Source organism: Ranitomeya variabilis, chromosome 7, assembly GCF_051348905.1.
Source record: "Ranitomeya variabilis isolate aRanVar5 chromosome 7, aRanVar5.hap1, whole genome shotgun sequence".
Classification (NCBI taxonomy): Eukaryota; Metazoa; Chordata; class Amphibia; order Anura; family Dendrobatidae; genus Ranitomeya; species Ranitomeya variabilis.
The window spans coordinates 51,600,506-51,867,152 of record NC_135238.1 but is presented as its reverse complement, the minus strand read 5'-3'; the positions used below and the strand labels follow the sequence as shown (position 1 = coordinate 51,867,152).

The 266,647-nt window shown below is 42.1% G+C and overlaps 4 protein-coding genes and 1 long non-coding RNA gene across 5 annotated transcripts; all 5 read left to right on the top strand.

Annotated features, from left to right (window-relative positions):
- Positions 1 to 23,781: 23,781 nt before the first annotated feature.
- LOC143785929 (uromodulin-like) lies at positions 23,782 to 91,805 on the top strand. The gene is made up of 16 exons (XM_077275073.1): positions 23,782 to 23,826; positions 30,037 to 30,192; positions 32,668 to 32,906; positions 38,800 to 38,922; positions 39,467 to 39,644; positions 44,410 to 44,547; positions 46,931 to 46,945; positions 47,912 to 48,712; positions 56,389 to 56,493; positions 62,001 to 62,209; positions 65,698 to 65,855; positions 69,072 to 69,317; positions 86,766 to 86,928; positions 87,032 to 87,110; positions 89,339 to 89,374; positions 90,284 to 91,805. The coding sequence occupies exons 2-16, from the start codon at positions 30,078 to 30,080 to the stop codon at positions 90,349 to 90,351; spliced, it is 2,673 nt and encodes an 890-aa protein (XP_077131188.1). The 5' UTR covers positions 23,782 to 23,826; positions 30,037 to 30,077; the 3' UTR covers positions 90,352 to 91,805.
- Positions 91,806 to 103,566: 11,761 nt separating this feature from the next.
- On the top strand, positions 103,567 to 125,460 carry LOC143786237 (uromodulin-like). The gene is made up of 14 exons (XM_077275513.1): positions 103,567 to 103,717; positions 105,473 to 105,711; positions 111,514 to 111,636; positions 112,330 to 112,507; positions 113,091 to 113,228; positions 113,318 to 113,332; positions 114,525 to 115,317; positions 115,361 to 115,443; positions 116,826 to 116,930; positions 117,566 to 117,768; positions 119,140 to 119,291; positions 121,131 to 121,376; positions 124,336 to 124,498; positions 125,419 to 125,460. Exons 1-14 carry the CDS (start codon positions 103,603 to 103,605, stop codon positions 125,458 to 125,460), a joined length of 2,595 nt encoding a protein of 864 aa, XP_077131628.1. The 5' UTR covers positions 103,567 to 103,602.
- Positions 125,461 to 125,555: 95 nt separating this feature from the next.
- Positions 125,556 to 127,069, top strand: LOC143785934 (uncharacterized). The gene is made up of 3 exons (XR_013218161.1): positions 125,556 to 125,636; positions 126,353 to 126,379; positions 126,513 to 127,069. It is a non-coding gene; the product is annotated as an uncharacterized LOC143785934 (long non-coding RNA).
- A 6,757-nt stretch (positions 127,070 to 133,826) lies between these two features.
- LOC143785932 (uromodulin-like) lies at positions 133,827 to 149,089 on the top strand. The gene is made up of 5 exons (XM_077275076.1): positions 133,827 to 134,137; positions 134,458 to 134,543; positions 137,051 to 137,101; positions 138,728 to 138,921; positions 148,819 to 149,089. Exons 1-5 carry the CDS (start codon positions 134,112 to 134,114, stop codon positions 148,957 to 148,959), a joined length of 498 nt encoding a protein of 165 aa, XP_077131191.1. The 5' UTR covers positions 133,827 to 134,111; the 3' UTR covers positions 148,960 to 149,089.
- Positions 149,090 to 176,560: 27,471 nt separating this feature from the next.
- Positions 176,561 to 219,965, top strand: LOC143785931 (uncharacterized). Its single transcript, XM_077275075.1, has 18 exons — positions 176,561 to 176,628; positions 176,719 to 176,828; positions 178,212 to 178,429; positions 180,322 to 180,476; positions 187,470 to 187,712; positions 188,338 to 188,497; positions 201,689 to 201,767; positions 203,313 to 203,515; positions 206,327 to 206,481; positions 206,998 to 207,243; positions 208,448 to 208,604; positions 208,849 to 208,921; positions 209,873 to 209,896; positions 211,589 to 211,633; positions 213,203 to 213,247; positions 215,038 to 215,082; positions 217,578 to 217,625; positions 219,463 to 219,965. The coding sequence occupies exons 2-18, from the start codon at positions 176,723 to 176,725 to the stop codon at positions 219,525 to 219,527; spliced, it is 2,067 nt and encodes a 688-aa protein (XP_077131190.1). The 5' UTR covers positions 176,561 to 176,628; positions 176,719 to 176,722; the 3' UTR covers positions 219,528 to 219,965.
- Positions 219,966 to 266,647: the final 46,682 nt, after the last annotated feature.

Here is a 266,647-nt window from a genome sequence, read left to right as displayed (position 1 = left end):
TGTGCTTACGGAAAGTCCCTACAACTGTTGTGTCTGTTTCTTAAGTTCCCTCACAACTCGATTAGATGATCTACTAATCTCCGTCCCTCCCTGATGTTGCGGTCAGGACGGCACCCGTTTGACGGGTAGGCTCGGAGCTCTTCCGGGACCCTAGAGTCGCCCCTCTCCACAAGTTGCCCCCCAAGACTACATAGGTGATTAAGGTGAGACAGCCCGCCTGAGACTGACTGTCCTGCCGTAGGTTCGAAGTATTGCCTGAAGCTGTCTGTAGAAATACTTCCTTCGGCGTTCCGGCCACCGGTTGTTGCGCCTCAGTAGGATGTTGCCTCGGTCTTACAGCACGACCCCTACTGGTATTCTCCTTCTTGCTTTGATCTCGTTTCTCACTCAGCACAATCTATCTCGCTTCCAATCCCTTCTTGGGCACCGCCGCTATACTGTGCAGGCACGGTCCCGTTACGTTCGCTCAAGTTGCCAAGCCCCTGTCAGGATCCCACCCCTGACAGGGACCCTACTGAATCTTCTCCCGCAACACCCTCTGCCACAAGGTGTTGCCTGGTTCCCATCCAGTCAGCTTCTGTCTAACTTCCTGCCTGACCCCCAGTTTTACCAGTGTGTGGAGAGTGGCCTAGTAAATAGAACCCTTAGCTCCCCCTGGAGGCCCGGCGGTGAAATGTATTGGTGTCTGTGATACCTGATCAGATGAACTCCTTCAGTGCCATCAGACGTACCATAGCTCCCCTTAGTGGCGGAGCCACAGTACTGCAACGACCAGGACTCTGGGGCGCTGCATATTAAAAAATTTTTTTTTTTAATTTTCATGGACTTGTATGATTCCAAAAAATGGCGGCCAGTGGATGACATTTTGCTAAATCTACGAGGAAGCAAATCACAGAACAAAAATCAGCATTTTTGGAGAATGCAGATTTTTGGAAAATTGGTGTAGAAATCAATTTCACTCAAATTTATTACCCCATATCTTCATGAAAGTATAATCTTATTAGGAAATCCACACAATAAATAACACAGTAGTAAATAAAAACATATATTTTTTAAATTTTATACAGATAATGTAACAACACAGACTTTCAAAGGGTGCACCCACATTGCTTAAAGCACGACCCCTCCATATTTGTTTTATTGCAGCTCTGGAGCGGTACTTATAATATAATGTCCCTGCACTTAGTCTCATACTTAGCAGCTGCAGTCCTCATCTGTTATCAATTCTACTCTAGTTGGTTATTTGCTGGAGCGAGCTAGAGGTCACTTCTCAATGTAAGTCTATGAAATCCAGAAAGAGACTCTCATAGACCCTTTGACTTTTGGTAAATTAGAAGTTGCAGTAACAAGATGTGACCGGAGTGGCATCGGGAAGAGCTGAAAGACAGCAGCCGATGAGTATAATACTATGGTCAGGGACCTTACGTTAATAGCACCAATCCAGAGCTGCAATAAAAAAAACACTAGCGTGATGCTTTAAAATGTCAAGACTGTTTTTTTATCAGAATTCAATTAAAATGTGTAAAAATCACCATGACAAGACAGAAGATTGACACTTCTAAATTATTTGAAGAAATCAAGTCTGGAAAACACATTGAAATGTACAGTGCTGAGCATAACTGAGTATACACCTTTGAAAAGTAAGATTTTAGTCAATAGCTCACTCAACACAAGAACATTTTCCAAAATTTTGACAAGTCTAAGTTTCATAGAACATTTAGTCCATAACATGAAAATAAAGTTAATAATATAACTTTCATAACATAATCTTCAGTTTTACTTAAAATGTCAAAAACGACTACAGTATTTTGTATGACCTCCATGATTTTTAAGGACACCAAATCTTCTAGACATGAAATGACTAAGTTGGCGACATACGGCAGCATCTTTTTTCATTTTTCAAGAATGACCTCTTTTAGATCCTGGATATCGGATGGAAATTTATGCTCAGCTTGTCTTTTCAGAATTCCCAATAGGTGTTCAGTCGGGTTCAGATCAGGAGAAAACCTTGCCCACTGAATCACTTTCACCCTGTTCTTCTTTAGCAAGTGCACATCTACCAAGGGCAAGGAGTGATGGCAGCAAGTTCTCATTCAATACAGAACACTACATCTGTGAATTGTTGGTACATCAATGAAACGTAGCTATCCAACACTAGCAGCACTCATGCAGCCCCACATAAGGACACTGCCACCACCATGTGTCACTGTAGGCACCATGCATTTTTCTTTGTACTCCTTACCTTTGGAATGTCATTCAGTTTTGAATCCATCACTTCCAAAAACATTTCATTTAGTCTCATCACCCCAGAGCATATGGTTCCCGTAGTCTTCAAATTTTTCAGCATAGACCCTGGCAAATCGTAGGCTTTTTTGTCCACAAGCTTTAGGAGAGGCTTGCTTCAGACATGCATGTCATTTTTATGCAGTCTATACTGGATTGTGACATGGGAAACACTAACCCCTTTTTATGTTTATATTTATTTAGCTAACTGAAGTGAACTTGGCAATTTTCTTCAACCATTCTCATCAGTAGATGCTCCTGTTTAGGTGTTACCTTCTGCTGTTGACCTGGACGCAGGGGCACACTGATCATGGGGCAATTTGAGTTGGTTGCCTCAGGTCGCGCCACCTGTTGATAAAACTGGCGGTATCTGTGGGGGGCCGTTCTTTCACATGCCGGCTTGTGCCAGCATTTGGCCGCTCTTCTATCCCTGACATCCTGTTATCTCCTGCTGTGCCGCTGCCCGATTCATACTTTGGGAATATGCACTTTGATTATTGGTGTGCATTGGCTTTTACCCTCCGGGTTCAGCAACTCAGAGAGGGGAGGTGTCTTGCAGGAGAACAACACTGGCCAATGAATGCTCTCACATCACTGACAGAAAAGCTGATTGGTCAGTGTTCCTGTCCTCCTGCATGGCGTGTCTTAGAAAGGAAGAAGTGAGAGCCAGGAAATAAGATCAGAGGAGCCACCTGTGCTGGAAGATACTGAGGAGATTCAACTCCAATCCACAATGTGACAGATATCCTGCTGGGCAATCCCAGCAGAGAGAGTGGGTGTGAGGCTCAGCTGCTGTGAGCAAAGGAAGCTGCACATGTACACCAGCCCCCACCCATATAGCACATAGGAGTGTGTCTCTCCACGTGTCTATGTGTGTTGTGTGTGTGGGGGGTTGTGTCTGTGTGTGTGTGGGTTGTGTCACTGTGTGGGTTGTGCCTGTATGTTGGTTGTGTCTCTCTGTCTTTGTGTGTGGGTTGTGTCTGTGTGTGTCTTCCTGTCTATGTGTGTCTGCTTGTGTGGGGGTTGTGTTTCCTTGTGTCAGTTGTGTGTCTGTGTGTGTTGCTTGTCTGTGTGTGGGGGTTGTGTCTGTGTGTGGGGGTTGTGTCTGTGTGGGTTGTGTGTCTCTGTGTGGGTTGTGTGTCTTTGTGTGGGTTGTGTCTGTGTTGACTGTGTGTCGGTTGTGTCTCTGTCTTTGTGTGTACATTGTGTATTTCTGTGTGTTGTTTTGCGTGGTGTGTGTTTATGGTTGCGTCTGTGTGTGGGTTGTGTCTGTGTGTGGGTTGTCTGTATGTCTATGGTTGTGTCTGTGTGTGGGTTGTATCTTTCTTTGTGTGTAGGTTGTGTCTGTGTGTGGGGGTTGTGTCTTCATGCATCTATGTGTGATTGCGTGGGTTGTGTCTGTGTGGTCTGTCTGTGTGTGGGTTGTGTCTGTGTGGGATATGTGTGTGGGTTGTGTGTCTGGGTGTGGGTTGTGTGTCTGAGTGTGGGTCTGCGTGTGTGTAGTTTGTGTCTCTCTGTGTGGTGTGTGGATTGTGTCTCTCTGTGGTGTATGGATTGTCTCTCTGTGTGGTGTGTGGGTTGTATCTGTGTGGGGGCTGTGTCTGTGTGTGTATATACACTTGTCCTGCATGTCTGTTCTGTGTATATGATGTGTACCTGCTGTGCATCTGTTATATAGCATGTGTGCACTAAGGACATGTATGATGGGTATGTCTGTGTGACTGTATGATGTGTATGTAATGAGCATGTGTTGTCCAGTATGTGTGCTGTATATAATGTAATTTAACCCATTCACCACCTTTGACGTTCATATACGTCAAAGGTTGTATCCTTGCCTTTGATACAATCTCGCATGCTGGCAATTTACTATATGGAGGACTATGGGGGTACATTATACTATATGGAGGAATATGAGGGTGCATTATAATATATGGAGGACTATGGGGGGTGCATTATAATATATGGAGGACTATGGGGGGTGCATTATAATATATGGAGGACTATGGGGGGTGCATTATAATATATGGAGGACTATAGGGGGTGCATTATACTATATGGAGAACTGTGGGGGGTGTACACAAACACTCCTCTTTGGTGGAACCGGAAATCTAGTGGCTATTAGCAGCCCTGAATACATACATACAAACTCCTCACCGGAGGTGCCGGTATTCTAGGGGTTTATTTCAGCCAAACCTTATCCACATACAGGCGTGACCACAAACAGCAGGCTCATAACATGAAGTGATAATAGTGCATGGCCATGCGGCCATGCAAACCTTTAATAGCTGCAGCAGCTTCTGGACCTTCCTAGAGGACCAATGGAAGCTGCTACAATACCAGAGCAACTTCAGGACCTTCCTAGAGGACCAATGGAAGCTGCAGCAGTACCTGAGCATGCGACCCCTGACCTCCAATGAGAGGTCTTACCTTGCGCATGCTCAGAAGGTAAAAAGCAGGACTTAGTCCCAGAGATGTCTGCTCGCTGCTGACCAGTACTGGCTACAATGGCTGAGCCTGGGAAAGCAGCAGAAACCATCCGCACAGTATTAGGCCGAGCCATATGCTGGGCAGACGTCTCCACTGGGCAGGCTCCACCGCGGCTGGAGAAGAATGGGAGACTGCAGTGGAGGTGATTCGAGATTCCCCCTGTGCAGAGGTGGGGACTCGACCCCTAACTCAAGAATTCTTGAAACGGAATGAACGTGACTTCATGGTGTGACCAAAATCATGACTTTAGATCAGTATAAAAACTGCAAAGTCTAATTACATATTTATTGGAATGTGAATGTATTATACTGTCTTTTCACATGTCATAAAAGTAAAACAGTAAAGTGATGATGAGCTTGCCAAAGGTGCAACTATGACATTTTCCTTTCCTCGTTGTGTTTTTTTTTTTTAGTTAGCCCTTTTAAATCTCTTCACTGTCCACCACTGCGTTTAGGTCTCTAATTCTCAAAATAGGAACATATATCCGTATAAGTATTAATAATAGCATTTGTATTAGATTTGACTCAAATAATACAGAATAGGGATATCTCAACAGAATTTCCTTCTTTTGTACACACTGTGACTAGTGTTGAGCATTCCGATACCGCAAGTATCGGGTATCGGCCGATACTTGCTGGTATCGGAATTCCGATACCGAGATCCGATACTTTTGTGGTATCAGGAATCGAAATCGGAAGTTTTTAGTGTATGGTTCCCAGGGTCTGAAGGAGAGGAAACTCTCCTTCAGGCCCTGGGATCCATATAAATGTGTAAAATAAAGAATTAAAATAAAAAATAGGGATATACTCACCTGTCCGGAGGCCCCTGGACTTTACCGCCGTAACCGGGAGCCTTCTTTGCTTAAAATGCGCGCGTTTAATGGTTTCCTGTTGTGAATTTGGTTTTTGGGCTCCCCCGGTGGTCACTGGTGGTACTGGACTTGTGTGCTTTTCTTTCTCTGTTCACCTGTTTCCATCTGGATATGGGTGTATCCTATTTAGCCTTGCTGCTCAGTCATTCTGGCGCCGGCCATCAATGTAACCAGAGCCTTTCTGTTGCATGTACCTGCTACAGTCTTCTGATCAGCTAAGTTGGACTATTTAGTCCTTGGTCTATTTTTGTATGTTTTCTCCAGCATGCAGTTATGTGACTCTCTGCAGCTGGAAGCTCTTGTGGACTGAAATTACCACTCCGGTGTCATGAGTTGACACATGAGTTTAAGGTAATTTCAGGATGGTATTTTCTAGGGTTTTGTAGCTGACCGTGAAGTCCCCTTTTGTATTTTTCTGCTATCTAGTTAAGTGGGCCTCGCTGTGCTAAATCTGCTTTCATACTACGTGTGTCTTTTCATCTGATTTCACCGCCATTATATGTGGGGGGCTGCTATCAACTTTTGGGGTATTCTCTGGAGGCAAGCCAGGTCTGTGTTTCTTCTTCCAGGGGTAGTTAGATCTCCGGCTGGCGCGAGGCGTCTAGAGAAAACGCAGGCACGCTCCCCGGCTACTTTTAGTTGCGTGAATAGGTTTAGTATCGCGGTCAGCTCCAGTTTCCATCACCCGAGAGCTTGTCCGTTTTTCTTATGCTCCTAACGTTCCCCTGCCATTGGGAACCATGACAGTATGGCAGGACAAGGGTTAAAACTGTTGGCAGAAGAAAGGAGAGGAAAAGAAGTCTGCAGATTTTTTTTTTTTTCCTCCACCTCTGAGCTTGCTCTATAGTTGACTCAGTTGCATTTCTGCTCTAATTTGCAGCCTTTGTCTCTCTCTCTCTCCTTCTAATCCTTGAATGGCTCTGATCGCACCTGATTAAAATGGATTCTCAGAGTTTGACTGCAGGTTTGAATAATCTTGCTACTAAGGTTCAGAATTTACAGGATTTTGTTGTTCATGCTCCTATGTCTGAACCTAGAATTCCTATACCAGAGTTTTTCTCCGGGGATAGATCTCGTTTTCTGAATTTCAAATATAATTGTAAATTGTTTCTTTCTCTGAGATCTCGCTCCGCTGGAGATCCCGCACAACAGGTTAGGATTGTGATTTCCTTACTGCGGGGTGACCCTCAAGATTGGGCATTTGCATTGGCACCAGGGGATCTGTCATGGTTCTCAATGGCAAGAGACCGTAGTAAAGCATACAAAAGGACTAGCTCTTGGAAGATGGGAACTCGAGCTGACTGTGAGCTAAACCTACCGCACAACTAACAGTGGCCGGGTAGCGTGCCTACGTTTTATCCCTAGACGCCCAGCGCCAGCCGGAGAACTGACTGACCCTAGCAGAGGAAAATACAGACCTGGCTTACCTCTAGAGAAATTTTCCCCAAAAGGCAGACAGTAGCCCCCACATATAATGTCGGTGATTTTAGAGGAAATTGACATACGAAGTATGAAGATAGGTTTAGCAAATTGAGGTCCGCTTACTAGATAGTAGGAAGACAGAAAAGGGAACTACACAGTCAGCTGAAAACCCTTTCAAAACACCATCCTGAAATTACTTTAAGACTCTAATATCAACTCATGACACCAGAGTGGCAATTTCAGCTCACAAGAGCTTCCAGCCTCAGAAATATTCAAACACAGAGAACTGGAACAAAAATGCAAAACAAACTTAGGACTACAAGTCCAACTTAGCTGATAGTAGTCTAGGAGCAGGAACATGCAACAGAAAGGCTTCTGGTAACATTGTTGGCCGGCATAGAAATGACTGAGGAGCAAGGCTAAATAGACAACTCCCACATCCTGATGGAAACAGGTGAACAGAGGCGATGAAGCACACAAGTTCAGTACCACAAGTGACCACCGGGGGAGCCCAGAAACCAAATTCACAACAGTACCCCCCCCTCAAGGAGGGGGCACCGAACCCTCACCAGAACCACCAGGGCGATCAGGATGAGCCCTATGAAAGGCACGGACCATATCGGAGGCATGAACATCAGAGGCTGTCACCCAAGAATTATCCTCCTGACCGTAGCCCTTCCACTTGACCAGATACTGAAGTCTCCATCTGGAAACACGGGAGTCCAAGATCTTCTCGACAACGTACTCCAACTCACCCTCAACCAACACCGGAGCAGGAGGCTCAACGGAAGGCACAACCGGTACCTCATACCTGCGCAATAATGACCGATGGAAGACATTATGAATACAAAAAGAGGCAGGGAGGTCCAAACGAAAGGACACAGGGTTAAGAATCTCCAATATCTTGTACGGGCCGATGAACCGAGGCTTAAACTTAGGAGAAGAAACCTTCATAGGGACAAAACGAGAAGACAACCACACCAAGTCCCCAACACAAAGACGAGGACCAACACGACGACGGCGGTTGGCAAAATGCTGAGTCTTCTCCTGGGACAACTTCAAATTGTCCACCACATGCCCCCAAATCTGATGCAACCTCTCCACCACAGCATCCACTCCAGGACAATCCGAAGACTCCACCTGACCGGAAGAGAAACGAGGATGAAACCCCGAATTACAGAAGAAAGGAGAAACCAAGGTGGCAGAACTAGCCCGATTATTGAGGGCAAACTCCGCCAAGGGCAAAAAGGCAACCCAATCATCCTGATCCGCAGACACAAAACACCTCAAATAAGTCTCCAAGGTCTGATTAGTTCGCTCGGTCTGGCCATTAGTCTGAGGATGGAAAGCAGACGAAAAAGACAAATCAATGCCCATCCTAGCACAGAACGCTCGCCAAAATCTAGACACGAATTGGGTTCCCCTGTCAGACACGATATTCTCCGGAATACCATGCAAGCGAACCACATTTTGAAAAAACAGAGGAACCAGCTCGGATGAGGAAGGCAATTTAGGCAAGGGGACCAAATGGACCATCTTAGAGAAATGGTCACACACCACCCAGATGACAGACATCTTCTGAGAAACAGGGAGATCAGAAATAAAATCCATGGAGATGTGAGTCCAAGGCCTCTTCGGAATAGGCAAAGATAACAACAATCCACTAGCCCGAGAACAACAAGGCTTGGCCCGAGCACAAACATCACAAGACTGCACAAAACCTCGCACATCTCGCGACAGGGAAGGCCACCAGAAGGACCTAGCCACCAAATCCCTGGTACCAAAGATTCCAGGATGACCAGCTAACGCAGAAGAATGGACCTCCGAGATGACTCTACTGGTCCAATCATCAGGAACAAACATTCTACCAGGCGGGCAACGATCAGATCTATCCGCCTGAAACTCCTGCAAGACCCGTCGCAAGTCTGGGGAAACAGCAGATAATATCACTCCATCCTTAAGGATACCTGTAGGTTCAGAATTACCAGGGGAATCAGGCTCAAAACTCCTAGAAAGGGCATCCGCCTTCACATTTTTAGAACCCGGTAGGTAAGAAACCACAAAATTAAACCGAGAGAAAAATAACGACCAGCGCGCCTGTCTAGGATTCAGGCGCCTGGCAGACTCAAGATAAATCAAATTCTTGTGGTCGGTCAATACCACCACCTGATGTCTAGCCCCCTCAAGCCAATGACGCCACTCCTCAAAAGCCCACTTCATAGCCAAGAGCTCCCGATTACCAATATCATAATTTCGCTCAGCGGGCGAAAATTTACGAGAAAAGAACGCGCAAGGTCTCATCACGGAGCAGTCGGAACTTTTCTGCGACAAAACCGCCCCAGCTCCGATTTCTGAAGCGTCGACCTCAACCTGAAAAGGAAGAGTAACATCAGGCTGACGCAATACAGGGGCGGAAGAAAAGCGGCGCTTAAGCTCCCGAAAGGCCTCCACAGCAGCAGGGGACCAATCAGCAACATCAGCACCCTTCTTAGTCAAATCAGTCAACGGTTTAGCAACATCAGAAAAACCAGTTATAAATCGACGATAAAAATTAGCAAAGCCCAAAAACTTCTGAAGGCTCTTAAGAGAAGAGGGTTGCGTCCAATCACAAATAGCCTGAACCTTGACAGGGTCCATCTCAATGGAAGAGGGGGAAAAAATGTACCCCAAAAACGAAATCTTTTGAACCCCAAAAACGCACTTAGAACCCTTTACACACAAGGAATTAGAGCGCAAAACCTGAAAAACCCTCCTGACCTGTTGGACATGAGAGTCCTAGTCGTCCGAAAAAATCAAAATATCATCCAGATACACAATCATAAATTTATCCAAATATTCACGCAAAATGTCATGCATAAAAGACTGAAAGACTGAAGGGGCATTTGAAAGACCAAAAGGCATTACTAAATACTCAAAATGGCCCTCAGGCGTATTAAATGCGGTTTTCCACTCATCCCCCTGCTTAATTCGCACTAAATTATACGCCCCACGAAGATCAATCTTAGAGAACCACTTGGCCCCCTTTATTCGAGCAAACAAATCAGTAAGCAGTGGCAAAGGATACTGATATTTAACCGTGATTTTATTCAAAAGCCGATAATCAATACACGGCCTCAAAGAGCCATCTTTTTTAGATACAAAGAAAAAACCGGCTCCTAAGGGAGATGACGAAGGACGAATATGTCCCTTTTCCAAGGACTCCTTAATATATTCCCGCATAGCAGCATGTTCAGGCACAGATAGATTAAATAAACGACCCTTTGGAAACTTAATGCCCGGAATCAGATCTATTGTACAATCGCAATCTCTGTGCGGAGGTAGTGAACCAAGTTTAGGCTCCTCAAAAACGTCACGATAATCAGATAAAAATTCCGGAATCTCAGAGGGAATAGATGACGAAATGGAAACCAAAGGTACGTCCCCATGAGTCCCCTGACATCCCCAGCTTAACACAGACATTGCTTTCCAGTCGAGGACTGGGTTATGAGATTGCAGCCATGGCAATCCAAGCACCAACACATCATGTAGATTATACAACACAAGGAAGCAAATAATCTCCTGGTGATCCAGATTAATACGCATAGTTACTTGTGTCCAGTATTGTGGTTTATTACTAGCCAATGGCGTGGAGTCAATACCCTTCAGAGGTATAGGAACTTCCAGAGGCTCTAAATTAAACCCACAGCGTTTAGCAAAGGACCAATCCATAAGACTCAAAGCGGCGCCAGAGTCGACATAGGCGTCCGCGGTAATAGACGATAAAGAGCAAATCAGGGTCACAGATAGAATAAACTTGGACTGTAAAGTACCAATTGAAACAGACTTATCAACCTTCTTAGTACGTTTAGAGCATGCTGATATAACATGAGTTGAATCGCCACAATAGAAGCATAACCCATTTTTTCGCCTAAAATTCTGTCGTTCGCTTCTGGACAGAATTCTATCACATTGCATAATCTCTGGCGCCTTCTCAGTAGACACCGCCAAATGGTGCACAGGTTTGCGCTCCCGCAAACGCCGATCAATCTGAATAGCCATTGTCATGGACTCATTCAGACCTGCAGGCACAGGGAACCCCACCATAACATCTTTAATGGCATCAGAGACACCCTCTCTGAAATTCGCCGCCAGGGCACACTCATTCCACTGAGTAAGCACAGACCACTTACGAAATTTTTGGCAGTATATTTCAGCCTCATCTTGCCCTTGAGACAGGGCCATCAAGGCTTTTTCAGCCTGAATCTCTAAATGAGGTTCCTCATAAAGCAACCCCAAAGCCAGGAAAAACGCATCCACATTGAGCAACGCAGAATCCCCTGGTGCCAAAGCAAATGCCCAATCCTGAGGGTCGCCCCGGAGCAAGGAAATTACAATCCTGACCTGCTGTGCAGGATCTCCAGCGGAGCGAGATCTCAGAGACAAAAATAATTTACAATTATGTTTGAAATTCTGGAAGCGAGATCTATCCCCGGAGAAAAATTCAGGCAAAGGTACTCTAGGTTCAGATATAGGAGCATGAATTACAAAATCCTGTAAACTTTGAACCTTCATAGTGAGATTATTCAAACCTGTAGCTAAACTCTGAGGATCCATTTTCATCAGGTGAAATCAGAACCATTCAAGGATTAGAAGGAGAGAGAGACGAAGGCTGCAGTAAGCAGAGATGCTAGTGAATCAACTAATGAGCAAACTCAGGAAAAAAAAAAAAAAATTCTCTGCAGACTTCTTTTCTCTCCTTTCTTCTGCCAATTATTTTAACCCTTGGCCGGCCAAACTGTCATGGTTCTCAATGGCAAGAGACCGTAGTAAAGCATACAAAAGGACTAGCTCTTGGAAGATGGGAACTCGAGCTGACTGTGAGCTAATCCTACCGCACAACTAACAGTGGCCGGGTAGCGTGCCTACGTTTTATCCCTAGACGCCCAGCGCCAGCCGGAGAACTGACTGACCCTAGCAGAGGAAAATACAGACCTGGCTTACCTCTAGAGAAATTTTCCCCAAAAGGCAGACAGTAGCCCCCACATATAATGTCGGTGATTTTAGAGGAAATTGACATACGAAGTATGAAGATAGGTTTAGCAAATTGAGGTCCGCTTACTAGATAGTAGGAAGACAGAAAAGGGAACTACACAGTCAGCTGAAAACCCTTTCAAAACACCATCCTGAAATTACTTTAAGACTCTAATATCAACTCATGACACCAGAGTGGCAATTTCAGCTCACAAGAGCTTCCAGCCTCAGAAATATTCAAACACAGAGAACTGGAACAAAAATGCAAAACAAACTTAGGACTACAAGTCCAACTTAGCTGATAGTAGTCTAGGAGCAGGAACATGCAACAGAAAGGCTTCTGGTAACATTGTTGGCCGGCATAGAAATGACTGAGGAGCAAGGCTAAATAGACAACTCCCACATCCTGATGGAAACAGGTGAACAGAGGCGATGAAGCACACAAGTTCAGTACCACAAGTGACCACCGGGGGAGCCCAGAAACCAAATTCACAACAGGGATCCTGCGTTGCTCAATGTGGATGCGTTTTTTCTGGCTTTGGGGTTGCTTTATGAGGAACCTAATTTAGAGATTCAGGCTGAAAAAGCCTTGATGGCCCTATCTCAAGGGCAAGATGAAGCTGAAATATACTGCCAAAAATTTCGTAAGTGGTCTGTGCTTACTCAGTGGAATGAGTGCGCCCTGGCGGCGAATTTCAGAGAGGGTCTCTCTGATGCCATTAAAGATGTTATGGTGGGGTTTCCTCCGCCTACAGGTCTGAATGAGTCCATGACAATGGCTATTCAGATTGATCGGCGTTTGCGAGAGCGCAAACCTGTGCACCATTTGGCAGTACCTTCTGAGAAGGCGCCAGAGAATATGCAATGTGATAGAATTCTGTCCAGAAGTGAACGGCAGAATTTTAGGCGAAGAAATGGGTTGTGCTTCTATTGTGGTGATTCAACTCATGTTATATCAGCATGCTCTAAACGTACAAAAAAGGTTGATAAATCTATTTCAATTTGCACTTTACAGTCTAAGTTTATTCTGTCTGTGACCTTGATTTGTTCATTATCGTCAATTACCGCGGACGCCTACGTCGACTCTGGCGCCGCTTTGAGTCTTATGGATTGGTCCTTTGCCAGGCGCTGTGGGTTTAATCTAGAGCCGCTGGAAGTTCCTATACCTCTGAAGGGTATTGACTCTACGCCATTGGCTAGTAATAAACCACAATACTGGACACAAGTGACTATGCGTATGAATCCAGACCATCAGGAGACGATTCGCTTCCTTGTATTGTACAATTTACATGATGTTTTGGTGCTCGGATTGCCTTGGTTACAATCTCATAACCCAGTCCTTGACTGGAAAGCAATGTCTGTGTTAAGCTGGGGATGTCAGGGGGCTCATGGGGACGTACCTTTGGTTTCCATTTCGTCATCTATTCCCTCTGAGATTACGGAATTTTTATCTGATTATCGTGATGTTTTTGAGGAGCCTAAGCTTGGTTCACTACCTCCTCACAGAGATTGCGATTGTACCATAGATCTGATTCCGGGCAGTAAATTTCCAAAGGGTCGTTTGTTTAATCTATCTGTACCTGAACATGCTGCTATGCGAGAATATATTAAGGAGTCCCTGGAAAAGGGACATATTCGTCCTTCTTCATCTCCCTTAGGAGCCGGTTTTTTCTTTGTATCTAAAAAAGATGGCTCTTTGAGGCCGTGTATCGATTATCGACTCTTGAATAAAATTACAGTCAAATATCAGTATCCTCTGCCACTGCTGACTGATTTGTTTGCTCGAATAAAGGGGGCTAAGTTGTTCTCTAAGATTGATCTCCGTGGGGCGTATAATTTGGTGCGAATTAAGCAGGGGGATGAGTGGAAAACCGCATTTAATACGCCCGAGGGCCATTTTGAGTATTTGGTGATGCCTTTTGGTCTTTCAAATGCCCCTTCAGTCTTTCAGTCCTTTATGCATAACATTTTCCGTGAATATTTGGATAAATTTATGATTGTGTATCTGGATGATATTTTGATTTTTTCGGATGACTGGGACTCTCATGTCCAACAGGTCAGGAGGGTTTTTCAGGTTTTTTCGGGCTAATTCCTTGTGTGTGAAGGGTTCTAAGTGTATTTTTGGGGTTCAAAAGATTTCTTTTTTGGGGTACATTTTTTCCCCCTCTTCCATCGAGATGGATCCTGTCAAGGTTCGGGCTATTTGTGATTGGACGCAACCTTCTTCCCTTAAGAGCCTTCAGAGATTTTTGGGCTTTGCTAATTTTTATCGTCGATTTATATCTGGTTTTTCTGATATTGCTAAACCTTTGACTGATTTGACTAAAAAGGGTGCTGATGTTGCTGATTGGTCCCCTGCTGCTGTGGAGGCCTTTCGGGAGCTTAAGCGCCGCTTTTCCTCTGCCCCTGTGTTGCGTCAGCCTGATGTTGCTCTTCCTTTTCAGGTTGAGGTCGACGCTTCCGAGATCGGAGCTGGGGCGGTTTTGTCGCAGAAAAGTTCCGACTGCTCCGTGATGAGACCTTGTGCGTTCTTTTTTCGAAAATTTTCGCCCGCCGAGCGAAATTATGATATTGGTAATCGGGAGCTTTTGGCTATGAAGTGGGCTTTTGAGGAGTGGCGTCATTTGCTTGAGGGGGCCAGACATCAGGTGGTGGTATTGACCGATCACAAGAATTTGATTTATCTTGAGTCTGCCAGGCGCCTGAATCCTAGACAGGCGCGCTGGTCGTTGTTTTTCTCTCGGTTTAATTTTGTGGTCTCATATCTACCAGGTTCTAAAAATGTGAAGGCAGATGCCCTTTCTAGGAGTTTTGAGCCTGATTCCCCTGGTGATTCTGAACCTACAGGTATCCTTAAGGATGGGGTGATATTGTCTGCTGTTTCCCCAGACCTGCGACGGGCTTTGCAGGAGTTTCAGGCGGATAGACCTGATCGTTGCCCGCCTGGTAGACTGTTTGTTCCTGATGATTGGACCAGTAGAGTCATCTCGGAGGTTCATTCTTCTGCGTTGGCAGGTCATCCTGGAATCTTTGGTACCAGGGATTTAGTGGCTAGGTCCTTCTGGTGGCCTTCCCTGTCTCGAGATGTACGAGTTTTTGTGCAGTCTTGTGATGTTTGTGCTCGGGCCAAGCCTTGTTGTTCTCGGGCTAGTGGATTGTTGTTATCCTTGCCTATTCCGAAGAGGCCTTGGACTCACATCTCTATGGATTTTATTTCTGATCTTCCTGTTTCTCAGAAAATGTCTGTCATCTGGGTGGTGTGTGACCGGTTTTCAAAGATGGTTCATTTGGTACCCTTGCCTAAGTTGCCTTCCTCATCCGAATTGGTTCCTCTGTTTTTTCAAAATGTGGTTCGCTTGCATGGTATTCCTGAGAATATCGTTTCTGATAGGGGGACCCAGTTCGTGTCTAGATTTTGGCGAGCGTTCTGTGCTAGGATGGGCATTGATTTGTCTTTTTCGTCTGCGTTCCATCCTCAGACTAATGGCCAGACTGAATATAGATACCACTGATACATATCAGGTGCAATATATCATAGGGAAACACCCTTAAATTGGACATAGATCATAGGGTACAACTCCACCACTAATATATATCCTACAGAGAAACTGGAGTAGATATTAACCCAACAGCATATTGAGCTAAAAAATGGTAATTTTATTATAAATATGAAATACACAAATACATCAACATAAAAAGACAAGGTGCGCATAAAGTTCACATACATAGGACATAACCCACTGCAAGTAACACCATGGGATTAATAACAGACCGAAAAGATCCCTATCAGTGTAGGTCTCAGTAAGCTACAGATGACTATATCTAAGGGTGTAGTCGCATTAAGTATAACCCCTTTAAAGTCTGAGTAAATCAGGGAAAGAAGCGAATACATCAAGGTCTGTCTTACCCATATTGTCTTAGTGCCAGTGTCTGTCCAAACTGCCCCGACGCGCGTTTCGCGTTGGGCTTCTTCGGGGGGCGCCCCCCGAAGAAGCCCAACGCGAAACGCGCGTCGGGGCAGTTTGGACAGACACTGGCACTAAGACAATATGGGTAAGACAGACCTTGATGTATTCGCTTTTTTCCCTGATTTACTCAGACTTTAAAGGGGTTATACTTAATGCGACTACACCCTTAGATATAGTCATCTGTAGCTTACTGAGACCTACACTGATAGGGATCTTTTCGGTCTGTTATTAATCCCATGGTGTTACTTGCAGTGGGTTATGTCCTATGTATGTGAACTTTATGCGCACCTTGTCTTTTTATGTTGATGTATTTGTGTATTTCATATTTATAATAAAATTACCATTTTTTAGCTCAATATGCTGTTGGGTTAATATCTACTCCAGTTTCTCTGTAGGATATATATTAATGGCCAGACTGAGCGAACTAATCAGACCTTGGAGACTTATTTGAGGTGTTTTGTGTCTGCGGATCAGGATGACTGGGTTGCCTTTTTGCCGTTGGCGGAGTTTGCCCTCAATAATCGGGCTAGTTCTGCCACTTTGGTTTCTCCTTTCTTTTGCAATTCGGGGTTTCATCCTCGTTTTTCTTCTGGTCAGGTGGAGTCTTCGGATTGTCCTGGAGTGGATACTGTGGTGGATAGGTTGCATCAGATTTGGGGACAGGTGGTGGACAATTTGGAGTTGTCCCAGGAGAAGACTCAGCGTTTTGCTAACCGCCGTCGTCGCGTTGGTCCTCGTCTTCGTGTTGGGGACTTGGTGTGGTTGTCTTCTCGTTTTGTCCCTATGAGGGTTTCTTCTCCTAAGTTTAAGCCTCGGTTCATCGGCCAGTATAAGATTTTGGAGATTCTTAACCCTGTGTCCTTTCGTTTGGACCTCCCAGCATCTTTTTCTATCCATAATGTCTTCCATCGGTCATTATTGCGCAGGTATGAGGTACCGGTTGTGCCTTCCGTTGAGCCTCCTGCTCCGGTGTTGGTTGAGGGTGAATTGGAGTACGTTGTGGAGAAGATCTTGGACTCCCGTGTTTCCAGACGGAAACTTCAGTATCTGGTCAAGTGGAAGGGCTACGGTCAGGAGGATAACTCTTGGGTGACAGCCTCTGATGTTCATGCCTCTGATTTGGTCCGTGCCTTTCATAGGGCTCATCCTGATCGCCCTGGTGGTTCTTGTGAGGGTTCGGTGCCCCCTCCTTGAGGGGGGGGTACTGTTGTGAATTTGGTTTTTGGGCTCCCCCGGTGGTCACTGGTGGTACTGGACTTGTGTGCTTTTCTTTCTCTGTTCACCTGTTTCCATCTGGATATGGGTGTATCCTATTTAGCCTTGCTGCTCAGTCATTCTGGCGCCGGCCATCAATGTAACCAGAGCCTTTCTATTGCATGTACCTGCTACAGTCTTCTGATCAGCTAAGTTGGACTATTTAGTCCTTGGTCTATTTTTGTATGTTTTGTCCAGCGTGCAGTTATGTGACTCTCTGCAGCTGGAAGCTCTTGTGGACTGAAATTACCACTCCGGTGTCATGAGTTGACACATGAGTTTAAGGTAATTTCAGGATGGTATTTTCTAGGGTTTTGTAGCTGACCGTGAAGTCCCCTTTTGTATTTTTCTGCTATCTAGTTAAGTGGGCCTCGCTGTGCTAAATCTGCTTTCATACTACGTGTGTCTTTTCATCTGATTTCAACGTCATTATATGTGGGGGGCTGCTATCAACTTTTGGGGTATTCTCTGGAGGCAAGCTAGGTCTGTGTTTCTTCTTCCAGGGGTAGTTAGATCTCCGGCTGGCGCGAGGCGTCTAGAGAAAACGCAGGCACGCTCCCCGGCTACTTTTAGTTGCGTGAATAGGTTTAGTATCGCGGTCAGCTCCAGTTTCCATCACCCGAGAGCTTGTCCGTTTTTCTTATGCTCCTAACGTTCCCCTGCCATTGGGAACCATGACAGTTTCCGTGACGTCACGGCTTCTGATTGGTCGCGTGCCGCCCATGTGACCGCGACGTGACCAATCACAACAAGCCGTGACGTAATTTTCAGGTCCTGATGCCTAATTCTAGGCATTCAGGATTTGAAAATTACGTCACGGCTTGTGATTGGTCGCGTCGCGGTCACATGGGCGGCACGCGACCAATCAGAAGCCGTGACGTAATTTTAAAATGCGCGTGTTTACTGCCTCCCGTGACGTCACGGCTTGTGATTGGTCGCGTTGCCCATGTGACCGCGACGCGACCAATCACAAGCCGTGACGTAATTTTCAAATCCTGAATGCCTAGAATTAGGCATCAGGACCTGAAAATTACGTCACGGCTTGTTGTGATTGGTCGTGTCGCGGTCACATGGGCGGCACGCGACCAATCAGAAGCCGTGACGTCACGGAAACCATTAAACGCGCGCATTTGAAGCAAAGAAGGCTCCCGGTTACGGCGGTAAAGTCCAGGGCACGTCAGAGGGTGAGTATATCCCTATTTTTTTATTTTAATTCTTTATTTTACACATTTATATGGATCCCAGGGCCTGAAGGAGAGTTTCCTCTCCTTCAGACCCTGGGAACCATCAGGGATACCGTCCGATACTTGAGTCCCATTGACTTGTATTGGTATCGGGTATCGGTATCGGATTAGATCCGATACTTTGCCGGTATCGGCCGATACTTTCCGATACCGATACTTTCAAGTATTGGACGGTATCGCTCAACACTAACTGTGACAGTAGACTGAGTCCACACTCTTTAAAAATGGTTTTATAACCTTTTCTAACCTATTTAACATCAACACCTTTTTCTAAAGCCCACAGAAAACACGTGTTTGGTGCATGATAAACTTCCACATACTTGTTATGATAATCACACTTTGATCGATACCTGTGCTTAACTCCTTTACCCCCAAGGGTGGTTTACACGTTAATGACCTTGCCAATTTTTACAATTCTGACCACTGTCCCTTTATGAGGTTATAACTCTGGAACGCTTCAATGGATCCTGGTGATTCTGACACTGTTTTCTCGTGACATATTGTGCTTCATGATAGTGGTAAAATTTCCTTAATATTACCTGCGTTTATTTGTGAAAAAACTGAAATTTGGCAAAAATTTTGAAAATTTGGCAATTTTCCAAATTTGAATTTTTATGCAATTAAATCACAGAGTCATACAAAATACTTAATAAGTAACATTTACCACATGTATACTTTACATCAGCACAATTTTGGAACCAAATTTTTTTTGTTAGGGAGGTATAAGGGTTAAAAGCTGACCAGGGATTTCTCATTTTTATAACACCATTTTTTTTAGGGATCACATCTCATTTGAAGTCATTTTGAGGGGTCTATATGATAGAAAATAACCAAGTGTGACACCATTCTAAAAACTGCACCCCTCAAGGTGCTCAAAACCACATTCAAGAAGTTTATTAACCCTTCAGGTGTTTCACAGGAATTTTTGGAATGTTTAAATTAAAATGAACATTTAACTTTTTTTCACCAAAAAATTATTTCAGCTCCAATTTGTTTTATTTTACCAAGGGTAACAGGAAAAAATGGACCACAAAAGTTTATGTACAATTGTCCTGAGTATGCCTATACCCCATATGTGTGAGTAAACTACTGTTTGGGCGCATGGCAGAGCTTGGAAGCGAAGGAGCGCCATCTGACTTTTCAATGCAAAATTGACAGGAATTGAGATGGGACGCCATGTTGCATTTGGAGAGCCACTGATGTGCCTAAACATTGAAACCTCCCACATGTGACAACATTTTGGGAAAGTAGACCCCCTAAGGAACTTATCTAGATGTGTGGTGAGCACTTTGACCCACCAAGTGCTTCACAGAAGTTTATAATGCAGAGCCGTAAAAATAAAAAAACAAATTTTTTCACAAAAATGATCTTTTCGCCCCCAATTTTTCATTTTCCCAAGGGTAACAGAAAAAATTGCACACCAAACGTCGTTGTACAATTTGTCCTGAGTACGCTGATACCCTGTATGTGGGGGTAAACCACTGTTTGGGGGCATGGCAGAGCTCGGAAGGGAAGGAGCGCCATTTGACTTTTCAACGCAAAATTGACTGGAATTGAGATGGGACGCCATGTTGCGTTTGGAGAGCCACTGATGTGCCAAAACATTGAAACCCCCCACAAGTGACACCATTTTGGAAACTAGACCCCCTAAGGAACTCATCTAGATGTGTTGTGAGAGCCTTGAACCCCCAAGTGTTTCACTACAGTTTATAATGCAGAGCTGTGAAAATAAAAATTCTTTTTTTTCCCACAAAAATTATTTTTTAGCCCCCAGTTTTTTATTTTCCCAAGGGTAAAAGGAGAAATTGGACCCAAAAGTTGTAGTCCAATTTGTCATGAGTATGCTGATACCCCATATGTGGGGGTAACCACCGTTTGGGCGCATGGGAAAGCTTGGAAGGGAAGGAGTGCCATTTGGAATGCAGACTTAGATGGAATGGTCTGCAGGCGTCACATTGCATTTGCAGAGCCCCTAATGTACCGAAACAGTAGAAACCCCCCACAAGTGACCCCATATTGGAAACTAGACCCCCTAAGGAACTTATCTAGATGTGTTGTGAGAACTTTGAACCCCCAAGTGTTTCACTGCAGTTTATAACGCAGAGCCGTGAAAATAAAAAATCTTTTTTTCCCCAAAAATTATTGTTTAGACCCCAGTTTTGTATTTTTCCAAGGGTAACAGTTGAAATTGGACCCCAAAGTTGTTGTCCAATGTGTCCTGAGTACGCTGATACCCCATATGTTGGGGTACACCCCTGTTTGGGCGCATAGGAGAGCTTGGAAGGGAAGGAGCACTGTTTTACTTTTTCAACGCAGAATTGGCTGGAATTGAGATCGGATGCGATGTCACGTTTGGAGAGCCCCTGATGTGCCTAAACAGTGGAAGCCCCCAATTATAACAGAAACCCTAATCCAAACACGCCCCTAAGCCTAATCCCAATGGTAACCCTAACCACACCCCTAACCCTGACACACCCCTAACCATAATCCCAACCCTATTCCCAACCATAAATGTAATTCAAACCCTAACCCTAACTTTAGCCCCAACCCTAACCCTACCTTTAGCCCCAACCCTAACTGTAGCCTTAACCCTATCCCCAACCCTAACCATAGCCCTAACCCTAGCCCTAACCCTAGCCCTAACCCTAGCCCTAACCCAACCCTAACCTTAGCCCTAACCCTAACCTTAACCCTAGCCCTAACCCTAATGGGAAAATGGAAATAAATACATTTTTTAAATTTTTTAATTTTTCCCTAACTAAGGGGGTGATAAAGGCGGTTTGATTTAGTATTTACAGCGGGTTTTCTAGTGGATTTTTATAATTGGCAGCCGTCACACACTAAAAGATGCTTTTTATTGCAAAAAATATTTTTTGCGTTACCACATTTTGAGAACTATAATTTTTCCATATTTTGGTCCACAGAGTCACGTGAGGTCTTGTTTTTTTGTGGGACGAGTTGATATTTTTATTGGTAACATTTTCGGGCATGTGACATTTTTTGATCGCTTTTTATTCCGATTCTTGTGAGGCAGAATGACCAAAAACCAGCTATTCATGAATTTCTTTTGGAGGGGCCTTTATACCGTTCCACACTTGGTAAAATGGATAAAGCAGTTTTATTCTTTGGGTCAGTACGATTACAGCAATACCTCATTTATATCATTTTTTTATGTTTTGGCGCTTTTACATGATAAAAACTATTTTATAGAAAAAATAATTATTTTTGCATCGTTTTATTCTGAGGACTATAACTTTTTTATTTTTTCTCTGATGATGCTGTATGGCAGCTCGTTTTTTGTGGGACAAAATGATGTTTTCAGCGGTACCATGGTTATTTATATCCGTCTTTTTGATCGCGTGTTATTCCACTTTTTGTTCAGCCTTATGATAATAAAGCATTGGTTTTTGCCTTTTTTTATGGTGTTTACTGTAGGGGTTAACTAGTGGGACAGTTTTATAGGTCGGGTCGTTACAGACGCGGCGATACTAAATATGTGTACTTTTATTGTTTTTTATTTAGATAAAGAAATGTATTTATGGGAACAATATATGTATATTTTTTTTTAGGAATTTTTTTTACATTTCTTTGCACATCTAAATTTTTTTTACACTATAACATTGCTCCAGGGGGGGGCATCATGTTATAGTGTAAGATCGCTATATCTGACACTTTGCTGTGCACTGTGTCAGATCAGCGATCTGACGTGCACTCCTGGAGGCTTCCCGGCACCTGCTCTGAGCAGGCGCTGGTAAGCCTCCTCCCTGCAGGTCCCGGATGTAGCCCCATGGCCATTTTGGATCCGAGGCCTGCAGGGAGAAGAAGGTAGGAGACCCTCGGAGCAACGCGATCACATCGCGTTGCTCTGGGGGTCTCAGGGAAGCCTGCAGGGAGCCCCCTCCCTGCACGATGCTTCCTATACCGCTGGAACACTGCAAGCATGTTTGCAGTGTACACTGACAAAAACACAGTAAAAACGTGATAAAACCTAAGCAAACTTGCTATTTTTCTCCAGCTTCTTTACTGCCAAGAAAGCAGAAAAAAAGTATCAAAACCGCAATGTGTGAACATAGCGTAAGTCTGCAACTGGTGCTATCTCTCAGAAAAATTACTGGTTAAAATAACACCACTAATTTTTCTTAACATTTGACTGAAGAAATATGAAAGATGGAATAGTGTAGAAATGCACTTCCACGGAATTGTGCCATAGCCCACTTTTTTCTCATTTTATTGATGCATATATAGCTTCAATAAAATGAATCACTAAGATTCATATCCTGGAATGTGTCTTCTTATTGTGAGTAAATGTCGTGCCTCTTTACTAGATTATTTTTTAACACCATGCAAGAGTCAGACATCGTGCATTTTTTATGATCAGGACAACAGAATTTATTTTTTGATGATCACAAAAGGGATGTTCGTCATTGAGGTTTCTGCCAATTTTGATATATAACTTTGATTTATAACAAGGTAATAAAGAACCACTACTATATATTGAAATTATTACCACACACTTAGCCATACCTCGATTTTACAGCCACCTTGAATGATTGAGCCCTCGTAAGACCTACTGTAAGTGTAATTATATTTTTTTTGTTACTAATGCAAAACTTCAGTGCTGGTGTGTACAAAAAACTTTCTAACTTATGGATCACTCTATTTGTTTCACACAAAAATGCTTTAATGTTTTATTTTTTGTGTAGATCAAAAAATGGAAATGCAAATTTGTCTGCGAGTTACATTGTTACTATTCTGTGTATTCCATTTGGGCCATGCTTTACGTTCAAGTAAGTAAAATATGATTTTTTTTTAAATATATATTATGTAAAGTTTTTGTTACATTATGCAAAAGTTATCTGATTTAAAACATTTAAACTAACAGAAAAGTATACTTTTATAATTGAAATCCGGCACTTTAGCATTATATTTTATAGTAACATTTCTATAGTTTTATTTTTTATTATTCTAAAGGAAAAATTATTTTATTTTGCATTTTTCACTTTATGTCAAAAAAGTAAATACAAATGCCTAAATACCAAGAAATTTCATTAAAAAATCGAGACAATAATTTATGTGGTTTTTTTTAATCGCTAAGAAAAATGTAGTAATTTTACCTTCATGGATAGAACCATAGATGACTGAGAAATATATATGTCCCTAATACATTTCTTAAGAAACTTTTTTTTGTAACTTTGTGGCATTCGCCATTTTATTAACCGTCATTGTTGTTATATAGATACTACAGATAAAGTCACTACTGATGTTAAAAGTTGTGCCACGCAAACAGGTAAGACAAAGTCACCTGTTACTGTAATTTTTGGCTAATTTACAAAATCTGAGCCAAAGTAATGTATATAGAGATGTACCATGTGTTTTAACAATTGATATCCCTAAAGAACATAAACAGAAGGTGGAAGATTTTTTGCTGACATAAAAGCAGATCCCTTTCATTTTAGATGCATGATGATAACATGCTGTTGGGACCTCCATCTTTGACCAGTTATGATCAACGGAGAAACCTGACAGCAAATGTTCAATTTTCCTGCAGTGTCCGAAAGAATGATACAGCTCTGGCAAAAATTAAGAGACCACTGCAAAATGATCAGTTTGTCTGATTTTTCTCTTTATAGGTATATTTTTGAGTAAAATGTAAATTGTTCTTTTATTCTATAAACTTCTGACGACATGTCTCCGAATATCCAAGCAATACATTTTGTATTTATTTTCTGAAAATGAGAAATGATCAAAATAACAAAAAAAAAATGCATTGCTTGGAAGACCTCAAATAATGCAAAGAAAACAAGTTCATAATCATTTAGAAACAACAATACTAATGTTTTAACTCAGGAAGAGTTCAGAAATCAATATTTTGTGGAATAACCATGATTTTTAATCACAGCTTTCAGGCGTCTTGGCATGCTTTCCACCAGTCTTTCACACTGTTTCTGGTGCAAAAATGTAAGCAGTTCTTCTTTGTTTGATGGCTTGTGACTATCCATCATCCTCTTGATTACATTCCAGAGGTTTTCAATGGGGTTCAGGTCTGGAGATTGGGCTTCCCGTGACAGGGTTTTGATGTGGTGGCCTCTTAATTTTTGCCAGAGCTGTATGTGACACTTCAGTTCAGTAGACTGTCTATGTAATGGATATCAGTGTATGTAAAAATGATGCTTGTAATGGCACTGTCACCAGGGTTGCTAACTTGATTTATTTTTTTCTGGACTGCTTATGATGAGAAAATTGACAGCCAACGTTTTTTATGGACATATTAGAAAATCATAATACATTATTAGCTTTTTGTGGCTGGTTGACAACTATGACTGTCACTTATTCAATGAATCCTTCTAATTACACCCAATCTACTATTTCAAATATTAGGTCGGGTAACGGTATCATCACAGGCATCATTTTTTTTTGTTCACTGACCTTTTCAATTAGTAAACAAGGACTAACAATTTTCTGGAGATGGAATGTACTTTTAAGACACTGAGCAAGAAGACACCACCCTTAGAGGGAACTGGTCACCAGTTTTATACCCTACTAGCTGTACTACCCGGCTTCGCCCGGGGTAATAACTGCTGTTAGCAAAATAGAATGTGTTAACAAAAATTTATTCTGCACAAAAAACCACAAAAAAATAGATAGAAATGTAATTATTAAAAGGCAAAAACTAAGCTAATAGAAGCATTTTACAACATATATTTCAACACCAGAGATATTCCACACAGATTTAACTAAATTGGCCAAGTAATGTGAAGTAATCTTCTACTACTTATTCGAGAGCCTTTTGATAAACGACATTCTTAGTTTTTCCTTCAGGTGCAAAGACAAACAGATTTTTGGCTGTTCCAACTCTTGAACAGGCCACATAAAGTTGACCATGAGAAAAGCATGGAGATTGTAAATCTAAGCTAGCTGAAGAGCCCGGCGTTGCCTGGGCATAGTAAATATCTGTGGTTAGTTATAGCACCTCACTTCTCTTATTTTCCCATCACGTCTCTCATTTTCCCCATCACATCTTTCATTTTCCCCCTCACATCTCTCATTTTCTCCCTCACACCTCTCATTTTCCCCCTCACTCCTCTTATTTTCCCCCTCACTCCTCTCATTCCCCCCTAACACTTGTCATTTCGACCTCACATCTGTAATTTTCCGATCACTCCACTATTTTCCCTCACTCCTCTCATTTTGCACTCACACCTTTTCATTTTCACCTCACACCTCTCATTTTCACCTCAGTATATACATGTTTGTCATCTCCATTATATATAGTATACACCTGTGTGTCATCTCCTGTATATAGTATATACCTGTATGTCATCTACCCTGTATATAGTATATACCTGCTGTGTGTCATCTCCTCTGTATATAGTATATACCTGTATGTCATCTCCTCCTATATATAGTATATACCTGTATGTAATCTCCTCCTGTATATAGTATATATCTGTGTGTCATCTCCTCCTGTATATAGTATATACCTGTATGTCATCTCCTCCTATACATAGCATATACCTGTATGTCATCTCCTCCTGTATATACTATATACCTGTAGGTAATCTGCTCCTGTATATAGTATATACCTGTGTGTCATCTCCTTCTGTATATAGTATATACCTGTATGTCATCTCCTGCTGTATGTAGTATGTACCTGTATGTCATCTCCTCCTCTATATAGTATATACCTGTGTGTCATCTCTCCTGTATATAGTATATATCTGTGTGTCATCTCCTCCTGTATATAGTATATACCTGTGTGTCATCTCCCCTGTAAATAGTATATACCTGTGTGTCATCTCCTCCTGTATATAGTATATATCTGTATGTCATCTCCTCCTGTATTAGACCTCGTTCACACGTTATTTGGTCAGTATTTTTACCTCAGTATTTGTAAGCTAAATTGGCAGCCTGATAAATCTCCAGCCAACAGTAAGCCCACCCCCTGGCAGTATATATTAGCTCACACATACACATAATAGACTGGTCATGTGACTGACAGCTGCCGGATTCCTATATGGTACATTTGTTGCTCTTGTAGTTTGTCTGCTTATTAATCAGATTTTTATTTTTGAAGGATAATACCAGACTTGTGTGTGTTTTAGGGCAAGTTTCGTGTGTCAAGTTGTGTGTGTTGAGTTGCTTGTGGCGACATGCATGTAGCGACTTTTGTGAGATGAGTTTTGTGTGGCAACATGCGTGTAGCAACTTTTTGTGTGTTGAGTTGCATGTGACAGGTTAGTGTAGCAAGTTGTGTGCAGCAAGTTTTGCGCATGGCGAGTTTTGCGCGTGGCGAGTTTTATGTGTGGTACATTTTGAATATGTGCAAGTTTTGTGTGAGGCAACTTTTGCATGTGTTGCAACTTTTGTGCATGTGGCAATTTTTCCGCGTGTGCAAGTTTTGCGTGTGGTGAGTTTTCCATGAGGTGAGTTTTGCACGTGTGGCGAGTTTTGCATGTGGAGAGTTTTGCGTGTGGCGAGTTTTGAGCTGCGACTTTTGTGTTTCAACTTTTATGTGGCGAGGTTGGTGTATGTGTGGTGATTAGTGTTGAGCATTCCGATACCGCAAGTATCGGGTATCGGCCGATACTTGCGGTATCGGAATTCCGATACCGAGATCCGATACTTTTGTGGTATCGGGTATCAGTATCGAAACAACATTAATGTAAAAATGTGTAAAAGAGAGAATTAAAATAAAAAATATTGCTATACTCACCTCTCCGACGCAGCCTGCACCTTACCGAGGGAAGCGGCAGCGTTTTTTGTTTAAAATTCGTGCTTTTCTTTCCTTACGTGAAGTCCCGGCTTGTGATTGGTCGCGTGCCGCCCATGTGGCGGCGACGCAACCAATCACAGCAAGCCGTGACGTAATTTCAGGTCATTCAGTATTTTAAAATTACGCTCCGGCTTTGTGATTGGTTGCGTCGCAGTCACATGGGCGACGCAACCAATCACAGCAAGCCGTGACGTAATTTCAGGTCCTTAAGGATTTTAAAATTACGTCCCGGCTTTGTGATTGGTTGCGTCGCAGTCTCATGGGCGACGCAACCAATCACAGGCCGTGACGTCACGGGAGGCTGGACACGCGCGCATTTTAAAATGCGCGCGTGTCCAGCCTCCCGTGACGTCCCGGCTTGTGATTGGTTGCGTCGCGGTCAACCAATCACAAGCCGGGAGGCTGGACACGCGCGCATTTTAAAATGCGCGCGTGTCCAGCCTCCCGTGACGTCACGGCTTGTGATTGGTTGCGTCGCCCATGTGACTGCGACGCAACCAATCACAAAGCCGGGACGTAATTTTAAAATCCTTAAGGACCTGAAATTACATCACGGCTTGCTGTGATTGGTTGCGTCGCCCATGTGACTGCGACGCAACCAATCACAAAGCCGGAGCGTAATTTTAAAATACTGAATGACCTGAAATTACGTCACGGCTTGCTGTGATTGGTTGCGTCGCCGCCACATGGGCGGCACGCGACCAATCACAAGCCGGGACTTCACGTAAGGAAAGAAAAGCGCGAATTTTAAGCAAACAACGCTGCCGGTTCCCTCGCTGAGGTTCAGGCTGCGTCGGAGAGGTGAGTATAGCAATATTTTTTATTTTAATTCTTTCTTTTACACATTAATATGGATCCCAGGGCCTGAAGGAGAGTTTCCTCTCCTTCAGACCCTGAGAACCATCAGGAATACCGTCCGATACTTGAGTCCCATTGACTTGTATTGGTATCGGGTATCGGTATCGGATTGGATCCGATACTTTGCCGGTATCGGCCGATACTTTCTGATACCGATACTTTCAAGTATCGGACGGTATCGCTCAACACTAGTGGTGATATGTGCGCTGAGGGTGGTATATGTGTTTGAGCACGTGGTAGTGTGTGTGGCGCATTTTGTGTGTGTGTTCATATCCCCGTGGTGGTGTGGTGATTATCCCATGTCGGGGCCCCACCTTAGCAACTGTACAGTATATACTCTTTGGCGCCATCGCTCTCATTCTTTAAGTCCCCCTTGTTCACATCTGGCAGCTGTTAATTTGCCTCCCAACACTTTTCCTTTCATTTTTTCCCCATTATGTAGATAGGGGCAAAATTGTTTGGTGAATTGGAAAGCGTGGGGTTAAAATTTCACCTCACAACATAGCTTTGACGCTCTCGGGATCCAGACGTGTGACTGTGCAAATTTTTGTGCCTGTAGCTGCGACGCCTCCAACACTTTTCCTTTCACTTTTTCCCCATTATGTAGATAGGGGCAAAATTGTTTGGTGAATTGGAAAGCACGGGGTTAAAATTTCACCTCACAACATAGCCTATGACGCTCTCGGGGTCCAGACGTGTGACTGTGCAACATTTTGTGCCTGTAGCTGCGACGGTTCAGATGCCAATCCCGGACATACATACACACATACATACATACATACACACATTCAGCTTTATATATTAGATAAACCATGTCCATCACCTTTAAAAGCATGTAAATGGTGTTCCTATATCCCCTTTTACCATCATAGGTGCCCCAGTCCTTCATGAATGGATGAAGTCTCTTTGTTATCCACACAGTGCACGGAATAACACGCCGGTGTAAAATCAGAGATCAGTCATGTAATGTCCTGGTGCAGACTTCACTTCGACGTCACCAGGTCCTTTGCTATTCAATAGGGTAGAGTGGGGAGCGCCTGCGCAGGTCTCTGCTACCGCTGTTTAGGCACGGGACTTCGAGCACTGTGAGGAAGAAGGAGGAGACATCATCCACTTCCATCAATATAGAAGAGGCAGTATTTGAAAGGACCGGGGTGCTGCTGAGCATGATGTGGATGGATCGGATGACACATGCAAAGTGGAACATGAATTAAACAATTTTTCAGGGGTATGCAGGAGCACATATGAGGGCATAAAAGGGTTGTAGGAAACCTATTTGCCTGCTTTTAAAGGTGATGGCCATGGCTTGTAAGGGTGGTGTCAAGTTCCCTTTAAATAGGGTCACAAGTTCTTTGACACATATATAAGGATGAGCATCTGCATGATTGCCTATTTTACTTGTTTTTCTCTATTTGCCAAATATGAAAGTATTATAAAGCCTTCAATTTCCCTGAAACGATGTGTGTGACACTCTGTGCTCTCCTAGCACTTTACTTAACACTTTTCAAACTCTTTAACTACTTTGGGAATTGATGATTTTTCATTTCGGTGGTTTTGTTTTCCCTTGCCTTTTTCAATGAGCTATCATAACCTTTTTTTTATTTTTCCATCAATATTGCTGTTTGATGGTTTGTTTTGACGAGTTGCAGTTTTGACACAATTAGTTTGGAGGCAGCGGGCACCACCAAAATAGTAGAGCTGCAGTTTTGAATTATATCATTGATAAGTTCCTTGCACATTGCAGATGCTGCAGTCACTTTATATAATACCACAACAGCTGCAGCTCTCGAATATATTCTAAGGGGTGATCAAGAAATCTAGATGACATTATGCATTCTGAATTTAACATTCTGTTGTTGTCTCCAGAATCATCATCCCTGACTTACCTGGTGGACACCACAGGGTCGATGTATGATGATTTCATAGAGCTGAAGGCTGTAAATAGTTGGCTCCTGGACCGCGTGACTGCTAAATTTCCTTGTGGTGTTCGTCAATATACCATGGTGGAGTTCAATGATCCAAGTATGTTACCATGACTTTCATTGGGTTCACAATGTACTGCTGGATTTAGATTTATGTTTTAGATCAAATGTTTTCTGTTATGGTCAGCAATGAAACATATAGGGCATACTTGAAAATATCACAATCAAAACAAGAGACGATGATCCAACAATGGTTCAAAATACCAATGTTCCTTTATAAATTAAATGTAAAATTTAATCAAATAGAATTTTCTAAAGGAAATTTAAAAGGAAATATAAGACAGAAAATTAAAACCATAAACAAAGGAACAAGGAGGAGAAAAAGGTCAAAACAAGAAAGGAAAACGTAAAGGGAAAATAAAAAAAGTGGGAGAAACAGCATAGGTCCTTTCATTTGGTGCATTTTTTTTATGGTTTTTTTTGTACCAAGGGTTTTCTGGGGTCATATCTTTAGGCTGAATTTCAAAATTACCTGGTGAGGCATGACTCCATAGTAAGGACAACAAAATATTTGTAGTACATATAAAGGCCCACATTTTAGGAAACATATGGCAGATTTGTAAAACATAAATATTAATAATGGGGGTAGCAGCAGAAGTAAAATAAAAGTAGCAACTTGTCACTTTTGATGGGTCCTGTTTAAGGAAGCACATTTATGATCTGAACGGCTGCCATGGGTATTTGGCTCAGCTTAATCATATATCAATCCTCAATGTTCATGTTTTTTTTATACAAAGAGAATCCTCTTTGGGGCATCTCTTTGCTTGTATTGTACTGCACTTGTCTACTTTTTCATATATGTGCGATAACATGGTGGTGCTGTGTGTTTCTTGTAACTCGTGGTGTCATCCCGGTAGTTTAGTGGTTACTTATATCAATGGTTTGTGTTTGCTTCTTGCTGTTTAACCCTCAGCCAAGCGTCTGCTATTTAATTTGCTGGATCCCTGTTCCAAACTGTTGGTTATTAAGTACAACTTGACCAGGTCATATCTAGAGATGAGCGAATTTGTTCATTTCCCTGCTTATTTGGCAAGCTATAGTGCTTACCGAATAAGCTGCAGAGGGAACCCAGATACATTGAGCGCTCTGGCTGATCGGCTGTTCGGCTCCGCAGCTGCATGTGTCGCGGCTGTGTCACAGTCACAACACATGCATGGAGAGCCCAACACACACAGGCTTTCCATGTATATGTTGGGACTGTCACACAGCCGCGAGACATGCAGCTGCGGAGCCGAACAGCCGATCAGCCGGAGCGCTCAATGTATCCATGTATCTCCTACTAAGGTGTAAGAAGGAGAAATTCAGGAAATCGTTTGTACCTACTGCTATGGGGATGTATAATAATTTCTTAAGGGTGGTAGACAACAATGACTGATTGCAGGTGTACTAATGTCAATTAAGTGACATATATACCTGCACTACCCACATTTATTTGTTATGTTATGTTGGTATACTTGTGCAAGATGTGTGTCCTAATATTTTATGTACTGCTGTTTGTATTGCTGCTGTAATACCGTAATGTCCCCCGGGATCAATAAAGTGTATCGTATCGTATTGTATCAAATCGTATGTATCCGGGTTCCCTCTGCAGCTTATTCGGTAAGCACTATAGCTTGCCGAATAAGCAGGGAACTGAACAAATTAGCTCATCTCTAGTCATATCCCCGTTGTTTGCTCCTATGGTGCTATTTTGATTATTGTGTTTTGTGACATTGGCTTCTATATTGATCACCCACTTATTTTCGAATTCTGTCATCGATTAGACCTGTTAGTATATATACCATGTGATTCCCCTCTATTGCCACCAACTGGCTCCACCGGCCAGCAGTCTACTCCATAGTCCCAACCCAGGGGCCCCTTGTATAAGTCTGAATTACTCTACAGAAGTTAAAAGGATGAAAGCCAGGGCAACCTGACATATGGAGTGGCTATTGCTAAGCCTTTTCATGGAAACCCTATCAAGACCTGTCAGGATACCACCAACAGTACCCTTGTCATATATCAATAGTTCATACTGGTGCCTAGATTGATATGGTTTTATTGGTTTGCTTTTACCAACCAAAACATTGCTGTCAACAATGTGATCACAGTGGTGTTATGCGTGACTTGGAAGTTTCTCCTATCAACCACCAGATACTTACACATTAAGTATAGCAGGCCATATCATTTATTTGGACTTGTGCTTATTTAGGTCCTGTTCTTAAATATATGGAAATTGTAAGAAGCACCAATATATAGTCAAGGAGGAAATCTAAAGGGTTAAACTGTGGCAATAACCAAAGCAAAAGGGTAAAATCATGGCAAACCCGCTACAAACGCCATCTCTAATAACATATTGAAAAGTAATGCATGATAGCCAGTTTTGAGGAAATGTAAAACTGAAATTATAACTATTTTAGAACAATACGTTTTTACATGACAAGCCACTTTCAGATGAGTCAGATATGATTTTTGAAAGGTCAGGAAGGATTAATGCTCTTAATGATATTATGTTTTAATCTTATTGATTTCACAGCTGTTGGGCCGTTTAGGAAAACCAACTCGAAGAATGAATTTGGTTATTTCTTCAACAGTCTGGAGGCAACAGGAGGTGGTGACTGTCCAGAGCTGGCAATGCAGGGACTTAAACTGGCATTGGAAAACTCCCCACCCAATTCTTTTATCCTGGTACTAACAGATGCATCTGCTGTAGATTACTGGGATATGATCCTAATAAACCAGATCTACTCACTAATAGCATCCTCAAGATCTCAGGTACAATAATAATATTGTATTTAATTGTGGATATTATTAGATTTGTCCTATCTGTATAGATTGCATTTCCTCCCTACATATGTAGAAATGTATTAGATGCAGTAAATTTAAAGAAGCCCTTCTCCCTCTCATCAAATTTTTTATCTTCTTAATACATTGCAATCATCACATGATATAGCACTGTGTACGTACAATTGCTTATTGCTCAAAGGAGGTGATTTGATTTTTTGTATTTTTTTACATTGATACATAGGTTGAAAAAATAGCTAGGTCCATCAAGTTCAACCTTTCTCCACCAATTGAACATTTTGTCACTAATTTGACCATAACTCGCAGTGTTCTGTGTTTTGTGGAAATCATCCGGTCCTTTTTTAAAAGCTGTCATAGCCCGGTAGGGCATTCCACAGTTTGACTGCTCTAACTGTAAAGAACCCTTTTCTACTTACCTGCCAGAATTGCCTTTCTTTCACCCTTAATGTGTGCCCCGTGGTCTTTAGCATGGTCTTTGGAAGGAATAAGTCATGTGCAAGTCCTCTGTACTGGCTACACATATATTTATACATGCAAATGAGATCTCCTCTGAGGTGTCTTTTTTCTAAGCTAAACAAGCTCAATTTTTCCAACCTCTCCTCATATGTGAGGCCTCCATCCCTTGTAATAATCTGGCTGCCTGCCTTTGAACTGATTCTAACTTCTCAATATCCTTTTTAAAATGTGGATCCCAGAACTGCAATATTGTAATGTCAAGGTCAGATTTCAATATCCTACATAGTTTGGTGTCATCAGCAACGACTGACACTTTACTCTCAATCCCATCCACAAGGTCATTAATAAAGAGGTTAAAAATAATCGGTTCTAGCACAGATTCCTCTGGTACCCCCTGCTGACCATATCCCATTTAGTGAGCGTACCATTTATGATGACTCTTTGTTTCCTGTCATTTAGCCAATTCCTTACCCATCTGCATATAGTTTCCCCAGTCCTTCTTTCTTTAGCCTTAGTATAAGGCTGTTATTTGGTACAGTATCAAATGCCTTTACAAATTATAGTATTCTCTGTGCTATATCTCTGCAGGTCATCTCTTACAATGTCCTCAAGAATTTTGCACACTACTAATGTCAAACTTACTGGATGATAGTTGAGTCGACTGGATCCACCTTCTTACTTTTCATAAATATCAGTACCACACCGTCCTTCAATCCTGTTGCACCACCTCTGTTACAAGAGAGTATTAGAATATGACTACATGTGTTACCCAGTCATGGCTTTAATCTAGCCAGGTTTTGGAAATGCCCACCACATCGTATTCTGGGACCGATATAAGAGTCTCCAGTTCATTCATTTTGTTTGCGAGACTTCTTGCATTTGCCAGCAGATATTTAATACTATTAGTACATTTGTTACTCCTACTCAGCTCCATACTTTTCCTTGCTTATTCCAGCCAACCTAAATCTTCATTGCCCCCCACTGTCTCATTCCCTTTGTTTACTCTATCTATTTCTTTATTAGCACAACAACCCTCCCCTAGACCCTAGTTTAAAAGCTCATCTGCAGCGCCCCAGAGTCCTGGTCGTTGCAGTACTGATGCCCCGCCACTAAGGGGGGCTATGGTACGTCTGATGGCACTGAAGGAGTTCACCTGACCAGGTATCACAGACACCAATACACTTCACAGTCTGGCCTCCAGGGGGAGCTAAGGGTGCTATGTATTAGGCTACTCCTCACAATCTGGTAAAACTGGGGGTTAGATAGGAAGTTAGAGAGAAGCTGACTGGGTTGGAACCAGGCAACATCCTGTGGCAGAGGGTGTTGCAGGGGAAGATTCAGGGGGGTCCCTGTCAGGGGTGGGATCCTGACAGAGACCTAGCAAACAGAAAGAACGTTACGGGACCGCGCCTGCACTTCATTGCGGCGGTACCCCAAGAAAGGACAAGAAGCGAGGTTTATTGTGCTGAGTGAGAAACGAGATCAACGCAACAAGGAGAAACACCAGTAGGAGTCGTGCTGTAAGACGAGGCAACATCCTACTGAGGCGCGTAGCCGGTGGCTGGAAACGCCGAGGAAGTATAGAGCTCCAGGCCATACTTCGAACCTACGGCAGGACAGTCAGTTATAGGCGGGCTGTCTCACTCAAATCACCTAAGCAGACATAGGGGGCAACAGTTGGAGAGGGGCGACTCTAGGGTCCCGGAAGACCTCCAGGCCTACCCATCATACGGGTGCATCCTAGCCATATCATCTGGGGGGACGAAGAAGAACATCAGAATCGAGTTGTGAGGGAACTTCAGAAACAGACACAACAATTGTGAGGACTATCCCGCAAGCTCAGCAGGGAAGGACTACAACACACAAGCGCTAGAAGGTAGGCACAGATTTCCACCTGCAAAGGGAACTCTGGAGGTGCCATCGGACCGGCCGGACTTGCGCAGTCTGGTTAACCGTATTCCGGACTGAGGATCCTGAAGCCTTCAGTAAAGAGGTAAAGAGACTGCAACCTGGTGTCCTCGTTATTCACCGCGACCTGCACCACGCCACAACATCATCAGTCTCAACTTTCATTGGACGCCCCTCAGCAGGGTCACGGACCGGGTCTAGCCACCGTGACAACCCCAGAACCGAGACAGACAGGCCCGGTACCGGGTACCCCTCGGCCCTGCGGCAGTGGGGGCGCTCCACATCCATCTGACCATTTTTTCCCAAAGAACAGCTGCATCCCCCACATTGAGGTGCAGACCATCCCTACTGTAGAGCCTGTAGCCGACAGAGAAGTCGACCCAGTTCTCCATGAACCCAAACCCTTCCTTCATGTGCCAATTTCTAAGTTACTTATTTATCTCCTTAAAGGGAACCTATCACCCCGTTTTTTTCGGTATGAGATAAAAATACTGTTAAATAGGGTCTGAGCTGTGCATTACAATAGTGTAGTTTGTGGACCCCGATTCCCCACCTATGCTGCCGAAATACGTTACCAAAGTAGTCATTTTCGCCTGTCAATCAGGCTGGTCAGGTCGGATGGGCGTGGCTTCTTCCCCCAGATATTGCGTAGTTTTCCGTTGGTGGCGTAGTGGTGTGCGCATGTCCAAGGTCCCCAATCCTGCACGGGGGGGTGAAAATAGCAGCGATGTCCGTTATTCCATTGGTGGTCGGTGGGCGCGGCCATCTTCCTTTGGCCGCGCGTGCGCAGAAGCGGCGCTCTGCTGGCCGCGGCTTCAGGAAAATGGCCGCGGGATGCCGCGCGTGCGCAGATGGAGATCGCGGCGGCCATTTTCCTGAAGCCGCGGCCAGCAGAGCGCCGCTTCTGCGCACGCGCGGCCAAAGGAAGATGGCCGCGCCCACCGACCACCAATGGAATAACGGACATCGCTGCTATTTTCACCCCCCCGTGCAGGATTGGGGACGTTGGACATGCGCACACCACTACGCCACCAACGGAAAACTACGCAATATCTGGGGGAAGAAGCCACGCCCATCCGACCTGACCAGCCTGATTGACAGGCGAAAATGACTACTTTGGTAACGTATTTCGGCAGCATAGGTGGGGAATCGGGGTCCACAAACTACACTATTGTAATGCACAGCTCAGGCCATATTTAACAGTATTTTTATCTCATACCGAAAAAAACGGGGTGATAGGTTCCCTTTAAGCCTCCGCTGTCTTTCTAGTAAAGCTCAGGGTACTGGCAGCATTTCTGAAAACACCGCTTTGGTTATCCTGACCTTCAGCTTCTTTCCTAGTTCTCTGTACTAATTTTTAAGGACCTTCTTCCTCCCTCTAACTTTTTCTTTGGTACTGATGTGTACCATGACAGCTGGGCTTTTCCCAGCACCTCCCAGCAGTCTATCTATCCAATCCACAATATGTCAAACCTGAGCACCAGGCAGACAACACACTGTTAGGCATTCACGGTCTTGGTGGCAGATGACCCTGTCTGTCCACCTAATTATAGAGTCCCCTACCACCAACATCTGTCTGGTCTTTGCTGCTCTCCTATTTCAATCCTTCCTATAGCGGTTGTTTTCCTGGTTATTAGCAGCAATATCCTGCTGTAGTGATCCTAGTCCTGGACTTGCATTCCTAATATCAGCCAACCAAGCATATTTAGTCGGTTGTGTCAGATCAGGGATGAGCTCCCTGGCACTTTTCCCCTTACCCCTTCTTGTAACTGTCACCCAGCTACGTACTTATTATTCTTGTGAAAAAACGTACTGTAGCAATTAAAATTATAAGTACAAAAAAAAAAATGTGGCTGGTGAGGAATGGGGCAAATTGGCCTGGTCCTGAACTGGCAACACTGCTGAGGTAAAATGAAAGCTGAAAGCTGACTGGCTGTTATGGGCAACAAAAACAAGGGCCTGATTTTTGTTGCACATTCTGTAGTTTTGTAAAATTGAAGTAGCACTAAAATGTGGGCAATCCATCAGGCTACTGCAAATAAACTTGTCATGGGGTATATGTTTCTTTGCAATGAATCCTTGTGGTGGATGGATGGCTAGTCCTCCATCGTACCTATGGGCACTATTAGGACATGTTCACACATTGAGTATTTGGTCAGTATTTTACCTCAGTATTTGTAAGCTTAAACCAGGAGAGGAACAATCAGAGCAATTGTATAATAGAAACACGTCACCACTTCTGTATTTATCACCCACTCCTGGTTTTGGCTTACACATACTGATGTAAATACTGACCAAATACTGCACGTGTGAATATGGCCTAACTCTTGGGTATTAAGTCAGGGCACCACTATTAAAATAGACCCGGGGTGCTGCAATATGTAAATACAAACCATTTAAAATACAAAAAAAACAATTTCACATACAAAGATATGGTCAAAAATACTGTATGTCATATATTTATTTGATCACAAAATACAAACTAGGACACAAAGATTAGAAACTCTTAAACACAAATACCCCCCCCCCCCCTCATATGTTTAACGGAGGTAACCCTTGTACTCTACCAGTAAAATATGGGATGAGACTATAACACCCCAAAAGCTAAGTTGATAAAGGTACAAACTAGCACAATAGTAAAGCAGGAATAAAAAGTCTAAGTATATACCGTACAGTAAATATTAAATGCAGAAGGATAGAGTTCAAGATCTAACTATGCTTGTATCTAAATATCCTAGAAAAAATGGCTACAAATATGGCACTTCCACAACTTAAAAAACACCTACAAAATACGGAAGCCAATGCCAAATATCCAAATACAATTTAACAAAATATCTTTATTAAATACATTTTAAAATTTATACAAAACCTGGAGACACATGCAAAAAACATAGCCCTGCCATATACAGGGTATCAAAACATATTTACAAAAAATTCCCACATATTTAATAGTTAATTTAGTTGGGTAGCATATCAAATAGACATTGAAGTCTGGGAAAAGACGCAAGGAATCACAATTCCAAACCTTATAACCACAGTAAAAAGGCTTTTTACATAAATATCCAGGGTACGTTAGCAAAAAGTGCAGTGCTTATATAGGGGTAATACAAAAAGTGCTTAGTGCGATATCAATGATTGCCATAGTGCAGATATATTTATATACCCCAGGCTAAAGATAGTACCATTACTGCCATAGCCATACTGATCTAAGGATTATCACACGGTAAAGTGCAAATGCTACATGAATATGTGCCTAAGTATCAAACTATAGTAGAAAGGAGTACATAACCTGTATATGCGGTGCCTTCCCCGACGCGCGTTTCGTGTTTAGCTTCTTCTCGGGGGTCTGTTAGATTTTTTTTTATAATGAAATTATAAAGATCCACGACAACACTACAATCCTAAGGTTATGCCATCAATATAAAAAACATGAAGCTTCTATGATTTAATCTCTTATAGATAAATAGCTCTTAACATATTATTTGTATTTCCTTCTCAGGTTTTCTTCCTGATAACCGGCCTTTGCGGGACCATAAATGATGCAGACTTCCTTATCTACAGAGATATTGCTGCTGCCAGCTTTGGACATGTCTTTCAGGTTTCTCTGTCTGACCTGAATAAAGTAATTCATCAGCTTATAAATTATATTCTATAAGTGTGATTTATTCTTAAATATGTTATGGAACCCTCGGATCAAAATCAGACATGTCTACGAGACTTTCCACAGAGTGAGAGGTCCACAAAAAATCACAGTCATGTGAATAGCCTTATAGAGTATCACAGGTACGAGCTCTATCCGTGAAAACCACAGATAGCACTCGTATGGGAAAATAGGATGTCTGAATGAGTCCTGAGGGTGAGGTGGATGAGTTATTTCAATGATGTACGAGATTTGAATAGACTGTCTATGTGTTGTGTACTGATTTAATTAATTATCAAAACTCATCAACACTTGTTTTGTCACTTCCCCTCTCAGAAGCATCTTCTACTAGAGCAGAGGTATAAATTAGGTAGTTCTAGAAATGTTCCAAAGTTTTTCCAAAGTTTTCGCATTTTGGGATTAAGTTCTCCTTACACAATTTCCTAATGACCTGGAGACCAACTTGGTATGGCCAAGCTTCCTATTATATGAACTTGATGCCCCCTTTAATGTGCTTCATTTTCAGGTCTTTCAGTACTTGGACCTCACCCTTTCAAGACCATTAAACAGCTCGGTGCGACTCTTCTCTGGGGAGTATACTGAAGGATATAATAACAGAAGCTTTGCTGTAAAAGACAATTTTACGGCACTATTAATAACTACAGATGGTGTGATCTATTCCATACGAGTATTGGGGCCTGACTGTAAGTACCCAAATTATGGACAAGTATGGCGTGTAAGCATTCTTCTCTTCCCCGTACAGGCGATCTGCCATGTTTAAGAAATGACTGTTCTTTCTGTGTTCTCGTTTAATTGCTATGGGTTTCTACCTGTACGTCATGGTATGGGGCATGCAGCTCAGGATTTAAAGGGAACCTGTCACCATTTAAATGCCATCTAATCTGCAGGCACCATGTTACAGAGCAGGGGAGCTCAGGAGATTGATATATAGTTTTGAGAGAAAAGAATCAGTATAACCTGCATTTTCTTATTTGAAACCTTGGTTCTTTCTCTGACTTTTGGTCCAGTGGGTGGTTCTTTCAGTGATTGAAAGGTACAGTATCTCTGTATACACTCTTATACATAAAAAGCTGTCAGTCACTGATAGGACCGCCCACTGGACTGAAAATCCCAAAAAGAGATGCGGATTAAATGAATAAAACTCATTCTGCTCAGCTCACGCTGCTCTATAATATCCTGCCTGCAGATTGGACAGCATTTTCATGGTGACGGGTTCCCTTTAATTTTGTCAGTGATGTAAAAGTTCTTTAAGTCTCTTTAAAGCAAATAGTCACAAAAGTTTTTTTTAACAACTTCGTAATTGAAAATTACCACTATTAAGCGCTGCACCGCTTTGTGGGCAGATATGTACCGTACCAGAGGATGATAAAGGATATGATGGTTAGGTGGTCCCACTGTTTGGTTTTGAATCCCCCTGAAGAGTCTTGACCAGACGAAATGTGTTGGGAGTAGTATACCCATGAACTGTGTCTATCATCACTTGAATTGACAGTTCCTTTCCTTGGCTTGGTGAGGCTGTTCCTATTTATTAAAATATGAGTAATGATTGCACATGATACTTACCCATTGAAAAGCTCTGGGTGTTGCAGAAATGAAATAATGATGTACATGGTCCAAAATATATTTTTATCTACCCATTGAAAAATCTATGGGGATGAGATTGGTATTTTTTAATTGATTATTGTCAAGACCTTTATGGTTCTATGTGTTTGTTCAGTGTGTGTTATATGTTTTTTCTAGGTGTGACGCTGCACTCTTTTGCACACTTTATATATATCTGATTTGGATAATTTTAGATTTAATTTGATTAAAAATTAAGTTTTATGACCACTGTCTGCTACGGATTTTATGGAATAGAGCGGTATTTATACCCATAGCTAAGTTACTGCTTGGAATTTTGGGCCACAATATGCTGCTGTGCCATCATGTCCTATCATGGAAGTTAAACTTAATACCGTAATTGGTCTGCACTCAAAATAAAATGGAGGTGCTGGAGGAGTGGGTTGTAGTCCCGGTATATAGAAAGAAATATCCGCCACATTCGCAATCAATATTTTCAAGATACTTTCGATTGGTACACGTCAGAGAAGCATGAAACAGTTGAAACAGATTAGTGACAAAATAAAGAAGATGTTTTGACCCGTCCCAGGACTTTATTAGGCTACGTTCACATTTGCGTTGTGCGCCGCAGCGTCGGCGCCGCAACGCACAACGCAAACAAAAACGCAGCAAAACGCATGCACAACGCTGCGTTTTGCGCCGCATGCGTCCTTTTTTTTCATTGATTTTGGACGCAGCAAAAATGCAACTTGCTGCGTCCTCTGCGCCCGGACGCGGGCGCCGCAGTGACGCATGCGGCGCAAAACGCAAGTGCACCGCATGTCCATGCGCCCCCATGTTAAATATAGGGGCGCATGACGCATGCGGCGCCGCTGCGGCGCTGACCGCAAATGTGAACGTAGCCTTACAAGGTCGTAATACATCTGAATCATTGAAATGCAGCATATGGAGGCATGAGCTTGTTATACAGTACAGACCAAAAGTTTGGACACACCTTCTCATTTAAAGATTTTTCTGTATTTTCATGACTATGAAAATTGTACATTCACACTGAAGGCATCAAAACTATGAATTAACACATGTGGAATTATATACTTAATAAAAAAGTGTGAAACAACTAAAATTATGTCTTATATTCTAGGTTCTTCAAAGTAGCCACCTTTTGCTTTGATGACTGCTTTGCACACTCTTGGCATTCTCTTGATGAGCTTCAAGAGGTAGTCACCGGGAATGGTTTTCACTTCACAGGTGTGCCCTGTCAGGTTTAATAAGTGGGATTTCTTGCCTTTTAAATGGGGTTGGGACCATCAGTTGTGTTGAGCAGAAGTCTGGTGGATACACAGCTGATAGTCCTACTGAATAGACTGTTAGAATTTGTATTATGGCAAGAAAAAAGCAGCTAAGTAAAGAAAAACGAGTGGCCATCATTACTTTAAGAAATGAAGGTCAGTCAGTCAGAAAAATTGGGCAAACTTTGAAAGTGTCCCCAAGTTCAGTGGCAAAAACCATCAAGCGCTACAAAGAAAGTGGCTCACATGAGGACCGCCCCAGGAAAGGAAGACCAAGAGTCACCTCTGCTTCTGACGATAAGTTTATCCGAGTCACCAGCCTCAGAAATCGCAGGTTAACAGCAGCTCAGATTAGAGTCCAGGTCAATGCAACACAGAGATCTAGCAGCAGACACATCTCTACAACAACTGTTAAGAGGAGACTTTGGGCAGCAGGCCTTCATGGTAAAATAGCTGCTAGGAAACCACTGCTAAGGACAGGCAACAAGCAGAAGAGACTTGATTGGGCTAAAGAACACAAGGAATGGACATTAGACCAGTGGAAATCTGTGCTTTGGTCTGATGAGTCCAAATTTGAGATCTTTGGTTCCAACCACCGTGTCTTTGTGCGACGCACAAAAGGTGAACGGATGGACTCTACATGCCTGGTTCTCACCGAGAAGCATGGAGGAGGTGTGATGGTGTGTGGGTGCTTTGTTGGTGACACTTTTGGGGATTTATTCAAAATTGAAGGCATACTGAACCAGCATGGTTACCACAGCATCTTGCAGAGGCATGCTATTCCATACAGGACAATGACCCCAAACACACCTCCAGGCTGTGTAAGGGCTATTTGACCAAGGAGAGTGATGGGGTGCTACGCCACATGACCTGGCGTCCGCAGTCACCAGACCAGAATCCAGTCGAGATGGTTTGGGGTGAGCTGGACCGCAGAGTGAAGGCAAAAGGGCCAACAAGTGCTAAGCATCTCTTGGAACTCCTTCAAGATTGTTGGAAGACCATTCCCAGTGACTACCTCTTGAAGCCCATCAAAAGAATGCCAAGAGTGTGCAAAGTAGTCATCAAAGCAAAAGGTGGCTACTTTGAAGAACCTAGAATATAAGACATAATTTCAGTTGTTTCACTCTTTTTTGTTAAGTATATAATTCCTCATGTGTTAATTCATAGTTTTGATGCCTTCAGTGTGAATGTACAATTTTCATAGTCATGAAAATACAGAAAAATCTTTAAATGAGAAGGTGTGTCCAAACTTTTGGTCTGTACTGTATAAGTATTAGAGATGGACGGACCTCTGGATATTCAGGTTCGGCCAACAAGTTACAAAAAATCCGGGTACCAGAACACAACCAGGACCGGAACCCAAACCTGGACCCCATTCACTTTAATGGGGGGCCCGAACATCCAGTGTTTGCCACGCTCTCATGTGCATGACAGCGTGGCAAACACCACTTCTGATAGGCAGTAAAATCATCATTGCCGGTCAGAAAACCACGGTTCCCACACTGTCAAAAGACAGCGTGAGTGTCCAGCTGTGATCGGAGGCAGCCGATTCCTGCTGCTACTAATAGCAGCAAGAGTAGGAGCCGCAATGAGAGTATTTTGTGGTGCAGAGGTGAGTTCACCCCAGTGAAATTCTCCCTGTGAACTGCGGTGAACTCGCCTCTCCACCGTGAGACTTTTTCTCACGTGCAGAGATCATCGCAGTTCATTTGCCAGCTGGGAATGCAGCTTCAGTGAATGACAGTAACCTTGATGACGTCACCGCCGGTCACTGACACTGCGTTCCCAGCAGCTCATTCAACAGTGGTTCTCAGCTTGGATGGTCACATCTTGGCACCGTCCAGGTTGAAAACTATTTATCCCCAAGACATGGATTATGGCGTGGTACAGAACGACAGACAGGTGAAGGATATTGTTGTTTTTTCTTTTTGTTTTATTACAGAAGACGAGGGATTCAGTGGAATTAGGCGTTAGGTGAGTATAACTGTGTTTGTTATTTTTAAATAAAAAAGTAAAAGCGTGTAAATCTCGCAAGACTTCGGCACTATCTTCAATGGAGAATGGTGACCCGCTCCACTGCGCAGGTGCCAGATTCCCAGCCCTGCAGTGTGAATACATCATAACACACTGCGCGGCGGGATCTGGGGCCTCCGCAACATGCACGTGCGATTGCCTGATGTCAGTTCCCTGGCACAGCACAGGCGCCGGGCATGTAACAGCAACACAGGAGGTGGCGAACAGACGCAAGAGGGAGATGATAGACAGCTGGGAGGCGGCTGACACAGAGGGAGACGCCATACCTCTGGGACTCAATACAGGTATGGGGTGCAATTTATAAAAGTCAATATTTCAGTGTTACTAGGGATCAGAAACATAAAAGCCACCTTCACAGAATGCAGGCTTAGTGTTGCTGAAGGTTGCTCTTTTACTTAAAAACACCCTGGGGGTGACAAGTCCCCTTTAAGTAGTTTAATTTGCATTTCAGGGTGACAGACTACCTTTAAGACCAACTACCAAAATACTAATAATACTAACCCTACTTACTTGATGTATTGTTACATATACGGTAGTTACATATCTCATTTTCTTTTATTTGCAGATATTGAATTTCCACTAAAACAGATAGTATCAGAACTTTGGGGATCAGTGTATCTGCTGAAAAACCCAGGACATGGAAAATGGACCATAGTGATATATGCAGGGAGTCGATATTCTTTACGAGTGGAGGGGTTGACAGGTATTTTACTATCTTTCATTCTTTTTCTAACAATGAATAAAATTTGGGATGAAAATCCAAGATTTGCGGTAGATATGAAAATCCACTGCAGATTTTTTTAAGCTGTGAGTGAATGTGGTTTAGCAAAATTTCATTAGCTAATGGCTGGTGTTGAGCATTCCGATACTGCAAATATCGGGTATTGGCCGATATTTGCTGTATCGGAATTCCGATACCGAGTTCCGATATTTTTGCAATATCGGAAATTGGAATCGGAAGTGTGCGGTGCATATGGTTCCCAGGGTCTGAAGGAGAGGAGACTCTCCTTCAGACCCTGGGATCCATATTCATGTAAAAAATAAATAATAAAAATAAAAAATATTGATATACTCACCCCTCCGGCGGACCCTGGCTCTTAGCGGTACCTCCGTTCCTAAGAATGCAGGGAGTGAAGGACCTTCGATGACGTCGCGGCTTGTGATTGGTCGCGTGAGCGGTCACATGAGCGGTCACGCAACCAATCACAAGCCGAGACGTCATCGAAGGTCCTTCACTCCCTGCATTCTTAGGAACGGAGACAGACGCTTGGACCGGTGAAAGCCGGGGCCGTCGGAGGGGTGAGTATATTAATATTTTTTATTTGTATTCTTTATTTTATACATGAATATGGATCCCAGGGCCTGAAGGAGAGTTTCCTCTCCTTCAGACCCTGGGAACCATTCCGATATTTTGTGTCCCATTGATATGCATTGGTATCGGGTATCGGTATCGGCGAGATCCAATATTTTTTGGATATCGGCCGATCCAATCCGATAACGATACCTTTGCATATCGGAAGGTATCGCTCAACACTACTAATGGCATATCGGCATATAACGAAATATTCTGAAAATCCACAATAAATTATTTCATTGCAATGCAATAATTTATTGTGGATTTTCAGAATATTTAGTGTTGTGTTCGCAACTGAAATTTCACAGTGGATACTCAACGTGTAAATCCACTCTTAGCATTGCTTTATGATGTGAATTATTATTGAACGTATACTAGTGGGTGAACAAGTGTATCAAGATTCTAATTTAGTAATTATTCTCCTCATATTACAAATCAGATTCAATCAAATTAGAAATAATCTGGCATGACCATTGTACTACTGAAACTAGTGGTATGATTGTACAAATCCTAGATCAAAAATACCACAAATTTCAGTAGTAAAATCATTCATTTTAATTTGAATGAATCATAATATCTGTAATGTATGCAGCGTCATTACTCATTTTAATTTTCCAGAGGAGCATTGCGCGGCCAATAAGTCTACTTACTCTGGAATGTTGGGCATGTCAGTCTCCACAAGGAGAAATGTTATTACTTAGACACCAATCAGAGGCTTCACATATACTGTAGCCAAATCAGATCTCATACTTTGCATGGAAGAGGTGCAAAATTCTGAAACATGTGTCTGCAAACTGAGATTCAGGTTTGGCTTTTATCCTAAGTCATATGGCAAAGCTCATTACAGATACAATATTGATTTTTTTTGGCTTGCTACTTCTAAAAGGTGGCACTACAGTTCTAGTCCTTTTCCTATCTGAAGAGACAATTTGCATATTTAATTTCTCAAAGGAGCATTGCATGGCCTATAAGTCTCCCTATAAAGGAATATCAGGAGAAACTTAGAAACCAGTCAGTGACCTCTCATATAGCTAAGTCAGATCTCATGCTTTGCACTGAGGAGGAATAAAATCCTAAAACACATGTCTGCAAATTGGCATTCTGATTTTGCTTATATCCTAAGGTAAATGCAAAGGCTCGTTAAAGGGTCAATATTTACTCTTAGGATTTCTACTTCCAATAGGTGGCACTAGAGTCCAAGTCCTCTTCTTCTGAATAAGCAATTTGCATATTTAATTTCCCAAAGGGGCACTACAATTCCTATAAGTCTCCTTACACTGGCATGTCACTCTGCACAAGGAGATACATCACCCCTTAGATCCTAATTTAGAATGTGAATGTCTCATTGCGGCCCTAATGCACTTCCATTAAATGGGTTATAAAGTTTGATTTCTCAGAGCTGACACATCGACACATCAGATTTCTACAAAACAGGACTAAGGACTTTAACTAAGATGGTTAAATATGCCAAAAGTCGAATTCAGCACATTAGGCTAGGAAATTCAATTTGCATCGAATATATATATTCCATGAGCATTGAATGTTTAGTCTAATGTTCTGAGTTCTGACCCCAGAAAAAAAGTCTACATATTTGCATCTTTATAAATTAACTAGTCCACACAACTGCTGAGGCTGTTCTTTGCTCATTGTGTCTTTGTGTCTTTATCATATCATTATACATTAATATAACTTGAAGGACTAAATATAAATTATTTGTTTGTTTCTTTTTCAGGTTTGAATATTACATGTAAGTATTACAATAACTCCTAGTGAGAGCCATGATATAGACAGAAGTGAAGATGGGGAATGGGAGGAGTAAGATGCTCAGTGGCAAAAGGAGGGTGTTCAGTGGTGTAACTACAGTCCAATGGGCCCCAGTCCAATATTTGGACTAGCCCCCCATCCTGGTATACTGTATGTATATCGGAATGGAGGATACATTATCCTCTATCCTGATATATATGACCCCTATCCCAGGTTCTATCCTGGTGTATATATCCCCCAGCCTTATACCTGTATATTATCCTGTCCCCCATCCTGATATAATGTATATATATATCCACGATCCTGGTATATCTATCCATTATCCTGGGACCTATCCTGTTATATATATGTCCCATTACCTGGGCTCCATCCTGGACTATATATATATACATATATATTTATATATCCCTGTAATCCTGGGTGCCATCCTGGTATACACATATACTCAATCCTGGTAACAAGTCCCTTATCCTGGTATATGTCCCTTATCTTGGGCCTCATGCTGGTATATGTGTCACGTTCTGCCACTGTTCTTTAATGCATAGAAAAAAAAATACACTATTATGCTCACCTTCCCTCCATTTCCTCGGCACAAGATGTCCTCCTCTATAGCCGGCAGCTGACTTTAGCGTGCAAGCGACAGGAGAACATTACATCACTGCCATGCATCCCAAGTCAAGCCCAACATGCCAATGTCAGTTGCTGGCCTCTAATTAGCCAGCAGCATGTATTGCCACGCACGGACCCGACGGATCAGTGCACTGCAATACATTTGAATTGGATGTATGTCTGAGGACGCACATTCAGTTGATGTTTCTGGTGACATCGACGAGCAGCTCACCTGCACGGGGTCGGTTGCATTTGCGATCTCCGTTGTTACGTCCCTGAGTATATTCTATAAGTTCCTTCTGGAGTATATCTATGCATTATAGTGCTTTTTTTGTTACAGCTGCATGGGATTGTTCCAAATGTCATTTAAATGCTACTTGTGAAGAATATTTTGGCTCCATGGAATGCAACTGTAAGGACGGATTCATTGGAGATGGTTTCACCTGTTCTGACATAGATGAATGTGCCTACTCTTGGTCAAATAATTGCTCTTATGGCATGTGCCAAAACACTATTGGCTCCTACACTTGCGCTTGTCCAAGTGGTTTCATCTTCAGTTTAATGGGCTACTGTGTCGATTTAGATGAATGTGCCAGTCCTGAACTAAACAGCTGTCATTCATCTGCATCATGTATTAACTACTACGGCTCTTATTCCTGTGTTTGCCCGTACGGATATTTCGGTGATGGTTTCCATTGCGAAGTTGATGAATGCATAATTGGAGTTTGCGGCCTGGGGAATGAGTGCATAAAAGCTCTCGGGTCTTACCACTGCTCTGATCCATGTTCAGACCACACTGTTCTCGATGAGCCCTGGAGAAGTACATCCAATATGCATTATTACCTACCTAACTGTGATATATCCAAATACGGATGGTATCGCTTTATTGGCAGTGGAGGTGTTCGCTTGCCAGAAAGTTGTGCACCAGAATATGGTTGTGGTACCCATGCCGGAATATGGTTGAGTGGCAAACATCCAATGCTAAGAGATGGAGCGGTGAATCGCACGGTTTGTGCTAGCTGGAGTGGATACTGCTGTTACTGGTCATCATCGGTCCTGATAAAAGCCTGTCCTGGAGGATATCATGTATATAAACTGGAAGGAACCCCAGATGGTGCATGTTCTTTGTCCTATTGCACAGGTAGGTAATAATCCCTTATTTCGTTAAAGACTATTAGTATGTGATAAAATCTTACACCTATATCCCTCTTCACACTTGTCACACAGGAATTAAGGCTAAAATATGAAAAATAGGATTCTGGAATAAGAGATTAAGGGATATATTTGTGGGCTCTTCCTTTTCTCCTTTTTTTGTGTATTTTCTTTCATTATATTATATCTGAAACCTTGCGATACTACCAGAACAATAACATTGCAACAGGGTAAGGTGTGTCTGGAATCACCCAATAAAAAAGGAAAATAAAAGCAAATATACAGAAAAATGATATCTCCTGTGCTGATGTTTTTAGCATGCAAAGCACTAAGGTACAATATATAAGGCCATGTGCACACGTTGAGTATTGGGTGAGTTTTTTTCACTTCAGTATTTGTAAGTCAAAACCAGGAGAGGAACAATCAGAGGAAAAGTATAATAGAAACACGTCACCACTTCTGTATTTATCACCCACTCCTGGTTTTGGCTGACAAACACTGAGGTAAAAAATTCACCAAATACTCATTAAGCTTTTGGCACACATCAGTGGCTCCATCAGGGTTTCTGTCTAAAGCCCTAAATAAGGCAATTTGGCCAAGACTGGTGATGAGGGCCATAGACTTTAATGAAGCCTATAGTCACTTTGTGCCTTGTCTGACCTCCTTTTCAGAAGTGTTTGTCATTTTTAGGTAGGCAGAAAAACATGGTTGACTGCGCTTTAGTGCCCATCCCAAAAAGGCAGACACAGTCAAAAAGGAGGTCAGACAAAGCACAAAGTGACTCCATCTGTTTAATTAAAGTCTATGGCCTTGACAACAGTTTTGCCAAAACACATTTTCCAGGGCTTCAGTTATAAACCCCAATGGTGCCACTGACGTGTAGCAAAAATTTGATGTGAACATGCCCTTAGACTAATATGATTACTTTCAACAATAGCCTCACACCCATACACATACGTTATCTGGTATTACAGCTCAACTATATACAGCTTAGTGTAATAATTATAGGGGATAACTCAGGAGACTCTTTGCGTGGAACAAGACAACTACAGGACACAGTTTTATAAGTGGTAAAGTCTATATTATCACACGGTAATTCAAACAGGTGCAGAGAGAAACTCAAGTCCACAAAACTTGGTGTAAATATTAAACGCAGCTTAGCAGTCTATAGGGAACTTCAGAGGAAAATGCAATCACGCAGAAAGTCTATGAAGCACAATTATTCTTGAGGATACTTGACACGAATAAATCCTTGTTTTAGTCCAAACACAGATAGATATGCTTATAAGGCAGTTCAAGCAATGTCTTATCTCAACCAGGAAGGCCTGGGTGATAATCTCAGGTTTAAGCAGAGCAGCAACAGCTTACATGTCCAGCAAATGCAGATGGAAGTAAACACGAGCAGTAGATGAAGGAGGATTACTAGAAACTGGTGTATGCAGCAGGAACTCAGAGCAGAGTAGCAGGATAACCACACAGGTTCACAGGAGCAGGTATATAGCCAGGGAGTCACCTGTTATGGTTTCCAATGGCAAGGAAACATCAGAAGCATAGAATAAACGGACAAGCTCTCGGGTGATGGAAACTAGAGCTGACCGCGATGCTAAACCTACACACCACACTAGAAGTAGCCAGGGGGCATTCCTGCGTTGTCTCTAGATGCCGCGCGCCAGCCGGAGAACTAACTACCCCTGGTAGAAGAAAACACAGTCCTGGCTTGCCTCCAGAGAATGTCCCCACAGGAGATAGCAGCCCCCCACATATAATAACGGTGAGAGCAGATGAAAAGACACACGTAGTATGAAAGCAGATTTAGCACAGAGAGGCCCGCTAACTAAATAGCAGAAAGATACAACAGAGGACTTCGCGGTCAGCTGCAAAACCCTTCAAAACACCATCCTGAAATTACCTTAACTCATGTGACAACTCATGCCACTGGAGTGGTAATTTCAGCCCAACAAGAGCTTCCAGCTGCAGAGATTCACATAAGTGCAAACTGGACAAAACATACAAAAATAGACTTAAGGACTATAGTGTCCAACTTAGCTGAGCAGAAAACTGGGAGCAGGAACATGCAACAGAATCACTCTGGATACATTGATGGCCAGCATTAGAATGACTGAGGAGCAAGGTTAAATAGGATACTCCCACATCCTGATAGGAACAGGTGAACTGAGAAGGCAAAGCTTTCAGGACACCAGTACCACAAGAGACCACCGGGGGAGCCCACAAACCGAATCACAACAGTACCCCCCCCTTAAGGAGGGGGCACCGAACCCTCACAAGAACCACCAGGGCGATCTGGATGAGCCCTATGAAAGGCACGGACCAAATCAGAAGCATGAACATCAGAAGCTGTAACCCAAGAATTATCCTCTTGACCGTAGCCCTTCCATTTCACCAGATATTGAAGTCTCCGTCTGGAAACACGGGAGTCCAAGATTTTCTCCACCACGTACTCCAATTCACCCTCAACCAGCACAGGAGCAGGAGGCTCAACAGAAGGCACAAGTGGTACCTCATACCTACGCAATAATGACCGATGGAAGACATTATGGATAGCAAAGGATGCTGGGAGGTCCAAACGAAAAGACACAGGGTTAAGAATTTCCAAAATCTTATAAGGACCGATGAACCGAGGCTTAAACTTAGGAGAAGAGACCCTCATAGGGACAAAACGGGAGGACAACCACACCAAGTCCCCAACACGAAGACGAGGACCAACACGACGATGGCGATTAGCAAAACGTTGAGTCTTCTCCTGGGACAACTCCAAATTGTCCACCACCTGCTCCCAAATACGATGCAACCTATCCACCATGGTATCCACTCCAGGACAATTCGAAGACTCCACCTGACCAGATGAAAAACGAGGATGGAACCCTGAATTGCAAAAGAAAGGGGAGACCAAAGTGGCAGAACTGGCCCGATTATTAAGGGCAAACTCAGCCAACGGCAAAAAGGAGACCCAGTCATCCTGATCAGCAGACACGAAACACCTCAAATAAGTCTCCAAGGTCTGATTAGTACGTTCCGTCTGGCCATTTGTCTGGGGATGAAATGCAGACGAAAAAGACAAATCAATGCCCATCCTGGCACAAAACGCCCACCAAAATCTGGACACAAACTGGGATCCCCTGTCGGAAACGATATTCTCCGGAATACCATGCAGCCGAACCACATTCTGAAAAAACAGGGGCACCAACTCAGATGAGGAAGGCAGCTTGGGCAAGGGCACCAAATGAACCATCTTAGAAAAGCGGTCACACACCACCCAAATGACGGACATCTTCTGAGAAACAGGGAGATCAGAAATAAAATCCATAGAGATGTGTGTCCAAGGCCTCTTAGGAACAGGCAAGGGCAACAACAACCCACTAGCCCGAGAACAACAAGGCTTGGCCCGAGCACAAACATCGCAAGACTGCACAAAAGTACGCACGTCCCGAGACAGGGAAGGCCACCAGAAGGACCTAGCCACCAAATCTCTGGTACCAAAAATTCCCGGATGACCTGCCAACGCAGAAGAATGAACCTCCGAGATGACTCTATTGGTCCACTCATCCGGCACAAACAATCTACCAGGCGGACAACGATCAGGCCGATCCGCCTGAAACTCTTGTAAAGCACGTCGCAGGTCTGGGAAGACAGCAGACAATATCACCCCATCCTTAAGTATACCCGTAGGTTTAGAATCACCAGGGGAATCAGGTTCAAAACTCCTAGAAAGGGCATCCGCCTTCACATTCTTAGTACCTGGCAGATACGAAACCACAAAATTAAACCGGGAGAAAAACAACGACCAGCGCGCCTGTCTAGGATTCAGACGTCTGGCCGACTCAAGATAAATCAAATTTTTGTGATCAGTCAAGACCACCACCTGATGTTTAGCACCCTCAAGCCAATGACGCCACTCCTCGAATGCCCACTTCATCGCCAAAAGCTCCCGATTACCGACGTCATAATTTTGCTCGGCGGGCGAAAATTTTCGAGAAAAGAACGCACAAGGTCTCATCACTGAACAATCTGAACTTTTCTGCGACAAAACCGCCCCCGCTCCGATCTCGGAAGCATCAACTTCCACCTGAAAAGGAAGAGAAACATCAGGCTGGCACAACACCGGAGCAGAAGAAAAACGGCGCTTAAGCTCCCGAAAGGCCTCCACAGCAGCAGGAGACCAATCTGCAACATCAGCACCCTTTTTAGTCAAATCAGTCAAAGGCCTGACAACGCTAGAAAAACCAGTTATGAATCGACGATAAAAGTTAGCAAAGCCCAAAAATTTCTGAAGGCCCTTAAGAGAAGTCGGTTGCGTCCAGTCACAAATAGCCCGAACCTTCACAGGATCCATCTCAATAGAAGAGGGGGAAAAAATGTACCCCAAAAAAGAAATCTTCTGAACCCCAAAAACACACTTTGAACCTTTAACAAACAGAGAATTGGTCCGCAAAACCTGAAAAACCCTCCTAACTTGTTGAACATGAGATTCCCAGTCATCCGAAAAAATCAAGATATCGTCCAAATACACAATCATAAATTTATCCAGATATTCACGGAAAATATTGTGCATAAAAGACTGAAAGACCGAAGGGGCATTTGACAGACCAAAAGGCATCACCAAATACTCAAAATGGCCCTCGGGCGTATTAAATGCGGTTTTCCACTCATCCCCCTGCTTAATTCGCACCAAATTATACGCACCGCGAAGATCAATCTTAGAGAACCACTTCGCCCCCTCAATGCGAGCAAATAAATCTGTCAGCAATGGCAAAGGATACTGATACTTGACTGTGATCTTATTCAAGAGTCTATAATCAATACAAGGTCTCAAATAACCATCGCTTTTAGCTACGAAAAAGAACCCCGCTCCAAGAGGAGACGAAGAAGGACGAATATGTCCCTTTTCCAAGGACTCCCTAATATACTCTCGCATGGCAGCATGTTCAGGTACAGACAGATTGAATAGACGACCCTTAGGAAATTTACTGCCAGGGATCAAATCTATGGCGCAATCGCAATCTCTGTGAGGAGGAAGAGAATTAAGAGTAGATTCCTCAAAATCCTCACGATAATCAGACAAAAACTCAGGAATTTCAGAGGGAATAGATGAAGCAATGGAGACCAAAGATGTGTCCCCATGATTTCCCTGACATCCCCAGCTTAGTACAGACATTGTTTTCCAGTCAAGGACTGGGTTATGAGTTTGCAACCATGGCAATCCCAGCACCAACACATCATGTAGATTATACAGTACAAGGAAGCGAATCACCTCTTGATGGTCTGGAGTCATACGCATAGTCACTTGTGTCCAGTATTGTGGTTTATTACTAGCCAATGGTGTAGAATCAATACCCTTTAAAGGTATAGGAACTTCCAGAGGCTCTAGATCAAACCCACAGCGCCTGGCAAAGGACCAATCCATAAGACTCAAAGCGGCGCCAGAATCCACATACGCATCCGCAACAATAGAAGATAACGAACAAATTAGAGTTACAGACAAAATAAACTTGGACTGCAAAGTGCCAATAGCAGAGGATTTATCAACTTTCTTTGTTCGTTTAGAGCATGCTGATATAACATGAGTAGAATTTCCACAATAGAAGCACAAATGATTTTTGCGCCTATAAATCTGTCGTTCGCTTCTGGACAAAAAGCTATCACATTGCATACTCTGTGGTGCCTCTTCAGAAGACACCGCCAACTGGTGCACACGTTTGCGTTCCCGTAAACGCCGATCAATCTGAATTGCCATTGTCATGGACTCATTCAGACCCGTAGGCGCAGGAAACCCCACCATGACGTCTTTTACAGCATCAGAGAGACCTTCTCTGAAAATTGCCGCCAGAGCGCACTCATTCCACTGAGTAAGCACAGACCATTTTCGAAATTTTTGGCAATATATTTCGGCTTCATCTTGCCCCTGAGAGAGGGCTATTAGGGCTTTCTCAGCCTGAATCTCCAAATTTGGTTCCTCATAAAGCAACCCCAAAGCCAGAAAAAACGCATCCACATTGAGCAACGCAGGATCCCCTGGTGCCAATGAAAATGCCCAATTTTGGGGGTCACCCCGCAGTAAAGAAATAACAATTTTTACTTGCTGGGCAGGATCTCCAGCAGAATGAGATCTCAGCGAAAGAAACAATTTACAATTGTATTTAAAATTTAGAAAACAAGATCGATCTCCAGAAAAAAACTCCGGTATAGGAATTTTAGGTTCAGACCGAGGAGCATGTAACAAAAAATCTTGTATATTCTGAACTTTAGAGGCAAGATTATTCAAATTGGTAGCCAGACTCTGGGGATCCATATTTCAACAGATAAAGTCTGAGCCATTCAGGGGTTAAGAGGAGAGGAAAACAGGAGACTGCAATTAGAGCTGGAGTGCAACTTCAGAGGAAGGAAAAAAAAAAAAAGGTTTCACACAGTTCCTTTTCTCTCCTGCTTCAGCCTATAGATTAAACATTTGGGCTGGCCATACTGTTATGGTTTCCAATGGCAAGGAAACATCAGAAGCATAGAATAAACGGACAAGCTCTCGGGTGATGGAAACTAGAGCTGACCGCGATGCTAAACCTACACACCACACTAGAAGTAGCCAGGGGGCATTCCTGCGTTGTCTCCAGATGCCGCGCGCCAGCCGGAGAACTAACTACCCCTGGTAGAAGAAAACACAGTCCTGGCTTGCCTCCAGAGAATGTCCCCACAGGAGATAGCAGCCCCCCACATATAATAACGGTGAGAGCAGATGAAAAGACACACGTAGTATGAAAGCAGATTTAGCACAGAGAGGCCCGCTAACTAAATAGCAGAAAGATACAACAGAGGACTTCGCGGTCAGCTGCAAAACCCTTCAAAACACCATCCTGAAATTACCTTAACTCATGTGACAACTCATGCCACTGGAGTGGTAATTTCAGCCCAACAAGAGCTTCCAGCTGCAGAGATTCACATAAGTGCAAACTGGACAAAACATACAAAAATAGACTTAAGGACTATAGTGTCCAACTTAGCTGAGCAGAAAACTGGGAGCAGGAACATGCAACAGAATCACTCTGGATACATTGATGGCCAGCATTAGAATGACTGAGGAGCAAGGTTAAATAGGATACTCCCACATCCTGATAGGAACAGGTGAACTGAGAAGGCAAAGCTTGCAGGACACCAGTACCACAAGAGACCACCGGGGGAGCCCACAAACCGAATCACAACAGTCACCAGAGTCAGGAGCTGGATGCAAGGCAGAATAGTCAAGCACAGACTGAAGGCTGGGGTGGAGTTTTATAGCAGGAAGACACAGTGCACATGAGAGCAAAGACGCCATCTTGGAAAAGGGCAGTAATGCACAAAAGGTAATAAAAATCTTCAGAGTCCTAACACTTAGTGGCCATAAGAGTCCATACCAGTCACGATTCATGCACAGGTTTAGCACATTTTTTAAAAAGAAGCAGTAATGTTATTCCTAAGCCTGGATACAATCTGTAAAACATCTTTCCACTGTAAATAATATGATTTTTCCTAATTTTCACATTTAAAAAATATCACTTTCTAGGGTTCAATGGCATTTCCAAAATTCAGGCACAAAATTGCAAGCTCATCATAAAGTCCACTCCCTACCAGTCCATAAACTGAAAACTGTTTAAGGCAAAATTTGTATTTTTTTCTTAGATCCATCTACAGCACTAAATAACTCTTTCTGTGGAGCAGATGAAGAATGGAAACTAAAAAATGGAGTGTATGGGTGTTACTGTAAAGATAAATATGAAGTCGCTGGTAAGTCTATCATTGAGAATATGATAAATGTAATGTAATGCTCGCAAGCTTACAAACTATGATAATTGACATAATGACAAAAAGTGTCCTGAGATAACTACAAATAATTTTAAAATGTTATTTTGTCAAAGAAACCTGTCATTAGATTCACGATGCCCAGACCAGAGGCCTCATGAATCAGTCTAGTTGCATATTGCAGGAATGTGTTACTCTAAAAACCTGTGGCGTTTCACAATAAACATACTTTGAAGAAAGATTTAGAGACTATGTATCTCCACTGACTAACTCAGTGTGATCCTTGGTGGCTTCTCCTCACCTTAATCGTTTTGACTGACAGTGGCGTGAACTGGAGTGGGGTAAGAAGAAGCCTCCAAAGACCACATTGAACTATTCAGCAGAAAAACCTAAGCCTAATTCTTTTTTGAAACTTTTATGCCAAAACTCCTTTGAAAAGTTGCAAAATGTTTGCGCAATTCGGAGTTTCATAAACATTTTGCCATTTTCACAAGAGTTTCTACTAGCTCCACCAAATTGACTGGAGCTGGGGTGGGACTGGGGCATGGTGGAGTCTGATGCCACAGCTTGTCTAATTCATGACAAGCTGTGGCATTACTTGTAGTGTATATCTTACTACAGTCCCTGACTGAAGTAAGATTTATGGGTCGGTGACGGAGGTGCACACCACTTGTCAGACACTCATGATACGTGTGCCACTTAATGAATTAAGAGCTTCTGACTCCAACATGCCCTCTCCTCAAAACCAGTCTGAAAATCGCTGGTCTTAATCAATCAATGCCATAGTCCTTACATGTCTTTTCAAAGTATGTTTGCTCTGAATTGCCACAATTATTCAACAATACCTGAATTTCTAAGGTTAAACCTTACTGAAAAAAAACATGATACACCTGTAACCATGAGTAGAGCTTTTTAACATGTCACCCCCAAAATCGAAGATGAGCTAAGCCCACCAGCATCAGAGGCTTATCTACAGCATTCTGTAATGCTGTAGATAAGCCCCCGATGTATCCTGAAAGATGAGAAAAAGAGGTTAGATTATACTCACCTGGGGGGGCGGTCTAGTCCGGGGCCTCCCATCTTCATAGGATGACGTCCTCTTCTTGTCTTCACGCTTCGGCTCTGGCACAGGCGTACTTTGTCTGCCCTGTTGAGGGCAGAGCAAAGTCCTGCAGTGCGCAGGTGCCGGGAAAGGTCAGAGAGGCCCAGCACCTGCGCACTGCAGTATTTTGCTCTGCCCTCAACAGGGCAGACAAAGTACGACCTGCGCCGGAGCTGCAGCGTGACTACAAGAAGAGGACGTCATTGTAAGAAGATGGGAGGCCCCGGACCGGACCGCGACACCCATCGGACCGGACCGCCCCCCCAGGTGAGTATAATCTAACCTCTTTTTCTCGTCTTTCAGGATACATCGGGGGCTTATCTACAGCATTACAGAATGCTGTAGATAAGCCCCTAATGCTTGTGGGCTTAGCTCATCTTTGATTTTGGGGGTGACAGGTTCTCTTTAAGAGACCGTCAAGTACCACAATTCTATGACATTACTAGACAAACACAATCTCAAGTAGTAGCTAAAAACATTCAGTAACAGGGATTCTCTATACACCCCTGATATTTCATATACTGTAGGACTAAAATTCCCAACATATTAACATTGGTGTGTAGATGGTACAGTTCATAGTTTAAGTATATATATGATGCTGTACAATGCTTACATACATGCTCACTTTTATATACAAATTCACACCTTAGTTTATTGACTTAATTTCAAATCCTTGCCCTTCCTTGGTTTCCAGCTATGACCCCACGTCTTCCATGCTTTTTGTTGCATATATACAGTACGCCAGTAAGGATATGAGGGAAACTATATACAAAGGAAACATGAGTTCTTTTTGGAATCCTGGGGAAATCTTATTCAGAGCAACCATTATTTATAATTCTTCAAAGTAGAGGGGAGGTAATGGTTTACAGGTTCACAACTATGATACAGTTCTAAGCTGAAGTTGATCACAGGGGTTTTATCCAAACTTCTTTTCATCACACATAATCACTTCCTTCATGCAATGCTTCATCAACATATTTGAAAGTCTCTTTTACAGATAATTTATTTTTACAGATAACATCTTTTCACACACAGTGTTTTAACCTGAGCAGAACTTTACCTTGCTCATGCAGTGAGGTGGGGGAGGGGGATGAGTCCTGTGCTGTAGCTCTCTCACTTCTATCTTGAGGTAATTATGATGCTCCTGGCTGTCCTGACTGCTTCTATGACTACAGCAATCGCTTCCCAGTAAGAACTGGTCTATACTGCCTGGCTTATTTCAGTCTGACAGGAGACTCTGTAGCACACACCATACTCCCAGACACAACAACAACTTTCCCAGTATCCCCAGGGGCTAAGCTAACCACTCCCTATCTGCTATAACCATTTTAACCCCTATAGTTGCTTGATGATTCTAAATCAACAGTGCATCTTCTATTTGTCACTAACTATCTGGCTGTGAAAATCTTCTTATGTGTACAATGTACTATGATATTGTAGCGCCCCCCCCCCCATGTGTAGGGCAATGGGGTACTCGGTACCGGGTCCTTCTCTGCTCGGGGAATGTCACGGCCCGACCCGGACCGTGGCCCTTCTGAGGGGTGTCCAATTAAAGGGATGTTCTCTCTTCGTCCCCCAGATGGTATGGCTAGGACGACCCGTATGACAGGGTAGGCCTGGAGCTATTTTATAGGGACCCTAGTGACGCCCCTCTCCCACAATTTGCCTCCGTTGTCTTCATAGGTGTAAAGGTTGGGCAGCCAACTTGGAATTAACTGTCCTGCCATGTTTCAAAGTAATGCGTAGGTGACTACGTCTCCCGGGTAGAGATCTCGGTCAGGGTGGCCCTCCCAGAGGTGGGACTCCACGTCCCTCTGGTTCACAAAAACCTCTGCGTATAGGCCTGGCTCCTTGATGAAGCCCCATCCTCCCTGGAGCTTAATGGTGACAACCGTGCCCTGCCTGCGTGGGGCCTGGTGAGCGGTGTGGTCCTTGCGGGCCTTGGCCTCCACCGCCAGTTCTCGTCATGTTGGGCCTGGTACTTCTCCTCTTTCTCCTCCCACTGTCGAGCAAGCTGGGCCTGGTAGTCTTCCCAACTAAGGGCTTCCACCGTCTCTCCTGCGTGTGACTTCACCCCGGGGAACCCCATAAAGTCTGGTCCTGGACTCACCCAGCGGCACACGGTCCGCTCCGTGTATATTCCACTCGGCAGGGTGGTGGGCACGATTGGGGCCGGCATGAACTGCTCCATCCCCGTGGCCTGGTCCCAGGGCTCGAGACGCTGCAGGTGGTGAGTGCCGGGAGGAGGTGGTGCTGCGACGGGGCCTACCAGGAGGTCCTCCGTCACCGGGGCAGGGTCAAGGTTCCTACCTGCCGCGGCGGGGTCCTCGGTGTCGATGGGCTCCGATGGTGGTGGCATCTGCAGCGACACTGACAACGACTCTTGCAGCGGTATAGGGAGCGGCGGCAGTCCCAGTAGATCCTCCGCAGGCGTGGTCCTGTGCGGGGCCTTGGGCTTTATCCTCAGCTGCAAGAGCTGATTGATCAGCTCATCCACTCCCATCTGCAGGACATCAACCTCAGTCGTGGAAACCTGGTCATGCCGCCCCTCCGGGTAGCTGGGGGAATCCTCTGCTTCGACCCCACGCTCAGGTTTTGGGCAGCTCTCCATGGCGTTTTCCACGTGGCTGGCGCCTTCTTCATCCTTTTCCCGCTCTCTCCTTCATGGGCGGTTCCGTTTTCGTTGTCTCTGCCTGCCATTGAGGATCAGGAGGCGGATCTCGGCTGCTGACGGACGCGTCCTCAGGGTACAGAAATATTTAGACTGGGCGGCCATTGTTCTTCGCGTTTCTCAGTCCGTTCACGCCCACAACTCCACGCCCTTCTTCTTCTCCTGCGCTCCTCATGGCGCTGTAATGGCGGCGATTTTGGCGGGAATTTTGGCAGCAAATGGCAATACACAGTCTTTAGGCAAATCACAGTTCCAATACAGTTCTGACACAGTTCTTAGGCACACATGACCTGATTTTCAGGCTTAAGTAGATCCTGTTCATGACACCAAGATTTCTGTGTAGGGCAATGGGGTACTCGGTACCGGGTCCTTCTCTGCTCGGGGAATGTCACAGTGGCCTGGCCCGGACCGTGGCCCTTCTGAGGGGCGTCCAATTAAAGGGATGTTCTCTCCGTCCCCCAGATGGTATGGCTAGGATGACCCGTATGACGGGGTAGGCCTGGAGCTATTTTATAGGGACCCTAGTGATGCCCCTCTCCCACAATTTGCCTCCGTTGTCTTCATAGGTGTAAAGGTTGGGCAGCCAACTTGGAACTAACTGTCCTGCCATGCTTCAAAGCAATGTGTAGAGCTTATTACTCCCTCGGTGTTCCGGCCACCGGCTACGCGCCTCAGAAGGATGTTGCCGATCTTAAGGCAGGACTCCTCCTGGTGTTATCTCCTTGTGCTGTGATCTCGTTTCTCACTCTCCACAATATACTTCGCGTCGTGTCCTTTCTTAAGATGCTGCCTCAATGAGGTGCAGGCGCAGCTCCGTAACGTTCTATCTCGTGCTCAGTCTCTGTCAGGATCCCACCCCTGACAGGGACCTCTGTCTGCAGCTTAGATGTTCCTCCTTCTCCCCCTGTCTGCCTGACAGGTCCTCTCTGGGTCGAACCCAGGTAGTTTTCTGACTAACTTCCTATCCAACCCACCAGTTTTACCTGTCTGTGAGGAGTGGCCTAGTACATAGAACCTTTGCTCCCCCTGGTGGACTGGAGTGTGAAGTGTAGTGTCTGACTGTGATACCTGGTCAGGTGAACTCCTTTAGTACCATCAGACGTAATATCACTCCCCCTGGTGGAAGAACAACATTACTGCAACTACCAGGACTCTGGGGTGCTGCACTATACACCTGGGAGAGTCATTGACAGGGTGATGTTTGAGCAGTGAGTTGTGTTAAAAACTGAAGTGATCTTTTGAGGGTGCATTATATACAGTATGATGGGGTGTGTGACTAATATCAGACCGAGTCCTGTCCCCTTAATTTAGTGACTGCTGTGTCCATTAATATTCCACACAGGAGTGTATCATTAGTAACGATTTGATCAAAGGATCTCAGCACGATGAACCTGGTGTTCCAGAGCATCAGTGCTGTCTATAGCATAACATTGAGACCAGCTGGGTAGAAGACTTGCACTCCCATAAAATCCATTTAGAGCTCCAACAATAGGCAATAAAACAAAAGGCATGAGACAAAAAAAAAATATTTGTGATGTCAGAAAAAACATGTTTTATGTTTCACTGTAACAGGTTATTCGATAACAAAACTTATAATTATAAATGAAGTCAGCTACAATTTCAAGTTTGTATGTTGTTTCCTAAGTTCTTGTGGCCTTGATAAGAAATATTTTCATTTTGAATGGGAAGAAAATAACATCTATGTTTTTCATATTTTAGATGTGTCAGACATCCGTCCTGAGCTGACCTGTGATGTCTACGACATGAGAGCTGTTTTTCATAAATGTCAGCTGACAAGTCTAGGCTTCGATGCCAATAGTGTTACTCTGAGAGATGCTAAATGCTTTGGATTTCGTGATGATGCAAGCACAAACACCTTTACTGTGACATCCCCAATCCATGCAGGAGCATGTGGACTTCAGATAATTGTATGTGACCATCCTATTACCTTTCTGTCCACCCAGAGACAAAATGGTTTATACCGGACCATATCCCTATACAGACCATTCCCATCTCATATAAAAAGAAGGGCAGTCTAACTTTCAGTTATATTCTTCATTCCCTAAATTGCTAATGATGCATTGCCTTTGAAGAAGGGAAGACCTGTACATACTTTGCAGGTAGTAACAACAACCAAACTGACTTGGAGACCTTCCTCTCCACTGGTCTCATTGAGCTGTCTACTGTAGCATTTCCAATTCTGCAGCATCCTACTGCTGCTGGTGAGTCTCCACCTGGCTGTAGGTAGGCACGCCCCCAGACTTTGCAGGAACTTTACCACTTGTGTCCTGCAGTTGAACTTCCTCAGCCTATCCCTAGGCAGCAGCGGATTTATTAGGCAGTCTAATCTACCACTCTGTGCCTGAACGTAAGTTCCTAGTTGCTTGTCTCTAGATCTTGTTGGAACATATTAATTCTGTCTCTCCTGCTATTGACTTGGCTCATTTACCATTTATCCTGATCTCTCTGCTGCTGGCCTCAGCTATTGAACCTGTGCTGCCTGCCCTGACTTCAGATTGTCTGACCAAGTTTTTGCCTTCGTCCACCTGTACCACATACCTGTGCCTCTGATCCTCAGGTCAGCTGTTGTAGACCCAGTGACCCTCCTGGAGTGGCACCTGGTGATTACCTGCAGACAAGGCTATCTTCACCATAAGAGCCTCTAATAAATACCAGGTAGTCATTTAATTAACCCCTCCAGGGTACGCCTGGCCAGTGGCGCAGTAGGTACACACCCACCGGCGTTACAAGGTGGTGCTACCAGAAATGAGCAACTAATTTACACTGTTTCTGTAAGGCCCCCTTTACATGGCCATTTTTGTGTCCGTATGCAGTCCATTTTTTAATGACCGAAAATACGGACACGCGCACACCCATTATATTCAATGGTGGTGCCCACATGTCAGTTTTTTATCAGCATCACGGACAAAATGTATGGCGCACACGTGCGCACTGATGACACATGGATCACATCCGTGTGTCATCAGCGTGACACATACCGGCACCCGTGAAGAAGCGGTACAGTTTACGCTGTTACATAGTTACATAGTTTTGTAGGTTGAATAAAGACCTAAGTCCATCACGTTCCCAGGTGCCAGCGACCAGGCGACGATGAGAGTTGTATTCAGCACCCGCTGTGTTCGTCCTGTGTAAAATTAGGAATTAAACTTAAAAAATGACATAGGTTCCCATGTAATTTTCATAACAATCAGAGGGAAGCCCATGGCTGGAGGCTGATGTTAATAATCTGGGGAAAAGTGCAATATTTCAAAAGGTTTCCAGGCTGTTAATAACAGCACACGCCCCCTGAGGAAGCGGCTACACATAGACGCGAAACGCGCGTTGGGGTTCACACCCAGGATCCAGTCGGACACATCTGAACTCTCATGGGTAATTAGCTCTTACTTTTTTATGCTTATATGCTGCAAGACATACTTATATGCATGGGCACATGATCGGCATTATTATTGGCTGCCTATATTTGTCACTAGTTGCCATGCGTCGGATGTTATTCTCCTTACCTACATGGAGCTGATATGGAGTTTATCTCCATATATTGCTGCACCATATAACCTATACCATTACTACATTTGTGCCCTGATCTGTGAACCGGGTGCTTTTGGTTGCACCTAAGGACACAGTCACTATTTTTTTCACATGAAGTCTTTTTCATATGTATTATCTATATGCGTACATGTAAAGTTAAACTACTAATAAATATATTTTAAATGCTATCTTTTGGGCCATTTTTTGACTCGTTGTTCTCCAAGATTAGTATCACAGCTGTTTGTGTAGCCTTTACTGGTGAATTTACAGGAGACCCCAGAAAAAAAATGACGTAGGGTAGTCCTATAAATTCAAACCAGCAAATGGTAAACAGAAAGCTGTGGGTTGATATTAATAGCCTGGGAAGGGGCCAACCATATTGCCCACTCAGGCTACCAAGATCAGCCTTCAGCCACCCCAGAAATGGCTCATCCATAAGACGCGCCAAATCTGGTGCTTAACCCCGCTTTTCCAACTTGCACTGTAGTGGTGGCCAATGCTGTAATAGGGTTGAGGTTGATGACGACTTTGTATTGGCAGCTGACATCAAGCCCAGGGGTTAGTAATGGAGAGGCTTCTATAAAACACCCCCATTACTAATCCCATAGTAAGCCTTTGCTGGTTTGAATTTATAGGGAAACCCTACGTCATTTTTTTCTAGGGTCCCCTGTAAATTCACTAGTAAAAGCTAAGCAAACAGCTGTGAGCTGTTATTATTAGCCTGTGAACCTTTTGGGATCTTGCTCCTTTTCCCAGATTATTAACATCAGCCCCCAACTAAGAGCTTTCCCTCTGCTGGTTATGAAAATTATGTGAGAGGCCAAACCATTTTTTATATTTAATTTTTAATTTTATACAGAATGTACACAGCGGGTGCTGAATACCACTCCCATCATTATCGCCCGCATGCACTGATCTTAGGGAGACCAAGCGACAGTGATGAATGCTGCCTTCAGCAACCAGCACCTGGGATCAGTACGAACTGCTTGGCTTTTCTCAGGCACCGGTACATGACATATGGACAGATGTGAAACACGGACAGTAGGATACACGGATGTCACACAGATGTCACATACTACATACGGATGGCACATGGACACGAACCACGGATTTCACCAGTACTGTTTTATCCTGTACATAGAAATCACCAGGTTGTGTGAAGGAGGCCTAACTCCCTTGGAAATGAATGAACTTCTGAGTCACATAAACAGCATAGCTCAGCCACACTCAACTTTTTTGGTATCCTCACCTCCTGTAGCTGGCACAAGGACAGAGTTATTACCATTTTAGAGTCTGACAGTCTAATAGATAATGAATAAATGATGGTGTGCACCATCTACAAAGCTAAGTACTGTGGATCAGTGGGGGTCTCAGTAACCAGACCTCCATAAATCAACAAGCTATCTCCTATGAATAAACAATAATTTCCAAAGTAGGGAATAACCCTTTAATTTCTAAAATTCTTAATCTCTGATGCCAACGATACTTTTTTTATCTGCTCATGAGTTTCAACTGCTGACGATGACCCAAAATATACTATACTATTAATCTCTGTGCTGGTGAATTTCAGTAGAAAAAGAAGACCCTTCAGTAGGGGTTATAGGTAGTCTTACAATTTAAAGGATGATACAAATTCAATTTCAAACAAATTGAAAACAAAGTAGTTTTGTGCAAATTTGGGAAAGTGTAGACCTAAAAATTGAAAGTTTTTAGTTTTAGCTGTAATCTGCTACCAATTTATTAATTTAATATTTGTACGGTAACTTTATTGTAACAAATTGGGTTAAATATTGACACAGTATATTAGCCTATGTAACATTTTCCTTCAGTATACACCTCTGATTCACTTCTTTACCTTATATTTATGTAGAAAAATGGAACCGATGTCACTTATAAAAGCGAAATGCATCTTATCTTGAAAGCTACTGGGTTCACAGCAATAGACCAAGTACTGACTGTGACAATATTTTGTTCGTACTCACTGGACATGATGGTCAGTCTGAACACAGCAGTGAAACCATTCTATAGGTAAGGAATTTATAAATTTCCTGTCTACATTTGGCTTATTCACCTTAGGCCTCATTCACATGTACAGTACGTGTCTCCGGAAAAAGGTAATTGCCGAAACGTGCGTAGGGGCAGGCACCATCACTCACAGGAGGTAATCTTTGTATATTTTTTTGTGTTTTTTTGCTTCTATAGTCCTTCACACCTCTTTGAGAGCCACTCTGTTGTGGATTCTGTTTTTGGGCTCCCTCTGGTGGTTACAACTGGTACTGGGTGACTTTGGTGGGTTGCGGTTTCTGGTTTCCACCTGTCCATCAGAGGCTGGGTGTTTCCTATTTAACCTGGCTTCCCTGTCATTCCCTTGCCGGCTATCAATGTTCTCAGATGTTCTCAGTTTGGTTCTGACTACCTGCTTCCAGATCTCTCAGGATAAGCTAAGTTATGCTTTTCAGTTGTTTTGTTTTTTGTCCAGCTTGCTAAATATTATTCTATGCTAGTTGGAAGCTCTAGTGGGCTGAGGTGCTCCCCATGTGCCATGAGTTGGCACATGGGTGCTTGTAATCTCAGGATGGTTTTTGATTAGGGTTTTTTGCTGACCGCTCAGACCCCTTTTGTATCCTTCTGCTTTCTAGTTATAGCGGGCCTCGTTTTGCTAACTCTATTTTCATATCTATGTGCGTGCCTTCCTCTCATTTTCACCGTCAATACATGTGGGGGGCAACTATACCTTTGGGGTTAATTTCTCTGGAGGCAAGTTAGGTCTTTATTTTCTCTGCAGTGCTAGTTAGCTCTTAGGCTGGCGCGTGGCGTCTACAATCAACGCAGGCATGCTCCCTGGCTATTTCTAGTTGTGTTTGTCAGGAGTAGGGCAGCGGTCAGCCCAGGTTCCATCACCCTAGAGCTCGTCCGTTATTTTTGTTATTTTTGCTTGTCCAGTGCGATCCCCTAGCCATTGGGATCCATAACACCACTCTATTTGGAAATTTGGTCTTTTTACCTATTCATATTAGGCTGTGAAGTATTGTATTCTATTTATCTGTATGTACAACCTCTACATGTGATGTGGTGGGTGTATGGTGCCATTTTTCTGGTTTCCCACTATTTTAAACTTTGTCTGTGTTTTTTGTCTTTACTGTGTTAATAAAATTTTGTATTATTTAAAATTGGTTCTTATGTACACTTCTTTTCTTCTGATTTTGTTTGCATGTAACACTGGGTGTGTGTTTTTTTTATTTATACCATGTTTTATTGACCCAACCTTCTTATATCACATATCCACATATACAGTTAGGTCCATATATATTTGGACAGAGACAACATTTTTCTAATTTTGGTTACAGACATTACCACAATGAATTTTAAACAAAACAATTCAGATGCAGTTGAAGTTCAGACTTTCAGCTTTCATTTGAGGGTATCCACATTAAAATCGGATGAAGGGTTTAGGAGTTTCAACTCCTTAACATGTGCCACCCTGTTTTTAAAGGGACCAAAAGTAATTGGACAATTGACTCCAAGGCTATTTCATGGGCAGGTGTGGGCAATCCCTTTGTTATGTCATTCTCAATTAAGCAGATAAAGGGCCTGGAGTTGATTTGAGGTGTGGTGTTTGCATTTGGAAGGTTTTGCTGTGTGCTGTGTCAAAGGAGCTCTCCTTGCAGGTGAATCAAGCCATCCTTAAGCTGTGAAAACAGAAAAAACCCATCCGAGAAATTGCTACAATATTAGGAGTGGCAAAATATACAGTTTGGTACATCCTGAGAAATAAAGAAAGCACTGGTGAACTCATCAATGCAAAAAGACCTGGGCGCCCACGGAAGACAACAGTGGTGGATGATCGCAGAATAATCTCCATGGTGAGGAGAAATCCATTCACAACAGCCAACCAAGTGAACAACACTCTCCAGGAGGTCGGCGCATCAATATCCAAATCTACCATAAAGAGAAGACTGCATGAAAGTAAATACAGAGGGTTCACTGCACGGTGCAAGCCACTCATAAGCATCAAGAATAAAAAGGCTAGACTGGACTTTGCTGAAAAACATCTAAAAAAGCCAGCACAGTTCTGGAAGAACATTCTTTGGACAGATGAAACCAAGATCAACCTCTACCAGAATGATGGAAAGAGAAAAGCATGGCAAAGGCGTGGTACAGCTCATGACCCAAAGCATACCACATCATCTGTAAAACACGGCGGAGGCAGTGTGATGGCTTGGGCATGCATGGCTGCCAGTGGCACTGGGTCACTAGTGTTTATTGATGATGTGACACAGGACAGAAGCAGCCGAATGAATTCTGAGGTATTCAGAGCCATACTGTGTGCTCAGATCCAGCCAAATGCAGCCAAACTGATTGGTCGTCGTTTCATACTACAGATGGACAATGACCCAAAACATAAAGCCAAAGCAACCCAGGAGTTTATTAAAGCAAAGATGTGGAATATTCTTGAATGGCCAAGTCAGTCACCTGATCTCAACCCAATTGAGCAGCATTTCACTTGTTAAAGACTAAACTTCAGACAGAAAGGCCCACAAACAAACAGCAACTGAAAACCACAGCAGTGAAGGCCTGGCAGAGCATCAAAAAGGAGGAAACACAGCATCTGGTGATGTCCATGAGTTCAAGACTTCAGGCAGTCATTGCCAACAGAGGGTTTTCAACCAAGTACTAGAAATGAACATTTTATTTAAAATTATTGAATCTGTCCAATTACTTTTGGTCCCTTTAAAAACAGGGTGGCACATGTTAAGGAGTTGAAACTCCTAAACCCTTCATCCAATTTTAATGTGGATACCCTCAAATGAAAGCTGAAAGTCTGAACTTCAACTGCATCTGAATTGTTTTGTTTAAAATTCATTGTGGTAATGTTTATAACCAAAATTGGAAAAATGTTGTCTCTGTCCAAATATATATGGACCTAACTGTACCTATTAAATCCTATGACGATCTTCACATGTTCGTCTTTTCACACGGATTGTCCATTTTTTATCGGCAGCACGGATGACAAGGGCCAATACAAGTCAATAGGTTTATGTAAATATGTACATCACATCCATGTGCCGTCTGTGTGACACGTACCGGAATAAAATGCAGAATAGAAATTACAGACTGTTATGTAAAAATAGATTGATAGACAGATATCCGTTGCATATATAATTTGAGACTTGCATATGTTGCTTACTATCCATCTATTAACCTAATAGATAAATGAAAAAATGACATTTTTGTTTTCTACAGCTCCACAAATATCACTGTTGGAGGGACTGGACAATTCACAGCATACATGGCTCTTTATAAAGACAGCAGCTATATTACTCCATATGAAGGGTCAGAAGTTGTGCTGCCAAAGATGTCAATGCTGTACGTTGGAGTCTTTGTACAGGGAGGAGATGCTTTTAACTATGTTCTTGTAATGAGAACCTGTTACGCAACGCCTTCACCATATGCAGATGATCCCTTGAAATATTACATCATTCAAGACAGGTACTGGCTGATAGTGTCTCTCATTTAGTAGGTGCAGGAAGTGATTACCATATTATTATTATTATTATTATTATTATTACCTAATATTATTTTATTAGATTAATATATTAAAAATAGAGGTAACAATATATTAAGCTATGAAACAGTTGACAAAAAAAATCAACTATTTAATTGTTTTTGGTGAGCAGTCTCTAATTATGTCACCACTTTTGGTATATTTCCAGTATTAGATCAGATATTTAGGGTGGACAGCAGTGTGAGCAGCCTCTTCTTACCTAAGCATCCCTAGTATCTCTAGTATTAGATCAGAAAGATGGTGGACAGCAGTGTGTGCAGTCTCTTCTTACCTAAGCATCCCTAGTATCTCTAGTATTAGATCAGAAAGACGGTGGACAGCAGTGTGTGCAGTCTCTTCTTATCTCCGAACTCCCGATGTCTCCAGTATTTGATCAGAAAGACATAGTGGCAGCAGTATTAGCAGCCTCTTCTTACCTGAATACTCCTGATAGCTCCAGTTTCCAGGACGTCCCCCTGACAGCACGCTGGAGGACGTCCTCCTCCTCCTTGCAGGGACAGGAAATACAACACGAGAGGTTAAAAGGTCCCACTCCACCCCCTTTCCTTCAGTGTTTTTCCTGTCCCTGCATGGAGGGACACACGAGAGCAGAGCAGCGCGGAGCAGCGCAGAAACTTACCATTCCGGAGGGCCCGGGGGATCGTGCGGCGGTGCCAATATCTTTCCCCCGCGACGGTGGCCCGAGGCAGAAACTCCCCGGTGGGGAGTCCCTCTGCCTAGAGACCAGTCGAGCGGACGAGCTCCTGGGTGAGAGCCGCTTCCTCCCGGTGGGAGGCTCTCGGCTCGGGCGCCAGGCCAGCAAGAGGCGCCACATGTCAGGAGATCCGGCAGCGGTTTGCGTTCCACGAGGTGGAACGCGGAAGTAGGTCGTACAGCACTTCCGGTGACGTCTCGAGGTAAGGTGACGTCACATCCGGGGGGAGGCGATGCACTCGGCGTGCGTTCCACTGGGTGGAACGCGGAAGTATGCGTACATAAACCCGGAGGTACTGCAATAGCGCGCCCTGCTTTCCTCTGTATGAAGGAGGATAAGGCGCAAGATTTGTTTGTGGTGACGGCAGGACACGATACAGCGGATAGTCCGGGCCAGCCAGCATATTGAACCGCATCTGATGCCGGAGACTAAGGGTGAGCGCAGCAGAAGCTGCTATATCCTTTATTTGATTAAGAGATTACACACTTACCCTGTGTATTCCTCAACAGAAGATATGGAGGTCAGAAGTGAGGAGGCAGGGGTAAGTGCGCAGGGAGCAGAATGACGTTATTTTTTGCACATACACTGAGCAATGCCTATTCTTATATTTAAGGATAAGGAGGCTACACATAATCCCCTCCCTCTGACAAAGAAGACGGGAAAAGCATCTTCAAAGTCTAAGAGGTGTTCTGTGTGTAATACGAAGCTTCCAGAGACATATAATAAAGCTCTCTGCAGCTCGTGTATCTCTAAGATCGTCAGAGAGGAACAACCTTCTTTATTGTCGGAAATGAGGAGCCTAATCCGAGAGGAGGTCCAGAACTCCCTGGCCTCAATGTCTCAAAGCGGTCGGTCCAGTCCAGGCCCGGCACGGAAGAGACCCAGAAGTGAGGCAGCGCAGGAGGATCGGTACGATTCTTCAGAAGAAGAATTGGAGTTTAGAGATTCAGATCAAGAAGAAGGAGAATTGCCTAAGGAAGAACAAGAGCAAGGAAGAAAGTATTATTTCCCAGTGGAAGACACGGAGCAGCTGGTTCAAGCGGTAAGAGAGACGATGCAGATAAAGGAAGAACCACGGCTGAAATCGAGACAAGACCAGATGTTTGGAGGTCTCACGCATCAAGAAAAGACGGTTTTCCCCATGAGCGAACACATTCGTCGGATGATAGCCCAAGAATGGAAGGATGCGGAGCGTAGGTTGGTGATGTCGCGTGAGTTTAAAGGTCGTCTACCGTTTAACCCTGAAGAAATCAAGACTTGGGAAGAAATTCCGAAAGTAGATGTGCCCATAGCCAAGGTTACAAAGAAGACTTCCATCCCTTTTGAAGATTCCTCAAGTCTCAGGGACGCAATGGATCGGAAAGCAGATATCCTATTACGTCGAGCTTGGGAAACCTCGGCAGCTCTGATTAAGACTAACATCGCGGCTACGTCAGTAGCAAGGTCCATGTTCCTGTGGATGGAACAATTAGAAGAACATTTGATTAACAAGACTCCGCGGGCAGATATAATTGCCTCCCTGCCTATCATAAAGTCAGCTATGGCTTTCATGGCAGATACTTCGGCTGAGTCCGTTAGATTTGCAGCCAGAAATAGTTCTTTGTCAAATGCGACCCGTAGGGCTATTTGGCTTAGATCTTGGTCGGGGGATAACGCATCAAAAAATAAATTATGCGCCATTCCATTTATGGGGTCCAAAATTTTTGGTCAGGCTCTGGATGATATTTTAGAATCTGCATCAGATACTAAAAAAGGATTCCCAGAGGAAAAACCCAGGAAGTTTCAGCCTTTTCGGAAAAGGCCCTTTCCTCCTCCCCCCCTCCCCCCCGCAGGCAGCCTGAGTATAGAGAACAATGGAGACCCAGCAGGGGGTCCTTCAGGGGTTCCTTTACTCAAAACAGAAAAGGAAGGAGTTCCCTTTTTAGTTCAAGCTATAGACAAAGAAGGCAATGACGCCATAGGGATAGGCGGGAGATTAAGTCTGTTTCTAGATTCTTGGAGTCTGATCTCAGACAACAGATATGTCCTCGGTATTATTGCAGACGGTTACAAAATAGAACTAATATCCCGCGTACCACAGAGGTGTATCGCACCAACCGTTGTAACCACAAACTCCTCTATGTACTCAGACCTGCAAAAGCTATTCAGCTCCCAGGTCATAGTTCGGGTTCCCGCTCCAGAAATAGGTTCAGGTCACTATTCGTCTCTTTTTTCAATCCCAAAATTGTCAGGAGAATCCCGAACGATAATAAATTTAAAACCTCTAAACATGTACGTAAAGTACAAAAGATTCAGGATGGAGTCTATAAAATCAACGATCCATCTGATAAACAAAGACTCGGTGATGTGCACTCTCGACCTGAAGAGTGCATATTATCAGGTTCCAATACATCCTTCTTCTCGGGACCTACTGAGGTTCTCGGTGAAATTTCCGGACCAAACCTGCCACTTCCAATTTCAATGCCTTCCCTTCGGCCTAGCATCGGCTCCAAGGATTTTCACGAAGTTGATAGCAGAGGTGGTGGCTTACCTAAGAAACCAAGGCATAACGATAATTCCATACTTAGACAATTTTCTCGTGGTGGCAAGAACAGAAGATATTCTGCTAAATCACAGAGATCGAGTCATAACGGTTTTGGAACACCTAGGTTGGGTGGTAAACCGGGAAAAGTCTCATCTAAGGCCCGAATCCCGAAAAATATTTCTAGGAGTACTCCTGGACTCTACGGCCAGACAATCCTTTTTGCCAGAAGTCAAGCGGCTTTCAATGAAGAAGATGGTGCTAGAATTCCTAAAGGGTCCGGTTACAGTAAGATCTGCCATGAAAATGTTGGGGAAGATGACAGCTTGCATCCCTTGTGTCAGGTGGGCTCAGGCACACTCAAGACCACTACAGGAACAAGTTCTCAAAATATGGGACCGTCATCGTTCATCCCTGGACAAAAGGCTTCGTCTATCAATAGACGTAAGAAGATCTCTACAATGGTGGACCCGAGACTACAACCTAAAAGTAGGTGTTCCGTGGATCACAACCCCCTGCGTGGTTATCACCACGGACGCAAGTCAGTGGGGATGGGGAGCTCACTTGGAAGGAAAGTTCTTTCAGGGAGAATGGCCAAGGAAAATCAGTCGGATGTCATCAAACTACAGAGAATTGTACGCAGTCTGGGAGGCCCTCAGAAGAAATCGTCCCCGCCTAAGAAACAGACACGTAAAAATCCTATCGGACAATGTGACAACAGTATCCTTTTTGAGACACCAAGGAGGTTCCAGACACAAGGCTCTTCAAGATCTAGCTCAAAGGATTTTTGCTTGGTCAGAAAACACGATCCTGTCAATAACAGCGGTACATCTAGAGGGATCTCAAAACATTCTGGCCGATTACCTAAGCAGAAAAAAGGTGTCTCCAACAGAATGGGAATTAAATCAAAGCATTTTTCAAATACTATGCCACCGTTGGGGAACTCCTGGCATAGACTTGTTCGCTACAAGGAAAAACTCGAAGGTGCCAAGATTTTATTCCCTCAATCCTTCAGACATCCCGGAAGCAGTCGACGCACTGAGTCAGAGGTGGGACGAACCTCTATCTTATGCGTTCCCTCCAATAGCACTTATCCCAGTAATGCTCAGGAAGATTCAAGAGGATCAAGCAACAGTGATAACAATAGTACCATACTGGCCAAAAAGAAGCTGGTTCCCATTGTTAGGAGCCATGATGTTGGAAAACCCTATCAGACTCCCGTTATGGAAGGACATCATTTATCAGGGGCCGGTGTTACACCAAGATCCAGGGAGATTACATCTATCAGCATGGATCGTGAGAGGGACATGTTAAAGGCCAGAGGTCTGTCGGACAAAGTAATTGCAACCATCCAGGCTAGTAGAAAGCCTGTTACTGCGGCCATCTATCACAAGATTTGGAAGAAGTTTTGTACAGAAAGTGGCAGGTCGGCCGGGATACCGGGAGCCTTGGATGTTCCTCGAGTTTTGAATTTTCTACAGTCTGGCTTCGACATGGGGCTTAGGCCAAGTACTCTTAAAGTTCAGATTTCGGCACTCAGTACTTTCCTAGATTATCCATTGGCTTCTCACCCGTGGATAGTTAGATTCGTGAAGGCCATCCAGAGATTACGTCCTACCTTGAGGCAGCTAGTTCCTTCTTGGGACTTAAATTTAGTTCTTAGGGCTCTGTGTAAAGATCCCTATACTCTTAGAGAAGATATGCCTATTTCAGTACGTACCTGGAAGACGGCCTTCTTGGTAGCCATTACAACAGCTAAGCGCGTAGGCGAGATTCAAGCCCTTTCAATTAAAGATCCTTACCTTCAGGTCCGGGAAGACCATATAATTCTAAAATTAGATCCATCGTTTGTCCCCAAAGTAGCCTCGTTAAAAAATCGAGACCAGGAAATAATTTTACCTTCCTTTTGTGACAACCCTTCTAATGAAAAGGAACGGGCATTACACTCCCTGGATGTTAGACAGGCAGTTTTAGACTATCTGGAAGCCACTAGTTCCTGGAGGAAGGATTCTAATCTGTTTATTTTATTTGGGGGCAGAAATAGAGGTAAAAAAGCTTCCAAGACCTCAATTGCTAGATGGATCACATCTATAATCTCAAAAGCCTACACATCAGAAGGGATAGATTGTCCAGTAGGGATTAAAGCGCACTCTACTAGGGCGATTTCAGCTTCATGGGCCGAGCGGGCAGGGGCATCCCTAGATCAGATTTGCAAGGCCGCTACTTGGGCCAGAGTAAATACTTTTTGTAAGCATTATAAATTGGATGTGTTGGCTGCACATCAAACATCTTTTGGGAGAAAAGTTCTCCAGGCAGTTGTCCCACCCTAAAGGAGGTTTTCTTTGGTATTCTCCAGCGTGCTGTCAGGGGGACGTCCTGGAAAATGGGTATTATACCTACCGATAATTCGGTTTCCAGGAGTCCATCCTGACAGCACCGTTACTCCCCCCCCATGTATTCTATTTTCATATGCTGTATATATTGGTAATAAAGAGTTTTTTGCAAAGTATATCTATCCATGGTGTGGTACTTGTCAAAACACTGAAGGAAAGGGGGTGGAGTGGGACCTTTTAACCTCTCGTGTTGTATTTCCTGTCCCTGCAAGGAGGAGGAGGACGTCCTCCAGCGTGCTGTCAGGATGGACTCCTGGAAACCGAATTATCGGTAGGTATAATACCCATTATTAGTTAGAAAAGAAAGTGTGGACAGCAGTGTGAACAGCCTCATCTTTGCTCAGCTCCCCTGGTATATACTTTATTAGATCATAAAGATGGTGGATAGAAGTGTGAACTGCCTCTTCTTATCTCAGCACCTCTGGTATCTCTAGTATTAAATCAAAATACAGGGTGATCAGCAGTGTTAGCAACCTCTTCTTACATCATCACTTTATTTATTTACGTATATTTTCAGTATTAGATTCAATAGATATGGTGGACAGCAGTGCGAGCAGCCTCTTCTTTAATCAGCAACTCTTATACCTTCAAGATTAGATCAGAATATGCACAACAAGCACATTTGTGCACACATGAAGGGAGGGGAAGGAGATTCCTACTGCACATGCTCAGTCAGCTGTCACCACATTCTAGGACAGGTTTTTGTCAGTGTTACAAGATGGCGGCCATTGTAATTCTATAGTAATTATGTCCCTAGACAAGACTATTATGATTTACTATTTAAAGGAATCTAGGAATTTATTTTTATGACAGCTCTTTTAGTTTTTTTTTCTCTTCCCAGAGAACCCTTTTAAAGGAGTATTCAAATTGTGTAAATCTATGGAAAAAACAACAGAATATGCCATAAATATCTGCCTTAGCTGCATATCACACTGGTGGGTCCCACATCCATCTTGAGAATGGGGATCTGTCTGGCACTGGCAAACTGAAGAGATGGCTGCGCATGCACAGCTTTCCCCATTTACTTGTCTGGGAGTTTTATAATAGTCTAAAAGATGGACCTCAGCATACCATATTTTTCGGACTGTAAGATGGAGCGGACCATAAGATGCACCTAGGTTTTAAAGGAGGAAATTAGAAAAAAAATTGAAGCAAAAAATGTGGTCAATTCTGTACCAATATCCTCTATCCAGGTATATATGGTCCCCTCATCCCCATCCTGGTATGCATGGCACCCTCAACCCTATCCTGGTATGCATGGCACCCTCATCCCTGTACTGATATGCAAGGCCTTCTCATCCCCATCCTGGTACACATGGCCCTCTCATCTCTCTCCTGGTATACATTGTCCCCTCATCCCCATCTTGGTACATGGCTTCCTTATCCGTATCCTGGTATGCATGGTCCCCTCATCCTTATCTTGGTATGCATGCTCTCCTCATCCACATCCTGGTATGCATAACTCCTCATCCCTATCCTGGTATGCATGGCTCCTCATCCCTACCCTGATATGCATGGCCTCCTCGTCCCTAGCTTGGTAGGCATTTCACCCTCACCCCTATCCTGGTATGCAAGGCCTCCATCTCAGTCCTGGTATGCATGGCCCCATCCTTGGTATGAATGCCCCTCTCATCCCCATCCTAGTATGCATGACCACCATCAGAAAAACATTAAAAAGAACCATAAACCATTATACTTACCTTCCTGCGCTCCCTCGCAGCGCCCTGTACCGATGCCAGCAGCTTATTCATGCTTGTAAGCAGCTCTTGGCAGTGACGTCATGCACTGCTTAGAAGCTGAGGACAGCTGCCAGATGCTCACTGCTCCCCATGCTGGGACTATGGGCTTGAAAAACAGTGAATATTCATTGCCCTTTAATAGTGGGCACAGTGTTGGCTGCTGCCGCCGGCTTCCTACAGCTGCCGGGCTTTCACGTGTGCCCACTACTAAGGAAATGGCTAATCACTGTATTCCATGCCTATGGGAGTGGATAGAAGTGAATATCAATTCCTTTACGTAGCGGGCACACATGAACGCCCAGCAGCTGCAGGAAGCTGGCAGCTGCGGCTAACAGCGGGTCAGCTATTAAAGAGCAATGAATATTCACTGCTCTCTACTGCCATGGGCGTGACATACAGTGAATATTCATTTCTTTTTAGCAGCGGGAACAGGAGTTAGCGGCAGCCGCCATCTCCTGCCTCCTGTGACCCGCTGCTCCACCGCTTCTGCTCCCCTACCTCCACATCCACAGCCAGAGGAGGTACATATGAACTATAAGACTCATCCCCATTTTTCTCCACATTTTTGAAGGAAAAAAGTGCATCTTATAGTCTGAAAAATGTAGTACATATTTATGAAACATCAGGTGTATTTGCACCATAAAAACAAACTCTGAGGTTGTTATTGGAGCTTTGGAGAAGGGGAACCCAACCCCAGTTTCATCTATTTGCTATTGGATGATGGAAACAAGGGGTAGAGGTTGACATCCACCATACCCATATGTTCTGGGTGCCAGAACTGGGCACCATAAATTGGTGCTTATTAGTAATGTGTGAGCAATGGTAATGCTCGGGTGCTTGACCTGAGTAGCGAGTATAATGGAAGTCAATGGGAAACTCAAGCATATTTCTGGCAGCCCTACCCCCCACCCAGAGGTCTGGAGGGGTCTAAAATTGTTGAAATTAATGGAAACAGTGTTGAAATGACATGGGAACAGCATGGGAAAGACCCTTGGAATCATCTCTGAATCCCAAGTCCCTGCTGGGAACAACGTTGTCAGAGTATTACGCTACTTTTACAAACTGACAATAAAGCATGCAACATTGAAGATCAAATGGATTTTACTGGAAAAAATGTTTAGAAACATTCTTTCCAGTATAATGACTTGTATATAAGGCAAAATAAATAAGAGGAAAAAAATGCTACTCCACAGCTTGAGCTATATTCGCACGCAGTGTTTTTTCTGCATTTTTGCACATTTGCATGGCTTTCAATTTTAAAAAAACATTCATCAGGAAATGTAATTTTAATACCCTATTTCGCAATTTGGTGTGTGAGACATGATCAGACAAATATTTTTTAATTTATGAAGGAGGGATTATGAAAGTCACAATGTTTGCTACTGCAGTATAATTTATCCATCTGAGGTGGGCAAATTTTCTTTTTCGTATTAATACTGTAAAGTTTGAAACTTGGAGGCTCAGTAGGCATCTCTCACAATTTATAGAGGGCCAGCAGGTAGCCTCTATTATTTTTAGAGGGCCAGCAGGCGTCTTGTGGACAAATGAGACCTGAATAGAGCTTTTTGGTAAAGCACATCATTCTACTGTTTACTGTAAATGAGGCCTACAAATAAAAGAATACAGTAGTTACAGTCTTTAAAGATATTTTGGGGTTGTTTTGCTGCATCTGGTGCTGGGTGCTTTGACTATGTGCAAGGCATCATGAAATGTGAAGATTCCCAAGGAGTTGTAATGTACTATCCAGTGTCAGAAAGCTGGGTTTGCATCCTAGGTCTTGGGCCTTTCAGCAGAACAATGACCCCAAACATATTTCAAGAAGAAACCAAAAATGAATGGAAAAAAAGCACTGGAGAGTGCAGAAATGGTCATTCCAGCTCCATTAGAGTAAAGTCTACCACCAATATCTCTTACATACAGCTGCTACAATAAAATTGTGAATGGACACATTAAATCCGTTAATTTTGCCTGCTTTGATGAATTTCTGAGTACAGATCTCTGTAAAAAACCTGAATCTGTCAATGCGTGCAAGGAAAAAAGCAATCAAGTTATGGCTTGTGGAAGAGATGTATGTTACCAGAATTAACAATCATTTCCAGTAGATGACACCTAGCACCTATCCCTACACTAAATTCAGCTAGCAGTGGTGTTAGTCGGGAATAGAATAGATATAACTTTGATTTTTTTTTTAGGTTGCTGCAGCAAGAATTATATGGCAATAATCCTTGAATAAAGGCCTGTAATACGCTATATCTACTGCAACAGCTCACCCTGCACAAATTGCAGATAAGAATGGTATTATTGGAGAATAGAATCTATTTGAATTAGCCCTGAAAAAAGCTATTAGTTTATTGTTGCTTCATCAAGTACTTTTATTTCATCAACCCTGCAGGGGAATTTAGTGGAGCGTTTCGCATGTACTCAGCCTGAGACCAGGATCTTCTGTACTTACTGTACAAAGACTCCTGTCCTGGCTGTGAAATCCTGTACTCAATGTGACAACACCCTATGTCCCATCAACTAGACGGTGGAGCCTCAGGAAAAAATTGTTTTCCCATTATTGTGGAGTGGGTCTCCTACACTGGTAAAGTATATGCACTAAGTGCAAGGGATGCCAAAAATTAGAAGGAAGCACTACAATACCCCTTTGAAGAGATGTCGTGGAGGGCCCCAGAAAACAAAGAAAGTTAGAGGTAGACCTCTCAAAATTCTTAATGTGGGCATCATAAACATCCATAAAAAATAATTTATAGGGAGAGTAACATGATCACCCTGTTTATATAATGGTAGAGGAGGAGGAGAAGGAGGAGGACAACACAAAAAATACAAAATCCTGAAGTGTTTACCCATGTTTGGGTGGGAAGGGGTGCATGGGAATAGACCAAAAAAAAAAATTAAATTTGAGTTTATGTTCTGCTGCTGTCATCAGGGGGTGTTGAGAAGTCTGGGCCAATTCAGCCCTTGTTCATTTTGGTAAGAGTTAGCCTGTCAGCATTTTCAGTTGACAGGTGAATTGGTTATAATACCCCCAGTGTCACTAAAAACCCGCTCTGACAAAATGCTAGGGGCAAGACAGGCCAGGACCTCCAAGCCATAGAGAGGCAGTTCACGCCATGTGTCTAGCTTGAATACCCTATAGTTGTAAGGCACAGAGGAATCACGGAGGACACTGGTACGGTCAACAAGGTACTTTTTCAGCACCTTGTCAGAGTACCCCACGCATCAGGGCCTAGGCGCTGAGAGGATCTAACAAAAAAAACACTATATCTTTGATAGTGTTCCCCTGCCTCTGCTGTATCTGCTGGTGTATGTCTCCCTCATCTCTACTCCTTGGTTGTCCAAGGAACTGTGGCCTGTTGTGAATTTACCTTTTGGCTCCCTCTAGTGGCTACTAGTGATTTTACTCTGGGTATGTCTGTCATCCCTTGTATGCTCACCTGGGTCGTTAGGTCAGGGGTGTTGCTATATAAGCTCCCTGGACCTTCAGTTCAATGCCTGGCAACGTTGATATCAGAGCTAATCTGTAGTGCTCTTGTCTACTGATCCTGGTTCCTGCTTGATTAAGCTAAGTCTGCTTTCTTGCTTTTTGCTATTCGTTTTTGTTTGCATTTTTTGTCCAGCTTGTATATAATCTGTATCCTGACCTTGCTGGAAGCTCTAGGGTGGCTGGTGTTCTCCCCCCGGGCCGTTAGACGGTTCGGGGGTTCTTGAATCTCCAGTGTGGATTTTTGTTAGGGTTTTTGTTGACCATATAAGTTATCTTACTACATTCTGCTATTAGTAAGTGGGCCTCTCTTTGCTAAACCTAGTTCATCTCTGTGTTTGTCATTTCCTCTTACCTCACCGTTATTATTTGTGGGGGGCTTGTATCCAACTTTTGGGGTCTTTTCTCTGGAGGCAAGAGAGGTCTTTGTTTTCCTCTTGTAGGGGTAGTTAGCTCTCCGGCTGGCGCGAGACATCTAGCGACCAACGTAGGCATGTTCCCCGGCTACTTCTAGTGTTGGCGTTAGGAGTAGATATATGGTCAACCCAGTTACCACTGCCCTATGAGCTGGATTTTTGTACTTCACAGACTTGCTGATATCTCTGAGACCCTCGCCATTGGGGTCATAACAGTTTGCCAGGCCAGTATTAAATGTTAAATGCATTGCAGAAGCGGGATTATAAGAAAGAAAGTTCTGAGTTTTTCTTTCTCTCTCTCATTTTTTTTTCTTTTCCCCTTTACCTCTGAGTGGCTTGTGATTGCTGAAGACATGAATGTCCAGACCTTGATTACAAGTGTGGACCAGCTTGCTGCTCGTGTGCAGGGCATACAAGATTATGTTACCAGAAATCCTATGTCAGAACCTAAGATACCGATTCCTGAACTGTTTTCCGGAGACCGATTTAAGTTTAGAAATTTCAGGAATAATTGTAAATTGTTTTTGTCCCTGAGACCCTGTTCCTCTGGAGACTCCGCTCAGCAAGTGAAAATTGTTATTTCTTTTTTACGGGGCGACCCTCAGGATTGGGCTTTCTCGCTAGCGCCAGGAGATCCGGCATTGGCTGATATTGATGCGTTTTTTCTGGCGCTCGGTTTGCTTTATGAGGAACCCAATCTTGAGATTCAGGCAGAAAAAGCCTTGCTGGCTATGTCTCAGGGCCAGGACGAGGCTGAAGTGTATTGCCAAAAATTTCGGAAATGGTCCGTGCTGACCCAGTGGAACGAGTGTGCATTGGCTGCAAATTTTAGAAATGGCCTTTCTGAAGCCATTAAGAATGTGATGGTGGGTTTTCCCATTCCCACAGGTCTGTATGATTCCATGGCCCTGGCAATTCAAATTGACCGGCGGTTGCGGGAGCGCAAAACCGCAAATTCCCTCATGGTGTTATCTGAACAGGCACCTGATTTAATGCAATGTGATAGAATCCTGACTAGAAATGAGCGGAAAATTCATAGACGCCAGAATGGCTTGTGTTACTACTGTGGTGATTCTACACATGTTATCTCAGCATGCTCTAAGCGTCTTACTAAGGTTGTTAGTCCTGTCGCCATTGGTAATTTGCAACCTAAGTTTATTCTATCTGTAACTTTGATTTGCTCACTGTCATCGTATCCTGTCATGGCGTTTGTGGATTCAGGTGCTGCCCTGAGTCTTATGGATCTGTCATTTGCCAAGCGCTGCGGTTTTGTTCTTGAGCCATTAGAAAATCCTATCCCTCTTAGGGGTATTGATGCTACGCCATTGGCAGAAAATAAACCGCAGTTTTGGACACGGGTTACCATGTGCATGACTCCTGAACATCGGGAGGTGATACGTTTTCTTGTTCTGCATAAGATGCATGATTTGGTTGTTTTGGGTTTGCCATGGTTACAGACCCATAATCCAGTCTTGGACTGGAAGACAATGTCAGTGTCAAGTTGGGGCTGTCATGGAATTCATGGAGATTCCCTGCCCGTGTCTATTGCTACTTCTACGCCTTCGGAAGTTCCGGCGTATTTGTCTGATTATCAGGATGTCTTCAGCGAGTCTAGGTCAAGTGCATTGCCTCCTCATAGGGAATGTGACTGTGCAATAGATTTGATTCCAGGCAGTAAGTTTCCTAAGGGAAGACTGTTTAATCTGTCGGTACCTGAACATACCGCGATGCGTTCATATATCAAGGAGTCTCTGGAGAAGGGGCATATCCGTCCTTCTTCTTCCCCTCTTGGTGCGGGATTCTTTTTTGTGGCCAAAAAGGACGGATCTTTGAGGCCTTGTATTGACTATCGGCTTTTAAATAAGATCACTGTCAAATTTCAGTATCCTTTGCCGCTGTTGTCAGACTTGTTTGCCCGGATTAAAGGTGCCAAGTGGTTCACCAAGATAGACCTTCGTGGTGCATACAACCTTGTGCGCATTAAGCAAGGAGATGAATGGAAAACCGCATTCAATACGCCCGAAGGTCATTTTGAGTACTTGGTGATGCCATTTGGGCTCTCTAATGCACCTTCAGTTTTTCAGTCCTTTATGCATGACATTTTCCGGAAGTATCTGGATAAATTTTTGATCGTTTATCTGGATGATATTCTGTTTTTTTCTGATGATTGGGACTCGCATGTGGAGCAGGTCAGGATGGTTTTCAAGATTTTGCGTGAAAATTCTTTGTTTGTTAAAGGCTCAAAGTGTCTCTTTGGTGTACAGAAGGTTCCCTTTTTAGGGTTCATTTTTTCCCCTTCTGCTGTGGAGATGGACCCAGTCAAGGTCCGAGCTATTCATGATTGGACTCAACCCTCGTCAGTTAAGAGTCTTCAGAAGTTCTTGGGTTTTGCTAACTTCTACCGTCGTTTTATCGCTAACTTTTCTAGCGTTGTTAAACCGTTGACGGATATGACCAAGAAAGGCTCTGATGTGGCTAACTGGGCTCCTGCTGCCGTGGAGGCTTTCCAGGAGTTGAAACGCCGGTTTACTTCGGCGCCTGTTTTGTGCCAGCCTGACATCTCACTTCCCTTTCAGGTTGAGGTGGATGCTTCGGAGATTGGGGCAGGGGCCGTTTTGTCGCAGAGAGGTCCTGGTTGTTCTACTATGAGACCTTGTGCCTTTTTCTCTAGGAAGTTTTCGCCGGCAGAGCGAAATTATGATGTGGGCAATCGGGAGTTGTTGGCCATGAAGTGGGCATTTGAGGAGTGGCGTCATTGGCTCGAGGGTGCTAAGCATCGTGTGGTGGTCTTGACTGATCACAAAAATCTGATGTACCTCGAGTCTGCTAAACGCCTGAATCCTAGACAGGCCCGCTGGTCATTGTTTTTCTCCCGTTTTGACTTTGTGGTCTCGTATTTACCAGGTTCTAAGAATGTGAAGGCCGATGCTCTGTCTAGGAGCTTTGTGCCTGATGCTCCTGGAGTCACTGAACCTGAGGGTATTCTTAAGGAAGGAGTTATCTTGTCAGCTATTTCTCCAGATCTGCGACGTGTGTTGCAGAGATTTCAGGCTGGTAGGCCTGACTCTTGTCCACCTGACAGATTGTTTGTGCCTGCTAAATGGACCAGCAGAGTCATTTCCGAGGTTCATTCCTCAGTGTTGGCAGGGCACCCGGGAATTTTTGGCACCAGAGATCTGGTAGCCAGGTCCTTCTGGTGGCCTTCCTTGTCAAGGGATGTGCGGTCATTTGTGCAGTCCTGTGGTACTTGTGCTCGAGCTAAATCTTGCTGTTCTCGTGCCAGCGGGTTGCTCTTGCCCTTGCCTGTCCCGAAGAGACCTTGGACACACATCTCTATGGATTTCATTTCGGATCTTCCGGTGTCTAAGGGCATGTCTGTCATCTGGGTGATATGTGATCGTTTCTCCAAGATGGTCCATCTGGTTCCTTTGCCTAAGCTGCCTTCCTCTTCTGATCTGGTTCCTGTGTTCTTCCAGAACGTGGTTCGTTTGCACGGCATTCCTGAGAATATTGTGTCGGACAGAGGATCCCAGTTTGTTTCCAGGTTCTGGCGATCCTTTTGTGGTAGGATGGGCATTGATTTGTCGTTTTCGTCCGCTTTTCATCCACAGACTAACGGACAAACGGAACGAACTAATCAGACTCTGGAGGCTTATTTGAGGTGTTTTGTCTCTTCTGATCAGGATGATTGGGTGACCTTCTTGCCGTTGGCTGAATTTGCCCTTAATAATCGGGCTAGTTCTGCCACCTTGGTTTCGCCATTTTTCTGCAACTCCGGTTTCCATCCTCGTTTTTCCTCGGGACATGTGGAGCCTTCTGACTGTCCTGGAGTGGATTCTGTGGTGGATAGGTTGCAGCGGATCTGGAATCATGTGGTGGACAACTTGAAGTTGTCACAGGAGAAGGCTCAGCGTTTTGCCAACCGCCGCCGCGGTGTGGGTCCCCGACTTCGTGTTGGGGATTTGGTATGGCTGTCTTCTCGTTTTGTTCCTATGAAGGTCTCCTCTCCCAAATTTAAGCCTCGATTCATTGGTCCTTACAAGATATTGGAGATCCTTAATCCTGTATCCTTTCGCCTGGATCTTCCGGTGTCGTTTGCCATTCACAACGTATTTCATAGGTCCTTGTTGCGGCGGTACGTTGTGCCTGTGGTTCCTTCTGCTGAGCCTCCTGCTCCGGTGTTGGTTGAGGGCGAGTTGGAGTACGTGGTGGAGAAGATCTTAGATTCTCGTCTCTCCAGGCGGAGGCTTCAGTACCTGGTCAAGTGGAAGGGCTATGGTCAGGAGGATAATTCCTGGGTGGTCGCCTCTGATGTGCATGCAGCCGATTTAGTTCGTGCCTTTCACGCCGCTCATCCTGATCGCCCTGGTGGTCTTGGTGAGGGTTCGGTGACCCCTCACTAAGGGGGGGGTACTGTTGTGAATTTACCTTTTGGCTCCCTCTAGTGGCTACTAGTGATTTTACTCTGGGTATGTCTGTCATCCCTTGTATGCTCACCTGGGTCGTTAGGTCAGGGGTGTTGCTATATAAGCTCCCTGGACCTTCAGTTCAATGCCTGGCAACGTTGATATCAGAGCTAATCTGTAGTGCTCTTGTCTACTGATCCTGGTTCCTGCTTGATTAAGCTAAGTCTGCTTTCTTGCTTTTTGCTATTCGTTTTTGTTTGCATTTTTTGTCCAGCTTGTATATAATCTGTATCCTGACCTTGCTGGAAGCTCTAGGGTGGCTGGTGTTCTCATCTAGCGACCAACGTAGGCATGTTCCCCGGCTACTTCTAGTGTTGGCGTTAGGAGTAGATATATGGTCAACCCAGTTACCACTGCCCTATGAGCTGGATTTTTGTACTTCGCAGACTTGCTGATATCTCTGAGACCCTCGCCATTGGGGTCATAACAGTGGCCTCTGTCACCTCTGGTGTAGGGACAACTGAACTTTGCAGTTGGACAAGGATGTAGACTTGCTGACGGTGGTTGCAAGTGTGCAACAACAGGTGCAGGGTATGGACGTAGAACAGAGGAAGAGGCAGTGGTGTCACCCGCAGAGACTGTTTCTGTACCCTGGCATTTGACTCAACTAGTTAGGTGCTTTACTGTCATGTTCCTAAGCATGCTGTTGGTGGTCAGGCTGATAGTTGTGCTGTCATCGTGTTTAGCAATGAACCCCTGGACAAAGCATTTTGATGCGAAACGCCCATCGAGTGTCGTGAGTGCCTGGATAACCTAATCTCATTAGGTAATATAACTACTTTGTTTGCACATTATGCCATTTTTTATGTGGTTTCTTTGTTAATATAGCTACCTACTAAGCTTATATGACTACTTGTGTCTATGTATTTTATATCTAATGTGTTTATTCATTGCACTCTTTTGTTTGCGTATGTTTTATTAGTAACCATGCTAATATGGATCTATTAGATAATTATAAATATACAAGTCAACAAGTCCTGTGATTATTCTGATACTTTAGGCAAATTATCTTCCCATATATCTCCTTATAGACATATGCTGCAATAGTCCACTGTCATTATTTCATTATAACTGGATGGCTTCCTTCATTTACCCTTTTAGGTATATGCAGAATTATATTTTTATAAATGCATTTTCATTATCTTAGAACCATGTGTGATTGGTAAAAGTTGGTGATATATATTTTTTAACTTATACCTTTATATATGAATACTGATGTTGGTTTCCAAGTACACCCACCTTTGTTCATCTGTGGTGTTATACTGTTTTTAAGATTCCTTAATTTTATTTGTGATTACGTGTTTGTTTACTTTTCTAACTTTGATTTGTTAGGTCTTTTTTGGGGTCAGTATCTCTTGACATTAATTATGTAGGTGTTTCTAGTGCTTTTTTTTTAAGTTAATAGGACACTTATATCAGAGGTGATATTTTTATAATGTAGTTTATGGGGTTTTTTTTTTTTTTTTTTTACTTTTGGCTGTACTATACATTTAGAAATAACATCGTTTTTCTAGTGAATCACAGAAAAATAAATATCCTTAAACTGAATGTATTATTATAGTAATCTAAAGAGGCGCTTTTGGCTTAGACTTAGTAAATCTTTACACTGACTTTGTAGATATTGATCCTTAATGGTGTTTGTATTATTTTCCTCTGTAGCTGTCCTAACAAACAAGACTCAACCATTAGTGTACCAGAAAATGGCGTCTCAAAAAAAGGTCGTTTATCAGTTCAAGTGTTTAAATTTGTCGGCAATCATGACTATGTCTACATTCACTGCGCTGTCAGTCTGTGTGACGTCACTGCTGGATCCTGCGCCCCTGTAAGTACACACTGTACATTATTGTGTATTGCAATGTTTTGCTTCTTTGCAGTTTACATTTTGTATGTGTTTATAACATACAATTTCCATTCCATTATTGCAGTCGTGTTCTGGAATTAGGTCCCGAAGTTCAGCAGATGAAAAAAGCTATGTGCTAAGTTTGGGTCCAGTTAAGCGTGAAGGTAAGTGTATCACTTGTGTGATGATAAAAAAAATTGTAAAATAGTATACAGTATCAATTCTCCTTAATAAGACTTTTTATGCTACTTTTTAAGCACCAAACGAGACATACTGTATTTTAATCCCTTAAGGACTGAGCAAGTTTTCGAATTGGCTCTTTCATTTTTCCCTCCCCTTCTTCCAAGAACTGTAACTTTTGTGTTTTTCCACTGTCCCGATGAAGCAATGCCAGGGCTTGTTTTTTGAGGAACTAGTTGTACTATTGAATTACGCCATCCATTTTGTCATGCATTATGCTAGAAAATGGTGATCGCACAAGAAGTATAACACTTATAGACCATGGATACTGTATATATACTCATATAGACGATAGCCTAATTATTGGGGCCATCAGGGATAAATACGTACAAATATAACATATTCCAAGGGAAAACAGTAAAGATAATAAATATAATGACCACTCATGTGGTATGATGAAAGCATAGTAAAGCCTCACTCACCCTATACACTGTAATTGAGGATTCTGGGGTCTCCAATGTGACCATGAGTTGTAAAAGTCAAATTGAGACGGTGGTGGGATATCCGAGGGAAGACAAATCACGGAGTTTAGCGAGATCAAGAGAGCAGCGTGCACAAGTGCGATGCAGCAACCGGGGGCCCTGGCAGGTGATGGAAGCAAGACACTGAACCTCAGGGAGTATGTGACGTCACACAGTCAGTAGAAACCTACTGATCACTTCTCATCGCATTTATTAACCCCCACAATTCTGGAATTTAGATTTGTTTTTCCCCCAATACAATTTTTACAGATTGGGATAATTAATTTTAGATTTCGATAGATAAGACTTTTCGGAACACGTTGATACCAAAATTGTATTTTTTACAAATATATTTGCAGTTTTTTATTGTTAACTGGGGAATTTGGAGATAACTTGAACTTTTACATTTTTTTTCAATCTTTTTACTTTTTTTAAAACTTTTTAATGTATTGGGTAAGAGTTTAGGGAGTTTGTGGAGAATGTAGGAAATTAAAAGATAAAAAGGATACCAATGGCTTTATTAATTAGGACTAAGACAGATTTTTCTTTTTTAGGGAGTTTTAGGAATTGCATTTTACTAATGAGAATATCAGGATGAAATTGTACCCAAATATTTAATAATATATCGTGTAGTTCCAGTCTTAATGCAAAATCTATACCCGTGTCTCCTGTGACTAGTTACTTCTTATGTGGCAGAGTAACCCTTTAAAAGGAACCTGACAGCTGATACATGGTGCCGATCCATGGGTAGCATATATCAGGCACTGGCTGTCTGATTTCATCCATATATGATGAACTCTGAAATGCTGTGTCGTTTCAGAGAAAATTTAGAAGCTTGGTGTACAATCGGTTGATTTACGAGGTGCTAGTGCAACGGGGTACATGACTGCTTAGACCGAGGCAAAAGAATTTCACCGCACACTCTCTATTTCAGTGGTGCAAAAAGTTTATTTTTGGGAGTATATAAAGACAGAATATGGCTATGAATTGAGCAACAAAGTTAAATGTTTTGACCCCACCAGGGTCTTTTCTACTAAGCCATACGGGCGTGGGAGAGCCGAATCCATCTACAACAATATAGCACCTTATCACACGTCTTGTGCAGTCCTCTACTGTTGAGAAACATTTTTTCCTCTTGCTCCAACAACTTAAAACGACTTAGTGCAAAAGACCCTGGTGGGTTCGAAATGTCTAACTTTGTTGCTCAACTCATAGCCATAATAAAGAGTGTGCGGTGAATTTCTCTTGCCACGTTTCAGAGAAAGACATGGTTTAATAGCAGCCGGGGATCGAAATGTGTTGGCGACTAGTCTGACAGGCTGGTTCTCACCAGCTTCTCCCATCCCACTGCTCTATAATGACAGGTCTCTCCCTGCGTATGTGCATAGGGAGAAACTTGTCAATCACAAGCAGTGGAACAGGGAAAAGTCGTCGCCGATCTGCCTGTCGAACCAGTCTGTCAGATCAGTTTCTCGTGTGGCTAGGTCCACTGTGGCTATATTTTTCTCCGGAAGGCAAAGAGGCTTTACTAGGGTAATATCACCACATAATCGCGAAGGAGCCTTCAGATGTCAGCTTTCATCTGGGAGATGCACATACATCGCTCTTTTCAGTTTACAGGTCATTTCTGTCTTCTGTTTGCTAACTTATTTCATACTCTCTGGATAATTCATGTGTCTATTGTTCAACAGATGAAGTTAAAACCCCTCCACCTTCTGGCTGTATAGGTAAGATATTTAAACACTATATGTATATTTTATGACCAGTTTCTCTTTTTTGCTTGAAAAAAATATGTATAAGTGTCTTTCCTGTCTTCTTGGTAATGAGAATGTGATATCAGGAAATTATCGATTGGTTAAATCAGGTTTTAATTTTAAATATATCTTTATTTTCAATTTGATTATATTTTCTTCATACGACTAAATAAAAAAAAATTAACAATCTACATAAAGTTAAAAAGCAGTAATAGCCTGGCTCAGAATCCATTTTTCATATTGAAGCCGTCGGAGCTTCTAATCTAAACATGCTCCAGTCTAGGCAAAAGTCAATGCCAATGGTGGATCCGGTGTTATAAACTGTAAATAGCGGAATCCCCTTTCATTGTAATCCTGTCCGCCGTCAATGAAACTGCTATATTGTTTTCTATAAAAAATTTAAAATGTGTGAGTATGGCATGTAACATAAAAAACTGATTTATGCACTTGGTCAATCTTGTATTCCCATTAAGACACTGGAAAGGAGGTTAGATGAAAGGGAAACATTCTTAAGTGTAGGATCAGATTGTAAACAGGGTTTATTTGTATATATCATGCCTCCTAAACTTGTCATTCAGTGCGAATATCTGCTTAAATCAGTCTAGATCAGGCTAAAGGGACTTCAGGTGACATGAAACATAGTCCAATATACTGTATAAAGAGGGGGCAATAGGAATGAGGATCAGGGAAAGGAAACAGGCAGAGGAAGACAGAAATATTATGCAGAGCTTTCTAACAAGTCTTTTACCTCACCCCAGAGCTGATTGAGATCAAGACAGCTTAGCTCTGCTGTACAATATCCTCCATGCTGCTAATCTGTAAAACAACAATAAAACTCAATCGGATATTAAAATCCTTGTTCCAAAATGTTCTTTTTTTCAGGCACACATGAATCTTCTGCGCTCATTGGATTTGTCCTCCTTCTGATGACCCAAGTTTGGTTTGGCTAGACCTTCAGATGAACCATTGATTAGAATAACATTGATATTGTCAGATCATCTTTTATCTATAATCCACTTATGTTCAATAGTAAAAACTTTATATTTTTGTGTTCTAGTCTTGGACAGCATATAGCTCATTGTTGTTTTATCAATCAGCCATTTAGAGCAGATCGTACATATTATACACTGTGCATAATAGACAGTGTCAGATTGGGGTGGTGCCAAGTGCCCACCAGTAATTAACTCCAGGGCCCCACTTTTCAGCTGCATGCAAATGTGACATTATATAGAGAACTGACCCCCACTTAGGACCACCTTCAGTAAGTCACAAGAGAGAAGCTGGTCAGACTGGTTTATGCTTTGATGGACTTGAGTTATACATATAATTTGGTCATCTAAATGATTGTCTCTGGCATAGTCAACATCAAAAATATCAGCTTCCCAAGCAAAACCAGCTCTTTGATGAGGGTGTCTGAATCCGAAGATGATATCCTTCATGGCTACGTTCTGAAAATTATGGTTTCTGATGAGACAACCCATTTAAGGTCATGAACTGACAACCCCCTTTTATAACAACAGATTGATCTGAGCTAATATTATTACACTTGAGCAGCACTTCACTACTGGAATTAATTTTCATACTCTATAATAAGTGTTAACATTATGGGGCCACTATTGTTAGACAGAATTAGGTATTGTCCAACACCGGAATGGTCAGTCCATATTATTTTACTGTCAGAGGGTCTCACTAATCATTATCAGGGGCATAACTAGAGTAGATACAGGAGTACAGTAGCACATGGACACTAGAGTCTAGGGGATCTAAGTGGTCCCCTTAGGCCATTTGAGAACATCAATACTATTAGTTGGGATACCTATTGGAAATTTTGCATTGAGGTCCATGAGTTTTAAGTTCCACCATTAATCATTATCACAAAACAAGGCTAATCCATCATTGAATTTATTTTCGAAATTGCTTTAATAAATCATAAAGGTGTAACCTGAGTAGCTGCTTTTCAGCAAATACTATGTAGTGTCAACTTTTCTAATTTATTATCTTGCTAATAGAAATAAAAAGTAAGAAGCAAATCATAGGGGTTTTATTCAGTGTATGAATGTTTTCTAAATTAATAATTTTAGAACATAAAATTTGCTTTTCAGATCAATAAACTTTTTTGGAATCAATAATTATGTCTATGCATTAACATAACCTACAAATATGTTTTATCATTGCTACACACGTCAAAAAACGTAAGGTACTTAGTTAACATCTAATGATCAAAATGTTCAAAACCCATTCAACCACGTCAAAGTGACCGCATAGCTCTAGTGACTCACCTGTCTAGGTGCCCAGACAGGCCTTATATGAGCTAGGAAAGAGATGGGAACCAGGCTTAGCTCTAAATTCAAACCATTGGTAGATAAGGTTGGTAGATAAGGGTACACAGCCAAAGAGACAGCCACATCCTAAAATCTACAAAATAAAAAACATGAAAAAGACACCTTTAGTATTAAGTTAATACACAGGTGCACAAATACACTTTGCCCAATATGCTCTATATGCTAATTGTACATAGACATTGCTGTTTACTATATTATTCATACCGTACCAGGAGTTGATTGAGTACAGTAAGACTCCTTAAATCCAATGTTTAATGGAAGAAGTTCATGTCAAATAATCTTGTCAGCGTTATCACTTCTTAGACCCGTCCAGAATGCTCTAGATATTATATTTTTAAATCCACTTTGTCACAAACTTCTATCTTCTCATTTTCAGAAAAAAAAAGTTACTTGCTCTCTGCAGCTAAAAGCAGAATAAAATAGCTATCTTAAATTTTTAAACTATTAACTGATCTATATGAAACTTAAACTTTCGGTAGATGTTTTTCTACTTACACAGGATTCTAAGATTTATCTATATTGATAAAAGTTTAAATCAGTCATTCCAACCATAAAATGATGCCATAATATTGATATTAATATTAATTTGATTTACCTATCAATTAATATTGATAGGCAAATCATTCATTACACTGGTCAATTTCTGACCAATCACAGGCTTAACGTACAAAAACTGACTAATAGAATGAATGAGTTGAAGTGAATATTTAATAGCACTAATATTAAAGTGGCATTCAAATCCTATACCAATATGTAGTAGGTGTAATAATAATCATACCAGCAAATACCTCCAATTAGAAATATGTACCTCCTATCACAGTGTAGGCTGGCGATAAAATAATGATCTTACCACCGATCAGAAGCAGTGTTTGCCGCGCTGTCATGCACATGACATCATAACAAACACCCAGTGTTCGGGGACCGAACCAGAACAGTAACACGGACTTCCTGGGGAAGTCTGTGTTCGGTGTCTGTGCCCAAACATTAGGTATTCGGTACAGATGCCGAACTTTACTGTTTGGGTTTGCCCATCTCTATTTATCACCTGTCCTGCTTGTAGTGGTGCATCACTGTCCCTCAAAATATTCACCCAATGGCTCATGAAACTCATGTATTGTCATTGCCCAAAGCTGCACAAGGTGATACGCCAATGACTGCACCACCAACAACTTGACCAGACTAGAGTTTGCAAACAAACTGATGACTGGGATAATATGTCTTTTTTTCTCGACACAAAATAAGGGATGGATATTTTCCTGTATGATAGAGAAGGAGGAGGTGTATTTGGAGTACGACAAGCAGTAATGGTGGATGACAATGGTGATGATATTACTGATTAGATGTGGCCTCACTCAGCGAAAGATGAACATAACTAGAAAGGAGAGGAGAAAACCTGAAGGCTTGATCTCCTTTCTGGCCACCTTGCTTTTTTCCAAACGATATGGTGATGGAGAGCTGTTGTTCCTGGTCTATACAAGGCAGTGCGTCCACAGTTTATTTTAATTTTGCAGAGCCTGAAGTTCTACTGTCTGCAATGTATAAAAGAACTCCCGTAAATGAGATGCCCACACGTATGACTCGCTACCACTGCAAATAAACCTTTTAGGCCCTGTTGAGCTTCCTCCACCAACAGCATGTTCAGCATCAAATGCTCCAGAGCTAATCACAGAATGATCAGATTTTGACCCAAAATGACGATATATATTGCGAAGGCCAACGCAATGTTTCTCTGGTGACATCATCTTCTCAGCAACCTTATCTGTCATCGGTGGCACCCATGGTGCGATAAACTTAGATATGTGATGGAGTTTAACAGGATGACTCTAGGACTCTGAAAGGTTTCTGCAACACGCTGATGACTCAGGCACCTGAGTTTTAATAATCCCATTTTAAATTTGCATTTATAACGCAACATCTGTACTAAATCAAAATTGAAAACCATCATTATTATAGAGAATACATTGAATACAGGACCCTGAGATCAGCTTTATATGAGTAATTATTATGTCAGGTTCACTTTAACACTATCTGATAATGAAGAAAAAGGAGAAAAATGGGAGTGCCATCTAAGCGTAATATTAAAAGTGTAACATCAAAGTGGGGTGTCAACGATTAAGTGCAGTGCCCCAGAGTCCTTGTCGTTGCAGTAATGTCGATCTTCCACCAGGGGGAGTAATGGTACATCTGATGGTACTAAGAGAGTTCACCTGACCAGGTATCACAGTCACACACTGCACTTAACACTTCGGCCACCAGGGGGAGCAACAGGTTCTATCTACTAGGCCACTCCTCACACTCGGGTAAAACTGGGGGTTGGATAGGAAGTTAGACAGAAAGCTGCCTTGGTGAGACCCAGAGAAGACCTCTCAGGCAGACAGGGAGAGAAGGAGGAACATCTGAGCTGCAGATAGAGGTCCCTGTCAGGGGTGGGATCCTGACAGAGATATAGCAAGAGATAGAACGTTACGGAGCTGCGCCTGCACCTCATTGCGGCAGCATCCTAAGAAAGGACAGGAAGCGAAGTATATTGTGGAGAAGTGAGAAACGAGATCACAGCACAAGGAGATAATACCAGGAGGAGTCCTGCCTTAAGATCGGCAACATCCTTCTGAGGCGCGTAGCCGGTGGCCGGAACACCGAGGGAGTAATTGGCTCTACGCATTACTTTGAAACATGGCAGGACAGTTAATTCCAAGTTGGCTGCCCAACTTTTAACCTAATGAAGACAACGGAGGCAAATTGTGGGAGAGGGGCGTCACTAGGGTCCCTATAAAATAGCTCCAGGCCTACCCCGTAATACGGGTCATCCTATCCATACCATCTGGGGGACGGAGAGAGAGAAACAGAAACATACACGACAGTTGTGAGGACTATCCTGTGGTGCTCAGCAGGGAGGTACTACAACACACAGGCGCTAGTAGGATGGCTACTGATTTCCACCTGCAAAGGGAACTCTGGATGTGCCTTCAGACCGGCCGGACTCAGCCTGCCCTGTGAACGGTACTCTGGACTGTGGACACTGAAGTCTTCAGTAAAAGGTAAAGAGGCTGCAACCTTTGTGTCCTCGTTATTCATCGTGCCTTACAACATCCACCATCACCACCTACTCATCAAGGGAAGCCCTGGGGACATACTTCACCTGTGGGAAGGTATTCCATCTAGCTGCCATTCCATCACCCCAGAGGACCCCTAGCAGCGTCGGTCATCCTGACCGAACACCACAGGTGGCGTCACGAACACTTGACAAACTACACCTTTAATTGGGCGCTCCTTAGCAGGGCCACGGACCGGGTCGGGCCACCGTGACATTCCCAGAACCGAGACAGAGGGACCCGGTACCGAGTACCCCACTGCCCTGCGCCTGGGGGCGATCCATAAGCTCACTTCATGGAGTTGTGCAAGTCGGCACAACTCTGAAAGGAACGTGTCTTCGATATGGATCCCTGATGGTGGTTTGTTGCCAGCGTGGTAGCCGTGGACAATTCCTGGGAATGGTTTCAATGTGCGGGGTAGAGCAAAGAAACAGAAGACCAGGTTATTATGGTGGGAGTGCAATGCGCTATTAGGCACGCCACTCCGCCCCATCTCCCTTCTATCAATGTTAATGAAAATCTATAAATAGGCTGTATGGATCATAACAGATATATACCTGATGAAGGCTAGACAGCCAAAACGCATTGTGCTTATGTTTTATTGAGTAATTTAAATTTGTCATATGTTATCGAGCAACCCTTTGGTAGTTTCGGTACCTAAAACTCAATGTAGACAAAACCGAACTCATCATCTTTCCCCCATCTCGCGTATTCCCCCTACCTGATCTATCTATTATATGGTAAACGGCATCACGCTCTCTCCCGCACCTGAAATACGCTGCCTCGGGGTATTTCTCAACTCTGCCCTGCCCTTCAAACCGCACGTCCAAACTCTTGCCACCTCCTGTAACCTACAACTCAAAAATATTGTCAGAATTCATCCCTTCCTCAGCCTACAATCTACCAAAACTCTTGTGCATGCCCCATCATTTCCCACCTCGATTATTGCAACACCCTCCTCTGTGGCCTCCCCGCTAACTCTCTTGCACCGCTCCAGTCTGTCCTCAACTCTGCTGCCCGGCTAATCCACCTCTCTTCTCGCTACTCCCCTGCTTCTCCCCTCTGCAAATCCCTCCACTGGCTCCCAATTCCCCAACGAATCCAGTTCAAATTACTAATACTGATCTACAAAGCCATCCACAACCTGTCCCCTCCCTATATCTCTGAACTAATCTCCCACTATCTTCCCTCACATAATCTCCGATCCTCCCAAGACCTCCTACTCTCCACCACACTTATTCGTTCCTCACACAACAGCCTCCAAGATTTCTCCCGAATATCCCCCATCCTCTGGAATTCCACACCTCAACATGTCCGATTATCCAACACCCTCGGATCCTTCAGACAGAAGCTGAAAACCCATCTCTTCAAGAAAGCCTACAGCCTGCAATAACCATTCTGCCGCCTCACCAACCACCAGAGCTGCCGCCTCACCAGCACCCGAGCTGCAGCACCTCTGACCTTCTGTCTCTTCCCCACTATCCCATAGAATGTAAGTCCGCAAGGACAGGGTCCTCTCTCCCCTCTGTAACAGTCTGTCACTGTAAACGTGTTTACTGTAAATTATATCTGTAACTCTGTTTGTAACCCCTTTCTCATGTACAGCACCATGGAATTAATGGTGCTATATAAATAAATAATAATAATAATAATAATAATAATAACAGTTTTTAAACATTTGTATCCATCCATACCTCTGGATCCTCGATGTATCTGAGTGGAAGCACTTAATAGCCTGGCCTTCTGTTTCTTTGCTTTAACACTATCTCTGCAGCAATGGAAGAGCATCAGAAAAAGAAAAAGTGTACACAAGAACCAATAATGAAAAATACAAATTTTATTGACAAGAAAAAAACAAAGTTACTAAAAAGTGGGAAACCACAAGATGGCACCATACACCCATACACATAATAATAATAATAATAACAATAATTTTATTTATATAGCGCCAACATATTCCGCAGCGCTTTACAACTTATAGAGGGGATTTGTACAGACAATAGACATTACAGCATAACAGAAATCACAGTTCAAAACAGATACCAGGAGAAATGAGGGCCCTGCTCGCAAGCTTACAAACTATGAGGAAAAGGGGAGACACGAGAGGTGGACGGTAACAATTGCTTTAGTTATTTGCACCAGCCATAGTGTAAGGCTCGGTTGTTCATGTAACCAGTTAACAGCCTAAGTATGTAGCAGTACAGACACAGAGGCTATTGACTGCATAAAGTGTATGAGAACATAATGCGAGGAACCTGATTTTTTTTTTTTTTTTTTTATTAGGCCACACAGGGATAGTTGGGTTAATGCGTTGAGGCGGTAGGCCAATCTGAACAAATGAGTTTTTAGGGCACGCTTAAAACTGTGGGGATTGGGGATTAATCGTATTAACCTGGGTAGTGCATTCCAAAGAATCGGCGCAGCACGTGTAAAGTCTTGGAGACGGGAATGGGAGGTTCTGATTATTGAGGATGCTAACCTGAGGTCATTAGCGGAGGGCACGGGTAGGGTGGTAGACTGAGACCAGAGAGGAGATGTAGGGTGGTGCTGAGCCATGGAGTGCTTTGTGGATGAGGGTAGTAGTTTTGTACTGGATTCTGGAGTGGATGGGTAGCCAGTGTAATGACTGGCACAAGGTAGAGGCATCGGTGTAACGGTTGGTGAAGAATATGATCCTGGCAGCAGCATTCAGGACAGATTGGAGCGGGGAGAGTTTGGTAAGAGGGGGGCTGATTAGTAGAGAGTTACAATAGTCCACACGAGAATGAATAAGTGAGACAGTAAGAGTTTTTGCAGAGTCGAAAGTAAGAAAAGGGCGAATTCTAGAAATATAGAATTTGTCACGAACCCCTGACCGCTGCCACCAATTTGTCAGGGATCCACACCGTGACCGTCCCCCCTACGTCACGGATCGGGGTGACTTTAGGCCAACAGACGGCTATCACATGTGCAGGGGGGCTTATCTTTGTTATCCCTCCACTCCACAATGTGATAAAAAGACACACACGAGGCTATTGACCTCTTAGTTTACAGCAGGGGCTTATTCTAGGTATCCCACTGCTCTTCTATATACCACGAACTGCAGGGACTTATGTATCCCGCTTAACACTTGCAGCTCTCTGGCGCCCCCCTTACTCTCAGGTCAGATTAGGTACTGCACCTAGGGTAATTAGTCGCCAGAACGGCTACCTGCTATGTACTGGCTATTGGGCACGCTGCAGCGACACGATAACTACTCCCACTCAGGCAGGAACAATAATTATTAACGCCGCAGTCGCTACAACATCACCCAAGGTCCAGTGCACACGTTTTTGCTGCCACCAGCTCCGATTAAACGGGTCCGAAGCTAACCCAACACAGTAGCGTAATTCCCTTCAGGAGACTTAGGGTACGTTTTAGAGCATGGAGAAAGAACTAGTAATAAATATTATACCCCACAAAATTTAGGCAGTGCTTTATCAAAATATTTTACAAAGATGTTACAAATGAGACAATTACAAATATGTACAAGGTAATTATATAAAAGAAAACAAGGATTACATGAGAATAACACTTACATGTGTTCAAAGCATTGCAGGCAACCAGGCTAGTGGAGTTTCCATCTGTCAAAATGCATCAGTAGGTCTGGATAGAGAGCAGACAGACAGCTCAGGTAAAAACTGAAAAAACTGCTAAATAGAGTCTGCACAGAAAGATTATATAGTCAAAAAGGTTCACAAGATTACGTATAAGAAGAGTCTTTGAATCATAGGACTCCAAATGGGAAGCAAAGAAATCCAAAAGCAAGTATTTAGTATAAACATTACCTCTTGTGGGTGATGGTGCTGCCCCAACCTACGTTTCGGGCTGCTGCCTTCTTCTGACCTGCAGAAGACCCCTCTCTATTTTTTTCCCTTGTTTTTAGAATTAGTAAAAGATAACAAAAGTGTTACATCTATCTCAAAAAGATGCAACTGACAAATACAACTAATTCTAAGAAAAACAAGCCTATGAAAAACAATAATAATTTTATGGCCCTTGAAATGGGACAATAAAGAGACAAAAAGAGATGTTTGGTCAATAAGGTCAAAATTATTTTGTTCATTAAAACATTTATTCCATGGCTATGATTTTATTAGAGTAAAAAAGTGCATATAAATTGCCTTTTCTTTATCTTCTCTGATTATTTACACTCATTGACAAACACATGAAATGAATGGCGGCTAATAATACAGATGATATTACAGGTATCTGCTTACAGGTCCCCTGTAGTTCTCCTACTCGTGAGCACTTAGCCCATCAGATCTTTGTTTTATTGAAGCATTTATACTACTCCCGCTATATAAATGATGTCGGCTCATGAACACAATGCAATGCAGACTACACTATGTCTCTTCATTTGTATGGATTGATTAAAGTGCTTAATGATGTGTAACTCACAATAGCCATTATAGGCTGCACCTGGCAAGGATGGCCCAAATCGTGTGTTAATAATATGACGAAAAGTCCTACACTGATCTCATGCATCGATAGTGCGAATGTACAGAGGACAATACATTTCATCGACAGAAGAACGCACTTTCTGCTCAAGGTACGCTACGTTTTGACTTCTATTATAGAATTCCAAGATTACTGTTAATACTGAAATGTTTTGTAAAGGATATATATCGTGGAGGATAGAGGGGCCACATCATCTCACATTTTTTTTCAAGTTAGTAAGCTTGATCTATCTATTAGATAGATCATCAATCTCAGATCCATGGGGGTCCAACCCCTGGCACCCCCACTAATTAGCTACTCTTAGCGTCTGCTGAATAACATAGAAATGTCAACGTCTTAGTCCCGGCTGCCAGATTCTGTAGATCTGCTGCTATTAAAATGAATGAAGTATTAATATAACAGTGGTCTACAATATATATCGTGTTTCATATATTATGTCAAAGTAATACCGCAGAGGTCCTCCTATTCATTGGAAAGGATGTGAGTACCCGACAGTGAGCGCTAAGCATAAGTCATCAATATCAATCCAGTGACAACCCTTTATGGTTATAGCAGTATTACTCTGATACTACAGTAGACATTGTATAGCACAGGTATGTGATTGCTTTATTTGGCGACTGTGTTGTGCCTTATTAGATCACTTTGTGACAGCACTGCATAACATTGTTATCTATAATCTAACTGTATGGAAGTGATGTTTGGCCAACATATGACTCCAATATTTGGGCGCCGTATTGCATGGCACCTGTATGGTATGTTTATTCATACACTGTTTGACAGTACTCTAAATGGGTACATGGAAAAATCACTTCTATTTCCTTTGAGCTTTCACTTATATACAGAAGTGTAAAAATTCTGTGGCTTCATTTTAAGGGTGCCAGAAAAATGCTCACAGAAGACATGCTGCGGTATTTGCACCCCGTCATCTTGTTGTTCATATGCTATGAAGTGAGATTTTGCAGCCCAACAGATGACCTTAGTAAGTGGTAAAAGTTACTACATAGACTATCATCTATCTATCTATCTATCTATCTAGATTCAAAAAAAGGAAAGCAGCACAAAAAGGTTTGAAAAAAATACACCTGATGCTCTTTTATCATTAATTGACTATTTAGTCATTTTTTAATCACTATCACGCAGTATGTAATATACAACACCTATTAATATCAAGATTTAAGGGGTAATTTAATCTGCACAGATGCACTTTTGTATTGATGGTCGATATATGTATTATATATTATTTTTTAGAATATTGCACTTAATGAGTTTCTTAATGAGATACATATGTATGTGTTTCACATAAAAAGCTGTTTCATTCTTGTATTCACTGCTTGAGAAAGGATACTACATCCGAAACGTTGCCACGCCGTTCAGGCATTAAAGTCCACTTATTTTTTTCAAACCTTTTTGTGCTGCTTTCCCTTTTTTGAATCTACCATTGGTGACCATTGGATTGCTGGTTGGGAGAGCTTTGCATGTTTTGTAAGGTAGTATTTGATGCTGTTCCAATTTTTTTCTTATCTATCTATCTATCTATCTATCTATCTATCTATCTATCTATCTATCTATCTATCTTTTTATGTATCTATCTATTATCTATCTATTATCAATCTATCTATTTAACTATTATCTATCTATCTATCTATCTATCTATCTATCTATCTATCTATCATCTATTATCTATCTGTCTATCTATTGTCTATATATATATATATATATATTATCTAGCTGTCATCTATTATCTGTCTATCTATTATCTATATTTATCTATTATCTATCTATCTATCTATCTATCTATCTATCTATCTATTATCTATATCTATCTGTTATCTAACTATTATCCATCTATTTATCTATCATCTATCTATTATCTATCTATCTATCTATCTATATATATAATCTATCTGTCATCTATTATCTATCTATCTATCTATCTATCTATCTATCTATCTATCTATCTATCTATATAGAAAAAATAGGAACAACACCCAACTAAATACCTTATAGAGTGCACGCTTCCCTAGCCAGCAGTCATATCGCCTCTCAGATAATAAGCAAAAAAAAGAGGAAATAGCACAAAAGGATTAAAAAATGTGACTTTAATGCCCAGTGGCGTGGCAACGTTTCGGATAAAACGAATCCTTTCTCAAGCCTTGGCTTGAGAAAGGATTTGTTTTATCCGAAACGTTGCCACGCCACTGGGCATTAAAGTCCCATTTTTTAATCCCTTTGTGATGTTTCCCCTTTTTTTTTGCTTATTATCTATCAGTCTATCTATCTATCTATCTATCTATCTATCTATCTATCTACTATCTATATTTCTGTCTATTATCTATCTATCTATCTAATCTTTAGATGCTTTTATTTTTTTTTACACATTTCTGCATGGATGTTGTCCTGCTCTTCTTATACACACCTCCAAAGTTTAACTTCAGAAGTTGTGTGCGCCGTTTTGACTCTGTATGGTAATAGCTTGACTGTCCTGTTGCAGTAATTTATCTCATTATCCTGTTCTTCTGAACAGGTCCTGCAAAAATGTATGCACAATCTTAAAAAAACACCCATTCATGTATGCAACAGATTTTCCAATGCAGATATTCCTGCAACACATCTGCCCTATGTGAATGTACCCATAGGGGCCAATTCATTAAGACTGGCATTTTGCACGCCAGTATTAAGGCGTAGACCGATGACTGTATTTCTCGTGCGAGGATTGCATCGCAGTGCAAGGACTGGCCGGTCATCTCTCCTGACATGAGAGTGACAGTGTGATGTATTTCTATGCAGCTGTCACACTCAGGTCAGGAGAGCCAACAGTCAGTCCGAGTATTGCAATGCAATCCTCGCACGAGAAATACGGTTGCCTGTCTGCCCCCTTAATGAAAGTCTCTGTAGAGTATGATTTACCAAATTCATTAAAAGGTGAATGCCACGTAATGAATTCAGAACATCTTCACAGTGGCATGTGTCTCATCGTGGACTGGAATAGCATTTCTGGAGTAAGAAACACCAGCACTTAAAGGGCATAGCCACCCCCTGGCCAACCTTGGACCCCCCCACCTCTGCCAATTTTGCCAGTGCTGCTTTAAACTGGCTTGAAGCAATTTTTTATAAGATGTAAATAAATGTGACATATAACATTGAATAATGTTTGGCTCATATTCCCTTTTGTGCCTGCAGGTTCCCTTCCAGTAGAAAAAATCAGGTGTGAGTCATATACAGGTAATTGTAATATAATATATATATATACAGTATATATTGTACTATGGAGAACATTATGGCAAAATATGTTCTGTGTTAGGGGAGAAGCGCTGGAAGCAGCTGTATATGTCTCCTACAGAGGCCACTTCAGAAGAAATGTGGTATGACACAGTACCCACCAATTTGTAGGGCAACCATATAAAGGGATTGCCCTCCACTTTTACAATGATTACCTATGCTTTTGACAGGTCATCATTATCAGATCAGTAAGGATGTGTTGCCCAATACCCTCACTGATAAGCTTTTCCCGGTTCCGGCAAACAGATGTTATCAGTTGCAGTGGAACAATACAGCTGTGGTGGCACCGGTTGGGTACTGCACATCCGCCCCTATTTGAATAAATAGGAAAGGACTTGAGGTTCCTCATTGCAGTCACCATACAGCTGATACCGTTTGGCCGCCAACATTGGGAACAACTCATCGGTAAGGGTGCCAAGTGTCAACTCCCCGCTCTTGTATTGATAACCTATCCTAAAGATAGGTCATCAATATAATAGTAGTGGACAACCCCTTTTTCGTGGTGCTAGATTACTCAGGCATCCTACTCAAGGAGATTATAATATGTTATACCTAGGACAAGTGTCTTAATGGGACAATTTTTTTAAGAACCACAATCTTACCAAATGGGCCAGGAAACTAGGCTCCATAATAGCAAATTCACTATGATAACTAGAGTTTTGTTCCTCTATATAGCTACTTAAAGAAATCCTAAATGTCTTGTCTCTAAGCCAAAAGTACGGTACTATTAAAAAAGAGCAGACTTTACTTGTGTCAGTGCTCAATCCCTCTATGAAGAGCAGTTGATAACCGATCTCCACTACTTCACCAATCATGGTAATTAATGTTTCTAGACAACTGCTAAACTTTGGATGCACAGCACTTGTGATAATGACTCACCTAGAGTGTTAGTAATACTTATTACATGTAACCAATGTGTTTGATCATATTATATAATGACGACCAGACAAATTCTCCTTATTTGACAGAGTCGTGTTCTCTGACGTACCTGGTGGACACAACAGGCTCAATGCATGATGATCTTCGGCAGCTGAAGTGGGTCAGTGGCTGGCTTCTAGATCAAGTGTCAGCTCGATTTCCATGTGGAATACGAAAATATACAATGGTGGAGTACAATGATCCAAGTAGGAGAATATTTTAAATATCCTTTTATTATCTAGAAGGCAATAGGTTTGATTAGAAAAAGGAACACAGGGGGCACAGAAGGGAGTTTATTAGTAAGTGGGAGATGGATAAATTCAGCTCACCAGGCTTCATTAGATTCCAAGGTCCATCCACGCGCTGTGCTGCCTTGATCAAAGGCGTAGTAAAATTGCAAGCAGAAAAAAAGGTTGTCTCCAGCATAGAAATTCATATGAATAAAACCTCACTTTTGTTTAGAACTTTCTTAAAAACATGGTCTTAGGCTTTTACAAGTTGTAGGATCCCTGGTAAACTACCGACGTTTGAGGTCTTACTCATGGTAAGTATCGGTAGTTTACCAGGGACCCTACAACTTGTAGAAACCTGAGACCATGTTTTTAATAAAGTTTTAAATAAAAGTGAAGTTTTATTTACATGAATTTCTACGCTAGAGACAACCTTTTTTTTATGCTTACAGAAGGGAATTTGTTTTGTTCCTTTTGTGGACATGTGGATCACTAAGCCAACAGAAATGCAACATCTAAGAGTTGAGGTCAGCATTTACTTTAGTCAAGTCCTTGAGTGCAGAGGGCTACTGAAGGCTCCTACATAGAAATAAGCAAAAAAAATTAAGTAGAATTGAGAAACTAATTTTTGCAAGAATAAAATGTTACTCAACATTCTACTCACATTTTACAAAAATCTGCAACTTTTGAAAAAAAAGGCAGGCAGCCATTTTTCTGAACCATAAAAGAAAAGACCATCAAAATATGATAAATCTTGCCTATGTTATAATTATACTTATTATACTACTTATACCATCCTCATTGGCACCTTTACTACTCACTGCTAAATGTCTGGTCCTCATCTTGTCTTCAGATCAGCGTTGGCAGATGTAAAATCTCTGGGTTTGCTAGGCCCAAGAAGGTTCTGCAGATGCTCTCTCAAAGGAGCTCAGCTCTGAGACGTATGACATAATCGCATGAGCTGCTACCTTTGCGAATTTCCTGAGAAAACAAGCATGAACAGTCGTATTTGAATTTTGCCTGATCCGCTCATCTCTGCTCTTACAGTGTCCCAGCAAGAGATATTTATAATAGTTTGCTCCTACCACAGACACATCCTATTGCACAGAAAGTCACTTTCAACATTTGTCGTTGGCGTGTACTGGCTTTAGATGTAGTTGTAGCTAAAGGGGCTGTACAGGATTTTTCCATTTTTTTTTCATATTGCTTCCAGTCTCCATTTTATGATAATTTGCAATTAGCTTTCTTCACCCATCTGGCACCCATCTCCACATCCAGTCACACATCACGTGATTGCCCTTCTCAGTGATTTTTCTACTTTTTGTGATGTTGTCTTTTCTTCTGCTCTGGTCTCTGTATGGGTCATCACCAATGATGTCAGTTTGACAGAACGGTGGATGTATAAGAAGGTGACTTTGCCATTTTTTGGCTGTTCTATACTTAATGGAGCGGTTTGGTTCTATAAAGGTAAAGGGGGTGTGACAACATACGCACTTGGTGAGAAGACAGTTCTTCATTAAAAATGCAATCCTTATTCCTGGAAACAGCAGGGACTTAGAAAAAGAACACACTGCAAAAAGGAAAAAAAACACTAGGGAGGTATTTATAGTACTATAAAAGGGTTTTTGAAAAAAAAAACATTTTTGGTATCTGAAAACCACTTTTAGAAAAGATGATTAATTTGGTGTGACTAGAAAAAAATTGAATAATATTATTGACCTTTTCTTTCAGTAATAGGACCAACAAAATCCACAAACTCTGTAAGTGAATTTGACAGTTTCTTCAATAATCTCACCGTACGAGGTGGTGGGGACTGTCCTGAAATGGTCATTACCGGCCTTAAGGTTGCTTTGATGGATTCTCCAGATAATTCATTCATTCTAGTTTTAACGGATGCGTCAGCAAAAGACTATGATGATGAAGTGTTAAAAAAAGATGTTTATTCTCTCATAAACAGAAAGCAATCAAAAGTAAGTATTTAAATCAAATGACTCGGAGATACTAATAACTGTTATAACTATAATTATAGAACTGTACTTGGTATCCTAAGTATAAGGGGGTGAAAAGATGTTTTTATAGTATAGCTATTAAAAAACCTCAACACAGCTCTATGTCCTATCCATTTTCAACTTCAAGGCCATTCAAAATGCTTTGTTTCTACCCTGCTAGTTAGCCTTATCAGGTTGTTGGCTGTTTTCATAGTGATCAACAGCATTGATGATCATTTGAAAGGGAAAGTAATCACTAGCAAAGATTTCATCAATGAATAGATCTACTGTTGCATTTCAATTATTTTTCTGCTACTCGCAGTTACATCGGTGCATTACACCCACACCATCTCCGGTATTGGCGTGAGCACAGAGGGAATCCTTGCTCATTAATTTCTCTGATTATACATATATATAATATATAAAGCTGAATGTGTGTGTGTGTGTGTATGTATGTGTGTATGTCCGGGATTGACATCTGCACCATCGGAGCTACAGCCACAAAATTTTGCACAGTCACACGTCTGGACCCCGATAGCGTCATACGCTATGTTGAGAGGTGAAATTTGACATACAGCACATATATACTATATACAGGGGAGATGACTTACAGGTATATACTATATACAGGAGATGACATACAGGTATATACTATATATAGGAGGAGATGACATACAGGTATATACTATATACAGAAGAGATGACATACAGGTATATACTATATACAGGAGGAGATGACACATAGGTATCTACTATATAATTGTCTAAGGGTCACATCCGTCTTTCTGTCTGTCTTTCTTTCTGTCTTTCACGGAAATCCCAAGTCGCTGATTGGTCACGGTCAAACGGCCATGACCAATCAGCGATGGGCACAGTGTGGCCGCAAAATGGCCGCTCCCTACTCCCCTGCCATCAGTGCCCCCTGCATACTCCCCCCCATTCAGTGCTCACACAGGGTTAATGGCAGCTTTAAAGGACCGCGTTATGCCGTGGTGTAACGCAGTCTGTTAACGCTGCAATTAACCCTGTGTGACCAACTTTTTACTATTGATGCTGCCTATGCAGCATCAATAGAAAAAAGATCTAATGTAAAAAGTAATGATAGTAAAAAAAAAATCATTATATACTCACCCTCTGTCAGCCCCCGGATCCAGCCCAGGCCTTTCCCGCTCCTCGTGACGGTCTGGTCCATGCATTGCGGTCTCACGAGATGATGACGTAGCGGTCTCACGAGACTGCTACGTCATCATCTCACGAGACCGCAATGCACTCTTGGGACCAGAGCGTTGCGAGGAGCATCGGTAAACGCCTGGGCTGGATCCGAGGGCCGACAGAAGGTGAGTATATAACTATTTTTTATTTTAATTCTTTTTTTAACAGGGATATGGTGCCCACATTGCTATATACTATGTGGGCTGTGCTAGATACTGAGTGGGCTGTGTTATATACTACATCTCTGTGCTATATACTATGTGGGCTGTGCTACATACTACGTGGCTGGGGTATATATTACGTGGCTGGGCAATATACTACATTTCTGTGCTCTTTACTATGTGGCCTGGGTTATATACTGCATGTGCAGTGTTATATACTACATCTCTGTGCTATATACTATGTGGCTGTGCTATATACTATGTGGCTGTGCTATATACTACGTGGCTGTGCAATATATTACGTGGCTGTGCAATATACTACGTGTCTGTGCTATATACTATGTGTCTGTGCTATATACTATGTGGCTGGGCAATATACTACGTGGCTGGGCAATATACTATGTGGCTGGGCAATATACTACATGTCTGTGCTATATACTACGTGGCTGGAAATATACTACGTGACTGGGCAATATACTACGTGTCTGTGCTATTTACTACGTGGGCTGTGCTATATACTACGTGGGCTGTTATATACTACATGGGCTGTGTTATATACTACGTGGGCTGTGTTATACGCTACGTGGGCTGTGCTATATTTCTCTGCTGTATGAATCGTGGTATGTGTTAAAGAGGGGGGCACACTGAGACTCTTTCTCCTGGGGCCCTCAAAAACCTGGAGCCGGCCCTGGCTTCACTGATTGGTCACGCACGGCCGCGAACAATCAGCGACAGTCGCAGTCCACCCACGAATTGGCGCGGAATTTGAACCACGCTTCGCTAATTGGTCGTGCCCGGCCGGCCGAATCCTTTGTATAAATTGCATTATTCTGAAAACTTCATAAATAAACTACATACATATTCTAGAATACCCAATGCGTTAGAATCAGACCACCATCTAGTCTAATATATAAAGCTGAATGTGTGTGTGTGTGTTTGTGTGTATGTATGTGTGTATGTCCGGGATTGGCATCTGCACCGTAGCAGCTACAGCCACAAAATTTTGCACACGTCTGGACCCCGATAGCATCATAGGCTATGTTGTGAGGTAAAATTTTAACCCCACACTTTCCAATTCACCAAACAATTTTGCCCCTATCTACATAATGGGGAAAAAGTGAAAGGAAAAGTGTTGGAGGAAAATTGACAGCTGCCAGATGTGAACAATGGGGACTTAAAGAATGAGAGCGATGGCACCAAAGAGTATATACCGTACAGTTGCTAAGGTGGGGCCCCGACATGGGATACTCACTACACACGGGGATATGAACACAGACACAAAATGTGCCACACACTACCATGTGCTTGAACACATATATCACCCTCAGCACACATTTCACCACACATACACCAACTTCGCCACATAAAAGTCGAAACACAAAAGTCACCGCTCAAAACTCGCCACGCGCAAAATTTGCCACATGCAAAACTAGGCTCACGCAAAACTATACACAGGTGCAAGACTCACCTCATGGAAAACTCACCACACTAAAAACTTGCACACGTGGAAAAATTGCCACATGCACAAAAGTTGCAACACATGAAAAAGTTGCCTCACACAAAACTTGCACATACTCAAAACGCACCACACATAAAACTCGCCACGCGCAAAACTAGCCATGCTCAAAACTTGCCATGCGCAAAACTTGCTGCACACAACTTGCTACACTAACCTGTCACATGCAACTCGACACACAAAAAGTTGCTACACGCATGTCGCCACACAAAACTCATCTCACAAAAGTCGCTACATGCTTGTCGCCACACGCAACTCAACACACACAACTTGACACATGAAACTCGCCCTAAAACACACACAAGTCTGGTATTATCCTTCAAAAATAAAAATCGGATTAATAAGCAGACATACTACAAGAGCAACAAATGTACCATATAGGAAATACGGCAGCTGTCAGTCACATGACCTGTCTATTATGTGTATGTGTGAGCTAATATATACTGCCAGGGGGGAGGGCTTCCTGATGGCTGGGGATTTATCAGGCTGCCAATTTAGCTTACAAATAATGAGGTAAAAATACTGACCAAATAACGCGTGAACGAGGTCTAATACAGGAAGAGATGACATACAGGTACATACCATATACAGGGGAGATGACACACAGGTATATACTATATACAGGAGCAGATGACACACAGGTATATTCTATATACAGGAGGAGATTACTTACAGGTACATACTATATACAAGAGGAGATGACATACAGGTATATACTATACACTCACTGGCCACTTTATTAGGTACACCTGTCCAACTTCTTGTTAACACTTAATTTATAATCAGCCAATCACATGGCGGCAACTCAGTGCATTTAGGCATGTAGACATGGTCAAGACAATCTCCTGCAGTTCAAACCGAGCATCAGTATGGGGAAGAAAGGTGATTTGAGTGCCTTTGAACGTGGCATGGTTGTTGGTGCCTGAAGGGCTGGTCTGAGTATTTCAGAAACTGCTGATCTACTGGGATTTTCACGCACAACCATCTCTAGGGTTTACTGAGAATGGTCCGAAAAAGAAAAAGAATCCAGTGAGCGGCAGTTCTGTGGGCGGAAATGCCTTGTTGATGCCAGAGGTCAGAGGAGAATGGGCAGACTGGTTCGAGCTGATAGAAAGGCAACAGTGACTCAAATCGCCACCCGTTACAACCAAGGTAGGCCTAAGAGCATCTCTGAACGCACAGTGCGTCGAACTTTGAGGCAGATGGGCTACAGCAGCAGAAGACCACACCGGGTACCACTCCTTTCAGCTAAGAACAGGAAACTGAGGCTACAATTTGTACAAGCTCATCGAAATTGGACAGTAGAAGATTGGAAAAACGTTGCTTGGTCTGATGAGTCTCGATTTCTGCTGCGACATTCGGATGGTAGGGTCAGAATTTGGCGTAAACAACATGAAAGCATGGATCCATCCTGCCTTGTATGGAGCATCTTTGGGATGTGCAGCCGACAAATCTGCGGCAACTGTGTGATGCCATCATGTCAATATGGACCAAAATCTCTGAGGAATGCTTCCATCACCTTGTTGAATCTATGCCACGAAGAATTGAGGCAGTTCTGAAGGCAAAAGGGGGTCCAACCCGTTACTAGCATGGTGTACCTAATAAAGTGGCCGGTGAGTGTATATAGGAGATGACACACAGCTATATACTATATACAGGAGGAGATGACACACGTATATACTAAATACAGGAGGAGATGACATACAGGTATATACTATATTCAAGAGGAGATGACATACAGGTATATACTATATATAGGAGATGACACACGGGTATATACTATATACAGGAGGAGATGACACACTTATATACTAAATACAGGAGGAGGTGACATACAGGTATCTACTATATAAAAGAGGAGATGACACATATGTATATAGAGGAGGAGATGACATACAGCAGGTATTTACTATATACAGGGGAGATGACATACAGGTATATACTATATACAGGAGATGACATACAGGTATATGCTATATATAGGAGGAGATGACATACAGGTATATACTATATACAGAAGAGATGACATACAGGTATATACTATATACAGGAGGAGATGACACATAGGTACATACAATATACAGGAGGAGATGACATACAGCAGGTATATACTATTTACAGGGGAGATGACATACAGGTATATACTATATACAGGGGAGATGACATACAGGTGTATACTATATATAAGGGAGATGACAAACATGTATATACTGAGGGGAAAATGAGAGGTGTGAGGTGAAAATGAGAGGTGTGAGGTGAAAATGAAAAGGTGTGAGTGCAAAATGAGAGGAGTGAGGGAAAATAGTGGAGTGATCGGAAAATGACAGATGTCAGGTCGAAATGACAAGTGTTAGGGGGGAATGAGAGGAGTGAAGGGGGAATGAGAGGAGTGAGGGGAAAAGAAGAGGAGTGAGGGGGAAAATTAGAGGTGTGAGGGAGAAAATGAGAGATGTGAGGGGGAAAATGAAAAATGTGAGGGAGAAAATGAGAGGCGTGATGGGAAAATAAGAGAAGTGAGGTGCTATAACAAACCACAGATATTTACTATGCCCTGTCAACACCGGGCTCTTCAGCTAGTATTATATATAATATGCAGTATATAATTTATATGTACAGTATATACATATATACTGTAAATATACATATACAGTATATATATATATATATATATATATATATATATATATATATATATATATATATATATATATTCATGGACAAGTGGACAAGCTTCAGCTTTGTATTCAACTCAAAAATGGAGGCGATACTTTATAAAATGGAGAAACTTTGTTTTCTTCAAAAACATAGAATGCGATTGCAGATGCCTACTGTTTGACACCTGTTAACAGTGAACAGATTGAGTATTAGTAATCCATGCCTAAATTTTGTCTACAGATCTTTTTTCTGATAACCGGCTTATGTGCTGGTACAGCAGACCCCAGATATCTAATTTATAGAGATATCGCCTCCTTAAGTTTTGGACATGTATTTGAAGTCAATCTCTCAAAGCTAAATAAGGTAAGTAAATTATTTTGCTATCTATGAAGTGTTTCTGGCAGTGATGTCAAGTGTTATAGTATTGTAAATCTATACATCTTCATTGCTATACACACAGTGCAAGAATTATCCCGGGAGTAGGTATATGACCTGTTGACATGACATGGATGACAAATTTTGCTGACCATATTGTTCACGCATGAATAAAGATTCCTGGCAGTATTGGATATGTGTAGACCAATGGGTAGAATTATTTTTGCATCTCTCATGCATTGCTGTCCTTCTTAAATAGGTCCATATTCCCAGATGACAACTTAAACATTTTATATTTGTACATTGGAGAAAATAGAATTTCTCTTATTCATGGGTCTAATAAAATCATTAGGGATTGATGAAATCTTTTTGCAGAAAATAGAAGGAGATGAAGACTAAGATTGTGTGTAAATATGTGGAGGAGATGCTTAAAGAGGCGGGTGTGCTCACCAGCTTTTTCTGTATGAATCATTTGCAGAAAAATTGTACATGTGCCTCTAATTTTATACTTGGAAAAGTTTCTGGCTCCTTCATTCTACAGTTTTCTGCAAATTCTTGTTTTTGGGCTTTGAATATTGAGAAAAATTCTATTAATGCTACATAAATGTCTATTATGGTTAAATCATAAATTCTATGTATTTCATCTTATGCTTTATAACTACCTTTTGATACCTTTTAAAGGTTTTTTACTATTTGGACTTCACTCTGTCAAGACCCGTTAACAGCTCAACCAGACTATTCTCCAGGGACTATAACACAGAAGATAGTTCTGCCAACTTCTCAGTGGCAGACAACTATACTGCATTGATATTGACCACAGATGGGATTATCCATTCATTACAAGTGATTGACCCATATGGTAAATACATAAATGTACAGTGGTGCTAATGTTGGATATTATTTCCTATACATTTTTGTGACATCACTTCTTCGGTCAGTGCTGGTTTCTGCTCCCTTGTTCTCTTCTTCTCTTCTTACAATGTGCAATGACAGTGCGCTCTGCTGCCGGCTTGTCATTTCTGAACAGAGACGTCAATAAAGCGCATTGCCACTGTGCAATAAGAACAGTGCATATTGACAAGATCCTATTGAGCATCCGTCGGAATTGAAAATGCTCAGTTGAACAGAGACTACCCCAGCCCCTGAAAGGGACATTTCTGATGCCCCCTAATAACGACTTGTTTGAGTTTCTCAGCATGCACTGGGATTCTCAAAGGAAGTAGTAAAGAAATAGAATAAAATAAAAAACAGAGTAGTGAGGAAAGGATAGGTAATTTTTAATTAAAGTGTATTACAAATAAGATAAAATTAGGACATGAAATGGATAGAGATTTAGGTTTCAAATAAAATTTAGTTTCGCACCACCCCTTTAAGAGGTTTTTTTATGCAAAATAAATGGTATGGTTTATGATGATTTTTATGACTTCTTTTATTTATTGCAGATTCAGAAACAAAGCTTAAAACCATTATATCCGAACCCTGGGGATCCATGTACATTGTGGAGAACCCAGTAATAGGATCTTGGGAGCTTCATGTCAGTGGAGAAGGGCATTGCGCTATCCGTGTAGAAGGATTTAAAGGTACACATCAAGTTTCTACTGAAATAAGGATTTGCCTTTAAATTGTTTTTCCTTGATCTTATTTTTCGCTTTGTTCTTTTGTCTTTTAGTGAAGAATATATCAAGTAAGTCAACGTGCCCGAATATAAGTGTTGACTGTGACTTGACTTTTTCCTACAAAGGGTCCAGTGTTACATGTAACTGATCCCAATGCTCTCACAAATGTACTGTATGTTCACAGACGTGTCTGTATGCAGATAAGTGAATTAATTTTCTGATAATTAAACTTGAGTTTGAGGTTTTTTAATGCAGCTAGACCCACTGTATTCAACTATTTGCGATTTGATTTGCGCAAAATGCCATCCACTTAACACAATGTGGAAGATTTCATTAGCCAGAAGCGGATCACATGACCTCAGGCACAACGAGGTGGGCTTTCTTGTAATGCCTTACAGCTATAACATGACATAGTATAGCACAGCGAATCAGGAGGAACTATCGTAGCCTGTATAAAAGCAGAAACAGGGAATGCAGTAGCCATTTTGTGGGGAATTTAAATAGGGAGAAAAAGCCCATAAACACTGAATATACATTACAGATATTCAAGAGGGGAAATATTCACGAGCTTACCACATTTGACAATAAAATTATATGAAATGATAAGTCATTCAGCCTGGTAATGGGGGGTGCCAAAACCCACAGGTGACTAATGGCAAATATCTAGAAAAACAAAAGTTTATAGGCACATTCACTCTATTAAAATTGTATCCGTGCTTTATTTTTATTTCTTTAAAAGACGTTCTATTGTTCTCTTGCTATGTGGGACACTGGTCTTTGAAAAAATTACAAATCAAACACAAATTAAATTTTAATCAAGTACATGTGCGTGTAGACCCTTGTTTCTTCAGACGCATTTTGGACAGCAGAGAAGAACATTTTCCATTCATTTACCCATAGCCATGTATTTTGAGATCATGCTGAAATATCTAAAGATGTATTTGCATTAAGGAGCCTGAAGTGAGTTGGATACAGTCGTAGGATTCTTAGAGTGTCATGTAAGTCATCGCAGGGATGCTGAAAGACTTGTGATTCACCCCAAACTGATTCTCCGCAAAATGAATGATTTGTTTTGCAAAAATTAGTCCTAGTTGGTGAATTTGAATTTAAAAAGATCGGCTCATCTCTAGCATACACCAACCACAATCGTTCTTAGATATCTATTTAGTCATGAATACGGTTTGTATTGTAAAATTTGATAACAGATCCACTTTAAATTGTGAAATACCAAAAATGTTATACTATTTATTTTTTGCCCAGATACTGAAAACTGTTCTGAATGTGACTTAAACGCTATTTGTGAAGAATATTTTGGCATCAAAGAATGTTCATGCAATGAAGGATTTATCGGCGATGGCTTTGCATGCTCTGACATTGATGAATGTGCCTATCCTTGGTCTAACGACTGTCCGGATATCTGTGAAAATACACATGGCTCATACGTATGTGAGTGCCCAAATGGTTACACCAAAAATATAAATAATAAATGCATCGATATTGATGAATGTTCAGACCCTACACTCTATCGCTGTCAATCTTTGGCTGATTGCTCGGAGAAAGCAGGATATTCTTCTTGTTCATGTAAGTCTGATTTGACCAGAGATGGGGTCAAGTGTAAAGATGATGAATGTGCAACAAGTCTATGTGACCAAGGTCTGGAATGCCGAAATGAAGATGGATCCTACAAATGCTCTGATCCATGTTCAAGCTATAACACCCTCAATGATCCTTGGAGAAGTATCTTCAGACCACAAGGTGACAAGTGTGATAGTAAAATAAACGGGTGGTACAGATTCATAGGGACTGGAGGAATTCGCCTTCCAGAAAGCTGCGTGTCTGAAAATAAATGTGGCACCGAGACTTCAATGTGGATAAATGGTTCACATCCTTTACCCAATGAAGGAATAGTAACCTTCACGGCTTGTGCTCAGTGGGATGGTGACTGCTGCTTCTGGTCAAGCACCGTGCAAGTCAAAGCCTGTGTAGATGGATATCATGTATACAAATTACAAGGAACACCCAGATGTCCAGCAGCGTATTGCACAGGTAAGGAGTTATCTCTGCATCAATGGAGCCATCTGTCCTTCTTACTATAGAATATTTAGCAGGTTTGCTCAAAGTAATCGACAACTGAAAAGGAGGACCACTAGATCTAAGCTCACAGTATGTTTTACAATCTGTAACCATTAAGACATGTTTGGTAAGAGCTGTAGATACAAAATAATGACAATTTGAAAAGTCTCTTCATTTTTTTCTATTTTAGATGCATTGAATAAACCAAAAAATCTGCAACCAAAGTGAACATATTTTAATATTTCAATATTATATACAGTATATTATATATATATATATAACTATAAATATATTATTATATTTCAATTTTTTTAACCCTCATTTTATGCCTAAAATTGCCTTTCAATGCCAAATAATAATTCTATTCAAAGCCCATAATACAAATTTCAATACCACCTTAAAATCTCTAAATAATAACTTTGTGCAATATTTATATACCGTATATTAACTATTTTGCAGTGCTACCATAGCGCTTCCTAGTGAAAAGATTTATCGTGAACTCACTTGTAGTTTAAGGCTGTAAAAGAGTTATGTTAAAGTATCTGGTGGTCCAAGGCGCTGAAGGTGTGCATGCCCCAATCTTAGATTGCTCATGGGAGTTAATTCCTGGGGACACTTTAGGAAATTGAACTCTTTATACATTTGCTCCATTTGCGAAAATCATAAACCGACCCTACCAGACACTCAGCTTTAAAAATGTTTTCCTGGGTCGCATTATCTAGAGTTGAAAATCTTTATGATGTAGTATCAATTAGAGGTACATAGGATTCTATTTTATGAGCAAAATCATGTTTTAAAGTAACATACTTTTCAAGGTATCAGCCAATATTATAAGAACATAGATTCCTAATGCATTTAAAGGCTTTTAAAGCCTCCTGTCTTCACTATCTACTTTAACTCCTTTCTGCCATCGGGCGGAATAGAACGTCTGATGGCGGTACCCCTCACCTTGATGTGGGCTCCAGCGAAGAGCCCACCTCAAAGAAGCGACATCTCAGCTGTTTTGAACAGATGATATCTTCCTGCAATAAGTGCGAGTGGAATCGTGATCCACCCGCACCTATTAACTAGTTATATGCTGCTTTCAAACTCTGACAGCGGCATTTAACTAGCGCTTCCGGCCATCCGGCCGGAAATGAGCTTACCGGTGACCCCCGTCACGTGATCGGGGGTCATCGGCATGACAACCAGAGGTCTCCTTGAGACCTCTATGGTTGTTGATGCTGGATTGCTGTGAGCAGAAATTTTTTCCTGTTTTCTTGTACACAACATGGCAAAACCAATGGTGTCATTAAAAATTGTCTTGCAAAAAATAAGCCCTCACATGGCCATATTAACGGAAAACTAAAAACACAATGGCTCTGGCAAGGAAGAGAGCAAAAAACGAAAACGCAAAACCGAAAAAAGCTACGGGGTTAAGGGGTTAATAACTGGGAGTTCACTAAAGGGAATGAAGAAGTAAGATCTCTCATATTGATTTACCAACAGATCCAACCTCTGGAAAGAATCCGTGCTCCTGCGCGAAGGATGAGGAATGCAAAAGAGTGAATGGCGTTGAAGGTTGCTACTGCAACGACGGGCGAGATGTTCAACGTAAGTGAAATATTGAAACTCCTTATTAATTGTACTTAACCTAGGCTAGCAGGATTAGGTGAGAGGGGAATTTAGGTTAAATATGTAGCTTTATTGTAGTCAAAAATCTTTGCAACAATTCTGCATGGATTAGCAGGGAACTCTAGATAAAATTGTGTAAATGTTGGTGAGGATCTTGCTGCTGATTTTCCTGCAGGAGCAGCTGAATGTGTAAAAAAGTACTCTAGTTACCTTCCATTGTGCTTTTGTGTTTCTCTTGCCTGGTCCATGTGTGATCGGCTGCAGTGGTCACCTTAGATGAGAATGATCAATAGGGGGCTAAGCCTCAGAACAGCAAAGGGAGCTATAGTGTTTTGCTTTTAAACTTTGTGAAAATCATTTTTCCTACAGGCCTTGCTTATTTTACTGAGGATCCATAGGAGTAGCAAAAGCCACAAAAATGTTTCTCTTTTTTTGTATATTTTTACTATTACAATTACAATCAATGGGAAAAAAAATCACAACAAATCTGTGACAAAAAACTTACCTAGTTTTTTTTCCGCTTATCTACTAATATGATGAAAATAATTAGCTGTGTTAATTTGCTAGTAAAAACTAATTTTCTTTGTCAAACTACTTTTGTCACATCTTTCTAGGTTTAGAAGACTTGGATTTGAAGTTACAATGCAACACACACAATATAGAAATGTCATTTAGGACATGTCAACTAAAAAGCTTAAATGCCAAAAATATTTACTTCTCTGAAGATCACTGCATTGGAATCAAGGACAAAGAGAACACTAGCATGATTTCCATTATATCTCCTCTTCAAAATGAAAAGTGTAGAGCTCACCTACATGTAAGCATGTACTGAAAATATCTATTTATCTGTTAAAGAAATGTGCTTCTTGTCCAACTTCTCAGTCACTTCTCTCCTGCACTGATCATTCATTCTGAAAAACTGCTCATATCTGTCTACAGATCTGTCTTCAAGGTGGGATCAAATTGACCATGCTGTCTAAAGAACTCTATGGAGTCAGAAGGGGGAAAGAGATGGAAGGAAAAGGCAGGAAAGAGACAGACAGCACATAGAGAAGCTGCTGAGGCTTTTAGTGTAGATGAAATAACTACTAATCTGTCTACAGATCTGTCTTCAGGGAGGGATCAAATTGACCATGCTGTCTAAAGAGCTCTATGGAGTCAGAAGGTGAAATAGATGGAAGGAAAAGCCAGGAAAGAGGCAGCCAGCACATAGAGAAGCTGATGAAAATCTTATAATACATTTCTTAGCTATCAGAGCTCTGTTGTCCAAATAAATGATGTGAAAATTAGAGATGAGAGGATCAGACAAAATACAAAATTCACCTGTTCATGCAGATTTTCATGGAAAATTTGGATCTGATGTCCCTTATTATGCTTTGGGGTTTCGTCAGACCCCAGGGCAAAATAAAAATAGTATGTAACAAATCATACAAATCTTTATACTCACGTCTCTATCCACCCATTCACTTCTCACCTTCAGCCATCTAGTCTGTCGCATCTTCAGATTGCTGCTTACATTGAATTCTCCAGCCTCTCATGCTGGGCGTGGATTTCCAAGGCTGATGAAGCCTAGGAAGGTTCTGCGAAGCGCACCCCACAGGTTGTGGTGTCATGGCTTTCGCATGCTAAGAACCTTCATGGAGGTAATCAAACCAGAAAGCCCCATTCCAGTGTGAAAGGTACGATCTGAAGATGTGACAATTACTGGAGGGGTGACTGTGAGGAGAAGAGGTGATGGGGAGGTGAGCAGTAAAATGAGTGAGCAGAAGGAAATATATTTTTTTACATTTTGATCACCTTTTGAGGTTCAGAAAAATGGCATCCGAGAGCCACCACTCTGCTGAATCTTTGCAAATGTGAATAAAACGTCTGCATTTTGGAAAATATGGATTTTTGTAAAATTCTAATTGAATTTTACTCAAATTAATTTGCTGATGTGTAGTGACATCCTGTCCCCTTGCTATCATGATCAGCACTAGCTGGTGTGACTTTTATCTTTTAAATCTAGTGCTGACATAGAATAGTGTGGACTTTTCTACACCACCTCCTTCCACTTTATCTGTAAAATAGAAAATTAAAGCTGAAAGATCATGCAAGGATTTAGTTTTGAGTTTTAAGTGTTAAGAGAAATAAGATTCCCATAAGAAAATGTTAGAGGAAACTAATGGAAGGACTTTATATTCTACAGAACAATGGGACGCATGCTGTTTACTGGAATACCATGTATGTACAGCTGGAACCAACTAAGATCATTGTGAGGAACTCTGAACTTCAGCTAAACTTTTCTTGTTCATATCCTTTGGATCTTACTATTAAGACATCTCTAAAACCTGTCCTAAGGTAATGTGCCAGCTTTGAGTAAGTTTGTAATATTAGTGAACTTAGCAAAATTAAATATTTGCAATATGTGTAAAATTAAAAGGAGTATTTTACTTACGGTAATTTTAAGAAATAAAGTATTCTCAGAAATTGCACAATTTTGTAATATGCTTCACATATTATGTGACTAATCATTGTAAAATCTCTTCTTACTGTCATAGAAACTTTATTTTTTTATTTCCGAAAGGATGAAAATCCATCGTTGGCTTACTGTACAATAGTAAAAATTTTTAGAGCTCCCTTGTAAAGAAATTAGCATTTGTGTAATCATGGCATGAAATGATAAGAAAGTATAGGGAGATGGGACTAATTGCTTTTCTGCATCAATGTATGATACAGTCAATGTACACTCACTGGCCACTTTATTAGGTACACCTGTCCAACTTCTTGTTAACACTTAATTTCTAATCAGCCAATCACATGGCGGCAACTCAGTGCATTTAGGCATGTAGACATGGTCAAGACAATCTCCTGCAGTTCAAACCGAGCACCAGTATGGGGAAGAAAGGTGATTTGAGTGCCTTTGAACGTGGCATGGTTGTTGGTGCCAGAAGGGCTGGTCTGAGTATTTCAGAAACTGCTGATCTACTGGGATTTTCACGCACAACCATCTCTAGGATTTACAGAGAATGGTCCGAAAAAGAAAAAAAATCCAGTGAGCGGCAGTTCTGTGGGCGGAAATGCCTTGTTGATGCCAGAGGTCAGAGGAGAATGGGCAGACTGGTTCGAGCTGATAGAAAGGCAACAGTGACTCAAATCGCCACCCGTTACAACCAAGGTAGGCCTAAGAGCATCTCTGAACGCACAGTGCGTCGAACTTTGAGGCAGATGGGCTACAGCAGCAGAAGACCACACCGGGTACCACTCCTTTCAGCTAAGAACAGGAAACTGAGGCTACAATTTGTACAAGCTCATCGAAATTGGACAGTAGAAGATTGGAAAAACGTTGCTTGGTCTGATGAGTCTCGATTTCTGCTGCGACATTCGGATGGTAGGGTCAGAATTTGGCGTAAACAACATGAAAGCATGGATCCATCCTGCCTTGTATGGAGCATCTTTGGGATGTGCAGCCGACAAATCTGCGGCAACTGTGTGATGCCATCATGTCAATATGGACCAAAATCTCTGAGGAATGCTTCCAGCACCTTGTTGAATCTATGCCACTAAGAATTGAGGCAGTTCTGAAGGCAAAAGGGGGTCCAACCCGTTACTAGCATGGTGTACCTAATAAAGTGGCCGGTGAGTGTATCTTACCTGATATTTTAGTTGTGCATGAAACAGGAAAGTAATCATTCTTTCTGCACCATTTATGGAGTAGAAGTTTTAGGCATTTTTTTATTTTTGCTCCAAATTCACAGTTTTTGAATTTTGAGCCATTTTTATGCTAGTTTCTTTTCCAAGACCTTGTTATTTCTTTTATTGCTGGACAATCTGGCCATGGTTTTGATTATCCAAATGTTTTCAGCTAATTCCTCATTTCAGACTTTTCAAAAATTAGCAATGTACAAAGTTTGCCTATTTTTTTTGTGCATAGCTGACATCTGACATTTTGAAGCTTAATTAAAGGGTTGTGTGACATTTTACGCAAAAAGAGTGCAAGTAAAACAAAAGAGCAAAAAATATATATTTTTTTAATTTGTACCAACTTTTTGAAACATCATGCACCGTTTTGATTAATTTTTCGAATAAAAAATGAAAAATTAACTTTTCCTTGTTTCCATAATTTTTGCCCATTGGTAGGAGATCTGTTAATACAATAGGTTTATACATTACTAGTAGTTACTGATTATTTTGTTACAGTTCCATATCTTTCCATATTGAGGGTGAAGGGGAGTTCAAGGCGCATATGGCAATATATAAGGACCACAATTATCTGACCTCATATGAAGACCAGGAGGTGGTGCTCTCAACATCATCAACGCTGTATGTGCAAATCTTTCTAGAGGGTCATAAGCCATCAGATTATGTCACGGTGATGAAGACTTGTTATGCTACTCCAGGAAAACGTATAGATGATCCAATAAAATATGACATCATTAAAGAAAGGTGAGGAATAATTAGTGGAAGACATAAGCCCTACTAATCTCAGTAACTCCATGATCACAATCAACAGAAAGCCTTTCGAGACTCTCCCTTGGATGTTTGGTTTTGGTGAAGGGACATTAAATCACGACATGATCTTTTTAAAAGGATTTTACCACAAGTAGAAGTCACAAGATATTCTTAGGATATGCCATAATTTCCTTATTTGTGTCTATATACCGCTGTATCCACCTTGATCTTCAGATTGAAGGCTTTGCAGCTCCTACAAAGTTTCTGTATAGTTCCTCTATTGTGGACTGCAAAAAAGTTCTTTTCACATAACGGGAATGTATCGTCAACTTTTTATCCCCCAAACTGTTTAGATGTAAATGTAGCTCTTACAAAGACAAGTCCAGCAATACCTTTATCCAGCTACTAGTCTGTTTCTGTTTCCGAGAAATTGCTGTTTTCATCCATATGAAAATGAGGCTGAAGTGCTTTTGATGTGTGGAAGCACTTCCCAAACCTCTGGCACTCCAGCTCTATTCTCCACCCAGTGCTGCCTTCTCATGCTTGACTGATGGCTCCTTTGTTTGACTCATGCAGAACAGAGGCTGTCAGTCAAGCAGAAGGTGGCTGGGCAGGCATTATTGCTGGAGAAAACAGAGGTCTGAGAAGTGCTTCTACCTGTTGAAAGCACTTGAGCCTCATTTCAATATTTATTCAAATTGCAATTTCTCTGTAATTCTAGCTAAAGATATCGATGGATTTATCTTTATAGGAGCTACATGTGCATACAAATAATTTGAGGGGTTAAATCCTGCTGACATATTTCCCTTAAATAGGTCAGTGTTGTAGTTTTCTACACGGAGGGCGATTACACACAGTGGAAGCCTTGTGACAGATCTGTATATACCTCAATCATCTCATATAGCAGCATATTAATTGTAAGATATGAAATGTATAAGCTGCATACTTTTTATGGTATATCCACCTCAGAACAGAGGAAGGGAACCATGCTCTATATAGCTGCTAAAGGGTTTTCTCTCTTTCTTTCTTGTGAAGGGCTCTCATAAGAAAGGTTCCAATAATTATTAAAAGAGTTCTCCACTTTATTTTTATTTTAATCAATGTGTTGTGGACCTTATTTTGCGACATTTGATAACATAAATGTATACCATGCTCTCCTTCTGCACTTGGTAATGCCGCTTTCCTCTGCTCTGCACAATGTCCCTGTTCCCCAAACAATAGTTAATAGAGAATCATGTGACCAGACATGTCCATCAGCTTCCTCTAAATAAAAGCCAGCTTTCCCATATGCAGTGTTTTTCAATTGCAGAAATATGATGGACAGATAGGGTCACATGTTCCTCCATCAGCAGCCATTGTGTAGACAAGACAGCTGACTGAGCTGAGCGATCTGTAGAGAAGCCTGTACTAACAATCAAAAAGGTGGAGAACCCATATAACTGTAAGTGCCACAAAATCATATGCCCAACACATATGGAAAAATAAAGATAAAGCGGAAAATCCCTTTAGCCCCTTCACCCCATGGCCCTTTTTCATTTTTGCGTTTCTGTTTTACGCTCCCCTTCCCAGAGCCATAATTTTTTTAATTTCCATCAATATGGACATGTGAGGGCTTGTTTTTTGCAGGACGAGTTGTATTTTTGAACAATATCATTGGTTTTACCATTTTGTGTGCTCCAAAACAGGAAAAAATTCCAAGTGCGGTAAAATTGCAAAAAAGTGCATTACCACAACTGTTTTTTGGATTATTTTTATCATGTTTACCAAATGCTAAAGTTGACCTACCATTATGATTCTCTAGGTCATTACGAGTTCGTAGACACCAAATATGTCCAGGTTGATTTTTAGTTAAATGGTGAAAAAAAACTCCAAAGTTTGTTAAAAAAAAAAAATAATTGCACCACTTTCTGAGACCCGTAGTGTCTCCATTTTTCGTGATCTGGGGCTGAGTCAGGGCTTTTTTATTGTGTACAGAGCTGTCGTTTTTAATAATACCATTGTGGTGTGGATATGATCTTTTGATTGCCCATAATTGCAGTTTAGTGCAATGTTGTGGCAACCAAAAAACATAATTCTGGCATTTGGACTTTTTTTTTCGTTACGCCGTTTAGAGATAGGATTAATTATTTTTATAGCTTGAAAGATCGGGCAGTTCTGAACGCGGTGATACCAAATATGTGTAATTTTTTATTTTATTTTGAATTGGTCAAATAGGAGGTGATTTGAACTTTTACATTTTTTTTATTTTTTTTAGATTTTTTAAATCACTTTTCTTTACTTTTAGCATGGTTCAATAGACTAGAAGCTGCAGTTGTCCGATAAGAAGATCAGATTGCCTGTGTGTAGCAGAAATGCTCACTTGCTATGAGCGCCGACTGAGTTCAGACCCCGAGTTGTCATGCCAACCCATCGGCGACCCGTGGACATCTGACACGGGCGCCGATAGGCATTGTCAGAGATTGACAGTGGCATTTAACAGATTAATATCCACGGGTGGATCGCGATTCCACCCGCGGCTGTTAGGGGCACATGTCAGCTGTCCAAAACAGCTGACATGTGCGGCACATATCGTGAATGGGTTAAGTGATTGCATATTTCATTTCAACAAATTAAGTGTCTTTATTGTGTAATAAAAAAGTTATACAAAATTCTAATACATTTCTGTATTAATTTATCACATTTTTCAAGAACTCTATTTGCTGTCTTTCAGTAGGAATTTTTCCTATTAATATCTGCTCTGTAGTTTCATTGTTACTCTACTTTACTAATTTGCTTTTTAACTTTCCTGCCCTTGACACAATGCCATAACCTAGATCACAGTATCTACCTTCCAACCACATACACATATACATATTCCAATTACTTGGTCATAAGCCATAAACTAATATTGATTAAGCTCTTAGAAATAAAAAACCTGATACAACGACTTCTGAGAGTGTTTCATTTTTTCTAGATGTCCTAATAAAGAAGACACGAGCATCAGGGTGCTGGAGAATGGAGTCTCTTTACGAGGACGTTTTTCTCTGCAGATGTTCAAATTTGTTGGAGACCACAATCTGGTGTATCTACATTGTGAAATAAACCTCTGTGATACCAAGAGACAATTGTGCAAACCGGTGAGTCAAAGTTAGTGGGAAGTATTAAAACGGGAAGAACCTATGGTCCAGCAGAACTGCATTGAAAAGGGTGTTCTGCATGAAGAAGGGAGACCATACTGTGGTTGCACTTTCTGAAGTAAATAAGTAAAAAATGGCCGAAGGATTCCATCCTTATCTCAAGAAAGTGGGAGCTTATTGCAATCATTATCCATACTAGATAAGAAGTTGAGGTTCAGACGTCAGCTTCATGGAGAAGACTGGCTCAGCTAGGTCAAGTATTCTCCCAAGGGGAGTTGAACAGGTATGGAGATGCAGCAGCACACCATAGACCTACATAAAATGGAAGTTAAAAATAGTTGATAGGGGTCGTAGTTACACACATTGACCCATGCGGCCCTCACAAAGGAAAATGGAGGTTCCCATTCTGGACTGCTTGTTTTGTGCAACATGTAATGCAATGCAATGTGTAATCGTGAAGTTCCTGCCCTTGGATTGTGCAGAAGATCTGCATATCTACCTCATTGGATCCTTATCTGCCATGTCAAGATGCACTATGTGGTCTGCAGTGGCGTATTGCTAAGGTAACAGCACACCCACCCAGCCAGGATCCAGGGACATGGAAACAACCTTCGTCAAGGGTGTCCACCAGCATTGCAATATTTCGGCGACATAAACATACAGCGAATTGATTAGTACCTTTTATGAAGTCCTGCCAATGATAGGGCTTCAAAATAGTAAAATATGGCTATTATGGAGGCCTACCCCTGTCTCTAACCATTTAGGTGCTGTGGTCTAGATAGCCAAAGATGAGAGTAGCTGTAGAAAACACATCTATTATTCTGGCCGAAATAGTCCATATATGTATTACTTTGGTGAACATTTGTTATAATGGCCGGCATGTAGAATTATATGTTCTTGGTAGTATCCTTTACTTGTAGAATGTACTGCCAACTGGTGATTCTTCCGTTCATAATAGTTGACCACTGAAATGGCTTACTTATAAAGTGTTTGGCAAGCTGAGATAACTCCTACAATGTAAAATTTATTTCTATCTTTTTATTGTTTCTGTAACAGGTCTGCACTGGACCGCAGTCTCGTAGAGCTGTAAATGACGACAGAGTTTTCGTTCTGGAGTTTGGACCTATAATTTGTAAAGGTAAATAGATATTAATCAGCCTTCATCATAATGAAATAGTAGCAGAGATTCAGAGGTAGGAATTTAGTTGAGATAGATGGCTATAAGAGGAGAACAAAGGAAAAGGCTGTCTAAGCTTATTTTCCGTAAAATCCATTTTCAGGAAGTCTTGTCTCTTTGACCGTTGACTTGCCGTAGACAATGATGATCTCGCTTTTGAGATGTTTTGATGGGAAAAACAACTCATGTGCCAAAATCTTGTCCCAGTGAGATGAGCATTTAATAGAAGAAATGCTCTGCTTAGTGATACATTTGGATGTCTATCTTGAAGATGATGTGACCACTCAAATAACTGACGAGGAAATGGTTGTTTTGGCAACTACATTTCACTTGTATCACATGATACCATACTGGCCAATTCTTTGATGTCAGCTACGATATCATACAATATGTGAACACTTTTTTAACCAATGACTTACATGTGCCTTTTTATATTGTTTCTGAGTTTTCTGTATGTAGGAAAGTCAAACTCTTTATTGTCCATATGGTTAACTCTTTATTTACACTCCATCACATTCATAATGGAAGTCAAATCATGGATCCAAAGGACCACTGTTTGTTGCTATTGACTTATAATTGTCGTCCTGTTGATTTGACTATAAAATGATAAAAACAGGGATATTTCATTCTAGTAATTCTTTATTTTATATAACTTGTTTTGTGTTTTTGTCTTATAGATTTTTTACAGTTGTCACTTGCTCTCAGTAAGTTTATTATTTGTGTTTTGCACAAATTTTTACTCTATGCGTCATATCCATAGTGCCATATACAGTATATTGCTGAATAGTGTGTTCTATGAGTAGCTGTAGTAATTGTCTTTTATGCTGTATTTTTCAGGGATGAATACTTCATGGCCTCTTCTGACACTACTCATTTCCCTCTGCACTACATATCTGATTCTTCCATAGATTCCAGCTGTCTTGTACACTGTGTGCAGAATTATTAGGCAATTTGCGTTTTTCATGATTCGTTTTATTATTGAACAACTCCAGTGCTGAAATTCAATCCAAAAGGTTAATAAACCTGAAACCTGAATATTTAAGAAAGTAGAAGTGCATTTTTTTTCTTTATTAGGAAAATATCTGTGTGCGGAATTATTATGCAACTACGTGGAAAAGCATACATTTTTACCTTGGCCATGTTTCTGAGCACTGATCATCTTGTACTTCTGTCTCTTGCTCAGTGGTGGCTGGGTTTCTGCCCTCCTTTATCTCGCCAGTGTCTCTGAGCACTGAACACCTTGTACTTCTGTGTCTTGGTCAGTGGTGGTTAGTTTTCTGCCTGCTTACCCCGGCCATGTCTCTGAGCACTGAACAGCTTGTACTTCTGTCTTGCTCAGTGGTGATTAGTTTTCTGCCTTACTTACCTCAGCCATGTCTCTGAACACCTTGTACTTCTGTGTCTTGCTCAGTGATGGTTGGTATTCTGCCTTCCTTACCTTGGCCGTGTCTCTGAGCACTGAGCACCTTGTACTTTTGTGTCTTGCTCAGTGGTGGATAGTTTTCTGCCTTCCTTACCTCGGCTGTGTCTCTCAGGACTGAACACCTTGTACTTCTGTGTCTTGCTCAGTGGTGGCTGGGTTTCTGCCTTACTTACCTCAGCCATGTCTGTGAGCACATTGTACTTCTGTGTCTTGCTCAGTGGTGGTTGGGTTACTGCCTTCCTTACCTTGGCCATGTCTCTGAGGACTGAGCACCTTGTACTTCTGTCTCTTGGCCAGTGGTGGTCGGGTTTCAACTCTCCTTACCTCGGCCATGTCTTTTAGCACTGAACACCTTGTACTTCTGGGCACTGCAGAGAGTTTGCAGTTCTGGAATATGACAGCACTGGAGGATAATAGCTTCATGGTCACTTCACGTTTGATTCTTCTCAGGTATTTGGCAGTTAATGTGGGTCTTTTTTTCTCAGCATGTTCTTTGTGACCCTGTTGACTAATTGAAACAAGACTTTTGATGGTTCTGTGATTGTGCCCCAATATCAGTTAATTCTCATTTTGGCCCATTTTTCTAAGGATAACAAGGTGCCTAATAATTCTGCACACCTTAATAAAAGGTGTTCTTATTCTTAGGCAGCACCTCCCTCATTACACAAATAGATATCACCTGATCTGCTTCATCTAATAAGCACTGTCTATTAATGTGTCATAGTGTGAAATGTTTGGCTGTGTTAGATGGGCAGTATGTCGCCAAAGAGCTGTAGAGTGGTACAATAATGAGTGTCTGCAGGCAACAGTGAAGCAAGGTTGAAATTCCTTCAAATTTTGGGACAATATTTCAGAAGATGGACTTGGAAATTTAGTCAAGACTAATGATGTCCACAATGCTGAGAAATACGGGCAGATACTTTTCCATCATGCAATACCATCAGAGAGGTGTCTGAATAGCTCTGAATTTATTCGGCAGCATGACAATGACTCCGACACGCAGAAAATGTCATTAAATGGAACTTGTCACCCCCAAAATCGTGGGTGAGGTAAGCCCACCAGCATCAGGGGCTTATCTACAGCATTATGTAATGCTGTAGATAAACCCCTGATGTATCCTAAAAGATGAGAAAAAGACGTCAGATTATACTCACCCAGGGGCGTTCCCGCTGCTGCTACGGGTCTGGCGCCTCCCATCTTCATCTGATGACGTCCTCTTCTGGTCTTCACACTGCGGCTCCTGCGCAGGCGTACTTTATCTGCCCTGTTGAGGGCAGAGCAAAGTACTGCAGTGCACAGGCGCTGGGCCTCTTTGACCTTCCCGGTGCCTGTGCACTGCAGTACTTTGCTCTGCCCTCAACCGGGCAGACAAAGTACACCTGCGCCGGAGCCACAGCGTGAAGACCAGAAGAAGACGTCATCTGATGAAGATAGAAGGCGCCGGACCCGTAGCAGCAGCGGGACCGCCCCTGGGTGAGTATAATCTAACGTATTTTTCTCATCTTTTAGGATACATCCGCGGCTTATCTACAGCATTACAGAATGCTGTAGATAAGCCCCTGATGCCGGTGGGCTTACCTCACCCACGATTTTGGGGGTGACAGGTTCCCTTTAACCACTATCATCAGGTAAAAAAGGACAAGGAGTCCTGGAAGTGATGATTTAGCCCCCACAGAGCCCTGATCACACATCATCCAGTCTGTTTGGGATCACATGAAGAGACAGAAGGATCTGCACAAGCGACATCCACAGAAGATCTGTGGTCGGTTCTCCAAGATGTTTGGAACAACCTCCTGACAAGTTCCTTCAAAAACTGTGTGCAAGTATCTAGAAGAACTGATGCATTGATGCTGTTTTGATTATAAAGGGCAGTCACATCAAATATTGATTTTATTTTTATCTTTCCTTTGTTCATTCAGTTTGCATTTCGTTATTTGATAAAAATAATCTATTAACACTTCTGGTTTTGAAAGCTTCTTACTTTGCTGCTGTGGCGCCCCTAGGGGTATTTGCCACAAAAATAGTTATTGACACCAAATACAAATATTAAAATAGCAAGACTGCACTACCATCTCCGGCCAGAAGGGGGAGCTCCAGAGACTCCCCTTGATCTATTCTGGTCTGAGAAAAGGACTGGCAGTTGGGTTGAGGAGCTGAAAGTGAGAGGTCGTATAACTGAACTCCTAACAGCCCTATGACGGATTATAGGCCCGTAATACCCATAGTAGGAAAAGAGGAATAGAGAAAAAGGACATTGTGAGAACCGGGTAGCAATAATTTCTACCCAAAATAGGCGCAGAGACGGATACCGGATCCGTGGCTATATTCGTTATATATAATACAGCAACCGGAAGGACGTGAGGTGATATCAGCTTCACCAGGGTAAGACGCAGCAACAGACACAGAGTTCAGCGGTACTCCCAAAGGGGGTAAGCCGACAAAAAGGACTCGGGTTGTCCGTTGAACCAGAGCACAGAAGAGACAGATTGAGTCGGCAGTCAGTTCACATACAGCAGCAGGGCCATACAGAAACTGCGCATAATAAGAGGTGGACATCCTGACAGGGTCAAAGTAATTCAGAGTTCTTATACAGACTCCGGTGACAGTATTGGTTGCAAATCCCTTTTTGTTGAAGTAAACTGGTTAAACGTTTCAGCGCCTCAGTCTTTCATTTGGACAATAGCCATCGATCCAGGATCGGGGTCATCACAGCTGAGAGGACCTGCTGCTGATCAAGTAAGTGTCTGTTCCTTCATGATATCCCTTACACTGTGCATCGCCTGAGGCCACAGCACCAGGTCAAGCCACTAGTGACATCCCCCTCAAGAGACGGACCTCTTTGATCTGGTGCTGGGTACCTCGGTCTCCCGGGCGTCACACTGCATTTCTTTTTAAACCAATAAAGCTCAATGAATGTTATGTCCTTTGAGTATGGGGGGAGGTGAGGAGAATAATTTATTTTTTTCATATATGTTGGAGAAGAGCTGCAAAACAGGGACATTATTACTGGAAGAAGCCCAGGATGGGGCACATTTTTACCAGGATAAGAGACATGTTAATGGAAAGGGCCCTCTATGGGGGGCATTATACCAGAGGCTCAGGTAGGGGAAAATCATACCAGAATGGGGGACATACAGGTTCGGACTAGCCCATAGGGGAACAGGGGAATTCTCCAGTGGGCCCCTATGCGGATCTGGACCCCCAGCCCCACCGTATGGGCCATACTTGATTCACTCTGTACAGAAAAAAGAAGCCTATAATCATTCATTAATCCAACTTATTATTACATAGAGATATGGGTAAATTTGTGAATGAGGGTAGTGTAATATTTGTATGCAGGTGAAAAATCCCCCCCCCCCCCCCGAAGTCAATGTTATAGGTGGGCCCTTGGCACCCCAGTCTGACCCTGGGGACATATAGTATTGGAAGGGACCCAGAATAATGTTGCATTATACCAGGATGGAGGCCATATATTGCTGAAAGAGACTCAAGTAAGGGGGCATTATACCAGGAGGGGGCACAGGATGGAAGATATTATACAGGGACATTATACCAGGAAGATGGAGGACATTATCACTGGAAGGGGCCAGGATGGGGACATTATACCAGGAAAGGGACCAGAATGAAGGACATTATGCTTGGAAGGAGCCCAGGATAGGGGCCATTATTTCAGGAATGGGAGAACACATATGTCTTCACAGGATCTGGAACTCTACAAGGGCCCATACATCTGACAATCACACAAAGGAGAACCAGGCCCACATGTTGTCAAGGGGTCCATTGGACTCTAGTTACACCGCTGTGTAAAATTCTATAGGAATGAACAATGCTAAATTGTCAAATATACAATAAGGCCAGGGCCAGCTACATATTTATTGACATCTAGTGGCCATCAAGCAGATTGTTCTAGAAAAAGGATCTTGCTTAACAGCCTGCAGTAAAAAACGAAATAATAATTCCATTTATAACTATCAGACTGGGGAATAACAACAGATTGACAAGCATATTCTAACACCTCAAATCAATACAGGGGAGGACAATTTTATATTACAGGATGATTTATGTAAACTAGAAGCTTGGGCTGATAAATGGCAAATGAGCTTTAATGGGGATAAATGTAAGGTCATGCACTTGGGTAGAAGTAATAAGATGTATAACTATGTGCTTAATTCTAAAACTCTGGGCAAAACCATCAATGAAAAAGACCTGGGTGTATGGGTGGATGACAAACTCATATTCAGTGGCCAGTGTCAGGCAGCAGCTACAAAGGCAAATAAAATAATGGGATGCATTAAAAGAGGCATAGATGCTCATGAGGAGAACATAATTTTACCTCTATACAAGACACTAGTTCGACCACACTTAGAATACTGTGCACAGTTCTGGTCTCCGGTGTATAAGAAAGACATAGCTGAACTGGAGCGGGTGCAGAGAAGAGCGACCAAGGTTATTAGAGGACTGGGGGGTCTGCAATACCAAGATAGGTTATTACACTTGGGGCTATTTAGTTTGGAAAAACGAAGACTAAGGGGTGATCTTATTTTAATGTATAAATATATGAGGGGACAGTACAAAGACCTTTCTGATGATCTTTTTAATCATAGACCTGAGACAGGGACAAGGGGGCATCCTCTACGTCTGGAGGAAAAAAGGTTTAAGCATAATAACAGACGCGGATTCTTTACTGTAAGAGCAGTGAGACTATGGAACTCTCTGCCGTATGATGTTGTAATGAGTGATTCATTACTTAAATTTAAGAGGGGACTGGATACCTTTCTGGAAAAGTATAATATTACAGGTTATATATACTAGATTCCTTGATAAGGCGTTGATCCAGGGAACTAGTCTGATTGCCGTATGTGGAGTCGGGAAGGAATTTTTTTCCCCATGGTGGAGTTACTCTTTGCCACATGGTTTTTTTTTGCCTTCCTCTGGATCAGCATGTTAGGGCATGTTAGGTTAGGCTATGGGTTGAACTAGATGGACTTACAGTCTTCCTTCAACCTTAATAACTATGTAACTATGTAACCTCAATGTAATAAAAAGTAAGAGTTTATCATAAGGGATTGACAGTGTTAGCTTGAGAAAGCTTAGGGTGTCACGTCCTATCTTCAGTTCCAAACTCTGATCACTACAATAAAGTTGCTGTGCCATTTAGGACAATCATGGCAAATGAGAACGACTGGATTCTCAATAATGGGGTGCAAAAACGCACTTTGTCAGAAATAAAGAAGTGGACGTGTGCTGTTCTTTCCCTTTATGTCTGTGAATGGAGAAATCTGGGCCGAGCTTCCTCTATTACTGGGAAATAAGGCTTGGTCTGTTCCATAGAGGACTTTTCATACCACAATATGAAATAGATTAGCATACACTATTTAAACTGAAAAAAAAAATCATAGAAAAAAAGCCCGAAACACCGTGTCTGCGAATTGAGATACTGATTTGGCTTTTATCCTAAGTCATATTGCACGACTCGTTAAAGGGTTGATTGTGACTTGTAGGATCGCTACTTCCAATAGGTGGCGCTGTAGAGTTTAAGTCCTCTTTTTCTCAGAAGAGGCAATTTGCATAGTTTTGTATAACATTAAAGCAAAACCTGCAGTTTTTAACCATGACCAGTAGGTGGCACCATAATACAATTGTCTGGGTTCTTTGTTGGTCCCAGTACACGAATATGCTTTGAAATCTCATTCTCTTTTTCTTTATGTGCTGTTTGCATGTAGCAAAGAAGAAACGCTGCAGAATAGACCAATCATATAGGAATGTAACACAACTTTTAAAAAATCTATGTCTGTCATTCAGCCTCAACAATTGGCTAATACTGAATGCTAATTGAAACCTGTCCCGTTGCACGTGCTGTGGACAGCACGGTATATAAAAGGAGAAGCTGAGTAGAATGATATATCGGTTTGTGGGGAAAGATTCACTAAAAGTTGTATTTTATTCACTGATATCCCTAGGCGACAGTCTAGTGGGCGGTCTTACTAGTGATTGACAGCTATGTCTACATGCACAGTCATGCAGGAAAGACTGTCAATCATTGATTAGAACCGCCCACCGGACTCCTGCATACAAATACCAAGAATGTCAATTAATAAAATGCAAGTTTTACTGAAATTTTCCTCACAAAAATGTCCATCAGCTCTTTCTGCTCCAGAACATTGTGCCCGATGATCAGATACTAGATACCATTTTCATCATGACTGGTCCCCTTTTATACTATGACGTATAATGAGGGGTTTAGGCATCGGAACAAGTAAGTTTTAATAAAAATTAAAAAACGTGCCTTTCTCCTGCCACTACCTCCATAGTGCGCAGCTTCCTCTTTTTTCCACTTCTCCTGGTGCCGGCGCAATGTAGTCCTGTGATTTTGCTCCCCATGACAAGTTGCTGATGTCCTCTGTTGCTGTGGACCTCTGTTTGGCAGCCGATGGTGCTCTCCTCCATGGTGGCCTTCAAATGATTGTGCACCTGAGGATGGAGATCCAGTAGAAAATGGCGCTGACCACTGGTGCGTTTCTTCTTGTACAGGTCTGCTCATGACTTCCGTCATAACGTCCACAGCCTCAAAGTTTTATATCTCACCTCTGGTGCATTAAACTGGAATTTCTGGTCAGATGGCAACCCTGGCTGTACCGCCATAACACTAGTAATAAAACTGTCCTGACAGGTTCCCTTTCAATTTCCAGACCTTTTGTCTAATACCAGGCATTGTAATAATGTGAGTGCTTTGCAGGTATGTGCTGCAAGATATTGTGGAAACAGCATTGTAAACCTGCCACAAGCTGTATAATGTATCACAGTACATTGTAGAGTCAAACAGGTACTTGTGTAATCATTGGCCAAGTGTACGAGATCTAAAAATGTTTTATATGAGATCAATGTAGAGGGAAGGATTGTGGTCGGGGAGAGGGCCTCCATCTCCCTGGGACCTCCATTTAGGGAACTCTGCCATCTCCACAGGAGAACTTTCAGCAAGTCCTTTCTACATCATCATTGATAGACCCGAGGACATGGGGATCTCAGCACTATTACTAAGGTAAAGTATGGAACTATTATTTGTGCAGTGTATGGAGGTATTATTTGGGCTTGGTGCAGCAGTCATTTTACATTGCATGGTATATACTGTATGTATAGTTACAGTGGTGTGTGTGCTATAGGTTGTAATATAAAAGGTCACATTTATTTTACTCTATTTTCTCATAGTTTTTTACAACTAAAGGGAGCAGGATGCAGCTATGTGTGTACTATTGGCTATAAGATTATTAAAGGGATTAAGAGCTGCACACAATGTTGTATTACCTGTAGTCTGATGATATTGAATCGATAGGGAAATTAACAAATATACGTTTCTTGCAGGAAAACCTTCTCAATGAGTCTCATTTTGTATTTTCTAATTTTCACTTTTCTGACATCATATGGAAAAACCAATATGGCAACGAGAGGTGAGTAAACTACGTTTTCTATCCGCATATAGATGTAGCAGAGTTAAATTTGTCATTATTGCAATGTTCAGGCTGAATAAGTTTACATTATGTCGCACAATATGTTGTACCGTGCCTGCAGAAAAATCTAGATGCGTTAGGGCTTATTCACACATTGTGCATAATTTACATGAAAAAAAATGCGTTTTATGGTTCCAACAAAGTGAATGAGACTTCTGACATCTTATACACATGCTGCTTACATTAATTACTTGGGGGTTTGCCCTAACAAATCTTTTTTTTAAATCTGAATTATTGCAATTTTTCCTGCTTTTTTTATTTTTTCACCCATTCAAATGAATGGGAAAAAATGCAATTAAAAACACATTAAGAAATGCGCGCATAATAAACGTGTATTTCACGCAGTGTTTTTCATGCCAATACTCTGATTTTTGCTGCAGAAAAATCTGCTGTAAAAAATTCTCAATGTGTGCACATAGCCTTAGACAAAATTATCAACTCTGTTATATTTTACCAAGTGGCACAAGCTGAGACTACAACTCCCAGCATGTCCTGAGAGGATGTGGCTTTCATGGTGTACTGGAAGTTGTAGACTTCAGTTTCAAGACACTGAACTTCTGCTATATCAGTACATTATGTGCAACTTTTTGAACAAAATGAAATCTGTCGCTTTATGCATGAATCTATTAATGGTTAGTTGGATTCTTCTACCTCGTCTGTTTATTGCTAAGGTTTTTATTACTATCATTATTATTATTTTTATTTTATGCTTCATATTTATTATATATATATATATATATATATATATATATATATATATATATATATATACTGTATATATTATAGTTTATACTTTTCGTTTTGCTAAATTTATCTGGGTCAGTTATTTTTTAATTCTGGCATAAGATTTATGTTTTTATGTTGTTCGTTTCACATGTTCTTACTTGTTACTTGTTCTACATCGTTCTTTCCTTAATGTATGTCGTACTGGTTCAGGGAGAGGTCGGCGTAATATATATTTATACAGTATGTATACATATACACATTTTAATGTAATTTGGGAGTGTGGTTCAGGGCAATTTTTACTATCAGAGTTTTGTAAGTTTTTGTAGGAAGGATAAAAACAGTTGGAGGTTTCTCAAGCTTCTACTAAGAAAGTGATAGAACACGGACAGCGAGCAGATGGCATCAGAGCGCTATCGGATTTTTTCACTGCTCCATAGCCTAGCATTAGCGAGTTTGTGCTATGACTTGGAACAAAATCAGACGTGTCACCATGATTTTGTGTCTGCAGAAATGCACAAACAATATCCTAGTAGATTATAAGAGATATGAGTTCAACCAATGAAAAACACAGACAAAACTCGCACATAAAAAATTGATGTCTGAACAAGCCCTTAGTCTAGAGCTATAGTGGAACTTTGGCAGAAATACATCTCCAGTAGCCAAATATTTCTCTAACACTGCTACAATCGAAGTGTAATGTGGGTGAATGGGCTCCCATTGTGACCCACAGGGTACAGCGACTGTGACCAGAAAGGGTATGATCACACAGGGTGTTTTTGCTGCTTTTTTTTCTGCAGCAAAACCTGATTTCTTGGCAGGAAAGAAGCAGCTGCAAAAACGCAGGTTTGGGTGCGTTTTTGCTGCATTTTTTGTTGTGGTTTTGGTGCATTTTATTTTTTTTGGTACATTTTTTGGGCTAACTGTGTGTCTCTTTGTCCATGCTAATGTCCATGACTTTTCTGGAGCAAAAACGCTTCAAATAATGATACCTGCATTCTTGCAGCCTTTATTCAACACCCATTCAAGCCAATGGGCGAAAAACGCTGCAAAAACACTGCAAAAATGCTGAAAGTTAAGTGACCTGCTCTACGTCCAAAAAAAGCAGCAAAGCACAAAATGCTGATAACAAAGAAAAACGTGTGTCCATGAGATTTCTGAAATCTCATAGGCTTTGCTGGTAATGTAAAAATCAGCTGAAAATTAGCATAAAAAAGCACCAAAAAAACGCACCTAAAACGCACAGTGTGAACATACCCTAAGTCGAAAAAAATTCAACAGATTCTGGTTTTTAGTACTTGTTTGTTGCAGTCGCTTTACCCTGTGGGTTGTAATTAGAGCCCATTTACCTGCATTACACCGCAATGCTGCAGCTGCATAGAGAGATATTTGGCCAGGAAACTTAGTTTGGAGCCGAACTTGCCTTGTAGCCCCAGCCTTAGGCCCTCTTTACACGTTCGTATAATATCGATACCGGAGACATAACGTACTGGTGTCATCAGAGTTTTGGATCAGCGTTCTATCGGTCAGCCATCTTTGTGCCATCCTTGTATGTTACCTAGAGTTTTACCGCAAAACACATACTGGTATTACTCTGCTGCTGTATTTTTATGGGTTTTTTTTAAATAATATTAGTAGTTTTATAATTATAGTTTAAATTAGATTTTTTCCAAGTGTTTGTTTTATTTCTATTTATAATAAGATCCAAACTCCTCTTTCTACAGTGACCACGAATGAGATACTGCTATCTACTAATGCACAGTGTGATAGAGCAGGTAAGTCACTTTGGGCGCAATGTAGTGAGCCTACACAATTAATATTTTATTGGAGCGGTCATGTTGCTTTCAAGGTTTCCGAGTTTAACAAATGGTACATCAGTGAATCTTCTGCATTCCATAGGATGCTTTCACATTACGTTTTCTGTCCCCGTCTGGACATAAGTCCGAAATCCCAGAAAAAACGGGGTCCGAACACATGCACAGACGGGGTCAATAGACTGTAATGGTGACGGAAGAGCACTTTTTATCTGGAGTGTATGAATATAGCAGGTGGACACTGAGATGTCGTAGACTGCGTCTGAGTGTCCTCCTCCTGTACGTATACACTACCAAAAAAAGTACACGGAGCTCTGCCGTCACCCTTGCAGTCTATTGGCCCCGTCGGCGCATGCATGTGGATCCCATTTTGTGGGGGGACTTTGGACACATGTCCCGACCGGGACACAGAATGCTGTTTAAGCATTTTGGTCACATTTTATTTTATAAAACTGCTAGAGGTTACTTTATCATTGAATGGCGTAAAGAAAGAGACTGGACACTGCCAATAAAAAGGCTCCACAAAAACCCAGCAACAACAACAACAAAACACTCAAGAAGAAGATGTAGTAATAAGAACGCATCATTGTTTCCTGAAGCATCTTCTTTTTGAAAAACCCTGCGCGTTCACCCGCCTTAATAAGATGTCATGTGCACATTCCCATAATGCTATTGCCATGAGGTATTTCGCAGTTTTTTACAGGGCTCAGATTTTCATTTATCTGCTTCAAACTTTCTTAAAGGGCACCTGTCACCCCGTTTTTTCGGTATGAGATAAAAATACTGTTAAATAGGGCCTGAGCTGAGCATTACAATAGTGTATTTTGTGTACCCCGATTCCCCACCTATGCTGCCGAAATACGTTACCAAAGTAGTCGTTTTCGCCTGTCAATCAGGCTGGTCTGGTCAAAAGGGCGTGTTGTCTTCCCCCAGATTTTGCGTAGTTTTCCGTTGGTGGCGTAGTGGTGTGCGCATGCCCAAGGTCCCGAATCCTCTGCCAGGGGATTGAAAAGAGCGCGCTGTTCGTTATTTCATTGGTGATCGGTGGGCGCGGCCATCTTCCTTTGGCCGCGCGTGCGCAGAAGCGGCGCTCTGCTGGCCGCGGCTTCAGGAAAATGGCCACGGGATGCCGCGCGTGCGCAGATGGATATCGCGGCGGCCATTTTCCTGAAGCCGCGGCCAGCAGAGCGCCGCTTCTGCACACGCGCGGCCAAAGGAAGATGGCCGCGCCCACCGATCACCAATGAAATAACGAACAGCGCGCTCTTTTCAATCCCCTGGCAGAGGATTCGGGACCTTGGGCATGCGCACACCACTATGCCACCAACGGAAAACTATGCAAAATCTGGGGGAAGACAACACGCCCTTTTGACCAGACCAGCCTGATTGACAGGCGAAAACGACTACTTTGGTAACGTATTTCGTCAGCATAGGTGGGGAATCGGGGTCCACAAAATACACTATTGTAATGCTCAGCTCAGGCCCTATTTAACAGTATTTTTATCTCATACCGAAAAAACGGGGTGACAGGTTCCCTTTAAAGAACGGCTTTACTAGACATTTATTACTTTGTTTTCTCTGTGATAGGTTTTTGTCCAAAAATTCAATGTGGGATCTCAGAAATAAAGGTAACGCTACTTGTCAGTGAGCTTCAAGCTATGAAGGTGGACGTAGACAACATCCATCTAATAGACAACAGATGTCGGAGATTCCCAAATATTAATGGCATTTTGTACATAAGTATGGCTCGTGATGAAGGAGCATGCGGGACTGTGATTACGGTAAGTCATTTGTAACTCTGCATAGGTATACATATATACTGAACACTTTAGTGGATGTCCTTATGAAAGCATATGAAAGAAAAGCAAGAAAGTATTTAACACTAGAAAATGATCTAATCCTGTAATGATTACTTGAGTTTTATTGATTGTATAGCTTAATCATAATTTTGGGAAATGAGCACAAGAAAAAACATGGCATGGAGCACAAAATTTTCACCGTTGGCACTCTCTGTTTGAGGGCATGTTCCCTTAGTTTTCATTGTATACCCCCTCAAAAACACACGTGAGAGGCTACATCAATGTGTCAGGCATGGAAAATCTTGCAGTAATGTTTTTCTGCAAGGTTTCCAGGAGGTCTACGTGGCATAGGACAATTGATAACTTTTTATGTAGACCTGAAGGATTCTTCTTCTTTTTCTGGAATTGGCAGATATGATCTTTGCTGTAGAATCTACATTCGATTACCAGGATTGGACTTTTCCACATCAAGGTTTTCAAACAGTTGTACATTTATGCAATATTTCTAGGGGTTATTAGTAGCGAGGTCAAGTTTTGCTTCAACCTCTTAATGGCCGGGGTATTTTCTTTTTTTGCGTTTTGATATTTTTTTTCCTTTCCTTCTTCCAAGAGGCATAATTTTTGTATTTTTCTATCAACAAAACCACAAGAGGTCATGTTTTTTTCTGAAAGAGTTGTAGTTTTAAATGGCACCATTCGCTTTACCATGTAATGTACAGAAAAACAGTAACAAAAAAAGTCAAGTATTGTAAAATGGTTAAAAAAAGCTATTGTTTTTGGGGTCTTTGTTTTTATGGCTATCATTATGGAGCATAAAATGACCTGACAGTCTTCAGTCTTCAGATCGGTTTTACATAGATTCATGAAATGCAACTTTACCAAATGTGGCATTTTTGTTGGCACATAGCTCTCCAATTCCTGCCTGGAGAAGAGTTCTGGAGGAATTTTCAATTTGGCGCATTTTTGCCACTTTTTAAAGCATTTGCAAATTTTGGTTGCAAAAAAGCAAAAATAAAAAGCATTTTTGATGTTATGATGAATTAATGAACTACATGAGCCATTTTGAAGAATTTGTCTAGAAAAAGTCATCAAAAACCAGAAGGCAAAAAAAAAAAAACTTCAATAAACGACAAATGGTGAATTGGGCTCCATGTCCTAAAGGGGTTATCCACTACTATAACATTGATGACCTGTCCTTAGGAGAGCACTTCAATGTCTGATCGGTGGGGCAACCCTCTCCAATCTGCTGGTAATTCAAATCAATACGGGGTGGATGTGCAATACCTGGATGCAGCCACTATTCCATGGATGGAGCTGTATAACTCAATAACTCAGCAGTTCTGTCCACCACCACCGATATCGAGACGTGCTAATAGGTGGAGGTGCTGGGTGACGCACTCCAACCGATCAGACATTGATAGCCTAGCCTAAGGATAGGCCATCACTTTTCAATGAGTAGACAACCTCTTTAAGAAGGTTAAGTCATTCTGCAGGTGGCAAGATGGCTTCCCACCCTTCTCAGTTACATTTTGGCTTTCTAAAAAAGTCATCAGCTAAAGTAGTGAAAGTAATATGTTTTTAAATGTAGTTACAAAAGCTAGCATTTGATAAAAGCATTGATAAATATCTATTTCCTACCTACTACCATCCAAGCATGGGTGTACTTGCTGCCAGCATAAAATATTGATGACCTGGAAATTCTGGAAATATTTCATTTTGTCATATACCGTAAGTGATGCTATAGAGACAAAAATAGACATTTCACAAAAAATGAAAGTGACATGTAAGGAAGAAAAATATGTGACTACACATTGTAATATTCCATACTGAGCATACTTCATGCAATCAGGACTAAATAAATATTTTTGGCACTTACCCATTTAAGAACTGGAGTCAACTCTGTCCACCAATAGATATTATTCTGAGGGTCCCACCATACAAAACCTGTGCACATGAGCTTTTAATTGATTCCTTAACTCAATATCATCAAACATATTTCTTTATGAATCAATTTATAATATATAGACAAAAACTAATTGCAAGTTGTTGGCTTCAAAGTTATGCAAATATGGTAATCATACACTAAAATATTGGGCACATGATTTCATGAGTGCTTAGGCCTACTGAAAAATCTTCTGGTACTCTGACCCTGAGTAGACCTATCATTTCCAACAACCTTTAGCTCTCGAAAGATTTGGCAAGTCTCAAATACACCACAAAATTGTATGCAAGGCAATGTTCCCAGTTTTTCCTTTGCCAAGATGCCATGCTTCACCATTAGACTCAACCAGAAGACCCAACTAGATTTTTTTTCACCACACACAAAAATAAAAACTATGCAAGTTGGTTATAATCACTGGAGGAATCACAATATCAGGTCATTTTTTATCACATTATATATTTTTGTTGCACTATACTTTATGGCACACGTTATTAAAAAAAGCCCCATAAAACAATAGTGAAATTATGTTCTTTTTTTTACTATTTCACGTCTCTTGGATTTTTTTACCCTATTTTTTAGTACATTGTATTGTAAATGGTGTATCGCAAAACTAAATCTTGTCCCACAAAAAAACAACCTCTAACACCACTATATTTATAGAAAAATAACAAAGTTATGGCTCTTAGAAGAGAGGAGGAAAAATCTAAAACAGAAATGGGAAAATTGGCCATAAAGCAGTTAAAATATATTATTTTATTTATTGGTGTTTTCTTTTCTGTTTATTCAGTTAGAAATATGGTTCTTTTCTTAAAACAGCCATAAAGTAAAAGGGTAAATGCGAGGTAAAACTATGCTTTCAGAGTTACTTTCACCCAAATGGTTCCAACATAGAAATTCCTTGCTGCCCCTTCTTACACCACAGCTGAAGCTTGTATTAGTGCCATAGGAAAAGACCAGCTGTCCTCCTGACCCGTCAGCATAGAAATATTCTCAAATCCTCCTGGGAAGTCTTCTGCTCACTAGGGACCACCCACTTATAGGTGGGGTCTGAATGCAGTAATGTTACATTAATGAGTACCCCCTGTGGAATATTATTTGGACACCAATGAGGATGGGGCTTGGTATAAGTGGAGATGTAGATCTTCCTCCACTGACTAGTGATAGGCAATGCTGTCCTTTTTGATGATCTAGATCATTTGGTTCTGAACACCAAAAAACAATCGACTCTTTTGGATTCCAAATGGAACACATATCTATGATAAAATCACTACTGTCCATTGTGGTTGAAACTCCTCTTCAGATGCATGTGGGGGTCTCGAGCAGCTAACAATTGTCATTTTACTCCCAGTGAGAGTCATTCAGATACCTCAAGTGGCTCTCATTGGAGTGCTGCCTCCTAACGTTTATAGAAGGGAGATATCTTTTTGTGCTAAATCAGTCCATCACTGACCCTGAGAGATGTAGAGAGGCACAATAAATAATACCAAACATAATAGTTTATTAAGATCTTTTGACTGGAGTATTAATTTAAAGCAGACCTATCATGTGCCAATAATTTATATATTTTTTCTTGAAATAAAAGTCGCTGTTCTTCTGACTCTAATGTTATTTTTTCTTTGTTCATGCGCCTCTTCTTTCTTGAGATTTGCCCCCTCTTTCTTTTATATAAATATAGTCTGTTCAGCCAACTGGGTGTGGTCCTCACCAGCTAAGGACTATCCCCACTTAGATAAAAAGACAAGATTTATGAACAGGGAAGAGCAAGCCATATCTCAGGAACAGAGAGAAGTAGTAAGTGAAAAAAAACATCGCCAGATTCAGAAGAACAGCAGCATTTACACCAGGTAAAATATTGCACATTTATTAAAAGTAATTGGACATTTTTAAGTGATAAAGTTCTGTTTGTCTTCAGTCACCACTAAAGTGCCTCGGGGTGATCCCCAACTCTGCCCTCTCTTTCAAGCCACATATCCAAGCCCTTGCCTCCTCCTGCCATCTCAAACTCAAAAATATTTCCAGAATCCGTGCATTCCTTGACCCCAACACCACAAAAACACTAGTGCATGCCCTTATCATCTCCCGCATTGACTACTGCAACCTCCTACTCTCTGGCCTCCCCTCTAGCACTCTGGCACCACTCCAATCCATCCTACACTCTGCTGCCCAACTAATCTACCTGTCTCCCCGCTATTCCCCAGCCTCTCCCCTATGCCAATCCCTTTACTGGCTTCCTATTGCCCAGAGACTCCAGTTCAAAACCCTTACAATGACATACAAAGCCGTCCACAACCTGTCTCCTCCATACATCTGTGACATGGTCTCCAGGTACTTACCTACACGCAACCTCCGATCCTCTCAAGATCTCCTTCTCTACTCCCCTCTCATCTCTTCTTCCCACGACCGCATCCAAGACTTCTCCCATGCTTCCCCCATACTCTGGAATTCTCTACCACAACACATCAGACTTTCGCCTACCATAGAAACCTTCAAAAAGAACCTGGAGACTCACCTCTTCCAACAAGCCTACAGCCTGCAGTGATCCTCAACCTACTGAACCGCCACATAACCAGCTCTGTTATGACCTGGTGGTTACGGAGTGGTACTGAGATGACCTGGTGGGTAAAACCAATCATGGACAAGCTCAGAGGAGGTGGCGGCTCCACAGACAGTAATCACCTATATGACCTAGTGATTACGGAGCAGCACTGAAATGACCTAGTGGGTAAAACAAATAAAGTACTAGCTCTGAGGAAGTGGTAGCTTTACTGACCGCAATCCCTACTCCTAACACCAACACTAGAAATAGCCGTGGAGCGTTCCTATCTCTGCCTAGACGCCTCTTCACAGCCTAAGAACTAGCTACCCCTGAAGATGGAAACGGAAAACTATCTCGCCTCAGAGAAACCCCCAAAGGAAGGATAGCCCCCACAAATATTGACGGTGAGTGAAGAGGAAAATGACAAACTCAGAAATAAAACTAGATTTTTGCAAAGGAGGCCACTACTATCTAAATAGACAGAGATAGAAAAGGCTACTGTGCGGTCAGTATAAAAAACTAAATGTCCACGCAGAGTTTACAAAAATAACCTCCACACCGACTCACGGTGTGGAGGGGCAAATCTGCAACCCCAGAGCTTCCAACTAGCCGGAATATTTCATAATGACAAGCTGGACAAAAGAGACATAACTTAAACTGAACAGAAGGTCATAGGCAGGGAAACACCCAAAAACTAGAAGAACTTATCTTAAGCTGAAATGGACTGGCCAACAGAGAACTTCCAGGAAAGGACTGAATCCACAGGAAGGAACATTGACAGCTGGCATCCACTAAAGCCCAAAGCCAAGTTAAATAACAAGGCCAGGGAACCGATTAGTGAAAGCAGCTGCTAAGTTCCACTTGAAACCACCAGAGGGAGCCCAAGAGCAGAACTCCCAAAAATACCATTCGCAACCACAGGATGGAGCCCAAGAACGGAATTCACAACAGTACCCCCCCCTTGAGGAGGGGTTACCGAACCCTCACCAGGGCCCCCAGGCCGATCGGGACGAGCCAAATGAAAAGCACGTAACAAATCGGCAGCATGGACATCGGAGGTAAAAACCCAAGAGTTATCCTCCTGGCCATAACCCTTCCACTTGACCAGATACTGAAGTTTCCGCCTTGAAAGACGAGAATCCAAAATCTTCTCCACCACATATTTCAGCTCCCCCTCAACCAACACCGGAGCAGGAGGGTCAACGGAGGGAACCATGGGCACCACATATCTCTGCAACAAAGATCTATGGAACACATTATGAATGGAAAACGAAGCTGGAAGGGCCAAACGAAAAGACACCGGATTGATAATTTCCGAAATCCTATAAGGACCAATAAAACGAGGTTTGAACTTAGGGGAAGAGACCTTCATAGGAACATGACGAGAAGACAACCAGACCAAATCCCCAACCCGAAGCCGGGGACCAACGCACCGACAGAGGTTAGCAAAACATTGAGCCTTTTCCTGAGACAATGTTAAATTGTCCACCACATGAGTCCAAATCCGCTGCAACCTGTCCACCACAGAATCTACCCCAGGACAGTCCGAAGGCTCAACCTGCCCTGAAGAAAAGCGAGGATGAAAACCGAAATTACAAAAAAAAGGTGAAACCAAGGTAGCAGAACTAGCCCGATTATTAAGGGCAAACTCGGCCAACGGCAAGAAGGTAACCCAATCGTCCTGATCAGCCGACACAAAGCATCTCAAATAGGTTTCCAAGGTCTGATTGGTTCGCTCCGTCTGTCCATTTGTCTGAGGGTGAAACGCCGAAGAAAAAGACAAATTAATGCCCATTCTACCACAAAAGGACCGCCAAAACCTAGAAACAAACTGGGTACCTCTGTCAGACACAATATTCTCCGGAATACCCGCAAACGAACCACATGCTGGAAAAACAAAGGAACCAAATCAGAGGAGGAAGGCAACTTAGGCAAAGGTACCAAATGGACCATTTTAGAAAACCGGTCACAAACCACCCAGATGACAGACATCTTCTGAGAAACAGGAAGATCAGAAATAAAATCCATGGAAATATGCGTCCAGGGCCTCTCAGGGATAGGCAAAGGCAAAAGCAACCCACTAGCACGAGAACAGCAGGGCTTAGCCCGAGCACAGATCCCACAGGACTGCACGAAAGAACGCACATCCCGTGACAGAGAAGGCCACCAAAAGGACCTGGCAACCAAATCTCTGGTACCAAAGATCCCAGGATGACCAGCCAACACCAAACAATGAATCTCAGAAATCACCTTACTAGTCCATCTATCAGGAACAAACAATTTCCCCACAGGACAGCGGTCGGGTCTATCAGCCTGAAACTCCCGAAGCACCCGCCGCAAATCAGGGGAGATAGCAGAAAGAATCACCCCCTCCTTGAGAATACCAGCCGGCTCACGGACTCCAGGAGAATCAGGCAAAAAACTCCTAGACAGGGCATCAGCCTTCACATTCTTAGATCCCGGAAGATACGAGACCACAAAATCAAAACGGGAGAAAAACAAAGACCACCGAGCCTGTCTAGGATTCAACCGCTTAGCTGACTCAAGGTAAATCAGATTCTTATGATCGGTCAAGACCACAACACGATGCTTGGCTCCCTCAAGCCAATGTCGCCACTCCTCAAATGCCCACTTCATAGCCAACAACTCCCGATTGCCGACATCATAATTACGCTCAGCAGGCGAAAACTTTCTGGAGAAGAAAGCACACGGTTTCAACACAGAGCCATCAGAACTTCTCTTAGACAGAACAGCTCCTGCCCCAATCTCAGAAGCGTCAACCTCAACCTGAAAGGGAAGAGAAACATCTGGCTGAAGCAACACAGGGGCAGAAGTAAAACAACGCTTAAGCTCCTGAAAGGCCTCCACAGCCGCAGAGGACCAATTCATCACATCTGCACCTTTCTTGGTCAAATCGGTCAGAGGTTTAACCACAGTAGAAAAATTAGCAATGAAGCGGCGATAAAAATTAGCAAAGCCCAAAAATTTCTGAAGGCTCTTCACATATGTGGGTTGAGTCCAATCATAAATAGCCTGGACCTTAACAGGGTCCATTTCAATAGCCGAAGGAAAAAAAAAAATGTTCACGTAGGTGCCGATCAATCTGAATGGCCAGAGACATTGATTCGTTCAAACCAGCAGGCGTGGGAAACCCCACCATAACATCTTTAAGAGCTTCAGAAAGACCCTTTCTGAAAATAGCCGCCAGGGCATCCTCATTCCATGTTGTAAGCACAGACCACTTTCTAAATTTCTGACAATATATCTCTGCCGCTTCCTGACCCTGACACAGAGCCAGCAAAATTTTTTCTGCCTGATCCACAGAATTGGGTTCGTCATAAAGCAATCCAAGTGCTTGAAAAAATGAATCTACATTGAGCAATGCAGGATTCCCTGGCTCAAGGGAGAATGCCCAATCCTGCGGGTCGCCACGCAGCAGAGAAATAACAATCTTCACCTGCTGAATGGGGTCACCAGAGGAACGGGGTCTCAGAGCAAAAAACAATCTGCAATTATTTTTAAAATTCAAAAACCTAGATCTATCCCCAGAAAACAAATCAGGGATCGGAATTCTAGGCTCAGAAACAGGAGTTTGAACAACATAGTCTTGGATACTCTGTACCCTTGCAGCGAGATGATCAACACGCGCAGACAGACCATGAACCTCCATATCAGCACCAAGCTCCTGCACCATCCAAAAATCAAGGGGAAAAAAAAGGACGAAACAAGCAACAAGAAAAAAACAAAAACAAAACAATGACTCAGAACTTTCTCTTCCCTCTTTTGAGATGCATTTAACACATTGTGGGCCAGCTGTACTGTTATGACCTGGTGTTTACGGAGTGGTACTGAGATGACCTGGTGGGTAAAACCAATCATGGACAAGCTCAGAGGAGGTGGCGGCTCCACAGACAGTAATCACCTATATGACCTAGTGATTACGGAGCAGCACTGAAATGACCTAGTGGGTAAAACAAATAAAGTACTAGCTCTGAGGAAGTGGTAGCTTTACTGACCGCAATCCCTACTCCTAACACCAACACTAGAAATAGCCATGGAGCGTTCCTATCTCTGCCTAGACGCCTCTTCACAGCCTAAGAACTAGCTACCCCTGAAGATGGAAACGGAAAACTATCTCGCCTCAGAGAAACCCCCAAAGGAAGGATAGCCCCCCACAAATATTGACGGTGAGTGAAGAGGAAAATGACAAACTCAGAAATAAAACTAGATTTTTGCAAAGGAGGCCACTACTATCTAAATAGACAGAGATAGAAAAGGCTACTGTGCGGTCAGTATAAAAAACTCAATGTCCACGCAGAGTTTACAAAAATAACCTCCACACCGACTCACGGTGTGGAGGGGCAAATCTGCAACCCCAGAGCTTCCAACTGGCCGGAATATTACATAATGACAAGCTGGACAAAAGAGACATAACTTAAACTGAACAGAAGGTCATAGGCAGGGAAACACCCAAAAACTAGCAGAACTTATCTTAAGCTGAAATGGACTGGCCAACAGAGAACTTCCAGGAAAGGACTGAATCCACAGGAAGGAACATTGACAGCTGGCATCCACTAAAGCCAAAAGCCCAGTTAAATAACAAGGCCAGGGAACCGATTAGTGAAAGCAGCTGCTAAGTTCCACTTGAAACCACCAGAGGGAGCCCAAGAGCAGAACTCCCAAAAATACCATTCGCAACCACAGGATGGAGCCCAAGAACGGAATTCACAACACAGCTCTACCCTCTCCTAGTGTATCCTCACCCATCCCCTGCAGACTGTGAGCCCTCGCGGGCAGGGTCCTCCCTCCTTATGTACCTGTGTGCCTTGTTTTTTGCTCATGTTTAATGTATTTGTCTGTATTTGCCCCCTTTTCACATGTAAAGTGCCATGGAATAAATGGCGCTATAAAAATGTATAATCATAATAAATATTAATAATAATTACTAAAGACAAATGTAAACAGCTCTTATGAAACTCAATAATTAATCTGACCGGCTAACTACTAAGCTCTCAAGAATCAAAGGATTGAAGACTCCAAAAATAAAATTCCGACCCCTATACAGATATATTATTAAATAGATGCAAAGTTTTCTGCATATAAAAGATATAGGCACTGCATATCTTATAGACACTCATGAATATGTCTCAGTATACATTGAGTACTTTATTTTTTATTAAACCTATACTCCTGACGCGACCCATAAATGTGTCGTGAAAGGAACAGTAACAAAGTGACCAGGATCTTGCAGGATTTCAAAAATTTTTGGGTGGCCCGTTCATCCATCCATCCACAAGAAGGACTTCTAAATACATATTACAATTTGCTAATTGTGTTATTATCCTTATTGTAATTGTGAACAAACTCCATAATTGGTAACATTATTTACTTTTCCATATAGAAATCGGAGACTCATGCAACGTATAAGAACACCATCTTCCTGCCTCCTGATCCAGCCGCCATTGTTTTTCGAGAATTACTTAACATCAATGTGGTCTGCACTTATTCGTTGGAGCAGATATCAGGCTTTGAGTCATCTTAAGATAATTGTAGAAGTTGGAAGAAAAGAGAAGAACTTTCATTTGCTATTGCTAATCATTCTTGAAGCCATACATTGTGATTCATATTAAAGGGGCTTTCTAGTTTTATATAAATAAAACTTTCGCAAAATATTTTTTGTTTCAGTTCGTCACAATATTCAAGATCTCTGCTTGTAATCAGACTGGTCTGGGTTCCCAGTTTTCAGATGTCCAGACGATTATATGGAAGGTTAAAAAAACCTCTGTACTGTAATTTAAAACACAATGTAATTTGGCTCCAGAATGGTACCAAAGAAAAAAGACATAAAGCCCAGCAATATACACACATGAAGCAAAAACAGCACACAATGGGAACCTCTCATGGTGAAAATATCTGATCTGCAGACCGGATGTTATTCAGCAGGAAGAGCTGATATATATTTTTATGGGAAAAGTTTCAGTAAATCTTGCATTTTATTTATTGAAATCTCTGGTGTTTGTATCATATGGGTCCAGTGAGTGGTCATATTCAATGATAGTGAGTCTTTCCTGTGCATGCAGAGAGTGCTGTCAATCACTAGTAGGTCCGCCCACTGGACTCACACAAAGTGCATGATTTTCATTTTGGGTACATGGGTTGAAAGGTCATTATACAAGTAAAGTTAGTCATTTAGTGTATATTGACAGATCTAACCTATTTTGTTAGAATATGCCAACAGTCTTATAGTAACAGTATGTACTAAGACACTAATTGAATGATATAAATCACTGAACTACACAGTAGACTGGACTTGTCGGGGTGGACACAGACAGCATAAGGTACTTGTGAAAGGAAAGATTATGGACCCCTTGGTCTCCAATATCTCATCATAGAGTGCTCCCTTATGTATCTCTAAAAATTCTCTAGTAATCGTGAGTCATGAAGGTGGCAGTGTGCCTGTAAGAGGGTGGATTGTGGTAGATTGTGGTAGTGGTGTGTCTCTTTATATAGACACAGTGGCCTTTAGTGTAAGAAGGATCACCAATCAGGAATGGTGTATTGATGCAGATGTATACAGGGGTACAGTCAAAAGCTGTACCCGGGCATTGAGTTTGGTGATTACACAGTCGTAAAGAGGCAACATGCTTGATGGTGACAGCACATGTGGTGATAAACACACATCTCTGTTCCACTTTCCCTTGACAATGATCCTTGTGTTCAAACTCCTTGCACTATTCCCTTCTCTAACAGCCGGTTTACAGAGTTACTGTATCAAAGTCCCTCACCATCAGGCGGTCCGTGGTGATCCTTTTCACACACAGGCATCATCTTTTATACCCCTTTGAGCGTAGTCATGTCCTATTATGGTGGTTAAACTTTGCCCAGTCGGCAAGTGCTCTTTTGACTCCCAGAAAAAAGACTTATGTACTCCCCTCTATGGTGACACTCCCCCAGTCATTGCCCCTCTCAAATGGCAGTATTTAGCTGTACAGATGGATAGAGGATAACATTCTGATTGCTATGGGTTTACCAGCTGGAACCTAAATTATCCTGAGATCAGGTCTTAGAAGCCCTGAAAATGGGGTTCTGCAGCCCATATGATTGGAGCAGAAGTGCAGAGCTTCTGAATACATCAGTCCCATAGACAATGACTAGAAGTGAGGCCAAGCATGCACACCTCCACTCCACTCAGGATGACAGGACCGCCAAGCCTCGTTCTAGAGGTTTCAAAGAGCTGATCTCAGGATTGCTGGTTATCTGAACAGTCAGCCACTAGCGATCAGCAAATTAGTCCCTGTTGCATGACTTTCATCACAAGATTATATGGCCCCTTTCAGGCACACGTGAACATACAGTAGGGATGAGCACTGTACATGTGACTTTCCAATCAAAATGTGCAGTCACCACCTGGTAACGTGAATGTGACCATATATGAGTATGACACCATCGTGTAAACTCATGATTGTGAGAAACAGTGCTAAGCTACAGTAGGCAACAATGCAAAGCAATTCAATTTTCTCGCAATGAAATCTATTTTAATCTCATCTTCATATAACTCAAATTACACCTGCTAAGAGACAAAACACAAAACAAAATCTATGAACTGTGGTCTAATTCTACAAGTACTATTGTAGCCATGTAAAAGCCGACTACCTGCCACTGACCTCTCCCCGCAATTATCCCGCACTGTAGGCTAATGATTCTGTTGTTATCAAAACCCTCTTCTAAATATAGTTGCAGGTAACCTAAAGGGGTACCCAAGAATGTGATAAACACGTTGTCTGTGACATAATTTAATCTGCATCTGTCCTAGTCAAGTCTCAGTATATCCGCACAATGAAGAAGCAGAGCTTGACACGTGTCTCAACTGTCAGAGGAGCTGTCATCATAGACACACATATAATAATAAATGAGGCGGAATAAATCTTTTCACTGACTGATCACATACACCCATTTTTCTGAACACTGAACCTGGAGAAGCTCTCAGCTCTCCCGTTGTGCTCAAACAATGAAAAGATTTATTCCGTCCCTACCATCTGATGTTTGTGAGTCAAAGATAAGGAGGACACTGAATAAGAGCATTGTCCATGGCAGAATTGCAAGAAGAAAAATAACTCCAAAAATAAAATTTCTGCTATCTGTCGTTTTCTAGAGATCACCTGGATAAGATAGGAGTTTATTGGAACAATGTGTTGTGGGACGATTTGAGCTTTTGGGTTTATATGAAAAGTGTTAAATTTGGAGAAAATAACATCCGGCATTGCAGCATAAAAACTCATAGCATCTGTGATACAAAGTATACAAAGTGGCGGTAGTATCCTGGCTTGAGTTTTATTTTTTGGTGACTGTGGACCAGGATGGCTGTCTTCACTGACGGAACAATGAATTCTAAATTTTATCAGCAAATTGTAAAAGAAAATATCAGGAAATCTGTCAATGAACTGATTCTCAATAGCAAGTCGTTCTACAAAAGAATGGCTAAGGAAGAATAAAGTTATAGTTTTGGAATGGTCAAGTTAAAGTCCTAACCTTAATCCTATAGAAATATTGCGGAAAGAGCTGCCGCAAGCAGTGCATGAGAGAAAACTAACCAATGTAACCAATGAGTTGAAGCTGTTTTGTAGGGAGGAATGGGCCAAAATTCCTCCAAGCCGACGTGCAGGACTAATTACACCAAATACTGAAAGCACATCATTTTTACATTCACAGACATGTGATACTGGACAATTTTATTTAAAATAATTCAAAGTCAAATGTTTATTTCTCGTTTGTTTGTTCTTTATCTACAGTACAATTAGGACTTGTGTGAAAATCTAAAGTATTTTTCTATCAAATTTTATGCAGAAATAAGGAAAATTCTGAAGAGTTCACAAACATTCAAGCATCACTGTTTGTCCACTCTTTTATCATTACCATATTCTCAGGATGTATTATTTTGATAGTATAGTATTTGGCCACATTGGGAAGCATTAGGGGCAGCAGCCATAATGGAACTGGTAGGAACAGGGTTAAAGAACGGAGGGTTTTGGTTGGGTTGAAATGGGCTGTAGAAGTAATGGGCAATAAAGATAAACTTTATATAAGTCATAAATTAACATGGCGGCCATGTTCTATACATTGGGATACGTTAATAGTGGTAAACACCTTATATTAACTATAAGAATTCTCTTTATTTAGTACCATTAACTTGTCATTATTTATTTTTACGATATAGAAATGAGAGGCGCCTAACACATAAGAACACAATTCTCCTGCCGACTGATCCAGTTGTTGTCATTCAGGAATGAATTAATACTTGTGCAGTCTACACTTATTTTCCATATAAATGACTGCAGAAGATAATCCATCTGTTTCTTTGGTTAAAATAATTCCACGATTAAGATTTTAGCCTGAAATACATAGGTAGATTCCTCAGTACTTGTATGTACCGAGATTGCGAATTTATACCAAGTTTTGGAATAAAGTTTTTGAATTATTTTAACCTAAGAAAAAAGCTTGATTTTCTTCTATAGTCACTTTATATTTGATAATATCGGGCAGGACTGGCATTTCGTTACTGAATCCACTCAGAAACCTCAACTTGGGTGAGCTGGACTACAACTGCATACTTATTGTATGAAGAAGGGTTATCAGATTGATTTTTTAAATTTTGTTCCAAGCAGCCTAACAAAAAGTCATGAACATCCAACACTTTTTACACACAAATTGAAAAACCATAATAAATCATAAAGATTTTAGGTAATATATTTCTTATGCTGAGAAATCTGATATTAAGAAGACATTAACTCCATCCTCTATGAACTGCCAAATTATGAAAATGACAGTCTTAATAATCTGTACAGATTTCACCAGGTTAAACAAAAAAAATTACAAAAACAGCAATTTTTATTTACAGTCATGGAAAAAAAAGTGACACATTTTTACAGACTGTCTAGGAATTTTTGAAAGGTTGGCAACCCTCCTGTGGATTAGTTATTGGTGTTTGAGTTATCTTGTAGAAAATAAATTGTAAAACATGGAAATCTGGGATGCAATGTCGTTCTTCTTCTGTTCTCCGCGACTTCACCACCCTGCAGTTCACGCTGTGCTCTACGTGACCCAGAAGTGGCTTCATCGGCTCCATATAATGCTGGGCAGGTTTGCACTGGATCCCGGAGAGAGCAGCGGTAGGTGAGTATATAAACTCACTCACACTACATTACACTGTGTACAGAATTATTAGGCAAGTTGTATTTTTGAGGATTATTTTTATTATTGATCAACAACTATGTTCTCAATCAACAAAAAAGACTCATAAATATCAAAGCTTAATATTTTTGGAAGTTGGAGTGTTTTTTTTTTTAGATCTGGCTATCTTAGGAGGAAATCTATTTGTGCAGGTAACTATTACTGTGCAGAATTATTAGGCAACTTAATAAAAACCAAATATATTCCCATCTCACTTGTTTATTTTCACCAGGTAAACCAATATAACTGAACAAAATTTAGAAATAAACATTTCTGACATGCAAAAACAAAACCACAAAAAATTAGTGCCCAATATAGCCACCTTTCTTTATGATGATACTCAACAGCCTTCCATCCATAGATTCTGTCAGCTGCTTGATCTGTTTACGATCAACATTGCGTGCAGCAGCCACCACAGCCTCCCAGACACTGCTCCGAGAGGTGGACTGTTTTCCCTCCCTGTAGATCTCACATTTTATGAGGGACCACAGGTTCTCTATGGGGTTCAGATCAGGTGAACAAGGGGGCCATGTCATTATTTTTTCTTCTTTGAGACCATTACTGGCCAGCCACGCTGTGGAGTAGTTGGAGGCATGTGGTGGAGCATTGTCCTGCATGAAAATCATATTTTTCTTTAACGATACCGACTTCTTCCTGTACCACTGCTTGAAGAAGTTGTCTTCCAGAAACTGGCAGTAGGTCTGGGAGTTGAGCTTCACTCCATCCTCAACCCAAAAACGTCCCACAAGTTCATCTTTGATGATACCAGCCCATACCAGTGCCCCACCTCCACCTTGCTGGCATCTGAGTCGGAGTGGAGCTCTCCGCCCTTTACTGATCCAGACTCTGGCCCATCCATCTGGCCCATCAAGAGTCACTCTCATTTCATCATTCCATAAAACCTTTGAAAAGTCAGTCTTAAGATATTTCTTGGCCCAGTCTTGACGTTTTATCTTATGTTTCTTTTACAAAGGTGGTCGTTTTTCAGCCTTCCTTACCTTGGCCATGTCCCTGAGTATCGCACACCTTGTGCTTTTTGTTACTCCAGTAATGTTGCAGCTCTGAAATATGGCAAAACTGGTGGCAAATAGCATCTTGGCAGCTTCACGCTTGATTTTCCTCAATTCATGGGCAGTTATTTTGCGCCTTTTTTGCCCAACAAGCTTCTTGCGACCCTGTTGGATATTTGCCATGAAACACTTGATTGTTCGGTGATCACGCTTCAAAAGTTTGGCAATTTCAAGACTGCTGCATCCCTCTGCAAGACATCTCACAATTTTGGACTTTTCAGCGCCCGTCAAATCTCTCTTCTGAACCCATTTTGCCAAAGGAAAGAAAGTTGCCTAATAATTAAGCACACCTTATATAGGATTCTGATGTCATTAGACATTATGAATGCATAAAAAAAATATAAGTAGAAAACATTTTTTTCTGTATTTCCCTTCAAATATAAATTTACGTAAATTAATAACCAACATTAATGTTCCTCAAATATGGCAGCAGAATAAAGTAGAATTAGTCCCACAAACATAAGACTTTATAAAACTACATTGATTTAACATAACAACAAAGCACCGTAACACCAAAAAGGCAGAAAGAAAACAATTATGTTGGTCCTTCAGGCTAAAAATGTTCAAGGGTGTAAATTAAATACTATTTCAGAATTTCCCAGCATTGTAGAATGCTTAAAATATTATAGCCGCCTTAAAGTGGGTGTAGGAGGGAAGTACTAGAGTACAGTGTTCATTACTATTGAGTGTTACAGTTTTGAGTGTAAACCATAATGTAATCTATGATTTTGATGTATACAGTGGTGCAGTGAAGCTCTGTACCCAGGCAATAAGTTTGATGATTACACAGTCTTAAAAAGGCAAAATGCTTGGTGGTTACAACACGTGTGGAGATAAATACACATCTCTGTTCCACTTTCCCATGCTCAGTGTAGTCAAACCCTTTCACAGTTCCCTTCTCTTACAGCCCATTTACAGAGTTACTGTATCAAAGTTCCTCACAATCTGGAGGTCAGTGACGATCCATTTCATGCACAGGCATTATCTTTCACATCCCTTTGAGCGCAGCCATGTCCTATTATGGGAGCCAAACTTTGCCCAGTTGGCAAGTGCTCTTTTTACTCCCAGTAAAAAGCCTTATGTGATCCCTTCTGTGGTGGCACTCCCTCACTCCTTGCCCCTTTCAAATGGCAGTATTTAGCTGTACAGATGAATAGAGGATAATGTTCAGATTGTTGCGGGCTCAACAGCTGAGGCATACAATGATCCTGAGATCAGGGCTCGAAAGACTCAAGAATGGGGTTGTTTTGTACATTCTGGATGGAGTGGAGGTGGCCTTGTACAGCCTACACTCCATTTTTTTTTACACCACTGAGTATATCCATCAACTTTTTCATGCAGTCCCATAGACAATGACTAAAGCTGAGGCCAAGCATGCGCACCTCCGCTTAATTCAGGATGACAGGCCTGCCAAGCCCCATTCTAGGAGTTCTATAGCGCTTATCTCAGCACTGCTGGTTATCTGAACAGTCAACCTCTAGCAATCAGCAAGTTAGTCCCTTTCTAAGAGATAATTAGATTTTTCGAGGAACAACATTTTGAGGCTAACACTGTTAACAGAGTTAAATAATATTCTATTTGTGAATTTCTTAAAAATGAAGAATGTTTAAAATATAACAGCCATGTTAATGTAGTGTAGTAGAATAGTACTAAAGTGCAGTGTTCCTCAGTGGGAATATTCCATTTTTTGAGTGGAAACCAAACTGTAATGTGATCTATAGTGTTGAGCGATACCGTCCGATACTTGAAAGTATCGGTATCGGATAGTATCGGCCGATACCCGAAAAGTATCGGATATCGCCGATACCGATACCCGATACCAATACAAGTCAATGGGACACCAAGTATCGGAAGGTATCCTGATGGTTCCCAGGGTCTGAAGGAGAGGAAACTCTCCTTCAGGCCCTGGGATCCATATTAATGTGTAAAATAAAGAATTAAAATAAAAAATATTGATATACTCACCTCTCCGGAGGCCCCTGCACCTCACCGCTGTTAACCGGCAGCCTTCTTTGCTTAAAACGAGCGCGTTTAGTGCCTTCCATGACGTCATGGCTTCTGATTGGTCGCGTGCCGCTCATGTGACCGCCAGGCGACCAATCACAAGCTGTGGACTTCTAGCTCCGACCAGCGATATCACAGCGGGATCCAGATCGCTGCTGTGTGTCAAACACAACGAGATCGCTATCCAGGACGCTGCAACGTCACGGATCGTTGTCGTTCTCGTTGCAAAGTTGCTGAGTGTGATGGTACCTTTAGACATAAATCAACTGTCAGAGGATCTGCCGTCATAGGCACACACAACTCTGTCAGCCAAGGAGCAGCACTGACATGAGACAGAATAAATCTTTTCAATAACTGATCCCATACACTCATTCTTCTCAGCACTGAAGTTGGAGAAGTTCTCACCTCTCCTGCTGAGCTCAGACAATGAAAAGATTTATTCTGACAGTACTGGCTGATGTTTGTGAGTCAAGGATCAGAAGGACACTGAACAAGAATGGTGAGCATGGCAGGATTGCAAGGAGAAAAATAACTCCAAAAATAACATTGCTGCCCCTCTGCAGTTTACTAGAGATCACTTAGACAAACTAGGAGGATATAGGAACAATATGTTGTGAACAGGTGAGAAAAAATTTGAGCTTTCCGGTATATAAGAAAAGTGTTATATTTGGAGAAAATAATATCCTGCATTACAGCATAAAAACCTCATACCATCTGTGAAACACAGTGGTGGTAGTATCATGATCTCAGCCTGTTTGCTCCATCTGGGCCAGAAACACTTGGCATCATTGAGGGAACAATTAATTCAGAATTGTATTAGCATATTCTAAAGGAAATTGTCAGAACATCTGTCCAAGATCTGATTCTCAAGGTGATATAGGTAATGCAGCAAGACACGTTCCCAAAGAACACAAGTAGTTCTACAAAGCAATGATTACAGAAGAATTAAAGGTTTGGAATGGCCAAGACAAAGTCCTGACCTAAATCCTAGAAATATTGAGGAAGGACCTGATCAGTCCATGGGAGAAAACACACCAGCATAACTGAGCTGAAGTTGTTTTATAAGAAGGAATGGGCTAAAATTCCTCCATGCCGATGTGCAGGTCTAATTACACCAAATACTGAAAGTACAAACTTGTTCATCAAGTAAAGTTATGTTTATAAAAATTTTGGGGGAAGGAGATACAATGCACACAATTAAATATGCTATTATTGGATAATTTTAATTTAAAAATCACAAAGTCTAATATTTTTTACTCATTTGCTTGATTTGGCTTTCTTTCTTGATCTACTATTAAGATTTGTTTGAAAATCTAAAGTATTTTTCTGTCAAAATTATGGAAAAATATGGAAAATTCTGAAGAGTCCACAAACATTCAAGCACCACTGTTTATCCTTGCTTGTTCTTTATCCATATTCTCTGGAATTATTATTTTTATAGTACTGTATTTGGGGGCATTGGGCAGCAAAGTGCACCAGCACTAATGGAATTGGTGGGAACAGTGTTAAAAACTGGAAGGTTTTGGTTTGTCTGGAGATGGGCTGCAGAAGAGTGCCAATCCACTTAGAAGTCTCAATTTCGATGAGCTGGACTACACCTGCACACATTCTCTGGAATAGGTTTATCAACTTGATTGCCTAATTTTTTTTCAGGACAACATCAAAAAATCATGAACATCCAATATGTTTTTCCAACACATTTCTTCAGCTTAAACAAAATCATGGCTGAAGCAATTTTTTTACAGTCAGGGGAACAAAAGTTCACAACGCCATTGGGTGATACCCTTTTAGCTGCAAAGAAAAGTAAAAGGAAGGTGCTCACCTGAGCTGGTTGTGTGCAGGCACAACTCCTATGACCACCTGAAGATATCAGCTGCTTCTGCCTTGTGGTTGGAGGATGCGCTCCTTTAAGATAGTTGACCAATTAGGACGATAACATGATATCGGGCTGTGCTGCTATAATAAAGAATCCTTAGGATCAAGATAAGTTGAACGGTTTTTATTTCCACTACGCATTTCAATGCTGGACTAGCGTCATTTTCAAGTGAAAAAAATTGCTAAATTGAATTAAAATGTTATTTCATAGCGGCCATGAAAAATGCATATATTAGTATGCTGTAATAACAACTCGTGAATGCATAATGAAATATAAGTAGAAAACCTTTTTTTATGCATTTTTCTTCAAACATAAATTTATAGTTATATATATTCTCACTCTACCCCTCCACCAGACCTACCAATCAATGTCAATGGCTGCTCACTTTCCTCAGTCCCACATGCCCGGGGCCTCGGGGTGATCCTAGACTCTGCCCTCTCTTTCAAGCCACATATCCAAGCCCTTACCTCCTCCTGCCATCTCAAACTCAAAAATATTTCCCCAATGCGCGCATTTCTTGACCGCGACACCACAAAAACACTAGTGCATGCCCTTATCATCTCCCACCTCGACTACTGCAACCTCCTACTCTCTGGCCTCCCCTCCAGTACTCTGGCACCACTCCAATCCATCCTACACTCTGCTGCCCGACTAATCTACCTGTCTCCCTGCTATTCCCCAGCCTCTCCCCTATGCCAAGTCCTTCACTTGCTTCCTATTGCCCAGAGACTCCAGTTCAAAACCCTCACAATGACATACAAAGCCATCCACAACCTATCTCCTCCATACATCTGTGACATGGTCTCCTGGTACCTACCTTCACGCAACCTCCGATCCACTCAAGATCTCCTTCTCTACTCCCCTCTCATCTCTTCTTCCCACAACCGCATCCAAGACTTCTCCCGTGCTTCCCCCATACTCTGGAACTCTCTACCACAACACATCAGACTCTCACCTACCATCAAAACCTTCAAAAAGCACCTGAAGACTCACCTCTTCCGACAATCCTACAACCTGCAGTGATCCTCAACCTACTGAACCACCGCACATCCAGCTCTACCCTCTCCTAGTGTATCCTCACCCATCCCCTGCAGACTGTGAGCCCTCGCGGGCAGGGTCCTCCCTCCTTATGTACCTGTGTGCCTTGTTGTTTGCTCATGTTTAATGTACTTGTCTATATTTACCCCCAATTCACATGTAAAGCACCATGGAATAAATGGCGCTATATAAATGTATAATAATAATAATAATAATAATAATAATATGAACAATTAGGTAATGTTATTATACCTCAAAAATGGGAGCAGAAGAAAGTACAATTAGTCCTACAAAAATAAGACCAGAGCCCCCAGCAGTTCGTCCATGCGTTCCTGTATGACTGACTCCGGGAAAATGGCCGCCGGAATCTCGAGAGATGAGATCTCAGCGCTGAAATCTCATCTCCCGAGATTCTGGCGGCCATTTTCCTGGAGTCAGTCATACTGGAGCTAACTCCGGGAAAATGGCCGCCGGAATCTCGAGAGATGAGATCTCAGCGCTGAAATCTCATCTCCCGAGATTCCGGCGGCCATTTTCCCGGAGTTAGTCATACTGGAACGCATGGACGAACTGCCGGGGGGCTCTGGTCTGGTCTGGTTATAAAGCTGTATTGACTTAAAAACAGAGCACTGTAACGACACCAAAAGGCAAAATAAAACCAATTACTGCATTTTCCGCTTTGTAAGACGCACTTTATTTCCCCCAAATTTGGGGGGGAAATGTGGGTGCATCTAACAAAGCGGATATACCGCTTACCATTACAGGCTGGGATGAGGGGGTGTCCGCCGCCGCTACCGCCCGCCGCCGCTGTCGCCCGCTGCCACTGCCGGGGTTGTCCGCTGCTGCCCTGGGTGATGCTGGAGGCTCCGGTGCTGCGGGGGGCTCTGGTGACAATTTGTGAAAGACCAGAGCCCCCCGGCAGTTCGTCCATGTGTTCCAGTATGACTAACTCCGGGAAATTGGCCCCGGAATCTCGGGAGATGAGATTTCAGCGCTGAGATCTCATCTCTCGAGATTCCGGCGGCCATTTTCCCGGAGTTAGTTCCAGTATGACTGACTCCAGGAAAATGGCCGCCGGAATCTCGGGAGATGAGATTTCAGCGCTGAGATCTCATCTCTCGAGATTCCGGCGCCATTTTCCCGGAGTCAGTCATACAGGAACGCATGGACGAACTGCTGGGGGCTCTGGTCTTTCACAAAATGTTGCCAGAGCCCCCCGCAGCACCGGAGACAGCCCTGCAGCCCTGGAGACAGCCCTGCAGAACTGGAGACAGCCCTGCAGCACCAGAGCCCCCTGCAGCACAAGAGCCCCCTGCAGCACCCCTCATCCCAGCCTGCAGCACAGCAGCCCCCATGCAGCACCGAAACCCCCCTGCAGCACAGGAGCCACCCTGCAGACCCCATCATCCCAGCCTGCAGCAATGCTCCACTCCTGCCTCCAGCAACGACCCTGGGACCCTGATCCACCGCAGTAACAACCCCTGGTAAGCAATAAGACGCATGGATTATAAGAAGCTCCCCCAATTTATTAAAAAAAGTTTTTTCCTGTTTTTCGCCTCAAAATTTGGGGTGCGTCTTATAATCCGGAGGGTCTTACAAAGCGAAAAATACGGTATGTTAGTCTTGAGGCTAAAAATGTTCAAGGGATTAAATGAAATATGATTTCTGAATTTATCAGCATTGTTGAATGCTTAAAATATCATAGCCGCCTTTATGTAGATATACAAACAAGAAGACAAAAATAGAGTTTGAAAAGCTTAAAAAATATAAAAAATTTTATAAGCATATAATATTATAAATAAGCATAATAGAAATTGACAAAGACAGTACACAAATGGCTTAATGTCCACAGTAATATGTTTTCCTGGTATCGATATCACAGTCTCCATACAGGTAATGCAATTGCAATCACACAAACAATGGTTACAGTAGATGGACAGTAACCACTGTGTATAGTAACAAAATTATATAAAGAGGGACAGTATACCAAGGGTAGAACACAGAATGTAAGGCCAGCAAAAGAGACAGACACCCCAAGAAACCCTGACGCGCGTTTTGCGTGTTTAAATCTTACATCCTAGAGTGCAATGTTCACTATTGAGTGTAACTGTTTTGAGTGTAAACCACAATGCAATGTATGATTTACCTCTAATATGGTAAAACATTAAAGAGTTTTATCGATCGTAATGGAGATTGCACTTTATTATTATAATACGTTTTACCTCTGCAGTGATAATCCGTGTAGAAATCTATGTGAAAATCAATTTACAAATCAGAAGCACATAAGGAAAACCTTAAGTAACAGCCATTAAAATAATTAATATTTCATCTCGAGGTGATATTGACCCTTGGATGCATAAAAATCATATAGTAATGAGGACCTGTGTAGCCAACTGTCCTTAAATTCCAGAAAATGTATACAGATTATTTTAATTGCAATCAACATTTTACAGTTTGCAGAGAATGCAGCTGATGACTTCATATCAGAATTATGGGCTGTAGACATTTAACACATGAATATGCTTTGATCTAAACCATTCCATTGTAGCTGTGGCAGTGTGTTTAAGGTCGGTGTTCTGGTGGAAAGTGAACTACACCCCAGTCTCAAGTTTTTGGCAGCTTCCATTAGGTTTTCTTACAGAATTGCCGTGTAGCTCCCTCCATGTTCCCATCACTTTGACCATCTTCCCTGTCCCTGCTGAAGAAAAGCATCCCCACAGCAGGATTCTGCCACCACCATGCATGAATGTGTTTGAAAGGCACAGTCACAGTCCAGTCCTAAATTCCATTGAGATTTTTTTGTAAGACTTGAAAATTGCTGCTCACAGACATGTCCATCCAATTTCACTGAGCTAGATCTAGTTTGCAAAGAAGAATGGGCAAAAATATCAGCCTCTAGATGTGCAAAGTTAGTCGAGGCATACCCCAAAAGACTTGAAGCAGTAATTGCAGAAAAAGGTGTTTCTACAAAGTATCAGACTATAGATGGCTGAATACAAAATACACATCACAATTTTTAGATTCATATTTTTAAAATATTTAGAAAGCCATGTATCATTTCCTTTACACTTCACAAATACTTGGTATTTTGTGTTGATATATTACATAAAATCCTAATAAAATACATTAAAGTTTGTGGGTATAATGTGAAAAAATGAAGTTCACAGGGTATGAATACTTTTTCAAGGTACTGTAAATTACTTGTTGAGTTGATCCTGTCGATATCAGCGGGTTCGGTCAATTTTGGCATAAAGTGTATAGGGGCCTTTAACCCCTTAATCCCGTATGACGTACTATCCCGTCAAGGTGACCTGGGACTTAATTCCCGGTGACGGGATAGTACGTCATACGCGATCGGCCGCGCTCACGGGGGGAGCGCGGCCGATCGCGGCCGGGTGTCGGCTGCATATCGCAGCTGACATCCGGCACTATGTGCCAGGAGCGGTCACGGACCGCCCCCGGCACATTAACCCCCGGCACACCGCGATCAAACATGATCGCGGTGTACCGGCGGTACAGGGAAGCATCGCGCAGGGAGGGGGCTCCCTGCGGGCTTCCCTGAGACGATCGGTACAAGGTGATGTACTCACCTCGTACCGAACGTCTTCTCCCTGCAGGCCCCGGATCCAAAATGGCCGAGGGGCTGTATCCGGGTCCTGCAGGGAGCACTTCCGGGTCGGAGCAGGCTGCAGATGAAAGCTGCAGCCTGCTCCGATGAAAGGTTGATCGCAGATCTAATAGAGTGCTGTGCACACTATCAGATCTGCGATCTGTGATGTCCCCCCCTGGGACAAAGTAAAAAAGTAAAAAAAAAAATTTCCACATGTGTAAAAAAAAAAAAAAAAATTCCTAAATAAATAATAATAAAAAAAAAAATATTATTCCCATAAATACATTTCTTTATCTAAAAAAAACAAACAAAAACAATAAAAGTACACATATTTAGTATCGCCGCGTCCGTAACGACCCAACCTATAAAACTGGCCCACTAGTTAACCCCTTCAGTAAACACCGTAAGAAAAAAAAAAAAAAAATGAGGCAAAAAACAACGCTTTATTACCATACCGCCGGACAAAAAGTGGAATAACACGCGATCAAAAAGACGGATATAAATAACCATGTTACCGCTGAAAACGTCATCTTGTCCCGCAAAAAACGAGCCGCCATACAGCATCATCAGCAAAAAAATAAAAAAGTTATAGTCCTCAGAATAAAGCGATGCCAAAATAATTATTTTTTCTATAAAATAGTTTTTATCGTATAAAAGCGTCAAAACATAAAAAAATGATATAAATGAGGTATCGCTGTAATCGTACTGACCCGACGAATAAAACTGCTTTATCAATTTTACCAAGCGCAGAACGGTATAAACGCCTCCCCCAAAAGAAATTCATGAATAGCTGGTTTTTGGTTATTCTGCCTCACAAAAATCGGAATAAAAAGTGATAAAAAATGGTCACGTGTCCGAAAATGTTACCAATAAAAACGTCAACTCGTCCCGCAAAAAACAAGACCTCACATGACTCTGTGGACCAAAATGTGGAAAAATTATAGGTCTCAAAATGTGGAGACGCAAAAACTTTTTTGCTATAAAAAGCGTCTTTTAGTCTGGTTTCACACTTGCGTTTTTATCTGCATGCGTTTTTTAAAAAAACCGCATGTGTGAAAAAATGCATGTAAACGCGGTAAAACGCATGCGTTTTTATAGAAAAACACAAGAAAACAAGAAAAAAACAAAAAACCCTAACCCTACCCCTAACCCTACCCCTAACCTGAAATACGTGGCACTGAAATACGTGGCACTGAAATATACGTTTATATACGTATATAACTGCCACGATATTTCAGTGGCCACGTATATAAGTGCCACGTATTTAAGTGCCACGTATTTAAGTGCCACGTATTTAAGTGCCACGTATTTAAGTGCCACGTATTTAAGTGCCACGTATTTACGTGCCACGTATTTTTCAGTGCCTGAAATACGTGGCACTGAAACACGTGGCACTGAAATACGTGGCACTGAAATATCGTGGCACTGAAATATCGTGGCACTGAAATATCGTGGCACTGAAATACGTGGCACTTAAATACGTGGCACTTAAATACGTGGCACTTATATACGTGGCACTTATATACGTGGCACTTATATACGTGGCACTTATGACTGTCAGAAAATGTTCAGTAAACGGTTAGGGGTGAGGTTAGGGGTAGGGTTTCAGGTAGAATTGGGGAGTTTCCACTGTTCAGGCACATCAGGGGCTCTCCAAACGCGACATGGCGTCCAATCTCAATTCCAGCCAATTCTGCGTTGAAAAAGTAAAACAGTGCTCCTTCCCTTCCGAGCTCTCCCGTGCGTCCAAAAAGGGGTTTACCCCAACATATGGGGTATCAGCGTACTAGGGACAAATTGAACAACAACTTCTGGGGTCCAAGTTCTCTTGTTATCCTTGGGAAAATAAAAATTTGGGGGGCTAAAAATCATTTTTGTGGGAAAAAAAATATGTTTTATTTTCACGGCTCTGCGTTGTAAACTGTAGTGAAACACTTGGGGGTTCAAAGTTCTCACAACACATCTAGATAAGTTCCTTGGGAGGTCTAGTTTCCAATATGGGGTCACTTGTGGGGGGTTTGTACTATTTGGGTACATCAGGGGCTCTGCAAATGCAACGTGACGCCTGCAGACCAATCCATTTAAGTCTGCATTCCAAATGGCGCTCCTTCCCTTCCGAGCTCTGTCATGCGCCCAAACAGTGGTCCCTCCCCACAAATGGGGTATCAGCGTACTCCAGACAAATTGGACAACAACTTTTGGGGTCCAATTTATCCTGATACCCTTGTGAAAATACAAAACTGGGGGCTAAAAAATCATTTTTGTGAAAAAAAAAATAATTTTTATTTTCACGGCTCTGCGTTATAAACTGTAGTGAAACACTTGGGGGTTCAAAGCTCTCAAAACACATCTAGATAAGTTCCTTAGGGGGTCTACTTTCCAAAATGGTGTCACTTGTGGGGTTTTTTAATGTTTAGGCACATCAGGGGCTCTCCAAATGCAACATGGCATCCCATCTTAATTCCAGTCAATTTTGCATTGAAAAGTCAAATAGCGCTCCTTCCCTTCCGAGCTCTGCTATGCACCCAAACAGTGGTTTACCCCCACATATGGGGTATCGTCGTACTCAGGACAAATTGCACAACAACTTTTGTGGTCTAATTTCTTCTCTTACCCTTGGGGAAATAAAAAAATGGGGGTGAAAAGATCATTTTTGTGAAAAAATATGATTTTTTATTTTTACGGCTCTGCATTATAAACTTCTGTGAAGCACTTGTTGGGTCAAAGTGCTCAACACACATCTAGATAAGTTCCTTAAGGGGTCTACTTTCCAAAATGGTGTCACTCGTGGGGGGTTTCAATGTTTAGGCACATTAGGGGCTCTCCAAACGCAACATGGCGTCCCATCTCAATTCCAGTCAATTTTGCATTGAAAAGTCAAATGGCGCTCCTTCCCTTCCGAGCTCTGCCCTGCGCCCAAACAATGGTTTACACCCACATATGGGGTATCAGCGTACTCAGGACAAATTGCACAACAATTTTTGGGGTCCAATTTCTTCTCTCACCCTTGGGAAAATAAAAAATTGGGGGTGAAAAGATAATTTTTGTGAAAAAATATGATTTTTTATTTTTACGGCTCTGCATTATAAACTTCTGTAAAGCACTTGTTGGGTCAAAGTGCTCACCACACATCTAGATAAGTTCCTTAGGGGGTCTACTTTCCAAAATGGTGTCACTTGTTAGGGGTTTCAATGTTTAGGCACATCAGGGGCTCTCCAAATGCAACATGGCGTCCCATCTCAATTCCAGTCAATTTTGCATTGAAAAGTCAAATGGCGCTCCTTTGCTTCCAAGCTCTGCCATGCGCCCAAACTGTGGTTTACCCCCACATATGGGGTATCAGCGTACTCAAGACAAATTGTACAACAACTTTTGGGGTCTATTTTCTCCTGTTACCCTTGGTAAAATAAAACAAATTGGAGCTGAAATAAATTTTGTGTGAAAAAAAGTTAAATGTTCATTTTTATTTAAACATTCCAAAAATTCCTGTGAAACACCTGAAGGGTTAATAAACTTCTTGAAAGTGGTTTTGAGTACCTTGAGGGGTGCATTTTTTAGAATGGTGTCACACTTGGGTATTTTCTATCATATAGACCCGTCAAAATGACTTCAAATGAGATGTGGTCCCTAAAAAAAAATGGTGTTGTAAAAATGAGAAATTGCTGGTCAACTTTTAACCCTTATAACTCCGTCACAAAAAAAACTTTTGGTTCCAAAATTGTGCTGATGTAAAGTAGACATGTGGGAAATGTTATTTATTAAGCATTTTGTGTGACATATCTCTGTGATTTAAGGGCATAAAAATTCAAAGTTGGAAAATTGCGAAATTTTCAAAATTTTCGCCAAATATTCGTTTTTTTCACAAATAAACGCAAGTTATATCGAAGAAATTTTACCACTAACATGAAGTACAATATGTCACAAGAAAACAATGTCAGAATCGCCAAGATCCGTTGAAGCGTTCCAGAGTTATAACCTCATAAAGGGACAGTGGTCAGAATTGTAAAAATTGGCCCGGTCATTAACGTGCAAACCACCCTCGGGGCTTAAGGGGTTAAACTTAACTCTAATTAAATTAATCAATTGTGTGACTGTCTGGGGTAATATTGATTTCCAAGATGCAGGTAGTAATAATTTATTCAGAAACAGTCAGGAGAGGTTTGATCTTTACATTACACCAGCTTTAAAATTGTAAAAAATAGAATTCAAAATGGAAAAATACAAAAAGTTTGTACTGTGTGGCAACTGCACTACATATGGAAATAATTTTGATGTCCTTATCAATTTGACATTTCCCAAATGTGTCTGAGCGTGTATTATTATTTTTTTGCAATTTAGAAGAAGAGATAAAACATTTAGTTATACCTAAACTTTTGGGCATTTAAAGGAAAAATTACTCTTGGTTAGATAACACAAGCCAAGGAATCCCAGTCAAGTGTTTTCAATTAGAAAAAGATATTAATTTTAAGAGAGGTTAACTTGGACTGTAATAGTTTTAAATCAGGCAGAGGAACATCAAGTTTGGTCAAAAAAGGCTTTTTGCCTAAGTGATGGGGGGCATCCATGTAAACAGAAAGAGAGGCAAGTGCTGTCTTGAAAACTAACTTATTACATGTCATGATGGAGCAAGCCTTAAAGAGAACATATCATCAGGGTTATACATGTTAAACTAAAGGGATAGCCATAATCTCACTGGTGTACTGATTTAATACATAAGGTACTTTCAATGAAGAAATTTGTAGCCTAGTTTTTATAAAACGCGCGTCGGGGTGCGTGGCTGCTGATGGACATTAACATGGGTAAGACTATTTACAAGATATATGACCCCTCAGTGCTGTAGTTAGGGAGGTCTCTATGAAAGGTTACTGACCGAAGAACAGGGTGAAATCTCCAGGATATTAGAGTATTACCTCCCTCCATGACACTTAGGATTTGGTCATCCCTAAATCTTTGATGCAGTAGGCACTTTAGTTTGATCTGATACCTTGATTGGGGATATTACTGTTGATTATATATTACCTATACCCATGTTTTTGTCTTATCTGTAGCAACTTTACATCTTGGCATCTGTGGCCATATTCGAATAGCTCTGTTTGTATATGAATAATCTAATGACTGCTGTTTTTACTTGTTTTTTCAATTAAAGAATGTAATTTTATTCTTAAAACCTGCTCTTTCTGATTTTGTAGTGGTATGTATGCTCCCTGTTTTGGTGGTTCAATATAGTTTTTATGAAATCATTAAAAGGTTTGGTCTCTGTGAGTTGGGGAGGGCCTGAGGGATGAGACTGTTGAGTTGGTTAGAGTCTTTGGCTTTGCCATGGTCTCTCCGCTGCCTCTGATTTCCATCTTCTTCCTTATTTAAATGCCATCATTGCTACAGGTGGTGCTTGCACAGATTGATTTCTTGATGGGATCCAATAAAATGGTGACGATAATGGCGAATGCGCAGATTGATCTTCAGACAGTCTTTGGAAAACATTTTTACCTGTGGCGGAGCATGCACAAATTGAGAACTCAGCTCATCATTGAGCCAAGATCTCAATCTGCATCTGCACCGCCACTGGCGCCATTTTACCGACTGTCAGAAGATCAATCTGTGCATGCCCCTTTACAGCGTCATTTTATTAAAGCCTATCGAGAGATCAATCTGCACAAGTGCCGCTTCCAGCTAGGATGATGCCAGTTTGGAATTTAAATGAGGAAGAAGATAGACAGCAGAGGCCAAGGCAGAGCCGAAGATCCTACCCACAGTCTCGCCCGGTGCACAAGAGAGACCAATCCTTCTACTGATGATTTTATGAAAACCAGGCTGGCTACAAATTTCTAATAATAATAATAATCTTTATTTATATAGCGCCAACATATTACTCAGCGCTTTACAGTTTAACAGTTTCAAATACAACAGTCATAAGTAACAACGTTAACAATACAATAATTAAAGCAAAATAAGACGACCATGCTCATGAGAGCTTGCAATCTATAATGAGGTGGGGGAGATACAAAGTACAGGTCTGTAATTACAATGATGTATTTACAAAAATGGTCCAGCCATTTTCAGGGGGTGGGGGATAGATGGAAGTAGTGAATGGGCTACAGACACACAAACATAAAATGACTTTAATTAGGGAACGTGATAGGCTGCTCTGAACAAATGTGTTTTGAGGGAGCGCCTAAAACTATGCAAATTGTGGATGGTCCTGATATCTTGGGGTAGAGCATTCCAGAAGTCTTGGAGTCAGGAGTGGGAGGTACGGGTTAGTGCAGAAGTTAGTCCAAAGTCGTTTGAAGAGTGCAGCGGTCGGTTAGGCCGATAGACCGAAATGAGGGAGGAGATGTAAGGAGGTGCTGCACTGTGGAGAGCTTTGTGGGTGAGAACAAGTACTTTGAATTGGATTCTATAATGAATGGGCAGCCAGTATAACAAGTGGCGAAGAGCGGACACGTTTGAATAAAGATTAGCTAGATGGACTACCCTGGGTGCTGCATTAAGGATAGACTGGAGAGGGGAAAGTCGAATGAGAGGGAGGCCAATTAATAGAACGTTACAGTAATCCAGGCGGGAGTGGATCAAGGAGACAGTAAGGGTTTTTGTTGTTTCCATGGTGAGAAAAGGGTGGATTCTAAAGAGGTTCTTTAGGTGTAAGCGGCACGAGCGGGCAAGAGATTGTATATGGGATGTGAAGGAGAGATCGGAGTCAAACATAACACCCAGACAGGGCACCTGCTGCCGGGGTGTTATTATGGTGCCACCCACAGAGAGGGAAATGTCAGATTTAGGGAGGTTAGTAGATGGCGGGAGCAGAAGAAGTTTAGCTTTGGAGAGGTTGAGTTTCAGATAGAAAGCAGACATGATGTTGGAGACTGTGGACAGACATTCACTGGCGTTCTGTAGTACAGTGGGGGTAAGGTCAGGGGATGACATGTATAGTTGTGTGTCATCAGCATAAAGATGGTACTGAAAGCCAAATCTGCTGATGGTCTGACCAATTGGAGCCATGTAGAGGGAGAAGAGAAGGGGGCCAAGGACTGAGCCCTGAGGTAACCCAACAGTGAGAGGAAGAGGAAATGAAGTGGAGTCAGTGAACAGAACACTGAAGGAGCAGTCAGAAAGATAGGAAGAGAACCAGGAGAGAGCAGTGTCCTTAATGCCTAGTGACTGGAGCCTAGAGAGTAGGAGACGGTGGTCAACAGTGTCGAAAGCTGCAGAAAGGTCGAGAAGAATGAGCAGAGAGTGGTCACTGTTACATTTTGCTGTCAGAAGGTCGTTGGTCACCTTGATGAGTGCAGTTTCTGTCGAATGTAGGGGATTGAAACTGGACTGCGAAGGGTCTAGGAGGGAATGAGTGGATAGGTAACGGGTAAGGCGGGAGTAGACTAGGCACTCCAAGAGTTTAGAGATGAAGGGGAAATTGGAGACTGGTCTGTAGTTGTTTGTGCAGGATGGGTTGAGAGTGGGTTTCTTTAGTAATGGAGTAATGATAGAGTGATTGAAAGAGGAGGGGAAAATGTCAGAGGAGAGGGAGAGATTAAAGATTCTAGTTAGGTGAGTTGTGACAACTGGAGAGAGACCGGAGGAGATGAGAGTGAATGGGGTCAGTAGTGAATGTAGTTGGACGAGAAGAAGAGAGGTGTTTGGAGACTTCTTCTTTCATGATGGAATCGAATGTGGAGAGTGAGCCAGGGGAAATGCAGGGAGGGATGGTAGTCACTGCACTTGGTGGCTGGGAGCAGATTTTCTGACGGATATTATCTATTTTTTCTATAAAGTGGGAGGCCAGGTCATCAGCACAAATGTTTGTGGTAGGGGCTTGTGCTTTTGGCCTGAGGAGGGAGTGAAAGGTGTCAAAAAGTTTCTGGGGTTGTTGGATAGTGAGGAGACCAGAGTGGTGTAGTAGGTCTGTTTGGCGAGGTGAAGAGCAGAATTATAGGTTCTTAACATAAATTTGAAGTGTATGAAGTCTTCTGGTGTGCGAGTTTTCCTCCATATGCGTTCAGCACACCTAGAGCATCGCTGGAGAAATCGGGTTTGCAATGTGAGCCAGGGCTGTTTTACTCTGTGTTTGGAGGTTCTGAGGGTGAGGGGAGCTATTTGGTCAAGTGTACTTCTAAGAGTGTAATTGTAGTGATGTACAGCCAGATCAGTACAGGAAAAAGAGGAGATTGGGGACAATGATGAGTGTAGGGAGTCTGAAAGTGTATGAGGGTTAATAGCATGTAGATTTCTGAATGTGTGGTAGGTAGGAGTGTGCTGGGGGAATTGTGAGTGTGAAGGAGAGAATGTTGTTGCCAGAGAGGGGAAGCGGTGAGTTATCTAAGTAGGAGATTGAACAGAGCCGGACAAAGACCAGGTCAATGGTGTTACTGTCTTTGTGTGTTTCAGAGGTTGAGAGCTGTGAGAGGCCTAGAGAAGTGGTTAGTGATAGAAACTGGGATGCAGATGTGGAAGTGGGGATGTTAGTGGGGATGTTGAAGTCTCCCAGGATAAGGGTTGGTAGTTCTGAGGACATGAAGTGCAGCAGCCAGGCAGAGAAATGGTCCAGGAAGTGGGTGGGTGAGCCTGAGGGCCAGTATATGACAGCTACTCTGAGGGAGAGGGGACGAAAGAGTCTGATGGTGTGGACCTCAAAAGAAGGGAATGAGAGTGATGGAACGGGGGGGGGGGGATGACCTGGAAAGTGCATTGTGGGGACTGGAGTATGCCGACTCCACCACCATGTCTGTTTGTGGGTCTCTGGGAATGTGAGAATTGTAAGCCACCATGGGAAATGGCAGCAGGAGAGACAGTGTCAGAATCCTGAATCCAGGTTTCTGTGAGGGCCAACATATTCTACACTGAAAGTATGTATTAAATCAGTATACCAGCACCATAATGGCAATGCCTTTAGTTTAATTTGTAAAATCCTGATAACAAGTTCTCTTTTAAGAGTTATTCCCAACATTGAATGTTTTCACATTTCCATAGGACCGAGATCGGTGCTCTGAAATGGCCCACTGAAATGAAGCTTCCATGTAATCCATGTATTGAAATTGTCGACCTGGGGTAACCTTCATGACATCATCGTTAGCACCGTGATAACTTTCTCACTGTGCTAGCGGTGACCTCACTGAGCTCACAGTGCTAGTGATGATCCCTTTGAGGTCACTGCAGTTCATCGGCCCGCTCGCAGCAGCTCATTATCTCATGGTTTTCAGCCTGAACGGTCGCATCATGCCACCATTCATTTTGAAAACCACAGGTCACACAAATGGATTACGGTGTGGGACAGTATGTATTGTCTTTACTTCAGACAGGTTAGAAATATGGTTGTTTATTATTTTTGGTTTTTATAGTTGACATGGGCTTCAGTTGATTAGGCGTAAAGGTGAATATAACTGTGTTTTTTATTTTTCAATTAATGTGTAAAACAGGTAGTTGAGTTTTATTTCAAATGAAGTATTTTACTCTTGCTGTGTGTTTATTCCAAAACTTGCGATGAGGTTAGCAATGGGAGTGTCTTATAGACTCCTCTCCATTACTTTACCCTGGGCTTGATGTCAGCTAGCAATGCAAAGCTGACATCAAGCCCACAAATATTAACCCTATTTGTAACCGCACTTGGGCAAGTGGGAAGAGGATGCCATTCGTGTGTCATCAATGCACACATGTACGGCACCCATTTTGTCCATGCTATGTAAATAAACTGTCATGTCTGCAAGTTTTTCAAATGGACACATAGTCCGCGTGAAAACCTTACAAGTGTGCCCCACCATTAAATACAATGGGTGTGAGAATGTCCGTATTTGTGGTCCTTACAAAGCGAACCCTATATAGACATAAAAAAATACTGTATGTGTGAACAGGGCCTTATTGCAAACTCTTTAGTGCAAACACAGCCTTAGTAATGTCAGAGTGATCTTAGCATATGTGGCTATAGGTAAACAGATAACTGTTCTTCACTACAGTGCTTTAACTATTATTCACTTTTTAATGTCTTTCTCTTCATGCATCTATTTCAAAGCTGTGAGCTGTGAAATACTTTCATTATGCAGTTCACTAAATGGCTGCTGCATTCCCTGTGTGTGCCTTTAAACAGGATACAATAGGTTGAATTGGTTGTGCTATACCATGGAATATAATGCAAGGCATTACAGGGGATGTTTGTACTGCAGCACTGAGGCCATGTGTGCCTTCTGTGACTGATGCATTCTTCTATAATGTGTAAAATGGCAAAAGACCTAACATCTATCTGCGTTGATGTAAAAAGGTATCCACCCATAATAGGTATGAATATTTTCTAAAGAATAACTCCTTTGAGAAATATTTGACAATAAGTTCCCATTGTTTTAAACTATTCCCATATTAACAAAAAAAAAAATTTGACCCTACTAGATTTTGTTATGTAATAATCACTAAAGATGAGCGAACCCAAAATTAAAAGTTCAAAGTTTGTACAAGACACTTAGCGTCCGGTGCCAAACACCGAACACGGACTTCTCCCAGAAGTCAATTGCAATGCTTGAAGTTCCGGGGGAAGTTCATTGCAGAAAGAGACATATATTTTTCCAGATACAAAGTTCAGGTCTCCATTGTTTTAAATGAGGTTCAGGTTTTGGTTCAAGTTTTGGTGTAATTCCGTTACTCAAGCCCCTAACTACCAAGGGCCCACTCATCCCTAGTACCTCTTGTTCTCTCTGCTGCAGACTTCCCTTGGAACTCCGAACTTTGCAGCAGACTTTCCTGGGAACTACAAACTTGGCAAAGCAGTTCAATGAGAAGTCTGTGTTCGGACATCAGCACCGGACACTAACTCTCTGGTACGAACCTCAAACTTTTTAGTTTGGTTTTGCTCATCTCTACAAGTCATCAGTTATCCACTGAACATTTACCCTAATTCCTAATAAATTGTATTACTATTTACTTTGTTTGTTTGTTTCCACACACCCATCATTCCTCACATTTTATGCTCCACCTCCCCATCCCTACTTCCAATCATTTTCCATTGTTAAGAAAATTTAGATTATTTGAAAGAGAAATATGAAAACATCTAGTACAGATGTGAACAGAGCTGATAATAAATTCTGTAAAAAACCGATGCACATTACTTACTTTTTACTCCCATAGTGATGAAAGGATATTGTAGTTTTTTAATCAGATCAGTTACAGGACAAAATATACACTGAGTGAAATGTGTGAGCCGACCTGAGCCTCAGTATTCTTCAGCTAGCCTGATATAACAAATTGGGGCTAATGGGCTGCCCCTTGGGCTGAGTTCACATGCAGTGACCATGTTATGGTGTTTTGCCACCGCGGTCTTTTCACTGCTCCTCTGCACAGTCATTTTGTTTTGGGGTGAAGCACCTGTTTGCCTGCTAAATAAAGTGCAGGGGAGTAGTGAAAAGACCACAGCTGTTAAGCACTGCAAAATGGCCACTGAGAGGCCGTTCCGATCAGTCGCCGTAGTCAGCAGGTAAAAAAGATGTTTCCATACAAAACTAAGTGACCATGCAAAGGAACAGTGAAAAGACCACAGCGGCATATGTATGCTGGGGATTCTGGCTGAGACATGGCCACTGCATGTGAATGCAGACTTACACAATGATCCACAGCACTAGGGCCTCATGCACACCTTCAGAATTTGGTCAGTATTTTCCTCTTTATTTGTAAGCCAAAATCAGGAGTGGAGCAATCAAAGGAAAAGTATAATAGAAACATATGCACCACTTCTGTATTTATCACCCACTCCTGGTTTTGGCTTACAAATACTGAGGTAAAATACTGACCAAATACTGAACGCGTGAACGTGGCCTTAAATTTACCAGCTGTTGATCTGAAGCAAAGATGCAGCTTCAAGAAGTCAGTTCCCCGTTCTCAAATATTTATAATGAACCACTCTCTTTCCTGCAGGGATAGAAGCCACATTTAGGTTAAATCTGTTGCAAAAGTTTAGGAAAAAAATTATTTCTCCCGTTAAATTGAATGTGTATGCTGTAATATCACAAACAGTCCATGGACTGCTGTGGTGTTCTATCTAGAAAAGAGTATTCATGTTTTTCCTTTAAAACTTTAACGCAAAGAACACTTGATTGAGGAACCTACTGCAATGCATCAATAATAAGTAAAATGTAACATTTATTCATTTTTCTCACTGTTATTGTGCCATTGTAATCCACAGCATTTTTCAGACATCATCACTGTTCCCGTTTGAACTTACAATTTAGATTCCCCATAGTGTGACTCCATTACTAGTCTGCAAGTGTGGAGCTCTTGAGACATCGTGTCTTTGCATGTCTGTATTGAACCAGTACTCACACCAAGAACTTCATCAGATATCTTCAACTTGACTGCAGAGGCACATATGAAGATTCCAGAAGAAGTTCATTCTCAGGCTGAATGCTTGTATTATGTACAAGAGTAACAGCAGCAACTGCAGTAGGTAAAGAGACAATTCTGACCCAGAGATGTATAGATATGAACCTTGAATGATGGCTGAGAAACACTAAATGGAGAAGTAAGGAGGACTTACATACATCAGAGCTGGGCTTCACAATAGAACGCTACTTTTTGGAAGCATTGATGAAGACTGATTGCATAGCAGTGTAACATCAACAATACTGTATGATTATCAAGTCATGGGACATGACACCCTATGAGTATTGTGCTTAGAGTGTGGGAGGAAACTGTAGAACCCAAGCACAAACACAAGGAGAACATACAAACAAATATTATTCTTGCTGGGATTTGAACCCAGGACCCCAGCACTCCAAAAGGCATGTGCTATCCACTGAGCCATTGTCCTGCTCATGGTACACAATAGAACTGTTTGACTGGCACACCATTGAATCTACTCCTTGGATGCGTTCTTGCTGGGATTTCAACCAAGGACCCCAGCACTGCAAACAGTCAGTGCTAACCACTGTGCCACTCAATAAAACTCTCTGACTGGCCCACAATAGAATTGTATTTCTTGGAAGCGTTCTTTCTGGGATTTGAACCCAGGAACCCAGCACTGCCAGTGCTAACCACTGAGCCACCGTGATGCCCATGGTACACAATAGAGCTTTTTGACTGTTACACAATAGAACTCTACTTCTTGGAAGCAATGATGAAGACTGTGTGATAATGTTCTATATTTAACTAAAGGGTGTGTTGTTTGTCCCGGAGATCACAATTTTTAGTGTATAATGTTTGTCCCATATCCAAATATAAATCTTCATGTTAGGTATGTATTTTGGCCTTAATGACTTTATTGATGCTCAACACCCGTAGTACGCTGGTTTACAGGGTAATAAGGAAATAACCAGTTTTATATATAAACCACTAAGCTAGTGTTCTCAGCCACATTGAATAAGTTGACCTCTTGAAGGTTAGACCTCAATTTTAGTATGCCCAAAAGCATCAGCACAGGTTTGTACAGTACATTTTCTTTCTTGATTATTTGTATATTTTGTATTTTTGCACACTTTATTTGCTGTTATCTCTTTACTTTATGTGTAGACTTATGAGCTCAATAATGCCTAGCCAAACAATGCAAAGAATTATCCAAATAAGCATGATATTGCTTTCTGGATTCCATTCCAATCTAGCTTCACCCACTTCTGAGAAAAGTAAGTAAAATAGTATTTTATCTTAAATTATTGACAACACTAAAGTAAAAATATACCGTGATTCTGCCATGAAGCACAGCACGTTAGTATTTATTATTTATTGTAGAAACATGTATGTAGTTTTACTATATATTTTTCTCAATTGAAAGATCTTTATTTTTTATTTTTTCATGAAAAAAAAGCAAACAAATTTATTTTTTTTAAGCATCAGTTTAATAACGAAAAAACCTCATAATTTCTAAGAAGTCGGAGACTACAGTTTTAGTACTGATTAGATATATTTGTACTATTATTATTTAATGGCCTCGGGCTTGATCTCAAGCCATGGCGACTTGATGGATGAACGCTCTTTAGGAAGATCGATCTTGTGCAAGCCTAGATAAGATCACCAGGGTGGTCTTCATCATTATCTTGATAGTATCCAGCCAGTGATTGCTTTCTTTATATGGTGTGTCCAAAGTAGGCAAGACATCAAGTCATAGCGTAATGTTCCTTGCTTCGAGCTACATGTCTAGCTTGATTTGTTCCATAATTGATATATATTATATATTATATTATATATTATATATTATATTAGTAAGTCAAAACCAGGAAAGGAACAATCAGAGGAAAAGTATAATAGAAACACGTGCTCCTCTTCTGAAATTTGACCCACTCTTGGCTGTGGCTTACAAATACCGAGATAAAAAAATTCACCAAATAATCTAAACGTCAATGGATGAAAAAAGGTCGGACGGTCTACCTGCTGCAGTGAAAAAAATTGAGAAAAAAATGGAAACAACTAGTATGAGACCTCAGAAAAAAATGGGTCCATTTCTCTTGGACAGTAACAGTCACATGGTTGTGTGAATTTAGCTTAAATTTGACATTTTTATATATGTTAATACAGAAAATGATCTTAATTTATCAGATGGACAATGAAGTCCTATTTTTTACTTTTGAAACTAATTTTGATGATTATGAAAATAAAAGTGAAAATTTGCTTCACTGCCAGACACAGTACATTCACCAATCTGTTTTCTAACGTGTAAGGTAAGTTTAAAAAGAATTTGACCCCATCATCCAAAACATGGTAGCTTCTGAGTCTCATCAATATGAAGTGATACGAGAATATGAAAAATATCCATCAATGTATCTTTCATTTGTGTCCTAAAAGGAGTTAAGGATATATCTTAAAACAAGTAGGAAATAAGTGCTCGATAAACCAGAGATTGCTGCAGTCAGAAGAAGGTGACATAAACCATTTGCCAAACCTTGAGTAGAAGAGAACACAAAGTTCCCAAGAAGCAATCGCTTAGCTATAAAATGCAAAATTACTGCCTAATTTAACTACAATTCAAAATATAATATGAATTTCTTCTTTTTTTCCCCTTTACAATATAGTTGGTGAAATCTCATCGCTTCCAAATGACATTTGCCCGACTCTCATCTGTGGGTCAGAAAACATGACCATCATTTTTCTGATATCCGATTTAAAAAAACTCAAAGTGGACGTTGACAGCATCCATCTCATTGACTCTTCATGTGAGGGTTTTAAGGATGATCGCACTGTGTCCATACAAAGTCCAACTAAAGTCGGAATGTGCGGTACATATGTGATTGTAAGTAATACCAATCGTTGTTAACATTCTGGAAAACCACTTCAACCTCAAGAGACATTCGCATCACCTGTGACCGATCTCATATATTAATATTATATATTGGTGACTTTTTGACTCTGCTGGATCAAAAACACAGCATTCTACAGTTCCAGCAAAGTGGATGTGATTTATAGAAATCTCATGCCCACTGCGCTTCCTTTTTACCTTGTGTACACAGGATCTGTGGTGCGCAGCATGTCAATTTCTCTTGTAGATATGCTAAGTTTTGGAAAATCCGAAAGTAAAAAATGCATACATTTTCTGTGCATTTACGCGGTAAAATATCACTATCAATAATGTTTTGTAAAAAGCCAAATACCAAGAATATAAAAAATAAAGCACCATTATTATTATTATTTATTATTATTATAGCGCCATTTATTCCATGATGCTTTACATGTGAATCTAAAACATGACATACCAAAAAGTGACAAAAAAATGCAGCGTCAAAACACAATAAAAATGCATTTAAAAACCGCACTCATCGTGGGCACAAAGCCCCTAAATCTGTGCATATTGCCTGCAAATTTTGCTGTGGGTTTTGTTGCAGATTAGGCGTAAATTTCACCCTGTCCCGTATCTAATGTCAAGTTCACCCATTGAGTGTTTGATGTGGATTTTACTCACTTATTCGTGCACTTAGGCTTGTTCCCATGATAAGTATTTAATGAGACTTTCTGCACCTTTTTTGCACCTATTACGGTAAGTAAATCAGGTTACTTGGGTTTTTGTGTTTTCTTTTAGATGTGTTTTTATCTAGTTTTTGATGCTGCATTTTTTATCTGTCTTTAGAATGTTGTGTTTTAAATAAAACTGCTTTATTATTGATAATTCCTGGTATTTTGCTCTGACAACACTATATTGATATAGTCATGTGTGGATTACATGCGCTTCTGATGTATTTCCACTGCAAGCATCTTGTAAAAATATGAAAACAGCAGCACACTGGTATTTGATCCAATCCAGGGTTTTGCCATGTTTTCAGTTTTTTTCTGGGTGGTGAGTGACTGATGCCAATAAACTATACATTTTTTCCTCAGTGTAAATCTATCAAAAAGGCTTAAGGCCCTCTAACATGAGCTGATAACTGTCAAACATTAAATTGGTATAAAAATGCCTGCAACCACCTTATGATAGTTGCATTGGATAAATTCAGTTGCGATATTTTATTTTCTTGCATCCACATTCACTAAATCCTGCCTAATATTTTGAAAGCCAGGAAATAGTCGTAAACCATACGTTGACTTGCACCCTTATTGTTGTGCTGGATCCCATATATGGTATATATAATCTGAATGAAACCTGATAGACCGTGTAACTTTTAGGCTGTGTGCACACGTTGCTGATTTTTCAAGGTTTTTTTCGCGTTTTTTCACGATAAAAACTATATAAAACCACAAAAAAACAGCATACATTATGCATACCATCATTTTTAATGAATTCTGCAATTTTTGTGCACATGATGCGTTTTTTTCCGCGACAAAAACGCATCGCGGTAAAAAACGCAGCATGTTCATTAATTTTGTGGGTTTTTCGCAGATTTCCCACTATATAATGCATTGGGAAATGTCCGGAAAAATCCGCAAAAAAAACGCACCAAAAACGCACCAAAAACACTGTAAAAACGCGCAAAAAACGCATGCAGATTTCTTGCAGAAAATCTCTGGATTTTCTCAGGAAATTTCTGCAATAAATCCTGAACGTGTGCACATAGCCTTAAGGGTTTTGTTGAATTTTGAAAAATAAAAATATTTATTATTGTAATGAATGCTCTACAATATTCAGTCTCTGTTACTACAAGCTAGTGTAATATTGTGGTACGCCTCATTGATGTAATGATTATTCATTTACAGGTAAATGAGACACACGCCAATTACAAAAATAACATTGTCTTGAAGCCAGATCCTTCTCTGGATGTTTACAGAGAAAACTACGTGGTTTACTTCTCATGTATCTACCCTCTGAATATGAATGTTTCTTTGGAGACTGTTTTGAAACCCATAATCAGGTTTACCTATTTTTTCATATTTAAAGCGATACTAGAACATATACACTCACCGGCCACTTTATTAGGTACACCATGCTAGTAACGGGTTGGACCCCCTTTTGCCTTCAGAACTGCGTCAATTCTTCGTGGCATAGATTCAACAAGGTGCTGGAAGCATTCCTCAGAGATTTTGGTCCATATTGACATGATGGCATCACACAGTTGCCGCAGATTTGTCGGCTGCACATCCCAAAGATGCTCCATACAAGGCAGGATGGATCCATGCTTTCATGTTGTTTACGCCAAATTCTGACCCTACCATCCGAATGTCGCAGCAGAAATCGAGACTCATCAGACCAAGCAACGTTTTTCCAATCTTCTACTGTCCAATTTCGATGAGCTTGTACAAATTGTAGCCTCAGTTTCCTGTTCTTAGCTGAAAGGAGTGGTACCCGGTGTGGTCTTCTGCTGCTGTAGCCCATCTGCCTCAAATTTCGACGCACTGTGCGTTCAGAGATGCTCTTAGGCCTACCTTGGTTGTAACGGGTGGCGATTTGAGTCACTGTTGCCTTTCTATCAGCTCGAACCAGTCTGCCCATTCTCCTCTGACCTCTGGCATCAACAAGGCATTTCCGCCCACAGAACTGCCGCTCACTGGATTTTTTTTCTTTTTCGGACCATTCTCTGTAAACCCTAGAGATGGTTGTGCGTGAAAATCCCAGTAGATCAGCAGTTTCTGAAATACTCAGACCAGCCCTTCTGGCACCAACAACCATGCCACGTTCAAAGGCACTCAAATCACCTTTCTTCCCCATACTGATGCTCGGTTTGAACTGCAGGAGATTGTCTTGACCATGTCTACATGCCTAAATGCACTGAGTTGCCGCCATGTGATTGGCTGATTAGAAATTAAGTGTTAACAAGAAGTTGGACAGGTGTACCTAATAAAGTGGCCAGTGAGTGTAGTTTCTGTCATGTCTTAAAGAGGTTCTTCCATGAGCAAAGTACATACTCAATTCAATTCAAATGAGCTTTATTGGCAGGACTAAGTACACATTAGCATTGCCAAAGCATATGGTAAAAATATGGGGGTGGGGGAGGGAGGCATATAGAGGTCCAGGATATATCAGACTCCTTTTAGAGGATAGGGGATGTTTCCAGGGTGGGGTATAGGAGTCCATGACATATCAGGCTCTTTAGTCGGGGGATTGGGATATGTCCAGTGTTGGGGTACAGGAGTCCATGACATATCAGGCTTCTCTTAGTCTGTGGCAGGCACTGACATATTCCGCTGCTACGGCCACTGCACTTTCCTCTTCCCCCAGTATTATCGGCAGTTTCTCTTCCTCCTCCATGGAGGTGAAGTCTGGGAGGAGATCAGACAGTCTCTTGAAGTGAGTGTCCCTCACTGCGGAGTATTTAGGGCACCTCAGCAGGAAGTAGGCCTCATCCTCCATGGCCTCCTGGGGGCACTGCTGGCAGAGTCTCTCTCTCGGGGCTTGTAGTTCTGTTGGTGCTGCAGGGATTCGATGAATAGGCTGTGGGCGCTCAGTCTGTACCGGCTCAGAATCTGTCGATCTTTGGGGTTTCTAGTTTCTGTAGATATGGGCCAGTTTTTACTCCCTCTGTAGATTCTGATATATTGTCAGTTTCTTGGATTTGTTTATGTCGTTCCTCCAGATGCTGAGATATTCCTCTTTGACTTTGTGTACCATCTTCTGGATTTCACCTTTTGTCAGGCCATGTAGGTTGATGGCTTGGTCAGACTGGCTTTGGGTACTTTTTCTTGGGAGGCTTCCTGGTGAAGGAAGGCTTTGTGATGGTAGGAGCTGGAACTGCTACTTTGTAGATGAGCCTTGAATGACAGTGCCTTCTTCTTTATTGCGATGAGTAGTGGGAATCTGCCCAGCTCTGCTCAGCAAGCGCTATTTGATGTGCTCTGATGGACTTGAAGAAGATGCTTGCAGAACTCTAGGTGGCATATTTCTGTCGGGCCAGCATCCCACTTTGACCAGTTTGGGTATGAGACTGGGCCCCAGACCTCACTACCGTACAGAAGGATTGGGGCAATGATGGAGTCAAAGATTTTTAGCCAGACAGTTACTGGTGCCTTGAGATGGTACAGACGCCTTCTGATGGCATAGAAGGCTTTGGATGCCTTGTCTTTTAGTAAGGCTATGGCTTGCTTGAAGCTCCCTGACTGGCTGAGTTCTAGGCCCAGGTAGGTGTACCTGTTGGTTTCTGTAAGTGGACGGTTGTCTATCATAAAGGTAGGATGGCCATTGGGTTTCTGTTTTCTTTTTTGGAACACCATGATATTAGTTTTTTTTTCGTTGATTGGCAGTGCCCATGTGCTGCTGAAGGTCTCTAGGATTTTCAGATGATCTTGGAGGCCTTTCTCAGTTGGTGATAACAACACGAGGTCATCTGCATACAGCAGAAATTTTACCTGGGTGTCATGGAGGGTGAGTCCTGGTGCTGAGGAGGACTCTAGGGCCACTGCCAGCTCATCGATGTAGATGATAATGAGCGTTGGACTGAGGCTGCAGCCCTGTCTCACTCCTCGACTCTGTTGGAAATAGGCCATCCTCCTTCCGTTGACCTTCACACTGCAACTGTTCTCAGTGTATGAGCTTTGGATGACGTCAAATGTTTTGCCTCCTATTCCACTCCACAGCAGTTTTAAGAATAGTCCTGGGTGCCACACTGAGTCAAAGGCCTTCTTGAAGTCCACATAACAAGCGTATATCTTCCCGTTCTTTGTATTGTGGACGTGGCTCTTGATGAGGCTGTGCAGAGTGTAGATGTGGTCAGTGATGCGGTGGTTTGGCATGAACCCTGCTTGGGTCTTGCTGAGGACGTTGTGCTCAGTGAGGAAGGTGAGGATCCTCTTGTTCAGGATGCAGTTGAAGAGTTTACCCAGGTTGCTGCTGACACATATCCTTTGGTAGTTTGCTGGGTCATACTTGTCCCCATTTTCGTGTATAGGGGTTATGAGGCCTTGGTTCCAGTTTTTGGGGAAGCAGCCGGCCTGCAGTACGATATTAAATAGTTTTGTTATCGCAGCCTGGATGTCTGGAGGGCTGTATTTCAGCATTTCTGGGAGGATCCCATCTGGACCGCTGGCTTTTTTACCTTTTATCTGTGTGATCCTTTCTGTTATTTCTGTCAGTGTGATTGGTGTATCCAGAGGATTTTGGAAATCTTTGAACTTTTGCTCCATATCTTTCAGTTTTTTCACAAGCTCTTTTTGTGCCAGGTTCAGCTCTTCACTTGGGATGTCATTGTAAAGGTCCTTGAAGTACTGGAGCCAGATGTTGCCGCTCTGGATGTGGAGGCTGTTGCTTTTCTGGTTGGATCCAAGGTGATTCCACAGTTCCCAAAATTTGTTGTCTTCAAGGGCATCTTGGAGTTGGAGGAGTTTGGTAGAGATGTCGTTTTGCTTTTTCTTTCTGAGGATGGCTTTGTAATTTCATTGTACGGTGTAGTAGGCTTCTCTCAGAGTGCGGTTGTTGGGGTCTCTGTGTTTTTTATTTGAGGCCATTCTTATGGCCTTCCGTATGGTCTTGCATTCTTAGTCGAACCAGTTGTTGGGATTTTGTTTACTCCATCTCTTGTTGATGCTTCTTTTCAGGTCAGACATTTCTGCCATGGCATATAGAATGTCGTTAAGGTCTCCTACTGCTAGGTGTACTCCTTCTGGGATAAGTTCATACACGTTATTATGGAGGCATTAGAGCTTCTCCTTGATCTCTGGTCTGTTGATGGCATCTTTGTATTTTGGGGCTGACATCTTGGACCATTTGAAGGATGGTGGCAGGCTAAAGAGGCCGGTCTTTTGCGGGGTTTGTGAGGTTGATATCTTTGTGGATTTGATGTATAGGAGCATTTGTTTATGGTCTGACAGATGTGTTTGTGGGGTGACTATAAGGGCGCCAATATTTGTAGGGTCCATATCTGTGATGGCATAGTCTATCACACTGCTGCCCACATGGGAGTTTAGGGTATGTTTTCCCAGTGAGTCTCCCTTGGTGCGGCCATTGAGGATACGAAGTCCAAGGCTTCGGCATAGGTTCAATAGCTTTCTGCCGCTTTTATTAACTGTGCAATCATAGCTGTTCCTGTCTGTGTGCACTGGGTTGTCACAGTCGGTATCTGCTCCAAGTATATAGATGTTTCTATTAGTGGTCAGGTAGTCTCTCTCTTTTCCCGTTTTTGCGCTGAGATCGCCGTAGATGAGAACGTTGCCAAGAGTCTGGAAATGGGCAGCTTCAGTCTTTAGGGTCTCAAAGCTGTCTGGGTTGAAGTATGGAGACTCTGGAGGAGCTACGTACACTGCACAGAGGTAGATGTCGGCCCCGGATGTGAGGATGGAGCGGCTTATTCTTATCCAGATGTGGCTGTCTCCTCTCTTCACTGCTCTGATATGTTCATGGAGCTCTTCTTTGTACCATACTAATATTCCTCCTGAGCTCCAGCCCTGTTTGATGTTTTTGTTTTTCAGGGCGGAGACAGAGAATTTCCTGTCCGGTGGGGACATAGGATTCATTATTGGCCTTAGTCCATGTTTCAAGGAGGATCTGTATATCAATGTCTTTCAGTCTTTGGTTAAAGTCAGGGTCATTTGTCTTGTATCCGAAGGCTGAGTTGTTCAGGCCATTCACCAATTGCAGATTAATGCGTACAAGCTTTGACTTATGTTACTGACTTGATTTACAATGATCTCACAGGGCTGGTAACAATGCAGAAACATTTGCTCCTGTGATAAAACAAACATGCAGGGAAATGTGTTTCTTCAGAAAACAGTTGAGAGTCCCTGCAGTGTCACTGACATATTTACTAATTATTTCTCCCCTGTCCAGGAGCTGCGTATGCATGCTGGACCAAGAGCTGCTTTAGCTGTATGTGGTCAGACACAGCAAATAACACAGTATATAGCAGGGGCACATTTATAAGGAACAGTAATATTTTTCTTCAACACAACTAATTGTGGAACTTATTAATATTTCAAGATATTATTATTATTAATTAAGATGTTCTTTGTTCATTGGACAACCACTTTAAGAACACTAGTATAAAGTCAATACTATACTCTAATGCTCCTTGGTATTGTATTTTATATGTATTTACAATCAATAATGGTAACAAATATAATTATTCTATAATTATTAGTGCTAGTAGTAAAATGGTGGCTCAATTCTGCATGAGGACCTATAAGCTACATAAAGATATTGATGTAATACCATAGTCCTAGTTCCATAAACCACACTGAAATCACTGACCTCTCCCTCCTCTAATGCAATAAGCCCTTCTATTACTAATACTGTCTGATTTTTGTGCCCTTTGGCACTCAACACGTCCACAATTTTTTACTCTCAGAAAGGATGGATTTATTATTAGACAGCCGGCTGTCTACTAATAAATCCATCCTTTCTGAGAGTAAAAAATTGTGGACTTGTTGAGTGCCGAAGGTTATTCTCTTTGTATCTTAGTTTTTTTCCTTTGAGTACCACCTAACTAGATGAGTGCACCACTTTTGATCTGACTATTATGATTTTTGTGCCCCACACTGACCATCTTAAATCAACTCTTTAAACTCTTTGGGACTGGACCACTTTTAATTTTTTTCACTTTATTTCTTTATTTATAGTTTGAGAAAAGGGGCATTAAATGTTATATAGTATCTATAGAATCTGTGTTTTGACCTTCTATATACCGCAGAGTATAGTGAAAGTTTTGGTCTCCTATAGAGCTCAGCCATAGTTTGAGCTTCCTAGGAGGACCATGATGGAACCTGCTGGTGGTCTTCAGTAGGCCTCTGGTTGCCAACGGAACCCCGAAATCGTACAATTTAAATGTTGCTGTTTGTGATTGGTTAAAATGGTCAAACAACCACTCTGGTAATTGCTGTTGCTGTACAGGCAATTGCTGGTTGAGAAACACAACAACATTTGCTGCATGTGAAGCGGACTCAGCTCCTGAGCCTGCTCTGTAAATGTAGGCTACATTATGGACATACAGTTATGTCCTTATGTGCTAAGGGGTTAAGGACCAAGCTGTTTTTCGCTTTCCTTTTTCATCCCCACCTTAAAGGGAATCTGTCAGCACAGAATCAAAGTTTAAACCAAGCACAGGCGCTCTGTGCTCCATGGCGGGGCCAATCAATTAATCCACCTACAGCTCTGGCAAAAATTAAGATACCACTGCAAAATGATCAGTTTGTCTGATTTTTCTCTTTATAGGTATATTTTGAGTAAAATGTAAATTGTTCTTTGATTCTATAAACTTCTGACATGTCTCCGAATTTCCAAGCAATAAATTTAGTATTTTTTTTTTCTGAAAAGGAGAAATGGTCATAATTACAAAAAAAAAACAGTGTTCAGACCTCAAATAATGCAAAGAAATCAAGTTAATAATCATTTAGAAACAACAATGCTAATGTTTTACCTCAGGAAGAGTTCAGAAATCAATAATTTTTGGAATAACCATGATTTTTAATCACAGCTTTCATGCGTCTTGGCATGCTCTCCACCAGTCTTTCACACTGCTTCTGAGGCAAAAATGTAAGCAGTTCTTCTTTGTTTGATGGCTTGTGAATATCTATCATACTCTTCATTACATTCCAGAGGTTTTCAATGGGGTTCAGGTCTGGAGATTGGGCTGCCCATGACAGGGTTTTGATGTGGTGGTCTCTTAATTTTTGTCAGAGCTGTATATGTTCTCTGTCTTTCTTCACCATTTTCTGGCTTTATGAAGCCAGAGATGTCAATCAAAGAAAAATGGGGTGGAAACTGAGGGAAAACAAGCATAATATACCTGGCTGCAATCGTGCAGACATTCTCTGACTCAAGCTGCCCGCAGTTTGGGATACATGAGTTCCCATTAACATATTAAGTCATGTAAAAAACTAACTAAAACACCATGTCATTTTCTCATGAAATATTCCTTTCCAATGATTTTGTCTTTGTTTGTAAATTTTTTATTACTAATTTAATTGATTACTACATTTTGCAGCACAAAAACCTTCACCGTTACAGGAAGTGGTGAATTTGAAGTGAAAATGGCCATTTTTAAGGACCCTGCTTATGTAATTCCCCGTGAGGAAGGAGATGTGCTTTCCACTAAGGACATGCTGTATGTTGGTGTGACCATCACTAAAGGAGATACGGATCATTTTGACCTAGTGATGAAGAACTGCTTTGCGACCCCTACAAATAATTTCTATGACAATCTGAAATATTACATTATCAAAGACAGGTAAGTGATTTTATGTATTCTACTACATTGCTCCATTGCATGTTATGTTCTCCAAATCATAAAGATAACTGTCCAATAATATAAAGGACGTACTCATTTTTGTACACAAAAGACTTTACTACTTACTGTATCTCAAAATATTTTTCAACCTTAATAAAGTCAAAGCAGTAAATTTCCTTAGTACTTTAGTGATAGATGATTCGTCCATGCTAACAGGGGCGCAGTGTCAATATTTAAAATATTTTTAGTGTTTTGCGCCTTTTTTTTCCTTGCTTCAAAATTCATATTTATATTTGCTTTTTTTTAATTCTATTTTTATATATGTTCACAAATATACTTCAGTCCCCCCAAGAGAGATGTTATGTACTCTATATATTTTTGCGCAATTTTTGAGCCATTTTTTTGTAATGTGCAACTGATTGTGCTAAAAATTCGCAACAACAAAAATTAAAGGCAAAAACAAACACCTGATTATATGTAAAATCGAGGAATCATGTGTACTATTTTGAGGAATCTGGAGCAGAAAAAACAACCACCAACGCCATAAGACTGAAAAGAACGGTGACTTAAAATGCAAAGGATGAATCTGGGCAGAAATGTGATTTATTTTTTATTGTTATTACAGTTGCAAAAATAAGCAGGACAACACCATACATGTGGCTGCAAATGGCATTGCCAGCTATGGTCAGTTCTCCGTGCAAGCTTTCCAGTTTATCAAGGGATCCGGCAAAATCTTCCTGCACTGTCAAGTACACCTTTGTGAGAAGTCGGGCACTTGTATACCTGTAAGTTCAAGTTTATTGCCATCAGATTTCTTCAGGAATGTACAAAAGGACTATAAAACCTTCATCTATCTATTATCTGTACGGATATAGTAAAACATATTATTATTATTGGTTTGTACAAAGATAGCAAATAAAAACCCACATTCTGGCTTTTTGAAAACCACATCAAAAGGCAAAAAGGAAGGGAAACGGTTCTAGATCCCCAATAATAATGACAATTTGTTGATTGTATAATTATTTATCATCTTTATTATAGCTTTTTGAAAAGTCTTTTTAATTTTTCCCCAATTTCCCAATTGTATTCGCCCCAATTGTCCAATACATTGTGGACAGAATATAATTATTATTATTATTATTATTATTATTATTTATTGTTATAGCGCCATTTATTCCATGGCACTTTACATGTGAGGAGGGGTATACATAATAAAAACAAGTACAATAATCTTAAACAATACAAGTCATAACTGGTACAGGAGGAGTGAGGACCCTGCCCGCGAAGGCTCACAATCTACAAGGGATGGGTGAGAATACAGTAGGTGAGGATAGAGCTGATCGTGCAGCGGTTTGGTTGATCGGTGGTTACTGCAGGTTTTAGGCTTGTCGGAAGAGGTGGGTCTTCAGATTCTTTTTGAAGATTTCGATGGTAGGCGAGAGTCTGATGTGTTGTGGTAGAGGGTTCCAGAGTAGGGGTGATACGCGAGAGAAATCTTGTATACGATTGTGGGAAGATGAGATAAGAGGGGAGTAGAGAAGGAGATCTTGTGAGGATCGGAGGTTGCGTGTAGGTAAGTACCGGGAGACGAGGTCACAGATGTATGGAGGAGACAGGTTGTGGATGGCTTTGTACGTAATGGTTAGGGTTTTGTACTGGAGTCTCTGGGCAATGGGGAGCCAGTGAAGGGATTGACAGAGGGGAGAGGCAGGGGAATAGCGGGGGGGACAGGTGGATTAGTCGGGCAGCAGAGTTTAGAATAGATTGGAGGGGTGCGAGAGTGTTCGAGGGGAGGCCACAGAGCAGGAGGTTGCAGTAGTCAAGGCAAGAGATGACGAGGGCATGGACTAGGGTTTTTGCAGATTCTTGGTTGAGGAATGAACGGATTCGTGAAATATTTTTGAGTTGAAGTCGGCAGGAAGTGGAAAGGGCTTGGATATGTGGTTTGAAGGAGAGATCAGCGTCAAGGATTACCCCGAGGCAGCGAGCTTGTGGGACTGGGGAGAGTGGGCAGCCATTTACTGTAATGGTTAGGTTCGTTGGGGGGGTCGCGTGAGATGGGGGAAGGATGATGAATTCTGTTTTGTCCATGTTAAGTTTCAGAAATCTAGCGGAGAAGAAGGATGAAATAGTGGACAGACATTGAGGGATTCTGGATAGTAGGGAGGTGATATCTGGTCCAGAGATGTAGATCTGTGTGTCATAAGCATAGAGGTGATACTGAAAGCCATGAGATTCTATGAGCTGTCCCAGGCCAAAGGTGTAAATGGAGAAGAGCAGGGGCCCAAGGACTGAACCTTGCGGGACTCCGACAGATAGGGGGCGAGGTGAGGACGTGGTGTGTGAGTGGGAGACGCTGAATGTCCGGTCTGTTAGGTAAGATGAGATCCAGGCTAGGGCCACGTCTGTGATGCCAAAGGATGAGAGGGTCTGTAATAATGGGGAATGGTCCACTGTGTCAAAGGCAGCCGACAGGTCGAGGAGGAGGAGAACAGAGTAGTGTCGCTTGCTCTTGGCGATTAAGAGGTCGTTGGTGACCTTAGTTAGGGCAGTTTCAGTGGAATGGTGTGAGCGGAAGCCAGATTGTAAGCGGTCAAAGAGGGAGCAAGAAGAGAGATGGGAGGACAGTTCAAGGTAGACGTGTTGTTCCAGTAGTTTTGAGGCATATGGGAGAAGTGATATAGGGCGATAGCTAGATTCAGAGGATGGGTCAAGAGAGGGCTTTTTGAGGATAGGTGTGATGGAGGCATGTTTAAAGCTTGAGGGGAAAACGCCAGTTGTTAGTGATAGGTTGAAGAGAGTTAGGGTTAGGGTTGGGATGAAGACTGTGGTGAGGTTTGGGATGAGGTGGGATGGGAGCGGGTCAAGTGCACAGGTGGTGAGATGCGATCTTGAGAGTAGAGTGGCGACTTGATCTTCTGTAATGGTGGAGAAGTTGGTTTTGGAGGTGGAGGGCTGGGAAGTCGGGAGGAAGGGCTCTGGGGCTTGTTGATCAAAACTGTCTCTGATGCTATCAATCTTCTGCTTGAAGAATGAGGCAAAGTCTTCAGCGTAGATAAGTGGGGAGGGAGGAGGTGCTGGGGGATGGAGGAGAGAATTGAAGGTGTTGAATAACTGCTTAGGGTTGTGAGACAGGGAGGATATGAGAGATGAGAAGTAGGTTTGTTTAGCTGTGGCGAGTGTGGTCTTGAAAGTAGTGCGGGACTGTTTGAATGCGATGAAGTGGTCGTTGGAGTGGGATCTTTTCCATCTGCGCTCAGCAGCCCTGGATGCTCGCCTCAGTTCTTTGGTCAGGCTGGTGTGCCAGGGCTGTCTGTTGATTTTGCGAGCTTTGGTATGTGTAAGTGGGGCAGCAGATTCCAAAGCTACAGCTATTGTGGTGTTCTATAGAGCGGCAGCGTCATCCGCATTGTGTATGGAACTTATGTCTGTGAGAGGGAGGAGGGATTCAAAGAATGAATGTAGGTCAAGATGTTTAAGATTTCTGTGAGGGTGTGAAAGTTTGTGGGGTGGGGATTGTAGACATGGAGTGGAGAGAGATGAGAATGTGAGAAGGTTGTGGTCAGAGAGAGGAAGAGGTGAGTTAGAGAGGTTAGATAGGGAGCAGAGGCGGGTGAAGATGAGGTCCAGTGTGTGACCATCTTTGTGAGTGGCTGCAGAAGACCATTGAGTGAGGCTGAAGGATGAAGTGAGAGATAGAAGTTTAGTGGCAGCTGAGAGGGAAGTGTCAATGGGGATGTTGAAATCGCCCATGATGATAGTGGGGATCTCCGCAGAAAGGAAATGAAGTAGCCAGGTGGTGAAGTGGTCAAAGAAGGCGGTGGCTGGCCCTGGGGGGCGGTAAATGGCAGCCAGTTGGAGGTTGGAGGGGGAGTAGATGCGCACAGAGTGCACCTCAAAGGAAGGGAGGGTAACAGAGGGTGGCAGTGGGATTGGGGTGAAGGAGCAGTTATCTGACAGGAGAAAACCAACTCCTCCACCATGCTTGCTGCTGGGGCGGGGTGTGTGAGAAAGGTGGAAGCCACCATAAGAGAGTGCAGCAGGGGAGGCTGTGTCAGAAGGGGTGAGCCAGGTTTCGGTGATGGCGAGGAAGGAAAGTTTGGTAGCAACAAATAGATCATGGATGTAGGGAAGCTTGTTACAGACAGAGCGAGCGTTCCACAGAGCTCCTGTTAGTGGGACTGGGGAAGCAGGGGCTGGGCGAATGGGTATAAGGTTAGAGAGGTTCCGGAAGTTTGTGATGGAGCGTGGATGGGAGGTAGAAATGACTGTGGGAATATGGTGAGGAGGACCAGGATTTGGAGAGATATCACCAGCAGTGAGAAGGAGCAGAGATAGTGTTAGCAGGTGGGAGCAGGAGAGGGCATGAGGGGGCTGCCTGTGCTTTGAGACAGAGGATTGTATGCTAAGGAACAGTTCTGAGGAGGAGGTGAGATGGATGGGGAGGATTGAAGAGGAGATGAACAGTTCCTTACTTGGTGTGGGGATTGGGGGAGGTAGCAGAAAGTGAAAGAATATGGGGGGGAAAGTGATAACAAACAGAAACATTGTTTGCAGTGACTGGCCAGTTACCTTCAGTTCCCTTAAGGTTCAATTCAGGTTTTAATTCTAATGTAATCCACACTTTTAGAACACACTTCTAAAAATCACACAGCAGACTAAAGTCATGCAGACTTGTGCTATGCAATATATGGAAAACTAAGTGCGTTCAGGTGTGAAGCAGAGAGGAGTGGTCTCTGCTCATCTTGGTCAGAGAATTAAGGGTGGACCAGATGCATACAATCAAGCCTGAGTAAACAATGTCATAAATATCACAGGGTAAGTTGGGGTTAGCTGAAAGGCATACCATATGAAAGCAGGGAGCAGAGGAAAGTCTATGAGCAAAGCTGGGTGATGTACTATGTGCACTTCATAGCAGGAGAGCTGGGTGGGTGAACATACCATATGAAAGCAGGGAGCAGAGGAAAGTCTATGAGCAAAGCTGGGTGATGTACTATGTGCACTTCATAGCAGGAGAGCTGGGTGGGTGAACATACCATATGAAAGCAGGGAGCAGAGGAAAGTCTATGAGCAAAGCTGGGTGATGTACTATGTGCACTTCATAGCAGGAGAGCTGGGTGGGTGAACATACCTGTTGGAAGAATAGAGATGCTTGTTAGAGTGCGATGGTGGCAGGTAGCAGGGCACAGTCTGTATACATCTTTCAGGTTTTAATTCTAATGTAATCCACACTTTTAGAACACACTTCTAGAAATCACACAGCAGACTATAATTCCTGCTACTGAATGTAGACTGCTGCAGCAAAGGTCAAGAAGAAAAACAGCTGCTTTTACATTCTCGTAAGGCTCCCCGGCATTCATCCAACATCTGAGTATTTATTTATTTTACTTACATAGCTGTTGTGAACTTTACTTTTTGGCTCCCTCTTGTGGTCACTAGTGGTATGACACTGGGATTGTCTTTCCCCAGCTTGGTACCCACCTGGTTCGTTAGGCTAGGGGTGTTGCTATTTAAACTTCCTGGATTCTCAGTCTGGTGCCTGGCACCGTTGTAATCAGTTCATTTCTGTTTGCTCCTGTCTGCTGGTCCTGGTTCTTTGCAAGATAAGCTAAGTCCTGCTTTCTTATTTTTGGTTATTTGCATTGTTCTTATTTTTGTCCAGCTTGTACAAAATGTGATTCCTGATATTGCTGGAAGCTCTAGGGGGCTGATATTCTCCCCCCACGCCGTTAGTCAGTTCGGGGGTTCTTGAATATTCAGCGTGGATATTTTGATAGGGTTTTTTGCTGACCGTATAAGTCATCTTCCTATATTCTGCTATTAGTCAGTGGGCCTCTCTTTGCTAAAACCTAGTTCATTCTTACGTTTGTCTTTTCTTCTTACCTCACCGTTATTATTTGTTGGGGGCTTGTATCCAACTTTGGGGTCTTTTCTCTGGAGGCAAGAAAGGTCTTATTTTCCCTTATAGGTTTAGTTAGTTCTCCGGCTAGCGCGAGACGTCTAGAATCAACGTAGCTACGTTCCCCGGCTACTGTTAGTTGTTGTGCTAGGATCAGGTATACGGTCAGCCTAGTTACCACTTCCCTATGAGCTGGTTTTTTGTGTTTGCAGACTTTTTTGTCACCTCTGAGACCCTCTGCCATTGGGGTCATAACAGTATGCCAGGCCTAAGTGAATAGTTAATGCATTGCCGAAGTGGGATTAAAAGAAAGGAAATTCTGAGTTTTTTTTTTTTTTTTTTCTTTCTTCCTCCCCTTTTTCTCTGAGTGGCTTTAAGCTTTGCTGCAGACATGAATGTCCAGACTCTGATTACTAGTGTGGACCAGCTTGCTGCTCGTGTGCAGGGCATTCAGGATTTTGTTACTAGTAGTCCTATGTCAGAACCTAAAATACCTATTCCTGAGCTGTTCTCTGGAGATCGATTTAAATTTAGGAATTTTAGGAATAATTGTAAATTGTTTCTATCTCTGAGACCTCGTTCGTCTGGAGACTCAGCTCAGCAAGTTAAAATTGTTATCTCTTTTTTGCGTGGCGACCCTCAGGATTGGGCTTTCTCTTTGGCGCCAGGAGATCCGGCATTGGCAAATATTGATGCGTTTTTTCTGGCGCTCGGATTGCTTTATGAGGAGCCCAATCTTGAAATTCAGGCAGAAAAAGCTTTGCTGGCTATCTCTCAGGGCCAGGATGAAGCTGAAGTGTATTGCCAAAAATTTCGGAAATGGTCCGTGCTTACTCAGTGGAATGAGTGTGCTCTGGCCGCAAATTTCAGAAATGGCCTTTCTGAGGCCATTAAGAATGTGATGGTGGGTTTCTCCATTCCTACAAGTCTGAATGATTCTATGGCGCTGGCTATTCAGATTGACCGGCGTTTGCGGGAGCGCAAAGCCGCTAATCCTCTGGTGGTGTTGTCTGAACAGACACCTGATTTAATGCAATGTGATAGAATTCAGACTAGAATCGAACGGAAAAATCATAGACGTCAGAATGGGTTGTGTTTTTACTGTGGTGATTCTACACATGTTATATCAGCATGCTCTAAACGCCTAACAAAGGTTGTTAGTCCTGTCGCCATTGGTAATTTGCAACCTAAATTTATTTTGTCTGTGACTTTAATTTGCTCATTGTCTTCCTACCCTGTTATGGCGTTTGTGGATTCAGGTGCTGCCCTGAGTCTTATGGACTTGTCGTTTGCCAAGCGCTGTGGTTTTGTTCTGGAGCCTTTAGTAAATCCTATCCCTCTTAGAGGTATTGATGCTACGCCATTGGCGGAAAATAAGCCGCAGTTTTGGACACAAGTGACTATGTGCACGACTCCTGAACATCGGGAGGTGATTCGTTTTCTTGTTCTGCATAAAATGCAGGATTTGGTCGTTTTGGGTCTGCCATGGTTACAGACCCATAATCCAGTTTTGGATTGGAGGGCTATGTCTGTGTCAAGTTGGGGCTGTCAGGGAATTCATTGCGATTCCCCGCCGGTGTCTATTGCTTCCTCTACTCCTTCAGAAGTTCCTGAGTATTTGTTTGACTATCAGGATGTATTCAGTGAGTCCAGGTCCAGTGTTCTTTCTCCTCATAGGGACTGTGACTGCGCTATAGATTTGATTCCGGGTAGTAAATTTCCTAAGGGAAGATTATTTAATCTGTCTGTACCTTAACATGCCGCAATGCGTTCTTATATCAAGGAGTCTTTGGAGAAGGGGCATATTCGTCCATCCTCTTCCCCTCTTGGTGCGGGATTCTTTTTTGTGGCCAAGAAGGACGGATCTTTGAGACCTTGTATAGACTATCGGCTTCTGAATAAAATCACTGTTAAATTTCAGTATCCTTTGCCTCTATTGTCGGACTCGTTTGCCCGGATTAAGGGTGCCAGGTGGTTCACCAAGATAGATCTTCGTGGTGCGTACAACCTTGTGCGCATTAAGCAGGGAGATGAATGGAAAACTGCATTTAATACGCCCGAAGGTCATTTTGAGTACTTGGTGATGCCTTTTGGGCTCTCTAATGCTCCTTCAGTGTTTCAGTCCTTTATGCATGACATCTTCCGGAAGTATCTGGATAAATTTATGATTGTTTATCTGGATGATATTCTGTTTTTTTCTGATGATTGGGACTCTCATGTAAAGCAGGTCAGGATGGTGTTTCAGGTTTTGCGTGAGAATGCTTTGTTTGTGAAGTGCTCAAAGTGTCTCTTTGGAGTGCAGAAGGTTCCCTTTTTGGGTTTTATTTTCTCCCCTTCTGCTGTGGAGATGGACCCAGTCAAGGTCCGAGCTATTCATGATTGGACTCAACCCACGTCTGTTAAGAGTCTTCAGAAGTTCTTGGGTTTTGCTAACTTCTACCGTCGTTTTATCGCTAACTTCTCTAGCGTTGTTAAACCTTTGACGGATATGACCAAGAAAGGTTCTGATGTTGCTAATTGGGCTCCTGCAGCCGTGGAGGCCTTCCAAGAGCTGAAGCGCCGGTTTACTTCGGCGCCTGTTTTGTGTCAGCCTGATGTCTCACTTCCCTTTCAGGTTGAAGTGGATGCTTCTGAGATCGGTGCAGGGGCTGTTTTGTCGCAGAGAGGCTCTGGTTGCTCTGTAATGAGACCATGTGCTTTTTTTTCTAGGAAGTTTTCGCCTGCTGAGCGGAACTATGATGTTGGGAATCGGGAGTTGTTGGCCATGAAGTGGGCATTTGAGGAGTGGCGTCATTGGCTCGAGGGTGCTAAGCATCGTGTGGTGGTCTTGACTGATCACAAAAATCTGATGTATCTTGAGTCTGCTAAGCGCCTGAATCCTAGACAGGCTCGTTGGTCATTGTTTTTCTCCCGTTTTGACTTTGTGGTCTCGTACCTGCCTGGTTCGAAGAATGTGAAGGCTGATGCTCTTTCTAGGAGCTTTGTGCCTGACTCTCCTGGAGTCTCAGAGCCAGCTGGTATTCTTAAAGAGGGAGTAATCTTGTCGGCCATTTCTCCTGATTTGCGACGTGTGTTGCAGAGATTTCAGGCTGGTAGACCTGACTCTTGTCCACCTGACAGACTGTTTGTTCCTGATAAATGGACCAGCAGAGTCATTTCCGAGGTTCATTCCTCGGTGTTGGCAGGGCATCCGGGGATTTTTGGCACCAGAGATTTGGTAGCTAGGTCCTTTTGGTGGCCTTCCTTGTCACGGGATGTGCGGTCATTTGTGCAGTCCTGTGGGACTTGTGCTCGGGCTAAGCCTTGCTGTTCTCGTGCCAGCGGGTTGCTTTTGCCCTTGCATGTCCCGAAGAGGCCTTGGACACACATTTCCATGGATTTCATTTCAGATCTTCCGGTGTATCAAGGAATGTCTGTCATCTGGGTGGTATGTGATCGTTTTTCCAAGATGGTCCATTTGGTGTCCTTGCCTAAGTTGCCTTCCTCTTCCGATCTGGTTCCTTTGTTCTTTCAGAATGTGGTTCGTTTGCACGGCATTCCTGAGGATATCGTGTCTGACAGAGGATCCCAGTTTGTGTCCAGGTTCTGGCGATCCTTTTGTGCTAAGATGGGCATTGATTTGTCGTTTTCATCTGCCTTTCATCCTCAGACTAATGGCCAAACGGAGCGAACTAATCAGACACTAGAGGCTTATTTGAGGTGTTTTGTTTCTGCAGATCAGGATGATTGGGTGACCTTCTTGCCATTGGCTGAGTTTGCCCTTAATAATCGGGCTAGTTCCGCTACTTTGGTTTCGCCATTTTTCTGCAACTCTGGTTTTCATCCTCGTTTTTCCTCGGGACATGTTGAGCCTTCTGACTGTCCTGGGGTGGATTCTGTGGTGGATAGGTTGCAGCGGATTTGGAATCAAGTGGTGGACAACTTAAAGTTGTCACAGGAGAAGGCTCAGCGTTTTGCCAACCGCCGCCGCGGTGTGGGTCCCCGACTTCGTGTCGGGGATTTGGTATGGCTGTCTTCTCGGTTTGTTCCTATGAAGGTCTCCTCTCCTAAATTCAAGCCTCGCTTCATCGGTCCTTATAAGATTTTGGAAATCCTTAATCCAGTGTCCTTTCGTTTGGATCTTCCGGTGTCGTTTGCCATTCACAACGTGTTCCATAGGTCTTTGTTGCGGCGGTACGTTGTGCCTGTGGTTCCTTCTGTTGAGCCTCCTGCTCCGGTGTTGGTTGAGGGCGAGTTGGAGTACGTGGTGGAGAAGATCTTGGATTCTCATCTCTCTAGACGGAGGCTTCAGTATCTGGTCAAATGGAAGGGCTATGGTCAGGAGGATAATTCCTGGGTGGTCGCCTCTGATGTTCATGCGGCCGATTTGGTTCGTGCCTTTCACGCTGCTCATCCTGATCGCCCTGGTGGTCTTGGTGAGGGTTCGGTGACCCCTCCTTAAAGGGGGGGTATTGTTGTGAACTTTACTTTTTGGCTCCCTCTTGTGGTCACTAGTGGTATGACACTGGGATTGTCTTTCCCCAGCTTGGTACCCACCTGGTTCGTTAGGCTAGGGGTGTTGCTATTTAAACTTCCTGGATTCTCAGTCTGGTGCCTGGCACCGTTGTAATCAGTTCATTTCTGTTTGCTCCTGTCTGCTGGTCCTGGTTCTTTGCAAGATAAGCTAAGTCCTGTTTTCTTATTTTTGGTTATTTGCATTGTTCTTATTTTTGTCCAGCTTGTACAAAATGTGATTCCTGATATTGCTGGAAGCTCTAGGGGGCTGATATTCTCCCCCCACGCCGTTAGTCGGTTCGGGGGTTCTTGAATATTCAGCGTGGATATTTTGATAGGGTTTTTTGCTGACCGTATAAGTCATCTTCCTATATTCTGCTATTAGTCAGTGGGCCTCTCTTTGCTAAAACCTAGTTCATTCTTACGTTTGTCTTTTCTTCTTACCTCACCGTTATTATTTGTTGGGGGCTTGTATCCAACTTTGGGGTCTTTTCTCTGGAGGCAAGAAAGGTCTTATTTTCCCTTATAGGTTTAGTTAGTTCTCCGGCTAGCGCGAGACGTCTAGAATCAACGTAGGTACGTTCCCCGGCTACTGTTAGTTGTTGTGCTAGGATCAGGTATACGGTCAGCCTAGTTACCACTTCCCTATGAGCTGGTTTTTTGTGTTTGCAGACTTTGTTGTCACCTCTGAGACCCTCTGCCATTGGGGTCATAACACATAGCGCTATTAATTTTGCAGCACTTTATAAACATTGCACACAATCTAATTTTCCTATCAGAATGTCTTTGAACTGTGGGAGAATAGCCATATAAACATGGGGTGAACATACAAACTCCTTGCAGGTGTTGTCCTTCAAAAAAACCTAATGGTACCTTCACATTAAGCGACGCTGCAGCGATAGCGACAACGATGCCGATCGCTGCAGCGTCGCTGTTTGATCGCTGGAGAGCTGTCACACAGACCGCTCTCCAGCGACCAACGATGCCGAGGTCCCCAGGTAACCAGGGTAAACATCGGGTTGCTAAGCGCAGGGCCGCGCTTAGTAACCCGATGTTTACCCTGGTTACCAGCGTAAAATGTAAAAAAAAAAAACAGTACATACTTACATTCGTGTCCCCCGGCGTGCGCTTCCTTCACTGACTGAGCGCCGGCAGTAGCAGGGCACAGCGGTGACGTCACCGCTGTGCTGTGCTTTCACTTTCACTTTGCGGCGCTCAGTCAGTGTGGGAAGCGGACGCCGGGGGACGCGAATGTAGGTATGTACTGTTTGTTTTTTTTACATTTTACACTGGTAACCAGGGTAAACATCGGGTTACTAAGCGTGGCCCTGCGCTTAGCAACCCGATGTTTACCCTGGTTACCAGTGTAAAATATCGCTGGTATCGTTGCTTTTGCTGTCAAACACAACGATACACGGCGATCGGACGACCAAATAAAGTTCTGAACTTTATTCAGCGACCAGCGACATCACAGCAGGATCCTGATCGCTGCTGCGTGTCAAACTAAACGATATCGCTAGCCAGGACGCTGCAATGTCACGGATCGCTAGCGATATCGTTTAGTGTGAAGGTACCTTAAGATAGAAGCAAAATGAGCATATACCCAGCTGTAAGTAAGTAAATAGTAAAAGTACATACAAATAACATTGGGTACTTAGTCAACACTGTTCTTGATAAAAAAAAAGTGTAAAAGCCATCCCACCACGACAAGGTGTACTCAAATCAGGACAGTCCTAATCTCTAGCATTGAAACCACACCTAGTGTCAGATGACCTCAATGTAGATAGGGTCAAAGCAGGACCAGGGTCCAACTGGTCATCTAGTAATGGGAAGCTATGTAAATGAAATGCCTTGGTCAAAGGAGTCACACCCCTCTTTGTACAGGAAACTACAGCAAAACCAAAGAAATGATCCGAAGGATAAGTTGGTACACACGCAAAGTACAAAAGCACATTCACACTGTGGCCATTTAGCAAACAAGACCTAAGATAGAAAAAAAATGAGCAAATACCCTGCTGTAAGTAAGTCAATAGTAATAGTACACATAAATAACATAGAGTGCCTAATAAACACCGTTTTGCTTTTAAAAAAGGCGCCAAAGCCATCCCACCGCTACAAGATGCACCGAAATCGAGACAGCCCTATCCTCTAGTATTGAAACCTAACCTTATGTTAGATATGAATACTTTTCTGCCCAATGATGACAGAAGTATTCTAGGAGTGATACCTTTATTGGCTAACCAGAAAATAATATGTTTGCAAGCTTTCAGAGCACAGTGGCTCCTTCTTCAGGCTAGGTTACAAATAGACTAATAGATTGGCTAACACGGTACCACAATACAATTTGTTATTGTACAACCTTATGTTAGATAACCTGAGGTCAGAGCAGGATCAGGGTTCAACTGGTCAGGCACTTGGTAGGATGTTGTCCTTGGTAGGAATTGAGCCCAATACTCCACGTTGCAAGGATACAGTGATATCCACTTAGCCACTGTGTCACCCGTGTAGACCTCTGCATACAGTCTGGCCTATAAGACTGTCGAGTTTGGATTACGAGACCCATGGCTGGTGGGAACATCGCAGTCTATACTCAGTCAATGACTGGTTAAACTTTGAAGGAGGAGACCTCGACCACTAAAGCCTACTCTAATTCACTCGGCTGGGAAAATTCTTAAAAATTTGACAAGAATTCAATTCAGATTAAATGGATTTGCTCATCTCTAAAAGGGGCTCTTAAAAAGGGTTTTTCCTATGACTAAACTTAATTTTATTCAATAGTTTGTAGGATAAAAAAAAAGTTTCACAATTGGATATGTTAAAAATAATTGTTTCTGTGCTGAGATAATCTTATAAATGTGCCCCTGCTGTGTACTGTGTAATTCCTGTGTCTGACCATACAGGAACATGGACTGATCATACCACATCTCCTGGGCAGGGGAGGAAGGTAAAGAGAGTATACAGACCATACAGCATGGGATCACAGCTAATTATTTCTGAGAGGTAAAGCTTTTGCTGATTGCTTTTAAACATGTTTTCACCTCTTAGAAAGAATCAGCTGTGATCCCCCGCTGTCCTGTCTGTATACTCTCTTTTGCTTCCCCTCTGCCCAGGATCTGTGGTATGATCAGACCATGTTCCTGTACGGTCAGACACAGCCATTACACAGTACACAGCAGGGGTACATTTATAAGATTATCTCAGCACAGGGACATTTTTTTTAACACATCCAATTGTGGAATTTATTATTTAAAGATCTATTAAAATGTACTTTGTTAGCGGGAAAACCCCCTTAAGGACAGACAATGGAGACTCATTTTAATAGGATTGGCAGTAAATGATAAATAAGCAAATGTAATAAAGAACCAAAAAATAATTCAACAATACATATATTTAAAATGATATTTAATTATATAATTTATATGTTATCGTACTGTTGTAACTGAGCAGCCCCCGATTGATTTTGAAAGTGAAGGCTCGCTCCACATCGCACCCCTCTTTTGTACCCACTGATACAATGTGTGTAGAGCTGTAGATAAAGGTCTGTGTGGGGTTACTGTGTTCCTTATTATATCTTCTCTTCTAGGACTGTAATAGAGACAGTTCTTCTGATGATGATCCTGGGAATCCTGATGATTACCTATCACTTGGAGTAGGTGTCAAAGGTAATGCCAGAAGAACAACCACCATAGATGGAGATTATATTATCTGACAGAACTGTTTAAGAGGTTTTACACTTCAGGAAAAGTGAACCCCAAAACTGTTTACATAGGCAGAGTCGCTAAGCTTCCTGAGAGGTAGCAACCATGATATGAGCTGTCGATGTGTTGCCACTTCTGAAGCCAAGACAATGAGGTCGGAGCAGCAGCGAAAGTCCACGTTGGTCCTAGTGAAGGGGAATAATTACTCTGTTATGTATGTAAAAACAGTAGGGAAACCCCATAAAGCTAGCTTGATAGTTATGTTCACATGTCCCTGATTTTTTGCGTATCGCGTTGTCTGTGCAAAACACGTCCAATGTCAGCTCAAACTTTGCAACAAAAGTCTATGGGTCCACAAAAAAATTGGACCACATTCGAATTCCATGACAGATAGGAGAAAATGGAGAAACATTTTTTTTCGCATCAGAGAAAAATTGATAAAAAACACTAATGAAACTCAGATCGATTTTGACATATGGCCATGTTCACACGTTCAGTATTTGGTCAGTATTTTACATCCATATTTTTTTTATCCAAAATCAGGAGTGGGTGATAAATACAGAAGTGGTGACGTGTTTCTATTATACTTTTCCTCTGATTGTTTCATTCATCAGAAAGGAAGAGGACTAGAACTATAAGAAGTAGCAATCCTAAAAGTCATTATTGACTCTTTGACAAGTTTGTCAATAGTCAAAACCAAAATCTCAATTTGCAGACACTGTTTCGGGGCACTGCCCCTCGTCAGTGCAAAGTGTGAGATCTGGTTTGGTTGGGTGACAGGCCTCTGATCGGGATCCAAGGGGTAATGTTCCTCCTTGCAGACAGTGACATATCAAGCCTGACATGCCGAGGTGAAGAGACTTTTAAGCCGCAATGCTCCTCTGGGAACTATGCAAATGGTCTTTTCAGAGAGGAAGAGGACTAGAACTCTAGCCCACCAACCAAATCAAAATCTCAATTTACAGACACTGTTTCGGGGTACTGCCCCTCGTCAGTGCAAAGTGTGAGATCTGGTTTTCCTTACAAATACTAAGGTAAAAAGCTCACCAAATACTGAACGTGTAAACGTGGCCTGCTGGAAAATCACCGCCATAGGCATAAACCAATATTCATACATTTCTATTGGCCAGGAATTTGCCAAAAGATTGTGTTTTGGGTAAATACAAGGAAAGCTCACACCATACAGCACACATAGTGTAATAGACTATATTATTTAATACAGAAGCATAAAGTAAAAAAGTGTTCCGAAAAATTCTAACGGCAAAAACGAGCCTTTCTCATTTTTTGCCTTTAGTTAAATTCATTTTTTTTTTATTCGGGGCATGAAGACTGCGGACACAGCGGCACTGCTTGTTAGATGTGCCAGCTTATATATAGTACAAAAAGATTTGCACCCAGTTCACTTCTTAGATTCTCTACGTATTTGCCGACGTCTCGAAAATTGTGTAATACTGAAACCCATTTTTAATATAGCCGTCATCATGCATATTTCCTTTTGTTTAACTTTAGAACCTGAAAACTTGTGTCCAGATCTCCAGTGCGGTGCTTCCTATATCAATGTGACGTTACCAAGAAGTGATCTTATAGATTCTCATGTGGATTATCTAAAGCTGGAAACCAATGGAGGGAAATGCCATGATCTCTATGAAGACGGAAACATTGTGTCAGTAGGATGGCCGCTTGGAGTTGGTATATGTGGAACAAAACTGATTGTAGGTATCAAACATCGAGATCATTTCCAGTCTTATGTTCTGTTTTATCCCTTCACCCCCAGGCCATTTTCCGTTACTTTGTTTTTGTTTTTTCCTCCCATCATTCCAAGAGCCATAACTTTTTAACTTTTCCCATCAATATACCCATATGAGGGCTTGGTTTTTGCAGGACGAGTTGTACTTTTGAATGTCATCATTGATTTCACCATATTGTGTACTGGTAAAAAAGAAACAAATTCCAAGTGTGGTGAAATTGCAAAAACGTGCAATTCCACAATTGTTTTTTTTTTAATTTACCATGTTCACTATATGGTAAAACGGACCTGAAAATATGATTCTCCAGTTCAGTATGAGTACGCAGATACCAAACATGTATAGTTTTTTTTTTATTTAAAAAATTCTGAAATATGCATGAAAATTTGTTTTTGCTTTTGTTGCCATTTTCCGAGACCTGTAACTTTTTCATTTTTTGAGATCTCGTGCTGGGTGATGGATTATTTTTTGCAACCTGAGCTGAAAATTTTACTGATACCATTTTGGGCTAGGTATGATGTTTTAATCACCTCTAATTGCGTTTTATTTCAATGTTGCGGTGGCCAAAAAAAATGTAACTGCGGAGTTTTGATTTTTTCTTCTTGTCATGCTGTTTACCTTACTGGATTAATTTACTTTACATTTTGATAGATCTGATATTTCTAAATGCAGTGATACCAAATATGTGTATTTTTATTTTCAATGGGGCAATTTCAAATTTTGTGTTTTTTGAATGTTTTTCACATTTTAAAGACTTTTTGTCTTTTCACTTTATTTAATTGTTCTCTTAGGAGACTTGCAGCTGTGATTGCCTGATCTATTTATCATCTACCTATCTATGTTGGGTGTCAAGTTCCCACCTCTGCACAGGGGGAATCTCAAACCATGTCTGCTGCAGTCTCCCATTCTTCTCCTGCCGCAGTGGAGCCTGCTCAGCAGGGACATCAGTCCCAGTGTCTGGCTCAAGCTGATACTGTGAGACTGGTTTCTGCTGCCTTTCCAGGCTCTGCCTTTGCAGCCAGCACTGATCAGCAGCGAGCAGGCCTTTCTGGGACTAAGTCCTGCTTTTCCCATACTGAGCATGCCCATGGGACGACCTCTCATTGGAGGTTGGGGGGTCACATGCTCAGGTCCTGTTGCAGCTCCTATTGGACCATCAGGAAGGTCCCGGAGCACTACTGCTATAAAATTTTGCATGGCCGCTCAGCCATGCGCTAGTGTATACTTACTAACATGTGTGTGTAGATGAATGTCTGTCAATGGATGAAAGCTCCTTAATCATTCCCATTCCTTGTGTTGATGACTGCTCACGAATGGTGGAAGCTACCTAGCGCCCGGCAGTGCTAACCTGCACACTCAGCATACGTTACAGCATCTCTTTGCAGTGCCCGCCAGTGCGGCGCCGTGCGCTATCAGTGCGCTTTCCTGACAAGCGGTCAGTGTAGGGTGGGAATTCCCGCTTGGACTCAGCATCTGACTCGGGGCGTCCTCAGGTGCAGGCTCAAAAGCCACCGAGGGTCAGATCGAGTCCAATCACCAGCTTAGTGGGGGGTGATTCATAGGGATCCCCCTAGTGTCTTTCAGCTGCACCCTGTGACTGCTAACAGGGCGCAGCGTATTTGTGGCGACTCTGTGAAGCAACAGAGTTCACTTCCATTCACACTGGGTGAGGTCTAAACCCACGTGTGAGCAAACGTCCATCCGCCATTACTCAGCAGCAGGTGTCATCTCCGGGGTGCACCCCGGACTGTGAACGCACCTCATATTCTCTATTATCATTATTTGTCACATTACACGAGTCCTAACAATCTATTATCTATCTATCTATCTATCTATTATCTCTCTATCTATCTATCTATCTATCTATTATCTATCTATTATGTATTATCTATCTGTATCTATCTATCTATTATCTAGCTATCTAGCTATCTATCCATTATGTATTATCTATCTATCTCTATTCTATCTATTATCTGTCTATTATCTATCTATTATCCATTATCTATCTATTATCTATATATTTATTATCTATTATCTATCTATCTATTAACAATATAATGGACACTTGTATCACAGAGTGCAGGTTATCGGACCCCATTTTCCACTAAGATAAAGATCCCAGTGGTTGGCACTAGGGTTGAGCGACCTTTATTTTTTTAGGGTCGAGTCGGGTTTTGCGAAACCCGACTGTCTTAAAAGTCGAGTCGAGTGAAATCGGCCGACCACCGTGAAAAGTCGGGGATCGGCCGAAACACGAAACCCAATGAAGAAATTGAATTTTCTCTCTCTCTCTCTCTCTCTCTCTCTCAAGACTGCTTTTACACATTGCAAATCGCTGCAGCATGCAAGTGAAAAAATGGCGATAGTTGTGCACGCCCCCTGACGCCTATCTCATCACTCTGCCGCTCCTTCATTGGCTGCAATAATGGTGCTAGACGCGTCATTCGAAACGCGACTTTGGCGCCAAGTTCGCGTACCGCGTGGCCGACCCCGCACAGGGATCGGGTCGGGTTTCATGAGACGCTGACTTTGCCAAAAGTCGGCGACTTATGAAAATGACCGATCCGTTTCGCTCAACCCTAGTTGGCACTATGAATATACCATAAGTGCCAATGTTCAATAGGTATGGTGTAAGTAACCATGATATGACCACCAGGAATATTGCCCCTGTCATATCCATAACTGGCACATCTAAGGCACAGAGTGCTTAGTGTAAACGGTGAATTGTTTTCTATACTGTGTTAATATTAATTAATTTTTATTCTTTTGTTTTTTCAGACCAACAATACACATGCGATCTATAAGAACTTGATTTATTTGCCTCCAATTGCTTCTCAAATCATCAACAGGGCCGCGTTTTACATCAACGTCTCCTGCATCTATCCCCTGGACTTGAATGTTTCTCTTCAAAAAGTGCTGTCTCCAATCATAAGGTTTTTATAACTTTTTTCATCAAAGATTTTATGCTAGAAAATGCATTGAGAAGTCGCAAACATTATGCAACTTTTGACACTTTCACACCAGTTTGAGCCAGCTCTGCCAAAATTGGCAGAGCAGGGGAGGAGCCCGGGCAGAATGAGTTGTTCACTTCCGGACTACACAACTTACTCGTGAATGTTTTCTTGGAGATTCTCATTGATAATCAATGATAGGAAATGACTTTTTAATTAGAGATGCAACTTTCCAACTCATGGCTCTTACTCTTCTGCATAAAAGTAGTTATAGTTTTAGAACACCAAACACTTTTAATGCCTCCATTTGTCCCAGTTTGGGTGATCTCACGCTGTCTTTTGTCTCCTTAGCATTTTATATATTTTACCATAATTGAAAGCCTCCCACCTCTAACAGAACTATAGGATTACCAGATTTTAATTTAGATTTTATGGGTGTTGATGATGTAAAATCCATTTGTTATAATGTTTTCTTCCGTATTTATGTTTTTTTTGCAGCACAGTATACTTTGAAATAGAAGGCAACGGGCAGTTTGATGTCATTATGGCTGCTTTCAAAGATCAAACTTACCAAGAGCCTTACGAAACAGGAGTGATTACTTTATCTACCAAAGACAGGTTGTTTATTGGTGTTTTCATCTCTAAAGGCGATACAAGTCAGTTTAAACTTGTCATGCAACATTGCTACGCAACGCCTACACAAAATCCTGATGATCCAACAAAATACGGAATTATTGTGAACAGGTGAGATAAAGATAAAGAGCCATAGTCAGTAGTGTCCCACCTCAAAAAAAAAAAAAGGACCTTACACCCTGGCATTAGGCTTATACAGCAGGGCATGAAGCTTGTCTGACTCTTGTAGAATGTGTGCGGTATGCGGAATGTAGAATGGTGAGGCTCGGGAACATGGCAGACAAAGGAAGATGTTATAAAACAACATGTAAATAATATCTGAATGACTTCATATAACGATAGATAATAGATACGGTAGATAGATAGATATTAGATAGATAGATAATAGATGATAGATAATATATAAATACTAGAAAGATAATAGATAGATAGATAGATGATATATAGATAGATAATAGATACATAATAGATAGATGATAGATAATAGATAAATATATAATAGATAGATAGATAGATAGATAGATAAATAATAGATAGATAATAGATAAATAATAGATAGATAGATATTAGATAGATAGATAATAGATGATAGATAATATATAAATACTAGAAAGATAATAGATAGATAGATAGATGATATATAGATAGATAATAGATACATAATAGATAGATGATAGATAATAGATAAATATATAATAGATAGATAGATAGATAAATAATAGATAGATAATAGATAAATAATAGATAGATAGATAATAGATTGATTGATAGATAGATAGATAGATAGATAAATAATAGATAGATAGATAGATAGATAAATAATAGATAGATAATAGATAAATAATAGATAGATAGACAGATAGATAATAGATTGATTGATAGATAGATAGACCATAAATAATAGAAAGATAATTGATAGATAGATAATAGACAGATAAATAATAGATAGATAGATAGATAGATAATAGATAGATATAAAGATAATAGATAGATAATAGATAAGTAATAGATAATAGATAGATAGACAGATAGATGATAGATAGATAGATAGATAGATAGATAAGATAATAGCTAAGTAATAGATAATAGATAAACAGATAGATAACAGATTGATATATAGATGGACAGATAGATAATAGATTGATAGATAAATAGATAGAGGGATAAAGAGATAGATAGATAATAGACAGATGATAGATAGATAATGGATAGATAGATAATAGATAGATAATAGACAGATAATAGATAGATAGATAGACAGATAATAGATAGATAGATATGCATTTAATATATTTTTATTTATTCTTTTGAACAGCTGTGCTAATGAAGAAGATCAAACTATTCTAATTTATGCTAATGGAATTTCAAGTGAAGGAAAATTCTCTATCTTAATGTTCAAGTTTGTTAAACACAGCTACGTTTTTCTTCATTGCAAAGTTAATCTTTGCAGTAAATCTGAAGAATGTATTCCTGTAAGTGGAAGTTTGACAATCTATCTATTAGCTATCATCTATCTATCTATCTATCTATCTATCTATCTATCTATCTATCTATCATCTATCTATCTATCTATCTATCTATCACCTATCTATCTATCTATCTATCTATCTATCACCTATCTATCTATCCATTATCTGTCAGTGTAACCATTCATCTATTTCACTTCGTTGTCTGCAGAATTATATATCTCTCGTGTTAAATATTTTTGTTTTTTAGGGTTGTCCTAGACCAAATTTCCGCAGCGCTGCACCACTTGGGAAGACTTTAACACTTGGACCATTTCATTTGGGTAAAATTCTAAATGAATAATTACTTAAAGGGGTTCTCCAGGTTTTAAAATGAAGCCAAGCAGGCCGAGGCTGAAAAAGTTTTAAAATAACAACTTCGGGACCAAAACTCTAGTGGTCCAGACGAGTCAGGCTGAGGTGACGTCACATCCATCGTTCACGTTACTGCTGCAGCCAGTCATTGGCCTCAGCGGAGATGTTTGCATGTATAGTATATGACTGCTGAGGCTAGTGATTGCCCCCGGCATTGGGTGTGTATATGATATTAGGCGATATTAGGCATGTTTGTCTAGGATTCCCGTACCATGATTTCACTTGACGAAAAATGATTCATTTAAAAAAAAGATCTCGAGCTAAAATGTAATAATTCACATATTTTAGTAAATCGGAAGTTAGAGCAGTAGTCAAAGTTCAAGAACTATATTATATTTTTGTCCTTTTTTTATCGTTACGACCATTTTACTGCTAGTGAAAGGGATATTGGTAACTGTCTACTTTCTATTACTATACTTTATCAGACACTAAAAAGAAAACATTTTGCATGAAATAATGTGATGAAAATGGCCAATAATTTGGAAAACAATTAAGGTTTTCTGCCATTATTTGTTTAAATTCTATTACATAATTTACAAATTACAGAATAAAAAACACAGGGTACGCACCTAATTTTTTTTATGCGAATAGATCCCAAATTCTGTGCTTTTTTACACTGGGAGGCAAATCTGAAATTCCCAGCTGCAGCCACTGCAGAAGTCAAGGAGCTGTTTGTTTCGGCAGCATCCGAGAACTTCTGGCTGGCGCCAGTAATTGCTGATCAGCCCGGGTGCATTTCAAGCCATTTTTTTTAAAGTTAATCCTAGGGAAGAAAGTTAAAAGGAAGCTATGTTCTTTCTTTAGAGTGTCTCAATGCCATGTTCTCCAGCATTCTCATTTTGTTTGGTTTTTCTTTCCAGATAATGATGTGAATCCCTCTGACAGTAAGTAGAATATCTATGGGCAACATTTTGTATTTTGCTACTAAGCCTCAGTGTGACATTCGACCTCTATTATATTGTACAAATGTCTTTCATCAAGCCAACAATACTAAGCATGATGGCTCAGTGGTTAGCATGGTGGCTCAGTGGCTAGCATGGTGGCTCAGTGGTTAGCACAATGGCTCAGTGGCTAGCACGGTGGCTCAGTGGTTAGCATGGTGGCTCAGTGGTTAGCACGGTGGCTCAGTGGTTAGCACGGTGGCTCAGTAGCTAGCACAGTGGCTCAGTGGTTAGCACTGCAGCCTTGTAGCACTGGGGTCCTGGGTTCAAATCCCACAAAGGACAATATCTGCAAGGAGTTTGTATGTTCTCCGCATGTTTGCGTGCGTTCACTCCGGTTTCCTCCCACATTCCAAAGACATACTGATAGGGAATTTAGATTGTGAGCCCCATCGGGGACAGCGATGATAATGTCTGTAAAGCGTTGCAGAATATGTTAGCACTATATGAAAATAAAGATTATTATTACACCTTAATAGCCATAGCACCATAATAATTAAATAGGATTTTTTATTATCTTTAATTGGCCTTACTCTAGCTAATTTTTCAAAAGGGACTCATTGTCATGTTGTTGAAACGTGCACTAGTTTCTTCCATATTTTAGATGACACTTGCCCATTAAAAAAAAAGAGGATCCCATCTGGATCAACCGTACAGCATCTGATTTTTATGGATAGGTTGTAATTCTTAACATAGCAAGCTGTATTTGGTCTTAGCTTATGTGTAAAAATGAATGCTATATCGATATAAAAAAGGACATACGGATGGCACACGGATGATAATATAGATGGAAAATCATTAGTCTAAATCAGATGATTGTGTTATATGCTGGTGTGAACCTAGACTTATTGTGCTCATCCTCGAAGATCCCGGGGATTCTGGAGAATGCCATATATCAGATGGCTAGGAAATGACTGCTAATACAGATTAGGTTAAAAACAAAAAGGAACAGAAAAAAACATCAGCTCACCAAAATGTGTCAAGGCAATAAAAAGTCCATGGGATGAAGCTTGGACATGGTGGGGGGCCAATATCCCCCCGGTGGCAAACAAGAAAAAAAAAGAGAAAATTCAGCACCAAGGAACAATCAAATTAAAAGGATTCCATGTATTCAAAATGCATTAAAAAAGGGACACAGGACTGACAGTAAAAAAGAGGGCGGTCACACTGTTACCATACACGTTTCGGACATCCTTGTCCTTACTCATAGGTAATACCTAAAGGTAGGTAAAAAATTATGTAAAAATTCACATATTTTAGTAAATTAAAAGAGAGAACAGTAGACAAAGTTCAGGAATGATATTATATTTTTTCTTATTTTTTGCTGTGGCCATTTTACTACTAATGAGTAAGGATTTTACTACCTATGAGTGAGGACATGGATGTCCGAAACGCAAAAGGATTCCAGTGGGATGCCCCCTTTTTTTTACTGTCAGTCCTGTGTGATGTTTTTTAATGGATTTCAAATAAACGGAATTTATTTTAGATATATTTTTCCTTACTGGATTTTCTCAACTTTTTACCCATTTCAGTTTATACTTTTACTACTATCACAACTGTTATGGCTGCTAATAATTCTAATGTAGTATCAATTTAGTAAAGTTATTGTAATGCTATTTTGCTTCATTACCATAGATCCCATCGATACAACCATAGTGACTGTATCTGAGGATAAGACTGGTAAGAGCAGTACATTTCACGTAACATGTTTCCTGTTATACATCTTTATCTTTATTCATCCTGACATGTTTGTTTTAATAAATACTTACATCGAATTTTCCTTAGAACACTGTGTTGTGCTGTTCCTCTATTATACCTCCCAGAAAAGTATAAACAGAGCGTTACCATAGTGGCAGGGAACATGCTGTTATTAGAATTCCATGGTGCCCCCACCAATAATTTGAAAAATATAAATAAAAAACTCCCAATAATATTGAACCTAAGAAAGTCAGGAGACTCGAGTACCATTTTCATACAGTAAAAAATGCAGTCTTTTATTGTTACAATTAATTACAATGAACACACAATAATTATATACACCGGCGGTTTGCCAATGGAGCATCAACGAAATTCAAGGAATTGTCGGCACAAGTAACAGTAAATTATCAGGTAGATAGAAATTAATGTCATAAATACAATGAATAAAGTTACATCAATCACATAAGGAGAGTTAGTCAATCATAGAAAATGGATGTTATGAAGTGCAATCAGCAGGCACAGTACAAATCAAATCACAGTCTCTCCAGAATTTAAAGACCAAATGTCAACTTGTCTCAGATTTAACAATGTAGTAAATAATTAGCAGTAGTCAATAGTAGAGGATGCTTGCCCATAATAATAAAGTGACGGTGTAATATCCTGGGAGGGTCCCCGATGCACGTTTCGCGTGTGCTTTTTCACACAGATATTTTGGCTGGTAAATAAAGGGAGATCAAAAATGTCCATTGGATTGATAAGTGATATCCAGTGGGAATTATTGATCTCCCTACATACAGTATATCAGACAAGATATCTACTTAGTCACTCCCCTTGAAAAAGCACATACAACATGAGCATTGGGGACTCTCCCTGGATATTGCACTGGCACTTTAGTATTATGGGTAAGCACATTATATGATTGACTACTGCAGTTCACGTATTATGTCATTACATCCAAGTTGACGTTTGGTCTGAATTCTGGAGTGAATGTGATTTGATTTGTACTGTGCCTGCTGGTTGCTCTTCATGACATCATTTTCTATGATTGATGAACTCTCCTTATGTGAGTGATGTAACTTTGTTCATTAGACTCCTTTCACATTGCCTTCTTCCCCACACTCAGTGATCCCGTTCGGGCTTATGTCCGTCCTCCCCCACAAAACAAAATTCAGATGTGTGCGCAAACGGGTCATAGACTATAATATTGCTGACAGCCAACGTGCGCTCTGTCATACATCATGTTCTGGCGTATAGTGGAGGTGGACACTCAGTCTAGTACTGCATGTGCTTTTCCTCAAGCAGTCTATATGTTTCATGGAGATCTAAGGACTGAAATGTTACAGATATATGTTGGATTTCTTCCAAATAGCTTCAAATTTTAAGGAATTGAAGCGCCAAGGTTTCTTCATGAGTGATGCCCAGTGTTGGATCAAGCCCAGAATAACTGATTTTGATGACCTATCTCAAAGATAGGATATAAATATCAGACATGTATGATCTCTTTAAGATTTTTCACATTTTCAGAACATGATCCTGTTTTTGTTTCCACAGATGCCAAAACATCTCCCTTAACGACTACAGTAGCTGTCACTGCCGGTATGAGCAATGTGTTTTGTGATAATGAATATGATACAGCCTACTTGGTCATAAATATGAATTTCTTCTCCAAGCTTATAAATCAGAAAAGTTGGATGATCTTTGATAAATACTATAACTATTATCACCTTGCCGCAAATTTATGTAACTATATGCCCATATAACAAGAGGTTTACCATAGCTATGTCTCAGGGATAGTATGGGCAGGCATAAGGGTTGTGCCCATGCCATCCATAGCAGGAGGCGGCCGTTATACAAAGTTAATCACCTGATGCAGGGACTAAACCTAGCTCCAATCTCAACACTTAAAAAAAATAAAAATATGTTTTTAAGCTTAAAAAAAGCAAAATATGAAAAGCCCAAAATCCCAGATGTTATAAAAATAATAGTTTATTTGAGAAAAAAAAAACTTTGCAAGAAAAACACGTGTAATCATGCTGTGTTCATTATGACACTGTGTGAAAGGTTATGATGTAACTTTTTCGACAGTAAAAAATGCAATATATTGTTATAATTAATTACAATGAACAGACAATAATTATATACACAAAAAATATGAAGAGGTTCGTCAATGGAGCATCAAAGAAATCCAAGGAATTGTAGGCACAAGTAACAGCAAATTATTGACAAGATATAAATTAATGTGATAAATAAAATGAACAAAGTTACATCAATCACATAAGGAGAGTTAGTCAATCATAGAAAATGGATGTTATGAAGTGCAATCAGCAGGCACAGTACAAATCAAATCACAGTCTCTCCAGAATTTAGAGACCAAATGTCAACTTGTCTCAGATTTAACAATGTAGTAAATAATTTGCAGTAGTCAATAGTAGAGGATGCTTGCCCATAATAATAAAGTGTTGGTGTCATATCCAGGGAGAGTCCCCGACGCACGTTTTGCATGTGCTTTTTCAAGGGGAGTGACTGCACAGATATTCTGTCTGATAAATAAAGGGAGATCAAAAATGTCCATTGGATTAATAGTGTGATAACCAATGGGAATTATTGATCTCCCTACATACAGTATATCAGACAAGATATCTACTTAGTCACTCCCCTTGAAAAGCACATACAACATGAGCATTGGGGACTCTCCCTGGATATTGCACTGGCACTTTAGTATTATGGGTAAGCACATTATATGATTGACTACTGCAGTTCACGTATTATGTCATTACATCCAAGTGGACGTTTGGTTTATATTCTGGAGAGAATGTGATTTGATTTGTACTGGGCCTGCTGGTTGCTCTTCATGACATCAATTTGATGATTATTTATGATTGATGAACTCTCCTTATGTGATTGATGTAACTTTGTTCATTAGACTCCTTTCACATTGCCTTCTTCCCCACCCTCAGTGATCCCGTTGGGGCTTATGTCCGTACTCCCCCACAAAACAAAATTTGGATGTGTGCGCAAACGGGGTCATAGACTATAATGGTGCTGACAGCCAACGTGCGCTCTGTCATGCATCATGTTCTGGCGTATAGTGGAGGTGGACACTCAGTCTAGTACTGCATGTGCTTTTCCTCAAGCAGTCTAAATCTTTGATGGAGATCTAAGGACTGAAATGTTACAGATATATGTTGGATTTCTTCCAAATATCTTCAAATTTTATGGAATTGAAGTGCCAAGGTTTCTTCATGAGTGATGCCCAGTGTTGGACCAAGCCCAGAATAACTGATTTTGATGACCTATCTCAAAGATAGGATATAAATATCAGACATGTATGATCTCTTTAAGATTTTGCACATTTTCGGAAAATGATCCTGTTTTTGTTTCCACAGATGCCAAAACATCTCCCTTAACGACTACAGTAGCTGTCACTGCCGGTATGAGCAATGTGTTTTGTGATAATGAATATGATACAGCCTACTTGGTCATAAATGTGAATTTCTTCTCCAAGCTTATAAATCAGAAAAGTTGGATGATCTTTGATAAATACTTTAATTATTATCACCTTGCCGCAAATTTATTGAACTATACGCCCAGATAACAAGTAGTTTATCATAGCTATGTCTCAGGGATAGTATGGACAGGCATAAGGGTTGTGCCCATGCCATCCATAGCAGGAGGCGGCCGTTATACAAAGTTAATCGCCTGATGCAGGGACTAAACCTAGCTCCAATCTCAACACTTAAAAAAAATAAAAATATATTTTTAAGCTTAAAAAAATAAAATATGAAAAGCCCAAAATTCCAGATGTTATAAAAATGATGATGATTTGCAAGAAAAACATGTGTAATAGTGCTGTGTTCATTATGACACTGAACGAAAAGTTATGATGTAACTTTTTCCACAGTGAAAAATTCAAAATTTAAGAAGAGGTTTGCCAATGGAGCATGAAATAAATCCATGGAATTGTAGGCACAAGAAACAGTAAATTATCGGGTAGATAAAAATTAATGTGATCAATAAAATGAACATAGTTACATCAATCACATAAGGAAAGTTAGTCACTCATAGATGTTAGGTGTCGAGTTCCCACCGCTGCACAGGGGGAATCTCGAACCATCTCCACTGCGGTCTCCCATTCTCCTCCAGCCGCAGTGGAGCCTGCTCAGCGGAGACGTCGGTCCCAGCGCCTGGCTCGGACAGATGCTGCGCATGGTCCTCTGCCCTTCCAGGCTCAGCCATTATAACCAATACAGTTCAGCGGTGACTAAGTCCTGCTTTTCTCCTTCTGAGCATGCCCAAGGAAAGATCTCTTATTGGAGGTCACACGCTCAGCTCCTGTAGCAGCTCCTATTGGTCCACCAGGAAGATCCTGAAGAGCTGTAGCTATAAAAGGTTCACATGGCCGCTCGGCCATGTGCTAGTATAATTCAGTATTTGTGTGTGTGTATGTATGCCTGTTCTGGTGAAAGCTCCAAATCATTCCCATCCCTAGAGTTGCTGAATGCTCGCGAGTTTTGTAGCTGTCTAGCGCAAGATAGCAAGATAGTGCCATCCAGCACCAGGCACAAATATACTGTGTCGATACTGCGGTGACCGCCGCTGCGGTACTGTACGCACTCTGTGCAGCTATTTTAGTGTCTCCCGACAATCCGTCAGTGTAGGGTGGGAACTCCCATTTGATCTCAGCATCTGACTCGGGGCGTCCTCAGGCGTGGGCTCAAAAGCCACCGAGGGTCAGAGCGGGATCAACCACCAGCATAGTGGGGGTGAGTTGTTAGGGATCCCACTAGTATCCATTTGCTGCGCCCTGTGAATGCTAACAGGGCACAGAGCTATCTTTAATCTCGGCGACTGTGAAGCAACAGAGTTCGCTCCTATACAGAATGGGTGACCTTACCCATGTCTATTCAGGTGTAGTGCACGGTGGTTCCTGGGCTGCGAACGCACCTATACTTCCTCTATATTGACTCGGTGCGTTCCGCCAGCCCTAACAATAGAAAATGGATGTTATGAAGTGCAACCAGCAGGCACAGTACAAATCAAATCACAATCTCTCCAGAATTTGAAGACGAAATGTCAACTTGTCATGGATTTAACGATATAGTAAATAATTTGCAGTCGGTATTCATATAAGATGCTTGCTCATAGTAATAAAGTGTTGTGCAACATCCAGGGATGGTCCCCAGTGAGCATTTCACGTGTGCTTTTTCAAGGGGAGTAACTACATTGATATCCTGTCCGATATATAAAGGGAAATCAATAATGTCCATTGGATTGATAGTGTGATATCCAATGTGTGAATTATTGATCTCCCTTCATACAGGATATCAGACATGATATCTACTTAGTCACTCCCCTTGAAAACCACATGCAAACTGAGCATTGCGGACTCTCCCTGGATATTGCACTGGCACTTTAGCATTATGGGTGAGCACATTATATGATTGACTACTGCAATTCACGTACTATGTCATTACATCCAAGTTGACGTTTGATCTGAATTCTGGAGAGAATGTGATTTGATTTGTAAAGTGCCTGCTGGTTGCTCTTCATGGACTCAATTTTCTATGATTGACAAACTTTCCTTATGTGATTGATGTAACTTTGTTAATTAGTCTTCTTTCACATTGCCTTCTTCCCCACTCTCAGTGGCTCCATTAGGGCTTACAACAGGACTCCCCCCAAAAAAGGGATTTGATACATGCGAGAACGGGGCCATGGACTATAATGGTGCTGACAGAGCCAACGTGCGCTCTGTCATGCATATATTGCCAAAGTTTCTTCATTAGTGTTTTGCTCGGTGTTTGACCGAGCCCCAAATAACTGATATTAATTACCTATCTCAAAGATTAGACCTAAATATCAGGGTGTATGACCTCTTTAAGATTTTGCACATTTTTGTAATATTATCCTGTTTTTGTTTCCACAGATGCCAATAGTACATCTCCCATAATAATTGCAACAACTTCCAGTGCTGGTATGTACTTAGTAATAATGAATATGATGCAACCTACTTGATTCTAAATATTATTTTTTCTTCGAGCTTATAAATCAGACAAGTTGGATGATCTTTGATAAATGCTATAACCATTATCACCTTGCCACAAATTTATGTAACTTTACACCTAGATAACAAGAGGTTTACCATAGTTATGTCTCAGGTATGGTATAGGCAGGCACAGGGGTTGTGCCCATGCCATCCCTAACAGGAGTCGGCCGTTATACAAAGTTAATCTCCTGATACAGGGGACTAAACCTAGAATAAAGCTAGCATCAACTATGAAATAAAAATTAATTTCTGATTCAATGCTTTTTGTTTCTATCTCCTACCAAAAATGAATTTAATAGTGATCAAAATACATATATACACCAAAATCTTATTAGCAGAAACTATACCGTGTGCCTCAAAAACAAGACCTCATTCAACTCCATCTACATAAAAATAAAAAATTATGGACATCAAATTTGGTGACCAAATATAACACTTTTTTTTTAATTATTCTTTTGCGCAAATGTTGAAAAACATTGAAAAAAAACCTGTATGAATATGATATTGCTGTGATCAACCCACATAAAAATGATAATGTCAAATGTACCTAACTGTTAATGATGTTTAAAAGGAACCTATCACCAGGTTTGGTCGATACGAGTTACGGCCACCCCCTTTCAGGGCTTATATATAGAATTCTATAATGCTGTAAATCTGCCCCCAACCCAACCTGTAAGGGAAGGAAAATAGCTTTTATTATGCTCACCTGAGGGCAGTCCGGTCCGATGGGTGTCGCTCTTCTTGGTCCGGCGCCTCCCATCTTTTGCGATGCCGCTCTCTTGCTTGCTTCATGTGGATGATGTGTCCCTGCATCATCCACACAATCCCTGCCATCGCGCTCCTGCACAGGCGTACTTACACTGCCCTGTTGAGGGCAGAGCAAAGTCCTGCAGTGCACAGGCACGGGGAAAGGTCATAGAGCCCCTACACCTGTAAAAAACTAAGATGTTTCCCAATGTCCCACTTTCCCTTTCCCCGTCTCATCCTTTCTGTTAATAAACAAACCCCTCAAGTCCCAATCTACTTACCCATTTCCCTTACCACTCTCCCCCCTTGTTAATTATAAAAGATTAATGGAAAAGAAAAAATAAATAAAATATGATTAGAATTTATATTTTATTCATCATAGTGCTCTTGGATTATACATCAAAAACCTGGTGATCGATTCCCTTTAAAGAGGTGACTCAGGACTATTTTACTTTTTTAATTATGGGCCTAACAACTAACAAGCAGTAAGTTGCTACCTGTTGTCCCTGGTGCTGGCTCAAAGTGGTCACTGACTGCTCCTGCCTGCTATTCTGCTGCTTAACGTCAAAGCAGCTCATCTTATTTCGGGCTGCTGTGTCAAAGGGGATTGAGTGCTGACGTCATGCTGATTGACCGCTGCCTCCCTGCAGTTAGGCAGTGGGGAGCAGGCTGTCAATGAGCATGACATCAGCCTTCCTGCCCCATCAAAAGAGCAGAGCATTAAAGAAGCTGCTGCCTTGCCTAAATGACGTCAACGGAAGCTGCTAAATAGTCGTCGGGAGCTTCTCTGCCGGTAGAGATTGGCGCCTATCACAATATGCAAGCAGGTAGCAACTACCTATTTGTTGGTTCTTAGACCCATAGTAAAAAATCCCTATTTCTAACTTAAAGGTATAACCCATTATGTAAAAAAAAAAGTTGATATCACTATTTTCTATATATTTTCTAGTTTTGTTTTGCATTTTATCATATATTAACATTTTAATAATTATATGTTTTTTTGTTGTTTCTTTTTTAGATAAAAGGACTTGTTTGGACCTACTGACACTCTTTGCAATCTTACTTGTTACCCTCATGTTGTAACTTTTGGAATTATACTCCTTTGAAAATTTTTACGCATCAAAAAAGACTGAAATGACGGAGAATTTTAGCATTTACTAAAAAATTCTCTAGATGGGCACTTTATTTTTTCATGAAAAATGCACTATATTTATTAGTCACAGGGATCATGGACAAAGTTGGTGAAAATAAGTATAACATTGACATTTTAAGGTTTGATTTTACACTTCACTTTATGATGTATTTGAAAGGGTATTCCAGATAATGTTGGCACAGTGCAGCATTCAGGTCAACCCTCTGCGCAGGGCCATTCATCAAGAGAAATTAATTAGCCTTGCAGCTCCTTTCTTAGGAAATTAGTGGGGGGCCCTGAAGTCGGACACCCACCAATGCGCAGGTGATGACATATAACAGGGCGAGTATCCTTTTAAACTGATTTCTTTTTTGCTACAAAAAAATAAATTAATTGCTATTCAACCTTGTCTTTATCATTATTGAATGGAGCAACTTACTGAACTTTTGTACTTAAAAAGTAAAAAAATAATGAATTACATCACGATAATGATCTTTTCTTATATGTTTGATAGAAAAACCAGTATTCCAAAAATCCAAAATGTACAATTTGATATTAAAAAGTAAACGTTGTTTTAATATCGACTTCATAAAGCAAACAATTATCTAATTTCCTTTTTTTCAAACTGGACAGATTTTTCACTCTCAAATCATGGGTAAAATCTGTGTTCAGAGAAGAAAACAGATTTACTGATTTTTGGATTACTAAAATAGGAGATGACAGTTGGTGCTTTTAGAATTCTATGGAAAGAGGAAGAGGAGGAGCTAGAAGCAGAGACATTCTACTGCAAGTTTTAATAAACAACAGTTACAGTTCTCCATAGAAGTTTATGAGCACCAACTGTCATCTCTGCAGCGCCCCAGAGTTCTGGTCGTTGCAGTACTGTGGATCCGCCACTATGGGGAGCCATGGTGCGTTCGATGGCACTGAAGGAGTTCATCTGACCAGGTATCACAGACACCAATATGTTTCACAGCAGGGCCTCCGGGGGGAGCTAAGGGTGCTATTCATTAGGCCACTCCCCACCATAGTGGGTAAACTGGGGGTCAGGCAGGAAGTTAGAGAAAGAAAGCTGACTGGATTGAACGAAGCAACACCTTGTGGCAGAGGGTGTTGTGGAGGAAGAGACAGTAGGGTCTCTGTCAGAGGTGGGATCCTGACAGAGGCTTGGCATTGGAAAGAACGTAACGGGACCGTGCCTGCTCAGCATAGCGGCGGTGCCCAAGAAAGGACTAGAAGCGAGATAGATTGTGCTGAGTGAGAAACGAGATCAAGCAAAAAGGAGAATACCAGTAGGGGTCATGCTGTAGGACCGGAGCAACATCCTACTGAGGCGCATTACCGGTGGCCGGAACGCCGAGGGAGTGGAATAGCATACAGCTTCAAGCCATACTCCAAACAGCGGCAGGGCAGTCAGTTTAAGGCGGGCTGTCTACCACATATCACCTATGAAGTCTTGGGGGGCAATTGCGGGAGAGGGGCGTCTCTAGGGTCCCGGAAGAACTCCAGGCCTACCTGACAAACGGGTGCCGTTCCAACCTGAATAACAGGGAGGGATGGAATACGAGAAGAACATCAGTGAATCGAGTTGTGAGGGAACTTAAGAAACAGACACGACAGTTGTGGGGTACTTTCCGTGAGCACAGCAGGGAAGGACTACAACACATAGCGCTAAGAAGGAGGGCACTGATTTCCATCTGTGAGGAGAACTCTGGAAGTGCCATCGGACCGACCGGACTTGCGCAGCCTGGTGAACCGTATTCTGGACTGCGGACTGAGAGATCTCCAGTAAAGAGGTAAAGAGACTGCAACCTGGTGTCCTTGTTATTTACCGCGACCTGCACCCCCACAACTGCACCGCTACACCACCGTTACTGCACCATCATCATCACTTATTGCACCGGACGTCCCCCACTGACGGACAGGGCCACGGACCGGGTCCAGCCACCGTGACAACCCCAGGACTGAGACCCAGAGGCCCGGCTCCGGGTACCCCTAGGCCCTGCGGCGGTGTGGGGGCGCTCCATCTCCTATCTCAGAAATGGGAACATCTGCATTCACGGAATACAGACTTTACTCATGAATTGAGAATTTTGAAAATTAATGATCAGTTCAGTAGGAGAAAGAAGCAGATTTATTCTTTTCACATGTACTGTTCATTTAATTAAAAAAAAATCAACGTAACCAACGGTTACTGCAATTTAAGGACCAATAAACAACAAATGTTACCTATCAATAGAATTGGTGATAAATGTGCGATCACGGGAATCCAACCAATTATAAGAACTGAGGTCCCCCCCCTCCCGGTGAATAAAGCAGCACTGATCATATGCAACCACCGCTCGATTAAAAGCCTATATGAGTGGTGCTCGCACATGCTCATTGCTATTAGTAAGAACTTCTCAAGTCAAGTCAACCCAAATGTGCTAATTATATACACACTGATTTAATAGCAATCATTTGCCTTTTATACATAATTCACCTAGATACCATGGGAAATTAACGGCACCAGTGGTGCCCGAGTACTTTCCACCAGGAGTCGACACAGACAGAAGAGGGCCCCTGTGCAAGAACAAATTATGGGTTCTATAATAGTCCAATAGCTCATCTAAATGTACAATTCCATCTTTGGAGGTAGAAGTGGCCCCTTTACCTCTTTAGACGCTGTGCAGCTGCACAGGTTTCACCAACGGTATGTCCACCCCTACTTTCCGCAGTTTATTATCTTCAGCATAATAATTGATGAATGTATAGTTCTTTATTTGGTATTTCCTGTTATTCAGCTTCCCATCAATCTCTAGTATTGAAATTAGAGCAAAATAACATATGAACTTGTCTAAAGGCTCGTGCACATGACCGTATTTTCTGACAAAACATCGGATCACATTCAGACTAATATTATTCTATGGGGCCGTCCACATGTCTGATAAAATGGCAGAATGTTCTATTTGGTTCCAATTATTGGATCGCACTTGGCCATGCAAGTGAATGAGTCCATAGAAAACATCAAATTGCAATCTAACCAATATTATTCTATGAGGCTGTCCATATGTCTGATAAAATGGCAGCATGTCCTAGTTGGTTCCAATAATTGGATCACACTTGGCCATGCAAGCCCATAGAAAACGTCGGATTGCAATAGGACCAATATTATTCTATGGGGACAGCCATATGTCCGACATATTTTTTGGACAGAGCTGGTCCTAGGAAAAAAGTGTCAGCATGACCAAGTTGGATTCAATTATTGGATCATACTTGGCCATGCAAGTGAATGAGCCCATGGAAAACATTGGATTGCTCTAGGATGACATCCAAGTATGATTCAATTTTCACAGACTGAGAGAAAGGAGAAGATGCAGAATTTTTTTCCATCTTCTCCACATCCAAGAAAATATCAGATCACACTATGATCACACTCTGATCTAACTCTGATCAGAGCGTGATTAGCATAATAGGATTGATTCTCTCTGATGAGAGAAAATACGCTGGTGGGACACAGGCCTTAAAATAAAAATAAAAAATAAATGGCATCATCCTCAATAGTGCCCCATGCAGTTGCCTTATTCCACCATACTTTCACCCGCTCATGACTAATGATACAGAATACAGTGGGTACGGAAAGTATTCAGACCCCTTTAAATTTTTCACTCTTTGTTTCATTGCAGCCATTTGGTAAATTCAAAAAAGTTCATTTTTTTCACATTAATGTACACTCTGCACCTCATCTTGACTGAACAAAAACAGAAATGTAGACATTTTTGCAAATTCATTAAAACCTTCCTCTAGTGTTAGGCTCATGACCGACCCATTTTAGGTTTTAAATGCATACAAATTCTACATGCATTTGTTTATTGCATCAAGGCTTTTTGACTTTTTCAGGAACTTATTTTTAAACAAAATACAATAAAATAAAACTATTTTACTAAATTGTAAAATGCTCTTATTAAAATTATAACATTTGTGTTGTTGGGGTCAATTTCGACCCAGGTCTAATATAAGAGTAAAAAAACAATAATAAGTCCCAAAACTGAACTCATAAACACAATATAAACCAACAGCCCACAGCCAGCTCTACCTCCAACAACTTGAGTTAGGGACATGTCCAGGCATGTATGGCCAAATCAGCTTAGAGTTGGTACTTTGCAGAGTATACATCTCCAGTTTACACATGCAACAATGAGGAGAAGATTTGATGTAAGCCAAATTCTGGATTATATCTTAGATGATAATGAATCAGAGGACACACAGCAGCAAACTGATACAGATGAACAGGTTTCTGAGGAGGAAGATAATGTGGAGTATCAACCGGAAGACACAGACAGTTCTGATCAGTCTGATGAGGAGGTCACTGGTGCTGAAGCTGCTCTCGCTGAAAGATTCAAATCCAAAAGTGGCAAGATCAGTTGGAGCTCAGTACCTCCAGATGTACATGGCAGGGCAGATGCTGCAAATGTCATAAAAATGACCCCTGGGATCACAAAGTTTGCTGTGACAAGAGTAAGTGACAGCAAGACATGTTTTGATCTGTTTATGCCATTGTCAATAAAAAAAAAGTCATTATTGCTATGACAAACCTTGAAAGAAAAAAATCCATGGCGACATGTGGAATGACCTTCATGATGATGTCCTGGATGCCTACATTGGTGTTCTTCTCTTTGCTGGAGTGTACAAATCCTGCAATGAGGCCACTGATGGTCTCTGGGACGCATCGACAGGCAGGAATATTTTCCGGGCAACAATGTCACTTCAAAAGTTTCAAATGATATCAAGAGTCCTCAGATTTGAAAACAGAGACACCAGAACAAAATCTGACAAACTTGCTCCCATCAGGGATGTTTGGGAGAAATGGGTGCAGCTCCTTCCACTGATGTTCAACCCAGGGCCAGAGGTGACAGTAGACGAACGTTTTCTCCCTTTCCGCGGAAAATGCCCCTTCCGGCAATACATGCCAAGTAAGCCAGGCAAATACGGCATAAAAATCTGGGCAGCCTGTGATGCAAAAACTAGCTATGCATGAAATCTACAGATTTACACAGGCAAGTCTGCAAGCAGCATCCCTGAAAAAAACAAGGAAAACGTGTAGTCCTTGATATGACTACTGGACTGCAGGGTCACAACTAGTGTTGAGCATTCCGATACCGCAAGTATCGGGTATCGGCCGATACTTGCGGTATCGGAATTCCGATACCGAGATCCGATACTTTTGTGGTATAGGGAATCGGTATCGGATCCATATTACTGTGTAAAATAAAGAATTAAAATAAAAAATATTGATATACTCGCCTCTCCGGAGGCCCCTGGACATCACTGCTGGTAACCGGCAGCCTTCTTTGCTTAAAATGAGCGCGTTTAGGGCCTTCCATGACGTCACGGCTTCTGATTGGTCGCGTGCCGCTCATGTGACCGCCACGCGACCAATCACAAGCCGTGACGTCATTCTCAGGCCCTAAACTCCTCATTCTAGGAATTTAGGATCTGAGAATGACGTCGCAGCTTGTGATTGGTCGCGTGGCGGTCACATAAGCATCACGCGACCAATCAGAAGCCGTGACGTCATGGAAGGCCCTAAACGCGCTCATTTTAAGCAAAGAAGGCTGCCGGTTACCAATGGTAATGTCCAGGGGCCTCCGGAGAGGTGAGTATATCAATATTTTTTATTTTAATTCTTTATTTTACACAGTAATATGGATCCCAGGGCCTGAAGGAAAGTTTCCTCTCCTTCAGACCCTGGGAACCATCAGGGTACCTTCCGATACTTGGTGTCCCATTGACTTGTATTGGTATCGGGTATCGGTATCGGCGATATCCGATACTTTTCGGGTATCGGCCGATACTATCCGATACCGATACTTTCAAGTATCGGACGGACAACAATGGTTGTATTTTACAACATCCTTGATGTGTCAGCATGCAATTCATTTGGGTTGTGGACCCACATTCACCAAGGATGGAATTCAAAGAAAAAAAACAAGCGGAGAATGTTTCTTGAGGAACTAGGAAGATCCCTTGTCAAGGCACACATTGACCAAAGGGAACGAGACCCAGCCACTGCAGCCTTGGTCCGACAACTCCAGAGCGCAACAAGTGCTTCGTCCACACCCACAGCAACACAAAGAGCATCATCACCAGCATCCTCCTCAACCAGGCCTGCTTCAACATCAACCACAACAGCCACAACCCCAGTGAGACCACCTGATTCTAAAAGAAAGAGGTGTCAGGTGTGCCCTAGCAATAAGGACAGAAAGACAAACATCGTGCTTCGCCTGCAAAAAATACTTCTGCAAAGAACACACAAAAAGTGTCACTTTTTGCCACACATGCATCTAAATACTAATGCATCTAAAAACTAGTACTTGATTTCTGTTGATTTGATTTGCTTGATTGATTGTTGTTTGTTTGTTTGACCTAGAAAAGCTACTTTTTATTATCATTGCTATTAATGTTAATATAATTTTCATCTTTTATTTGTATTAAAGTTCTATAAAAAAAAACAAACAGTTTTTTGCCTTTTTCATAAAGTAGTTAGATATAGGTCAAAATTTACCCGTAACACCATAGATGTTACTAGAGTTAATAATATAAAATATATATGTATATTTTTTTTACATTTAAGAAATGTGTTCTAAAACCCTTCAGTAATAGTCAGGTAATATAACAAACTTTTTTAAGTTTATATTATTCTCTTGAGGTTCATTTGACAATATTTTTATATTGAAAATGAAGGGTATGCTCTCAAATGAAAGGCCAAGGGGGCCACAACAAAAATATTAAAATCAATCCTTCCATGGATGAGAAACCCTAACAAGGTAACTAAGAGGTAAGAAACAAATTGGATCATAAATAACTGTTTTTAGGGTACCCTAGGGGTGATTTAAGACACGGGTCAAAACTGACCCGTTAACATAAGATTGAGTAACAGAAAGCTAACACTAGAGGAAGGTAAAAAAAGAAAAACTGAAATACCACATGGGCATAAGTATTCAGACCCATTGCCCAGACACTCATATTTAAGTCACATGCTGTCCATTTCCTTGTGGTCCTCCTTGAGATGGTTCTACTCCTTCATTGGAGTCCAGCTGTGTTTAATTAAACTGATAGCACTTGATTTGGAAAGGCACACACCTGTCTATATAAGACCTCACAGCTCAAAGTGCATGTCAGACCAAATGAGAATCATGAGGCCAAAGGAACTGGCCAAGGAGCTCAGAGACAGAATTGTGGCAAGGCACAGATCTTGTCAAGGTTACAACAGAATTTCTGCAGTACTCAAGGTTCCTAAGAGCACAGTGGCCTCCGTAATCATAAAATGGAAGAAGTTTGGGAGCACCAGAAGTCTCCCTAGACCTGGCCGTCCAGCCAAACTGAACAATTATGGGAGAAGAGCATTGGTGAGAGAGGTAAAGAAGGACCCCAAGATCACAGTGGCTGAGCTCCACAAATGTAGTAGAGAGATTAGAGAAAGTTTCACAAAGTCAACTATCACTCATTCCTCCGCCAGTCGGGCCTTTATGGCAGAGTGGCCCAATAGAAGCCTCTTCTCAGTGGAAGACATATGAAAGCCCTCACAGAGTTTGCTTAAAAACACATGAAGGACTCCCAGAATATGAGAAATAAGATTCTCTGGTCTGAAGATACAAAGAGAGAACTTTTTGGTGATAATTCTAAGTGGTATGTGTGGAGAAAATCAAGCATTGTTCATCACCTGCCGAATACAATCCCAACAGTGAAACATTGTGGTGGCAGCATCATGCTATGGGGGTGTTTCTCAGCTGCAGGGACAGGATGGACTGGTTGTCATTGAAGGAAACATGAATGCGGCCAAGTACAGAGATATCCTGGATGAAACCCTCTTCCAGAGTGCTCTGGACCTCAGACTTGGCCGAAGGTTCACCTTCCAACAAGATAATGACCCTAAGCACACAGCTAAAATAACAAAGGAGTGGCTTCAGAAGAACTCTGTGATCATTTTTGACAGACCCAGCCAGAGCACTGACCTAAACCCAATTGAGCATCTCTGGAGAGACCTGAAAATGGCTGTCCACCAACATTCGCCATCCAACCTGATGGAAGTGGAGAGGATCTTTACGGAAGAATAGCATAGGATCCCCACATCCAGGTGTGAAAAACTTGTTGAGTCATTCCCAAGAAGACTCAGTGCTGTACTGAAACAAAGAGTGAAATATTTAAAGGGGTCTGAATACTTTCCATACCCACTGTATATTGCATTCCAGGAAAACTGATGAGACCAGAAAATCTTGAAACAAACCCGTAAAAGCATTTTCTTACCTTAGACATATTTATGACATATACAGCTGTGGCAAAAATTAAGAGATCACCAAATCAAAACCCTGTCATGGGCAGCCCAATCTCCAGACCTGAACCCCATTGAAAACCTCTGGACTGTAATGAAGAGGATGATGGATAGTCACAAGCCATCAAACAGAGAAGAACTGCTTACATTTTTGTGCCAAAAGCAGAGTGAAAGATTGGTGGAAAGCATGCCAAGACGCATGAAAGCTGTGATTAAAAATCATGGTTATTCCACAAAATATTGATTTCTGAACTCTTCCTGAGTTAAAACATTAGTATTGTTGTTTCTAAATTATTATGAACTTGTTTTCTTTGCATTATTTGAGGTCTGAAAGCACTGTTTGCTTTTTTTTAATTTGACCATTTTTCATTTTCAGAAAAAAATACAAAATGTATTGCTTGGAAATTCGGAGACCTGTTGTCAGAAGTTTATAGAATAAAAGAACAATTTACATTTTGCTCAAAAATATACCGTACCTATAAAGAGAAAATTCAGACAACCTGAACATTTTGCAGTGGTCTCTTAATTTTTGCCAGAGCTGTACAAAGATCCAGATATAATGGGAGAACCGTGTCTTCCTACTTTCATTACACCCATAGGTATTACGTTTTTACGTGAAAATATTTTACCATGCAGGGTGTGAGAAATGAACCATGTTCCCTCAAACATCACATTTTTTATTTATTTATTTATTATTCTTATTTTTATTATTATTTGTTATTCTAGAAGAATGAATCTATAAAATTGGCCACATCCATTAAGCGTAATATTTATTTCAAGAGAAACATTTTTTGAGTAATTTGTGCAAAATTCATTAAAATGTGCACACCATTTAATAAATTTAAAGCAAGAATTACACATCAGGTGTAAATTTGTGCCAAAATTTGCACAATTTTCTTACTTTCATTAATACATTTTTCTTAAGTATATGACATTGTGCGCCACAAAATGCACACAAATTTTGGGGCAAATCTCTGGCACAAAAGATCAGCATGAAATGATGTCATAAATGTTAAGACTGTCTAGTCTAAGTTTGTGCTTAGGCCAGTCTCACACGTCCGGATAATTCCGGTTCCGTAAAAATCGGTACCGGAGTTATCCGTGTCCGTGTGTCTGTGTGCTCACGTGGCACATCAGTGTGGCACACGTTCGGCGGCCGTGTGGCGCCCGTGTGCCTACTGAGGACCACACGGACCGTGCAGGAGACAGCGCTAGAGTTAAGTGCTGTCCCCCCTGCTTGTGGTGCTGAAGCTGGCATTCATTCCTTCTCTCAAGGTTTTTTTATTTTTTTTGTGTTTAAAATAAAGTTTGTGGTCACCTCCCGCCTCCCACCCCCTGTGCGCCCGCCCGCTTGCATTAAAATGCTCACCCAGCTCCCGCGATGCTTCCTCTCAGTGCCGGCAGCTTGTCCTGTGTGAGCGGTCACGTGGTGCCGCTCATTACAGGGATGAATATGCGGCTCCACCCCTATGGTGGGAGGAGGGAGGTGACCACAAACTTTATTTTAAACACAAAAAATATAAAAAACCTTTATTTTTCATTCCTTCTCTCCAGCGAATGCTGCTGGGGAGAGGGAATGAATGCCAGCTTCAGCACCACACGCAGGGGGGACAGCGCTTACTGTAGCGCTGTTTCTCCTGCGGAGGTACTTGCACACGGAGGAGAGTGCACACTGTTCTCCGTGTGCATGTGTGCAGGATGCTTTGCAGACCGTGCTGCCGGAGAAACGTAGACATGTCTCCGTGTTTTGCACACGGACACACGGTCCGCGAAAAATCATTGACATGTGCAGAGACACATTGATTTTAATGTGTCTACGTGTGTCAGTGCCTCTGGTACATGAGGAAACTGTCACCACACGTACCGGAGCCACTGACATGTGAAACAGGCCTTAGACAGTATTGATAAAAAATATGTCCCCCTTTTTTGTTTTTGGAGGGGAGGAGCTCAGTTTCTGCCAAATGGCAAATTTTATTTTTGCCTTTTTTTTCATACTGAGATCACTTAGTCCTCACATCAGAAAATGTATTTGCTTAGCTTCTCCCAGGACAGAAGAGATTGTAAAACTGTGAGACAATTATTTGCATGCCGAATATCACTGGTGTCCAATAGGACAAGGATTATTGGCTGCCTTTCTACAGGAACCAAAATTGTTTCATAAAATCTTTACTGCAAACCTTCACCTTTGAGCACCATTTTACAACTTACATATATCAGACTTCAAAGGAAACTTTTTTTAATTGACAAATCTCCCAGAAAGTCAAGAGACGTCTAGAAAAAAGAGATCTTCCAATTTCTCACCCAAGACAGCAAATCCTCTGGATACCGGACTTCCCCATTTCTCCCAGTTCATGCACTTTCCTTTGCTCCCAGATGTTCCCAAACACAATATTACATGACAAGCAACATCAGAACTTTGACGTGGTGCCTGGGACTGGAGGATATAACCAATTGCCAATTTCCTCTGTAAACCCGAATTTAGTTTGGAGGTGTCAGCTGCTACATCTTAGACTATAGCTGGTGATACACATTAGATAGCTGTCAGCTGAATTATTGTTTGGCCGTCAGCTATTTCTCCTGACCTTCCATAGACATGAATGCTCAGCTCCATGGGCAGGAGCAGATGAGGGTATTTTTGGTAAGAGTGCGATCCAACAAAATATTGGATCGCACTCTGATCAATGTTTGTCTATGAGTCAGTGCACTTGTCTGATTTTTAACTCGGAAAGGAAAAAAAATCACTGAATGTCCGAGTTTAGTCCGATATTTGGATCGCACTCGGCCATGCAAGTCCATGAGCACTTGAATGACGTGAGTGAAGTGCGATTTCCATGGACTGACACAATGGAGAAGATGGAGACATTTTTTCTCCATCTTCTACTCAACCGAGAGAATCGGAACACACTATGATCACATTCTGATCAAACTTTGATCAGATCCAGAATCTACAGTAATCGGCACCTGCCCTATGAGAGAGTCATTGCCAGAATTTTCTGGCTGAGACTTATCTTCCTGCTAAACATATCGATCGAGTGATTGCAATCCAACAACCTGATCCTTATGTCATGATCTCTTGGGGTACAGCCAGGGAGCCCCTGTTCACATTAGATGTCCACACTACTTATCCAATACATATGGATACACAAATAAGGCTGCATTCGCACATCTATGTGACACGTTTTTGAGATGTCCACTTTTTTATTTGACAGCACTTCGGTCTCTAGAGTAGAAAACCTCCGATCCAAGAGTTAGATACATGAGGGCTCATTTAGACGTTAGTTTTTCATGTAACAGTGGAATCCATATTTTTCATGGCTAAACCCACACCCATTTTAGCTTATGTGGCTGTTCACATGTCCATGTATTTTTGCGGACCAAGTGGTCAGGAAAAAATTATGGAGCCATGTCAAATTTTGTTCCAAGCCATGGATGAAACTCAATGCAAGTCTATGGGTCCATGAAAAAAATCATACAGCAGTCGCATGCTGTGTACTGTCCAGTTTTCACAGACTGCTCAATAGAAGAAGCTTGAGAAACTTCCATAATTATTTTTTATAGAAAAATTGATGAAACTCTGATGTTAAAAACTGACACTCTGACGTGTTTTGCATATGAGAAAAATCACTATACTATTCTGATCTAGTTTTACAGATCAGACCCAGCCATTAACGTTTATAGGGATGTGTGAGACATGGAAGCAAATCAGAAGATTTCCATATTGCTTCCATTTTGCATCTGTGTCTGATGGATCTATTGCTTAGTGATGAATATAAATAAGATGCATCATTTCAGGGTCTTTTTATTGGCTTAAAAGCAGGCACACCTCTTCACTTAAAATAAGGAAGATTAAAAAAACGGAAGCAACTAGAATGGAACTAAGATGACACCTAAGAAGGAAAAAAGTGCCAGTTTTTCTTGGATGGTAACCTGCTGATGTGTAAATGCAGCCGTAGGATTGATTGTTGGGCATTCCCTCAGTTGTTCTATTCATTGTTATATATTGTTCTCTTGTCTGATAGTCGCTTGTATTGTATTGTTACTCTATCTTACTTTATTAAGATGTTAAAAAGCATTTTATTGAGTTTTATTTCTACTGCAGTACAAGACCCTTTATATGCTATCAAGTTATAGAGAGGATTTCATGAATCGTGGTTACAGGGACTTATATAACTGCATAATGATCAAAGGGAATGTATCATTAGAAAGTTAAAATAAATGAGAATAATAGGATTTTACTAATAACAAATATCTTGTTTTTGCATTGTATATGTGCATGTATTTCAATGTCTATACATCTATAATTATATTGGCATTTGTGTTGGTTTATACATGTGTACCTTGATGTGTATGCAGGCTGTAAAGATAATAGAATTTTTCACATTTCGAATTTCCTAAGTTCTACAAATTTTTCCCTATAATTTTATTTGTAGTAAATAGATTTGTCTTGAATCATAAAGATACAAAGCCTTCAAGCACTCTGAAAAGATGTATGTAACACTCTGAGGTCTATTAAGACTCTTTCCAACCTCTTTCAAATTCTTTAACTCAAACACAACCTTACTAATAACAACTCAATTACAGATTAACCAAAAATTATCCATCTTAGTTATTTGTCATCAAGGAGACTGACATTTTACTGACAGTATCACTGTCAGAGGTAACAACATCATGCTGTGACTGTGAAGAGTAATGTGCCATATATTCAATAAAACCCTACTAATATGCTTGCCTATCGCAAAGGTGGTCAGTTATGGCTTGTGCTTGATAGTACTACTGTCAGGATGACTGTGGCTAGTGGTAGTGGTGGTACTTTTCCTGCTACTAGCAGCTCCAGCATTCTTAGGTTATCAAATTGAACCAGTAAAACAGGTTGTGCAGGAACAAACATTCACAGTTTAAAAGTTTCTTTCTTTTAACAAAATTGAACCTTCTTACCAAAAATGACAAAATAAGAAATGGCAGGTAGGTACACATCCAGTAAGCCAGCACCTGCAACATGGATCTAAATTATTGTGGCACATATTTATGCAAAATACGATATTTCAAGAATAAGTAAGTATGTTAAGTATATAGCATGTTATACTAGCCACAATATGCAAAAATGTATTCAGAACTGAATCAAAAGTAGTTTTTATTTTCTAATATTTTAAAGTTTAGATTATAATTCATAATAAGCCCTACTAGGAATTCCCAGAGATTCTTCACTAGCGCGTGTACTTTGTCCCTTGCATGACATTCATCAATCAGAGGCAGAAGATGTCATGTAGAAGAAAAGAGAATATGACCTGTTCTTGGCCCTGATCTTTGTAGTTACTGTGTAGTACAGAATACAGCTGAATGTGATTACAACCACTTCCAGATCTCTTCTCATAGCAGTCAGTGTGGAGGGAAAAATAGAGAAAAACAGTTCCTGGGCCAGTTGGAGAAAGCTCCCAAACACTGGTTGCATGACCAACTCAATGAAACACCAATGTGTTCATGTATCTGGAACGATAACTAGAGGGGTCAAGCTACTGTGCCACAGCATAATCCAGGGATTAGGACCGATGTACTGTTATCTTGTGGTACGGCCATTTCTCCAAAGTGTCCAAGAGGTCATTTTTCAACATGACAATGCCAGGCCACATGTTGCTTCTGCTATTTTGAGCTTCCTGCATGACATAAATGTGCCATTATGGCCTGCAACGTCTCTGCCAAACATATCTAGGAACTCATTGGTCATCAATTCCAAAAAGATCTGCCAGTATCAGATCTTGATGCTTAGCCTAAAGGTACCTTCACACTAAGCGACTTTACAACGATATCGCTAGCCATCCGTGACGTTGCAGCGTCCTGGATAGCGATATCGTTGTGTTTGACAGGCAGCAGCGATCAGGATCCTGCTGTGACATCGCTGGTCGTTGCTGAAAGGTGACGTCACCGCTCTGCTCTGTGGGAGATGCCGGAGATGTTCGGCGCTGACACAGGATGCAGGAAGAGTGCAGGGAAGCGGACGCCGGGCACCGGAATGTGAGTATGTGTTTTTTTTTTTTACTTTTACAATGGTAACCAGGGTAAACTTCGGGTTACTAAGCGCGGCCCTGCACTTAGTAACCCGATGTCTACCCTGGTTACCAGGGGACTTCGGCATTGTTGGTCGCTGGAGAGCCATCTGTGTGACAGCTCTCCAGCGACCACACAGCGAATAAACAGCGACGCTGCAGCGATTGACATCGTTGTCTGTATCGCTGCAGCGTCGCTTAGTGTGAAGGTACCTTAAGTGCATTTAACAAGGCAGGCAACCATTGTTGACCTTATTGATAGCATGCCAAGGTGAATTAGTCTATCCTGTGATTTTCAGAATTTCACAACTTTTCCTTCTTGCAATTTCAATTTCAATATTAAACAGTGTATATGTATAAAAAAAACTTCTCATCCACAATGGAGGTGGTCTTTGTTGTCCTTTCTCATTCTCGGGTCCTCTACCAGAGGCCTGGGAGTTTGAGGGCTCTGCGCAGGATCTTAGTTGATCCCTGCATTGTGCTTTTCTGGATAGAGAGCTCAGATGTTGCTCCTAGGATCAGTTGTAGACATTCTTCCAACTTAGGGGTCACTTCTCCAAGTGCTCCTATCACCACTGGAATCACTGTTGCCTTCACCTTCCACATATTCTTCAGTTCTCCTTTGAGGCGCTGGTATTTCTTCAGCTTCTCATATTCCTTCTTTCTGATGTTGCTGTCACTTGGCACTGTCACATCCATTATCATTGCTGTCTTCTGATACTTGTCTACTATCAGAGTGTCTGGTTGGTTAGCCAACATCTACTTTTCCATCTGAATCTTGAAGTCCCACAGGATTTTAGCCTTTTCATTCTTCGACACTTTTTCTGGGGTCTCCCATATGGACTTAGGGGAACTTAGCCCATATGCTGTGCAGATGTTCCTGTATACAATTCCCAATACTTGGTTGTGGCAGTCGGTATATGCTCTTCCTGCTTACATTTTTCATCCTGCCACTATGTGTTGGACGGTTTCTGAGGTTTCTTTGCATAGTCTGCACCTTGGGTCTTGTCTTGTGTGGTATATTTCTGCTTTTATGGATCTGGTACTTAGTGCTTGCTCTTGTGCCATTATAATTAGTGCCTCTGTGCTGTCTCGCAATCCAGCTTTCTCCAGCCATTGGTTGGATTCTCCATGTCAGCCACCTCCATTATCTGTCGATGGTACATCCCATGCAGCAGCTTGTGTTGCCATAGCGCTTCATGTTCCTGTTCTTCCTCCTAGATCTGTCGTTGTTGCTGCCTTAGGCTTTCTCTCAGCATCTCATCTTTTGGTGTCATTTTTCTGATGTATTCCTGGATACTACTTGTTTCATCCGTGATGTTGGCTTGGATGATTATCAAGCCGCGACCACCCTCCTTTCTGTTGGTATACAATGTTTGGGTTTTAGACTTAGGGTGGAGACCTCCATGCATTGTGAGGAGCTTTCATGTCTTCACTAGGGTTGAGCGAAACGGTCGGCCATTTTCAGAAGTCGCCGACTTTTGGCAAAGTCGGGTTTCATGAAACCCGACTCGACCCCTGTGTGGGGTCGGCCATGAGGTCGGCGATCTTCTGAATCTGGTATCGGAATTCCGATACCGAGTTCCGATATGTTTGCGATATCGGAAATCGGTATCGGAATCCACATTTAAGTGTAAAATAAAGAATTAAAATAAAAAATATTGATATACTCACCTCTCCGACGCAGCCTGCACCTTACCGAGGGAACCGGCAGCCTTCTTTGCTTAAAATGCGCGCGTCAATGGCCTTAGATGACGTCACGGCTAATTCTAGGAATTTAGGACCTGAGAATTACGTCACGGCTTGTGATTGGTCGCGTGGCGGTCACATGGGCGGCCGCGACCAATCAGAAGCCGTGACGTCATCTGTTATGACCCCAATGGCGAGGGTCTCAGAGGAACGTGGAAGTCTGCAGAATACAAAAATCCAGCTCATAGGGCAGTGGTAGCTGGGTTGACCATATATCTACTCCTAACGCCAACACTAGAAGTAGCCGGGGATCATTCCTACGTTGATTCTAGATGACACGCTCCAGCCGGAGAATCTAGCTACCCCTAGTAGAGGAAAACAAAAGACCTTTCTTGCCTCCAGAGAAGGGGACCCCAAAGCTGGATAGAAGCCCCCCACAAATAATAACGGTGAGGTAAGAGGAAATGACAAACACAGAAATGAACCAGGTTTAGCACAGAGAGGCCCGCTAACTGATAGCAGAATAAAGAAAGGTAACTTATATGGTCAACAAAAACCCTATCAAAATCCACACTGGAAATTCAAGAACCCCCGAACCGTCTAACGGTCCGGGGGGAGAACACCAGCCCCCTAGAGCTTCCAGCAAAGGTCAGGATATATATTTGGAACAAGCTGGACAAAAATACAAAACCAAAACAAAATAGCAAAAAGCAAAAAGCGGACTTAGCTGATATAACTGGAACCAGGATCAGTAGACAAGAGCACAGCAGACTAGCTCTGATAACTACGTTGCCAGGCATTGAACTGAAGGTCCAGGGAGCTTAAATAGCAACACCCTTAACTAACGACCCAGGTGCGGATAAAAGGAATGACAGAAAAACCAGAGTCAAAAAACTAGTAACCACTAGAGGGAGCAAAAAGTAAATTCACAACAGTACCCCCCCCTTAGTGAGGGGTCACCGAACCCTCACCACGACCACCAGGGCGATCAGGATGAGCGGCATGAAAGGCACGAACTAAATCGGCCGCATGAACATCAGAGGCGACCACCCAGGAATTATCCTCCTGACCATAGCCCTTCCACTTGACCAGGTACTGAAGCCTCCGCCTGGAGAGGCGAGAATCCAAGATCTTCTCCACCACGTACTCCAACTCGCCCTCAACCAACACCGGAGCAGGAGGCTCAGCAGAAGGAACTATAGGCACAATGTACCGCCGCAACAAGGACCTATGAAATACATTGTGAATAGCAAACGACACAGGAAGATCCAGACGAAAAGATACAGGATTAAGGATTTCCAATATCTTGTAAGGCCCAATAAAACGAGGTTTAAATTTGGGAGAGGAGACCTTCATAGGAACAAAGCGGGAAGAAAGCCATACCAAATCCCCAACGCGTAGTCGGGGACCCACACCGCGGCGGCGGTTGGCAAAGCGCTGAGCCCTCTCCTGTGACAACTTCAAGTTGTCCACCACATGATTCCAGATCCGCTGCAACCTATCCACCACAGAATCCACCCCAGGACAGTCAGAAGGCTCCACATGACCCGAAGAAAAGCGAGGATGGAAACCAGAGTTGCAGAAAAAAGGCGAAACCAAGGTGGCGGAACTAGCCCGATTATTAAGGGCAAACTCAGCCAACGGCAAGAATGTCACCCAATCGTCCTGATCAGCAGAGACAAAACACCTCAAATAAGCCTCCAAAGTCTGATTGGTTCGCTCCGTCTGTCCATTAGTCTGAGGATGGAAAGCAGACGAAAACGACAAATCAATGCCCATCCTACTACAAAAGGATCGCCAGAATCTGGAAACGAACTGGGATCCTCTGTCTGACACAATATTCTCAGGGATGCCGTGCAAACGAACCACGTTCTGGAAAAATACAGGAACCAGATCGGAAGAGGAAGGCAGCTTAGGCAAAGGAACCAAATGGACCATCTTTGAGAAGCGATCACATATCACCCAGATAACGGACATGCCCTGGGATAGCGGAAGATCAGAAATGAAATCCATGGAGATATGTGTCCAAGGTCTCTTCGGGACAGGCAAGGGCAAGAGCAAACCGCTGGCACGAGAACAGCAAGGCTTAGCTCGAGCACAAGTCCCACAGGACTGCACAAATGACCGCACATCCCTTGACAAGGAAGGCCACCAAAAGGACCTGGCCACCAGATCTCTGGTGCCAAAAATTCCCGGGTGACCTGCCAACACCGAGGAATGAACCTCGGAAATGACTCTGCTGGTCCACTTATCCGGGACAAACAGTCTGTCAGGTGGACAAGACTCAGGCCTATCAGCCTGAAATCTCTGCAACACACGTCGCAGATCCGGAGAAATAGCTGACAAGATAACTCCATCTTTAAGAATACCAACAGGATCAGCGACTCCAGGAGCATCAGGCACAAAGCTCCTAGAAAGAGCATCGGCCTTCACATTCTTTGAACCTGGTAAATACGAGACAACAAAATCAAAGCGGGAGAAAAACAATGACCAGCGGGCCTGTCTCGGATTAAGGCGTTTAGCAGACTCGAGATACATCAGATTTTTGTGATCAGTCAAGACCACCACACGATGCTTAGCACCCTCGAGCCAATGACGCCACTCCTCAAATGCCCATTTCATGGCCAACAACTCCCGATTGCCCACATCATAATTTCGCTCGGCAGGCGAAAACTTCCTAGAGAAAAAGGCACAAGGTTTCATAACAGAGCAACCAGGGCCTCTCTGCGACAAAACGGCCCCTGCTCCAATCTCTGAAGCATCCACCTCAACCTGAAAGGGAAGTGAGACATCGGGCTGGCACAAAACAGGCGCCGAAGTAAACCGGCGTTTCAACTCCTGGAAAGCCTCCACGGCAGCAGGAGCCCAGTTAGCTACATCGGAGCCCTTCTTGGTCATATCCGTCAAAGGTTTCACAATGCTAGAAAAATTAGCGATAAAACGACGGTAGAAGTTAGCGAAACCCAAGAACTTCTGTAGACTCTTAACTGACGAGGGCTGAGTCCAATCAAGAATAGCTCGGACCTTGACTGGGTCCATCTCCACAGCAGAAGGGGAAAAAATGAACCCCAAAAAGGGAACCTTCTGTACACCAAAGAGACACTTTGAGCCCTTGACAAACAAAGAATTTTCACGCAAAATTTTAAAGACCAACCTGACCTGCTCCACATGCGAATCCCAATTATCAGAAAAAACCAAAATATCATCCAGATAAACAATCAAAAATTTATCCAGATACTTCCGGAAAATGTCATGCATAAAGGACTGAAAAACTGAAGGCGCATTGGAGAGCCCAAAAGGCATCACCAAGTACTCAAAATGACCTTCGGGCGTATTGAATGCGGTTTTCCATTCATCACCTTGCTTAATGCGCACAAGGTTGTACGCACCACGAAGATCTATCTTGGTGAACCACTTGGCACCTTTAATCCGGGCAAACAAGTCAGACAACAGCGGTAAAGGATACTGAAATTTGACAGTGATCTTATTTAAAAGCCGATAATCAATACAAGGTCTCAAAGATCCGTCCTTTTTTGCCACAAAAAAGAATCCCGCACCAAGAGGGGAAGAAGATGGACGAATATGTCCTTTCTCTAGAGACTCCTTGATATATGAACGCATAGCGGTATGTTCAGGTACCGACAGATTAAACAGTCTTCCCTTAGGAAATTTACTGCCTGGGATCAAATCTATAGCACAGTCACAGTCCCTATGAGGAGGCAGTGCACTGGACTCAGACTCACTGAAGACATCCTGATAATCAGACAAATACTCCGGAACTTCCGAAGGCGTAGAAGAAGCAATAGACACAGGCAGGGAATCCCCATGAATACCACGACAGCCCCAACTTGAGACTGACATAGCCTTCCAGTCCAGGACTGGATTATGGGTCTGTAACCATGGCAGCCCTAAAACAACCAAATCATGCATTTTATGTAAAACCAGGAAACGTATCACCTCGCGGTGTTCAGGAGTCATGCACATGGTAACCTGTGTCCAATACTGCGGTTTATTTGCTGCCAATGGCGTAGCATCAATACCCCTAAGAGGAATAGGATTTTCTAATGGTTCAAGAGTAAAACCACAGTGCTTAGCAAATGACAGATCCATAAGACTCAGGGCAGCACCTGAATCTACAAACGCCATGACAGGAAAAGACGACAGTGAGCAAATCAAAGTTACAGACAGAATAAATTTAGGTTGCAAATTACCAACGGTGACAGGACTAACAACCTTAGCTATACGTTTAGAGCATGCTGAGATAATATGTGTAGAATCACCACAGTAGTAGCACAAGCCATTCCGGCGTCTATGAATTTTCCGCTCATTTCTAGTCAGGATTCTATCACATTGCATTAAATCAGGTGTCTGTTCAGACAACACCATGAGGGAATTTGCGATTTTTCGCTCCCGCAACCGCCGGTCAATTTGAATAGCCAGTGCCATAGTATCATTCAGACCTGTGGGAATGGGAAAACCCACCATAACATTCTTAATGGCTTCAGAAAGGCCATTTCTAAAATTAGCGGCCAGTGCACACTCGTTCCAATGTGTCAGCACGGACCATTTCCGAAATTTTTGGCAGTACACTTCAGCCTCGTCCTGCCCCTGAGACATAGCCAGCAAGGCCTTTTCTGCCTGAATCTCAAGATTGGGTTCCTCATAAAGTAAACCGAGCGCCAGAAAAAACGCATTAATATCAGCCAATGCCGGATCTCCTGGCGCCAGCGAAAAAGCCCAATCCTGAGGGTCGCCCCGTAAGAACGAAATAACAATTTTTACTTGCTGAGCAGAGTCTCCAGATGAACAGGGTCTCAGGGACAAAAACAATTTACAATTATTCACAAAATTCCTAAACTTAAACCTGTCTCCGGAAAACAGTTCAGGAATCGGTATTTTAGGTTCTGACCTAGGATTACTGATAACATAGTCTTGTATGCCCTGCACACGAGTAGCCAGCTGGTCCACACTTGTAATCAAGGTCTGGACATTCATGTCTGCAGCAAGCATAGCCACTCTGAGGTAAAGGGGAAGAAGAAAAAAAAAAAAAAAAAAACTCAGAATCTTCTTTCTTATAATCCCTCTTCTGCAATGCATTAAACATTTAATACTGGCCTGGCAAACTGTTATGACCCCAATGGCGAGGGTCTCAGAGGAACGTGGAAGTCTGCAGAATACAAAAATCCAGCTCATAGGGCAGTGGTAGCTGGGTTGACCATATATCTACTCCTAACGCCAACACTAGAAGTAGCCGGGGATCATTCCTACGTTGATTCTAGATGACACGCTCCAGCCGGAGAATCTAGCTACCCCTAGTAGAGGAAAACAAAAGACCTTTCTTGCCTCCAGAGAAGGGGACCCCAAAGCTGGATAGAAGCCCCCCACAAATAATAACGGTGAGGTAAGAGGAAATGACAAACACAGAAATGAACCAGGTTTAGCACAGAGAGGCCCGCTAACTGATAGCAGAATAAAGAAAGGTAACTTATATGGTCAACAAAAACCCTATCAAAATCCACACTGGAAATTCAAGAACCCCCGAACCGTCTAACGGTCCGGGGGGAGAACACCAGCCCCCTAGAGCTTCCAGCAAAGGTCAGGATATATATTTGGAACAAGCTGGACAAAAATACAAAACCAAAACAAAATAGCAAAAAGCAAAAAACGGACTTAGCTGATATAACTGGAACCAGGATCAGTAGACAAGAGCACAGCAGACTAGCTCTGATAACTACGTTGCCAGGCATTGAACTGAAGGTCCAGGGAGCTTAAATAGCAACACCCTTAACTAACGACCCAGGTGCGGATAAAAGGAATGACAGAAAAACCAGAGTCAAAAAACTAGTAACCACTAGAGGGAGCAAAAAGTAAATTCACAACAGTCATCTAAGACCCTTACATACACATTACACATTAATATGGATCCCAGGGCCTGAAGGAGAGTTTCCTCTCCTTCAGACCCTGGGAACCATAGTATCCCATTGCACTGCATTGGGTTTCGGGTTTCGGCCGACCCCGACCCCGACTTTTTTATAGGATCGGCCGATTTCACTCGACCCGACTTTTGAGAAAGTCGGGTTTCGTGAAACCCGACCCGATCCTATAAAAATAAAAGTCGCTCAACCCTAGTCTTCACATCTGAAGCTTCCATCTCTTCTTTTGGCCAGCACACTATGCCAGCAGGGTATCTGATAACTAGCAGGGCATATGTATTGATGGTGTGGATTTTATTTTTCCCATTGAGCTGGCTCTTCAGGACCTGTCTTAGCCTTTGATGGCATTTGGATGTTGCTGCTATCCTTGCCTCCTCATAACGGTTACCGTATCCCTGTGGGATGCCAAGGTACTTGTAGCATGTCTGTACATCTGCTAATTCCACTCCATCAGTCTCAACTACCATGCCTATCTTTATTACCAACTGGCCGCACTTCTCCAGTCCGAAGGACATCCCGATGTCTTCACTGTAGTTCCTTGTCAGGTGGATCAGTGAATTAATGTCTCATTCGTTTTTCGCATATAACTTGATATCATCCATGTAGAGGAGATGGCTGATGATGCTTCCACTGTCGAACTTGTACTATTTGCGAGACTCTGTAATTATCTGACTGAGGGGGTTCAAGCCTATGCAGAACAGCAATGTGGACAGTGCATCACCTTGGTATGTGCCGCATTTGATGGTCACTTGCACTAGTTGTCTTGAGTTGACTTCCAATGTTGTTCTCCATTGCCCCAATGAATTTCTGAGAAAGGTTCTTAATTTACTCTTGACATTGTAGAAAGCCAAGCATTCACAGATCCATGTGTGTGGCATTGAGTCATAGGCTTTCCTGTAGTCAATCCAGGCTGTGCTGAGATAGGTCTGTCTGGATCTTGAGTCTTGAGCGACTGCTCTATCTACTGGTGCTTAGAGCCTCTGGTGTTGGTCCCAATGCCTTTGTGAGCTGGATTCATGTACTGGTTCATATGGTTCTGTAGCTTGGGGGCTATGATGCCTGACATGAGTTTCCATGTTGTTGTAAGGCAGGTTCTGGGGCAGTGGTTGGATGGAATTGTTCTTTGTGAGGATCCTTGTTTTAGCCAATCTGAGTGGTGGCCTGCTTCTAGCAGTTGGTTCAACTGCTTTGCCATATGTTCATGTGCCGCTGTTGATTTCTTTAGCCAGTAGGTATGGATCATGTCTCGGCCAGGTGCTGTCCAGCTCTTCATGTTCTTGACACGCTGCTGGATGTCTGCTTCTGTAATGGTGACTAGTTCTTGCTCCAGGTGGTTGTTGTGTTTCATTCTCAGATCTTGCAGCCACATTGCACTGTTTTTGTGTGTTTTTTCCTTCTCCCATATGTTCGTACAGTATTGCTCAGTCTTTACTATTGGTGGAGTTGCTACCTTTGTGCTGTTACTCTGTAGTTGGGAGTACACCTTGGATGGTTCTTTGGAGAACAAGGCATTTATCTTCTTGGCCTCAGCTTCTCTAGTGTGTCTCCCTAGTCTTGCAGGGAGTGCAGTGAGCCTTTGTTTAGCAGTCTCTAGGGCTTCAGCTGGGGTATTTGTACTTTGTTCTTGTCCAGCTTGGTCTTATTCCTCATCTTTAGTCGGTTAGTTGGCTGACTTCCCTTTGTGTAACCTTGATCTTTGTTTCCAGCCTTCTTTTCCAAGGGGGCACGTACTTCTGTTGCTCTTGCTGGTTGCACAGCCAAGCATTTCCATGATTGCTTAGGCAGTAGCATAGATCAGTTTATTAGTTATAGTAGATATTGATGCAAGCGCTCTATTGGCATCTTCTGGCATACTATCTGGTGTTTCTTTGTTGAGCCTTGGCAGTCGATCTCTGGTATTGATGGTATTTAGAAGATGTTTCAGATCACCTGATCAGTGCTTTCTAGTTGCAGGATTCAATCAGGATTTGCTGGGGGTTGCACATGTTTTTCTACCAGGTCTTCATGGGCCAGGTCTTCATGTGGGGTGGATCTGCAGTGCAGTTGATCCATCTCAAGTTGTATATTGAAACGTTGGGTCACTAGTTGTTTCTCAGTCAGTGGACATGCAGGTCTTGTATCCATCATTTCCTCATACACTTCATATATGCTATCTCATTTGGTCTGCTGTTATAGTAGCATTTCATCAGATCCAGGTTCTCTTGCCTTGTTCATGTATGGTTTGTTCCAATAGCCCATTTATCATCAGATTGTTCTGGTTCCTCGACATCTGACGCGGACCTTGTTAATACAGGCAATGTCCGAGCCGGCATGACTCTCTTTGTTCGTGACACTTTCATGTTTATTGAGGTAGGCACTATAGTGTTAGTAGTCTTGCCCACTACTGGCATATTATTTCCAACAGGGCAGAGCTGGGATTTGAACCTCAGCCTCCCACATTGGTGTTTGTCCACTTTAACCACTATTCTATAACAGCCACTTTATATACAGTGGGTACGGAAAGTATTCAGACCCCTTTACATTTTTCACTGTTTGTTTCATTGCAGCCATTTGGTAAATTCATAAAAGATAAATTTTTCACATTAATGTACACTCTGCATCACATCTTGAATGGAAAAAAACAGAAATGTAGAAATGTTTGCAAATTTAATAAAAAAGAAAAACTGAAATATCATAAGGTCATAAGTATTCAGACCCTTTGCTCAGACACACATATTTAAGTCACCTGCTGTCCATTTCCTGGTGGTCCTCCTTGAGATGGTTCTACTCCTTCATTGGAGTCCAGCTGTGTTTAATTAAACTGATATTACTTGATTTGGAAAGGCACACACCTGTCTATATAAGACCTCACAGCTCACAGTGCATTGAATGCTGCTGGAGAAAATAGCGCAAAATAGGGTCTTATCTAATACAATTGGGGTTAATACAATTAGATTGTACTCACCAGATAGAGCAATTATTATAGCATGTAGGATTATTAGCTGCAGCAGATCCACAGGTCCACAATTGACAAGACCATAGAAAACAAATGGTAAGCGTGGAAATAATCGTCGCTGCCGAATAACTGAAGGTCCGGACATATTCTCATAAAGAAGTGTGGTTTATTCTACTCGTTTCGAAGTTCTATGACTTCTTCATCAGGAAGTACCAGTGTGTGTGGTACTTCCTGATTAAGAAATCATACAACTTCAAAACGCGTAGAATAAACCACACTTCTTTATGAGAATACGTCCGGACCTTCAGTTATTTGGCAGCGCAGATTATTTCCAAGCTCACAGTTCATGTCAGACTAAATGAGAATCATGACGTCAAATGAACTGGCCAAGGAGCTCAGAGACAGAATTGTGACAAGGCACAGATCTGGCCAAGGTTACAAAAGAATTTATGCAGTACTCAAGGTTCCTAACAGCACAGTGGCCTCCATTATCCTTAAATGGATGAAGTTTTGGGCCACCGGAAGTGTCCCTAGACATGCCCATCCAGCCAAACTGAGCAATCGTGGGAGAAGAGCCTTGGTGAGAGAGGTAAAGAAGAACCTCAAGATCGCTGTGGCTGAGCTCCAAAGATGCAGTAGGGAGATGGGAGAAAGTTCCACAAAGTCAACTATCACTGCAGCCCTCCACAAGTAGGGCCTTTATGGCAGAGTAGCCTGACGGAAGCTTATCCTCAGTGCAAGACATATGAAAACCCTCAAAGAGTTTGCTAAAGAACACATGAAGGACTCCCAGACTATGAGAAATAAGATTCTCTGGTCTCATGAGGCGAGGATAAAGGTCTGGTGATAATAATGCTAAGCGGTATGTGTGGAGAAAAACAGGCACTGCTCATCACCTGCCCAATACAATCCAAACAGTGAAACATGGTGGTGGCAGTATCATACTATGGGGTTGTTTTTCAGCTGCAGGGACAGAACGACTGGTTGTCATTGAAGGAAACATGAATGCGGCCAAGTACAGAGATATCCTGGATTAAAACCTCTTCCAGAGTGCTCTGGACCTGAGACTTGGCCGAAGGTTCACCTTCCAACAAGACAATGAGCCTAAGCACAAAGCTAAAATAACAAAGGAGCGGCTTCAGAACAACTCTGTGACCATTCTTGACTGGCCCAGCCAGAGCCCTGACCTAAACCCAATTGAGCATCTCTGGAGAGATCTGAAAATGGCTGTCCACCAACGTTCACCATCCAACCTGACGGACCTGGAGAGGATCTGCAAGGAAGAATGGCAGAGAATCCCCAAATCCAGGTGTGAAAAACTTGTTGCATCATTCCCAGGAAGACTCATGGCTGTATTAGCTCAAAAGGCTGCTCCTACTCAATACTGAGCAAAGGGTCTGAATACTTATGACCATGTGATATTTCAGCTTCTTTTTTTATAAATTTGCAAAAATGTCTACATTTCTGTTTTTTTTAGTCAAGATGGGGTGCAGAATATACATTAATGAGAAAAAATGAACTTTTTTGAATTTACCAAATGGCTGCAATGAAACAAAGAGTGAAAAAAATTTAAAGGGGCCTGAATACTTTCCGTACCCACTGTATATATATATATATATATATATATACAGTGGGGCAAAAAAGTATTTAGTCAGTCAGCAATAGTGCAAGTTCCACCACTTAAAAAGATGAGAGGCGTCTGTAATTTACATCATAGGTAGACCTCAACTATGGGAGACAAACTGAGAAAAAAAAATCCAGAAAATCACATTGTCTGTTTTTTTATCATTTTATTTGCATATTATGGTGGAAAATAAGTATTTGGTCAGAAACAAACAATCAAGATTTCTGGCTCCCACAGACCTGTAACTTCTTCTTTAAGAGTCTCCTCTTTTCTCCACTCATTACCTGTAGTAATGGCACCTGTTTAAACTTGTTATCAGTATAAAAAGACACCTGTGCACACCCTCAAACAGTCTGACTCCAAACTCCACTATGGTGAAGACCAAAGAGCTGTCAAAGGACACCAGAAACAAAATTGTAGCCCTGCACCAGGCTGGGAAGACTGAATCTGCAATAGCCAACCAGCCTGGAGTGAAGAAATCAACAGTGGGAGCAATAATAAGAAAATGGAAGACATTCAAGACCACTGATAATCTCCCTCGATCTGGGGCTCCACGCAAAATCCCACCCCGTGGAGTCAGAATGATCACAAGAACGGTGAGCAAAAATCCCAGAACCACGCGGGGGGACCTAGTGAATGAACTGCAGAGAGCTGGGACCAATGTAACAAGGCCTACCATAAGTAACACACTACGCCACCATGGACTCAGATCCTGCAGTGCCAGACGTGTCCCACTGCTTAAGCCAGTACATGTCCGGGCCCGTCTGAAGTTTGCTAGAGAGCATTTGGATGATCCAGAGGAGTTTTGGGAGAATGTCCTATGGTCTGATGAAACCAAACTGGAACTGTTTGGTAGAAACACAACTTGTCATGTTTGGAGGAAAAAGAATACTGAGTTGCATCCATCAAACACCATACCTACTGTAAAGCATGGTGGTGGAAACATCATGCTTTGGGGCTGTTTCTCTGCAAAGGGGCCAGGACGACTGATCCGGGTACATGAAAGAATGAATGGGGCCATGTATCGTGAGATTTTGAGTGCAAACCTCCTTCCATCAGCAAGGGCATTGAAGATGAAACGTGGCTGGGTCTTTCAACATGACAATGATCCAAAGCACACCGCCAGGGCAACAAAGGAGTGGCTTCGTAAGAAGCATTTCAAGGTCCTGGAGTGGCCTAGCCAGTCTCCAGATCTCAACCCTATAGAAAACCTTTGGAGGGAGTTGAAAGTCCGTGTTGCCAAGCGAAAAGCCAAAAACATCACTGCTCTAGAGGAGATCTGCATGGAGGAATGGGCCAACATACCAACAACAGTGTGTGGCAACCTTGTGAAGACTTACAGAAAACGTTTGACCTCTGTCATTGCCAACAAAGGATATATTACAAAGTATTGAGTTGAAATTTTGTTTCTGACCAAATACTTATTTTCCACCATAATATGCAAATAAAATGATAAAAAAACAGACAATGTGATTTTCTGGATTTTTTTTTCTCAGTTTGTCTCCCATAGTTGAGGTCTACCTATGATGTAAATTACAGACGCCTCTCATCTTTTTAAGTGGTGGAACTTGCACTATTGCTGACTGACTAAATACTTTTTTGCCCCACTGTATATATATATATATATATATATATATATATATATATATATATATATATATGTATATGTAGGACTATGCTATACATGTGCACTGGTAACATGTGGCCTTCGCAATGACCGTGTGCAATTTAATTGAAACAAAAACTATTTTTTGCAGCACATTAAAGTCTAAAACTGGATTTTAGGGCACTTTTACAGTTTAACACCACCATATACAAATCACTATATGGTAGCTATACTTTACACCTTTACTTAGATTACAGAGAACTATTTATTCTGGGCCAATAAAACTTATCTTGGAAACAATAACAATGCAATAAATTTGAAGTAAGAATTTTATATATATTTGCCTAGAAACATGTTATTATGTTCTATTCCAGAGTCAAGTTTGGCTCCAGCATTTAGGAACAAATTATGATAATTTTGGTAAAATAAACAGCACTCAGAAGCTTAAAGAACACAGTCAGCAAATATAGACTTGAGTACAGGTCAAACTAAAGAAAAGGAATTAAAACATATGGAGCCCATGGAAAGGCTAGGCTGATGGATCGAAATAATGTAATGGGTAGTGTTGAGCGATACCGTCCGATACTTGAAAGTATCGGTATCGGAAAGTATCGGCCGATACCGGCAAAGTATCGGATCTAATCCGATACCGATACCCGATACCAATACAAGTCAATGGGACTCAAGTATCGGACGGTATTCCTGATGGTTCCCAGGGTCTGAAGGAGAGGAAACTCTCCTTCAGGCCTTGGGAACCATATTAATGTGTAAAATAAAGAATTAAAATAAAAAATATTGCTATACTCACCTCTCCGACGCAGCCTGGACCTCACCGAGGGAACCGGCAGCGTTCTGTGCTTAAAATGCGTGCGTTTCCTTCCTTCCGTGACGTCACGGCTTCTGATTGGTCGCGTGCCGCCCATGTGGCCGCGACGCGACCAATCACAGCAAGCCGTGACGTAATTTTCAGGTCCTGGAAGCCTAATTCTAGGCATTCAGGATTTTAAAATTACGTTCCGGCTTGTGGTTGGTCGCGTCGCGGTCACATGGGCGACGCGACCAATCACAAGCCGTGACGTCACGGGAGGCAGGACACGCGTGCATTTTAAAATTACGTCACGGCTTGTGATTGGTTGCGTGCCGCCCATGTGGACGCGACGCGACCAATCACAGCAAGCCGTGACGTAATTTCAGGTCCTGAATGCCTATTTCTGCATTCAGGACCTGAAATTATGTCACGGCTTGCTGTGATTGGTCGCGTCGCGGCCACATGGGCGGCATGCGACCAATCAGAAGCCGTGACGTCGCGGGAGGCAGGAAACGCGCGCATTTTAAGCAAACAACGCTGCCGGTTCCCTCGGTGAGGTCCAGGCTGCGTCGGAGAGGTGAGTATAGCAATATTTTTTATTTTAATTCTTTATTTTACACATTAATGTTGTATTTTACACATTAATGTTGTTTCGATACCGATACCCGATACCACAAAAGTATCGGATCTCGGTATCGGAATTCCGATACCCGCAAGTATCGGCCGATACCCGATACTTGCGGTATCGGAATGCTCAACACTAGTAATGGGATTATTGGGAGTAAATCCGTAGACGTCAGTGTCCTGAAATCGAATCCAATCCCATAAGCATCTACTCCAACATGAAGAATATAATTTCATCCATCCTGTGCAGTTTAGGGACTACTCTTCTAAATTCGACAGCACTTGATTTTTTTCAATTACATGGATTCCAGATATATTTCGAATGGAGACAGTCTCTGTACAGCATGGTGGAATATGTTAGACACAGCCATTACACAGTACACAGCAGGGGCACATTTATAAGATTATCTCAGCACAGGAGCATTTTATTTAAACCCATCAAATTGTGGAACTTATTATTGTTCCAAGATCTGTGGATTAAAATGAACTTTTGTTTGTGGCACAACCCTTATATGATCTCAACACACCTCATGAAAAAAGCGAATCACAATAACTAAGTTATTTAGATTAGGATATAAATATACTGTGAAATTAAGTATATATGGACATCATACAGGGAGAAAGGAGAAAGTCGCAAAGACTATACCGAACCAAAGAAAAACACGACCGAGAGATCCCAAATATAATTTAAATAATCAATATCAAATTTATTAAGTGATCAGGTGAGGATGACAGGAGGAAAGAACAAGGAAGGGGTTACAACCACTCACACATGTCAAAAAGTTAGGATGTTGACTGGGCAAAAAACATATCAAAAGATGTATACAGGCAAACAGGAACCTATATAGTGCTATCTAATATTATTTATAAGCATTGCACATTTCCCATAAAGCCTAATCAATATGAAACCTGGCCACAAGGTATAGATAATAAATAACAAGGGCAAAGTGAAAACAGCTGAAATAGCGATATAATCACCTCGTAAGAAAGAGAAAAGGCTACACCGCCGAAGCGCGCGTCGGGGTGGATGCTCCTGGACCTATCCCTGGCAAATTACGAGGTGATTATATTGCTATTTCAGCTGTTTTCACTTTGCCCTTGCTATTTATTATCTATACCTTGTGGCCAGGTTTCATATTGATTAGGCTTTATAGAAAATGTGCAATACTTATAAATAATATTAGATAGCACTATATAGGTTCCTGTTTGCCTGTATACATCTTTTGATATTTTTTTTTTTGCCCAGTCAGCATCCTAACTTTTTGACATGTGTGAGTGGTTGTAACCCCTTCCTTGTTCTTTCCTCTTGTCATCCTCACCTGATCACTTAATAAATTTGATATTGATTATTTAAATTATATTTGGGATCTCTTGGTTGCGTTTTTCTTTGGTTCAGTACAACCCTTATATGTCAAAGCTTTATGAATTCGAAGTTAAATCATATTCCCAGAACCATACAACACAGGGCAAAAACGATAGAGGTGGTAAAAAAAAAACATTAAAAATATACAAATATTTCGACCCAAAATAATGAACAAGGGAACTGACCACACCAACACCTTTATGGTATGTGCACAGAATGGGTCAGATTCTGCAAACCTTTGAAAAATCACAAAATTGAGGCACAAGGAGAAGTTGAAATTAAATTTTGCTACTTTTGGCGTTTTCACAACAGTTTCCCTCAGCTCCACTGAAATTGGGGGAGCTGGGATGGGACATTGCACGGCAAGGGCATGACGCCACAGTTTATCTAATTCATGACGAGCTGAGGTCTTCTTTACACCAGAAGCCTCACTCCAGTATCTGACGGAGGCACACACCACTTGACAGATGCTCCAGATTCATGAAGAGGTGGGCACTAGTGATGAGCATGTATACTCGTTGATCGAGTTTTCCCGAGCACGCTCGGGTGATCTCCGAGTATTTGTTTGTGCTCGGAGATTTAGTTTTTGTTGACGCAGCTGCATGATTTGCAGCTGCTAGACAGCTTGATTACTTATGGGGATTCCCTAGCAACCAGGCAACCCCCACATGTACTCAGGTTGGCTAACAGCTGTAAATCATGCAGCTGCGTCGACAAAAGCTAAATCTCCGAGCACTCACAAATACTCGGAGATCATCTGAGCATGCTCTGGAAAACCCGAGCAAGGAGCATACTCGCTCATCACCGGTGGGCACCTCTTCATGAATCAGGAGCATCTGACTCCAGCACACTCCCTCATCAAGACGAGCATGAACAACACAGTACTGATGACTTAAAGGAAAACATCAACATCATTTTTCTAAATCTTCTGCTACAAAAGTGATTCAGCTATGTCGTCAACTAAAAGACACCATGTGCACATACCACTTATCCACATGGAAATCAGGAAACAAAATAATAAAAACAAATGTAGGTAAGCGAATATAATCTTTAATCAATATGTAAGATACAAATGAATAATGAGACATCAATCCTTGGCCAAAAATATGATTCCGGAGAGCAAGAAAAATCTAAATTTGATGTACAATAAGATCATTGAAGGTGTGGGGTCTTTACGAGTCGTGCCATGCGACTTTGTCAGGGGCAACTGCAGTATTCATATCTAGGATCTGTGTACTAGTTATAGCTCCTGCATCTATGTGGAATTGTCCTCATATCTATCCTGCATTTCCATTAAAGTGAATTTGTCAGACTTTTTTTGCTATGTAATCTGACAGCAGCATCATGTAGAGACAGAGAGTCTCTGATTACAGTGATGTGTCACTTACTGGGCCGAGTTTTGCTGTTTCAATACAATCAGTATTTTATCAGCAGGAGATTATAACTACAGGACAAGCTTCCTGATCCAATTACATCCCCACCACTAATTATCAACTTTTAGTCAGTATGCATTGTACAGAGAAAGCAGCCAATCACTGGTGTGGGCAGGGTTATACAAGGCACAGCATTCAGAGAACTGCTAGATCTGCAGCAGCGAAGACAGTGATTCTATCACAACTGTTGCACATAGTAACATAAGTGATACATCACTGGAATCAGAATCTCATCTCCTACATCTAGCAGATGTCAGATTACATTACCACCACATAGTGACCTGTAATACCACATACAAAGAACAAATACCGCCACACCATGCCCAGACCACATGTTAAAACCACAGTGACCGAATAATATCACATACAAGGGACAAATACTGCCACACCATGACCAGACCACATATTACCACCACATGGTGACCAATAATTCCACATACAAGGAGCAAATACCACCACACCATGGCCGGACAACATATTACCACCACATTGTGACTGAATACTACAATACTAATCAGTAATAAAAAAACCACAATACTAATATCACCTTATGTGTCATTATACACAGGATATCTTTATTTAGTATGCCGTGTCAATGTAAAGGTAATACAGTGATCACTGGTGACATTGTACACAGGAGCTCTGTATACAGTGTATAATGTAAAGGTAATACAGTGATCACTGGTGACATTGTACACAGGACTGCTGTATATAGTGTACAGTGTATGGTGTCAGTGTATAGGTAACACACTGACTCACCAGTGACATCTCTAGGTGAAGTCTTTCATCTTCATCCAGCACAGATCAACGTCACCTCTTGCAGCCAGAGCTCGTCTCTACAGGAAATATCACAGTTATCTAGAGCACAGCTTGCAGAACACATTACTTATTTTTTTCCAACTACTACTCTACACCAAATGAAGGAAAAAAAGGCAACATAGTATCACTCTGCACAGTAACAGGACCCAGGGACGGACACTGACAACTTGGGGCCCCTGTGCAAGAAATGTGTCTGGGCCCCCTTCCTGCTATAGTGACAAAGCTATATATATATATATATATATATATATATATATATATAGTATATAGCCACACACATACATGTATATATATTACATAGTCTCCTTTATTATGTATATTGTCGTCCCTTGTTATACAGTGCCCTCTCTAGCTATGTACAATATTGTCCCTTTCATATTGGATTATATAGAGACATGTTTTTCTGTTCCTGTCTTGTTAGATATACACTCACCGGCCACTTTATTAGGTACACCATGCTAGTAACGGGTTGGACCCCCTTTTGCCTTCAGAACTGCCTCAATTCTTCGTGGCATAGATTCAACAAGGTGCTGGAAGCATTCCTCAGAGATTTTGGTCCATATTGACATGATGGCATCACACAGTTGCCGCAGATTTGTCGGCTGCACATCCCAAAGATGCTCCATACAAGGCAGGATGGATCCATGCTTTCATGTTGTTTACGCCAAATTCTGACCCTACCATCCGAATGTCGCAGCAGAAATCGAGACTCATCAGACCAAGCAACGTTTTTCCAATCTTCTACTGTCCAATTTCGATGAGCTTGTACAAATTGTAGCCTCAGTTTCCTGTTCTTAGCTGAAAGGAGTGGTACCCGGTGTGGTCTTCTGCTGCTGTAGCCCATCTGCCTCAAAGTTCGACGCACTGTGCGTTCAGAGATGCTCTTAGGCCTACCTTGGTTGCAACGGGTGGCGATTTGAGTCACTGTTGCCTTTCTATCAGCTCGAACCAGTCTGCCCATTCTCCTCTGACCTCTGGCATCAACAAGGCATTTCCGCCCACAGAACTGCTGCTCACTGGATTTTTTTTCTTTTTCGGACCATTCTCAGTAAACCCTAGAGATGGTTGTGCGTGAAAATCCCAGTAGATCAGCAGTTTCTGAAATACTCAGACCAGCCCTTCTGGCACCAACAACCATGCCACGTTCAAAGGCACTCAAATCACCTTTCTTCCCCATACTGATGCTCGGTTTGAACTGCAGGAGATTGTCTTGACCATGTCTACATGCCTAAATGCACTGAGTTGCCGCCATGTGATTGGCTGATTAGAAATTAAGTGTTAACAAGAAGTTGGACAGGTGTACCTAATAAAGTGGCCAGTGAGTGTATAATGCAGTGATGGCTAATGGAGCATGAGGAAGCTTCTTTTCTAATGGAGGAGCTGATGGACTGGTCATCTGGTCACCGGTTCCTCCATCAGCAGTCATTTTATATCTAAAAAGAAAAGGAACTATGTCATAAAAGAGGGTGCTGTGAATAACAAAATTAACAAGAATACACTCTTTAAGAGACAGCACTGTACATAACAGCTGATGAAGCTATATAATAAGGGATGGCACCAAATATAACTAGAGAGGATGGTACGTAATAAGGGATGGTGTTATACATAATGAAAGAGGAAACTATGTAACTAAGGATGGTGTTATACAGAATTAGTGAGTACACTATATAATAAGGGACTGTGTTAGACATAATAAGTGAGTACAGTATATACTAAGGGACTGTGTTAGACATAAAAAGCTATAATAATATCTTCCTCCACCTCCCCCTGTTCCTAAGTCCATTATAAGTCCCCCTTCCTCCCATTCCAATCCCCCACACCCCTCATTGTCCTTCTCTACCCCACCCAATCATTACCCATTCCACCACATCCATCATTTCCTCCTCCACCACCACCCCCCATTATTGCCCTTTCCACCACCACCATCATTGCCCTTTCCACCACTTAAATCATTGCTTTCTCCCCTACCACCCCATCATTGCCGTCACCATCACTCCCATCATTGCCCTTTCCACCACCTCCATCATTGCCTTCTCCTCCACCACCTCCATCATTGCCTTCTTCCCCATCACTTCCATCATTGTCTTTTCCATTACCACCATCATTGCCTTCTCCCCCACCCCATCATTGCCCTTTCCACCACCTCCATCTTTTCCTCCTCCTGCGCCATCCCCATCATTGCTTTTTCCACCACATCCATCATTTCCTCCTCCCTCACCACCCCCATTATTGCCCTTTCCACCACCACCATCATTGTCCTTTCCACTATCACCATCATTGCATTCTCCCCCACCACCCCATCATTGTCTTTTTCACCACCACCATCAATGCATTCTCCCCCACAACCTCCATCGTTGTTCTACCACCACCTCCATCATTGCTTTCTTCCCTACAACCCCATCATTGCCCTCTCCATCACTCCCATCATTGCCCTTTCCGTCACCTCCATCATTGCCTTCTCCTCCACCACTTCCATCATTGCCTTTTTCCCCATCGCTCCCATCAATCTTTTCCACTACCACCATCATTGCCTTCTCCCCCCACCCCCATCATTGCCCTTTCCAAAACCTCCATCATTTCCTCCTCCCCCCACCATCCCCATCATTGCCCTTTCCACCACCATCCTTGTCCATTCCACCACCTCCATCATTTCCCCTGCTCTCCACCCCATTATTGCCCTTTCCACCTCCTCCATCATTGCCTTCTCCCCAACACCATCATTGCCCATTCCATCACTTCCAATATTTCCTCCTCCCCCACCATCCCAATTATTGCCCTCTCCATCACCCCATCATTGCCTTCTCCCCACCACCCCATCATTGCCCTCTCCTCCACCTACACACAGACACACACAGCACCATTCACCTCTCTGCACATTTCTCCACAGCGCTATGCATGCACGCACACACACCACCACTCATCTCTCTACACACACACATACATACATACATACAAACAATAAAACACACACACAGCACCTCTCACCTGTCCGCATGCTTTCCTGCAGCTGAAGCATTACCGTCAGCAGCTTCCTCTCTCTGGCACAGCGGCTGCTGAATGATTATGTCATCCAGCGGCACTGGTGTCTGTGTGAGAGGAAGCATGGGCAGGAAGCAGGACAGATCACTGCAGCTGCAAGGATGACATCCTCCCCACAGCACATAATGGCAATCTGGCCAGGGCCCCCCAGGAGCCTCAGGGACGAATAAACAGGCCAGATTGCCCTCATTATTAGCCACCCTGCATGGGCCCCCCTCCACCTCTGGGCCCCGGTGCAGCTGCACATGCGGTATGTCCGCCCATGACAGGACCGCCCCCCCATTTAAAACAGTATCCTCAAAAAAGAAATCCCTTAATTAGCCCCTATGGTAATAATATCCCCCATCCTGCCCCCTGTGTATCTTATTCCTGGCTCCAGCCATATGTTCTCCCATCCTGCCCTCATGAGTATCCATTCTGCTCCATATGATCTCCCCATCCTGCTCCCTGTGTCTCCAACCTTCCCCTGTGTCTCCAAACCTGCCCCCTATGTCTCCAATCATGCACCCTGTGTCTCCAATCATGCCCCCTGTGTCTCCAATCATGCCCCCTGTGTCTCCAATTATGCCCCATATCTTTCATCATGCCACCATGTCTCCAATCCTGTCCTCTGTGTCTCCAATCCTGCCCCCATATCTTTAAGTCTGCCCCGTGTGTCCAATCATGTCCCTATGTGTCCAATCATGCCCCCGTGTCTCTAATCATGCCCCCATATATTTCATCCTGCCCCCGTGTCTCCAATCCTGACCCCTGTGTCTCCAATCCTGCCCCATGTGGCTCCATTCTGCCCCCTGTGTCTCCAATCATGCCCCCTGACTCCTTTCTGCCCTGTCTCTACTCTGCTCCCGGCAGGATGGACACTTGTCTCCATCCTGCCGGCTTGCCGCTTTCAATAAAAATAATACGAAAAACCTTTCCTCTTACCTTGCCGCACTCCTGCGGCGAGCAATGTTTCCTCCAGGCTGAAAGCGCACACTCACTGGCGAATAACAATGACGTCAGACGACTGCGACGTGCACGCTGACGTCAGCTGCCAGCCTCCGATTGGCTGGTGGCTTTAACAATCGCCTTGTGCGCCCGGTCCCCCACGGCAATAGTGTAGCTGAACCCTGCGTCTCGGACACAGGGTTCAGTTACTGCACCGGCTGGGGTCTGATCAGCAGAAGAGATGAGGCCCGATGCGGGCCCCTTCTGCTGACCGGGCCCCATACGCCAGTCAGGGCAGTAATGCCCTGATGGCGGCCCTGCCTACATAGATAATAGAAAAGAAGCAATCTGATTATGCAGCGCCCCAGAGTCCTGGTCGTTGCAGTACTGTGGCTCCGCCGCTAAGGGGAGCTATGGTATGTCTGATGGCACTGAAGGAGTTCATCTGACCAGGTATCACAGACATCAATATATTTCACAGCCGGGCCTCCAGGGGGAGCTAAGGGTTCTATTCATTAGGCCACTCCTCACATACTGGTAAAACTGGGGGTCAGGCAGGAAGTTAGGGAGAAAGCTTACTGGGTTGGAACCAGGCAACACCTTGTGGCAGAGGGTGTTGTGGGAGAAGATTCGGTAGGGTCCCTGTCAGGGGTGGGATCCTGACAGAGGCCTGGCTACAGGAAAGAACGTAACGGGACCGTGCCTGCTCAGGATAGGGGCGGTGCCCAAGGAAGGATTAGAAGCAAGATAGATTGTGCTGAGTGAGAAACGAGATCAAAGCAACGAGGAGAATACCAGTAGGAGTCGTGCTGTAAGACCGAGGCAACATCCTACTGAGGCGCAAACAACCGGTGGCCGGAACGCCGAGGAAGTATTTCTATATACAGCTTCAGGCAATACTTCAAACCTACGGCAGGACAGTCAGTCTCAGGCGGGCTGTCTCACCTAAATCACCTATGCAGTCTTGGGGGGCAACTTGTGGAGAGGGGCGACTCTAGGGTCCCGGAAGAGCTCCGAGCCTACCCGTCAAACGGGTGCCGTCCTAACCGCAACATCAGGGAGGGACGGAGGATTAGCAGAACATCATCTAATCGAGTTGTGAGGGAACTTAAGAAACAGACACAACAGTTGTGGGGACTTTCCGTAAGCACAGCAGGGAAGGACCACAACACATAGCGCTAGCAGGAAGGCACAGATTTCCACCTGCAAAGAGAACTCTGGAGGTGCCATTGGACCGGCCGGACTTGCGCAGCCTGGTTATCCGGAATCCGGACCGAGGACCCAGAGACCTTCAGTAAAGAGGTAAAGAGACTGCAAACTGGTGTCCTCGTTATTTGCTGCGACCGGCATTACACCGCACCACTACCACTATCCACATCCATCATAACGTTCACTGTGCGCCCCTCGGCAGGGTCACGGACCGGGGCCTAGCCACCGTGACAACCCCACAGCAGAGACTCAGAGGCCCGGTACCGGGTACCCCTCGGCCCTGCGGCGGTGGGGGCGCTGCAATTACATAGACATAGCAACTGAACTAACTGACTACATAGATATGAGAACGAAAACCAAGATTACTACATAGACATGGGAAAGGAGCAGAACCGAGCTTACTGCAGAGATATGGGAGAAGAACCGAACTTATTAAAGAGATATGGGAGCAGAACCGAGCTGTTGTTTTGATTGACAGCTGGCTCTTTCCTTGCTAACTGGGGAATCTGCTGTCAATCAATCTGTCACTGCCAACAGTGCAGAGAGTAAAAGAAGGTGTCACTCTGTTGACTTGATTGAAGCTTGTGCAGACAGGAGCCGTCTGTGTTCGCTCTGTGCCAGTGAAGAACAGTGCCGGGCACGACAGGCAGGTAGATAGCAATTACTGTCTATCAATCAGAATGACAATGACAATCCCGCCCGTTCAACAGAGCAGAGAGGAAAAGAATCTGCCACTCTGTTGATGTGACGGAAGCCTGTGAATCGCAGGCAGGAGCCGTCTGTGATCGCTCTGTGCTGCACAATCAGCAAGTAGGTAGCTATCTGCCTGTTAGTGCTTAGGAATATATATTTTCTTTTTTTAACAAAGTCCCAGATATTTGCTTTAAAACAGCTAAACAGCTGCAACTGATTACATGCTGTTACATGCAGATGTTGGCTATGTATAACAGACAACATCTGCTCAGTATGGAGCAGGTTCAGCTCCTGAACCCGTTACATGTGTGCACACTTAGGCCTCCTTCATTCGTCTGTATAAAAACACAGCTTCTAGCTAGCTTTTCTATCAGTTCATCGATGCAGGGCATCGGATAGGAGTCAAATTTAGCCACCTCCTTCAAAATCACCTCATGGATTTGGGGATTCTATATGGCTTTTGTTTAACCTGCACATGAAGACACATTTTTTTGGGGGGGCAGTGCCAGTGTTGGCACGAGGCTTCCTCAACTCACCATCCCCATAGTATTCCGATGTCCCTGACGTCGAGTGGGCCTACCCATTCGTTCAGGGCCGTGTCTGCTGTACTACAAAGCAGCACGTCGCCTGTAAATGATGCCGGCCCGGCCACATCACCATAGTAAGGCAGACACTGCGCAGTTCGCTGTCCGTGGCCATGTCTGTTATAATGACAGCGCACAGTAGGCAGCCGGCCGGCCATGTTCAGCTGTTGTTTGGCCACCTTCCACCTTGCCCAACCCCTCCAGGATGAAGAGTAGGAAGATAAGTAAATTGATGGACAACATTGCAGCATGTTGAAGACTTCCAGGGTAGCTAAAGATACATATTCTCACCAAAAGAAAAATGTGTGTCCTTCCAAATCTTTATTTATCCTGTCATTAAAAAACATCTCAACATTAAACCCTACATTTTTAGCTTGCACTGCACCTTACATACATCTAGAATGGTTTCTGATTCAAATGATGCATGAAAATGAGATTCACGTTATTCCATCAATGAATCCCAACATTGAGCTTGGTCTGATTGAGAAAGAGTGACATACTGTATGTACACTTCTATTTTAGAGGTCCATGAGACAACTGATCCTGTAAGCCCTTTGCTCATTAACAAAATAAATGACAATATTAACAGATATACAGTATAACACAACATCATGCAAAAATGTTCAAATGCATATAATGGGCTGAAATAATACAATTTCCAACAATACATTTTCAGTATGTAAAGATATTTTTGAAAAATGAAGACCCCGGAAAACCTAATATTTTACATTTGGTTGACTGTTTAATCTTTGGAAAATAACACCTCAAATCAGCAAAGAGTTTTTCCAGAACTATGCAGAAATTGGAAAAAATCTTTACATCAGCTAACTATTTAAAATGTTGGGTAGAATTTTAACGGTGAGAAGGGTGGCGAGGGCAGCTGACAAATTCATTAAAAGTGGCGTAAATTACAACAGAAATGTACTTTTGCCCATGACTCAATAACAATTCTTATACTGGCACGTGGCAGCTCAAAGATGCACCAAAATGTTCTTAAGAGGCAGATGCAAACTTATATAATATATACCATGTATATTTGAGTATAAGCCGACCCGAATAGAAGTTGAGGTACCTCATTTTGCCACAAAAAACTGGGAAAACTTATTGACTTGAGTATAAGCCTGGTATACGTTGTCCCTTCATCCTCATCCTGGTATGCATTGCCTCCTCATCCATATCCTTTTATGCATGGCCTCCTCATCTCTATCCTGGTATACATGGTCTCCTCATCCCCATCATTGTAAGCATGGCTCCTCATCCATATCATGGTATAAATGGCCTACTCATCCCTATCCTGGTATGCATAGCTCCTCATCCCTATCCTGGTCTGGTATGCATTGGCCCCCTCATTCCTATCCTGGTATGCATTGGCCCCCTCATTCCTATCCTGGTATGCATGGCCCCCTCATCCCTATCCTGGTTGGCGTGGCCCCCTCTCCCTATCCTGGTTGGCGTGGCCCCCTCATCCCTATCCTGGTATGCAAGACTCCACATCCCTATCTTTGTACGCATGGTATCCTCATCCCTATCCTGGCAGTCATGGCCTCCTCATCCCTATCTTGGTATCCATTGTCCCCTCGTCCCTATACTGGTATGCATGGCTCCTTCATCCTTATCCTGGTATGAATGGTCTCCTCATCCCTATCCTGGTATGCATGGCTCCTCATCCCTATCTTTGCAAGCAGGGCTCATCATCCCCATCCTGGTATGCATGGTTTATTATTCCTGTCCTGGTATGCATGGCTCCTCATCTCTATCCTTGTATGCATGGCTCCTCATCCCTATCCTGGTATACATGGTATTCTCATCCCTATCCTGGTATGCATGGCTCCTCATCCCTATCCTGGTATGCATGGCTCCTCATCTCTATCCTTGTATGCATGGCTCCTCATCTCTATCCTTGTATGCATGGCTCCTCATCCCTATCCTGGTATGCATGGTATTCTCATCCCTATCCTGGTATGCATGGTCTCCTCATCCCTATCCTGGTATGCATGGCTCCTCATCCCTATCCTGGTATGCATGGCTCCTCATATCTATCCTTGTATGCATGGCTCCTCATCCCTATCCTGGTATGCATGGTATTCTCATCCCTATCCTGGTATGCATGGTCTCCTCATCCCTATCCTTGTATGCATGGTATTCTCATCCCTATCCTGGTATGCATGGTCTCCTCATCCCTATCCTGGTATGCATGGCTCCTCATCCCTATCCTGGTATGCATGGCTCCTCATCTCTATCCTTGTATGCATGGCTCCTCATCCCTATCCTGGTATGCATGGTATTCTCATCCCTATCCTGGTATGCATGGTCTCCTCATCCCTATCCTGGTATGCATGGTCTCCTCATCCCTATTCTGGTATGCATGGTCTCCTCATCCCTATCCTGGTATGCATGGCTCCTCATCTCTATCCTTGTATGCATGGCTCCTCATCCCTATCCTGGTATGCATGGTATTCTCATCCCTATCCTGGTATGCATGGTCTCCTCATCCCTATCCTGGTATGCATGGCTCCTCATCCCTATCCTGGTATACATGGCTCCTCATATCTATCCTTGTATGCATGGCTCCTCATCCCTATCCTGGTATGCATGGTATTCTCATCCCTATCCTGGTATGCATGGTCTCCTCATCCCTATCCTTGTATGCATGGTATTCTCATCCCTATCCTGGTATGCATGGTCTCCTCATCCCTATCCTGGTATGCATGGCTCCTCATCCCTATCCTGGTATGCATGGCTCCTCATCTCTATCCTTGTATGCATGGCTCCTCATCCCTATCCTGGTATGCATGGTATTCTCATCCCTATCCTGGTATGCATGGTCTCCTCATCCCTATCCTTGTATGCATGGTATTCTCATCCCTATCCTGGTATGCATGGCTCCTCATCCCTATCCTGGTATGCATGGTCTCCTCATCCCTATCCTGGTATGCATGGTCTCCTCATCCCTATCCTGGTATGCATGGTCTCCTCATCCCTATCCTGGTATGCATGGTCTCCTCATCCCTATCCTGGTATGCATGGTCTCCTCATCCCTATCCTGGTATGCATGGTCTCCTCATCCCTATCCTGGTATGCATGGTCTCCTCATCCCTATCCTGGTATGCATGGTCTCCTCATCCCTATCCTGGTATGCATGGTCTCCTCATCCCTATCCTGGTATGCATGGTCTCCTCATCCCTATCCTGGTATGCATGGTCTCCTCATCCCTATCCTGGTATGCATGGTCTCCTCATCCCTATCCTGGTATGCATGGTCTCCTCATCCCTATCCTGGTATGCATGGTCTCCTCATCCCTATCCTGGTATGCATGGTCTCCTCATCCCTATCCTGGTATGCATGGTCTCCTCATCCCTATCCTGGTATGCATGGTCTCCTCATCCCTATCCTGGCATGCATGATCTCCTCATCCCTATCCTGGCATGCATAGGACTCCTCACCCCTATCCTGGTATGCATGGCCTCCATCAGAAAAACATTTTTTTTTAAATCCTACTTACTGTACCTTCCTGCGCTCCCTTGCAGCATCTTATTCCGATGCCAGCAGCTGATTTATGCTTGTAATCAGCGCGTGGCAGTGATGTCATGCACTGCTTATAAGCAGCGGACAGCTGCCGGAATACTCACATATTCGTGGAGAGCCGTAAGCATTCATTGCTATTTAGTAGCAGGCACAGTAGCAACAGCAGCCGGCTTCCTACAGAGGCCGGATGATCACATGTGCCCTCTACTTAAGGGAATGAATATTCACTGTCTTCCATGCCCATGGGAGTGAAGAGCAGTGAATATTCATTTCTCTTAAGTAGCGGGCATATGTGATCGCAGCTGTGACTACTGGGCACGCTATTAAAGAGCAATGAATATTCACTGGCAGCGCAGTGAATATTCATTTCTCTTTAGCAGCGGCCACAGGCTTTAGCCGTAGCAGCTGGCTCCGGCCTCCTGTGACTCGCTCTTCCTCCATCTTGTGGGACCCTCACTCGAGAATAAGCCAAGAGGGGCTTTTTCACCATAAAAATGAGCTGAAATACTCGACTTATACTCAAGTATATATGGTAATTAAATATTAGGACAATACCACCAATACAGAAGTGGTGCCGTGTTTCTATTATACTTTTCCTCTGATTGTTCCATTCCTGATTTTGGCTTCCAAATACTGAGGTAAAATACTGACCAAATACTGAATATGTGAACATGGCCTTAGGGATCATTCAGATGTTAATTTATTTGGTGTTCGAGAAAAATCGGACCAAGTTTGATCAGTGATTTTCGTCAGAGTTTCATCAGTTTCTTTCACTGATGAGAAATAAAAAAAAGTTCCTCTACTTTCTCCGATCAGTCAGTGAAAAATGGACGGCACGCAGATAGCATCCGAATGCTGTCCAATTCTTTCACAGACCCATACATTTTAATTGCCAAATTTGATCCAACAATTCGAATCAATATCGGGCATGGACCACTTGGTCTGCAAAAAATCACTGACACGTGAACATTCCCATAGACTGTAACAGGCACATGTGCTATCCATGAAAAACACGGATAGCATATTTACCAGAAAAACGGACTTTTGATTGAGCACTAAGTGGCAGTATTGAATTTAAGCACTAAATTGCTGGATCCAAAGATAAAGCAATTACATTACCAATGTGTTTGTGGTTTATAAAAAGGCCCATTTACAAAGGGCATTCCAGGTATCGAGGGTGAGTGCTTGTAGGATTTGCTTGATAATATTTATATATAAGCTAGGACATTTTGTATGGAGTATGAGTAAATAAGTCAAAGGTTGATGCCTGTGATTGCCATGCAATCGAAAGTTTAAATCTGGAAGATTATCACATACAGTAGGTACCATAATAGAAATAAAATCTCATGGGATGTGTAAAAACAAACAGAGGGCAGTAAGGGCAATAAGTTGTCAAGGAAATGCCGCACACAGCAATAACAGTCACATACCCTTTGGCACATCCTGTGTTCTATCTTTTCCATTGTTCTCCTTGTACAATATACAGCTCTGGCAAAAATCAAGAGACCACTGCAAAATGGTCAATGTGTCTGATTTTTCTCTTTACAGGTATATTTTTGAGTAAAATATAAATTGTTCTTTTAGTCTATAAACGTCTGACAACATGTCTCTGAATTTCCAAGCAATACATTTTGTATTTTTTTCTGACAAAGAAAAATGGTCAAAATAAAACCTCAAATAATGCAAAGAAAACAAGTTTATAATTATTTAGAAACAACAATACTAATGTTTTATCTCAGGAAGAGTTCAGAAATCAATATTTTGTGGAATAACCATGATTTTTGATCACAGCTTTCATGCATCTTGGCATGCTTTCCACCAGTCTTTCACACTGCTCCTGGTACAAAAATGTAAGCAGTTCTTCTTTGTTTGATGGCTTGTGACTATCCATCATCCTCTTGATTACATTCCAGAGGTTTTCAATGGGGTTCAGGTCTGGAGATTGGGCTGCCCATGACAGGGTTTTGATGTGGTGGTCTCTTAATTTTTGCCAGAGCTGTATTTTATGCCCCTTCCCCAACAGTGGGCTGAGCTACACACATTACAGGAAGGACATGCAAAGCAATAAAGTTTAGAGAACATTCTGGAAGCTAAAGAATCCCCAATAAGTAGTGAAAAGGCAAAGTAGAAGTACAGTAATCATCATAAATTCCTGTTTTGTTTTTCTTATTCACCCCACCTTTTAAATAAAGCACGTCACCTCAGAAAATGCTATTAATCTGCAGATATAGGGTTAATATGCAGGTTAATAGTGTTACAATGCTGCACAGCTGCCTTACCGAAAGTGCGGCAACTGGGAGATAATTAACCTATTTCTTCCCGGCAGCCGCCGGCTTTCAGTCAAGGGTCACGGCTACAGTCACAGCAATGCTCATAATACTGTGAGTGATGGCTATAAGCACACCATGACACTTGGTTTGCCAGGTCACTGTACACAGATATTCTGCCAAGCCTGCTGTCAATCAAAGTGTTGGGACATGCCTTCAAAGTATACTGCTCCGTGCATGCCCTAGTGACTGAAAGTCCATAGCTCTCGGGAGGAAAAATGTATTTTCTTCCGGTAGCCGAACTTTCAGTATAGAGGCTGGGCTGCATTTTAAGTCTACAGCGTGTTCCAAATTATTATGCAAATTGGATTTAAGTATCATAAAGATTTAATTGTTTTGTTTTTCAAATAAACTCGTGGATGGTATCTCAGGGCTAAATGGATCACTAAAGTTAGTTTTCCAGGTGATTCCAATTAAAGGAAAACTACTTAAACATGATGTTCTACATTATTAAGCAGTCCACAGGATCTCTCTGCTGCCAGAAAAGCATCAAATAGTGCAATGCCTTGGTCAAGGGATGAAAACATTAGATATTTCCTGAAAACCTAAGTGTGATCATCGTACTGTTAAGAGATTTGTGGCTGAATCTGAGCACAGACGTGTTCGTGCTGATAAAGGCATAATGAGGAAGGCTTCTGCCAGGCAAGTTCATCGGATTAAGAGAGCAGCTGCTAAAAAGCCATTACAAAGCAGCAAACAGATATTTGAAGCTGCTGGTGCCTCTGGAGTCCCTCGAACCTCAAGGTGTAGGATCCTTCAAAGGCTTGCTGTGGTGCATAAACGTACTATTCGGCCACCCTTAAACAGTGTTTACAAGCAGAAAAGGTTGCAGTGGGCACAGACATACATGAAGACTAATTTTCAAACAGTCTTGTTAACTGATGAGTGTCGAGCAACCCTGGGTGGTCCAGATGGATGGAGTAGTGGATGGTTGGTGGATGGCCACCATGTCCCAAAAAGGCTGCAACGTCAGCAAGAAGGTGAAGGAGTCATGTTTTGGGCCGTAATCGAGGGGAAAAAGCTGGTAGGGCCCTTAAAGGTTCATGAAGGTGTGAAAATGACCTCTGCAAAAAACTAACAACTTTCTTCCATGGTATAAAAAGCAGAAACGTGCCTTCAGGAGCAAAATCATCTTCATGCATGACAATGCACCATCTCATGCTGCAAAGAATACCTCTGAGTGATTGGCTGCTATGGGCATAAAAGGAGATAAACTCATGGTGTGGCCACCATCTTCCCCTGACCACAACCCTATAGAGAACCTTTGGAGTATCATCAACCAAAAGATCTATGAGGGTGGGAGGCAGTTCACATCAAAACAGCAGCTCTGGGAGGCCATTCTGACTTCATGCAAAGAAATACAAGCAGAAACTCTCCAAAAACTCACAAGTTCAATGGATGCAAGAATTGCGAAGGTGATATCAATGAAGGGTTCCTATGGTAACATGTAACTTGGCCTGTTAGGATGTTTTGGAGTTAAATAGCTTTTTTATTCAGTGAATGTGACCTCCTAATGCTGCAAATTCCACAAATGAGCATTTTCAGTTCTTTAAAACATATAAAATGTTTAGAAATTCTACT

Excerpts from the sequence above, each read along its gene's own strand:
- LOC143785929 (XM_077275073.1), top strand. The coding sequence starts at position 30,078 with ATGTATGATGATTTCATAGAGCTGAAGGCTGTAAATAGTTGGCTCCTG. Across the intron at positions 56,494-62,000 it reads AGATAAATATGAAGTCGCTG|ATGTGTCAGACATCCGTCCT; the intron begins GTAAGTCTATCA and ends TTCATATTTTAG. Across the intron at positions 65,856-69,071 it reads GCAGTGAAACCATTCTATAG|CTCCACAAATATCACTGTTG; the intron begins GTAAGGAATTTA and ends TGTTTTCTACAG.
- LOC143786237 (XM_077275513.1), top strand. The coding sequence starts at position 103,603 with ATGCATGATGATCTTCGGCAGCTGAAGTGGGTCAGTGGCTGGCTTCTA. Across the intron at positions 103,718-105,472 it reads GGTGGAGTACAATGATCCAA|TAATAGGACCAACAAAATCC; the intron begins GTAGGAGAATAT and ends CTTTTCTTTCAG. Across the intron at positions 119,292-121,130 it reads TCTCTAAAACCTGTCCTAAG|TTCCATATCTTTCCATATTG; the intron begins GTAATGTGCCAG and ends ATTTTGTTACAG.
- LOC143785932 (XM_077275076.1), top strand. The coding sequence starts at position 134,112 with ATGGGGATCTCAGCACTATTACTAAG. Across the intron at positions 134,138-134,457 it reads ATCTCAGCACTATTACTAAG|GAAAACCTTCTCAATGAGTC; the intron begins GTAAAGTATGGA and ends CGTTTCTTGCAG. Across the intron at positions 134,544-137,050 it reads AACCAATATGGCAACGAGAG|TGACCACGAATGAGATACTG; the intron begins GTGAGTAAACTA and ends CTCTTTCTACAG.
- LOC143785931 (XM_077275075.1), top strand. The coding sequence starts at position 176,723 with ATGAGCTCAATAATGCCTAGCCAAACAATGCAAAGAATTATCCAAATA. Across the intron at positions 201,768-203,312 it reads ACTTGGAGTAGGTGTCAAAG|AACCTGAAAACTTGTGTCCA; the intron begins GTAATGCCAGAA and ends GTTTAACTTTAG. Across the intron at positions 207,244-208,447 it reads TACGGAATTATTGTGAACAG|CTGTGCTAATGAAGAAGATC; the intron begins GTGAGATAAAGA and ends TCTTTTGAACAG.